The following is a 288358-nucleotide window of genomic DNA, read 5'->3' on the forward strand; positions in this document are numbered from 1 at the left end:
CATTCGTCCTGCATGGAGGCTTCAAGACATCACAAGCATTGAGTTCTTTATTTATGCCGATGACATGACGATTTGATCAACATATGGGAATCTTGATATGCAATTTAACAGCTGCAAAATGCTCTTGACATACTCACTGAATATGCAGAGACTGTTGGTCTCCAACTATATATAAGAAAGTCCTGCTGCATTCATGTTACTAACAATTAAGGTAAGGAAAAGTAAGGTCAGTCTTCAAAACTGACTTTGAGGTAGGAATCAACCCATCAGTCATGCTAAGAATGAATGAGCTACCTCTCCTTAGCCTTGGAATTCATCTTTCTGATTCAGGCTCAAACTAGCCTAATTAGCCAGTCTGGAAGTCATCGACCTTGACTTTGGACTTAGTATACGGAATTCAACCAAGTGCTGGTAGAGTTCACACTGAGGTGACACACCAACTTGCAAGTTTTTTTTCATTTCACCATGTATCACCTATCAAGCAGAGTTTCGTTGACCGAGTGCTCAGCAGTGGGCTATACTAGATTTCACCATCTGAGAAGTGAGGGCAATAATGGTACTGAATCATGTCTTATCTCAATCCAAATGTTTAAATTGCATGCCCAGCTTAGCACAATTATGGAACTTGTCATTCTGTGCAAGCATGTAAAACAGCTACGATAACTGATCTCTCTATTAGTTGCAGCTCTCTCTTCTCATTTATACAGAGATCCTCCCATGATAATGACATTTTCTGACCTCCTGCTGTATGGCACTGTACTTAGCACTAATACAAGAATAATGTTTAGGAGAAGTAATTATGCAGTTATTTTTTACGTGAGATATCAGGATGCCTAGAGGACACTGTGCAATTTACCCACGCTATGATTTTCAGGGCAACATAGGATGGATCGCCGTCATCACCCCATTTACAGCATTAAAAATTATTTTTCTTTTATATGCACACACCTGTCCATTTGACATGAAGAAAAGGCTTATTTCAAGACTGTGAGACACTAATTATGCATGCTATCAGATCCTGCCACACTAAATCATCTAGGAAAGCTGGCGAAGATTCTAGACAGCATCGAAGAGAAGAAAAATTGAGGCCTGCAAACTACGGGCAGGCTAATGTGTACTTTTGTGCTCTCATTTATTACTATGATGATACTCGAGGTTCATATGTGATGGCTTTGTGATGAGAAAATTAAGAAAGAAGTTAGGCAAGGATGTCAGCTGCTATGAGATGTGCTTTATTAGAAAGTATAGGCTGCATTAGTACCTGTGTGGGTAAACCAGCATGTTCCCTGAACAAGTGAAGCTATTTTAGCCTACAAAAGCTGCCTTGAGGCAGGCTACTTGTTTTGCTTCAATTGTTGGCAAAAGGTATCTTGCTCTCTTAAAACAATTTTCACAGGAAAGTTCTGCATACTTATAAGATGCACATCATATCTAAGGCAACATGTAAAGCTTTATTTCGATAGCTAGTAAAGCCTTGGCCATCACTAATGTCTATGCTGTGTACTGATGTGGCAGCACCACGCTTACACATTTAGACATCTTTTGCAGTAAAGCATGCAGGAATGCAGACAACATTGAAAACCTGTCTCACGTACTGATGTTTAAATTGTGTCAGTTTCCATCGTCTCCATGCTGGGTGATCACACGAGAGATCAACACGGGTCAAAAAATTTATATTTTAGATTCGATAGAATATTTTATATTTTATGCACATATCACTCAGTAGCATGAAAGTGAACATGACTTCTATGCCAAATGAATATTTAGGAGAAAAAAAAATTGGGAAATTCCTCAGTGTGGCGGCACCTATTTCATGCACATGGCATTCTCGGAAATTCGCAACAATGTGAAATACAATATATTACAGCTACAAAGAATATATTTTTGTCTGTAAAACATAGACGTAAAGAAGGGCTAGCTAGCCGTGCAAAACGGAAGTGTTTTAGCATAACTGCTTAATTTGCTACAATTTTCAAAAGTTGCTATATCTATGGTTTTTGATCAACTATACCAATCCCTGGAGCCTGTTGAAATTCGGTGGACTGTGAGACCTTAACCTATTCAACAACTTTGTGCAATATTGTTGTTGTATAACAAATTATCAGTTTTACAATTCACTTCAAATGTGAAGTTTTGACGAAAATGAATGCGATATAAAAATCAAAATAAAGAAAGAACATTGTAAATTAAAAACAAGTTGCATTATTTTGTTTGTAAGGACAATACTACAGGTGGTAGAAATGAAAGCTTCGCCAGAACACAGCAATGTGCTAAGAAAAAGGGATATCGGGGAAAAAAGAACATGTGCAAGGCTCTGACTTGCCTAAACTTGACTATGATTGTGACAGAAAGGCAGTTTTGGCCTTATGGTTAATACATATACATTAAAAGTGCGTTTACTGCAATCATTATTCGCTTTAATGGGAATAAAGAAGCGTCAATATAACCTTTATGTAGCTCTTTTATTTAACAGCATATGTGCGCAGCTTATGGCATAGATAATTTTTAACGAAGGTTTCTATTTCTTTGCGTGCTACAGAATTAACTGTTAGCTCTCTGTGAATGTGCACAGGTAACAAAATGTACGGCAGGTGAATGCCTCTAAACATGTCACACTGGTCATTATATAAACGTCGTTATATAACCTAAGATGTGGTGGTGGGAGTGGCAATGGTGCTGGTTAGGGCAGTGTTAGCTGGCACATAGTTCCAGCTGCCAGGTGCCTAAAACTGCCAAAACTACCCTTCTGTGGCAATCATGGTCAAGTTTAGGCAAGTCAGAGCCTTATGCATATTCTTTTTATGCTGATGTCCCTTTTTTGTCTGATTATGTCTGATGTTTAATAGTACAATGGCCTGGAATGACTAAAGAATGCCATGAATGTTGCATGATACATTTAACACTTAAAAATGGATTGCTATAAATAATAAATATTGGCTGTATACAGGCTTAAAATAACTAGCTGTATAGGAGTGTAAAATATATGTGCTGTTAAAATTACAAGCCTATAAGTGATGTTTGTCTTTGCTAAAATGCATGAGGAGATGAGAAGACAAAGCATTTGAACTGGTGTGGTCTTTTACCAAGCACTCTGGGCCTTTCCACAGCCCTTACGCACAATGGTTTGGAAGTTGGCACTCCATGTGCACTGCAGCATTGCAGCTTAAGCCTTCAACTGGAGGAAATGCTATGATTTAAGACTTTGAAGACACTGTATATATATCCAGCATACCTACACCACTGAGAAAAGTACCTGACAGTTTTGTTATTGAAAAGTAGATTGTTGCCAAGGAAAAGGGCTGTACTGAAAAGTAAACAGGTGTACATTATATTGCACTTTCTGTCACAGCCTATGTAAGGCTGATAGTTTGTGCCAAATAAATAAATAAAAACAAAAATATAATGTAATAATAAAATGTTGTTATGCTTTTTTATGGATAGACCTATTTTATAGACATGTTTTATGGCTAGGCTACCTGTTCTCCATAAAGACATGGAGAACAGGTGGACCCTCCAAACTTGTTGCATGTTGATGACTCACTGCTCATCAGAACGTAAGAATGTGTACATGCCATCCATTCTTATTCTCCACATTCCAAATTCCAGACACCTTGCTTGTCTTTCCATTGGGATCAGGCTGCACTAAGTGTAAAAAGGTAAAAACAAAAAAGCAAAATCTGATTGCCAAACAAAACATGCGTCCAAGTGTGTATGCTGCTAACTAGACTTGGTATACCTGATCCCGTTATCTTGTGATGAGGTGTAACATGAGAGTGCAGAAGCACCACCATCCATTCACTTCGTCTCGACTGCCTTACTATTTGGCCAGTTACTGTCACTCATGTGGATGTAACCCCATGCTCAATCACACACTTATGGTTTCCCATCATTGTAACAAATTAATGAGTGAAATAATTGAAACATCTTGTATCAACAAATTACGAGAAAAATGCATTAGCCAGGCTTAAATTGTGACTCTTGTGACCAAGAAATGCAATTATCTAGATGTGTGTCCTAGAGGGAAATGAATTATTGTTACGTTTTTATTTTTGTACATGTCTACCATTCTCTAACATTGTTTTGTTATCACGTGGCTTTGTGAATCTACTTTTGCGATTTATTTTTCTCGTTGTGTATAGACCTCAGACTCTGCCCAGGCGACGCTGCGGAAAAAGCCGTCACCAGCGCCCCCATCGGAGCCTTGGCGCGAACTGAGTAGTGCAAGGAGAGCTGTCCGCAAGCGAAGGTGCATAGGCCACAATGTACCCCTCTCTTTCGTTTGTGTTGAGGCACGGTTTCTTAAAAATCAAGGACCTGGAAACCTTCTTCCGCCCATCCATGCTTCGGAAAGGAAGCTCAGCAGCGCGAAGTACGTGTACAATATAAAATAAAGTCTCAAGTGAATTATTTCGGCGTGCTGCAACTCGCAAGTAGAGAGAGCATCAGGTTTGTCTGTATGCATATCAGCATAAAAATCTAAGCATTTCAAGTTGGTTCATATTGAATATGTCCTGAACACAAGACTTAAGTATCCCCAATATTTTTATGTATTTTATCGTAATGTTTTGTCTCGCAATTATTTAGAGAGAGTATCCTTTCATAACTTTTTCCAGGGTAGCAAACAGAAAACGTTTCCAAGGCAGCAAACAGCGTGAGATCATAACGAAAGAAGCTTCCTATAGTGCCTACGCGCTGCATCTTTCTTTCTCGCAGGAGCTACAGCATCGCTCATACCTTAATTTGAACTTTTCGCAGACGCTTCGAGCAACAAGCGCGCACAAATAAATGTAAATACACGCGATATTTTTTTTTTTCTTTACACACGTGCGTTACTTCGCAATTACTCGTCCGGTGGTCCTACAGCAACTACATTGCTCCCATTTGAAAAACGCAGCCGAGCAGGCTCAGCACATTGCGAAGCGTGCTCGTATCGGCGCAAGACATACAAAATACCGAAAGTAGAAATGAGCTCGCGATACAACGATGCTCTAGAACAGGATTTTGAATTCATAAACGAACCGAAATGCTTGGTTAAGCTGACCTGCCAAATCTCTCCATTCCACTTGTTGAGTCAAGCGGAGGCGGACGTCTGTTAAAAGGTGGAGATATCGATGGCACATAAGCAGGATGGTTCGCAACGTTGTTTTTTCTGTTACCAACGAAGTGGCGGCTGCAAATTCTTCAGTTTTCGCTTGGTTACCACGGTCCTCCGTCAGGGCTACGCAACACAATTACAGAAGAACAAAATTGTCGCACTTTCTCATGCGAGCCGATGTGTTGTGGGGAATGCAAGTAATCCGATTACCCAACAGGTTGAACGGCCCGTATCCAGCGCTCTCGCCTTTCCCCTTCATACGATCGTGATGGAAATCGGTAAACCTGAACGTTGTTATTCCGTCCTTCACGTTCATGGCAATTTACCACACAACAGTAGCATCGATTGCGGCGTTTCTTCGTAGCGCGCGGAGCTATCGCGGTTGCCGTCGTTTCCGTCATCAGTCTGAAAAGTGAGCCAGCAAGCGCTTTATGGCAGTTCGGCAGGGGGGCCCACGTCAAAATTTGCAAAAGAGAATAAGGGGGACCTCACTGCACACTCTGAGTGCTAAAATACGAGCATTCTCAGGGGATGCCTGGGCCCTCAGGACTCGGACTCTGCCGGTGCTGCAAGCTCATTTCATTCTAAGCCACAGCGAGCAGGCACCATATGCAATTAGGCCATGCACAGATACTTGTGTAACTAGCTTAGTACCACGTTTTTGTGGTTTTTATATGTTTCCATTACTTTCACTGTGCTAAGGCAGTCAATGTGTAGTAATACAGCTTTATGAATGCTTGTGCCTATAATATATTTTATGGGGAAAATAACTGTTAGTGCTTTGCTTGTAAGGATGCTTGTTTGCAAATTAACAGCCTCACATGCGTTAAAAGAAGGTCCCAGTGCTGCAAACAATACTCTTGCTTGTGATTTTGAGGCGTCAGTGATGAACTCTGAGCATGTATACTTCTATTTCAGTTCTAAGTATTGCAGTTGCATATATGCACACCTAGCACATGCTTGGAAGCTTAAGGAATGAGGTGTCGCACTCTTTGCATTGTTACTGTTGAGGTGACAAATGCTTAGCATGGGTCATTAAACGATTCCCAAGGATCGATCAGTCCAAGATCTGGCAACAATGCTCTTAACATGCATTGTGAATGGCAGTCTGCATGTTAATTGGCTGTGTAAATAGCTCAGAGTATTTGACATGCCATCTACTACAGTGTGGCAACAGTGTTCAGAATCTGAGTGAATGTTAGCACGAGGCTACTAAGTGGTGCACTTGACTGGGAATGCAGAGGTTGGGGGAGTAGAGGGGAGGTGGGGGGATCGGGGCTTTGCCAGCCACATACAGACATCTTGGGGAAGGGGGGATGTGTCCTTCGTGCACCCCCCCCCCCCCTTTGTATATGCCACTGACGTTGCGACAGGAGTTGAGCACTTGGGGCATATTTCTAGTCAGCTTTAGGCAATCCTTAAGCCCAAGTGATGGATTGTCTAAGGGCTGCTCCCGGACAAAATCTCTGAAGAGATATTTCCTGTGTCTGGGTAAGGTCACAGGCAAGGAGCAGACTTATCGGGGAAGTAAGGCAAATATATACGTGTCCCACCAGAGGCAAGATTCCAGTGCGTGGTGAAGAGCATGGGGATTACAGTTAGGTTAGATGGAGGAATACAGTTAGGTGTCACAAATGAGGCAGTTGATTGAGCCAATTGGTCTGCCCAAATGGTTGAACCAATTCCATCTGTGCCCTTGTACTCAGTGCACCTCAATACTGAGATGTAGGGAAGTGTAGAGTCTGTGAATTTATTGACAGATTTGTAGCATTCTTAACTGTAACTTGTTTGAGCTGCTTCACTGCAGTAAGTGACTGAATCTTTTATCATAAGTGATAGAGAGGGACTTGCACTATTTTGATGTTGGGTGCTGTACAGATGGACTAGATGGCATCATGAGAGGCTTGCAAGGCAATTCAAGTAGTATGGCGAGTTGGGCATTTCTGCCTTGTACGTGACGAAAAAACCAATAGCGGGGTGAGATGGGCTCACATAGTTTTGTTGTGCTCAGCATGTCACAGATGCTTATTTCTGGTAAGCCTAACAAGATTCCATAGTGCCATGTTGTGTAACAAGAATTTTTTATATCTGCAAATATGAAGTTAGAAAGAGCCTGATGGGGCTCAGTGTATACCGATTGTCATTGATCGTCAACTTGCCCTCCCTAAAGCCGCATTGATACGGCTTATTTAGCTTTCTAGAGAGTGTACGAGATGATGTGATTTATCATTTTCTCGAAGACTTTGCATAGACAGCTACAGTAAGTATCAAAGACCTGTTGCTAGCTGCCAAAGATGGATCCTAATCTTGCTCCTTGAGAAGAGGAATTACAACGGCTTTCTTTTTTATGCAGAACGAAGATGCCTGAAATGACTGCAGATTTTGTTTTATAATTTAAAGAATCATTAGTGTTTCAGGATGCAAGTGTTTTAATATCTTGTGTATGTATAATTCCATCAAGTGCCAGGGGCAGACTTATTACAGAAATTTAAGGAGGCTTTAAGCTCAGAATGATAATAGCTATAATGTGAAGCATATTTGAAGTTTACTTGTTTTTGTTCAGCAATTTCACATAAACGAATCTTAATAATGTGCATCACTATAGGAAATAGGTTCGAAATGTGAAGCTCCCACCCTACCCAGGTGCATTCTTTGCCTGACCTCGTAATGTGTTCCCTTAATTGATAATTGGCCAATGGCAAAGCATGGGTTTGCCTCTCTTTAAGCCTTCCGAGCTCAACAAAGCAACCACGACTGGGTCACCGTACCATTATACATTATCTTGAATACATATTCAAGATCTTCGGGACCGGCCCAGTTTACTATTACTCTTTCAAGGATCCGCTCAATTTACTCGACGATAAGCACGAGGACGCGGCTAATCCCAGGAACGCAGGAAAAGAAAGCTTCTGTTTATAATTGAGCACAATGGTGGCGGCCGCATCGGTTTCTCCGCGATCCGAGTCAGTAATATTTGCGCAGCTATGATGGCATTAAGACGCACGGCGCTACAGGAAAAGGGGTGTCAAAACTGGTTCACTGGTTGCTTCGATCTCGAAAACGAATCGTTGTGACCGACTTTTTTGGTAGACAGCTAGCAAAGAACTCGTATGGGCCCGACCCTTTGAGGAAACATTCGAGTGACAGTGCGAAGACTGCAGTTTCACGTATCCGTCACACTGTATATAAATCCATATTGCGGCGTTCGGAGACTGCTGTAAACACAGCGTGTGGCGACGTAAACGTGGGCATGTACGCTTGCAGCGCTTGTCGTCTGCTGCTCCAGAGAGGAAACGGGGGAGAAGCGTGCGTGTGCTTGCGGCCCCACCACATTCCTCGGGTGACGCACGAGACGCTCAAAAAAATTGCTTTCCATCTCTGCAGGCACCTGATAGATAGCATAATATTTTTCTGCCTTGTAATATTGAATAATAATAATAATAATAATAATAATAATAATAATAATAATAATAATAATAATAATAATAATAATAATAATAATAATAATAATAATAATAATAATTGAACAATAAGTCGTCTGGGGCATAGAGTTTCTCACTATAACACCTAGAGGGTAATCTGGCGCCACCGTCTATGGGAATTTCTTAAGAGGAAGCTTTAGCTCGGGCCCAACTCCGACGCGGCCTATTCAAATACATGTAAACCGCAAAAACGTTTTTATGAGATAACCCCTGGACCGATTTTGATGAAATTTGTCGCATTTGAAAGAGAAAGTTAAATTCTAGTGACTGTTGGAAGCGGAATTTCGATTTAGGGCTTGAATTTTCTTAAAACGATTTTCAAATATTTGACCGTTTGAAAAAAATAGAATCACGAAGTTTACAAATTCGTAGCTTTGCATCAAGAACTGATATCGCGGTTCTGTAAACGACATTCATTAGATCATTCAAAGCGGACAAATTCAAAATGTCATTTTACATCTTACGTGAATTTGTTACGTTGATTACAACGGTTTTGCAGAAGTTGTATTTCCCTATGATTAAATTTTTTTATATTCATGTGTAACATATCAATTTTGTCCGCTTTAGATGTACTATTAGATGCAATTCACAGAATTGTATTATCATTTTTAGTGGTTGAGTTACAGAGTTGTAAACATGATAGTTTCGTTTTTTGAAAATTTTGGATTTTTGCCAATTTTTAATAAATAATGGACGGCCTAACTCAAAAATTCAAAACAAACAGTCACTAGATTTTAAGTTTCTCTTTTAAATGCAACAAACCTCGTCAAATTTGGTGCGGTGGTTGCCGAGAAAAACGAATTCTCGTTTTACATGTATTTAGATAGGAGCACTCGAGCTAAAGCTTCCTCTTAAGGGGGCACCGTGCCGTCATGGGAATGACGGCAGGCCCCGCACACTCTCAAGTTCAACAAATGGCCACAGAGGGCGAAAAATCAATCGAGGCGCGTTTCAGCGTAAGCGCGCAAGTGGAGCTACTCTAATTTGGTCGAATACTTTAATTGGTGCTTTCTCTGCTAGGGGCGCTGAACATGCTGATTTTTTTTAATTTACACAAACCATTGACATGAACAATCGAGGTGTCTAAGGATGTTTTTTTACCTCAGGCAAATAGGCAGTTGATTTTTTTTTTAAATTTGATTGTTGAAGCTGCTTTTTAGTGATAGCGTCAAGATTTTTGTACTTGATTAACCACCGACAGCCGACAGCCTATTGGTATCGATGTGTTTCCTGGCCGTTGGCGTTCGAATACTACGGCGGTAAAACATTTTCGAAAGCATGCTGGTTTCGTCTGCGAGTCATTACACAGACTTGCTGTAAAGAGGTCTACTCTTGGCAAAAAATAGTGCCTCATTTTGTTTAGGCGTTGATTATCATAATGAATGCGGCGGAGGTTGACGGAATACGCTTGAAGGTACGTTTTTATGCCGTTGATCTCCATAACACCGTAAGTACGCAAACCGATGTCACAGAACACCCGATGCATCATTGTGTGTTCTCCGTCATCGCTTGTTTGCTGTACGCCTACTAATTCTTCACTTCTTCTTCAAGTGTTGCATCCTTCTTTTGTCCTTGTTCTCTTGTGCTTCACTTACAGTATGTCGTTCCGTCAGCTGTAATGCGCATTTGCAAAACCAATACGTTTGATAAGACGCAGTGGTTATCATAATTTCACTACACATGTATTAAGCTGGCACATGTGGTTCAGATACAGATACCTGTATGCGGACTTGCACGACGTCGATGCGGAGATTAGGATAATTATGACACCCGTAAGGAAGAGGCAGCTGACGGCCGTAAGCTGTTGCGTTCTTTTCATCAAATTACCCGGCCTGGTAGTGCTCTAAAGATGTATAAAAGTGACACGCGGTGACAGGGAAGTTATGTTTAGCAGCCGACTGTACGTTTTGTAGCTTAGGTCTTCTTTCTTGTGCGTCTGTGCTACCCTTATTAATGAGCCATTTCTTGACTATGTTCTTGACTATGTAACCGCGTTTGTGTGGATCCGTAGACGTGTGCTTTTTGTTGTACTTGTAAAATGCAAATAAAATATTTTCAAGCTTACTCAATCTTTGGTGTGTGCGTTTATTCCAGTCGAGGCCATCGTGCCACCTGGAAACCGCACTCTGTCAGTAGCCCTACACGAAATGCAACAGCTGAAGCGCGGCGGCACAACTCGGGGTAACGGCGGCGTAATAAACGAAAAACCGCTCGGGATGCCCTTAAAAGTCAGTTCAGAGTGTGCCTTAACTCGATATGACTCAGCGCTACATATATTCTGCTGTGCCTTGATCGTGCTCCCGCCAGTTTGGTTGCTGTGTGGCAAACGTAGCGCCTACATACATATGTAGGCGCTACGTTTGCCACACAGCAACCTAACTGGCGGGAGCACGATCGATGCGCATCAGCCAGAACCCAGTAGGTAAAGCGACCATACTGTGCAAAACCCCGTTTCCGTTTCCTGTTGTACAGCGCCACCCATGGTCACATACTTTAGTTCACGACGCCACCGCTACGCTTATTTCCGTAGCACTGTGGAAGGTACAGTTTGCCTTCTCCAAGTTTGTATAGGTGTTCTGTGATGACGGTATATGTTCTGTGATGACGGTACATGATGACGGTATATGCGGCACGCTGATACTTTTTACGTAACATGTAGTCGTACACACAATAACAAGTTCTCATAGTTAAACAAAACATGTTTTTGCGTAATAATAAAGCTAAAACAGCTTTTCACGTGCTGTTTTAGTAGAAAGTGAATCATTGTGACAGACGGAACGATATTTGCCAAGCGCACCTTCAAGATGTCATGTCTCTACGAGAACGATGCTAATCCGAAGTCACAAAATACCGGCATTCCCATAGAGTTTCCTACAAAATTTTGTAGGAAACTCTATGGGCATTCCCAACGCGCAGCGCAGCGCAGCAGCGCCAGATTTCCCTCTAGGTAATGTAGTGAGAAACTCTATGGTCTGGGGAGCACCTTGGATTTTGCCACTGCCATCTCTCGGTCGCACACCTTAGTTCACAACGCCACCGCTACTCTTATTTCCGTTCCACTGTGGAAGGTACAGTTTCCTTTCTCTAATTTTGTATAGGATTTCTGTGATAACACATGTTGCAACACTCCCGTGTGTTTAAATGTCACTGTGCTGAACTACCAATGCTAAGCAGAAGCTGCCTACCGGAAGGCGCGTGAGACAACCGAGGAAGGCGGTTACTACTGGTGAGCTGACAGCCTGTTTTACGTAATCAGTAACCTAAAGTGTGGCCTGGCTAGAGTAGAGTGTCTAATTGTAGGAAACTCTATGTCTAATGGCGTTTTTCACTGGTCGATTCGGAGCAGTATTTCTTGCTCCGCGGCAACGAATCTGAATTTCACTGGTCGATCTGGAGCAGGTTCGCGCGTTCCACTGGTCGTTTAGGATCAACTCGCTCCGCGCCGGATCGCTCTCACTTGCTCCGCCGCCGAGGCGCGGATTTGGGCGGAAATATCTCGCGTCACTTCCGTCTTCAAGCGAAATCGGTACCCGCTTGGTCAATGCCTCCTTTACTAGATGCCAGGCGCGTTGTCCGTAAACTCGGTTCCTGGCCCTCTCCCTTTTCTCTCCTCCGCGAAATTTACCGCGAAAAGGCAACGAGCGCCACTTGTGGCGTACGTCTGAAACCTAGATCACGTGCTTCGGCCTTTGAGATTACCATGGCGTCTGTTGCTATCTCGGAGGCCCGCGATAACGCTCGCTAACAGACGCCCGCGCATATAAAGCGCCGGCGGAGCATTCCGCCGCCGCTGCCACATCCGCCGGAAGTTGAAAAGGCAACGAGCGCCGCCTCACGGAATTTATGCTGAACTAACTTCAACTAAGGGAACCGCCGCCGCAGTGGGAAAGCGAGCAACGCGGCTGGCATCTAGTAAAGGAGGCATTGGCTTGGTACGCACAACATTGTGTTGCTTCGCAAAATGGCTGCGTTCGGTGCTGCTGTAGCGCTCGCGAGCGATGAGAGCCCGGACGACAGCGATTACGAAGTGACGCAGGTGCTGTACGAAGACTTCTGTGCACGTTGTCCATGCACAATCCTTGCGGGCGCGACATGGAAATGACGGACTATGCGACTGCCACGGTCAAATTACACACGGGGAACGGCGAGTTTGGTTGCCGTGGAAACGTACAGAACGGAAGTAGGGCATGGTTTTCGGAACCGGTTCGTGCGACGTGTACGCAGACTTCCTGTGTGATCCGCCGCGGAGCGTTCTTGCGCTCCACTGGCCGATTCGGATTTGTGAAACCCGAGCGCTCGCTCGAGGATTTCGGCGGCCGCTCCAGATCGACCAGTGAAAAACGCCATTATACTAGACAATGGTTGAGTGGACCGAACGCTGCTCGCCCGCTAAGGCTCAGCGTGTGCAAAAAATTGTGCGAGGGCGCTGCGAGCGAACAGAATTGCGGCGGAGACGCTCTTCGCGGACCGATTGCGCACGTACGCTCTTATAATGAAGCTTTATTTCAAATCCAAATTTATATCGACACTTTTTTGCTACGTATGTATATTTGAGGCATGTGTTATAGAACATGATGTCTTCGATTTTGCCGTTGTTGTCAAACGCGTCGTCTGCTAGCGAGCGCGCGCTCGTAGCGCGGATACTGGCGGACTGGTGGTTTTTATCGCAAAAAAGTCTTTGCAGTAAAATTGTTTATGGTTTTACTTGCTTTGGCGCGCCTGCGACTCCTGTCGGCTGGTATCGATTGTAGTTTTGGCCAGATGAGCTGCTATTTTTAACCGTTTTCTAAAAGTAACACGTAATTTTTTGCTACAGAAGCCGCCTCGTATCCAGCTTTTCTGTACACGAGGGTTTAGTTCGCGTGAGTGTCACCCCGTGGCATACTTACCTTAAACTTTTCAAACATGTTTTCAAACTTCTCGTGGTGACGCGTGATGACGTCAACAAAACAACAATAAAATAATTAAACGCTATCCCTGCGCATTGAACTTCGCCACAATGCTTGTCACGCCGGCGTTATCAGTGTTCTTGATAAAGCGTAGCCGCTCGTCGCCTGGAAATGACTTGTGATCCTAAGAGCGTTTGGTCGTGACGAGCCATGATTGATTCTGGGCTTTCGATAAGGTTCATCTGTTTTCTTTTCCTTTGGCTCATTTTATTTTTTACGCTACGGAGTAAACAAGCTAGGGTAACCGTCAGAAGCACTCCGTGGCAGCCTTTCTTTACTCGGCACACATTCTTAACGTCCGAACATCGCACAGCCTCTAGACGCCGTCGTGGACGGCTTTTGATTTTTACCTATTAGTTTCGTGAAGGTGCCCCCAATTATTTCCCTAGCAACTTTGCTATCCGCGCTCATGGGCTACCGCAGCAGCTGCAAATCCAGATGCGCTTAAAGGGACACTAAAGTGAAAAATTTATTCTGCATCAGTAAATTACCGTTCTATAACACCAAAAACACCACTCTTACACGATGAGACGTTTGGTAAGCCAGAAGAAGCGCAAAAACGAAATACGGGTGGCGACGCCTACTTAGTTCCCGCACCAGGGTGCTGTGACGTCTTGGATTTTGATAACATCTTCTAGGGCCTACTAATTATATATAGCGGTACAGATTGACTACATTGTGTTCTAAAGGAACCAAATATGAAACATGGCAAGTTTCGGGAACCTTTATTCAGCCAACGCGGCCCAAATGCGAAAACATTCTTTGGAATCCCTGACGTCACGCTGACGTAGCGGCGCCGGGGTTTCAGCGCGAAATTCAAATACTGATACTTGGAACTTCATTTTCTCATCTAATAATCAAACTATCTTTTTGAAATGACTGCCTGCAGGGTTCTCAAATAATGCTGTATTAGTCTAAACTGATTTATTGTTTCGCTTTAGTGTCCCTTTAAGTTTTAAGACATATACATGGATATGTTGGTTTCGCACCTCGACGCAAAAGGCACGACACAAGAATTGAGCAAAGTGTCTCTATGTCGCCGACCGTTAGCATGCTTATTACCGAAGCTGCTCGCAATATTCCATCACATTTAATCATCACCATCAGCCTGGTTACGCCCACTGCAGGGCAAAGGCCTCTCCCAAATTTCTCCAACTACCCCGGTCATGTACTAATTGTGGCCATGTAGCCCCTGCAAACTTCTTAATCTCATCCGCCCTCCTAACTTTCTGCCGTCCCCTGCTATGCTTCCCTTCCCTTGGAATCCAGTCCGTAACCCTTACGGACCATCGGTTATCTTCCCTCCTCATTACGTGTCCTGCCCATGCCCATTTCTTTTTCTTGATTTCAACTAAGATGTCATTAACTCGCGTTTGTTCCCTCACCCAATCTGATCTTTTCTTATCCCTTAACGTTACACCTATCATTCTTCTTTCCATAGCTCGTTGCGTCGTCCTCAATTTAAGTAGAACCCTTTTCGCAAGCCTCCAGGTTTCTGCTCCGTACGTGAGTACTGGTAAGACACAGCTGTTAGAAACTTTTCTCTTGAGGGATAATGGCAACCTGCTGTTCATGATCTGAGAATGCCTGCCAAGCGCACCCCAGCCCATTGTTATTCTTCTGATTATTTCAGTCTCATGATCCGGATCCGCAGTCACTACCTGCCCTAAGTAGATGTATTCCCTTACCACTTCCAGTGCCTCACTACCTATCGTAAACTGCTGTTCTCTTCCGAGACTGTTAAACATTACTTTAGTTTTCCGCAGATTAATTTTTAGACCCACCCTTCGGCTTTGCCTCTCCAGGTCAGTGAGCATGCATTGCAGTTGGTCCCCTGAGTTACTAAGCAAGGCAATATCATTAGCGAATCGCAAGTTACTAAGGTATTCTCCATTAACTCTTATCCCCAATTCTCCCTAATCCAGGTCTCTGAATACCTCCTGTAAACACGCTGTGAATAGTATTGAGAGATCGTATCTCTCTGCCTGACGCCTTTCTTTATTTGGATTTTGTTGCTTTCTTTATGGAGGACTACGGTGGCTGTGGAGCCGCTATAGATATCTTTTAGTATATTTACATACGGCTCGCCTACGCCCTGATTCCGCAATGCCTCCATGACTGCTGAGTTTTCGACTGAATCAAACGCTTTCTCGTTATCAATGAAAGCTATATATAAAGGTTGGTTATATTCCGCACATTTTTCTATCACCAGATTGATAGTGTGAATATTTACTACTACCATCACATTTGCTGGCCATCAAGCCAGGTACACCCTTGGGTATGACATATACAGTACTTGCAGTTAGTTTCCAAGGTAGTCTCCTATGACGGTTATTCACGTGCGTGATGGAAGACCGCTATTTAAAATTATTCTGCAGTAGTGTATGCGGGATTTGTGTGCTCTCCTTATTGTCTACCATGTTGCCGTTCCGCCTTTATAATATAGCCGCAATGTAGACTAGCATTTATCGAACGCCATAAAGGCTAGCGACATACTCAAAGACCTCGCGCACAGCTCCTGATAATTACTTGTACGCAAGAGTTGTGCGACTGCCATGGACATCCTTAACTAATGTTACATAACACATTATGGGATTTTACGTGCCAAAACTACGATCTCATTATGAGGCACGCCGTAGTGGGGGATTCCGGAATTTGGACCACTTGCGCCAAATCCCAAGTGCACGGGTGTTATCGCATTTCACGCCCACCGAAATACGGCTGCCGTGGCTGGGATTCGATCCCACGACCTCGTGATTAGCAGCCGAACCCTATAGCCACTAAGCAACTACGGTGGGTAAGGAATGTTGGCAGTTCGAGGAAGGTGACACTCGGCAGGTGAGACAATTTGTTTCCATCGTGGTTGCACGAGAATCGGTACCAGCCGTCAAATATTGATACCGTAGGGCGCAATGGAGTCCACGTCCAAAATTTCAGACCATAATCACCGTGTAATGACTGACGACCAGGCATCGATCTCGCTTATACGTGCAGTCGTCTGACAGCTGCCAGCGCTGGCGTCGGCCACTGGACCTACTTTACCTCTCTTCAACACTTGCCGACATTCTTGCCTTATTTCGAGCTATCGGGTTTCAGCTGATCTACTTCAACGGCCAATTTATTTGAGCCATAATTTGGCCCTCCTGTCAATGTTATGTTCTTTTTTAGGTAATCCTTTACATTTAAGCTAATGCTGTCCTGAGATTTCCAGCGGTTTCACCTTTCCCAATATGCCCACATTTTTGTCGGCCTCTTTTCATATTTTGGCGGATTTCTAACAGGCTTTGAACCCATAGCATGGCCCCCTGACCACGCTGTTCAAATAGTCATTTAATTTCCCTGACGTCCTAATTGTGCAAGCTTCCGTCTTCCTGACGTTCATCAACCTCCTGACTTCCCTGTCACTCGTATCCCATTTTGGCGACTACGATCCCACGGAAGTTAGCAGTGATGTAATGGCAATGGGATTGAAGCCGTTTAAATCAATTCTACCATGGACGCGACAGCTGCTTTTGTTCATTGCGAATGAAAGTATTGCCTTAATGAGCGCCATCTTAAGCATATAAATTCGCTTTCTAAAAAATTTTGCGGATCCCACGCACAGTGCGAATCGATGTAAGCGAATCTTTCTGTGTTGTTTGCTTTGATTGACGCTAGTTAGCGGTAATGCTGACTGCGAATGTATAATTTCTTCAGCGTATAGTGCAATACGAGAGTTGGTGGCTAATGTTACATTGCGTGCACTACTTTTCATTGTCCGCGTAAAACACAACATACAGCGAGCCGTGTTTGCTTGAGGCATTCTTGTTTGTAACCTGTGCGAGGTTTGATCATTGTCATTGCTTCACATGGCACATCGCATCGCGGCAGACGTGTTGGCAGACTTATGCTGCGCTGCGTGCAAAACCACTATCGGATTATGAGGCACGCCTAGTGGCGTACTCCGGATTCACTTTGAACATCAGGGTCTTTCCACGTAAGTACGATCTCTGGACCGGAGCTATGTCGCTGCAAAGTAACCTGGGGTCTAGCGGACCAATTGACTGAGCCATCTTTCCGGCCAAGATCCAGGGGCCACGAGTTCAAATCCCCAATTTTCTTCTTTTTTTATCTCTTTGCTTTTAGTTGATCATTATAACAGAGAATTACATATCTTCGCCACGACCGTCCACACGGAGACCCTCTTAAAATTTTTTGTTCTTAGAACACTGCTAATTTTTTTCCCTCTGTTATTTATGGCCACTAACGTTCAGGTTATAAACTACCCGGTTTCTCTAGTTGAGTGCTATGTGTGCGCTTTAAGCGATCTTAGATTGGTCGGCCTTGACTGATCGAAGAAGGCACCACGGTAGGTTTAATGAGGCATACAATTCCCGTCTATCTAGTGCTTAGGCTCGCTGCGTTCCCGGAAAAATATTCCCTCCTTCCCATTAGCTCTAGTGTAATCACTGTCCGAAGTTGTAGAAAGGAGTAAGACACCACTGAGAGCCGTCAAGGTCGCCTGCTTTGTGCGAATCTCAGTGTGATAGTGCGACTAAACATTCTGAATAGCCACCCGGCAACACGAGTGTTCGGACGACAAGAGACAAGCAGACGCGACGAGCGGATCATACAACACTCGGGGCCTCTTGGTAAGCGCTGAAAAACTTTTCCCTTTTTATTTTTACGCACAAGTGTTAAGCGCTGTTCAAAATTAGCAAAAATATATCGCGTACTTAGGCGCGCTCAAGCTCGTGTGCTTGAGGGATGCATGCGGGAAACAAGAGGCTAGGGCAACCGAGAATTGACACTATGTGGTGCAACCTATATTAATCAGCAAAAACCCACAAAGGGCGGACAAATTGCCTAGCCGCCTGCGGAATTATCTTATTGAGCCATGTCTTACGCTCGGTTTCGGTAGTCGGAAGTTCAAATCCGTTTCCCTATTTCTTTAACGTGCTCCTAACTCACAGCGCACGACCGTTCTTGTATTTCGCTCCCACCGAAGTCCGGCTCCCGCGGCGGGGATCGAACGCCCGACCTCGAGAAATGCCATGGCCGTCAAGCTACCGCGGCGGGCAAAGAAGTGTTGATTTGACGTGCGACCACTTCAGTAATGTCACCTATACCCTACGGTAATTAATTGCGGCTTTGCTTCTTCTGCCCTGCGTCACTTGTCCACTTGACAAATTTGCATGGTGTTTATTTTTTGGAAATAGCAGAAACGTGCAGTGCCGTGCCTTCAGTTTGCCCGCATCCGCTGTCTTGTTTGCGGTAGTAGAGTTTCGTTATCTTCTCACGTCGTCTTTACCCTGTCTCGTCCTTCCTCCCTGTATGATCTTCTCTCTGCCCCCTCTCTACCATTCTATCTAACTTTCTTAAGACTTGCATGTTAGGATAAGGGTGAGCGCTGAAGTTTCTGCAATGCTTTCTGCTGGGGGTCACGGATAATTAGAGCTGTCAAGAGGGTAATGTGACGACGCCCAGGGAGCTCCAGTGGGCGCTACGCCCATGTGACGCGATGTAAAGGTCCAAACAAGTTTCTTGCTCCGCATTTCCACGTTCCTTCCACGGCACGCTCTGAACCTTCCTCCGACACGGCGTGCCAGACAGCAACAGCACCAGTGGAAAAGGCGAAGGAAGAAGCAAAGAAAGCTTCACTTTAAAAAAGTTGTCTTTACTTGTTCGCGTACAGTGGCGTGACGTCGTGGCGTCATCGCGTCCTTTGCGGAATTTCTAAGCGGCGAGAGCCAACTGGCCGACTTAATTGCCCACTAGGCTTTCTGCCTTCAGGAGCAACCTTATCCTGTTGCCGAGGCGCGAACGGTCTGTGCAGTTTACTACAGAGCTTCAAGACTGTTTTTTAGCCTGTCCATTATAGCGCCCTCCACAGCTACACTGTGGAGGTACTTCCTTTTTACTACACTGCATTAATAAGTGAACTTGTTTTCGAATGATATTCTCTAATAATGTTGTATTCTTGCTATCATTGTCGTACGTTTTCTCCACGGAGTACTCAGGCACCCTCTAATGAAATTCTTCAAGTTTTTGCCTGGTTACGCCTGCCATTGTGATGCAAATAAACGTAACTTCAACTCAATTTCTCAGAAATAAGCGCTGAATGAAACGCTGACGTCATCCTGAACAAGATCGACAAGCGCCTTAGTGCTCGACCTTATGATGCCCATATTCGCAAGCTTATTTTTGGGCTTTTTTTTTGTTTGGCGAGGGGGATGTGCTCTTGAATCGTAGAAACGTCGCTCGGAAGTCTTTGATGTGCTTGTTTTTATTGTCAAGCACCCAAGCTAAACTGTCATCGCCGCAACTTCATGATGTCCTGGTGGCAGGCCACCATGGCGTGTCGCGCAAGTATGACAACGCTGACTCATTAAAGTTGGCATATACTATTTTGTGCGTCATACCTCGTCACATTCATTTTTTAAACTATGCCAGAGCTCGAAAAAGCCGGCCAACTCACTGGACCCCGGTCCTATGTTTATTTTCGCAAACTATGTGTCTATCGTTGTGGTTACCAAATACGCTCAGCGGTATGCTACCACTTATTAGATCTTCCCGTTGTGTGCGGGAGTTGGCCTACGTTGAGGAGGATTTTGAGAACTGAAGGTTTATTTACATTATTTACTGTAATAACACAAAGTAATGACGGCATCGACGGCCGGCAGCAAATCGGACGCTGCGGCCCATGGGAAGAAGAACGAAAAAAGACTCTTCTCCCTGTCTCTCGCTTTTAACCCCTTCCGTCTCTCGAGGTCACGTCAGTTTCGGCCAATCGTCGAGCCAGCTCAGGTGTCGTCATTTTCCTCCAATGGTAGGCGCCCGTGCAAGTGCCGTTACATTCGGCCAATGGGGACGCTCCAAGGGCTCCGTTGTCCGAGGGTGGACTCGCCTCCGGCGTCGCCTCCTCGCCTGGAAGCGCTCAGCTGGAAGAGACGGATTGTTCTCGAAATACCTTCCAGAGCCGCAAAACAACTTTGCTCGGGACCACGATCAACTACTTAGCTGGAACCGTACCAGCCTCCCGTTGCACTTTCGGGAAGAGTCAAGCAGGGGGGGGGGGTAGACAATAGCTCGACGTGCGGCGCATGAGGTGGGGGTCGCCAACCTATCTGACGGGTCCGGTGACGTGGTAGACGCGCCCCGGCGCACCATAATTGGAATGCGACGGCGATTGGATGTAGTCGGGCAACTTGAGTCATGCCAGGAAAAGGGTCCGTATCCAACAGCTCCTCCTCGCCCCGGAAGTTTGGAATGGCCGGTGAACTCAATTCGCTGGCCATGAGGAACGCTGATTGAACATATAGTGTACTGGTGACGAGCCTGGTGTGACGAATTTCTGGATCCCGGGCCCTGGAGAACGTAGGTACAACAAACGAAACAACAGAGCGCTGACTCGCCAGGCTATTACTATGTCAAAATCAACCCTTGTTTTTTTCTAATTTTGATAAAGCAGTTCCAACCTCCTTTCTAAACAGCTTCCCATATCTCCCCGAATGCCGACAAGGCTAGAGTGATATTGTCGTTGCAAAAGAAACGGGAGAAAGTTAAACAATTTATAAAAAACAACTTTTTAACTATACACAAGCAAAGTTTTAAAACTACAAGTATGACTTCCAGCCCATAATAACAGTTCCTACCTCGTTAGTCAAAGGAAGGAAGGTAATAAGTCGTTTTACCGAAACCAACCGGCTCAAACCATCCGCGTTCCAATTTAACTTGCCCCTTTTGTAATGGACAGGGAAGTTGTATTCCTGGAGAATTAGACTCATCTGAGCAAGCGTCTGTTCTTAGAGGACATGTGACTGAGCCACGTCAGAGGACAGTGGTCGGTCTCGAAAGTGAATTTCGCTCCGTACAGATAACAAAATGATTTCTGGACCGCCCAAGCTAAGCAGGCCCATTGTTTTTCGGAAGCGCTGTACGCCTCCTCTCTGGACGTTCGGCTAGCATACAGTACAGGATGCTCCTCCGCGTATTCGCCCATCTGGTTGAGGATGACTCCCAACCCTCTGTTACTAGGGTCACACTGCATGATAAATTCCTTATGAAAGGGGATTTATTGCAGCTCGTACGCGGGATCGCAAGTAGCGCTTGATCGCGAGTCCTAGGCGTTCGCATCAGCAGCCCGAGCGCGGGTCTCGCGCCGCAGCGGTGGCAGTCCGCACAGCGCCACATGCATATTACCCACTGCAATTGCCCCCGCGGCGAAGAGGAGCCATGCTGGCGACCTAAGGTGATGACACGATAAGGGGGTCGTGGTACGGCTTCAGGCGGCTGACGTGAAACGTCTCGCGGCCACGGCGGCGTTTGTCCGAAGAAGGCGTCACCGGTTCGACCACATAATTCACAGGCGATGTACACGCGACGACCCAGTACGGACCCTGATATTTCGGAGCAAGCTTTGGGCTAAGGCCTGGAGATTGGAAGGGCAGTTGAAGCCAGACGTGAGAGTCCACGGCGAAGGACTCTGTGGGCTGCTCGTTGTCGTGGCGATCTTTGTGAATCCCTTGGGTAGCCGACGTGAACGAGCGAGCCAGTTGGCGGCACTCTTCAGCATGGCGAGCAACTTCGGAACGAGGGGTGAATTCAGAGGCATCCGGATGATATGGTAGCGCGGTCTCGAGGGTAGTGGATGGTTCAGGTCCATAAAGAATGAAAAATGGTGAGAAGTCTGTGGTAGCCTGAACGGCGGCATTGTACGCGTACGTCACAAAAGGGAGGACATCGTCCCAATTGGAATGATCAGACGCAACATACATGGTGAGCATGTCACCAAGAATGCGGTTGAACCGTTCCGTTAGACCGTTAGTCTGTGGGTGATACGCCGTAGTGGTGCGGTGAATAGCGCGGCAAGCGGCGAGTAGCTCATGAATAATTTCGGACAAGAAGACACGGCCTTTGTCGCTGAGCAGTTCTCGCCGTGCGCCATGCCGTAAGATGATATGCCGTAACATGAATGCGGCGACGTGGCAAGCAGCAGCCGAAGCAAGTGCTGCAGTTTCGGCATATCTTGTGAGGTGGTCTACTGCGACAACTATCCAACGATTTCCCTTAGCAGTGCATGGAAGAGGCCCATAAAGGTCAATGCCAAACCGGTCGAAAGGACGTGCAGGACACGGTAAAGGTTGCAGAGGGCCTGTCGTATGAGATGTCTTGCGTAGCTGACAGGCTACACATGACCAAATGTATTTGCGGACATAAGAATACGTGCCGCGCCAGTAGTAGCGCTGCCGGAGCCGCTCGTAGGTTTTCAGGACGCCAGCATGAGCTTGTTGTGGGGCGGCGTGGAAATACGTGCATATGTCGGAGCTCAAATGGCGAGGGATGACTAGCAGCCATTTGCGACCGTCCGGCTGATAGTTTCGGCGGTACAAGATGGCGTCCCGTAGCACGAAATGGGTGGCTTGGCGATGAAGGGCTCGAGGGCATGTAGCCGTTGAAGAACTGTGAAGAATGTCAATGAGACACACAATCCACGGATTTTTCCTCTGTTCAGACGGCATGTCAGTAACAGCAAGTGTAGCAACCGGGCACTCTATGGATGAGGGTGGCGTTTCGTCGGATCGCATGGGCGATCGGGAGAGTGCATCTGCATCAGAATGTTGGCGCCCGGATCGATAGATGACGCGAATGTCAAATTCTTGGAGCCGAAGAGCCCAACGTCCAAGACGGCCTGACGGGTCTTTCAGTGACGCAAGCCAGCAGAGCGTGTGGTGGTCTGTTACAACATCGAACGGATGGCCATACAAGTAAGGAAGAAATTTGTTTAACGCCCAAACCATAGCCAAACATTCTTTTTCTGTGACAGAATAATTGGTTTCTGCCTTCTTGAGGGCACGACTCGCATACAACCACATATTCCGGAAAGCCAGGCTTGCGTTGCGCAAGGACGGCTCCAAGACCAACGCCGCTGGCGTCCGTATGAAGTTCGGTCGGTGCAATCGGGTCATAGTGGCGTAGAACAGGCGGTGAGGTAAGCAGACGACGCAAAGTGGTGAAGCCTTGGTCACATGCCGGAGTCCAATCGCGAAGGTCACCAGGGCCAGCCAGGAGCTTCGTCAGGGGAGCGATGATGCAGGCAAAATTGCGCACAAAGCGTCGAAAATAAGAGCAAAAGCCGACGAAACTTCGGAGCTCTTTCAGTGTAGTCGGCCGCGGAAATTCTGCGACAGCACGAAGTTTGTCAGGGTCGGGACGGACGCCGTCTCTGCAGACGACATGGCCAAGTATGGTCAGCTGGCGGGCTCACTTAACTTCAACTTAACTTTTTCAAGTTAAGTTGAAGGCCGGCGGTGGCAAGGCAAGTAAGGACTTCGCGTAGACTCGAGAGGTGAGTGGTGAAATCAGGGGAGAAAACTACCACGTCGTCTAAATAACACAGGCACGTCTTCCATTTGAGGCCTTGCAGAATATTATCCATCATCCTTTCGAATGTCGCGGGCGCATTGCAGAGGCCGAATGGCATTACTGTAAACTCATACAGGCCATCAGGCGTAATGAAAGCTGTCTTCGAGCGGTCGGATTCATCCATTGGCACTTGCCAATAGCCTGATCGCAAGTCCAAAGAAGAAAAGAATTCAGCACCATGTAGACAATCCAGGGCGCCATCTATGCGCGGTAGAGGATAGACATCTTTTCGTGTAATCTTGTTGAAGCGACGATAGTCCACACAGAAACGAATCGAGCCATCTTTTTTCTTAATGAGTACTACGGGCGACGACCAAGGGCTGCAGGATGGCTTGATAACACCACGGTCAAGCATGTCTTCAACTTGCTCGGTGATGACACGACGCTCGGTGGATGACACGCGGTACGGACGCTGGCGTAATGGTGCGTGATGTCCCGTCTCAATGTGGTGAGAGCCTGTACTTGTGCGGCCTAATGATGCTTGGTTCCAGTCAAAAGAGGAGTGAAAATCATTTAAAACAGTTATTAGCTGCTCACGTTGTGTCGGCTCGAGGTCATCGGCAATGGAGCGACAAAAAACATCCGGTGGTACTCGGTTAGATGACACATAGGGTGTCAGTGCTATTACGTTGGCAGTATCTACGTCGTCGACAATAGGGAAATGCACAATAACGTCAGCGTCCACAGACTCGATGGTACCAATAGTCTCGCCACAGTGCAAAGCCAAAGTGAACGAATTTGGGTTTGAAATCAGTATTTCTGCAGCACCATGGTGAACCGTGAGGAGGGCGAAAGGCAACAATATAGTTTGGCGGCGAATGAAGACGGCAGCGGGTGTAAATATGACCGTCACTTCGGCAAGCGATGCGCATGAAAGAGGGACAAATACAGCACTGTGAGGAGGAAGATCAATATCTGAAGCTACACAGATACTGCTAAGATCCTGAACTTGAAAGTCGTGAGATGGCAAATCGCACAGAACGGAGAACTGAACCTCAGCACGTGCACAGTCAATGACGGCATGATGGCGCTACAGAAAATCCCAACCGATAATCACATCGTGGGAGCAACAAGTTAACACAAAGAAATCAATCGAATACACGATGTCTCGAATCAGCTCCTTGGCAGTGCACATAGCGACTGGCTGAACTTGTGCACTGGCTGTTCTAAGCAATGGTACCGACGGCTTCATGGTCACTTTCCGTAATGCACGACAAAGCTTCTCACTAATCACGGATGCAGCAGCACCTGTATCGACGAGCGCAAGAGATTTGATGCCATCAACGGACACTTCAATAACGTTAGCGGGGGAAAAACGAGGACTTTGATGTTCCGACGATGACGGAGTTCGTGCCTCAGGAACTGCGCAAATCAGTTTTCCGCCTCAGTAGTTCTGGCACTGGGTCTACGACGCATGGGTGAGTGTGAGCGCCGACGAGGGGAAGGTGAGCGACGAGTGCCGTAGAGCGACTGCGGTGCCGGTATGTCATCAGCAGCGTAGACTTCCGGTGGTGGTCGTTGAGGCATACGGAAAGGTCGGAAGTCGGAACTGGGTCGTTGCGGGCTGCCCACGAAGGCCGGCAAGCGCCGGCGGCAGAAGCGCACTATACATGACCCGGGGGACCGCAGGCATAGCATATTGGGCGGTTGTCAGCAGTGCGCCAAGGATTTGTACCCTGCTGCTGTGCACTGAAAAAGGGATCCGCCGGCTGGCGAGGCGAAGGCGGAGGAGAGAACACCGGTGGGCGAGGCGCCCGTGCAACGGCTTCAGCATACGTCAGAGGCGCGGCCACGGGAGCCGGCTGACACGGAGGTGGAAGAGCTTCGGTCACTTGCCCTTGAATTATCTGTCGGATCGCTGGAGCCAAACATTGAGAAGGATTCTCCGTGGTCGACAAAATCTAGAGCTGTCGTGCAACCTCCTCGCGCCCAAATTCTTTTATTTGCGCTAGCAAAGTTTTGTGGTTGCAGCCAATAATTAATGCTGCTAACGAATCTTCCGTAGGTGGTGGGCGCCGAGCTAAGATGCGTTGTTTCCGTAGCTCGTCAAAACTTTGGCACAAATTGATAACTTCAGCCACGGTACGCGGATACTTCGCTAACAACATTTGAAAGGCGTCCTCATCAATGCCTTTCATAATGTGTTTTATCTTGTCCTGTTCTGAAATTGACGGATTCACGCGCTTACACAGGGCCATGACATCTTCGATGCAACTTGTGAAAGTTTCACCGTGATGTTGCGCACGCCCCCGTAAGCGTTGTTCTGCGCGAAGCTTGCGCACAGCGGGGCGCCCGAACACTTCTGCGAAACTTGTTTTGAATGTGCTGCATGTTGCGAAATCGTGTTCGCGATGTCGAAACCAGAGGTTCGCGACCCCGGTTAAGTAAAACAGCACGTTGTGCAACTTGGTGACGTCGTCCCACTTGTTATGCTGGCTCACCCGTTCGTAAGATGACAACCAATCCTCCACGCCATGACCATCGGTGCCGCTAAAGATGGCAGGATTACGCTGGCGCAACACACCGGAAACGATGACTGCCGGAGGCTGTGGTGCATCTTCCTGGGTGGTTTCGTCAGGCATGGTCGCAGCAGTAGGTAGCGTCCGGCTTCGGAGTTGCAGTTTCCGAGGTCTACCCCGCAGCTCCACTAAATGAAAGGGGTTTTATTTCAGCTCGTACGCGGGATCGCAAGTAGCGCTTGATCGCGAGTCCTAGGCGTTCGCATCAGCAGCCCGAGCTCGGGTCTCGCGCCGCAGCGGTGGCAGTCCGCACAGCGCCACATGCATATTACCCACTACACTTAGAATAATCGGGGGTCCGGAGCACTGGTCCTGAGCTCAGAACCTCTTTCAGGTGCTGAAATGCGCTTTCCTTGGCCTCATTCCTTCGAAAATTTTCGGGCTCTTCCTTTCAGAGGGTGTCTGTCAGGGGGCTTGCTACCTGTGAGAAATTAGGAATGTACCGCTGGTAATATCCCACGAGCTCCAGAAAGGCTCTGACATCCGTCTTACTTCGCGGTTTAGGAAAGTTATTGATAGGCCCTATTTTTAGTTCGGAAGGCTGCTGAGTTCGTTGTCCTACGATATGCCTTAGGTAGGTAACTTGCGAACACCCGAAGTTGCACTTTTCGGTCTTTACCTTGAGACCGGAGTCTCGTAGAGGTGCCAGAACCTTCCTAAAGTGCCCCATGTGATCGTTCCAGCTGTTAGAAAATATGGCCACGCCATCTAACTAGGGGATCGCGTAATCTAGTAGGTCTTTCAAAACAAGATTCAGCTAAACGGTGCATTTTTAAGCCCGCAACTTTAGTAGTCGAAATGTGCCAAGCGGGGAAGGGAATGCTGCGTAGCGACTTGAGCTTTCTGACATGGCCACCAGCCAGTACCCCTTAAGTCGATTGTTGAAATGCACTGGGCTCCGCCCGCCCGTTCAACTCGTTCTTCTATGTTACGTATAGGGTAAAGTTGGTACCTTGTAATCGCATTCAATTTCCTATAGCCCGCACATGGCCGCGGCTCTTTCCCGCTCGCCTCTACAAGAATAATCGGGGAAGTGTAATCCCTCTCTGCTGGCTTAATGATTCCCCACTGAAGCATTCATTTGATCTCTACTTCCATTATTTCTGGCTGACGAGGTGAGATCCGGTACGGTTTGGATTAGAGGGGCTCTTCTGATGTCAACTCAATCTCATGAGTAATGAGCGTCGTTCTCCCCAGCCGGCTACTGAAGCATTGGCGAAATTCCTCAAAGAGTTCCCGGAGGTCGCTTAATGGATCGGCCTCGAGAGCCAGTCGGTTTACAGACAGATTGAGGTTGTCCTCTATGGAGCGTTCCGCATCTTTCACTGTCGCTAAAGCTGGAAGTTTGACCGCTACTTCTTCAGACTCGTTTACCACCATGTTCACAACCTCTTCCCTTCCACAATAAGGTTACATTAAATTGCAGTGGTAAATGATTCCTTTATTCCTTTTTCCAGGAACATCTTTGAGGTTTAGTTAGTCTGCGATATATTCTGGGTAACCTTTACGGGTCTGTCCCACTGTATCTCAAGTTCGTTTTTTCGTGAAGGCCTTAGGATCATGACCCTGTCGGCTATCTTAAATGTTCGCCTACACGTATTTCTGTCATAGTACGCCTTCGCGGTTTCCTGGGCCTCCTTTAGGTTTTTTCAACCAGTTACCGCGAGACACTTAAGCGATCCAGCAATATTAAAACGTGACTCACCACCGTCTGGCTTTCACCTGTTCCTTCTCACATTTCTCTTAACATGCTGTGGGGGAACGGATTGTCCGACCGTACACCAGCTCGGAAGGTGTGAACCCCGTTGCCTTATGTGGGACCATTCCCAACGCGAACAGGATTGCGAGTAAACAGTCCTTCCAGTCTGCTTTGTGTTCATGTCACAATGCACGTAACACTCTCTTAAGCACCGAGTGCATCTTCTCAGCGCTGCTCGATTGTGGATGGTACACCGAGCTGTGCATTAGCTGCACACCACACCTTTCTAGGAACGTCGTAGTTAAAGCACTTGTAGATACCCTCCCCTGGTCAGCCTGAATCTCTGCAGGAAGACCGATTCGCGCAAGCGCGGAGCGTCGACTATCTCGGCGGAGCTCAGTTCCTTCAAAGGACTCGCTTCAGGAAACTTTGTCGCGGGACAGAGCACGGTCAAAAGGCACTTGCACGCTGATCGGCTTAGTGGTAAAGGCCCAACTGTGTCGATCACTTGCCGACGGAATGGCTCCGTGATTAAGGGAACCAACTTTAAATGTCATCATCATCATCATCATCATCAGCCTGGTTACGCCCACTGCAGGGCAAAGGCCTCTCCTATACTTCTCCAACAACCCCGGTCATGTACTATAATTGTGGCCATGCCATGCCTGCAAACTTCTTAATCTCATCCGCCCACCTAACTTTCTGCCGCCCCCTGCTACGCTTCCCTTCCCTTGGGATCCAGTCCGTAACCCTTAATGACCATCGGTTATCTTCCCTCCTCATTACATGCCCTGCCCATGCCCATTTCTTTTTCTTGATTTCAACTAAGATGTCATTAACTCGCGTTTGTTCCCTCACCCAAACTGCTCTTTTCTTATCCCTTAACGTTACACCTATCATTCTTCTTTCCATAGCTCGTTGCGTCGTCCTCAATTTGAGTAGAACCCTTTTCGTAAGCCTCCAGGTTTCTGCCCCGTAGGTGAGTACTGGTAAGACACAGCTATTATATACTTTTCTCTTGAGGGATAATGGCAACCTGTTGTTCATGATCTGAGAATGCCTGCCAAACGCACCCCAGCCCATTCTTATTCTTCTGATTATTTCAGTCTCATGATCCGGATCCACGGTCACTACCTGCCCTAAGTAGATGTATTCCCTTACGACTTCCAGTGCCTCGCTGCCTATTGTAAATTGCTGTTCTCTTCCGAGACTGTTAAGCATTACTTTAGTTTTCTGCAGGTTAATTTTTAGACCCACTCTTCTGCTTTGCCTCTCCAGGTCAGTGAGCATGCATTGCAATTGGTCCCCTGAGTTACTAAGCAAGGCAATATCATCAGCGAATCGCAAGTTACTAAGGTATTCTCCATTAAATTTTATCCCCAATTCTTCCCAATCCTGGTCTCTGAATACCTCCTGTAAACACGCTGTGAATAGCATTGGAGATATCGTATCTCCCTGCCTGACGCCTTTCTTTATTGGGATTTTGTTGCTTGCTTTATGGAGGACTACGGTGGCTGTGGAGCCGCTATAGATATCTTTCAGTATTTTTACATACGGCTCGTCTACACCCTGATTCCGTAATGCCTCTATGACTGCTGAGGTTTCGACAGAATCAAACGCTTTCTCGTAATCAATGAAAGCTATATATAAGGGTTGGTTATATTCCGCACATTTCTTTAAATGTGCTTTGCGTTTATCCCCCGGCTTCTCAACTCGCTGACACGCGTCACAGGACCTTACATAATTTTCCAAATCCTTAACGTATCCTGGCCAGTAATATTCTAACAAGAGCCTCTCCTTCGTTTTGTTGATTCCTAGATGGCCCGACTATCCATTTCCGGGACAGAAAGTCAGGAGATCCGCCCGCTACCTCTCCGGAACGATTAGTAAAGGATACGGCCTCTACGATCTCGGTAGTGTCTATACAGCAGTCCTCCCTTTTCGTGGGTGGTAACGTTGCGCTTTGCTATGCCCTCTTTCGCGTTGTAGTGTAAACGTGTCAGAGTCTGGTCGCTCTGTTGTTCCGCGATGAGCGACTCCCTGTCCACCTGGAGAAGCCTGTCAAATCCCCCAGAGGCAGGTGAAAGTACAGAGCTACTCTCCCTTTCTGTTACTTCCACTGACGACCTTTCTTCGCTACGCGAGTTTTCTACGTGGATCACTTTAATTGGCACCTCTGCTGTCACACGGTTTTCTTTTTCCTCCGTTGTCCGAGGTTCTACTAGTGAACGCGCTTCCCCGCGTTCCGCCACCGCTGCGCTGGGGTACTCGGTCAGCTGAGCGGCGATTTGGCGTGCTCGCGAGCGGATTAATGCCTGCATCCTTCTTTCTCCGAACTCCTGACCGCGCCCCCGTAACAAACGCCCCGAATGGTTTGAAAAGAGGTACGGGTAGTCCATTGGTAGCGCCTTCGAAACAACTGCCTCTGTCTCTAGTTCTGCGAAAGGACCGAAAATTGTCACTCGTGCTATTGGCAGACACAAGCTGTGTTCCTAAAGCACTGACATGAACCAAGTTACCTTCCCTGTATAGTCCTCGGTGTTTACAAAAGAAAGGTGAACTAGGTCCATGGTTTCTCCACTGTCCCTTAATACCTTACAGATTTTTCCGCTATTCCGTAGCTCCTGGAGGTATGGACGGAGAAGCTCCAAGCTTTCGTCGCTTCCGCCCACATAGGAAAGCAGTACCGGCTTTCTTTTTGCAATCCCAGGCATAGTGATCTACTATAGGCCCTGGCACTGATAACATCGGACCGGTCGCCTCTTCTCGAACTCTCGCGTATCAATCTTCTTTGTCCCCTCCTTCGGAGAGCTGCTGGCTCCTTTATTGTTGCTCCCTTCCTGAGTGTTTTTCATCGACTCGGCCCTCTGGGTAGCTTTTACCTGTGTCTATTTTTTTGTGGTGGATATACCTTCTCGGATCATCCCTTCCATTTGAACGATCGTCGTCGGTAGTGAGTTTTCTTCGCATCACGGACTAATCAGCTAGCCGAGCGCCTTATCTACCATGTCTATGACATCTCTATCCTGCACAGAAAGCCTCACTGACTGTGAAATGCTGCGGTAGAATTGTTCGAGACAAATACACTCTATAATTTTGTCTCTACTTTCGTAGACTTCGGCACCCTTAAGCCACTCAACAAGGTTTGTTTTCAAACCGTACGCAAACTCTGAGTAGCCCTCGTCACTCGTTTTGCTCGCTTCTCTGAATCGCTGCCTAAATGCTTCCGGGGAAATTCAGTGCCTCCTCAACAGCGCTGCCTTTACTTTCCCGTAGTCTTCCGCGACATTCGCCGTTAATCTTGCGACTATGTTCGCTGCCTCACAAGGCAACAAAGTCATCAACCACTGTCACCAGGTGCCCTGAGCGAAATTACACCTTTCACAAGTTCTCTCGAAATGAACCAAGAATAAGGCAATGTCTTCTCCAACCTTGTACGGTTTCATCTGCTGGTCCATCCGACATGGCTCGACCTCGCTTGATCTGCTATGGTTGTCCCCTTCACTGCTCGCTTCCGGACGCAATTTCTGAAGTTCAACTTGTAGCTCTGCCATCTCTTTCTCGTGCTTTTCCCGTTCTCGCTTACGCTCAAACCCACTCTCACGTTCTTGACGCTTCCGCTCTCGCGTTTCTTGTATCACCTCCCAAGCAATCTAAGTGTTTTCATCATCATTGCCACTATCTTGAATTGCCTTTTGAATAGCCGGCTTTTTCATCTTTTCGTCCGTCTCAACTCCTAACTCGTCGCACAATAACAAGTCTGATCTCGTCAACCTTCTAAGATTCATGGCAGCTGCTCCGACTGGTGGTTAGAACTGTTTTCCTTAAATAATTAATGCGAACACAAAATATGCAACAAATTCCCGATTCCTTGAACCATCAAAATGAACACGCAAAATTCGAAGTATGGCGAATCAAAAGGAAAAAAAAAACGCGCTCACTCACGGATGCAGCACCAAGCCATCCGGTTCATCGGTCCGCTGTTCCCGGTTCCTCAGAACTACCTGGGTCGAAGGCTCTTTCTTCTTCGCTGTTCCCAGTTCCTCAGGACTCCTTCGGACGAAGGTTCATCCTTAGAGCTGCTACCAGCTATTCGATCTTGCCGCTGAATGCGAGAGTTGGCCGACGTTGAAGAGGATTTTGAGAACTGAAGTTTATTTACATTATTTACAGTAATAATACAAAGTAATGAACAGTCATAAAGGCATCGACGGACGGCAGCAAATCGGACGCTGCGTCCCTTGGCAAGAAAACGAAAAACTCTTTTCCCTGTCTTTCGCTTTTAACCCCTTCGGTCTCTCAGGGTCGCGCCATTTTCGGCCAATCGTCGAGCCAGCTCAGGTGTCGTCATTTTCCTCCAATGGTAGGCGCCCGTACAAGTGCCGTCACATTCGGCCAATGGGGACGTTCCAAGGGCTCCGCTGTCCGAGGGTGGACTTGCCTCCGGCGTCGCCTCCTCGCCTGGAATAGCTCAGCTGGAGGAGACGGATTGTTCTCGAACGACCTTCCAGAGCCGCAAAACAGCTTTTCTCGGGACCAAGATCAACTACCTGGAACCATGCCAGCCTTCCGTTACACTTTCGGGAAGAGTAAAGCAGGGGGGGGGGAGAGAATAGTTCGACGTGTGGCGCATGAGGTGGGGGTCGCCAACCTGTCTGACGGGTCCGGTAACGTGGTACACGCGTCCCCCGGCGCACCATAATTGGAATGCGACGGTGATTGGATGTGGTCGGACAACTTGAGTGATGCCAGGAAAAGGATCCGTATCCAACAAACTCAAGCCTTTCTGGCGACCTGAGCAACTGAAGTCGCAGGCTTTCTTCAACACGGCGTTGACGTTCAGTATAAGATGTTCAATATGTCCAATATATCCATAAGAAAGGAAACGCCTAAGTCTTGAAAAATTAGAGACCGATCAGCTTACTGTCCGTTGCCTACAAAGTATTTGCTAAGGTAATCGCACATAGAATCAGGTACACCTTACACTTCTGTCAACCAAAGGACCAAGCAGGACTCCGTAAAGGCTACTCAACAATAGACCATATTCACACTATCAATCAGGTGATAGAGAAATGTGCGGAATATAACCATCCTCTATATATAGCTTTCATTGATTACGAAAAAGCGTTTGATTCAGTCGAAACCTCAGCAGTCATGGAGGCATTACGGAATCAGGATGTAGACGAGCCGTATGTAAAAACACTGAAAGATATCTATTGCGGCTCCACAGCCACCGTAGTCCTCCATAAAGAAAGCAAAATGCCAATAAAGAAAGGTGTTAGGCAGCGAGATGCGATCTCTCCAATGCTTTTCACAGCATGTTCACAGGAGGTATTTAGGGACCTGGATTGGGAAGAATTGGGGATAAGAGTTAATGGAGAACACCTTAGTAACTTGCGATTCGCTGATGACATTGCTTTGCTTAGTAACTTAGGGGACCAATTGCAATGCATGCTCACTGACCTGGAGAGGCAGAGCAGAAGGGTCGGTATAAAAATTAATCTGCAGAAAACCAAAGTAATGTTTAACAGTCTCGGAAGAGAACAGCAGTTTACGATAGGTAGCGAGGCACTGGAAGTGGTAAGGGAATACATCTACTTAGGGCAGGTAGTGACCGTGGATCCGGATCATGAGACTAAAATAATCAGAAGAATAAGAATGGGCTGGGAGTGCGTTTGGAAGATATTCTCAGATCATGAACAGCAGGTTGCCATTATTCCTCAAGAGAAAAGCGTATAGCAACTGTGTCTTACCGGTACTCACGTATGGGGCATAAACCCGGAGGCTTACGAAAAGGGTTCTACTTAAATTGAGGACGACGCAACGAGCTATGGAAAGAAGAATGATAGGTGTAACGTTAAGGGATAAGAAAAGGGCAGGTTGGGGGGAGGGAACAAATGCGAGTTAATGGCATCTTTGTTGAAATCAAGAAAAATAAATGGACATGGACAGGACATGTAATGAGGAGGAAAGATAACCGATGGTCATTAAGGGTTACGGACTGGATTCCAAGGGAAGGGAAGCGTAGCAGGGGCGGCAGAAGGTTAGGTGGGCGGATGAGATTAAGGAGTTTGCAGGGACAACATGGACGGGGTAGTTGGAGCAGTATGGGAGAGGCCTTTTTCCTGCAGTGGGCGTAACCAGGCTGCTGCTGCTGCTGCTGCTGCTGCTGCTGATGATGATAGATGTCCTCAAGTACTTTTCGCGGACTTCACTCACCGCTTTCTCTCCATTGTCATCTGTTACACTACTCGCTTCTGCTAGACACAACACAAATACGCAAGGACCTTAATGAAGTATCAGTTAAACGCTAGTTGGCATGCTGTCGATGTACATTTCCACTGATCACCGGGATAGGAGCGTGGTCCTGTCTTTGGCGACATTATCGGTCTACAGCCTCGCTCAACAACACCGCTCGTTACTCATCACTTTTTTTTTGTGGATAGGAGCACACTGTATTTCCTCTGAATATACTTTCAGTTTTAGGTGTGACCTTGCGCGCCCGCTTATTGTGTTACGCTGACGGCGGCCGTTTTCGTCAGGCTGCCGCTTCATTTTGAGCTTCACCGTCAGCAGAGAGCACAGAAAGCTGTCTTCACAAATAAAAACCACTGGGATTCGTGCATTCTGCATTTGGGAGCTGGGCACGCTAACCATTACGGTAACCATTACGTCACCACCTACGCTACCACCACAGCGTATTTGTAATCCACAGACCCTGCCACTAAGGAATACGCGGCGATGTAGGACCGATGAATAAGTGATTGCCAAGATATGTTTTCAGTAAACCTTTATTACCAACAACTGCGGGTGCCTATACTACTGCAAAGGACGGATGCTGGGCAGTGACTCCAAGAATTTGCTCGCCACTCACACATCTACACTGGAATTCAACTGGCTTCACCAACTCTCGCTTATATTCTCTCGACCCTTAACTGCGGCTTCTCCTGCCACCCGGACTCCAGCTTTTTCTCTCTTTGTTCCTCGCTCTTTCCCAATGTGCTGAGACCTGCTTGCACCGATGCTTACTCCTTTTCTTCAATAAAAACGCATTAATTAATTAATATAATATATTAATTAATTAATTCCAAAGTTGCTGCAGAAAATAGCGTGTCTTCATCTCCATATCCACCTGGACTCTCCCATTACAAAACAATTTTGCTCTGTTGCAAATGACTGGACGTCAGATATACAATTTTCTAGGAATGGCCAGCGGCGCGGCGTGCAATTTTTGGTGGGTGACGAGACAGCATGGAACACGTTCTCTGCCACTTCCACACTTAGCGCTCTGCTCCGTGAACTTCTATTAGCCGCTAGGGCGAAGCACGAAATCAAAGAAACCTAGCTGGGCTGGTCGCGGGTAGCTCTTATCGAATTGGGTGATGCGTCTATTTAAAATATACATTTCTTCTCTAAGCCTAAATGACAGCGACATAGCAGATGTGAGTTACGATAGCTGGTTAGTTTGGACTAACGACGCTTTTCACACAGCAATTTCGTCTTATACGTGTCTGCGAATGGGAGTGAAAGGTAGGAGGGTAACACGCCTTCCTGAAATGAAACATTCGGAATCACTCTTTGTTTGACGGTTGGACATATGACAAGGGCCCACGATACGAACCACCTGCGAGTTGGTATCAGCATGCAAAGGGAGAACTCAGATGAAACGTTGTCAACAGGATAGGCTTTGAATAATCGTATACGGATATCTTCATTGAAATTCTTTACCATGTTGTGAAAGCCGACTAATAATAATATAAATTTTCTGTGTTATTAAGACCTGCTGTTAATACAAGGTTGCTGTCCTTCACGGCCTGCTCAATTAAGAAGTAAGCTATGAAAAATAAATTGTTGCGGTATATATGTAAACGCACACGCAACAAAAGTCCTAGTCCATTTCCCAGTATTCACTCAATGAAGATGTAGCACGTCTCTACTGCCACGTCCCAGTGATAAGAAGAACAAAACATTGCAAAAAGAGTGAGTCACGAATATAACTCACTATAAGGTAAGCTTGCGCTGGATGAAGATGTAGACAGTTGGGCAGCAGTGCACTACTACTCGACCGGACTCGACCAGCGTGCTATCGCGCCTTTGGGCGCCTGCAGTGCACCGTGTGTCAGCCCCACAACAGTGATTGGACGTCACGTGGCCGGAGCTACTCTTCCGCGACTGTGCAAGAACGGGCTAGTGCCAAACCACAGCATAAAACCGTCAAAGGAGCGAACAACTGTCACACTTCGGCAGCAGAGCACTACAGAGCCCCATCTAAATATTGCCACTGCTTTTGCAGCCCGCAATCGGAATCGACCAGCGTGCTATCACGCCATTGGACGCCTGCAGTGCTGCGTGTGTCAGCACCACAAGTGATTGGACGTCACGTGGCCGGATATACTCTTCTGCGACTGCGCAAGGAACGGACGAGTGCCAAACCACACCATAAAAGCGTCAACGGAGCGAACATCTGTCACACTTCGGCAGCAGTGCACTACGGAGCCACATCTAAATATTGCCTCTGCTTTTGCAGCCCGCGACCGGAATCGACCAGCGTGCTATCGCGCCATTGGATGCCTGCAGTGCTGCGTGTGTCAGCACCACAACAGTGATTGGACGTCACGTGGCCGGATCTACTCTTCTGCGACTGCGCAAGGAACGGACGAGTGCCAAACCACACCATAAAACCGTCAAAGGAGCGAGAATGTGTCACTCTTTGGCACCAGTGCACTACGGAGCCACATCTAAATATTGCCACTGCTTTTGCAGCCCGCAACCGGACTCGACCAGCGTGCTATCGCGCCATTGGATGCCTGCAGTGCTGCGTGTGTCAGCACCACAACATTGATTGGACGTCACGTGGCCGGATCTACTCTTCTGCGACTGCACAAGGAACGGACGAGTGCCAAACCACGCCATAAAACCGTCAAAGGAGCGAGAATGTGTCACTCTTTGGCACCAGTGCACTACGGAGCCACATCTAAATATTGCCACTGCTTTTGCAGCCCGCAACCGGACTCGACCAGCGTGCTATCGCGCCATTGGATGCCTGCAGTGCTGCGTGTGTCAGCACCACAACAGTGATTGGACGTCACGTGGCCGGATCTACTCTTCTGCGACTGCACAAGGAACGGACGAGTGCCAAACCACGCCATAAAACCGTCAAAGGAGCGAGAATGTGTCACTCTTTGGCACCAGTGCACTACGGAGCCACATCTAAATATTGCCACTGCTTTTGCAGCCCGCAACCGGACTCGACCAGCGTGCTATCGCGCCATTGGATGCCTGCAGTGCTGCGTGTGTCAGCACCACAACAGTGATTGGACGTCACGTGGCCGGATCTACTCTTCTGCGACTGCACATGGAACGGACGAGTGCCAAACCACACCATAAAATCGTCAAAGGAGCGAACATCTGTCACACTTCGGCAGCAGTGCACTACGAAGCCACATCTAAATATTGCCACTGCTTTTGCAGCCCGCGACCGGAATCGACCAGCGTGCTATCGCGCCATTGGACGCCTGCAGTGCTGCGTGTATCAGCACCACAACATTGATTGGACGTCACGTCGCCGGATCTACTCTTCTGCGACTGCGCAAGGAACGGACGAGTGCCAAACCACACCATAAAACCGTCAAAGGAGCGAGAATGTGTCACTCTTTGGCACCAGTGCACTACGGAGCCACATCTAAATATTGCCACTGCTTTTGCAGCCCGCAACCGGACTCGACCAGCGTGCTATCGCACCATTGGATGCCTGCAGTGCTGCGTGTGTCAGCACCACAACATTGATTGGACGTCACGTGGCCGGATCTACTCTTCTGCGACTGCACAAGGAACGGACGAGTGCCAAACCACGCCATAAAACCGTCAAAGGAGCGAGAATGTGTCACTCTTTGGCACCAGTGCTCTACGGAGCCACATCTAAATATTGCCACTGCTTTTGCAGCCCGCAACCGGACTCGACCAGCGTGCTATCGCGCCATTGGATGCCTGCAGTGCTGCGTGTGTCAGCACCACAACAGTGATTGGACGTCACGTGGCCGGACCTACTCTTCTGCGACTGCACATGGAACGGACGAGTGCCAAACCACACCATAAAATCGTCAAAGGAGCGAACATCTGTCACACTTCGGCAGCAGTGCACTACGAAGCCACATCTAAATATTGCCACTGCTTTTGCAGCCCGCGACCGGAATCGACCAGCGTGCTATCGCGCCATTGGACGCCTGTAGTGCTGCGTGTATCAGCACCACAACATTGATTGGACGTCACGTGGCCGGATCTACTCTTCTGCGACTGCGCAAGGAACGGACGAGTGCCAAACCACACCATAAAACCGTCAAAGGAGCGAGAATGTGTCACTCTTTGGCACCAGTGCACTACGGAGCCACATCTAAATATTGCCACTGCTTTTGCAGCCCGCAACCGGACTCGACCAGCGTGCTATCGCACCATTGGATGCCTGCAGTGCTGCGTGTGTCAGCACCACAACATTGATTGGACGTCACGTGGCCGGATCTACTCTTCTGCGACTGCACAAGGAACGGACGAGTGCCAAACCACGCCATAAAACCGTCAAAGGAGCGAGAATGTGTCACTCTTTGGCACCAGTGCACTACGGAGCCACATCTAAATATTGCCACTGCTTTTGCAGCCCGCAACCGGACTCGACCAGCGTGCTATCGCGCCATTGGATGCCTGCAGTGCTGCGTGTGTCAGCACCACAACAGTGATTGGACGTCACGTGGCCGGATCTACTCTTCTGCGACTGCACATGGAACGGACGAGTGCCAAACCACACCATAAAATCGTCAAAGGAGCGAACATCTGTCACACTTCGGCAGCAGTGCACTACGAAGCCACATCTAAATATTGCCACTGCTTTTGCAGCCCGCGACCGGAATCGACCAGCGTGCTATCGCGCCATTGGACGCCTGCAGTGCTGCGTGTATCAGCACCACAACAGTGACTGGACGTCACGTGGCCAGAGCTACTGTTCTGCGACTGCCCAAGAAACGGACGAGTGCAACACCACAGCATAAAACCGTCAACGGAGCGAGCATCTGTCACGATTTGGCAGCAGTGCACTACAGAGCCCCATCTAAATATTGCCACTGCTTTTGCAGCCCGCAACCGGAATCGACCAGCGTGCTATCACGCCATTGGACGCCTGCAGTGCTGCGTGTGTCAGCACCACAAGTGATTGGACGTCACGTGGCCGGATATACTCTTCTGCGACTGCGCAAGGAACGGACGAGTGCCAAACCACACCATAAAAGCGTCAACGGAGCGAACATCTGTCACACTTCGGCAGCAGTGCACTACGGAGCCACATCTAAATATTGCCTCTGCTTTTGCAGCCCGCGACCGGAATCGACCAGCGTGCTATCGCGCCATTGGACGCCTGCAGTGCTGCGTGTGTCAGCGCCACAACAGTGATTGGACGTCACGTGGCCGGAGCTACTCTTCTGCGACTGCCCAAGAAACGGACGAGTGCCAAACCACAGCATAAAACCGGCAACGGAGCGAGCATCTGTCACGATTTGGCAGCAGTGCACTACGGAGCCACATCTAAATATTGCCACTGCTTTTGCAGCCCGCGACTGGATTCGACCAGCGTGCTCACCCGTTCCAGTCCCTAGTTGAACCCTCTCGGGGACCCCCTTAGGCACCTCCTCGCCCCAAACCGCTGACGTTCCCATGGTCGTGGATGCGAGCCACTCGGGTAACCCAGCCAAAAGAAAGGCCGTTCCCAGCATGCGCGAAAATGTACAGGCTAAAGCGAAGTCCGAGGTGAAAGAAATGTTGAATTCCGTCTGCTTCGAGATCAAGAAGATTAACGAACGACTCTTTGCAGTGGATCAACGACTCTTGGTCGTGGATCAGAAGTCAGACGCTCAAAACGTCAAAATTCAATGCTTAGGAAACAGAATGCCAGAAATAAGAGTACAAGGTGCAGGAAATGAACATCAGGACGTCGACCCGCGTACGTCCCGTTTACTTCCCGGATGGCGCGTCGGTACCTACGCCGCCACCGGTGCACATCCCCGGACCGATTAGTAGAACCATCTCCCTCGAGACCCTATTAGCAACGCCGGAAGGCGCTCTATACAGCAAGGATGGGACCACGCTAACCAATTTAGGATTTGGCAGTGGAACTGCAGGGGACTCCACCATAAAAGATGCACCCTGCGGCAGTTTGTTCGCAATCACAAAGAAAAGCCACATGTTATATTGTTGGAAGAAACGATGACTGATCAGGTTTCACTCCAGGGATGCAAAGCTCTTGCTCTCCGTGGGGACGGCAGACGAATCTGCACATTAGTCAGCAGCAAGTTCACCTTCATCGCACACGATGTAGGGGTCCTGCCTAGCAAGATGGAGACCTCCCTAGTAGATGTCATCCCAAGTCAATCCAACATCTCCAGCATTTTTATACTTAACGTATACAGCATCCCGAGCGTTCTCAGACAACGTTTCAAAACCATCATCATCATCACTAGCGCAACGAAACTTGCCGGAAGCTCTCCACTGGTTGTGGCCGGCGATTTTAACGCCCCTTTTCACGCGTGGAACTACACGGACGACACGGTCAAGGGCAGAAGCCTGCGGCAGGAGGCGGGAGATGCGGGACTGTCTCTATTGACGGACACAGCCTTTCCCACCAGACGCGGCACCTCCGTGACCAGGGGCTTTGTCCCGGATCTCGCCTTTGCTAAAAACGTTGGCTCAGCCGTGTAGTCCAATCTGCTCATAGACCTCGGTAGCGATCATTACATCACGGCCACCAGCTTACAAGAGGAGCAGAAAAGAGAGAAGGGCTTCTCGGTTCCTGACTGGGACAAATTTCGTGAGGTTCGCAAGGCTTGCGCTGCCCGTGGAGAAAAGCCGGAGAGTCTCGTCCAGTGGTTTGCACTAATTCTGCAAGATGTCTGCTCTACCAGCAAAACGATAGAGACGGATCTACAGACAGACAAAATGGATAGCAGGCTAGCACACTTTCTCAAGGCCAAGCAATCACTTCTCGAGAGGTGGAAAAACCAACGGTCGAATCGCAAGCTCAGAAAAAAGATAGTCGAGACCAACAAGCAGATCGGCGAGCACTGCCAAGCCCTGTCTAGCCAGCACTGGGACGAATTTGCAATTCAATCGACCGGCAGATGCGCACGGGAGGCAAGTGGAATCTTCTCAAACACTTGCTTGACGACTCCGGCACCAAGTCAAACCAGAGAAGTGTCCTCGCTAAAGCGCTCCACGAAGCCAAGAAGTCGTCTTCCGAAGAGGACGTGCTGGAGATGCTAGCTAAGAAGTACCTGCCGCTCAAAGCTGTGGCCGATGAGGCGGCATACCCATTATACAAAGGGAAGCCGAACTCCGCGTTGGACGCGCCTTTCAAAGTCAGTGAAATCCGCCGCGCCCTACACGACCTCAATGGTAGGTCAGCACCCGGCCCGGATCACATTAACAACAAGGCTCCCAGAAACCTAGAGGACACATCGATCTAGTTTCTCACAGATGAGATGAATCGGATTGGGGAGGAGGGAATTGTACCGGAATAATGAAAGTTGGCGAAGGTCATATTCATCCCAAAACCCGGTAAACCGCCGAGCTTGGGCAACCTCCGCCCCATCTCACTGACGTCATGTGTAGGGAAGGTGGCCGAGCACGCCATCCATAACAGAATTCCCGAGTATATCGAGACCAACGAGCTTTTCCTTCACAACGTGGTAAGTTTCAGGCCAGGCCTCTCCACCCAGGACGTCATGAAGCTTATCAAGATCCAAATCCTGGAACTCTGCACTCGGGACACGAGAGCCATCCTTGGTTTGGACCTGGAGAAGGCCTTTGATAACATCCGTCACGAGTTCGTTTTCGACGCCATTGCCAAACTCGACCTAGGCTCGTCCTTCCATGCCTTCGCCAGGTCTTTCTTGAGCAAACGATGCGCCATCCACAACGCTAGAGATTTGGAATCAGAGAAAATGGAGCTGAGCAGGGGAGGCACGCTCCAGGGGTAAGTCATCTCACCGCTCTTCTTCAACATCGAAATGGTCGACCTCTCGAGATACCTAGGCAAAGTCCAGGGCGTCGGCCACACGATCTACGCGGACGACATCACTGTCTGGTGCGTGGGTAGCAGTGACGAACAAGTCGAAGCCGCTCTCCAGGAAGCTGTCGACATTACAGAGCGCATTCTAACAGACACAGGACTCCGGTGCTCGCCAAAGAAATCGGAGCTCCTTCTCTACAGGCCAACTAGAAAGGGCCGCAAGACACAGAAGTGGGAACCCCCACTGAAATCGAGATTAATCTCTACACCAAGTGCGGAGATCCGATTCCCAAAGTCACGTCCATTCGAATCTTGGGAATGACACTCGAAGGGGCGGGCCACAAATAGCATGACCATTCACAAACTAGCAAAGAAGACGGATAGCGTCATCGGTCTAATCAAGAGGGTAGCTAACAGAAGGAGAGGCCTGAGCGAAGAGAATCTGACAAGGCTTGTCCACGCTTTCTTGTCATGCCATTTCACGTACGTAGCGGCCATGCACGTGTGGAGGAGGGCCGAGTGAGACAAGCTAAATGCCATGAAAAGGTGGGGGATCAGAGCGTGCTCGGACTACCAAACTACACACGAACCGACCGAATCCTGCAGTTGGGTATTCATAATACCCTGGAAGAAATTCCAGAAGCACAAGAAAGGGCACAGATTCCCAGACTCTCCGGCAGCAGGACGGGCAGACGACTCCTAAGAGACATGGGCGTCCCCCCGGCGACTGTCGAAGATGCCTACCAGGGCCTTCCGAAAGAGCAGAAAGACAACGTCCTCATATCCCCCGCCCCGCGCAATATGCATCCCCTGCGCAACGTAGAAAGAAGGAAGGCCAGGATGGTGGCGCTCCTACGCCGCGTGACAGAACTCCCTGGTGGCAGCTGCTTCGTTGACGTGGCCCTGTATGGCAACAGCAACAATTTCACGGTAGTGTCGATCAACCACAGGGGTTCGACCGTTAACGTCGCTTCGGTACGAAGCACGTCGCGTGCGGCCGAGCAAGTGGCCATTGCCTTGGCCCTCTTGGACGACAAACATGCCAATATCTTCAGCGACTCCAGGCCAGCCATCCGCGCCTTCAGCGTTGGCGCCGTGTGTAAGGAAGCCTGTCGCATCCTCGACGGCAAAAGCATCGCCATTCACACTCTAACGTGGTTCCCCGCTCACATGGAAACCATAATGGGAGGCCCCACAAACCTCAACGATATGGCCCACTCCAAGGCGCGAGGTCTCGCTTTCCGCGGCCATGGAGAACTCCACAGCCGGCCCGCAGTGGTGGAGAACAGAGATCAATCGACCACATACAATGAAATTGCGCAGCACTTTTATCTCAGCAGGAGATACTTTCCCCTTCTTCAGAAGAAGTTAAATAGAGCGCAGGCATTGATTGACCCTAAGATTATTGCAAACAGGCTCGTATCCCAGCCCGGCTTTTTTCCACAAGCTTTATCCCGACGCTTATGCCACTAGTTCTTGCAGGCACTGCAATGACTTCGCTAGCCTAGACCATATGCTCTGGCGTTGCCCCTCATTACGAGGCACAGAACAAATCAATGAGGACAAGTGGCTCTCCGCCATCAAGAGCCCCGATGCCGGGGCGCAACTATGGGCTGTCCAGAGGGCCCACGATGCGGCGTTCGGGCACGGCCTGATTGTCCCAACGTAGGAGCGGCCCGCAGCGCGCTGAGTCGCGTACCTCAGGACCTTCATTAAAGTTTTCCGTCCATCCATCCATACATCCATACATCCATGCATCCATACATCCATGCATCCATCCATCCATCCATCCATCCATGCATCCATCCATCCATCCATCGCGCCTTTCGACGCCTGCAGTGCTGCGTGTGTCAGCACCACAACAGTGATTGGACGTCACGTGGCCGGATCTACTCTTCTGCGACTGCGCAAGGAACGGACGAGTGCCAAACCACACCATAAAACCGTCAACGGAGCGAACATCTGTCACTCTTCGGCAGCAGTGCACTACGGAGGCACATCTAAATATTGCCTCTACTTTTGTTGCCCGCGGCCGGAATCGACCAGCGTGCTATCGCGCCATTGGACGCCTGCAGTGCTGCGTGTGTCAGCACTGCAACAGTGATGGACGTCAGGCAGCCGGAGCTACTCTTCTGCGACTGCGCCAGGAACGGACGAGTGCCAAACCATAGCATAAAACCGTCAATGGAGCGAACATCTGTCACACTTCGGCAGCAGTGCACTACGGAGCCACATCTAAATATTGCCTTTGCTTTTGCAAGTGAGCGGTACACACTTATTAAGCCAATATAGTCATAGAATATGAGCACTGCTGCCCTACCCGTCAGTCTTCTTTTACCTGTTTGATTCCTGTTGCTTGTATTTTTAGTGCATTGATGTACCGTTTTGTTGTGCAATGTCGAAGGAGGCTGAGACCATTTAAAATTTGAGGCAGGAGCTCAGGTAAGACTTGAGGAGTATTAAGGACAAGTTTCAAGAAGTCGCCGAGTTGAAAGCAGAAATACAGCAGGTTCTAAACATAAGCCAGGATCTACGCGATGAGAATGCCAAGCTATCGTGCCGGATTGAGGAACTAGAAGAATATCAACGCTGAAATAACGTTGAGATAAAGGGCATCCCAATTAAAAGCGAACCAGTAAGCATTGTGTCGCAAATTGGCGAGCTGATTAAAGAAAAGGTCTCAGAGGCCGATATAGATATCTGCCACCAAGTGCCTACTGCACGACATGATGAAGCAAATATTATTGTTCGATTTGTGCGCAGAACCAAGAGGAATGCATTTCTTAGCAAAGCCAAAAAATAAGAACAGAATAGATACAAAGGCGCTTGGCTTTCAATCATCCTCAAAGGTGTTCGTAAACGAACACCTCACACGGTATGGCAAGCGACTTCTTGGTGCCGCAGTAGAAAGGAAGAAGTAATTGCGGTGGCAGTTCGTATGGCCTGCTGGCGGCAAGGTGTTCGTTCGCAACGATGAAAACTCGCCAGCCGTTAGAATCTCCAGTATGGAAGTTGTCTATCAGATGAGCGTGAGCGCCATGACTCTCTCCTCTCTACTTTCTAAGTAAAATTAGTTTAATTGTATTAACTGCACTTACTATGAGATTCATTCGTTCAATAAATTAATCCTTAATACCAGTAATGTGTTAAAATTTTTTTTTCTTAATCTTTTGCAGCATAAAAGACAAAGGACAAACTGAATTGCTTGTTAGCGTCAATCGCGCACAATTTTGATATCGTATTGTACTATGAAACAATGAATATTGTGAACGATAATACCACGTACTGGGAAAATTACATATAATATGGTTTAGTAAGAACAAAGTGCGGAGGAGGTGGCGTGGCTGTCTATGTTCAGGTGTGCCTTATACATGAGGTAATCCCATAATTTTCCCTTGTAACGAAGAATGCAGAAAGTGTAATGGTACGCCTTGAATACGTCACAGCTGTGGTTATGTATCGCCCGCCGTTGGGAAAGAAACTGACGTTCTTCGATTTCCTAGAACAGGTTCTACATTTCCTGAGCCATTCGCCGTCTCCCCTTTATTATAATGAGCGATCTAACTGTAGATATGTCGGATGAGGTATCATCAAGACAGCTTACTGGGTTAATGAATTCGTTCATGTGCACAAACGTAATCTCAGAACCCACCAGGCTCACGGCGTAAACGGCGACTTGATATATGCATAACCAATATGGCAGCAAGGGTTGCGGCAGCGAGCAAGCGACTAATTCCATCCCGATACTGCGTAAAGGTTGCAATTCACGCCTGCAGTTATCGACGCCCTGGTGGATTCAAGCGGCATCTACTGGAGTGACGTAATCTGCCGATTCACGTCACAACTCGCGCCCGCTGTTCTCTACATTGTCGTGAAGTCAAGCGACGTCTGCCGGAGTGACCGTATCTACCGGATCGCCTACAAAAGAGGGTGTCCGTGCGCCAGCCCGTCCCTTGGCAGCAAGCGTTGCGGCAGCGAGCAAGCAACTAACCCCACCCCGATACTTCGTACAGGTTTGTCTCTTATAAACTTGTGCATTTCCTAATCCATCTTTGCCGCTGCCTTGTTGCCACAAGTGTTTGTTTGAAGATGCCGTCGTGTGCTGAGCCAGCGAAAGAAATAGCAACACTACATGCCGAAATGAAAGCAATGCAAGAGAGTCTTAGCATGTTTGATGGACTGTATGAATCTGTGAAAGTACAGAATGAGATCATATTGAAGGAAAATAGGTTGTTGAAGGATGAAAACACCAAGCTGTCTCAACGTCTCATGTCTCTAGAGCAGTATTCTCGCCTGAACAGCGTTGAAGTAAAAGGCATTCCCGTCACGGAAGGTGAAACTGCCTGGCCGTAATACAAACCATTGGTGAAAGGATTGGCTGTCCTGTCGTCCCATCCGACATTGACATTGCTTATCGTGTCCCCGCAAAAAAAAAAAAAAAGACAAGAACATTATCGCGCGATTGATCAAGGTCAGAGCGAGCTGAATTCATTAGTAAAGCTAAAAAGGCTAAGCTCACCATATCAGCCATTGGATTTTCCCGAAACAGTGATTCCCCGTTTTTCGTGAATGATCACCTCACGCCAGAGAACAAGCGACTTTTTGCGCAAGCTCTCGAATTGAAAAAGAAAGGAGGATAATAATATTTGGGGTTTTACGTGCCAAAACCACTTTCTGATTATGAGGCACGCCGTAGTGGAGGACTCCGGAAATTTTGACCACCTGGGGTTCTTTAACGTGAAAGAAAGGAGGATGACGATTCCTTTGGACTGAAAACTGCGAGATCAAAGCCAGATAGACTGAGAATAGCCACGTTTATTGCATTTCAGGCGTAAGCGATCTGGCTGTCTTTACATAATCAGTGCGCCTGCACTCCCGTTTTTCCGAGGTAAATCCTCACCATGAATAGAGGCATGTTTTCATGTGAGAAGATGTCTGTCCCTGTCTTTCTTTACTTAGCCATAATTTTTATTTAATATGCCTGTCAGAAACACGGCTAACACCAGTACACGGCAATCTATTTGGTCGGCCAGGATATATAAGTGAATATGGTTACCGTGGGGTCCAGTGATGTGGTGCATCTGCCATTTTTGTGAATTCGTCGATTGCGTACACTCGTCGTCATGATATTTCCTTCCGCAATTTGTTGTACGAGTCTGTCTGGCTGGAGTTCGACCGGAATGTCCTGTCACAATATAACCGGAACACAATCCTAGCATCCGTTTATCGTTCTCCATCATCGTCGCATTCGGACTCTTGTTTACAGCTAGAATAAATACTCAGCGTCTTAACCAATGAAGACAATAACATCATTTCTGGTGACATTAACATAAACATACTTAATTCCAACTGCCAGTCATGCTTTGATTATACTAACTGTTTATTTAGCTACGCTTTCTATTTTTCGATCGATGTTCCAACCAGCTGCGAGACTTCTGGTTCTTGCACATTGATAGGTCATATATTTTCCTCGTCATCTTTTAATTATACCACGGGATTAATAGATTATTCCATTACTGACCACTATCCTGTGTTCTTTCTGGGTATCGCGAAACGTGCGCAGTATCACCAATATTCCTAAAGTTCTTTCAATGAACTTCATTTATACAGAAAAGTACAAGGCACTTGTTGGAACAGCGTTTTTCAGAACTGTCCTGAGAGGACGTATTCGATATTTTTATCAACAATAACAAATTATATTAGTGAGTGCACAACTCATGTGTCCTTTAAACGTAGATTCTCGTCTCCCAGAAATCCATGTGTAACAAATGCGTTGTGTGCTCTATAACAAAAAAGAATACTCTTCGCAGAAAGGTGAAATTGTAGCCTTTCAACACAGCTTTGCGAAGTAAATTTAAGAATTATAGCAATATCCTTTCTGGTATCCTTAAACATGCAACACGGGACTGTTATGAAAGACGGATAATTCAGAACGCAACAAATACCAGGCGTAATTGGGAGCTTATTAAAGAATTTATTAATATTACGGAGTCTAACACGGGCATTAAAAATAACTTACAACAGTGAGGAATGCACAAACGTGGCTGGCATATCAAATGCTTTTAGTGGCCATTTTGCCGCTTGCCTATCACCTAGTGTTCGACGCCATCCCCCACCCAACGCTGTCATTTTTCCTTCAACTGGTTTCTTCCAGCGAAGTTTTAAAGGTAGTTTCTTCTCTTAAAGTTACTGGACCTGGCCTAGATTCTATCCACCCTTCTAGAATAGAACTGGCTGCGGCAGACATATCATTTGTTCTTGCAGATATCGTTAACAAAATTTTAGCAGAGGCATATTTCCTGATTTGCTGAAACAGGGTAAAGTAATCCCTGTGTTCAAAAAGGGTTCGCGTGGAAATATTAATAATTACCGCCCAATTGGCATTTTGTGTTCTTTAGTAAGGCCATCGAAAAACTTATTTATACTCGTCTAATGCACCATCTGAATAAATTTAACCTTCTTCCTCCATTCCAGTTTGGTTTTAGGCAGGATTATTCGACGGAATTGGCATTAATTGAATTCACGGATAACACTACACGATTTATTGACGAAGGGTTTGTTGCAGGAGCCATATTCATCAATCTAACAAAATTATTTGACACTATAGATTATTCTATTCTTCTGTATAAGCTTTAATCTTTCGGTATTACTCGCCTACCTTTAAATGTTATTCGTAGTTACCTGTCTAACAGGCCTCAAGTAGTGTATCTTATTGCCAGTTCTCTTCTACTAAAGCAATCAACTGTGGCGTTCCCCAAGGCTCCATATTAGGTCCATTGTTGTTATTATTATTTATAAATGATCTACCTAATCTAAAAACCACTTGTAACTGTTTGTAATATGCTGATGACACGACCATTTACAAATCACAGAAATCGCTTACTGCGCTTCAAGACACGCTTAACACTGATCTTAACAATGTGTATTCCTGGTGCACAGATAATCAACTTCAGATCAATTCCTTAAAAACAACGTTTGTACTATTTCATAACCCACAAACGGCGATTTCTGCTTCCATAACTGCCTCGTTAAATACTTATGTTACACCGACATCTCATACTGTTAAATTCCTGGGTGTTACTCTCGACAAACACCTTAAGTTCAATAGCCATGCCAACTCGCTAATAAAAAAGCCATATTATAATTAAAACACGCGCATTCTTCCAACCTCATGTTATTAGAGCGTTGTATCATGCTTATATTAATAGTCATTTATCATACTATTTATCTTCATTGGGTATACATATGCCATTAGTCTCAAACCACTTAAACGTCTTCAAAATCAAGCAATAAGATTAATGACTTTTAGCTCATTCCATTGCCATTCTTTACCTACCTATCAACATCTTAACGTTTTACCCATTCAACAGGCGTTCTATCACAAGTTGTCACTCATTACATTTCGTCTCTTTCATCGTGAAATATCATTAGGCAGCCTGGCTTTTGATAACATCATGAACAAAAATAATACTAGGTTTTCAGAACGCAATAATCTTCTTGCCTGAATACAGATCCAACTATGGAAAATTTACGCTTCGCTTCTATGGTATTTCACTTTGGAATCGCATCCCTGGCAATATTAAGTCATCTCTTTCATTGCAGTTTTTTAAACACTGCATGAAAAGACTACTGCTAGCAGAAGCATTTTTTCATTTGTCAGAAATACATTTTCATAATTATTACATTTTGTTTACATTACTTTTATTATTGTATCATTAGGCTTCATATTTCTGTAAAATACATCGTATTTTTCTTAGTAGTATGTAGAAGAGCCAAATTTTTTGTTACACATTACTAAATATTCCTGCTTGTGATTATGCATTGTGATATTACTGTGTAACGCTGTTTTTAATACATATTTAATTGTTTTCTATTTATTATAACTTGTACCCTATGAATTGTATTTCTTGACGCGTTCTTTTTTTGTTTTGTTTGTTTGTTCGCCTTCTACTTGCTGCTCTAATACTCTTATGTACCCACTAATGATAGGAGGCCCCCTGGCACTTTCTCACTCTGAGACCTCCCGATGCTGTATATAATATGTAAGCCCGTTTCCTGTACATGCAATAACAATAAACGTCCAACTGACTGCGCTGCGGGGCAGTTATCCACTGAGATAAGTGATCATCTGCCTGTATTTTGTTTCATTCCTTACGCGCATAAAAGAGGGGAGGAAGGGAAAAAAGCTATGACTCGTTGTTTCCGCGCAAGATCATTTGAAAATTTCCGTTCCCTGATTCTGTCAACAGACTGGTCATGTGTACTTGAAGAACGAGATACAAATTCGGCATACAAGCTGTTCTTAAAAAAAAAAAATGATCAAGTGCTACGCCAAGCGTTTCCGTTGAAATTGTGCAATAAGAGGAGTCGGAAACCTTGGATAAATGCTGCTTTGTTAAATATGATAACGCAAAGAAAGACAATGTACCGCTTGTTTGTGAAATGCAGGAGTGCGCAACTGTTGACTGACTTCAAAAAATACAGAAATAAGGTCGCCGCTAAATTAAAGCAAGCACAAATTAATTACTATGAACGGTTATTTGTTAACATAAGAACTGACCCTAGGAAAGTTTGGAATGAAGTTAGAGACCTAACTTCTACGAAGACAGAACACCGAGATAGACATAAAGACAGCCACTGGTGTGTTGACAGGCAGAGAAGCAGCAGCTTCTTTGATGGAATATTTCGTTTGCACTACCCAGCATCCCGAAGGGGGAGAACCCATGGCGACACCTGCAGTAAGCGAATTCAGTCTAACTCAGCAATACTTTCACGTGTTACACCTGCTGAGGTAGCGCAACTACTGCTTAAAAAACGTCTCCTGGGTATGACGATGTTAAACCAGTACCACTGAAATATATTGCCGATATAGTTTCACCTGTCACAGCTCACATCACAACTAGGATGTTTGAACGCGGTATCGTTCCAGTTCTTCTAAAAATAGCCCGAGTATGCGCAATTTACAAAGGAGGTGATAAACACTTAATGACAAACTATTGGCCGATATCTGTTTTACCTGTTTTATCAAAGGTGTTCGAGAGTGCCCTGAATATTAGATTACAAAATTTTTTCAGTAGATATAACGTTATCAGTGACATGCAATATGATATCCAAAAAATGAATCTTGCGAAGCAGCTCTTCTTAATATCAAACATAAAAAATAACGAATAATGAAAATAGAATGTACACGTTAGGTTTATTTGAAGACCTCAAGAAAGCTTTTGATTCAGTATGCCACAATTTATTCATTAGCAAATTGGAGCGATATGGTGTACGAGGTATCGTACTGGAACTCTTAAGAAACTATTTAACAAATTGTTATCAGTATGTCAGCATCAACAGTGATGTTTCATCGTACGCGGAAATCATAACTGGTGTTCCACAAGGATCAATACTTGGACCACTTTTGTTTGTAATTTGTATTAGTGACCTGTGTGACATCCCCGAGTCTGCTCAATTATTTATGTATGCACACGATACTAACATATTCTTTAAAGCTGCTACTATTAGAGAGCTCGAACTAAAGGTTAACAATTACATAATGAAACTTTCTTGCTGGTTACGGCAGAATAAATTGCAAATGAATTCTTCTAAAACAAAATATATGATCTTTGCTCCTACTAATAAACCGCATAACGGCAGCATAGCTATTCTTTTTGAAGATAGGTTGATAAAACAAGTAAAATCTAAGAAATTTCTTGGAGTCTGGTTCCAGGAAAATTTGGCCTGGAACACGCACGTCGATCAGATTGCTCTGAAACTAAGTAGAACTGTCGGTTGCTTAATGTAGACTGAGCACCCCGGTTCCTCCGTGGTTGCAACATTCCTTGTCCTGCGCATTTTTTATTATCGATTAACCTACTTTATATTCATTTGGGGTACTACTTCACAAAAAAACTATAATAAATTGATAGTACTGCAAAAAAGTCTTACGTGCATTGGAGGGATATCGTGGCCTTGTACAAACCTTTATAACCAAGCCATCGTTTATAAAACATTCTATGTTAAAGGCAAACCAGGTCTATTACTACAAGTTGATGCAATACATTAACTAAACCAAATCACAGTATATCCTAAATGTGCCCACCAATCTGCATTACAGCTTACGGCAACATAATATAAGAGCACCTACAATAAGAACCAATTACGGAAAACAACTAGTTAGTTACCAGGCGCGTACACTGCTACATCGTCTACGGTGTTCTCATTATGAAATTATGGAACGTCCGAATAAATCGTATAGAACCTTTCTCATTGCAACAATATCGAGTTTGATTAGAGTCGTAATACAAATTGTCAGTCTTTTATTTCATTGGTTTTCAGATTATAGCTAAAGTTCGAAACAAAATACCTGAAAATGTACCTTAAGTGTATTTCTTGAAGTCATGTTCTTTTCCACTCATTTTTCTTTTTTACGAAAATATTATTTTGTATCTGGACGCTCCAGTTGATTTCTGTACACTTATATGATTTGTATGTTGCGTATGGCCTGCGTGCCGAATTGTAGGAGCAGAAATCTTTGTCAGGCCACATGGCCTTTACCTCCTGCTTCCTTTCTGTTGTAAACAGGAGAAATAAACAGTAGACTTGTAAAACACTAAAAGTACAACGATGGCTGCACGCAAAGTAGTGCTTCCTTCTGATCTACGGATCAAGGCAGCGGTTCATCAGATTGGAATGCCCGTACATTGCAGCGCAATCTCGGGTCCTCAAATGTAATGCAGAATGTACGCCAGTATTCGCTTAACGCGCGCAATCTGATAAGGTAACGCTCTTTCGCTATTGAATCCGTGACAACATACTGGATATTAGAAACACATGCGGGTGCGTTTTGAGCTAACCGATAGCTTTGGGACAGCAGTTAGACACTAAAAAAACTCACCCCCACCCCCCAAAAATAGTATACAGTTGTTTTGAATATTAGCTGAAATATAGTGCGCGTTGTAAAAAGGGCCCCAATACTGCACAGCGGCACCGACATACCAAAAATTCAAGAGCTAAACGCTTTCCAATTACCGATACTTATCAAACCAGCATTTCGTGGTTAAATGTAGCCCTCTAGTCCAGGGGTCAGTTCCACCACGGGTACTGTGTCGGAACTCATATTTCATGTCAGCATTGACACAAAATCACAGTATCTCTTCTTCAGATCTTAACATTAGAAAGCCAATATACATGCAGCGAAACCCTCATCCTAATACTTCAGTATTTTCGTTCTAACGTACATGTCCGCGCTAATTCATATGTTGCAAAATACTGAAAATATATTCAGTGCTTTCCCCCAGGCTGCTGTTTTTATTCCTGATGATGCCAGGAAACCGAGCCTGATTCCACCAACGCTCAGAAATCTAATCGGGAGCGCGCACAATGTTCTTGCAGGCCTTGTGTGCTGTACAGTAACGCTGAGGTGCTTCTTGTATAATGAAGGAGGATCGGTTATAAAGGCACAAGTGCACGGTTGGGCGCATGTGCTTAAGCTCATAAACTTGATTTGTGCCAAGAAAACCTGCCCAGGCTTTCACATTTGCTTTACAAGAAGCTTACAGCACCACCAATGTGCCGGCTATATTTAAATGCACCAAAAAAAACTATTAAATCAATACAACTATTGGTGACGTAATTTTGTCATTCGAGTGTTCAGATTGGTAACCTCTGGATGCGGAGTAAGTTGATAAGTTGTGTGCGTAATTAACAAAGCTACGATCACTAAATTTTCAGTAATTGATCTTCTGTGGCTACGAAAAAGCAGTTTGGAGCCCGTCCTCGAGATTATCCAGCCGAACGCAAAAACTTCGATTAAGCATTCCTCTGTAAGAGCCATGCGAACAAAAATTCTCCAAGTAAACGCTCTTGTAAGGCGTAACTGATGCAGAAAAAGAAAATCTGTAAAGTCACAGAAAGAACAGCTCTTCAAGACGGGACACAAAGGAACCACAGACAGACTGCTCTAGCAACTTGAAGCGCTGTTCTTGAAGCAACTAGAATAATGAAGAAACTAGCCCGTCAGTCAATCCTTGGAAACCTGTAAAGCCAAATTGACCGCACCTAGCTTTTTGTGATACTTTCATCAATAGTACGGTCCCGTGAGCTCGTTCCTTGTGGCCAGGCCGCTTTCGATTTTTATGCACGCTGTTTTTTGAAGGCAAGCAGTTTAAAGATTTAGTGTCAATATAGCAGTGAACGTGTGCCGCCGAAAGCTTGCTTGGTCCCAGAAGCGATGCATGACGCAATGATGGTGCAGATTTAGCGCGTTGCTGGCATCACGACAATGCGCTGCCGCCGAGGGAGGGAAGATAACGAAAGTGAACAGCTTGGTAGCTGCTCACAAAGCCGTGCCGATGGTGATGGTGCCATCGAGACGAAATCTGGGGCGGCGATGTTGACGGTCGAGGCGTTTTTTTAGAGCGCAGCTCTTTGGCGTCCGTTCCTGGGTTTCGCGTCGTCGTCGGCGTTGTCGTCGGCCTCGTAACCAGCTCCGCCCCCCTTTCATCCCCCCAGCGCTAGCAGCGACCGACTGATACCGCTGGATGCCGCTGACGCCGCTAGAGAGTCAAGATAACGTGACTGCATAGAACACCGTCGCCGCCATGCAGAAAGAGGAGGAAAGGGTCCCCCCCCCCCTGTTCTTGTGTGGCGGATAGGGTGCTCTTCAGTTGCCGACGCGCCGGTTATTTCACGTAGGCCCCGGCACGTCGACGAATACGTGACCACCTTCCCACGGCTAGACCTGGTTCTTAGCGCTGCGGAAGCGAGGGTATCATATTGTTTGTGTCGGCATCGGCGGCGTTGTCCCTGAAACCAACTCCGCAGCTGGGGTTGACTCACTATCGGCGTCAGCGGCATCAGTCAGTCGCTGCTATCTCTTCCCTCCTCCCTTTATCGTGTTGTCCGCTTGCTGCGCGCGCTTCTGCCCCCATCGTTTGCCGCTGCGTGTACACGCCGCCCCCCTCCCCCCTCTTCCTGCGAGTATCCGGTTGTCAAAGCGCCGGCTCGAACTTAATTCCTTTCTTCGCTCCTCCTCCAATGCAACCCCTGTGCGGTGGCAATCAGAGAGCCAGATCGGTGGCGGCGGATCTGTATATGTGCACCGCCCGAGCCGAAATTGCCGCTGCCGTTCGCCCTGTGCGGTGGCAATCAGAGAGCCAGATCGGTGGCGGCGGATCTGTATATGTGCACCGCCCGAGCCGAAATTGCCGCTGCCGTTCGCCACTGCGAAATTATCTGCCAGTTCTTTCTGAGCCATGAGCGAGACGACCGATGGAAGTCCTCCGTCTGCTGCTGCTGCTGCTGCTGCTAAACGAGCTGCCAGAGCAGAGGCCCAGCGCCGTCGCCGTCAGAATCCAGAGGTGCGTGCCGCCGAAGCAGAAGCTTACCTAGTGGAGTCTTTGTTAAAGGAATACGTGTGAAAAATAAAAAAAAATTCTGTGATAGCGCATACATGTGTTGCTCGATTTCTTTGCCTCAATCTATCGAAAAGGTGAAACAGCTTATTTGCTGCGCTCAAATTTCGCATTAGGAAGTAACGTAATCGTCGGTAATTTCTTTCTTTTGTTCTTTCTTTTTTTCTTCTACAGCGAAGCCGTTAAAAGGAAGCTTTAGCTCAGGCACAACTTTGACGCGGCCTATTCAAATAGATGTAAAACGCAGAAACGCTTTTCTGAGATAACGCCTGGACCGATATTATTGAAATTTGTCGGATTCGAAAGAGAAGGGCAAATTCTAGTGACTGCTGGTAGCGCAATTTCTCTGAAAGGCTTGAATTTTGATTAAAAAAATTTCAAAAATTTGAAATTTTGAAAAAATAGACGCACGAAGTTTACAAATTAATCGCTGCGCATCAACAACAGATATTGCGGTTCTGTAAACGGCATCCATTAGATCATTCAAAGCGGACAAACTCGGTATGTTCGTTTATATCTTACGTGAATTCTTTACGTTGTGTACAAGGGCTCTGCAAAAGCTGTATTTCCATATTACTAAATTTTTTGAGATTCATGCGCAATATATCAATTTTGTTCGTTTTAGATGTACTGTTAAGTGCAGTGCACAGAATTGTGATATCATTTTTCATTGCCGAAAGACAGAGTTGAAAACTTGATGGTTTCATTATCTGAATATTTGCGATTTTTGCCAATTCTTAATAAACAAATGATAACATAAATCACAAATTCCAAACCGACAGTCACTAGATTTTAAGATTTCCTTTTAAGTGCAACAAACCTCGTCAAATCTGATGCAGTGGTTGCTGAGAAAAACAAATTCTTCTTTTACATGCATTTGTAAAGGAGCACTCGAGCTAAAGCTTCCTCTTAAGGGCTACTTTGCCCACTATCTTGTCAGCGTGTAGAACAAAATCCCGAAGATAGTGCAATGCCGGGCCGACTCGCGGCGGAGTTGAAGCAGTCGTTAAGCACTCCCCATACGTGGGCCGATCCCGAAGATAGTGCAATACCGGTCCCAGCCGCAGCGGAGGTGAAGCAGGCGTTAAGCACTCCCCATACGTGGGCCGATTCCGAAGATAGTGCAATGCAGGGCCGACCCGCGTCGTAGGTAAAACAGTCGTTAAGCACTCCCCATACGTGGGCTGATACCGAGAATAGGGAAATGCCGGGCCAACTGGCGGCGGAGGTGAAGTAGGCGTTAAGCACTATCCCCATACGTGGGCCGGTCCCGAGGATGGTGCAGTACCGGTTCCAGCCGCGGCGGAGGTGAAGCAGGCGTTAAACGCTCCCCATACGTGGGCCGATCCCGAAAATAGTGCAGTACCGGCCCGACCCGCGGCGGAGGTGAAGCAGGCGTTAAGCACTCCCCACATGTGGGCGGATCCTGAAGATCCAGACCCAGACCCAGGGGGCCCTTTACGTCCCTGCCATAAGCGCTGAGAAGTTGGTGTCTTGTTCTGCTTTCCTAGCATTTTGCGTATTATAATAGCTTGTAGTTTGGGGATTCGGGTGTCTGTTTGAGGAGCAGAGGAGTCCTTGCCCCTGCCTTCCCAGCTCACCTGCTTGGTTGTGTCTTGGGCGGGTTGCTGCTTCTTTCTCGGCATCGGTGTGGGTGGTGTCCGCATTTGAAGTGGGTGTGGCTGTTGCTGCCGGGTTCGGTTTCCGGACCTGGATCGGCTCCTGGATTGGCTGCGGCTGCGGTCGGCTGAGTCCCCGTCCTCGGAGTCGAACCAGCGGTTATTGTAGTTTTTGGAGAGGCCGTCCCGTCGAGACAATCTCTTCTCTATGTTGTTGCGGGTGGGTGGCAGCTTAAGCGCTCTTGGTGGCTTCAGTCTCTTGGGCATTTTTTGGTGCCGATTTCATGCTGACCACCGCAGAGTCCGCATTTCGACTCGCAAACATGGGTGGGGGTGGGTTCGGCATGCCGCACCGGCGGCAAACGGGCGTGTTGGGGTCTGGACACACATCCGGGCGGTGTCCCGGCTGCATACACATCTGGCAGAACTGCCCGGCCGGCCTGTGTACTGGTGACGTGGGTATTCACACCCTCTGTGGTCGACCAGCTTGGGTAGGTGGGGGTCGATCTTCTATGATGAGCAGCGCCGTTGTAGATGCGCGCAAAATGCGGGCGTCCAGGATCTTGATGCGGGTGTCCCGCACCCACAGCCCTTTCATGAGGGTGTCTCTTGTATTCTTGGGGTCGAGTCCGTGAATGACCCCTCTGATGGTTTGCGGTGAGAACGAGACGTACGCTTTCACCGGGTGGGCTTGGTTGTCCAGCTTCAGGTGGGTGAGTTGGCAGATATCGTCAGCGGCCTCCTCGTGCGGGGTGCTGACTATCAGGATGTTTGAGCCCATGTGGGGGCGCACGAAGTATTTCCCCTCCACACGGGCGTGATTCTGGCAGGATTGCTGCCGCAGTAGCGCGGTTGGGTATTTTTTTAGGGCTAAGCCTCTCGTTGCCCGTATGACTACCTTCACATCTCCCTTTCGTAGGGGTCGCAGTCTGGGGCAACGATGACAGGGTTTGGTGTTATGTCTGGGACAGGAAGTTGGAATTGGGCGGAGTTCCACTCACAGATATGGCTGATTCCGATTCTCATGAGGTCTGGGCTTCCCGGGCGGCCCTGCGAAGCTTCTTCGCCCGATGCTTGCTGAGAGTGTACTCCCATGCGGGACTGTAGGAAGGGAAGCTCGCAGCCGAACCGGACGACGATGTCAGGAGGCCTAGGTCTTGGGTGAAGTAATCACGAGAGTCCATATCGGAGTCTTCGATCGTCATGGAGGTTGACCATGAATGGTGTGTGTTGGTGGCCGTTGGAAGGGCTCGAACCAATGGGCGAATCTCCGGCGGCCATTTCAGCAGTCGGGGCGGTGGTTTTGCAGTTGGAGAGCCTGGCGTGGCAGGGCCGCGCAGGCGGAGACCGATTGGAAAGCGGTTTAGCGGCTGGGCTCAGGAGCGGCGAGCAGGAAAGCGTGGGAGTACGCACACTCAGGCGGCGGCGAACCCGTCGAGCCATTCGGCGGGAGGTGACCAAGGCTGCCGGAGGCTCGATAGCAACCGTCGTCGGTATAGAAGGACGACTCCCAGGTTATAGGTGTGGGGCGGGAGCCCATCCGCAACACGTCTGCTCTGGTCGGCTGTCGCGGAGCGTGTCTCCCAAACGTCGGCACTGCCTCCGCGGCGCTCCATCTCCCCTTTGCCGAGACTGCGGCTCGCTGGAAACTCTGAAGCACCAGCTCTGCGGGTGCCCGGCTACCGCGACAGCGCGAAAACCCCTCGTCAGCATCTGCCGTCAGCATGACCTCCCTTACTCGGCGGTGGAACACATTCTGCACCCTTCGGGCTGCAACTTCCCCCTCAGGGTGCTGTTCCGTGCTCTGCTAACCTTCGCCGATGATGCCGGTCTTGTCAACCATCTTTGAGCTTGTCCCGTGACGCGCCTAGGCATCCTCTGTTGCCGCTGCTCCTGCCACCCCACCTTTCTCTCCCTTGCTCCTTGTGCAGTGCGGTTGAGGTGTCCTCTATTGAGAGCCAGTTACCGCGCTTCACTTAGCCCCACCTTTCAACCGTCAATTAAATACCTCTCTCTCCCGCCGAATCTATTGAGGGCGAGGAATTACGGAGTCGCCACCTGTCGGAAGAGCCTCCCTTGCCTAGTATGAGGGATTACGCGTCGCGCTCCTTATAGGTTTGGCTTACGACGCTCAATGAAAACACCACGTCGCAGCCCTCCTGGACATTTTTGCACGTACTCTCAAAACGAGGGAAATTTTTACTGTCGAAATAATATCGGTATCAGCCTTATTCGCACGTAGCCGCAGGACAAGAAGCTGCGTGAAGCTTGGGTCGCGAAACTTAGAACCGACAGAGAGCTAACGGCTACAACTCGAGTGTGCATCAAGCACAGACGCGAGGAAGATGTCTAATACGGCGTCGGGGCGACAATGTTCGGTGAGTAGCAGAAAGCGTGCATTGAGACGCTCGCCCGCCTGCTCTGCCCGGCTAATGTCACGAAGTTTTGGCCTGTGTACTTGTTGATGCTGGATACTGGCAAATTCACAGTAACGCAAAGGAAACCATAATAAGGACATAAAAATAGCTATGACATATGCTCACGCTTGTGTAGCACCAAACAATGAAATGTACTGGATTAAATAAACTAAGCATTAGGTAATTGCTCCCTCAGAAGACCGATAAACGCACAGTGCGGGGCAACTTGAAATTAATGGTATTTAAACATCCAAGACCTTAGAAAAAAGAAGATTCAATCATCGCGACAGGACATCCCAAGTGCCCTGGCAGGTGTCGAAGTCCGTAGTTTATTTTTCAACAGCTCGGATAGATTCCACGTAACACTGGTTGCTTGTGTGCTGTCAAATGCTCATATGCATCTGTCTAAAGCTCAGGGCACGATGCGAAAACGCGATCGCAACGAAAGGGAAACATTGTGCGCGTACATGGATGCAGGCGCGCAATCGGTCACTGCGAACCCATGCGACCGCTGCATTGAGGTCTCATTCCGTTATATTCCATTTAGTTATGCAGACAGCCCACTTTAAGAACATATTTCGCATAGTTTGCTCACAGCGTTTGCGTACCTTTCACGCATGAAGCCGGATCGGGACACTCCATCGCGGCGACCGCGCGCAGTGGCGTTCACGTACGTATTCGGTAAAGAGATAGCGTCTATAAACGATTCTGTGCTTTCTGTTTGCCCAAGATTGTTATTTCGACAGTAGAAAAAAAATTACCGACGATTACGTTACTTCCTAATGCGAAATTTGAGCGCAGCAAATAAGCTGTTTCACCTTTTCGATAGATTGAGGCAAATAAATCGAGCAACACATGTATGCGCTATCACAGAATTTTTTTTTATTTTTCACACGTATTCCTTTAACAAAGACTCCACTAGGTAAGCTTCTGCTTCGGCGGCACGCACCTCTGGATTCTGACGGCGACGGCGCTGGGCCTCTGCTCTGGCAGCTCGTTTAGCAGCAGCAGCAGCAGCAGCAGACGGAGGACTTCCATCGGTCGTCTCGCTCATGGCTCAGAAAGAACTGGCAGATAATTTCGCAGTGGCGAACGGCAGCGGCAATTTCGGCTCGGGCGGTGCACATATACAGATCCGCCGCCACCGATCTGGCTCTCTGATTGCCACCGCACAGGGCGAACGGCAGCGGCAATTTCGGCTCGGGCGGTGCACATATACAGATCCGCCGCCACCGATCTGGCTCTCTGATTGCCACCGCACAGGGGTTGCATTGGAGGAGGAGCGAAGAAAGGAATTAAGTTCGAGCCGGCGCTTTGACAACCGGATACTCGCAGGAAGAGGGGGGAGGGGGGCGGCGTGTACACGCAGCGGCAAACGATGGGGGCAGAAGCGCGCGCAGCAAGCGGACAACACGATAAAGGGAGGAGGGAAGAGATAGCAGCGACTGACTGATGCCGCTGACGCCGATAGTGAGTCAACCCCAGCTGCGGAGTTGGTTTCAGGGACAACGCCGCCGATGCCGACACAAACAATATGATACCCTCGCTTCCGCAGCGCTAAGAACCAGGTCTAGCCGTGGGAAGGTGGTCACGTATTCGTCGACGTGCCGGGGCCTACGTGAAATAACCGGCGCGTCGGCAACTGAAGAGCACCCTATCCGCCACACAAGAACAGGGGGGGGGGACCCTTTCCTCCTCTTTCTGCATGGCGGCGACGGTGTTCTATGCAGTCACGTTATCTTGACTCTCTAGCGGCGTCAGCGGCATCCAGCGGTATCAGTCGGTCGCTGCTAGCGCTGGGGGGATGAAAGGGGGGCGGAGCTGGTTACGAGGCCGACGACAACGCCGACGACGACGCGAAACCCAGGAACGGACGCCAAGGAGCTGCGCTCTAAAACTTCCCTCGTTTTGAGAGTACTTAGAGAAATGTCCAGGAGGTTTGCCGCGTGGTGTTTTTAATGAGCGCCGTAAGTATGGAGGGCTCTAAGCGAAACTTGTGAGAAGGGCTCCGTGTGATCCCTCATACTACGCAAGGGACGCGCTTCCGACATATGGTGACTCCGTAAGTCCTCGCCCCAAATAGCGGCACGAATAACGCACCGAAGTTGTTTGGTGTCCACAACGAAAGGCGCTGTGTTTGGAATCGGAACCTTTACCGTGCTGATAAGCCCCTGGAACTGACTGACGCTGTGTGTGAGCTACAAGTACGTACTTCAAGACTATGTTCACGTCATTGATGGAAAGGAAGCGCGAATACCACGTGGAAAGTGATACAATTGAGAGTGGCCCGCGAAGCGCAGCCACCAAAGAAACAGGCCAGCACGCCTAGTAGTGACGAACTCACATCTTTATTGCCAAAACGCGACTACTGCGGCCCCTTATATATTGCCCGCTAGGCATGGTGCAGCAGCAACACAAAAAACAGGGCTGCCAGGGGGCGCTGCATTTAAGAAACTTTTAACATTTTGTCACTCCTCCCCTCTTAAGATATATGCTACGGGGAGTACTTGGCCACTGGTTTTCGAATTCTTGTGCTACGGCGCAACTGTGGAGTGCAAGGTGCAGCCATGACACGGTTGTCCACGGCACAGTTACTTCCAGATACGCTTCCCGGCGACTGTTCTTCATGTAGCACGTCGGGTGCAGCTGGGAGATGTATGGCTGGTTTTCTCTCATGAAGCACGCCCGGGACAGCTGGAGAATGGGTGGGTGGTTCCTCCAGTTGAGGAGAAACTTTTGCTCCAGCAGGACGAAGTGGCGCTGTCTGCGCAACGCGCAAGTGGTCATTGTGTCGGCACCATGTCGAACCGTCTTGACAAAGAACCTGGGCCGACGGTGGATTGGCGTCTGAAACACTGGCAGGTACCCATGGTGCACCTGCGCGGAAGTTTCTCGCATAAACTTTATCTCTGGTTGAAGTAATGGAGCCTGCCGTGACCCTCTGTCAGCATTCAACTTCTGTTTCAGTTGTTTAAATAGCACCGATGCTTGTAGGCTAGGCCGCAGGACATCCAGAGGAGTCTTGAACTTTCTCCCCATTAGGAGCTCACATGGTGGCCGACCAGCTACTTCATGTGGGGTTGTCCGATAATGAAATAAAAACCTGGAAATCTGTGTCTTGAAGTCGCCAGAGCCAGACTTCTTGAGTTTGTTCTTTACAGTCTGTACCACTCGTTCTGCTGCACCGTTGGAAGCGGGGTGATACGGTGGTACAAGCATGCGGCATATTCCGTTTCGAGTTAAGAACTCAAGGTACTGTGCACTGGCAAACGCAGGGCGATTGTCAGAAACTATTACGTCAGGGAGGCCATGCTGAGCGAATGCAATTCTCAGGGCAAAAATGGTTGCTTCTGCAGGTGTGGATGACACAGGGAAAACTTCTATCCACTTCGAGAAAGCATCCACAATGACTAAGAACGTGTGTCCTAGAAATGGTCCCCCGAAATCAATATGGAGCCGTGACCAGGGTCGGTGCGGAAACGACCATGGCATCTGTGGGACCGGCTGCGCAGCCCGTTGTTGAGCCTGGCACGTAGCGCAGCTTTTCACACTGTTGGCAATGTCATTGTCTATGCCTGGCCACCAGACATGGCTCCTGGCAATCATTTTGCTTTTTTCAATACCAGGGTGACTGGCATGAAGTACTCCAAGAACTTGGGCCTGCAGTGATTTGGGAATTACTACTCGTGACCCCCATAGTAGGCAGCCTTCACGGAGACTGAGTTCTGAGCTTCTTGTGCTAAAAGGGTTCCACTCTGGCCCAAATGGAAGGCTCTCTCCTTTCAATACAGAATGCACAACGTGACCCAGAACTGGATCGTTCCTGGTGGCTCGTGCCACCACAGCAGGTGAAAGAATTCGTGGGTAGGCCTCCTCCAACATGAAAATCTCGGCAGGGGCAGGCAGTGTGGTGCTGTCGTTAGGTAGTGGCAGTCTGCTAAGAGCATCAGCAGGGCCAAGCTCTCTTCCAGGCTTGTGCGTACTTGTACGCAGATAGCTTGAGAGCCCACCTGAAACAGGCTTGTTGGCGCCCAGCAGTCCGAGAAGTGGCTTGTGGTCAGTGTATGCTTCAAACGGTATGCCCCACAAGTACTGGTGGAACCGCTCTACACCAAACACGAGTGCCAGGGCCTCCCTGGCAAGTTGACTGTAATTTGGTTCTGCTTTTGACAAGCTCCGTGAGGCAAAAGCGATGGGATGTTCTCGGCCATCAGCATCTTTGTGGGCCAGAACTGCACCTATGCCATAAGGTGATGCGTCACAGCTGAGGCACACAGGCGCGTCAGGGCGGAAATGTACGAGAACTGGAGCTGAGGCCACCAGGTGTTTGCAGGCTGTGAATGCATCTTGCTGGTCCTGCCCCCACTCCCATTTCTTTCCATCACAAAGAAGAGAGTGCAGGGGAGAAGGAAGTGCAGAAAGATTAGGCAAAAAAACGTTGATAAAGATTGACAAGTCCCAAGAGACTCTGACGTTCTTTGACGTCTTTTGGCACAAGGGCATGTAGAATGGCAGCCACCTTGTCGACGTTCGGGGAAAGGCCTTCCTTGCTGATAATGTGTCCAAAATACTCCACTTGTGGCGCGAAGAAAGGACACTTTTCGAGTTTCACTTTGAGGCCAGATTCTTGAAGCTTGCGAAGCACAGCACGAAGGTTGTTGAAATGCTCAGCATCATTAGCACCTGTGACAAGAATGTCGTCGAAATAGACGGCCACATTTGGTAGTCCTCTCAGCAAGTTCTCCATCTCACGTTGAAATATAACAAGAGCTGACGAGACTCCAAAAGGCAAGCGGGTGTACTGAAACAACCCCATGTGTGTCGAAATTGTGACGCACTCTCTGGAAGCCTTATCAAGAACTACTTGCTGATACGCGTCGCGAAAATCCAATTTGATGAATTTCTCACCCCCTGCTAGGACATTCCACAGGTCCTCAATCCTTGGAATTTGGATATTTGTCCACTGTCGCTACTGGGTTGATGGTGACACTAAAGTCTCCACAGATTCTAATGCGCCCATCCTTTTTTACCACAGAAACAATAGGTGCAGCCCACCTGGATGTTTTCACTGGAACAAGGATGCCGTCTCTTCTTAATCGTTCTATTTCTTGTGTGACTCAATCTGTTAATGCATATGGCAGAATGCGTGGCTTGAAGAACCGAGATGGGGCATCTGAAGGAACATGTAGTGACGCTTCAGCACCTTTGTACGTACCAAGACCTTCTTCGAACGCCTCTGCGAAGTCTTGGACTAGGTGTTTGATGTCAGAAAGTGCATGTATATGTACTTCAACATTGGAGAGGCCGATGCCCAGCTCGCGCATCCAGTTACGTCCTAGCAGAGTAGGTGAATTGTCCCCGGTCAGAAAAATGGGTAGATCCGCCTTCTTGCCATGAAACTTCACAAGGATGTCAGCCTTGCCTTCGACTTTCTTCAGTACCCCGGAATAGCTTCGCAGAAACACTTGCGACGGCTGCACATTAACCGAAGGCAGAAGCTGTAGGAGCCGCGACTTCGCAATGATGGAGACGCTTGCCCCCGTGTCCACTTCCATGCGAAGCGGCTTGTCGCAAACGTCAACGGTGACGGTGAAAGGCGGAGGCGGTTCGGCGTAGTTAATATGCCACATGTCGCAGACTTCTGAAGGCGAAACTGCAGCGGCATCTTCATCTTTTACAGTGTGCACGTGAAGGCGGTTTCTTGACGCCTGCGAACTTCGTGCAGTGGGCGAACGCTGCTCATGAGGACTGCTGCTTCGGGCTTGGCTGTGCTTTCGTTTCGTATTGCAGACTTTCGCCAGATGACCCCTTTGTGGCAGTAATTGCAGACGGTCTTCACATGCTTGCATTCGGATGCAAGGTGTCCACCCCCGCAGCGATAGCAGGTGACGGCCTCGTAGCCTGACGAGACGCGGTGGGTCAAAAAGGTGCCGTTAGGGTTAGCTTGTGCAATCTCCCCGGCGTCCATTTTCGCTGCTTCCATTGCTAGGGCTGTCTGCACGGCATCCTGGAAAGTGAGGTCCGTTTTTTGAGCAATCTTGTTTGAATGTCTGCGTTGTTCACGCCACATACAATACGATCGCGTATCATGTCTTCTAGTTCGGCACCGAAGTTGCAATGCTCAGAAAGGCTTTTCAGCGCTGCAATGAACTTGCTGATAGATTCGCCTTCTGCGCGAACTCGGGAGTTGAAATGGACACGATACACGACTGCAGGCGGCTTCGGGCAATAGTAGTTTCCTAGAACCAAAAGAATCTGTTGGAGCGTTTTGTCACTCGGCTTGTCGGGTTTCACCAAATTGCGAAGCAATGCATACGTCTTCTGTCCGCAACAAATGATAAATATGGACGTTTGTTTGTCTTCGGCGATATCGTTCTCCGCGAAAAATGCTTCGAGTCGGTCCACATGGCAGGGCCAGTCAGTTCCTCCGCCTTCGAATCGCTCGAGACTGCCGAAATTTGGCCTGTTGAACGGGTGGTCGAACCGTGCGGGAACGCAGACTCACTTGAAACGCAGCAGGCGCGGCATACCTGGCGTTCGTGGACGCGTCGCAGCAGAAGTGTTCGAAGTAGGGTTAGCGCCCGGGTAGCGTCTCAGCCGTTCTAATTCCGAGGAATAGGTCGCAGGATGTAGCGACGCATTCCGTAGTAGCGCCTGAAGTCCGTAGTGTAAGTCGTTGCTGTAGTATACAAGAAGGGGTTCTTCAAAAGTAGCATGGGCAGCAACTTGGACTAGTCGCGGTAGCAGCAGTAGCGGTCAAACAAGGATGCGTTTCAGCAGCGGCGAAGTCCCTGGCATCCATCACAGAAGTAGAATCCGAAGTTGCAGTATCGTAGCAGCAGTAAGGCTCGGACGTAGTGCGCGCAGCAGTAGAAGTCCTTTTCACCTCGTCGCCAGTTGATACAATTAAGTACGGCCCGCGAAGCGCAGCCACCGAAGAAACAGGCCAGCACGCCTAGTAGTGACGAACTCACATCTTTATTGCCAAAACGCGACTACTGCGGCCCCTTATATATTGCCCGCTAGGCATGGCGCAGCAGCAACACAAAAAACAGGGCTGCCAGGGGGCGCTGCATTTAAGAAACCTTTAACATTGTGTCAGAAAGTCCTCGCTTTCACCGGGCGCAGTAGCGACCATTCTGCCGAATGTTTCAAAGTACCTGTGGAAGGTGCCAGAACGCAAAAGACCTCAAGAAAAAGGTGTGCGCAGAACCACCAGAGTGTGGCTCGTCTAAGAATTCTTGCTTGCAAGTTGATGAGCTTCAAACGGATGGGCTGGCAATCGACGTGCAGTATATGCCGTTTGACTTATGGAATGTGCCTCAACTGACAGAGAAGAGGGCCGCTCTCAAATTTCCCAGCTATGGTGGTGCCGCTTGTGTTCAGGCCTCTTTTAACAGTGAGTCTCACACCTGTCGTGATCGAAAAGACTGTCTTCATGAACTCCGGAAGTATGCAAGGCGACGTTGTCAGCCGAACGTTAATGTCAGAACCACTTTCGCGTACGATGGAAGAGGCGAAACAGGTGCTACATGACTCATTTCGTCCTGTTTTACAGCGCAGCTCTCTATGGCTAACCCAGCGAAGTTAAGCGAACAGTGCATACATTATCTGGAATCGCGCATACAATATACAGAACAGCATACGTTTCAATAAACAATCTCAAAGCAAGCATCCAAACCACATGCATAATGGATAGGGCAATCCTGCGCCGTACATGCAATGCGAATCACGTAGTGCTTCCAGCACACGTTTCCCGGTACAGATTACAGTTGCGCAAACTGCCGCGGCGACGGCAGCTTGACCGTTGCATACGAAACAGGGAGTGACGTAGCTACACTTTCGTACGTAAAAGAACCCGCCTAGCAACTTATTTAAGTCGTAACACGTAAGTATAATGTGGCCTCCTGAAGGGTAGCGCCCATTCGAGGTGCGACCAATTTCTCTTTCCTCTCGTCCACTCTTTATAGGTGCACGAAGTAGCGGAGCAAGCCACGTCCCAGGCCGTCGAAACGTAATATGTAATTAGGTAAAGTTCATGTGAATGTCGCCACGTGAATAATTTCAATTGCGTCGCAATGGGTAATCGTTCTAATTGTCGTTTACAGCTTCGCTGTGCAACCGCCTTTACAGCATGGATTGGAGCCCATTTCTTATGTCTAAATAAAACGCTTTCGGCTGAACTCGACCTGTGTGGGCGCTGAATGTTTTCTTTTCAGTGCAGCTTCCGATAAGCCAGTCGTGCTTCCGGCACGTGCTTGGACACGTCTATACGAATGAAATTTTTGATTCTTGTAAAGACCACTGTTCCGTCGCGCTACAGTATTTTCGGCGTTTTCCCGTGTTTTGTAGGGAGACGCCGCTCCCATTGCCACGGAAATGGAAGTGGAGTCGGCAGAGTGCCGACGCGACGTGACTGCTTCGGCATGAACCGGCTCGAGGAAGAGAAATTGCCCTCCTAGTCAAGCTGACAGTGAGGAAACTGTGTTGTACTCCTGCTCAAGCGATCACGCCTCAGATGACGAAGGGTTCGAAAGAGCATGGTACACCGGAAGGCCAAGAGAAGAAACATCAGCGGACGGTCTTCGTCAAGTAAGTCTGCCGCCGTGCCACAGCGAAGGCCATCGGCGCACACAATTCTTTTTGTGCCGGAAACACTTGCCGACAATCTCAACCGCCTTAATCGACAAGCGATTTCCGTTTCTGTGGAGGCTCGTGTCCCAGGAGAAATCAAAGATATCAGAATTAATACTCGAAAGAACGTCCGGGCTATTGATGTCCACAACCGTAGCGCAATCAATGCTTTGATGGCAGTAAAGCTCCTGGACAACATAAATGTCCACTACCTCATTCCGGAGGACAACGAAACCACGGCTGGTGTTTATGATATTGACACATCGATTAGCGACAGCGATCTGCCAATTTTAATCAAACCTGCAACAGATGGTGGTGCCTTACTACAATCTCGGCGCCTTGGCAAGTCGACCTGTGTAAGGCTCGTGTTTAAAGGTGACTGCCTACCATCACATATAAAGGTCGGCCACTTTCGGCATGTGGTACGACCTTTCGTACGCAAACCACTTCAGTGCAGAAGGTGTCAAAGAATTAGACATGTGAGTGCTGTCTGCCGAAATACAACAATATGCCCACGATGTTCCGAAAACACGATACTGACAGTTGCCGTGCAAGAGAGCTCAAATGCCCAAATTGTCAAGGCTCGCATGCTGCATCCTCAAAAGACTGTCCACGCCTAAAGAAAGAAGAGAAAATTTTGAGAAAGATGGCCAGAGACGGATCGTCCCACGGAGATGCTTCTGCTGCGATAAGGCGACATCGCTCCCGGAAACGATTGTCTACGAAATCCTCTTCTGGTTCAAGGGAAATATCTTGTGCGGTCCGCCACCTTCTGTTCCATCTGTTTCCAGTAAGGGCACGAATGTCAACGAAAGTGAGGTGCGGCCTGCACTGCCAAAGACATGCCACGCGTCAGAGTCACAGCAAATGACTCGCCACTTAAAGTCAAATGTCACTACAGTTGACCAAATGCGTGACAAGGATTCACAAGTGATTGCTATGCTCAAACCACTCACGAATGTCATGCGTCTACTACTGACAAACATGGCCACTCCGGCTGCTCGTAGCGCACTGCAAGTACTGGACGCGATGACTCCAGTACTTGAAAGCATCGCATAGCACCATGGCCCGCCCCTCGCTGCCCTTCCACAAGGAAGTCAAGAAAGCATCTCTACTGCAGTGCAATGCCCGTGGTCTCAAGTCGAGAATTTCAGATTGTAGACAGTTTGTCTTCGAAAACTGTTTTCCCATCCTTGTAATTTGCGAACCTAACATGCAGAATCTTATACGCATTTCTGGCTATGAGGCATTCATGTCCTCCACCTGTGGTGATGTGAGCAAGGTAATTGTATATTATAAAGGAGATTTATTGGGGTTCGTAGTGACCGCCGGTTCTAGGATGCACCGAGCAGTTCCCGAGCTCGAGCCTCTGCTGCGCGCTTGATGCTGCCGATGCTGTTGACTGTGTGCGCACGTTCGTTGTCTTCGTTACAATGGCCCCGCGGAAATAAAGGAGCCATCCTGGAGACTGAGTTTTCTGAAAGGACGGTAGAATGGTGATATGGCTTGAGACGCTGAACGTGATCGACTTTGCGGTTTCGACGTCGCATGTCGGACGGCAGCGTTAGCGGCTCCACCAGGTAATTAACGGGTGATGTTCTCTCGAGAACACGGTAAGGCTCGTCGTATTTCGGAATGAGTTTTGAAGCGAGCCCAGGCGTGGGTGTGGCACTAACAACCAGGTGAAAGCGCCCCGGAGAAAAGTGGGAGTCGAGTTCTGGGCATCGTGAACGGCTTTTTGACGGTTCTGGTCGTCCGAGGTGAATCGGCGGGCCAGCTGGCGCCATTCCTCGGCGTGTCTGGCGGCTTCCGAGATCGGCAGGCATTCGGATGGGTCTGGCCGGTAGGGCAGAATGGTGTCGATTGTGTGTGAAGGATGACGGCCGTAAAGAAAGTAAAAGGGGGAGAATCCCGTAGTGGCCTGAGTCGCGGTGTTGTAGGCGTATGGGACAAACGGAAGAACTAGGTCCCAGTTAGAGTGATCAGGTGCGACATACATGGTGAGCATGTCACCAAGAGTTCGATTAAAGCGTTCCGTGGTACCGTTAATCTGTGGGTGATAAGCAGTGCATGTACGACGAACAATAGCGCATTCAGCTAGCAGTTGTTCGATGACTTCAGATAAGGCGCGGCCTCTGTCGCTTAACAGTTCACGCGGACCTCCATGACGAAGAAGAAAACGGCGAAGTATAAAATTGGCGGCCTCCTGCGCTGTAGCATTTGGTAGAGCAGCAGTATCCGCATAACGGGTAAAGTGGTCTACTGCAACGATTATCCACCTGTTGCCGGTAGGAGTCAACGGAAGTGGCCCTTAGAGATCTATGCCCACGCGATCAAAGGGTCAGGATGGGCATTGTAAAGGCTGGAGTTCACCCGCGGAGTTGTGCGATGGCGCTTTGCGGCGTTGGCACTCATGACAAGAGCGGACGAACTTTCGAACGAAATTGTACATTGCCCGCCAGTAATAGCGGTGTCGAAGTCTTTCGTAGGTCTTGAAGACTCCCGCGTGGCCACACTGAGGGTCGACGTGGAACGAGGAGCAGAGCTCTGATCGCAAGATTCTCGGAATGACAAGTAACCAGGTGCGTCCCTCTGGGGCATAGTGGCGTCGATACAGTAGCTGGTCTCGAATCGCAAAATGAGGAACTTGGCGCCGGAGCGTACGTGACGCCGGAACTTTCGACGTATCCGAGAGAAGGTCGAGCAGAGACACAGTCCAGGGATCATTACGCTTTGCTGCAGCGATAGTGTCAACGTCCAGAGAGGATAATGTGCACTCGTAGGAAGAGTCGTGACTGGCCTTCAGGGGATGCGGCGATCGGGATAGCACATCAGCGTCGGAGTGCTTTCGCCTGGAACGGTAAACCACGCGGATGTCATATTCTTGGATTCGCAATGCCCAGCGGGCAAGGCGGCCCGATGGATCTTTGAGCGTCGACAGCCAACATAGTGCGTGGTGGTCGGTCACTACGTCAAACGATGGGCCGTATAAATTTGGGCGAAACTTGGCAAGCGCCCACACATTGGCCAAACACTCCTTTTCTGTAACGCTGTAATTGGTCTCCGCCTTGGTTAACGTGCGACTCGCGTATGCGACGACGTATTCTGTGTGGCCAGGTTGACGCTGTGCCAACACAGCGCCAAGGCCTACACCGCTTGCATCAGTATGGATTTAGGTTGGCGCTGGAGGGTTAAAATGGTGAAGAATGGGTGGCGTCGTGAGAAGACGGCGCAAGGTTGTGAAGGCGTCGTCACACGCTGGAGACCATGATGAGAGATATCTAGCGCCACCAAGGAACTGCGTGAGAGGCGATATATTTGACGCGAAGTTTCGAACGAATCGCCGGAAGTAAGAGCAGAAGCCGATAAAACTGCGTATCTCTTTCATAGTGCTAGGTTTTGGGAACGCAGTAGCCGCACGTAGCTTCTCGGGATCCGGGCGAATGCCCTCCTTTGACACGACATGTCCTAAAATTGTGAGCTGACGAACAGCAAACCGGCACTTCTTCAGGTTAAGTTGCAACCCGGCGTTGGTCAAGCAAGTGAGTACGTGCTGGAGGCGAAGCAGGTGCGTTTCGAAATCAGGGGCGAACACCACAATGTCGTCAAGATAGCAAAGACAGATTTTTCATTTGAGGCCAAGCAGAACATTATCCATCATTCCTTCGAACGTAGCAGGTGCGTTGCAAAGTCCGAAAGGCATGACGGTGAATTCATACAAGCCGTCTGGTGTAACAAAGGCAGTATTCGGGCGATCGGCCTCTGCCATCGGAACCTGCCACTAGCCTGACCGCAAATCCAGCGAAGAAAAGAACTGGGCTCCCTGCAAACAGTCCAGAGCATCATCGATTCGTGGTAATGGGTAGACGTCCTTCAGCGTGACCTTGTTCAACCGTCGAAAATCAACACAGAAGCGGATGGAACCGTCTTTCTTGTGATGAAGACCACGGGAGAGGCCCATGGGCTTTGGTAAGGTTGAATGACGCCTCGACGGAGCATGTCATCGACCTGGTCTGCAATGACGCGACGTTCCGTAGCGGACACGCGATATGGTCTTTGTCGCAGCGGTGAGTGAGAGCCAGTGTCGATGTAATGCTCAACCGTCGATGCACGACCAAGAGATGTTTGCGCAACGTCGAAAGAACGGCGGAAGTGCTGAAGGATTGCGAGAAGTTGAGGTAGCTGCGAATGCGTCAGATCTTCGGCGATGAATGGGCTGAACACACCAGTCCATGTTGAGTCGGGTACGGAGAGGGCACTCAGTTCATGGACGGCAGTAGAAGGCACTTCGTCGAGGACGGAGACAATTCGTGTCGAATTGACCGACTCGACGTAACCAAAGCATTTGCGGCGGAGCTGTGATAGCGGCGATGAAAGATGATTGTAAATGGGCATCGTGCTGACACCGGCGGCAAGGTCAAGAGCTGCAAAGAGCAAAGGAAGCGCTTTTCGGGTAACAAAATGATAAGAGGGCATGAAGAAGAGCGTCCCGTCGGATATGGTACTACAGAAGACTGGTACGAATGCTGAAGAGCACGGGGGAATACAGGTGTCTTCTTTCACGACAACTTTAGAGACTGGATGAGCATCGACGGAGGCTAGGTCACAAAGGTGGAAAAGTTTAATCTCAGCCCGAGCGCAATTGATGATGGCATTGCGACGTGAGAGAAAATCCCATCCTAGAATAACGGCGTGGGAGCACGATGAAAGAACTATGAATTCAATCGTGTACAAAACGTCCTGTATGGTCACACGGGCAGTACAAGCAGCGGTAGGGCGAATATGTTGAGCACTCGCCGTTCGAAGCGATAATTCAGACAGAGACGTCGTCACTTTACAAAGCGAACGGCAAAACCTGGCATCCATAACTGAAATAGCGGCACCGGTATCGACGAGGGTGACACCCGCCGTGGTTGCTCAGTGGCTATGGTGTTGGGCTGCTGAGCACGAGGTCGCGGGATCGAATCCCGGCCACGGCGGCCGCATTTCGATGGGGGCGAAATGCGAAAACACCCGTGTGCTTAGATTTAGGTGCACGTTAAAGAACCCAAGGTGGTCAAAATTTCCGGAGTCCTCCACTACGGCGTGCCTCACAATCAGAAAGTGGTTTTGGCACGTAAAACCCCAAATATTATTATCGACGAGGGCGACTGTAGCGACATCTTCGATAAACACATCAATGACATTGGCAGGTAAAGGAGGAGGACTTCGGCATGTCGACACTTGCGCAGTTCTTGCCTCAGGAACTGCGTTGTCTAGTTTCCCTCTTCATTAGAGACGGGTCATCGACGCATAGGGGGAAGCGGTCGGCGACGTGGGGAGGGTGATCGGAGGCGTTCGAACCGAGGATGGCGATCAGTCTGGGAGCGAGCTCGTGATGGGTCGAAGGGTCCGTAAGGCGCATTTGAATCAGGCGGCACATAGGGCGCTCGGCGATCGTCATCGAACGCCTACGATCGGCAGCAGCAGAGCCTTGCGACATGACCGGGATACCTACATGCGAAGCATATAGGGCGATTTTCCGGCGTACGCCACGGGTACGGTGTACGAATATACTGAGGTGTTGACACTGCGCCCGCCGGCGCGTCCATAATATGTTTGGCCGCGGCGGGGCGCACCCTGTAGTTCTACTGCGAGACGACAGATGGCGCCGCGACCACCGGGCTCAGATCAGTGGGCTGGCGCCTTGAGATTCCACTGCCCACGCTCGATTTTCGAGTTCAGTAGCGTGAGTACAACTGGAAAGCGCTAAGAAAATGCTTTACATGTAATAAAATCATGCGTGTGTCAGGCCTAATGCTTTACTGATACGAAAGTATCTGCTGTACAGCAGTTAATCATGTCATGCGGATCGCGAAGTACTTAAAGCCCATTTCCCAAGACGCGGTGTTGTTGCCTGTGTCAGGCCGTGGGAACGGGTGAAGGAGCACAGCGATTTCGCATCTAAGTTCTGTAGTGCAGCAGCGTGGTGGCAGCTGAAGTGCACGGGGTTTTGGTCTCTTCGAAAACACGTTGGGCATGTCCGGCGCCGAGGGCACCGGCTGCACACAGCGGCACCGCTCGCTACTGTTGAACTGGCTCTTAACGGACATCATCACATTCCCCGTCCTCTACACAGATAAGGCTGTCGAGTTTCTGCTTCACCGCATCGACGAAATCATTTGCTGATGTGACATTGTTCGAGTTTATAAGGGCCCTGAAATCGGATATGTCTAGTAGCGGCTTCGCTCCCTCAACTACCCTGCAGTTGCCAAATTTTGGAGGCTTGAGGAGGGTGTAAATGTATAATGTCTGGTACAGCTGCAAGAAAGTAGGCATTGACGGGTGGTCATTCTGGCTTCCAGCCAATCTTACCTTACCAAAGAAATGTTCCATTGAATCTTTATTCATCTTGCTTGTCAAGGCATATTTAAAATTGTAATCCTGCAGGAGAGCATTGCAAAATTCTTTTGTGGATTTTGATGTGACTCGAAGGTCCTCAGATGTGCTATTGATGAGGAACATGTCTTTTGTTATCAAGGCACACTGAAGTTCCTTCTCCCAGCATATTGAAGATGATGTCGCTTAGCCGCTGGCTCCAAGGCTATTTCCGAGTCCACAGGTGTCGCAGCGGGCAAAGAAGCTTGCAGATGCTGCGTCGCACTCTTGTCGTCGACTTTCGGCCGAAGTCGCTTGGGTGCTCGCCCAGAAGGTTCCCTCTTAAAAGGCTGCTTTCGAGGTCTGTTTGGCCGTGTGAGGTACTTTCGGCAATTTGTAAATAAGGTGGGAACTGCGCCTTTAGACGGCCTCTTTTCGGCGTTAAGGAGCACTTTTACATTGAGCTTCGCGTAATATATGCGGGATATCGCGTCGTATGAAAAATACTTGGCGCAGACATGGTCGGTAGGTGTCAAAGTACGGTCTGCCCTCGGAATCGCACAAGCCACTGCTCCAAACGAACATTGTTGGACGGAGCTTTGAATAGGGGCACACGCTCCGTGCAAGTCCGGTAGCGCGAATTGCAGTTCGGGACGGAACACTTCCCTCCCCACCCCCTCATTGCAAACACGTCTAAAAACAAAGCGCTGCTACTTTCGTCTGCGCAATGCCCACCAGAGGTGAGCCTCTATGGTGATGAAAGCCAAACACAAGGCCATCAAACACGGGAATAAAAAAAAAAACGTGTTCAAAACACCAAGGAAGTGCAGCCGCACCAGCAAAATCTGCGAGGTAGCGCAGCACGCGCGTGGCAGCTTGCCACGATTTGGGACCGCATTTCACAGCGCCCTCTACGTCGGCTGTGACCATGCCCCCTCTGCTGGCTCGCTACCCCTGAACATACTGTGGCCGCGAGCGGGCGGCGCTCTCGCGCGCTGCGAGGGGAGAGTGTCAACACCTCTCTGTATACTTCTTACACCGTGGCCACGGGTTAGCGACGGCAGTGGTGGTCCAGGGGACGGGAGGGGGAGGGTGGTGCACAGGCTGCTGGAAGCGACGCACGGGCACAGTGCGAGAGGCCATTGCAGCAACCGTAGCATAAGTGACTGGTGTAGTCACGACATCCTGCTGGTGAACAGCCGGCAGCGCTTCCGCGACCTCTTCATGAATCACGTTACGGAGATGAGACAGCAAAGTGCTGGCAGACTCCTGAGTGACGGACACCAGGGATAGCTGTCGTGCGACTTCTTCGCGCACGAAATCCTTGATTTGGGTTATCAGAGAAGCTTTTTCTGGGCCGGTGGTCAGGCTGCAGGGTGACGCCGCATTTGGTGTGGGATGTCGCCTTGTCAGAGCTCGGTGCTAGCGTAATTCATCATAGCTCTGGCACAAGCTGATGACGTCGCCAACAGTGCGCGGGTCCTTGGCCAGAAGCATCTGGAACGCGTCATCATCGATTCCCTTCATGACGTGCTTGATCTTTTCCGCTTCCGTCATGGCAGCGTTCACCCGCCTGCACAAATCTAGAACGTCGTCTATATAGCTGGTGAAGCTCTCACCAGTGTTCTGTGCGCGTGTACGCAAACGCTGCTCGGCTCGGAGTTTCCTGACGGCGGGTCGGTCAAATACTTCTGTAATCGACGTCTTGAACGCCGACCACGTTCGGATATCCCTCTCATGATTTCTGGACCAGAGACTGGCCACGCCCGCGAGGTAGAATGATACGTAAGCCAGTTTGTCCGAGTCCTTCCATTTGTTGTGAACGCTCACTCGTTCGTAGGACGACAGCCACCCTTCAACGTCGTTGTCGTCGGTTCCGCTGAAGATGGGAGGCTCCCGCTGGCGAACGGTGCTAGCGCAAGGGACGGGTGGCGATGGAAGAGTCTGCTGGTCGGCGTCCGGCATGGCGGATGGTAGCGTCCGAGAACGGAGTTCCAGGATGGTAGAATGGAACGTTACCCCTCACGGCTCCACCACTTATAAAGGAGATTTATTGGGGTTCGTAGCGACCGCCGGTTGTAGGATGCACCGAGCAGTTCCCGAGCTCGAGCCTCTGCTGCGCGCTTGATGCTGCCGATGCTGCTGGCTGTGTGTGCATGTTCGTTATCTTCCGTACAATATATTAGATGTGATCTGACATACGTGTTTCATCCAGTCCCGCCTCACGACGACAACCAGTACGTTTGTTTAATTGTGAAAACGAATAAGCTTGCGTTCACACCCGTCGCTGTTTACATTGCTCCTTCAAGTGGCTTCGACTCTAAACGACTGCACGACGTGCTATCAGCGACACTCGGCAATACGATTCTCACTGGAGATTTTAATGCTCACCATCCTTTTTGGGGGAGCTTGAAGATGGACTCCAGGGGAAGGAGACTAGCATCCTTTCCCACACAGCACGACCTTTACTACCTCAACGATGGTAGTCCGACAGATTTATGTGGGCTTACGTACAGCAGCTGCCTAGGCTTGACCCTGGTTTCTCGGCGTCTTGAAAGGAACGTGCAATGGTTTCCAGACATCGAATCACTCGGAAGCGACCATATTCCGACGTACCTGAAGATCAAGGGACTATTTAAATGCTCCTCCACGACCCTCCGGCGAATTGACTGGTCGGCGTTTCGGTCGCACGTGGAGGGAGTGTCAGCAAGGGAACCATTCAAGTCTGGAACACGAAATTCAAAAAGCCTTGCAAGAGGCTACTCGCAGTTTTCAGCCTTTCCCGAAATATGAGGAATTTGAAGCCGAACTGCAGCGGCTACAAGCAATTCGCCGGCGGGCTGAAAGAAGATACAGGAGAACTAAATCTATCCATGATCTCCTAGAGGCAAGGCGTGTGCAAAAGCAGATTCAACGTCGCATCGATGCGCTACAATCTTAAAGATGGAAACGTTTCTGTAAGTCGTTGGATCCACGTCATCGATTATCTCAGATATGGAGAACCGTGCGTGGACTTCGCGTATCACCACAACAGCGTGTTCCTTTCAAATCCCTCGCTTTGCACCAAGGTAGCAGCGAAATTGACATCGCTGAAAAATTTTGCTCAAGGCTTGCCAGCTTGCAGCTTTAACACGCACTTACACCATGTGTCACTCCTGTGCCACGGGATTAATCCCTCATGGATGTAAGGTTTTCGGTGAAGGAGCTTGAAGCGGCACTGAGGACTTGCAGGCGCTCTTCGTCACCTGGGCCGGACGGCGTTACCTATGCGGCGCTCGCCAATCTTGGGTAGAAAGCACAGCTCCATGCTGCTAAACCATTACAACGAGTCTTGGCGCAATGGTTTGGTTCCACGTGAATGGAAATGCAGTCGCTTGGTTCCACATCTCAAACCTGGTAAATCACCGTTAGATTTGTCATCGTACCGCACCATCGCTCTGGCCATTTGCATAGGGAAAATAAGGGAAAGAATGATTCTGACGCACCTGGAATGGTACCCGGAAAGTTACAACGTGTAGCCAGATGCTTTGGCTGGCTTCCGGCGTGGGCGCTCGTCCATAGATGTCATCGATTTGGTCACGTTTGTTCAGCATAAAAAACATCTAAAACGACTCATTGCGGCACTATTCCTAGACATGAAAGGCGCCTATCATAATATAGCACATTATGCCATTATAGATGCTCTGATTGAAGCAAGAATCGGTGGCCGCACTTTTCAGTGGCTGTGGAGTTATTTGACCGACAGGCATTCCTTCGTTATTACCGAGGATGGCGCCACGACTCAACACCAAACGTTCCGTGGAGTACCGCAAGGCGGAGTGTTGGGAGCCCCATGCTATTCAACCTAGTGCTCGTTGGCCTAGTGATTTGCTTACCCAACGCAGTTCAAGTATCAATATATGCCGACAACATCTGGATTTGGGCGCCTGCTGTAACACGACTGCAGGTACGAGCACGGCTACAAAAGGCAGCTACCTTAACATCACTGTACTTGCGAAAACAGAACTTAGAGCTGTTTTCAGAGATATGCTGCCTTGGTACATTCACTCGGAAGGTAATGAAGCGTTACTCTGTAAGTGTCAATGGGCAATCAGTTACAAATGCATGGAAACGCCGTTTTTTAGGGGTAATTATCGACGGCGACCTATCATGGAGCCCGCACGTTTCATACGTTTCATACCTAAAGAAGAAGTTAATAACAATAATCCATCTCCTCAAGTAACTTTGCGGAAAGTCATGGGGCACATCGGTGCGGTCAATGCTGCAGCTTTATAATGCCTTATTCCTCGGTTACGCAAGATGCAGCCCTCCTTTGCCCAGTAACACCTGCAAAACAAACCTGCGTGTACTCTAGGGACTACAAGCTCAAGCCCTAAGGACGTGTCTTGGTCTTCCGAGGTGTGTGCCTATAGCGGCACTGATTGCCATAGCTCGAGATCACCCAATATCAACGTACTTGGCAACCGACGCTCTCAGGGCGAATATTTGGCACGTTGCCCGACTACCTTCTCACGTTCTTTCTGGTCTACCAGAAAGGCCACACGCAACTTTCAGTCGTATAATTGTTGCCAATCGCACCTCATTGCCATCGAACTACATGCCTGCAGAAAGACCATCCTCACCTTTATGGCGCCTGCACAGACCTGAAATACGCCTCATCGTCCCAAGAATCATCAATAAAGCCAACATGCCGTCGCTTGCCGTGAAGCAGGCCACATTAGAACATCTACATGAGGTGCACAGTGGCCGCGTACACGTTTACATCTGTGGCTCTGTCACATCTGCAAGTTCAGATGCCGCTGTGGTGATACAGCTAAAAACGTCACATGTATCACCAACGACAGCGGCTGAACTCGTAGCCCTGCGTGCGGCTCTTCATCTCATTCAGGAGGAGCCACCCCATGCATGGTCAGTCTTCTGTGATTCCAAGGCAGCCCTACAGAGTTTACTGTCAGCACTGAGCCATGGATCACATGAGCAGCTCGTCGCAGACACAAGGGAAGTCCACCATCGTATAGGTGACGAGGACACGATATATTAGTGATTGCCAAGTCACTGTGGCATACATGGCAATGATCGAGCAGACGCAGCTGTCCGATCTGCCCATGACGGCGTAAACTACGTTGCCATTCCTCTTTCGAGAGCCGACGCAGCGAAAACTCTTTCCACTCTTGCGCGTGACCTGACATTAGGTCAGTGGAATTCATCTGAGTACACAAGTGTATGCCTCCATACCCTGGACCCTAATTTACAGCTCCGTATTCCGCCCGAGCTTCCACGACGTGACTGCACCCTTCTATTAGGTCTATGGCTTGGAGTAGCATTTTCAAATGCCTACTCTTTCCTTATCGGAATGGCCAACAGCCCACTTTGTGACTTCTGCGGGTTCAAAGAAACAATAGAGCACCTTCTTTGTCAGTGCTCTCGTTTCAACCCACAAAGAGCAGTTATTTCAGCCACCCTAGACAAACTGTACAAGCGCTCAATGACAGAAAACGAGAACCTTGGAAACAAGCCTACGCGAACATCAGCGCGATTCGCTATGAAGGCGCTGCTGCAGTACTTAAAAGACACGGGACTTTCTGCCAAATTGTGACTGTACACTGTGTGACGTACGATTGTACAGTGACACTGCTTAAGACTAGGAACGCCTTTGCGGGCTGCGTGACAGTGCCCACAGACACAGTTGATGTGTACGTGCGTTTGTGTGTTCAGGAATCTTTTTCTTTGTTTTTTATCCTTCTCCCTCTCACCTATCGCATCCCCTTGCCGCTCCCCCAGTACAGTGTAGCCAACCGGAGATAGTCTCTGGTTAACCTCCCTGTCTTTCCTTTGCCTTTCTCTCTCTCTTGAACTTGCGTCCTCGCAAAAAGAAAAAGAAAGAAAATGGAGCGGTTTATTCCCCTCTTTCTTTTCTATATACTAGAAAACGCGGTGGAGTTTATTCAAACGCGGTTTTCACCCGGGCGAGGAGACATCTGAGGCGCATGCATACATGAAGGGCCCAGGTGAAAGATGCAGCAGCCCCACCTGTGCTTTCCTGGGAAAACTGCTTCACCTCTAAGCCTTCCCACGGCCCATTAACCCTGATCGTGTACACTATATCTATAGAGCGTTTTAGTGAGGGCGCCACGGGATGGATGGATGGATGGATGGATGGATGTTATGAGCGTTCCCTTTGGAACTGGGCGGTGGGTTGCGTCACCAAGCTCTTGCTATTATACTGCCTGATCTCCTGCCTATGTTAAATAAATAAAAAGAAAACCCGCGATGAATACCTATATCCTAATTTTCTGACCCCCTATTGTGAACTTTGTTTTTGTACGTCTCCGTTTTTTGTAGTTTCCCTACTTTTCTTCGACCAATCTTCCAATCGCCCCTTACTAATGCCTACTGTGGACGTGTTCACTTTTCCACTGCTCCCGTTGAACCCAAGGACTTCAAGGAGGCCAGTGGTGCCTAAATCGACCGCTCGGTAGACGTCGTCACATTCTAATAAAACATGCTCCATAGTTTCTCTAGCTTTACGGCAGCCAGCACATGCTTCTTGTTCTTTCTTATATCTCGCTTTATAGGTGCGTGTTCTAAGGCATCCCGATCTCGCTTCGAAAAATAATGAGCTTCCCTTTGAGTTATCATAAATTCTTTCTTTCCTGATTTCGTTTTTTCCTCTTAAGTAGTTACTCATGGCAGGTTTCTTTTCCATTGCCGCCACCCATGAGATTATTTCGGCCTCTCTGACTTTCCGCTTGACCGTCTTTGTTGCTGTGTTGCCCACCCTACAGACAACATACGTGCTTGTAAGCTTCCTAATTCTTTTCCTCCGCTGTGAATCAATGTTTTTCCTGTACAGATACCTGAACACTCTCCCAGCCTATTTACTTTCTTCCATATTCCTCAGGCGTTCTTCGTACTCAATTTTACTGCGAGCTTCCCTCACTTCAAAACTAGTCCCGCCCATGTCACACTGCACAGCTTCATCTGTAGTGTTCCCGTGAGCGCCCAATGCGAGGCCACCCACTGACCTTTGGTTCCCCTCGAGTCCTGACTGTACCCCTGATTTAAAGCAAACAACCGCATTTCCAAAAGTAAATCCTGGAACCATTACACCTTTCCACATACCTCGGAGGACCTCGTACCTATTGTATCCCCATAGCGCTCTGTGCTTCATTATGGCTGCATTTCTCTTCCCCTTGACTGTTATAGTTTTTTCCTGTTTCCATATATCTATTGCCCTCGTTTATCCATATACCAAGGTATTTATATTCTGTTACCCGAGGTATTTCCTGGCCCTGTATCTCCACTCTCTGTTCACCGTTTTCATTGAATATCATAAGCCTGATTTTCTAACACTAAATTTCAAACCTAAATTCTTGCCTTGCTGTCCACAGATATTAGCCAGACGTTGCAAATCATTTTCCTTGTTAGCTAGCAGCGCAATGTTGTCCGCATAAAATAAACCTGGAAGCTGCTGCTCTACTACTGTACCCGCCTCTTTGTATGAGATATTAAATCCGATATTACTTCCTTCTGGCGCCCTCTCCATCTTCGCCATGTACATCTTAAACAGCAGTGTGGATAAAGGGCACTCCTGCCTCAGTCCCTTGTTGATATGAACTTTCTCCTCGCTCCTCATCCCTTCCCATTCAATGCAAATGGTATTTTCTATGTAAATCTCTCTCAAAAGCTGTAGACAGTCGTCGCCTAAGCCTTTTCCTTCCAGAATATCCCACAACATGTTGCGATATACGTTGTCATATGCTACTGTAATGTCTAAAAAAGGCCACATATAACGGTCTGCTTTCTACTCTTGATATTTCAAGACATTGAGTAAGAACAAATAAGTTATCATCAAAACGCCTACCTATTTTGAAGCCATTCTGAAGTTCTCCCAAAATGCCATTATTCTCTGCCCATGCTTGCAGCTTTGATGTGATTGCCGGCAATGCTAACCTGTATGTTACCGATTTAATGGTCAATGGTCTATACGAGTGAATTCTGTCTTTCTCCCCCTTACCTTTACAAATTAAATTCATTCTACTTTGTCGGCGAGTGTCTGGCACTCGTCTATAAGTTTTTCCACTGCATTCACCGGAGTTTCCTTACTTTTTGGTCCTAGTTCATTAATCAGCCTAACGGAAACCTCGTGTAGTCCTGCGAATGTGCGCTTAAGAATTTTCTCTGCGGCTTTCTTCCAGTTGAAATTTGTCAGCACCAGCTCCTTCTTTCTTCAAATAGAACCTCGTCATTGCCTTGGAATGATTCGGCTGTTATTTTTCGGATGTAATCTAATGCCGCTTCCCCTTCCAGTTTGTTTCCATCTTCGTCTAGCATATGTTGTTGTATAGTTGTTTACTTCCTCCCTAATAATTTTATGTGGTTCGAAAATATTCTAGGTGCGGCCTTCTTTTTCTCACGTATTTCTGACAACCAACGTTCACTTTTACCTTTTAGCTTTGCTTGCACCAGTACTTGAACCATAAGCGTTTTCTCCCGGTGTTTTTCCCATTTACTGACTACTTCATCCTGCGGCAACTGCAACTTCTTTGCCTGACTGTGCTCTCGGGATGGTTGCTGTCCTTCGGCGATCGCTTTTCGTATCTCCCTGTTCCACCAGCTTTTCGGTTTCCTTTTTCCTTTCCAACGAACATGTTTCTCTTTCCGTATTTTTGTCGTTATTACACTTAGAAGCTCACGATATTCCCACTATTTATCTGGCCATTTGCAAAGTTCTTCCTCGACTCTAGTGACTATATTTGTTATTTGTGAAGCATTCAAATTTGGACTGGCCATTTTACACTCCTTGCTCTCTTTCCCAACTACATATCCAATTTTCAAAATGATGTGTTTATGCACTCCCTATGCTGCTATACCTTCCTCGTCAATGACCATGCCTCTCGAATTATAATGAATTCCTTCTGTCACCAGGCAGTAATCACTGGTCGATTGCCGGTTTCCCAATTCCCACGTGACCTGCCATTCACACTTATGCCCTGTATTTACGATAACGAGGTTATGTTGCTCACAAAGATCTAGCATTGACTTCCCGTTGTTGTCGGTATAGCCATCCTGAACGTGGGCATTCAGGTCACCTGATAGGATACTTTCGGCATTATTCCCGAAACCCTTATTATCATTATTTATGCATTCCACTAACTCTTTATTCTTCTCTCAGCAAATATTTCTGGTCCACAGACACGTCCACATACGTCCCAGCCGAGTTTTTTTCCCGCTCATTGTACCTGATAACCAAAGATGCTCTTGACATTTTGAATTTACTCTTTCCCATTTGGCTCCATGATCGATGAGCATTCCGACTCTCCCTCCCCTTCTTGCCGACTTAGTTCTGTTGCGTCCTTCCCAAACATTATTATCAATCACTGGCGGCTCTTCCGAGTCTCTTAGGCGCGTTTCTGTAGCCGCATACACCCCTATTCGTTCTCTATTTAACTGACGCTTAATCTCTGCCCTCTTTTGCTTTCTTCTGCCGCCCTGCATGATGATGTAGCCTATGGCATGGCGAGATCTCTTTCTTGTTTTCCTCCTTTTTCTGTTATTGACGGCGATACTATTTTGAGGTTGCCCTAGGGGACCTTCTTCACTACTCTTACTCTGGCCTTCTGAGCGCCCGAGGCTTCCCTAAAATGACAACAGCGCCACCACAAGGTCGCCAGCCGACTTCTCGCCCAAGCCTGTAATTGAAGTAGATCCCGTCTCGTTCAAAACCACCATACCTTATTACTTCCCTGTTTACTTCGACAACCTCAAAACCTTTCTCTCGGCTCATTTTCTATATCACCTCATTAGCAGCCACTACGGCTCTTTGCACGTGACTGTCACGTACAGGCACCTCCTGCACCCTGAACAGCGCGATCTGCACCTGAGGGGATAGTTCGTGCAAGTGTCTACCCCCTTCGCCAAGCGCTGGGCTAGTCCTGTCCCTTCCAGTTTAGGACGTCATTTAGTCCACCTGCTGCTACGACAAGGTTGCGCACATACCCGCCGTGGTTGCTCAGCGGCTATGGTGTTGGGCTGCTGAGCAGGAGGTCGTGGGATCGAATCCCGCCCACAGCGGCCGCATTTCGTAGGGGGCGAAATGCGAAACTACTCGTGTACTTAGATTTAGGTGCACGTTAAAGAACCCCAGGTGGCCACATTTCCGGAGTCCTCCACTAACGGCGGGCCTCATGATCAGAAATTTGTTTTGGCACGTAAAACCCCATAATTTAATTAAGGCCACCCTCTTCACAATTGCTTTTGACCACCTGGCCAGGTTTAGTCGCCGGCGATAATCACTACTTAAAGGGACACTAAAGGTTAATATTAAGTCAACGCGGACTGTTGAAATACCATCCCAGAAACCTGGAAACGCATGTTTCGTGCGAAGAAAGAGACTTACTTTAAGGGAAAATATGTTCTGAAGCGTCCGCGTACCTCTAGCGCAGTTCAAATCACCCGCCCTCCGATCGAGGAATGCGGACGCCATGGTCTCATAGTGCTGTTGCGCCGTCGGTGAGTAAAACGGCTCCCGCAAACGGCGCTACGGCTTTTCTGCACAGAACGCAAACGCGCGGCCAGAAACAGAGCCAAGACAGAGCCGACAGCAGCGCGAAAGCGGAACTATGGTGGCTAGCGGAAGGGAAAGCGCACGACGATAAGCTGGTTCTTTATTTTATGACGCCAAGTTCGACGCTCGTTGCAATGGATGACCCTGACAACGACACATTGGCTCACGATGCACTGATTTAAGCACTGATGAACGTGACCTGCTGCTGAGGGCTCGCGCTGCCGGCGTCGTTGTGTACTTCTACGACGGCGGCCTGCTTTGAAAGGCACTCCAGGCGACTTCAGTAAGTCGGCGTTGAACTCGTAATCCTCTGGACGAACGTGCAGTGAGGACACTACGTGATTTTTCGGCTTTTTTCCAGCGCGCTGTGGCAGAGGTACGGCACTTAACCACTTCGAACGGAGAGGTTCACTCGTTGGCACACAGTGATAAGTAACGTTGAATTCGCCGCTGCAACTGCCCTTGGCCAAGTTCTGCGGACCATTCGCGCATCCCACGACATCACATGGACGTGGCATTCTCGCTACTTGTTCCAAATGCAAGTTTAGCGAGCCAGCAGGACCTGCGCGGCACGATGCGATAAAGAAACGACTGAAACTCCAAAGCGTGGGTGGCGCAAAGTCGAGCGCGCAGATTCGAGCGAAAACGAAACCTTTCGGTCACCCATACTACTCAAGGTTAACGTCAAACTGTTATTTTTTCTTAGAATCGAATAGAAGTAGACAAGTAGCATTTTCTTCCGTCTTATAATCTAATGAAATTATCTTCTTAATACGAGTAGTTGAGTACTAGTGACATAAATTATGATGAGGAGTGCCTTCGTCATTGGGCTCGTACCGGAATGTCGCTGGGGGGTCTCAAATCGTGTCATAGAGTTACCTCAATTTCTCAGTTACTAAAGCTCTGTTCGCGATTATATTGACGCCTTAGACTTTCTGGAACATTGCTTTATCGCTTTAACTTTTCTTTCTGGTAATCTTTGGTGTCCCTTTAACTCTCTCCTACCTCTCCCTGCTTCCCTTTGTCCTTTTCCGCGTGATTCACACTTAACAAGGGGCATTGAGCCCTGCGCTCCTGCTTTTTTGTGTGGCCGCTTCAAGGTAGGTAGGTAGGTAGGTAGGTGACAGTGGCACGTCGTGGGACGACGTGCCACTGTCACGACTATTCTCGTTCACAATGGCGGCCCTGTTCAACTTTTCCTCGGCAGCTTGAAGTCTTTTTTCCCTTACCTTCCGTGCATCACGCTCCATATTTACCTCCTTTTTGAGCTCTTCCAGCTGTTTGACAAGCTCATAGTGGAAAGCCTCCATTTTCTCCAGGCCAGCATCAACATCAGTGTCTGCCGATGAGAACGGAGATTCCATCTCCATTCTTATCCGTCCCCTCGTCTGCCTTGAGAGACCCCCTACACACTGCACGATTTCCCGGCTTTCTTGCCATGTATTGCACGGCCTTTTCTAATGCAAATACTATAATAACGCAGAGCACGTGCCTTCTAGCGAAAACCGATACGCACAGAATCGAAATCCTTAAAATGCCGCAAGGTAATTCTCACCAATGTTTTAAAAGCAATTAATGCCGCACATACTTAAGGTATGACACGTTTTCACACGTGTTCAACCACGCTGTCACGCTCTCATTTTCCTACCAAAGTAATATTCCCAATACCAAAGCACACACAGTAAAATCACTAATAGCTATTAGTCTTGCCACTTCCAAGCTACTATTTAAAGGCTATAAAGACTTAACGTCCCACTCGGTTACACGTTTTTAAGCACGTGGCACGATTGGACGCTCTGACTATCATGCAAAGCGAAATATACACGAAACACACCCGCGCACACGGAAAGAGAGAGATAAAAGGAAAACTACCCAATTATTATTTAAAGACAACAAAAATCAGCAAATCATAAACAAAAGCAGGCTCGAAATATGCACAACACAAACGTCGCCGCTACGGAGCCCTGGAAAAACACGTCCGTTCGCCACGAAATCTCACGCCACCGCCATTTTGCGATCGCAGCGCCGTCTATCGTGCGGCGCCATGCTAATATGTGGGATCCGAAGTCCCGGAGCGCACACGCAAATTTGGCTATGCGCAGACAAGTGTGCAGTATCCGCGCAAATTTGCCGGCCTATTTGGGCCTCAGTGTAGCCTCTGATAGCGAAAATACTGCTGGGTGCCACAAGAAATACGTCCAAGCGTTTGTAAAAAGCGTGATCTTTAAAAAATTCCGCTGTCTTGTGGGAAATCACACATCGGGCAAGCCGCACGTTGCGTTGGTGATCCTGTAAGGGAGCATGAGCTTCGAGGAAGAAGCAATGCCTTACTGCGCATTGTCGAATCTGCATGTGCGCAGCGACAGTTGCTGCCGGCATTGTGCCAGCTGCCCAACTCTGCCGCACCTGCTTTGATTAGGTGCAATGAACCCATGCGTTCCCACGGCGCAACGGTACCCTATTACATGCGCCCGTACCCAGACGTTTACTCACCGCACAATTAATACGGAGCCGCCGTCACAGACAGGCGACACTTTTGCCGCGGATTCCTTCTAACGTAAGCCATTGTTTTACTTCCACCGTGCTCGCAGTATTCGTGCTGTTTTCTGTCGTATTGATTTATTGGCTGACAACTACGGGGCTCTAAGAAAGGCCATGGGGAAGGGCTTCGCATTTATTTTGACCACCTTGTGTTGTTCAACGTGCGCCATAGGCTCAGTACACAAAAGTATGTGAATTCCACCTGGCATAAAACCTGTAGGTATAATGTGGGCCCATGGGTATCTTTAAAGCACGCAGACCTCTTATGGATAAGCGCATTGTATTCAACGGCTTCCTTGACTTGTTCTATTATTATTTCTATTTTGTTGCTGGGTATGTGCGCATTTTTGGCGTATCCCGAAGGTGTACGTAGCACTGTGCAATCCTTATACCGTGTGCTTCAGGTTAACTGAACCAAGCTACAAAAATAAAGTGATACATCTTACGTGATTGAACCAAGTGTAATGGCGTTCGTATCGTTTTGAGTTACTCAGAGTACTGTTAATGTGCGATCATCTATCTTATTACCTATGTTATGTTATGCAAAATGTTTAACTATTCCTCGTAGGGCATAAGTTTGATTGTAAAAGTTGTAAAGCGTGCTTAGAAACAGCCAAAAAACACAAAGTTGTTTTCATGACAATATGTCTTTTCCTGGTGCTGAAGCAAGCACTCGAAAAGCGAAAAAGAGGACATCGTTGCGTATTTGCGCACTTGGTGTTGCAGTCTTCCGAACAGTGTTTCAAAAAGCCTGAATGGCTGTCGTAAAAAAAAAAAAAAAAACGCCGATAAGCGGTGTTTCGATCATCTTTCATCTCCGGCTTATGGCTTATCACTTAGGGACATGCTGACGGGGTTGCATAGATGCTGGGGCATATTGTTTCTTTTTACAAAGGAACAGACTACCTTCGTTCTTTGTGAACATGCTTGAGCTGAGCACTAAAAGCCATACTCGCAAGCGTGATGTCATACTTTTTAAGTGACACGAGCATCGAGTGACACTCTCGTTTGTTGCGCAGCAGTTCCGGTTCACCTCATGAGACGACCGGGGACCAAATTCAAAATAAATCAGAGAAAAATTGTAAATTACAAAATTAACGGGTGTTATTATACATATGATATCGGAGCGCAAGCATAGTTACAAGTCGAGTTACTGAAATGCCTAGAATAATTAAAATTTATTAGAAATCGCTAATTTCCGCACACCAAAGTACAGAATCGTAGACTTGAGAGACCCGACACGTGAGCACGAGTTTGGCGAATTTGCTGGAAACCAGGAAGTAGAAAGCGGAAGTAATGATGTCACTAATGACGCCACACACAAGAAGGTGGAATGATATTTGACCGGCTAGTTAATGAAAAGTATTTGCTTGGTACAGACTAAGCAGCTGCCCAGCAGAGCGGATGAGACGTCAATTGCTCCTTTCTCGCTTCTCCTCTCCCGGATCTCACCTGCTCGCTCGCTTGGTCGCAACAGCTGCGCTCCCTACATGCTCCGACGTCAGCACCGGTGAGGGCGCGTAACGCGCGCTTCGTTCGCGGCTCGCTAGGGGGCTACACGCCGCCAGGTGGAGCGCTTGCTCTTCGAAACAATAGAACACCTCATGCTAAAATGTGATGGTATCCATACCGATGTCGATGCGGGCACAGTCACGCTTCCTGCCCTTATGAAAATATGAGATGAGTTTCACAAGAAAGTCTGACGAGTTTCGACATCACAGCCATTAGACTTTCTGATGAGTTTCTTTGGAATTTTCTGATGTATTCCTAATGTCATTCTAAAACATATTGGCCACCGTCTTTCTGTAGAATTCTTGACGAGTGTTTTTCTTGTGAGCATGAAATGTGTTCCTAATGTGCGCTCCAAAGCAGTTTTCTTGTGACTTTCTCACGTCTTCCTAATGAATCTCTAATGAGCTTATACATTAGACTGCTGGTGCTCATATTACTCCTATAACAAAATTGGCCACCACGTGTGGTAACATTTTCTCATGTGTCCCAATGGCAGTCAGACCTTATTTAAATATGTTACCTGTGCGTGACTGTCTTTGGTGCTTGATATATGCAGCCTGTATGCATGTATGTATGTCCAGCGAAGATGCAGCACTTTTGACAACATGTACATGGGCCCAAGATATGCTGCATGTTAGACATTACTCAAAGAAAGATATTTAACAAAAACATTTATTGGGCATATCAATGCTTCCTTAAATGCAGAAGGAGGTTAAATGGAAGGAAAACACAGTATCAGTCTGGTTACGGATGTGATATTTTCCTTTCATTTAATCTCGCTACTTATCACTGAGGAGAGGCTGTTCTTGAGGTGGAGTGTCGTCATCTTGAAGTAAGTGCACGTGTACCCTGCATGGTAGAAAGGACAGAAAATTAACAAAACTTGGCAATCAACCACAGAAATACACGCTGTATCACTTGCTGCAGAACGATCTGGAGATCTTATAGTTAGTTCTGCGAAAAATTTATGTGGGGTCGGTTCACACAAAGTTGTTGAGGAACCACTGTGTGGACTTTGGGTGGAGCAGTAACTACAGTCAGCAGAAATTGCTCTTGGCTGTAAAAACGTGCAACGTGGATCAGCTGTGGCGTGTGTACATTTCGTGAACTACTTCAGCTATATCGGTTTCCACTTGACAAAGGACAGCAGTGTCTGTGGATTGCTAGCGTGAATGAGAAAATCTCACTAATTACTTGGCTTGGAAATAAGCGTAGGAGTGTTTGTGCACAGGCAACCCAATGCATCCCAGAGACATCCAAGTGCCAGTCGTTACAGAATATTTGCATCAGCTACGGGCACAGTTCTCATACATTCCAAGCCTACTATGTCATGCATGTGTTGGCCTCCTGAATGATGGCATACATCCCATTCAAGAAATACACCCCACCATGTCTGGTGTTTTTTATCATTTAAACCCGAGTGCTGCTTTCAGAGGGAGGGCACAAGTTGAAAAACAAATGCGTAGAAGCATGATAAACAAGCTTGCATAAAAATAATTTAATAAATAAGCATGGTGGTTGCTATCCCATGTCATTATTGAGTATTCCTCTTTGTCATGCAATCATAATGAGCGTTGACTGACACACGTCCCATTTTTCGATGTGGTATTCCTCACTGATTTTGTTGTATCAATCGTTGTTGTTTTGTTGTATCAAACAGATAAACAATCTAAATCTAGTGCACAGCTTGTCGTGTCAATGCATGGTCAAATGGGACGAGCAGACTGGTCCTTTGAGTGAATTATGGTGCTCTCCTAGGCGCATGCTGAGGCACCGGCTAGTCAGCGCGCCCAATGTACATTGGACCAAATATGCACGTGATCAAAAGAATAGCCTACATTGACCCTCAGAGATACGAAACAAATTTTGGGTATCTTTAACTAAGCAAGCCTCCAATGCCTGGGTGCCTTTGTCAATTCACTTGTGGACTGCAATGCACATATATTTCCAGCAAAAATAAATTAGGCAGCATATGCACAACAGTCATGTTGTGTGGTCTCCCGTCCCTCGCTGCGCAAATTTTGTCCTGAAAAGTTACATGAACTGATTGAATTGAAAATTGAATCTAGAAAGGCAAGGAGGCAAGCGAGGGTTGCTTGGTTAAAGGTGGCACCAAATTTGTCCAGTACGTGTCAGAGGCACTGTACTGTATTCCTTTCACATGTGGTCAAATGTACATAGCGCAGACTGGCTGGTGCCTAAATATGTACCTATGAGATCACCATATTTCATTCAAAAGACCAGTATGCTCGTCCGACTTGGCCACACATATCCGCAATGGGGCTTCAGACCGGATTAGGATTGTTTATCTGTTTTCACCCATGGATGAAAATTGGCAAGAGAAATCAGTCAGGCACACCACATAAATAACAATAAGTGTGAGCCAGCTCCCATTATCAATGCATGAAGAAAGGCATCCTTTGTAGATTACAAGGGATAGAAATTAGTGTGTGCCTATTCACTTACTTCTTCTTATGCAAACACCATTTATCATGATTTTATGCCTTTGTATTACAACTTCTGCCATCCCTCAAATTAACTGGTGCACAACACAAGTGCACAACGAGTGCTAATTTTGTTAGTCCTTCCAACAACTTAAACAGTCAGTTGTTAGCCAAGGTCATGCTGCGTGGTCTCCCTTCCCTCGCTGCGTAAATTTTGTCCTGAAAAGTTACACGAACTGATTGGCAAATTCAAATAGACACTACAAGTTTTGCCGAGTGGACACAGCTGGTTCTCAGAAATGCACAAAAACAGTGATGGGTATCTGTTGGTATCCTGTAGTGTGTGCAAACTAGCTGTGACATTGCTGCAGTAGACACACTCACAACTGCTACAATGCCTACCAGCATAAATAGGGGCAGCTTGCAAAGAAATGAATACGAAGAAAGTGAGAGAAAAAATAGAAATCTTACCAGAAAAGACCTCACTACTTAAGTAACTGCAGCACAATGAATACTGGCCTCCCTATTTCATTTCAAGAAATTCGAGTTCATCAAATGTGTATTTGCCAGTGACAGCTATTCTGAGAACAAAACAGACATAATTGTAAATATCAATGTTAAACAATGGTATGCACACTGCGTGCTTAGACCTGTGACATATATGGCACACTACACTTCGAATTCTTACATGGACAAAAACAGCACATGTATCATAAGCAGAAAGGAAAACAGGGAAATATAAGCTACAGCATAAGAAACAGTTCCAAACAAATAAAACCAAAATAAAAAAGAAACATACTGCGTAATAGGCAAAAATAAAATGGACTTGCAGCCAAGCAATTGATGCGAGAAAAATACTAAACGTCAGGACATGCGAGGTGTAGTTTTAACAGAACAAGATTACGTGTGCATACTGTCTTCAAACACAAATAAGCAGCAAGTGGAATAAAGTTGCATAAATATTTAGCCTATTTAGCAAGATTCAGGTAATATGTCGATACACTTATCCACTAATGATACCGAAGCCCACTTTTGTGAACACGTACACTTAAAGCATACCTGATATGTCCATCCAGATTACATGCCGTGCTGCTGCAGCCATGGCCACGGGTTATGTGGACACTGCTGTGGGTCACGGCTTCACCACTACAAAGAGAATTCTGTGTTAACTTATAGCTGTGGCAGAATAAGACAATCACATCGTGAACACATGCAAGGAGCATGTAAAAACAGTCACGAAAACAATGCCTGCACTGGTGCAGGGTGGCAACAGAGCACAAAGTCGAAGTCACTGATGAATGTCACGATAACGGGGACCCCTTCAACAAGGCAAAATTTCACACGCAGCAGCAGCAGCAGCGCATTACATGAATGTTTGTTTACATAACGATTCTAGAGTTTATTTCATGACATTAAGTAACTATCCCTTGTAATGTTTAGTTACGTCAAAGTTATGGCAACACCGCTTCAAAACAAACCTGTACCAGTAGCACGCTGTGATTGCTTACATTTTTTTTCTCCTAATACTACTCCTAAATCGAAAACTTTGTAAGCAGAGATTATCTACAACGTCGAATCATTTATAAGCGAGGAAACGTCATTGCAGTGAGAATCGGTCAAGAGGTAGATGAGTCGTTATTATGCGACTTCAGCAGAAATGCGGGAGCTCACGCACAAGCGCGCATGATGAACACGATTATTTCCGAACTTAATCTTTCTCATCAGAAGAAAACGCTTATCAAGATTTTCAATTCCGCATTATGGCAATAAATTCGCGCAACTAAACTCTGACACCCAGCAAGCATCGGCATAGGTTTCACTGTTGTCGTGGGAGTTCTCTTTCCTACGTTCGCAATGCACCCTATGCCGACACCGAGAAGCACGCACAACACGTGTGTAGTTAGCAAGCACGGTTACTCACCTTTTGAATGGCACGACGCGGTCGAAAAGCGCCCTCCAAGTTGCCGATGCTTCGATGTTACTCCCAGCAGACATACCGGTGCATAGTGGAGGAGCAGTGGCACGCTAACAATACGCATTATTTCTTCGCGACGTCCAACCAACTTTCCACGACAACCAGAGACAAAGGGAACGCACTCCACGGCATGAACATCGTTGGTCCACATTTGGCTGGCGCGCCACGCACACGGCGAGTTTGTAGCGAGACACAAGCTGTCTGTGGCACTTATGCGCACGCGAACTAAGTCATATTTCGTTACAGCAAACACAAAAACACACGATCAAACAAGCACATCGTTGCAGCTCGCACGCCCGACCGACTCGTAAACAGAGCGACAGGCTGATTGGATTGGATTGGATTGGAAACGGGATGGTGGGTGGCGCCACCAACAGGTCGGTTGGGGCCGGCCAATGCCTCGGCTAGCGTCATCTGAGGATTTGTGCGGCTGCCTAATTGCGCATAGCTGTTGCAAGACAAACAGAACCGCAGATAAGTCTATATTGTAAGCTATCGTTTGGGATAGAAAGAAATTCTATAACGCATTTTCAATTTGAATCGCTTCTGCTATCTGCAGCCAGCAAAAGCATGGCCTTCGAGATCTGAAAATCTTAACCCTATAGAAAGCCGTTGCGGTGACGTTATTCGAACGATTTTCGCTTCGGTTACCTCTCATAAAACCCGTGAATTACGCATTTCGCTGCTCCCCGTGCTACCTGCGCCATCACTTCAATTTAAATAACTTCCTGCTGTCGTTAACATCAACTATATGGCCTCAGACATCGTTGACGTGATCTCCGAGGGACACATGTGCAGTGTGAGATGTTTTAGTGCCAGTTGCAACAGTGTCAGTCGGAAAGCATCAAATCTGCTCGTGTGGCGCAGCTTACGCCCCTGTCGTCCGTATCTTGCTTTCGTGTTAGTGCGTTTAATGTGCGCTGGTTGCACTCCTGTCGCTCGTGCCTTCTGTGTTGATCGTGCTATCCACGAAGATTCCTCGAAAAACCCACATGTCTCGGTAGCGTGCATTTGTCCTATGTGGTATATGCCAGAAATGTGCGCTGGCGTACGATGTGCTTTCAACCAAGTACTACAGTGCGTTCCAGCAAATAGACGCTGACGCTTACGCGCAGTTCTTTTTTCTTTTTTTTTTCTTTTTACCCGTCGTGGTTGGTCAGTGGCTATGGTGTTTGGCTGCTGAGCACGAGGTCGCGGGATCGAATTCCGGCCTCGGCGGCCGCATTTCAATGAAGGCGACATGCGAAAACACCCGTGTACTTAGATTTAGGTGCACGTTAAAGAACCCCAGGTGGTCGAAATTTCCAGAGTCCTCCACTACGGCGTGCCTCATAATCAGAAAGTGGTTTTCGCACGTAAAACCCCATAATTTTTTACGCGCAGTTTTCCATGTCATGATCATGTCAATCTGCACAATTGTCGGTTTGCCACTTAAAGACTAGTAACACATCCGAGAAATCAAACTGCTCAGAACAAGGCATACGCTATAGGATTGCACTGTTTACCAAATGTGATAACGGGGTAACACCATCTTACAGTGCTCTTTAAAAAGGAAAGAAAATGATATCGTTGTTTTGTGCCTAGCCCTGATATATCGGAAGCGTTTCCTGAGTACTCGGCGCTCACGCTGTGTTATATCGTTTTCATCATTTTTGTCTCTTAGACTGTCCCTAACGATGAATCGGAACCACTTCAACCAAAGGCCAAGGGTCCGAGTGTCTTAATTAACTGTATGGTAATACACGGTTCATTACTTAACATCGTCATCATTAACACCAATGGTCACGGATTGGACTCCCACCAATAGCCATGTGTCCGAGTGCTTTCATCAACTATATCCTAATTAACTGTACATTGATTAGCATCGCCTTCATTAACGACAAAGTTCGTGGGCACAACTCCTACACAAGATCATGGGTTCGAGTGCTTTCAGTAACTATATATTAATTGAATATGCCTAATTAACATAACCTTTAACAACAAACGCCGTGGGATCGAGTGCCTTAACTGACTATATTAATTAACAGTACCTTAATTAACATCGCCTTCATTACCAACAAAGGTCGTGGGTTGGATTCGCACCCAAGGTACTGGGTGCGAGTGACTTAATTGCTAGATCTTAATTAACTGTGCCTTAATTAGCACCATCTTCATTAACAAAGGCCGTGGGTTCGAGTGCCTCAAATAACTGTATCATAACTGTGCCTTAATTAACACTGCCTTCATTAACACAAAAGATCGTGGGTTCGAGGTTATTAATTGCCTATATCTTAATTAACATTACCTCAATTAATATCGCCTTCATTAACAACAATGGTCGTGGGTTCGATTCCCACACAAGGTAATGTGTTCGAGTGACTTAATTCCTAGATCGTAATTAACTGTACCTTAATTAGCATCGTCATCATTAACAAAGGTCGTGGGTTCGAGTGCCTCAAATAACTGCATCTTGACTGCGCGTTAATTAACAGCGCCTTCATAAGCACCAAGGGTCGTGGGTACGAGTGTCTTAATTAACAACATAATAATTAGCTGCGCCTTAATTAACATATAAAGAACGGGCTTCGACTTCCACTAAGAGTCGTACGTGCGTTCGAGTGCATTAATTAACCAGATCTTCAATAACTGTCTTAATTAACGGTGCCTTAATCAACACCAAAGGTAGTGGGTTCGTAGCCTTAATTGCCGCCAAAGGTAGTGTGTTCGACTCCCATGAAAGGTTGAGAGTTTGTAACCTCTTTGTACATCGAGTGCTCACGCCGACAATGCCGGATTTTGCGGCTCATGAGCCATTTAATGCTATCGCATTACAAAGAATTTTTCACGACTTGGCATCGTACACATTCATATATGATGTACTTTGACATTAGCAATAACACAAAAAAGCTGTACACTCCTCTCATCAGAAATCCTAAGGTGCATTGTCATTTGAGTCTCTGATGTACTTGTGATGCCAAAAAACATTAGACGATGCATTTCTTATGAATGTCTGATGTCACCTTAGGAACACATCACGTCCTCTACAGAAACTCATGGTTCATTTTCATACAAGTGCCTAAGGTTTAGAGATAACAATGGTCATGTAAATAAATATGCGGTGGAAATAGCGCAAAGCGATTGGAAGATTGGTGGCTCAAAAGCAGAGGTGCGACATAAGGTTAAAAGTGTAGGAAGAAGTATTTAAAGGAAATGGCGAAATTAATGGCGAACAGTTAAACAAAAATAAAAAGCTGAGCATGGTGGCAACATCCATTACCCCGTTTCAAAGGCGACGCTCCTACCTTCCATCCATCGATCCTTCACCTTCCGTCGCTCCTTGCCCTCATATCGTGCTATGGGAAAGACGTTCGCTCGCATAGCCCAAAGAACGCCAACGTCGAGGTGCGAGTGCCACTGGGCGACACAAAGATTAGGGTCGCCTACCATTCTTGTGTCTAGCGAGCTTTGTTCGAAGCTCGAAAAAAAAAAACAGCCACGAAAAGGGTAACATTCTACAGTCAACTTAGTTGGCCGTTTGCGAGCACGCGCTGCAACTTTTACACCCAAACTTATGCCCCACATTAGATTCTGGGGTGTTACGTGCCAAAACCCCGATGTGATTATGAGGCGCGCCATAATGGGGGACTCCGGATTAATTTCGATCACCTGGGGTTCTTTAACATGTACGCAATGCACGGTATACACGGGCATTTTTGCATTTCGCCCTCATTGAAATGTGGCCGCCGCGGCCAGGATTTGATCCCACGACCTCATGCTTAGCAGCGTAACGCCAAAGCCACTAAGCAACCACGGCGGGTAACCATGCCGTAAAACCCTCCGCAGGGGCGTCGGCGTGAGCAGTTGTTTAGTGCGTTGCGACACCACGTACTCCAGCACATGAGGGTTGGATTCTCCCGCGTGTTGCCGTGGGCGGCTTAGCCATGTCTGGCGAAAAGGGGATTCTGGGCGTTCAGCCGAAGCCAGGTGTTTGGACCTTCATGGCCCCTCGGCAGAGGCGACGCATGTCTTTGGCCTCTGCTTCACGTCGACGGCACCGCCGGACTGACCCACCCGAGGGAAATTGGTAGTTGCCCCTTTTGCTGTCTCTCTCTCTCTTAAGTCTTCGTCTTTCACTCCCACTTGCAAGCTTTTCTGTCTTCACTTCGTTTTACTTCCGCTTCTCTCGGCAGCAAGCACTAACCTTTTGTGACGTAACCAAACTTGTGAATAACCAAATCGGGCCCCTCGCTTAATCCCTTTCTTCTCGTTCAGTAACCAAGTTAGCTTAGTCATATTTGGTTTAGGGGTGGCATAAGGTTGGCGTTTGTAGGACCTGTCCACTAGAGATTCTGCAGCCTCCCCTCGCTGGGCTCCTTGGTGGGTGGCTGGCGTTACCGCCGAACTACTTTCTGCATATATGTCTAGTTAATTTCTTGCACTTGCACGGGGACGCACCGAAGAAGCATTTCAATTTTTTTTTGCCACAAGGAAGAAATTTTTCCGCGCTTTCACGTGATTCATAATGAGTAGACAGACAAGAGCGTAAGAGCTCTATCACCTTTTTTCGTTACGAAATCTTTGGCCGAAACCATAGGAACAAGCTAAAGTTGGCAAGGGCAGACCCCTTTTTGAACTCCGCTACCAAAAACATGAAAGGTTACATATCCTAGTGTCTCTTTTTGCGAAATACCAGTAACAGAGACCCCGCAGCGCACGATGTGCACCACTCGTGGTGTCATTCCAGATGATCATCTGATGGACCTAACCGAAAGATGAAAATGTGGTCAACGTAAAACGAATTAATATCAGGCGCGATGGCAAAGAGATTCAAACGAAGCGCATTATTCTCACATTCGGCAAAGTGGACTGCCCGAGACTACAGAGGCAGGGTACATAAAGATCAGAGCCGGGCTCTATATTCCAAATCCTTTCCGTTGCTTCAAATGTCGCTGAATTGGCCAGTTCACAGAGCTGTCGTGGCCTACTCACCTGTGCCAAATGTGCCCACGAACGTCTATCCAAACCCTGTTAGAACAAACTGCGCTGGGTCAACTGGGATGGCGGGCATGCCGCCTACTCGCGGTCCTGCCCTTCGTGGAAGAAAGAGAACGACATAGTTTCAGTTAAAGTCAATGAAAAAATTTCATTTAAAGAGGCACGGAGGCGGGTGTCTTACTTGTGCAAAACCAGCTTTGGCGAAGTGGCGCGTCAGGAGACTGCGTCACAACGGCTTCTGGCTGCTATCCGGCCCACGCGCAGTGAGCCAGTGGTGACGCCATCCGCCCCCTCACCATTTCAAAAGAAGGGGCCATCGACCTCCGGGCTGCATGGTAGTCTCGAGGGTATCGTGCCCAGAGACCAAGCCTTCACCGCGAACAAAGCGCTTTCAAAAGCGGGTGTCCAGCTCCCAGCAAAAGGCGATGGACACATCTTCCAGCGAGATGGCGCAGCCAGCGCCTAAGGAGCCGCGAGAATCTCTCGACCGCTCCAAAACATAGGAACACCGTATTACAAGGTCTGTAAAGAGCTCTGTGGGCTAACTTTATTTTCTTAAACAGAGAGCACAAAACTCTTTTTAATATGGGCACTCAAACAGTTTATTGGAACGTCAGAGGTCACCTTTACAATCTTGAAGACGTTAAAGAACTCCACAAGTTTAGTCCCAGGGTACTGTGCGTTCAAGACATACACCTCAATCATACACAAACTAAATTTCTCCCACAATATGCTGTTTTTCATAAAGAGAGCGGTGACAATGTCGTGTCATCCTGTGGTGCAGCTATCATAGTTGACAGAAGTGTTTCCTGCCGGGAAATAAAACATCACACGCGCCTACAGGCAGTTGCTGTCTGAGGGGTGTTGTTTGACAATGTAGCCACTATTGTGCTGGAATGTATTTCTCTGCGGCTGAAAGCACGCTCCCGCAGGGCGCGCCGAGTCATTGCGCCTGACGCATGTATGGAACCACGTGTCACTGACGTCACGCTGGTTCTACTTAAACGGCTGTGGGAATAAAGACTGGGCTCTTTCCCCTTGCTGGAGTTTTGGACTACAGTCGTCTCCTGTCTTTCGTCGATCACGCACTGATAGCGGCGGCGCCGATACGACAACTATCAGCTCTATATACATTCCTCACAGTTATCAACTTCATAAAACCCAATTTCAAAACTGCATAGATGAACTTCCGGCGTCACACATAGTTGTCGGAGATTTAAACGCACATAACACTTTGTGGAGAGATTCGTTGCGATGCGAGAGGTCGCCTAACAGATGTTTTCTTTTCCTCAGGAGCATGTATACTTCATAAAAAGAGCCAACTTACTACAGCGTGGCACATAACGCACTCTTTCATAAATGCTGCACCTGGAGAGGTCCGTTCTCAAGAACCCATATGGGAGCGACCACTTGCCAATTATGTTAAGCTTAAGAAAACAAGATGAATGCTCGCCACACGTTCCCCGATGGAATGTTGACTCGGCTAACTGGGAACTTTCTCGAGGACTAACTTTCACGAGAACTAACGGGAGGAAGAGGAGGAGAAACATTTATTTAAAAATAAAGAAAGGACAATACGGACTGAAAGAAGACGACATAATACAGCTCGTCCAGGCCCTGATAATCAGCAGCATTGCCTACGCTGCCCCGTACTTGCCCCTCACTCCCAAGGAGATAGATCAATTAGACGTACTTCTTCGGAAAGCCTACAAGCAAGCGCTCGGCCTACCACCGGGAACAGCGACACTCAAGCTTCAAGCCCTAGGAGTCCATAATACTATAAGAGAAATTATAGACGCCCACCTCACAAGCCAACGAGAACGACTAGCCCTCACACGAACAGGAAGAACAGTCCTAGCGCGCCTAGTCTACCCCACACACGGCAAAGGCCACGAACAAGCAATTCATCTGGCCCCCAACTTCCGGGAGCACATCAAGGCAGCCCCTATCCCCAGAAGCATGCACCCGGAACATAATGCCGATCGTCGCCAAGCTCGCGCAAAAACTCTACAGACAAAATATGGCAGTCTCCCCACCACACTATACACAGATGTCGCGCAGTACCCCCAAAAAGCAGCCATGACGGCCAGCGTTGTCGACTGTAACCTACAAGAGGTGGTCTCGATGACGGTCCGCACTGCCAGCGCCCTCGTAGCGGAGGAGACAGCCATCTCTAGTCTGACCAACGAGTACGTCACAATTATTACTGACTTCCAGGCAGCTTGCCGTAGCTACGCGAGAGGCTGAATATCTTCAATCGCCCACCGACTCCTCAAACAAGCCTCCCAATTCCCGGACGTTGAAATAGTGTGGACTCCAGGACACGCGTCCCTCCGTGGAAATCAGCGTGCGCACGCTGTAGCCCTAGCTCATGCCTCCCGGGCGCCACAAGAGAGGGATACGGCCGCATCCATGGAGCCCGTACCTTTACAATACAACGCCATACTACAACACCAGAGATTGAACAGACGACAATACCCACCTCCACACAAGACCCTCTCACGTGAAGACGCCGTAACATGGCGACAACTACAAATCAACACATACCCCCATTTAAGCAGACTACACGCAATACACCCTACACTATATTCATACAGATGTCCTCTTTGTAATGATTACGCCTCCCTATACCACACCACATCGGCTTGCCCCAACGTGAAGGCGGCCCCGCAAATACCCAACCCCACACCCGAGCAGTGTAAGGCCGCGCTGACTAGTTCGGACCCTCGTAACCACCAGCAACTGGTGCGGCGGGCCTGGGAGACAGCAAGAGCCGCAGGAGCCCTGGACTAAGGGCGCCTCCCGCACAAGCAGAAAGAACTAACGGGATGATATTACCTCTTTTAACATACACTCTAATAAACAGTTGCGCCCTTTGGGGTGCATATTTGCCTCACAACAATATTCGTCATCTGTCTTGAACACATTTCCTTTCTTTAACGCTGAGAGCCCAGTACTTCGAAGTCACGAACGGCATGCGCGTTATCAGTATGATAGAGCATTCTCGACAGGAAAGTAACGAGCGCAGCGTTTCCAATAAAGGAAATACGGGCAAGACAGACGACGATTATTGTTGTGTGGCAAATATACGCCCAAAGGGTGTACACTTTTTTTAGAGTGTACACTCTTAGACAAAGCTATTGCTGATGTGGCATTGTCAAGTACGCCCTAGTCCGTCAACAGTACTTAGAATGTACGAAGTCCTTTGGGAGATGGGTAGCTTCGCAAGAAAGCGACACAGGACTGCGACGGTAGTTCTAAAAGCGGAAACGGATGTTTTGGCATTCTCTGCAGCTAACCCTCACGGTAGTGTCTTTACGCACCTACTGTGACCTCAAGGTCATCACTGTGGTTGATTTTTAGAAAAAGCACCCGTATGCACCCGTACCATGTATGTACATCTTCATCAACAACTTGAAGACGGAGATTCTGAAAACAGACTTGACTTTTCCAATTGAATTTTCACGAAATATGCAGAACAACCGGACTGTCTCATTCGCCTGCTTTGGACGGATGAGGCTAATTTCTCCAGAAACGCACAAGTTAATCTACGCAACGCACACTACTGGAGTGATAGGAATGCCAGTGGTCGTTTAATCTGTGGTGCGGTATTTTTGATGACACACATCATCGGACCCGTCTTTTTTGACAACACAGTAACGACACAACGCTACGTCAACGACATCGTCGAGAGCCCCGTGCACGACGTCTGTGGCAACGTTCCACTGACCCACTTTCGAAACATCTTGTTTCAATGCGATGATGCTCCTGCGCATAGTAGTAGTTAGCATTGAGCGTGGCTCGACAATCTTTTTCCTGGACAGCGGATTGGCCGGCATGAGCATGTACCTTGGCCTGCAAGGTCGCCGGACATTACACCGCTGGACTTCTTGTGGGGCTACGTGAAATATCGCGTGTATAGCAGCGAAACTACCACATCGGACGAACCAAAGGCAAAAATAAGCAGAGTCTGTCGCGATATTCCAAAGTCGTTGGTCAAAGCTACAACAGCAGAAGTGTTCTCTTCCGCTGTCCCCGTCTTTATTTACGGTCAATATGATATGCAGTAAAAACCAACTAGGCCAAACTGAAGTTCTTCTGAACAGCACAAGTGTGGGGAAGGAGCAAGTACTGGTATTGGGGGGCTTGAGACTGTGTCCTGTTTGAGCACGCGCTAAAAATGGCAGTGGAAAATAAAAGCTCAAAACTGGTGTAGGATGTGACTGTTTAACGCACCTTCACGATGTCGCCCTACCCTTACAAAAAAAGCTTGCGACAAAGATAGAAATAGGTAAAAAAACTGCTTTATTTTGCCTGTTTTCCGGAGTTCAAGAGAAAGAAAGGATAAATGCCTGAACCAATTGCACCTTTGGATGTTTCTTTGTGGGCGGATGAGATGCCTTACGTGCTTTTTGGTTAGTTTTTTATTGAAATAAACTACTGATTAGCTCTTTTTTTGTTCTTCTGAGAGCTGCCTTTTCTTTTTTCGTGCTCTTTTGCGCAGTGTTCTTTCTTAACATTGGTTGAATTTCTTCTGTAGCTTTGTTTCATGATAGGCGAAGGTTAAAGCTATCCCGAATGCCTCATGATCGAGCAAAACATTCTTGCGTACGCTGATGCTGACGCTTATTGCACCACGCTAGTCAGGTCGCAATACCTCTCGAGCCATCCTACATGATGAAGCCTTGTAGGATGCGGCGTTAAACGAATGCAGCCGGATATCTTTCAAAGGTTGCTCGGAGGCGCTTGAGGAGCGGCGCGCGAGCGCGCATCTATCTCATATTCCACGTATTTAGCGGGCTTTTGTTTTTTCTTGGTAAGAACAGTGAGGCGCACTTCAGCGTGAAATAAAAGCTTAATTCGGAGGTTATTTAAGGTGCCCTACAACATTGTAATTGACATGTTTGCGATTCAAGAAATATTTGAAAAGTTCACGAACTAAATGCAATTAATTAATAGTTCGTGATGAAAAAAGTACTGGCTATAAGTGCACACGACTGCCGCTACTATGCAGTCGGTGCGATTTGTCTAGAGCTCTTCGTTATTTTTAAAAAAAAGATCAGTTAACTGGGACACCCGATATAGACGATGTCGGGGCGTATATAAAGGGCTTTAAAATTGAGACTTCCACAAAATGCGTCCGTCAAACTAACGCACTGGCGAATAATAATCGTATTTCGTGGTGGAATGAAGAATGTAAAAAATCACAGAAAAATCTAAACAAAGCTTATGGAGACTTCGTGACTCTCCTACCACGAGAGATTTTATTAGTTTTAAGCAAATAAAATCGCAGGCTAGAAGAGCACGTTGACATGCTAAAAGAGAGAGTTGGGAGAAATACACAAGGAGGTTAAAGAAAATATATAACCTCCTTGGAAATACATCACCAATATAAAGTCTTACACGAATGAGACCAAAGTGTGGAATAGAGTAAGTAAATAAAAGGCCGGTAGGTACGCCCATTAGTATGTACTGATGGTGAGAGCGTGGAAGATCAGGCAGGTTGTCTGGCCGAACACATCGAATATATCTCCAGTGCGTCCCGTTACACAGAAACATTCGTGAGGTTTAAAGAAGACGCAGAGCGGGTAACCCTCGATCTAAGATGGGCACGAAATGATGATTACAGCCGCCAATTGAGCCTAGTTTTTCGCACTTGCTGCAACGACTCGGCGCCAGGTGGCGATTGTGTCATGTTTCAAATGACTCAGTACCTACATACTGAAACACTGAAAACACTTCTGTCTATTTTCAACGCATGTGGGTGGCTAAGTGTGTCCTGTCCTCGTGGAAGGAAGCTATAGTCATCCCTGCGCTTAAACAAATTAAAGACCCGTCCCTAGCCAGCAGCTACAGGCCAATAGCGCTAACAAGCTGTCTGTGTAAACTGTTCTAAAAATGGTAATCTGGCGCTTAATCTGGTCTCTAGGAAAAAGCAAAATACTGGACACCTTCCAATGTGGTTTTCGTAAAAGTATGTCCGCAATAGACCACCTTGTCCGCCTTGAGACATACATTAGGGGTGGTTTTATACATAAGCAGTTGTGTTTGTCAGTATTTCTAGACCTAGGGAAAGCCTATGACACGACATGGCGTTTCAGAATTCTCCGAGATCTTTCGGTGATGGGTGTCTGTGGTAACATGCTAAACACAATTGAAAGTTATGTCTCTGATTGTCCATTTTACATCAGAGTGGGCAGAGCTTTGTCTGCGTCATTCAGCCAAGAGACCGGTGTGCCGTAGGGGGGCGTGCTTAGTTGCAAAAAATTTATTATAAAAATGAATTCCCTGCCTACATTTGTCTCATGCACAATGTTCTGTTTATGTCGACAATGCGCAGGTTGGCTTCAAGTCATTTAATATTGTCATCTGCGAACAACAAGTGCAGCTTAGAATAAGCAGCTTGCCCAGATGGGCAGCTGAAAATGGTTTGAAGGTAAACTGCCAGAAGAGGACTTGCGTACCCTTTACAAACAAGAGAGGCGTGAGGCCAATCCCAAATATTGAAATCAATGGGGATGCGCTTTCTGTGAGCAGTGAGCATAAGTTTCTAGAAATAATTCTAGATTCTAAACTCACGTTTATTCCTCTTCTTATGCATCTGAAGACAAAATACCTGAAGGCAATGAACCTTTTAAAACTTCTGTCGCGCACAATGTGGGACAGTGATCGAAAGTGTCTCCTGCACTTGTACAACAGTATCGCCCGCTCACTGCTTGATTATGGAGCTATAATTCATCATGCCGAAACGCCAAATTCATTAAAAAATGATACACCTTGTTCACCATCTCGGTATCCGCATCGCGACGGGTGCATTCAGGACAAGTCCGATCCAAAGCCTCTTCGCAGAGTCGAATCAGCGGTCACTTCATCTGCAGTGGTCACGTAGCAGTTTTATGTATTTTCTGAGAGTACACGGGAACACTGAACATCCTTATTCAACCATAAACGATAGGACCGCTGCCTATAACCGACCTGCAGCGATAAATCCGTTCTGTTTGCGTGTAATGAACATTAATGAGGAAATGAGTGTTCCAGTGCTTGAACACTGTCCTATGGCTCTAGCTAAACTGTTAACGCTGTGGCAGTTGCAGCTCATACAGAGTGACACATCGTTTGTAGAGGTCTCTAAACACGCGCCAGAGGCACATATTAGAGTGCACTTCCTAGAACTTCAGTCCATGTTCTCGCATACAGCTTTACAGGCGCTTCTATGTCACATGCCGGGATGTCTTATGCAGCTGTTGGTCCATCCGTCTCGGAATCTGGTGTACTGCACCAGGAAACAACTATCATTACGGTTGAGGCCTATGCACCATTGTTCGCTGTGAAGCATAAAAGAAATTAAAACTTAATTTTAAAAAGCAATCCAATAGGCAGACTCGCAAACACTCGTGAAAATACAAATATCATGTACTCATTGAGCTCTCTTTCGTTCTGCGTAGAGAGTATATATCTAATCGTCATGTATAAATTCTAAATCATTTTATCATCATCATCATCATCAAATCAAATTAAATCATGATTCTAAATTACTCGACGCATTTACTGCTAAGCTACTAAAATCACTCTTTCAACTGACGTCTTTTCCGGTCTTTTTGTTACTTGCGCACTGACCGCCTGACCGGCTCTTCTAAACCCACAGAAGCAGGCCGCCAAAGACACCCCTGAACGCTCCCTAACCTCTCGCTTCCCCAACCTTCCTTGCCCGTCTTTTTCTTTTCTTATTTTCCCCCTCTTGGCGTCCCCCCCTCCATGTTTTCCTTTTTTCCTCTCCTTTGCTTTCTTTTCTTTTCTCCCCACCTTCCCACTCTCCCGCTCATGTCCCCCCGTCTTGGAAACCGCGCTCACAGACGTCAGGCGACAGCGCTGTTTCTCTTTGAAGTCTCTCCCTTTACAACCGGCCGCCACCGACAGCCGTACGTGACCTCACTGTATTAAACCTTCAAAACTAACATGCCGAGGATGACGAGGCCGCCTTTGAAGAAGATAGGTCCTCCTATCGAAACGTTGGCCAGCCTTTCTGAGGCACTTTATCCCTGTTTATAACCTTTATACCACGCTATAGGCATAGTTACTTTTGGCCTAGGTTTTAACGCCTCCTTTCTACGTATGATGTATGAGGAACAGCGAAAGCGGACGCACTCGTAGAATCGTTTGCGCCGGCGTGTCCGCTATTATCCGAGACGATGGGTCGTATGTCAGTCCACTCGGGATGGCAACTGTCAACCGCACACACAATGGGCTTAAACTGCGCATTCTCCCCTTCCGTTAGGGTTAGAAGTTTTCAGGCTTCACATGAGATTCTCCAACCAACTCGCTATATAATGCTTTGCATTAAAGTCTTATTATATAAATAAGTAGCGCAGATTGGGACGGCTGGAAGATCAGTTCGGAAGCAACGGTCAGTGACATCGATGAACGGCTTGTGACCGAAGCTTGACTATGAGTTTGGGGATGAAATGAGTGGCAACGAACAATAATTCTGAAAAACTTAGAAATGTAAATAACAAACGTTAGACCCTAAGGTACTGCGATGATTATATGCACAATATCTTAGGTTCGGTATTGCTGGTAATATCCAAATACATATACTTCTTACTGCCCTCTTCAGTTGATGGCGAGGATGGCGCTTTCTGTATCTTTTGTGACGTTTGAAACGATGCGTACAATCGTGACGTCGGTCGTCTTCATTATGCTTTTCAGGTGCATTTAAACTTGATTGTTTAACCCGTAACGGTTATTTTTGTCACTCAAGTTTACTGCTTGAGCAGGTGGAGAGCGGGTTTCCGTCTGGTGTTTTCGGTACACCATCGTCGTCGTGCTGCCGCCTTCGTGTCGTTGTCGCTAGGCGACCTTGTTCATCCCCAGCTTAACTATACCCATATGACAAAAAAAAAAATGCTCTAATTCAACGCACGTATTGTAACTATGTGAAGCGAAGGCTCAGTGAAACAGTTAATGAAATGCTATATAACTAACCGCGATGCGTACAATAGTCCTAACTTCCATACTATTCACAGTGTAGACTCACGCAGTTTCACAACTTTAATGTGTTGCAATTTTTACTTTACGCACCGCTCGCAAGCTATGCCGAAATAACACCAAGTTCAGACGTATACACTGTGTTGGACATGTACGCAGCGACTCCAGTGGTACAAATGCGACAATGAATTGAATTCTGGTTTTTACGTGGCAAAACCATTATTTGATTATGAGGCACGCCGTAGTGGGAGACTCCGTATTAATTTTGACCACCAGGGTATCTTTAACGTGTTCCCAATGCACGGGATACGGGCGTCTTTGCATTTCACCCCCATCGAAATGTGGCCGCCGCGGCCGGGATTTGATCCCGCGACCTCGTGCTTAGCAGCACAACACCATAGCCGCCTAGCCACCACGGGGAGTCCAAAGACGATGCGCGAAACTGGTCGAGAGAAGAATGGTGACGACGGTTGTATGCACAGAGGAATGCGACACATACCTAAATACAGTCAATGATTCCATAGACCGTTTTATCGAGGACGCCGCCATTTTGCTATCGCAGCGCCGTCTATCGTTCAGCACCATGTTGGTATGTGGAATCGCACTAAATAGAAAGTGCACAGCGACCATGCAGTTTACAACGAGTGGCAAGTTTTCGCGTTTTGCTTAGAGGTATCAACAAGCTTTTGCAATTGCATAAAACTTCTTAGCGTGTCATTGCATAGCTTTGATATAGCCGCCGTATCTAAAGGCAATGGGCCTATAGGTGCTGCCATAGCGTGCCCGCGATGAAAATAGGAGGCGAGTCAAGTCTGAACGTTGTCGCTACTTAACGTGTGGCATGCTTTTATCGTATGTCTAGCCTTCAACTCCACTGAGGTATCACTTAGTCGACAACAATGAGAGGTCTTTCCGTGAACTATATGGTGTGCCGCACCAGCATACATCCCAGTCAAGGTACCTAGCCAAGCTCCGAGGAAACACGTTTTGCTAGCTTTCGTGCTTTTAAAGTTTCTCGAAGTACGATTTTCGAAGCTTGGTTTACCTGCCAAGCGGACATCAAGTTTTACTAAATAAACAACTGTAAAATAACTTCACCACGAGGGTTGTTGAAATCGAGTACTCAGTAAAACGACCTGGTGACAGTGGCCGCGAATATGCCGCGAAACACCAGACGCACGCAATGAGTTGAACGAATATGCACACTCTTAGGCACCAAATGGTGCCGGAGCCAGTGCACCTCGCCTTGTCGAGACAATTGAAACACGGGCAACTACTCTCTGCAACAGCAAAATGATTTTTCTGAAGAAATAAACAGCGCGCCATGGACGGCGTAGGTCAAACAGCTTGCCGGCGGGATTCGAAAGCACAGGAGAGCCCATGAGAACTAGAGGATGCGTCATAATATGGTAGGCATGGTTTTGGTTACAAAACTAAGAAGAACCCACCTTCATTTTCTTCGACGAAACTTACTGTTTTCATTATACGTCCCTGGTCAAATTCCACCAGAACGTTGGTTGTCAAGCGTGATGATATTAGAACACATTTTAACAGAATAACTTAAATGTGCGTGTACGAGGAAATAGTTGAGTTCCTCCATTCGCACTAGTTGACCGACTCGAATGCGCACCTTTCTTTCGTCGAGTTCGTCCCCGTCAGCTTACTTGAAGCAAAATCTTCTGAACGTACCAAGCTGACGGTGTCAGCGGCAGAGTCCGCGGAGTAGCCGTGGTTGAAGGTGCAGTTTACACTCGCTTGCGAAAGTTATAGCGCAGCACTAAGGCGCCCGTTCCTGTGTTGAGCGCTGGAGTCGCTCAGCGTAGCCGAGCGAACGAGCACTGCGGAGGATGAAATAGCGAACGCGTGACGCAGCGGAGGTTGAAAGACTGCGATATCGAAGAGAGCGCGAGGAGTAGGGTGCAGCGGAGAGCGTGATAAGGAAAGCGCCGCGCAACGGCACTGCGGCGACGAGCGCTACGAGATGGCGCCAGAGTAGCACGCCGTCGTCTGTTCACCGATGACGCCATCCACGAGGCATGCGGCGAGCGCGTCCACCTTATATGTAACCAAAGCGCTGATGACCGGAGGTCTATTTATGGCTACTGCTGCGAATCGCGCCCGCGTGTCACCCACCACCCTCACGCTGGCTCTCGCTATCTCCCCATTAGCGAGGCAGTCGCGCCACACTTCGCTCCGTTTGCAATGTGCCACTCGAGACAAATCGTTCGCGTCAGCCACGCTACTCGCAGGGTTCTCTTCCCAATATAACTCGTGTACATGTATAATAATAATACAAAATATTGACACGCGAAATGAGAACACGCATAGAGCTGCGCTCAAATTTCGCACTAGGGAGTATAATAATCGTTGGTAATTTTTTTCTTCAGTTATATACAACACAGTGGTATAGTCCGTTGACCTTGAGTCATCTCACACCTCAGTAATCACAGACAGAAAACGTTGGGATCTCTAATTCGCAATGACAACTGCAGCCGCTACCGTTCCAAGCCGCCGCTGGCAAAACCGGCAATCTGCACATACCACTGCCAGGAGGAGAGCGGCGCGGCGCGCTTGTTCGAATCTATGTGGCTATTCACTGATCAAACCGTCCATACCTATTTTGTCGCAGTGGTACATAGCCATTCTATACAAGATTGACTAAGAATGTGCAGGGTGGTCTTTATGAAAGGGAACATGCGAGCGCGTGGCCCGTGCTCTGTGGAGGAGGTACAGGGTGCCTCGATGCGCGCTCCCCTCCGCCGCTCCGAGAGGGCGCGCGCATCGAGGCACCCTATGCGGAGGTAAAATCCCTCAATGATTTCAAAGTAGAGAAAGGCTTTGATCCAGCCGACGACGCCAGCGATAGGCTGATCGGTGACATGTGACCTTGCTCTGCCCCTTTGCCGCCATGAAAGTTCCTGCGCGCCGGGCGAACTGCGCGCGTTTCGCCTCTTTTGCTATGCACATTGCTGCGATAATTTCGTTCCGGGAGGGCCGAAATGCCTTGTTGCTGTGTGGTTGGGTGCCGAAACCGGACGAAGGATGGCAAGAAGTCATCTTGCATCCCACGCGGCAACCAGAACCTAATCACAAGAAAAGTATGGTTGCACAGAATCGGACGGAAAGACTGAACCATCGGTAACTGCACGAATATGCGAGGAAAGTAACGTACAGCGATACGAAGGTGCGAGAGAAAGTATACACGTGTGTGTGCAGAACTGCGACAGTATTTCATTCGCGTGCATGAATGTTGACGGCTGAAGTTTGTGGAGATAATTGATTTTAGTGTATTATGAGCCCGCTGACTTAGCAAGTGCAGTATAACCTGGCATGCAAGTAAATATAGTGGGGCAGAAGCGCATTAACTCGCTGACAAATATCCGCATTGCGTTACGTGCGATAAAAGATCAGAAATTTCAGCTGCGAAATCTATTTTTACACTTTCCTGTGTTTGTGCGCGTGTGGTTAACTGCGCTTTACAATATGTCGAAAAAGTCATTTCCAACTCTGCATATCCTAATGGTATTTTGTGCATTGCATATGTGAATAAATATATTCCTAAGTGCCTGCATTACTGTGCTTTTAAAAACAAATACTGCATAGCCACTGCTACTGGCCATCCAATAATAATGTATAATGCAATATGTCAAAGTACATTACATACACCTGCGAGCTCGTTTCTTCCAAGTTTCCTTTACATTCGAAGATGTTCCAGTAATCGGCGATGCCATTTTACTGATGAAAAACACACAACTGCAAATTAACATAAGAAACACGCCAGAAGCGATACACGGATCGCCAGCAAAACGCAGTGCAGTAATAGCTAGGCCGATCCGCGTGCGTTTCGTACAAAGGCCCTCTAATTCTTACGGGGCTTTAGTGGTGCACGGAGGCGAAAATGCATAAACAACAATGCGCGTCATGATTCAATTTTAAGCGGCGACGTCGCACGGTTCACGAGAACAGGGCGCTATAACGTAAAGCTATTCCAAACTTTTCTATTCCAATTCTGCTATCAGCCGTCCACGATTGGTCAAAAACTTTTTTCGACCACCCCCACTTCACCTGCCTGTCACGCGACGTCACGAAAACCGGGATACTTCCCCATCTGATATGATGTGTACACACTGATTATGCATGATTTGACAGAAAAAAGAAAAAAAGTTATTTCTGATTCGACCCCTTTTCGCCATTAGCCCTCGGCTATTGGTAAAAAGTTTTGGGCTGCACCCACTTCGCCTGCCTGTCACGCGACGTCACAAAACCGCACAAACTCACCGCGTCAAAGTGACGTGTACTAGATAAAGATGCATTAATATGCCGAACAAAACTGGATTTTCTTCGGAATAGCCGCAAGCTGCCCCGTTCCGAAAGGAATAGACGATGGCTGCCGCCAATCGCTGAGGCGCTGGCTACTCGCACCTGCCGGAGAGCATGGATGTATTTGCGTATATAAAAGCTTCTTGCGTGGCCGTGTAACGTTTTCGAGCACTTTCGGCACGTTTACCACCTCATTTTGCCAACTCTTCTTTGCTGAGGGTCAGTTTTAGCGTCATTCTTAAGCTTCCGTTGCATGCCGCCGCGATTTTCGACGAGCCATCACAAGCTAAGTAAGGGAAAGCCGACCAATCGCAGACGCCGGCACCACCCTCTTCATCCGGTTATCGATTTTCAGTGCACTGGCTCTGCCCCAGCGAATCCCTCTCCACTTGAGCGTTCTCCTCGCCTCTTTTCAACCAATTAGATACGACAATCCGCTCAGTGTAGGCAATGTTATTCGTTTTTCAAGCAAACAAAAGTGACCTCCTATGAACAAGGAGGGCGTTTGATTGGTCTGTTCAGACAACCCTGCTGGTGACCGTCCGGTGCTTGCGTCGGGGGTTACGCAAATTTGACGTCAGTATATTGGAATAGAAACATATTGGAATAGTTTTACGTTATAGGGCCCCAGTCAATCGCATTAACACACGCGCACACACTACGCTCGATGTTGGTGCGCCGCGAGATTAGATGGCGCTGGCAGCCCGAACACGATGGAGGAGACTCGCTGACACGGTCCATACCGCCGCTTCAGAACGTAACGACAGTTGCACTGGCTCGTAGCATTGAGCCACAAAACACAACAGTCGTCGTGTAATCGCTACACGACAGACACACTCAGCGGCAGGAAGTCTGTTGGCGCACTCGTTTCAACACACACACACAGGATGTTGTTTAGTTGCCGTGAGGGTCGCGCGTTTCAGCGACGTTATGTCGAAAACTTTTCGGTCCAAGCGGCTGTCAGTCTTCTTTTTACACGAATTATTCGTTCAAAGTAACCGCTATGTGTACGCAGCGCACTTACAAGCAAGCGAATTCACAGAGAAAACGGGAATAAGCGCAAGCACTCACCAAGGTTCGCGCGTAGATTGAGCGCAAACGAACGAAATGTAAACATGCGGAATCGAGGCTACCAAGCACTCATTCATTCAGCGTTTTTCTTTCAGCGCTCATTTGAAATCAAAGGACTAGATTTAGCAGTTTGGGCCTTTCTTTCGTTTTTCACCCCAGTCAGCCAGCAGTAGCGTTTTATTTCCGTGCGTGTGCAGATATTTTTTCACCTCACGAATGCCGCAGCGCCGCGGTTTAGTTTGGGCGCCGTCTGCTACAGGAACTTCCTAGGTGGCGCGCGCGGCAGATGTTGCTACCTTGTTATAAAGGGACCTTATGCGGAGCTAAAGTCCCTCGATAATTTGAAAGTAGCGACACTCTTTGAACTCTGCCGCCGCCGCGCGACCTCCTCTCCTCCCCCTCGCCCCTTGCGCGTTCCCCCGCGGCAACCAGCTTTGCCCCCATTTTTCTGCACGACGATTGGTCTCCCTGCCGTTGCCCTTGGAAACGCGCGGATCTTGAGTTTTGCTTGTGTTTTTCTTTTTCGTTCGCGCCATTTTCCTCCTGAGCACGGCTGGCTCGGCGCTTTAGCTCGGCGTAGCGAACGTTGTACGCTGTGTTTCGGGTCTATGTGCTAGCGCTATGCCGGGCTGTTGCGCATATAACTGCAGCAAAAAGATTGAAGATGGTTATGCCGTTTTTATGATACCACAATGAAAGCGTGACGGCTTGCGTAGGAAGCAGTGGCTGCATGACATTGGCCGAAGAAACTTTGTTCCGACAAAGAACAGCGTTGTTTGCGAGCTGTGGAGTCTTTCTTATAGCTCGTAGCAAAGCATCCCGTAATGCTGCAATTTTTTCATTCTTCCGGCCTGCTCAACAGCGTTTTTTGTTGCGGTTGTCCTCAGCATGCTTAATATTCTGGGGCGGCTCCATCACTTCGCCCGTCGCAAACTGTTGTTATTCAGTCGGAAGTGCAGTATTATTGATTCTGCTTTGCGCCCTGAAAAAATTAGTGGCAAGTATACTCGTAGTATTGCAGGTGACGAGCGTTAACTAGTCAAAATTGAGCTTTTTTTAAGTTTTAAGGTGAAAGCCTTTAGATCTTTGTTTCAAGCTCGCGTTGTAAACTGGAAGTATCACGTGACCCAAGGAAGGCCAGAGGGGACCCAAAGCATGTCCACCCCTGTATAAGAGAATGATTACCCAAGCTAATTAATGAATCATTAGTGGTTGACACAAGGTGGATTAGGGAGGAGTAAGGTTGATTAGAGTGTATTAAAGAAGATTAAGGTGGATTAGGGTGCATTATGAAGGATTAAGATGGATGAATAAAGATTAAGGTGCGTGGAGGAGGATTAAGGCGGATTATGGTGGATTAAGGTGAAGTGTTGATGAAAGGGTATTAAGACCGATTAGGGTGGACTAGGGTCATGAACAAGGATTATGGAGGATAAAGGTGGATAAAGGAATATTAAGGTCGATTAATGTAGATTAAGGTGAATTAGGGTTGATAAAGGAGGATTAAGACCGATTTGGATGGACTAGGGTAGATTAAGGTGGATTAGGGACCATAGAACTGTATTAGGTTTGATAGAGGCGGATTAGGGTTATTAAGGTAGATTGGGACCATTAAGCAGGATTAAGTGGGATTAAGGTGCGTGGATAAAGATTAAGGAGGATTAAGGTGGTATATGATGGATTAGGGTTGATAAAGGAGGATTAAGACCGCATAGGGTAGGCTAAGGTGCATTAGGGGCGATGTAGGTTGATTAGGTTGTATTAAGGTGGATTGGGAGTATTAAGGTAGATGAAGGAGCATTAAGGTGGATTAGGGTGGACTAAGGTGAATTGGGGTTCATTGAGTAGTAAGACTGATTAGTCTACCATAATCCTCCTAATGCACATTCATCGACCTCAATCCTCCTTCATTCACTTTAATCCACCATAATCCACGAAAGTCCTCCTTAATGCACCCTAATCCCCCTTCGTCGACCTTAATCAACTCTAACCCTCCTTAATGCACTTTAATCCTTCTTAATCAACCTTAATGCTTTGTCATATTTCATTTCTTTTTCGTATTTTTATAACTCGCTACCTTTTTGCTGTCAAGTAGTATTAGTTTTTTTAACATTATAAAAGGTCCCCCTACAGTGTTTACACTATGGGACCTTTTTTCTGTACTAAACATCAATATTTTTGTATCTGCACTAAGTATTCAATAAACTTCAAACTTCATTAACTTGAATACACCCTAGCCCACCAAAATCCTCTTTAATGCACCTTAATCCCTCTTAATCCACCCTTATCCTTCTTCATGCACTTTAATCCACCATGATCCACTATAATCGTCCTCAATGCACATCAACGCACCTTCATCCACCCTAATTAACCTCATCGACTTTGATCCAACCTAGTTCTTTATGCACCTCAATCCATCTTCATTCACCCTAATGCACCTTATTGACTTTAATCCACCTTAATACTCCTTAATACACTCGAATTCATCTCAATCCAGTCACTAATCAATCACTGCTTTACTAATCATTAATCATCTCTTATACGCGGCTGCACAAACTTTGGTTCGCTTCCCGCCTTACTTCGGTCACGTGGTATTTTCTGTAGCTCACAGCGGCACCTTGAAACAGAGGTCTAAAGCCTGTTTTACATGATGCGATTTTCGTCGCACCGGAAGTGCGATTTCCGTCGTTTGCGATGAAAATCGCAGTCGCATGCCGACCCCCCGATTTTCGGCTGCGACCAACCGGTTGGTCGCACAGTCGCACCGTCGCACCGATCGCTGCGATTTTTCGTCGAAATTGCGCGGACAGCTGTCAACGGAGCTATTCCGCCGGTTTGTTTTGGAAAATGGCGTCTCGCAGAACAAGTGCAATGCGCGGAGACGTGGATTGCTGAATTCGGTACGTACGCGAAGGGAGAATAAAAAACTTGTACCGCAGATTGCATTCTCCGATTGCTGTGCGTTTGTTGACATGCTACACAGCAAATGAAGTGCATTTTCACGTTTGCTTCGTACGCCTTTGCGAGTTGTCAGTGCTAGGAGGTGTTCGATCCCCAGCAGACGACGAGGTGGTCACAATTTTCTTTTGTTGAGTAGCATGCAAAAATCGCGCTTACGGAGCAGCTTGAATTATTTCAACCTCGGCAAGGGCAAATGACAAGACAGCAAAGTACCCGAAGTTTCAACGTTACGCTGAACGCGGTACCGTTCAGTTGCATTTTCTTGTAGGTTTTCAAGCACGAATTTCCCGATGCATCTTGAAAGCTTATCTTGCCTCTTATTAAATTTGACAGAGCAAAAGTGTAAGCTATCGTAATGAATTTGCCACGATAGCATTAAATCCGTGGCTTGAAGAAAATATCACATGCACGTTAAGTTGCACCTCTGGAGAATTTTTTTTCTTGCACAGAAACCAATAAACATTGACTATGTTGCGGACTTTGTATCCTTACTGCATCTGTATGAACACTTGCTCTGCAAGGTAAAAAACTGTACAGCTAGTAGATTAAGTAAATTGCTTGCTATAGTGGCACAGTGACATCGTACCCCTCCTGCACAATTATGTAGAACTCGTGCAACAATGCGAAAAGCAGGCAAACGGCCTGTTCTTGTGGGGATAAAACAGTATAAAACGACGCGCTGAAGAAAAGTAAATCAAAACTGCAGTGAAGTCAGCCAGTACAAGCAGTTCTTCCACGTTCACAGCTGATCAAGTGTGCAGAAACATTCATGCCTTACATGTTTCTAGTAAGTTTCTAATAAGTTTGTGATCACATATATTAGTGTGTAAAACCATATAACGATTTCCGGTGCGATTACTATCTTTATAAGTAATGAAATACCATGCTACTTGCAAGAACATATATCACCTGAGGATTTAGAACAAATTTCTGCATTTCAACTATACACAATATGTGGTTTATTCAATAAAAGACCACAAACTGCGCTTTTTTGCAATGACAAACTTATTCCAAACTTTACATACAGGCTAGAAAAAAATTATAGACAGAAATATTGTTCTTCAATTTGTTCACTTGCCACTGTGGCTATAGTATTCTGCTGCTAACACAAGGCGAGGGGTTGATTTGCCAGCCATGGAACTCGCATTTCGATGGGAGTCATAGGGGAGAAAAAAAGCTCTTGCACTTAGATTTAGTTCATCACCTTTTATTGAACCCTTACACTTAAAAATACTATTGCATAGGGGGGCATGCTTATGCAAAATCTAACACCAATAAAAATCAAAGGGCAGAATTGTAAAACCACCATCTTTCGTGATAATTCGAGTGTGTAAATATTCATTGCATCAATATGTATTGTTCAACAGCACTGCACAAATAAGTATGATCAGGTATAGCAAGTACTCTGTCAGGAAGCTGGTTCTACAGATGTATAAATGTCAAGGCATGAATGCTCATACTACGTCGCACACATAGCACAAAGAAAACCTTTTTCAAGAGTTGTCCCTTCTGGCAGATATGAGTGGGCCATAAGCAGCAGAAACATTATTGCAGGACATTGTGTAATACCGCTTATGAAAGAATGAAGAGAGTGAAGAGGCTTTTAACAGCAGTACCTCATGCTGCTCTATTAAGAGGAACGATGAGCAAAAACATTTCTGGTAGAGCACTTAAACAGTAACTTTCTGAAAGACACAAAATTCCAGGTGAGAGTTGGAGGTACATTTGGCCCACACACACCAACAACACGGGCATACTACAAGAAACACTACAGCCTATGGTGTATTACAGTCTATGGGAAAGCTATCTTATACAGAAATCAAGAATGATGCAACGAGCCCTCGATAACACTGCAGACTTTCTTGGCCAGTATGGCCTCTCGCTTTCTGATAAGTCAGCTCATATCGACGTCGGAAAAAAAGAAAGACTAGAATTAAGCACTACCCCAGATTGCACATTGTGATCCACATAGCTGGAAAAATATGCCCGCAAGTCAACATCCACAAATCCTCAGCTAGTGTAAACCCATGACGGCAGAGCCAGCACGAGGGTGAAAGAATTATGCAATGCCTGGACGCAACTTCCACACCTGGTGAAAAGAATGATCTCGAAATAATGGGGGGTGGACGAATGGATACTATAGAACATCGCAGATGTTGTGCTTGTGTCCAAGGTATGGTATGGTATGAATTACCAGCAGCACACAAAAAAGACAACTCATCGAATACAGGCATCGTGTAGTAATAACAGGTCTTTCCAACTGTACCATGCTTGAAGACCTCTATGAGAAAGAGCTAACGAACAAGCACCTAGACAGAGTAGAGTTGCAGCCTGCAGCACAAATTCCTTTGTCTCAAGAGCTCAGAACGTCGTCCCAAGGTACTATGCCAGCTAGCATATGAGATGCAAAGACGACTACCCCTCCCTCCAGAAACACAACCTCGGGAGTACCTGAACTTGAAACACAAGAGGCCCATACCGTGAAATATGAGGGCAAACAATTAGGCCAGGAGGCTATGCTACTGCCAAACACACAGAGGAGGTTGCTAATCATGGATATGCAAGCAAACATCAGGCACTCATAGTACACTGATGTGGCAATAGCAGTGTAACAGTAGTATGACGTTACATAAAACTAAACCCCATATAAGCGAGTACCATTCCGGGTCATCCTACACCTAGAAAAGCTGAACTGAAAGCAATCAAAGCAGCACTGGTAGTGCAGATTACACCCTGCACAACACCCTGCATGGATTCACCAGAAACTGTCTGGGCCTGCACATTAAACAAGATTGTCAGGAAGATCAGGAGATTGACACGCGACTTGCAAGCACATGGCCAGAAATTAAATTACAGGATACATAGCCATGCAGATATTCTAGGACACAAGTGGGCTTATAAGCCTGACATAACTGAGAACTAGATGAGTTTGTGTGTATTCATTATTAACTAAAGTGCAACAGATAGACAACAGACAAGAACGAAACGCTCTGTGTGTTCACTTCGTTCCTGTCCATTGCATTTCTGTTGCACTATAGTTAATGAATTCATAAGGCTGCACAGGAGAAGAATGATACCTCTGCCCAAGGGCCCGATCTCACATCCAAATCCACGCGTGTGCACACACACACACACAAATGTTGCAAGAGTGCATAGCATGAAGCAGTATCAACAGGATGACACTAGATATGGATGAGGACTAACTTTCAGCTGAGGTTCATTTGTAAAAATGCAGCGAGTTATATAAATTACCAGAAAAAAAAGGACGATGAGCAAAACGAGAACAAGGTGAAAGCAGGAGCCAACGTTTCGACAAGTGGACTTGTCTTCTTCAAGGTCCACGTGTGGAAACATTGGCTCCTACTTTCACCTTGTTCTCATGTTGCTCATCGTCTTGAATTTCCATCTCCTGCCATCCCCGAGTTTTCCCCAGAAAAAGAAAGACATCTTTGAAGGATAGATAAAAATTGGTGCTTGATGCAGCCAAACATAAATAAAAATGCTACAGAAACAAAATACAGAAAAATTCCGAGTGCAGGAAAAAATCATTACAATTGCCAATGCAGCATGCCAGCACCTTTCTAGAAACACTGTTCTTATACCAATAGACAGACTGACAGCTTTCTTATGCAAGCACATTCTTCCAGTTCCATGCCATTGGGAAAAAAATGAGTTTCCTGGAAGGTAGCCACATGCACATTTGGTGATCACAATGTTTTTTTTTCCTGGACTTGTATATCTATATGTATTTTCTCCCTTTCCTGCTTTTATGTTTGGTTTCATCAAGCACTAGTCTTTATCAGGTTTTATTGCTGTACTACTTTGTGGTAACCTTTATAAATCACTGCATTATCACGATAAACCTTTTAATTAGAAGTTAGCATACCCTGTTCTTACTGCTTCACACTGTACATTCTTGTCGCATTGGCCAAATAAAAGATTTTATCAGGTATCATGAGGGCCATTAAAGTGACTTGTTGCAGTCTAAAAAAACGAATAGCCTGGCTGCAAATGGCACCAGAGAACACATAGGACAAACAAGAAAACCGAGATGAACTAACAATCAAAAGTTTAATGTACACACCGAGTAAATGCGTGCTGACAAGCAATAGACAACATACACAAAAAGGAGAAGCAAAAATTCATGTGCGTTTCCTGACAGGAAATGCATCCATTTCTAACGGAGGCCGTGCTGACAAGATTAACCCAGCATTTTTAGATCTACAGCTTCCGTAATTTCTCTAGGCAGCCGATCTGCACAGAATGCTAGCTTCTTCCTCTACAATGCACGCTCAAATGTGGAGAGTGCATTGTAGAGGAAGAAGCTAGTATTCTGTGGAGATCGGCTGCCTAGAAAAATTATGGATGCTGTAGATGCAAATACACTGGGAGAATCTTGTGTCAGCATGGCCGCTGTTACACTTTCAGAAATGGATGCGTTTCCCGTTGGGATCTATATGGACACACATCAGATCTTGCTGCTGCTTTTTGTGTAAATTCGATTTATTGCTTGTCAAACAGCATTTACTCGGCATGTTCAATAAACTTTCATTTGTTAATACACTTCATGATTGTCTTGGTCTCTAGCAGAAAGGTGTTCATTCTTTTTACAGTGAAGCTGTATGTGCCTAGGCGAAACATTCATGGTCCGATCCCAAAAACCCTAACGTAGGGGCATGAGCCATTGTTTAAGGGGGTGTGAGCCATTGCATTCGTCTTGCATGATGGACGGAGACATTTCTTGTTGGGTAGACATAGAAATGCTTATGCCCATTTGAAACATACATTTATCTGCGTATTATTGCAGGGAAGGGACACAGAGGGGGATGGGGTTAAGACAAGATCATGATGTCATTATCTCGCAGCAAAGGTGTGGTGGGCCATTGGCTAGACCGATAGTGACGTCGTTTCTCTCTAGCAGCAGAGCGCGCGTGCAGCAGTCTCTCTCCGACTTCCCAATAGGTTCGAAAATGTGTCCCTGTATTTAATTAAATGAAATGTACAGCCCCGGTGTGTCACTTCGTAACTACAGTGCATAACTGAGTCATAAACATTATGATTAAGGCATTACAAAACACAAGTGCGTAACATAATTCAGAAAGACTTTGATGGACCCGCTGGATTAACACAATCAACCACTCATTGCACTTTCCATGATGGTGATCTTGCAAAGTGCAATGTGTGGCATTCCAAATAAACAATTTGATAAACCCAAGCCAGACATGTGCATAACCTCATTAAGAAACACAGACATAACCAATAATATAGAAAGACTTGAATAAACCGTCGGAATTAAGCCAGTGATAAACACCGGGGCTGCACATTTCAGCTTCGCTGGTTTACCATCTGTACAGGGTCCATGGGCAGTAACTTTTTCTGTTATTGTTTGTTAAGTATTGTATAATGTTGTGCCAGTAAAACACATTGGGCTAGTTGGTGCAATGTATTGGTACTGCTTTTTTGCTGGGTTCTTTCTTAATGTTGTGCCCTTCTTCCTTTTGTAACAACTTTATTATTCCCCCTTGCATAATACTCCAACCTTGCAGCCTGCGAGATACATAAATAAATAAGTACATAAGCACGTCATTCATTCATCTGCATACACCTCGCACCATTCCTTGCTCAACAAACGTCACTGTGTTGATGTCTCGCAGCGTGCATCTACATTAACTGCCGTTTGCGTTTCGGCATGGTTTGTGAACAGTGTAGTGCATAAACATAACATGACATTAAGATTGTGACCTATGCGGTGCATAAATCAACCTTGCAAAAAATGGCACGTTGGATTATTGAAAGTAAGACCATTTGTATACATCGCGGTTACTTTAACAGTATTTAATTGACCACTTGACAAAAACTTCACTGCGCATAGATTACAACACGTACACTGAATCTGCAGTTTTTTTTGCTTATTAATGTAGTCGTCACTGCATGGCCACATTGTAGATTTGAAAACAAAGCTAAATAAATTTGTTTGTTGCAATATAACAATGTGTAGATCACTGCGATTCCAACACCAGAACTTGATACAAACATGCACACTATAGGGTGCAGACAAATGCTCAGGACAAACTCCAGAATGTTTGCATCCTAATAATTATGAAAGTGAACGGTTTCATTCCATGGCTGTCAATGAGAGGGAGAGAGAAAACTTGTGTTCGTGGAACAAAAACGCATTGATAAGCTTAGACATATAGTCATTGCTTAACACTTTAGAAATAAATAATTACAGCTTGCTATCGACATTGAAGCAGCCTTTCGACAGCAAGAAAAGGAATCAGTTTTTCCAGCTCTGAACATTGAATTGCAGGAAATGCAAGCAGGCATAAAATTCTGCCAATATAATCTGTTTAGGAATACCAAATTGGAATAAACATTGAGGCTCGCATTTGTACTTTCTCTCGCTGAGCAGTCTAGTTTGAAATAACTCCCATAAGTATGTCGTAACAATGTTGATATAATACAGGTTAAATGCATGACTAGCTTAAGAAATCTGGATGATTGCTATAAATTACAGTGAAGAAACTATAATATCTAATAACATCAATAATATAATAATAATATTTATTTCCACAAAACAGGCTAACCGTGAGAGGCGTGCGAGGCTGAGCAGAAAGCTGAAAAATTCTACGGCAAGTGCGCCTGCCGTGGGCCTACGATCCTGCATTATGAATAGCGCGCATTGATATGGTCTTCTTGTTAGAAGTTCCGAGTATACTACCAGCGCGAGACACGGGACAACAAAGTGGACGAGAAGCGTGTCTTTTAGAATGCTATGTTACAACGTACAGGTTTCTACAAAAGTGTCGGTAACTGCTCGAAACATTTGATGCGTCGGCTTTTGCGCCTTTAGAAATATTTAGAGAGGGCTCCCATATATATATTCGCAGCGCAAGCACGGCGATGGACGAACCAGGCTAGCGCTAAGGTTGAATTTCACAACACAATTTTCATTCCACGTCGTAATCACACAGATCGTTTGAGGCGTCGTTCAGGGGCACACGCGGGCGTTCGGGTTGGTGCTTCTTGTTGCTTTTGGCGTAAGAATATGGCTAGGAGCAGGCACCACATATGCGCAATGACGGGCAATATACACGCATCATTTCTCCAGAAGCTGACGCCGAGCACGGGTAGCGCGAGGATCTTGTTGGGCTGACACGACAACTTCGTGACAGCCGAATTCCGAATACTGCATATGTGGTGAGGGTAGCTATATGAACTTGTCGATAGGTCATCTTGTAGGTTGTTTAGCGCAGGCAGAACGAAACGGTCATAGAAGGTAGGTAAGACAACACACAGCGCTGAACCATACAATAAAGAACCGCCGAACCACCTGCTAACAGCTGTTTACGTGCGTGATGGCGCACTGAACTACAGAAACCGCCGTCGCGCACTTCAAGACAAATCTTACCTAACGTTTTTAAATTAGTAAACGTACATATTATTTGCTTCTAATCAAGAGAAGTCAATAATATTATAGTGTAAACGATTTATTCACTACAATAGAAGAATTATGCAGCGTGTGCCACAAAACCTGGCAGTAAGCAACTCTGGGCGTCGCACCAGTCGTATTATTGAAATCGCAATCATGTGAAATGAGCCCTCTAAAAATCGCATTGCGACGCGTGCGGCAGCACCGATTTTCGTCGTTGCAGTCGCAGCATGTGAAACAGCCTTAAGGCTTTCGCTTAATAAGCCACACACAAAGGCATGTGTCACAAGCAATACTAGATCAGACGCACGAAGTAAAGCATCTGATCATGTGGCAGAAAAATTGTCGGGGGTATAGAACGCCTCAAAGCTCCCTTTACATCGGTATACCCCGTTCATACGGCTTTAAGAAAAACCAACCTCCTCATAAACGTTGCCTCCAGCATTATCGATGCTGTTATTAGCATTTCTCAAAATTTTCAACCCCACTGGGGCGCGCAACTGGCCCAAAATAACACGCCTTCATAGAAACCTTCGGCCCGTCCGCAGGAGCCCAGGATGAATAGCGCGACGTGCGCAGCCGGCGGGCGAGGAGAATCAAGGAGGCAAGCGCCGGGAGGAGGAGAGTGTCGCTACTTTCAAATTATCAAGGGGTTTTATGCGGAGGTAAAGCCCCTTAAACTTCGTAAAGTAGTGACACTCTCCTCCTCCGCCTTCCCACCTCCTCGTTTCTCCTCTTTTCACGCTCCCTCCTCGACGGCGGCGCCGCCTACACTGCTCGAGCGTAGCAAAGGCGCCAACATGCGCTCCTCGCCACTCCGTAGACGCTTCTCGAGCAAAAATGGCGCTGATGCACGGCGCGAGCGCCCACGTGATGTTATTCGGCCAATAGCGACGCGGCGTTGGCCTGGCCAGAGCGCGCGAGGAGGAGGCGGCATTCTTCAAAGCGTGGCACTACTTTACGAAGTTTAAGGGGTTTTATGCGGAGGTTGCTTAGAGCGCCGGCAAGTGGCAGTAAGGAGAAGCACGTCTGCTTGTGGCGTCATCTGTGGCCGGCCAGAATAACGAGGCATGGCCGATAGGCAAGCGCCTGCTAGACCCCCCCCTCCCTCCTCGTGTGACTGTTGGGCAAGGAGCGGGGCCTGCGGCGCAACGCCTGCTGCTAGCAAACTGCGTTGGATACGCAAGTGCACTGGAAACGTGGAAGCGTCAGTATACGCCCGGTAGTTATTAGGTACTCCTGGCGTACCTATATTAATGCGTAAGCATTCTAGGGCTTCTTCCCTCGGAACTTTGTACGTCCGTCCGTCCAGTTTTTCTGTGTGTACCGCCTGACACGATGCACTGCTTGCATAGGTATACATGAGGTCCTGTGGAGGTGTATATGAGAATGCCTTATAACTACGTATGACTAATGAGATTTGTGATTTTGACTATATATAGTCAGTACTGAGAGGTATAAGTGTAAGTAAGGTTAATAAACACTAATAAAATTAGTTACGATAACATCAGTTAAGTGTAACGGTGACTATTAGAGGGTAATTAGGAATACTGGGGCTAATTAAAATCAATTTATGTGAAGTTATTAGACTAATCAAAAGTTAATAAGGTTAGATCAACCGAGCGTAATCAAGAATTAAGGGTACCTTGAAAGCAGTTGGACCTAGTTAAGTAATTTTAATTATAAATTACATATATAAACGTCGTAGTCATAATTTTAACTAAGGTTAATTAATTAAGCAAACGTTGTCACTATAGAAATAACTAAGCCTGAATAATAAATAAAAATAATTACGCTTATATACTTAAGCTTAATTACGTTCCACTTGAGTGCGCTTCACTTCTAAACCGCGCCGAATCAGGTGACGTTTATTCATGCTATAGGGGGAGGGGGTAGCCAAGGCTCCGTATTGCAAAAAGTATGCAGAAATTCTACTGGAGTTGTCAAAGTGTGCGCAAGCTTACCCTCCAATTTAAGTCGGCCCACCCCCAAACTTCAACTTGACCCTCTACCAAATTTGAGTTGGTTCACGCTCCAATTTCAAGTTGGCTCACTTCCAAATATCTCAACATTTCAAGTTGGTCCACCTCAAAAATTTCAAGTCGGTCCACCCCCAAAATTTGAAGTTGACCCACTCCCAAAATTTTAAGCTGACCCACCCCCAGAATTTTAAGCTGGCCCACCGCCAGAATTTTAAGCTGGTCGACCCCCAGAATTTTAAGCTGGCTCACCGAGAAATTTATGTTGGCCGACCCCCACATTTATATTGGCCCACCCCTAAATTTCAAGTTGGCCCACCCTCACATTTCAACTTGGCTCACTACCAAATCTTAAGTTAGCACACCCTCAAAGTTCAAGTTGGTCCACCCCTTAATTTAAATTGGCCCACTCCCAAATTTTAAGTTGGCCCACCCTCAAATTTCAGCTTGGCCCACTACCAAATATTAAGTTGGCCCACCTTCCAATTTCAACTTGGCCCACTACCTAAGTTCATGTTTTTCCGCCCCTAAATTTATATAGGCCCACTCCCAAGTTTATGTTGGCCTACACCCAAATTTCCAGTTGGCCCACCCCTACTATAGGCTTCCCCATGGGTTTTCTGTGGACGCTATGTGTCTGTATGGTTAATCTCTCTAATCAATCTTTATTTCAAATGTTCCTCATCGCCGATAAAGCTGCTAATCATCTAAATTTACAGCATTATAATGATTAAATGTCGTAGCTTCACAAATTACGCATTTTGTGCAGATAGAAGGCTTTGCACTTATCGCGTGGTGGACAGATCTTGCTGCGGTACTCGTCGAAGAATGCTTACGCATTAAAATACGCTGGGAGTGCCTATTAACTAGTGGGCATATGTTGGTCCTTCCACGTTTCCAATGTGCTAGCGTACCGAGTGCGGTTTGATAGCAGCAGACGCTGCGTTGCAGGGCCCGCCTGTTGCGCATCCACCTGGCGTGGGAGGCAGTCCACAGCTGCTTGCCGCCAGTAGATGGCGTTACAAGCGGACGTGCTTCCCCTTGTTGCCTGTTGCTGGCGCTCTAAGGAGCCTCTGCAGACACCTTGTACACATACACGAGGCCAATTCAAAGAAAATCAAAGTGAGATTGCACAATGCGAGGGCAAAAAAAAAAAGCAACATGATCTTTGTCGTAGTTTTTAGCTCGCGCTGTTATTTGTTGCCAAGCAGTCTAAACCCGTATATCAGTTGGAATAAGAAACTGGGCCTGCTGGTTTAGCAGAATATCGACTCCATGCGCCAGGTCGCACCGAGACAGGTGCAGTGTGTCGGGTGGCTTCTTAACGCTTGCACGTTCAGTAAACCTTTTTGGATGGCGGGTTTGGTGGGAACATTGCTGGAGGGCAATCTGCTATCGAAACAGGTCCATACGTTATGTATGCGAGTGAAGGATATCCACAAGCAGGAGTAATATTGGTAAATCATATAAAAATTTACCAACGGGGTCATTGCTTAGGCAGCATAAAAGTGGCCGTAAAGATTGTCGCTTTACAACGTACTCAAAGCATAAATATAGCCAAAATATACAGCAATTTTACTGATACAGTACAAGTACGACGGGAATGTTGCACAGTGCATGTGTTCTCATCCAGATCATCGGAGTCGCTGAGAAGCTTCTTTTCTTAAACATAACTGCGGCCAAAATTTGCTGGTTACTTCGAGACGTTTTATAACGATGGTATAAATGCATGCTTAACGTGACCAATGAATTGTTTATCACGAAGCCTTCAGTATACTCAGCAAAGCGGCAAATATTCATGTGCTTTGTTAAAACAGGGTGATATTTGTGCACTAACATTTACTGTCAGTGTATTCAATTTATGCAGGATGTTCCACGTAACTTGAGCCAAACATCAAAAACATGCAAACGCATGGTGTCTATCAACCGGAAAAACTGGGAATTCTTAGGGATTTTGAATAGTCTGAAAATACTCAGGGAAAACTGAGGGAATATGTGCTTCTATCAGGGAAAATGACCAGTTATTTTGTTGAAAGGGAATGAAAGTCGCGGTAATGCTGACTCGAATAACAGAGCAATCGTAACGAGTCCTCTTTGTCGCAGCGTCGTCCGCTGGAGGAGTTGTCAACGGCCGACTTTCCGGACGCCCGATATTTCGGACGGCATGGCGGCACTACCACATACCCCATAGAGTCATTGCAGAAGAGCGTCTAGAATTTCGGACGCGAGAATCCTTCGCCGTCCGATTGTTGCCGTGACCTCAGGTCCGAAACGGCATTACTCAAAGCCGCGACCACTACCGCCATTTTGATTACTTTGCTGCCTAGTTCGAACCGGGCCTCTTGCACGCAGATCCGCTGCCAGCAGTAGCAACCACCGCGGCAACACTAGGCCTAGCTGCTTCGATGGTCGCTATTAAGCTTCTTGCCGTTCTATGCTGTGTTTTTCATTGAAAGACTTCGCCGCTGTGAGCAATGGTACTGAGTCCGTCTTTGTGGTCCTCGCGATTGGCTTCGAATCTTGCAAAGCACAACGCGTTGCATAATGCCGGTTTCCTAAAGTCAGCTTTCCCTCAGTATAGAAGTGTTACGCAATGAAGCATACACCAAAGTATTGCAGTGAAGCGTAACAAATGTGGGAAAGCGCTATTGTCACTGGACACAGTATGTATTCCTTAATTATACACGCACGCACCCGCCATCTCCTGGCACAGTACGAGCACCTATATACCTAATACGTGCACTAGCAGGCCTTACGAGCTTTTTCGGATGTGCGTGTAGCGATTTGAGCCTTTAAGGGCAGTAAAAGGCATGCATTTATTTTTTCGAACTAGGCGATCTTTCGGACGTTTTCGCGGCTCCCAAGGAGTCCGAAAAATGGGACGTAGACTGTACAAGTGATTAGGAGGATGCTTCAAGTAGGGTCCATGTGGTGAACGCGCGGCAGAACGAGGACGAGAATAGAAACGACTTGCGCATTGAGGAGTGAATGATAAAGGAAGTGTGCCGCCGCTTCTTTGAAGGAGTTTGAGCTCGAAAAGCAAAGTGTTGGCTGACACCGACATGCAGGTGCCCTCATCCAAACCAAAATAAACTCTTTAAAGCAGTGAAACGCAACACTGAGGCTTTGTGCACGGGCTGAGAGTATGTCAGGACAGTTGAGGTTGACTTACTAAATCTTGAGAGAGTCTCACTTGTGACAAAGTTCAGGCCTCATACCAATGAGCTTGCTATCGGTTGATAGAAATAGCTCACATTCGAAAATATTTGCTTCTATAATCTCCTTTTTATTCATATTTTATTCAAGTACCCTAAAGGCCCATGCGGGCATTACATAGGGGTGTTACAATTAATTAGTGATAGATACAGGATACGCATTTAAACAGGTACTGCATGCTACAATAAAAAGAACACAAGCGGAAAAAGAGGAAAACAACAAAAAGGAACCAGTAAGAGCAATACAATGACACGTCCTAAACGCTGAAGATACATATAGATTTAAAATGGGTGTTACACAAGATCAACGTAACTTGGTCACTTTATACAAGGAAAAATGCTTGCTAAAAACGTACACATACCAGCAGATACTGCATGAAAGAATGAAAAGCACAAGCAGAAAAAATTTTATGCAGTACAAGTGACTCTGCGTTAACCTAGAACAAAAGCATTTGCGCAAGGAACATCAAAATATGGTGAGGAAAAAAGTAAAATAAGAGTTAAAAAAAGAGATGAAAAAGGCGCGTAGCAACACAGTGATGCCTATAACAAATGAGCAAGAGAATACTATGTTAGTACGTTAAAATACTGTTTTAGTTTTGCTAGGAAATCATCGTGACTTAGAGCTGATACGATTTCACTTGGTAACATATTCCAATGATACATCGCGAGAAAGAGGGGCGAGTGTCTCGAGAAGTTGGCGCGCGCAAGGACGGGCTGCACTGGAAGGATGCGGGCGCGGAAAGATACGATGGGCGGGCCTGGTGTGGCACGCGCCGAAAGACGACCCGCAGTGATATAGCTTGTGAAAATGGGAAGGAAGTCCTATCAGCCATCGATTTTCTAGCGAGGGGAGATTTAGAGATATTTTTATGTTAGTGATACTAAAAGTTCGTGAGTAATTTTTCGTGATGAAGCGGGCTGCTTTGTTTTGGACCGACTCGAGCTTGTTTATGAGGTACGATTGATGCGGATTCCAAATAAAAGACGCGTACGCCATTTTTGAACGAACTAGTGTCGTATAAGCTAATAATTTAGTGGACTTGTTTGCCGAGTAAAGGTTACGCCTAATGTAACCAAGGGTTTTACACGCGCTGCTAGTAATCGCATCGATGTGATGATTCCATGAAACGTTTGAAGATAAATGAATTCCCCGATATTTTATTGTTTGCGCATGTGCAATACTAATGTCGTTCATCACGCGACGGGTAACCCTAGGGTTACTAGATCTAGTGAACGCTGTAGCCTTAGTTTTTGAAACATTTATATCTATTTGCCACTGTTTACACCAGTCGGTAATTTTCGCGAGGTCAGATTGCGAAATGTCAGTGTCGAAAGAGTTCATTATTCGTCTATAAGTTACGCAATCATCTGCAAATAGTCTTATTGTAGATTTAATATTATTGCTGATGTCGTTGATGTATAGCAGGAATAAAATTGGTCCCAATACAGATCTCTGCGGCACTCCGGATTTAACTAGTGATCGCGGAGAAGAAAATTCATTAGTCGTTACAAATTGGTACTGGTTAGTTGAAACGTTACTAATCCGATTCGTAATCCTACTATGTATATAAAAATGGCGAAGTTTCAATGATAAACGGTTATGAGCTACCTTATCAAATGCCTTCGCAAAATCAATAAATATGGCGTCTATTTGTGAGGAGTCGTTAATAGCTTGGTGCAGGTCAGAGACTAGCTCGAATGACTGCGTCTCACATGAGCGACCCCGTTGGAAGCCGCTTTGGTTAATGAAGAGGCGATTGTGATCGGTTAGGTATTTCATAATTGCTGATGATATAATGTGTTCTAATAGTTTACATGCAATACTTGTCAGTGAAATAGGTCTGTAGTTAGAGACAGATGACGGGTCACCGGACTTAAAGGTTGGAATTATTTTAGCCATTTTCCATTCGTCAGGAACACATCCTGAATCAATAGATTGCTGAAAAAGAGCGGCGAAAATGCGAGATATCACTGGTTTATTCATTTTTAGTAGTTTTGGACAGATTCCGTCAGGACCGGGAGCCGAGCTGTTAGAAAGACGATCAACAGCAGCTTCAATGCCCTTTTGGGAGATTATGATATCACTCATGATGGGAGGTAACAGAAACGAGTTCAATGTTAGAGGGAAAGGGAAGTTCACTTGTAAAAACAGAACAGAAGAAATAATTTAATGCAGTAGCGACCTCCGATGATGGAAGGAATTCATTGTCTTTCTTTATGGAAATGAAGCCTGATGATGATGGTTTGGGGTTTATTACTTTCCAGAACTTTTTTTTTTTGTTGGTGGGCTAACATGTTGGAAATATCATGGTTGAAAAATGTGCCTTTGGCTGCTTCAATTTCGGCTTCGCATAACTTGGATTGTTCCCGATAATATTTCCAGGCATCATCAGATGTCGAAATTTTAGCTTTTGAATAAGCGCGCTTTTTTATTAATACAGCGCCTTACGTGAGATGTTAACCACGCACTTCCAGTAGACAGAGTTATTTGTATTTTTGGTATGTACTTTTCTTTAAGTTCAGTCAGCTTGTTACAAACAATCATCCAGTTGTCATTGCTATCATGATTATGCATGCCGCTCAAGAATTCTACACAAGAAGCCGAGAGCTCACTGGTGATCATTTCAACATTTGCTCGCGCATAATCATAAATGGTTTTCTTTTCCTGTACACTTGTTTTGCGCTTTATATCGTATTCACAGTGAAGGACGTTGTGGTCACTAATGCAATTTAACACATGAACAGACATGTTGACAGGCTCAGTGGTCAGCACAATATCCAAGATAGCATCCCCCCGTGTTGGTAAGGAAACTATTTGGCCTAATCTGTAAGACGAAATGACGTCAATAAAATCCTTACATTCTGCTTTCCTTGGGCCGCCTTCAGCTGTAACCGTCCGCCACAAGAATATTCGAATCGATTTGTAATGGGTCTTACCATTTTTTTTCGAAGATATTATATTTGCTGTGCATTTTAATAACTCAACCCTTTTGTTTTCTTTTGGATTAAACAAACACTACTCCTTACTATTCAAACTGGATTAAGTCGTTTTTTTATTTTTTAACATGCTTACTAGGGAGTGACAGCATCGGGCGACATTGTGTCAATTTGTCTTGGCATAAAACAAAATTGTGTGTCACCCAGGCGATTTCGCAAAGGCACTCATGGAAAACTTGGAAACCTCAGGGAATTTGGAAGTGTCAACTTGGTAGACACCCTGAAAATGCCACGTAGCTGGACAGAACCAAGGTAATGTTTTAAGAAAGAAACCGGCCAAAAAAGGACGCAAACAGGATACATACAAGAAGACAGCAAAGAGGCTGGACTTGTTAGTAGTTGGTAGCCGAGCGTCTTTCCGGTCTTCTTGTATGTTTCCTGTGTGCATCTTTTTCTTGCCGGTTTTTTCTTAATGCATTGCACTAACTAGCCCGGCAACGTGTGTCACTAGTAAGGGAATGTTGTTTGTCGTCGCTTGGAAACTGAAATTATTTTCTGAATTTCACCTGATTAGATGATTAGTCTGAAATAATTCATCAATTTCTCAAATAATATAATTAGATGAAAAGTATCAATGAGAAAATTGTAGAGAAACATAGGAAACTCCCGATACAGATTTCTCTTGCTCGATACGTGCTACGTAAGTGTTTTCCTGAGCCTGAAAGAAGCCCCAAATACACGCAAAATTGCCGAGCGACTGGCAGCTCGAAGCACTTTGCGTGTATTCGCGTGCTATGTGAACTGCTACCATACGCTATATGATCTGTCACAATACACCGTATACGTTTTGCTAACGGGAGCTGTCACCATGCCCTATATTTATTTATTTATTTATTTAGTCATACTGTTAACCCTCACTTGAGGGTCGTTACAGGGAGGATCAGTAATTGAATTGTACATTGAACAAACATTGAAGATCATTTGTAGGAGAACATTTGTAATACATAGAACATTTGTAGCAAAAAAAAAAAAAGAAACACACAGCTACATGCAAGGAACAAATATAAGCTATACAGTGTGAGCGAAATACTTATCAAGGGCAACCTCAAAATCACTCATAGCATTTTTTTGTACCACATCATTCGGTAATTCATTCCACATTTTAATAGCGTCAGGAAAGAAAGAAAAGCGGAATAAGTCTGTTCGAGCTATTATTGGTTGCACGAATGTACTGCGTGTTGTTCGTGGTAACCTTTTGTGAAAGAGCGTCAGATAATCATCCTTGTTTATTTTCACATCTGCGTGTAGTATTTGAAAAAACAATTTCAATCGCTGCTTCTGCGTTCTTGATTCCAGTGGTTCCAAGTTACATATTTCAGTTACCGAATCACGTCGTCGATATTTAGAGCAGATAAAGCGAACTGACATTCTTTGAATTCCTTCTAGTTTATGTTTTAAAACCTTTTGATGGGGGCTCCACACAGCACCAGCGTATTCTAGACTCGGACGGATATATGTCTTGTATGCAATCAACTTGACTTCTTTCGTCGCCTGGCGTAATTTCCTTTGCAAGTAGCACAACTTCCTGTATATTGATTGACAAATATTTTCAGCATGAGGACGCCAGTTCAATTTATCTGTTTTGGTTATACCCAAATATTTGAAGCTACATACTTTTACCAGTATATTATCAGCAATATTATATGTGAACGAGATCACTTCCTTTCTTTTTGTTATGTGTGTGTAAGTGGTTTTCTTTAAATTAATTTCCATACCCCATTTTTGACACCATGAGCTTAAGTTTTGAAGGCACTGGTTTAGTTTAAATTGATCTTCCCTGCATGTTACCGGACAATAAATTAGGCAATCATCTGCGAAAAGCTTAATTTTTACAGGTGATTGGACAACCGCTGAGATATCATCAATGTATAGCAGAAAAAGTAGTGGCCCTAGTACGGAACCCTGCGGCACGCCCGACTACACCTCACGATTTCCTGAAATAGTGTCTGCCACTCGGACTGGTTGTTGGCGATCAGTTAAATACGCTCCTATCCAATCGAGAACATCCTCACTAAGACCGACATTGCGAAGCTTGTAGAGCAGTTTACGGTGGGAAACTTTGTCAAAAGCCTTCGCAAAATCTATGCATATAACACCGACTTGTACACAGGCATCTATAGCAACACAGAAATCATGAATCGTTTCGATCAACTGCGTTACAGTTGAAAGGCCACTGCGGAATCCTTGCTCAAACGGACATAATAAGTCATTTTGTTCCAGAAATTGTCTGATGTATTTTGCCACTATATGCTCAAATATTTTACAACACACCGTTGTGAGAGACACAGGCCTATAATTGCTCAACATTGTTCTATTGCCGCCTTTGAAAATTGGGACCACAATTGCTCTACGCCAATCTTGAGGTAGCGAGTGGTATTTTAAAGACTTCTGAAATATAATTACTAGGTAGTACGACAACCACTCCGCGAATCGTGGCAGAAATTCATTCGGTATACCGTCAGGCCCACATGACTTTCTCGTGTCCAGAAGGAGCAGCTGATCAAATATGCCTTCTCGGTTAATAATAATATGACCTGCTTGAAGTGGCAATGTAGGAGCCGATTCATATTCTTTGTTGTCATCCTGCTCCGTACAGAACGCTGACTGGAAATATCGATTGAATCTGTCAGCGATATCAGGCTTTTCCGTAATTACTTCCGTTCCTTCTACAATCTGTTCAATTCCTTCATTCGCTTCCTTAAAAACAGCCTGAACTTTCGTGGAGAGCTCTTCAGAAAGTTAGTGAGGGTGTTATTAAAAAAATATTTTTAGACTGCGCCATCTCTGCCTTCAAGTTTTCTTTTGCACGCGATATTTCAATAGGGAACCTTTTATTTTTGCGCACTCTTCTTATTCTGCGCTTCATCCTAGTTATTTTGCGGCTTATCCATGGGTTTCTTCGTTTTGTTTATTTAGTGCGAGTAGGTACGTAGTTATCTAAACAGTACTGCACAATTTTCTTAAAACGTTTCCAAAGCTGTTCAACCGACTCAAGCCTTGATATCATCTCAAATTCGCTAAGCGACGTTTCTAAAAAGTCAATGATAGTCGTATCATCAGCACGAGCGTAGTCTTTAACATGTGCATGAGCGTGACGCTTTGCTCGAATGCTGATGTCACAGAACACGTCAACCACAACCATTCTGTGGTCCGATATACCGTCCTCAACTGATACGGCGTAATCGTCCACTTTACTTGATATGAAAACCAAGTCTAACAATGACTGTGACGTAGGGGTGATTCTTGTGCAGTCTTTTACAATTTGTGTGAGATTATGAGAAAACATTAGCTCTAGTAGCCTATCAGCGCTACGGGTTTCTGCATGACCAGTTGAAAAGCTTTCCCAGTTAATATGCGGTAAGTTGAGGTCTCCAGCCATTATTAGTCTTGTGTTTCCATTTATATGATCACACAAAAACATATTTAAGTCCTCTAGAAACTCGGGCGAAGTGCTGGGCGGTCTCTAGACGGCCCCAATAATATACGTAATGTTGGCGTAATTCACCTTGCACCACACTGTTTCTGGTAAATGGCAATCCACTTTTATTGCTACCATTGTGCTTTTAGTTATCACCGCCACGCCACCACCTCGAGTGTCCCTATCCCATCGAAAAATCTTGTATCCCGGCGGCACAATGCAGTTATCCGTTATGACACTATTCAGCCATGTCTCTGTTATGACCATAATGTGGGGACTGTATGTAATAAGTAAGTATTCTAAATCTGTTACTTTGTTTACAATGCTTCGCGAATTTATTGAAAGAAATTTGAGCTATGATCGCGCCGGCTGAGGTGGGATCCTACCCCCGCTATCCACCGCTCCAGGCAAACGCGATCCTCGATGATCGGAAGCTTCAGAGCCGTCGTGACGTTTTGGTTTATCTTGTCTACGCTTGCACTGACAACGAATGTTCCGTTTTCGTTCCCATTCGTAGAGCTCACCGTTTACTTTAAGCTTATCATGAATCAGCTTCACTTTTTCGCCATTTGCTCTTTCTGCTTCGCCGCAACTTCTTCCTGACATTGACAGTTTCCTTCGCGTAATCATTGCTGATGCTAATGGTAGAACCCTTCAGCTTTCCACAGTTTTTGAGAACATTTTCCTTTTCCGAGTGATTATAAAAATTTATAATGACTGGTCGTGAACTATTTGGTTTTTCCTTACCCAGCCGGTGAATTCGGTCTACTGATTTCACTATAACGACCAATTTTACTTCGAACAGATTACTAACAACGGCTCCCCTCAAGTCTGATTCGGTTTCACCAGAAGTTTCAGGTAGGCCGAAAACGATAAGGTTATTGCGTCTGCTCCTGTTTTCATAGTCAATTAATTTCTGTTCCTGTTGCCGAACAATAGTTTCCAGGCTAGTAATACGCTCACCCATTTCCTCTATAACTTTAAGATAGCCGGTCAATTTGTCAGTTTTAGTATTTAAATCGGATACCTCCTCCTTTATAGCATCTAAGATTCAAACGTAGCCTGATTTTGTAAGATTTGCTTCAACATCTCAGCTGTCTTTGGCCCGGGGTTTTCCTCAACGTCACCTGACATCAAAAGCATCAGCACTGCAGACCAACAATCAATGACACTAGCAATACAGTTTTGAGGGCACGGCAATACCAACAAAAATCGATTGTCACTTCGGTAACATGCAGCATTGGAGTGGTAACGAACCTGCATAGACAGTAATGCCAGCTTAGGCATGTTTTCTGCAGGACATGTGCCGTGCCCTCTGAAGGCTTCCTGGATGTGCTGCTCCTTTTGTAGTGGAGCCAGAGGTGACGTCACCGCTGATGACAGCCGATCCTCCCACGCATTGCTTGCAGTATCCAGATAAGTTCCCATTGATAGGTAGCCGGTTCGTGTCGCTTGTAGTCGTCGCTCCTATAATCCACCACAAAACCTGCATAGACAGTAATGCCAGCTTAGGAATGTTTTCTGCAGGACATGTGCCGTGCCCTCTGAACTGTTATATGAACTGTTACCATACGCCGTATGCGTTCTGCTAACGGGAACTGTTACTATGCCTATATGAATTGTTACCATACGCCGTATGCATTTTGCTAACAGGTAGTGTTACCATGCCCTATACGAACTGATACCACATGCCTAAACGTGTTGATAACGGGAACTGTTACAATACCCTATATGAACTCTCACCATGCGCTATATGAACTGCTACCATACGCCGTTAACGTTTTACTAACGCGAACTGTTAATATGCGCTATATAAACTGTTGCCACACGCCGTTACGTTTTGCTAACGGAAACGGTTACCGTACCCTATATGCACTGTTACCATACGCCGTATATGTTTTTCTAACCGAAACTGTTACTATGCCTTATACGAAATTGTTAGCATGCGCCGTCTATGTTTTGCTAACGGGAAATGTCACCATGTCCTATATGAACTGTTGCCATAGGCCGTATACGTTTTGCTAACGGGAACTGTTACTCTGCCCTATATAAACTGTTACCATACGCCGTCTATGTTTTGCTAACGGGAACTGTTACCATGCGCTATATGAACTGTTACCATACGCCGTCTACGTTTTCCTAACGGGAACTGTTACCATGCCTTATTTGAACTCTTACCTTACGCTGTATACGTTTTGCCAACTTGAACTGTTACAATACATTATATGAACCGGCACAGCGGCAATGCGCAGCGATATAGAGTCAAACTGTCCTCTAGTGATATCTCTGTGACTTTTCTCTTCCTAATATAGCACGCATCGCAATAACGGGACAGAAGGTTAAGGCGCTGTGTCGTTTGTTCCCTTAATATTTTTATCCCGCTATTGCACTGTTTGATGTATCAACAAGCCTGGCTCACAACTATTATTTCTTCCTGTGGCACAGCAGCGATGTTTCTACTTATGCCCAGTGATCCATGCCGTCCAACGTGGAGTTGAAAGCCCGGCTGGCTGACCGGTCCTGTCTGCTGGAACGCGTTCGCCCTCTGGCACGCTCGCACTCGGCGCTGCGCCAGCAGGACACCTACTTCGGCGCGGCCCGAGGGAGGCTGAAGCTGCGGTGGCAGGAGCTGCTCGCCGAAAACGGAGACGTCCAGGTGACAGGAAATGCTGTTGGGCGAAGTTAGATACAAGAAAGGTTTAAGCCCTGCACCGAAGTACCGTATGCGGCGAATAAATAAAAATGAATAGGACGTATTCGTTACCTCAAATATGAAAGGTTTCGAAAAAAAGAACAGGGGGTGGGTTTCTACTACCACCGAGGCCACGGCCAAGAGAACGGGACAGCAAACAACGGGATTAATTATACAATTGCCATATATTTACATGCAATATAGGTATACATATTTCAGTCTTTAGCTTGACTAACAAATTTATATTTTTGGTGGGTCCTGCTTATGTACTTAAAGTCGTTCTTCTCTTCATGTTGCTTGTGCTTGGTAGGTTTGGCGTGCAGGTTCCGCCAGGTTTTCTTCTTTGTCTGGGCCAGGGTGTCTTACGGAAAATATGATCGCTTGGCGCAAGCAAAGTAGGACGGGAGTTCACAAGGGAAGCGCGAACTTTCGACTGTTTACTCTATATTGTGTAATATCCTATATATACACAGACGCTAATGCGCAACATACAGAGCAGCTATAATCACGCACCCCCCCCCCCCCCTAATCATTGCCAGCTATAAAAAAAAACCTTGTTTTGGCATAGAAAATTGAAACTGGTGTGTCGCTAATACAAGATGAACCTCGCTCTTTAATGTGAAACGTCTCTAATAATTCACGTGCCGTAGTGTCCCTGCTTTTTCCAAGAATCCGTATCTTAATTAGTTGTTCAGTTGTGCCCCACACGGATGTGAATTGCAGTAGATATCAACATCACCTTGCAGACTGGTGACACGTGCTGGTTTCATTCGCCTCGGAGAACAAAGAAATTACTGTCATATGAGTCAGCACATTCCAAGACTGTTAAGAGAGCCACCGCTAAACTTTGCCTCGAGTCCACTCTTGCGCGGTCGTGCCCTCACGCAATGCAGGCAAGCTTTAAGAATCAATTGGTTCGAATGTCTTCCGCTGGGTTTCCCGGTGCGCTTATTACTGCCGTTGCCGAGTCGCTCCTCTAGAAAGTCAAGAGCGACGAACACAGCAGAAGGGCTGAGCAAGCGCAGAGGACGGTGAGGCCGGAGGTCCTACCTGATGTGCACCGTGTAACCCACAAATTAAAGAAGGGTGCGGACAGACATGGGGCACCAGTGGTATTCTCTGCGCCACGCAAGCTCACCCAGCTGTGTCCACGCATTCTTTCTGATGGGAGCAAGAAGCGTGGTTGTTGTGAAATACATGCCAACCCGTACAAAAACTGTGCTACCGGAGTCGTCTATAGGTTTCCGATGTCTTGCGGTAACACATATGTCGGCCACACTGGGCGATGCGTAAATGAACGTGCGCGGGATCCTGAGCTGACACTGGAAGGTAAAGACGGAGCACATTTGCCTAAGCACGGCAATTCACATCCGTGTGAGGCACGAACGAACAACTAAATACGGGTTCTTGGAAAAATCAGGGACACCGTTGCACGAGCATTATTGGAGATGTTTCACATAAAAGAGCTAGGTTTATCTTGCGTTAGGGACACATCAGTTTAACTTTTGCATGCAGAAAGAAGGTTTTTTTGATAGCCGGCAGCGATTAGGGTGTTGCGTGAGTGAAGCTGTTCTGTATCTTGCGCATTAGCGTGTGTGTGATATTGGATGTTATACAATATAGAATAAACAGTCGAAAGTTACCACTCCCCTTGTTGCCTCCCGTCCTTCCTTGTTCGCGCAAAGCTATCGTACTTATGGTCTACTCTGCAATGCGAACCGACTGGCCCAGCAACACGTACTTCTCTTATGGAAGTCTTCCTCCCACGCAGTGCCTTTCAGTACATATATATAGTCATATGGGACGCCAACAAACACTGCCACCAAGGTCAACATAGGGGATCTTACTTGTGCTTAAAAAATTGAATAAGGAAATGATAAAGTAATGGAAATCAAAGTGCACGAAAAAACAATTTGCCGCAGGTGGGGAACGATCCCACAACCTTCGCATTTCGCGTGTGATGCTCAACCAATTGAGCTCCGCGGCGCTGTTTCCACATCCACTTTCTTGGGTATTTATGTTTCCTAGTAGAACCCTGGGAGTGTTAGCCAGAGCCACCACTCACAGATCTTTGCGGCAAATGTGGAACATCCTTTCTGCCGCGGGCGTCACGAGAACGTGATTGTGACCTTTGCGGCGGATGTGGAACATCCTTTCTGCCGCAGGCGTCGCGAGAACGACGATGAAGTTGGTCGATGCGCTTGGCACGAGCGAGTGTCGGCCTGGCTGTCTGGCTCCAGTGTAAATAGCCTGTAAATAGTCTCTTCCGTCTGTGTCTTTTCAAACGCAACATTATGGTGGAGGTCAACGATCCCCGTCCTCACCACGGAACTCAGAAGTGGTCGGCACACCGAGCTTGTCACCATGCCTCCCGGTGACGCGCCCACCTCTGCAACGGCTTCGGCTTGTCCCACTGCTCCAATCGCCACGGCAGCCGCACATCGCGACCCTGGTGTGTTCTCTGGCCTGGAGGGCCAGGATGTTGATGACTGTATCAAACTCTATGAACGCGCCAGGGCTAATAACAGGTGGTACCCAACGATTATGCTCGCCAATGTCATCCTTTATCTCGGCGGCACCCCACGCGTGTGGCACCAGGCGCATGACGACGAGATAACCAGTTGGGGACAATTTCAAAGAAAAGCTCAGGGAACTGTTCGGCGACCCCATTGGCCGCAAGGTTGCCGCGAGAAAGGCTCTTGCGTCTCGTGTTCAGACATCTACAGAGCCGTAGGTTTCATACATCCTCGACGTCTTGGCTCTATGCCGAAAAGCTGACGACGCTAGGTCTGAAGCTGATAAAGTGCACATGTCCTAAAAGGCATCGCCGACGACGCTTTCAATTTGCTTGTTTTTGGCAACGTCTCGACTATCGACGCCATCATCAAAGAATGCCGTCACCTTGAACAAGCTAAGAGCCGCCGTATCACACACCACATCACGCGCCTACCCAACACTGCTGCTACGTCGGCATGTGAGGGTCGACCACGTCAGACCACCACCTGTGACGACGTCACCCATATCGTTCGCCGCGAACTCGAGGCCACCTGTTCGCCAGCTTTCTCCACGACGCCTCCCGATCCGCCAGCAACCACCATTGCGGTGATCCAGGCCGTCGTCCGACAGGAATTTGAGAACATGGGTCTGAACTCCGTGTGTTCCACGTCTCAACACAGCGTTCCCCAGTTCTTTATCGACCCTGCTCGTCCTCGGCAGTCCTTTTCCACCACATCTCGCCGCAACCCGTCGAGATTGGCGTACCCCTGATGACCGGCCGAGCTGCTTCCACTGCTGTCGCATCGGCCAAGTCGCTCGTCACGGCCGCAACCGATGGCCACCACCTACTCGGACATACACCGCCGCTTATTCCACCCGCTATGAATCCACGGCTGCGGATGCTCCTGCTCCGAACCTTCAGTACAGCCGTTCGCCCTCACCCCGACGCCATCAGTCTCGTTCGTTCCAACCCCGTCGCTTCTCTTCGCCGCCTATCGCCTCCCGGATCCAGCCGGAAAACTAGGCACTGCAGCTTCTCGAGGTGAAGCTGCGCTGTCGACCCTGCCCTCAAATCCTCTGCTCACGTTACCCACGAACCGAAACCTTCTTGACGTTGACGGCTATCCTGTCACGGCACTCATCAATACAGGAGCACATCTTTCAATTATGAGTGCTGCCTTCCGACGACGACTGAACGAGCTCCTCATCCCAGCGTCGGCACGCGTCGTCCGCGTTGCGGATGGCGATACTGCGCCTAACCTCGGCATGTGTACGGCACGGGTCAGCATCGCCGGCCGCCACACTCCTGTCCTCTTCACCGTAATTGCTCATAGCCCCCACGACCTCATTCTCGGCCTCGATTTTCTCTCCGCACATTCTGCTCTTATTGACTGCTCTTCCAGTACTCTTCGCCTTGAGTTGCCGATGCTCGCAGAACCTTCTGACGCACCCCGCTGCCGCTTACGCCCCACCGGCTTTCTTCGCCTGCAGCCAAAGTCAATAGCCTACATTGAACTGTTGTCTTCCCCACCAGTTCCTGATGGCGAGTACCTCGTCACTCCTCTGCCCGACATTCCAATAAGGTATGACGTTACAGTGCCTCACAGTATACTTAATATTACTGGGAACCGCACTCGCATGCCTGTCTGTAACTTTGGATTGGCAAAGCAAATTCTACCGCAAGATATTTGCCTTGCCACCGTTGTCTCGGCGACCAATACGTGGCAGCGTTATCGACTGATGGTTCTCGAGCGCTTAGCAGGCCCCTCGCGCCAGCCTCTGGTGCCGATCCCAATATAAAGAAAATGGTTGCGACTGGCCTGTCCTCGGCGCAGGCTGAAAATCTTTGCCAAGTATTATCGTCGTACCGAGATATTTTCGACATCGACGATCGCTCTTTAGGCCAGACGCTCGCGGTCGAGCATCGGGTTCTTACTGGCGATGCTACGCCTATTCAGTGACGACCGTATCGAGTTTCTGCGTCGGAACGCCAAGTAATTAAAAACGAAGTCAACAAAATGCTCGATAAAAACATCATTGAGCCTTCTTCGAGTCCCTGGGCGTCACCTGTGGTGTTCGTTAAGAAGGACGGCACGTGGTGCTTCTGTGTAGACTACCGTCATCTGGACAACATTACTAATAAGGACGTCTACCCGCTCCCACGTATAGACGACGCCCTTGACTGTCTGCACGGTTCCAGCTATTTCTCGTCTATTGATTTTCGTTCGGAATACTGGCAGATTGCTGTTGAAGATATGGACAGAGAAAAAACCGCGTTCACCATACCTGATGGCCTATACCAATTTAAGGTAATGCCGTTTAGATTATGCAACGCCCCTGCCACCTTCGAGCGTATGATGGACTCCTTGCTCCAAGGTTTCAAATGGTCCACATGCCTCTGCTACCTAGACGACGTCATCGTCGTCACGCCAACGTTCGACGCTCACCTTGAACGTATCACAAATATACTTGATGTATTTCGAAAGACGAAGCTGCAACTTAACTAGTCCAAGTGTCGTTTTGGCCACCGGCAAATTACTCTTCTGGGCCGTCTCGTTGACGCTTCCGGAGTACAGTCTGATCCCGAGAAAACTCGCGCTGTCAGAGAGTTTCCGGTTCCGAACACAGCCGCAGACGTTCGAAGTTTTGTAGGGCTGTGCTCGTACTTTCGTCGTTTTGTTCCAGATTTTGCGACAATTGCCAGACCCCTAACTAATCTTTTGAAGAAAGGCGTACAATTCTCGTGGGGCACTGGAGAGGCCGCCGCCTTCCCTCGTCTCGTCACTCTTCTAACCTCACCACCCATTCTCGCCCACTTCGACCCTGATGCCCCTGCAGAACTGCGTACAGATTCCAGCGGTCATGGCGTAGGTGCCGTCTTAGCCCAGCGTCAGCGTGGCCAGGATCGCGTTATTGCTCATGCGAGCCGCCTCCTAGCACCACCGGAGCGCAACAATTCCATTACGGAACGAGAATGCCTTGCTGTTGTCTGGGCGGTTGCGAAGTTCCGTCCTTACCTTTACGGTCACGCTTTTTCCGTAGTCACTAACCATCATGCTCTCTGCTGGCTCTCTTCGCTAAAAGATCCTAAAGGCCGGCTTGGTCGACGGGCTTTGAGGCTACAACAATTTTCATATTCTGTGGTGCACAAGTCTGGCCGCCTGCACCAAGACGCTGACAGTTTGTCGCGCTACCCTGTTGACGACTCTGACTCCTCTAATATTGCCAGTGCTTCTTGCGTATTCTCTGTATCACAGCTGCTTCATTTCGCCGACGAGCAACGCCGTGACGCCTACATCAGAGCACTCTTCGACCGTTTTGAGCACTCTCCGGCCGATGCTACTCTACGCCTCTTCGTCCTCCGCGACGGTACTCTGTACCGTCGTAACCTTCATCCGGACCGCTCTGAGTTCCTACTTGTAATACCTAAAGACCTCCGCACCACCGTTATAGAAGAGCTCCACGACGCACCAACGGCAGGACATCTCGGCGTATCTCGAACCTATGACCGTGTACGTCGCAGTTTTTTTCTGGCCGGGTCGTGCCCGTTCCGTGCAACGTTACGTCGCCGCTTGTGAAGTTTGCCAACGACGCAAGAAGCCTTCCCAGCTCCCCGCTGGTTACCTGCAGCCGCTCGACATCCCTGCCGAGCCCTTTCATCGTGTCGGCTTAGACCTTCTCGGCCCATTTCCGGAATCTACATCAGGGAACAAGTGGGTTGCAGTCTCGGCTGACTACGCGACCCGCTACGCCGTAACCGGTGCTCTTCCGACCAGTTGCGCAACTCATGTTGCGGACTTCCTCCTACATGATATTATTTTGATGCATGGTACTCCGCGTCAATTGCTAACAGACCGTGGCCGTACGTTTTTGGCTAAAGTCATCGACGACATCATGCGTGCCCGCTCAATACGGCATAAATTTACCACATCCTACCATCCCCAGACGAACGGCCTCACTGAGCGCTTGAACCGCACCCTTACAGACATGCTATCGAAATACGTTTCCGATTACCACCGTAACTGGGACCTGGCTCTACCTTACATTACCTTTGCATACTACTCTTCCTGTCTCCAAACTGCTGGCTTTTCCCCGTTTTAACTCTTGTATGGCCGCGAACCAACGCTACCGCTGGACACTGTGCTTCCGTCCGCCACAGCTTCAACTAGCGATTATACCCGTGATGCAATCGGCCAAGCTGTCCACGCTCGCCAACTTGCGCGCGCTCTTCTACAAGTGTCTCAAGACAAGAAAAAGCAACGCTACGACCTCCGTCACCGTGATGTCCATTTTGTGCCCGGCAGCCTCGTGTTGCTTTGGTCATCTTCGCGTAAGGTTGGCCTACGGGAAAAACTCCTTTCTTGTTACACAGGTCCATATCGCATGCTCCGCAAAGTGACCGATGTCACCTATGAAATCGTTCTAGCCACGCCCACTACGTCCTCCGCTGTGACAACCAGTGACATTGTCCACGTCGCCCCACTCAAGCCCTACAGCTCTCCACGCGCTCTTGGATATTTAACAGCACCGTGACGGTGCTTTTGCCGCCGGAGGGGTAGTATTACGATAGGATCGAGCGACGCTCAAGAAACGAGCTGCAGCGAGAACGACGATGAAGTTCGTCGGTGCGCTTGGCGCGAGCGACTGTCGGCCTGGCTTCCTAGCTCCAGAGTAAATAGCCTGTAAATAGTGTCTTCTGTCTGTGTCCTTCCACAGGCATCAATATAAACTAGATAGGGGTGAACCGCCTGATTTGTATTGGTTAAATATATATATATATATATATATATATATATATATATATATATATATATATATATATATATTGACACGTGCACTTCTTTATCGGGCGACCACTTCTCACCAGCTAACAAATGTTATCGTACAGAGCAGGACGCGCCTGCATGTAAAAGAAGTTTCTGGAATGTTATCGATGGTTCCGTCCGCTGTCTTTCCCCGCAACTTGTGTAATCTGATTGCATGTATGCGCGACGCGAACAGTGTAGAACTTTGTGGAAGACACGCGGGTCCCAGCGGTTACTCTGGAACATTCGACGACTGATCTATAAAAGCCGACGCGCTTGACCCGCTGATCAGATTTTCGACGGTCGCCGACTGTGTTCGTGTAGCCTGTCTTTGTGGGCACATGTTCGCCCAATAAAAGCTAGTTTTGTCTTTCACAGTAGTGCTACTGTGTTCTTTAACATCACTACCACTTGACATCTGGTGGAGGTGCTTTTCGTCCATGTGCCGGACGTCCCCGACAAGCCGTAATCCAAGCCCGGACCGCAAACATAGCACCAACGTAGTTCCGGACCATCGAGCAAGCCGTCGTCTACAACAGCTGCCCCCGGAGCACGGACTTCTACCTGAGAAGACCGAAAAGATTGTGGCCAAGCCAACCACTATGGCAGCCCCAGTGTTACCCGTCGTACTTCAACAACCCAGAAAGCCCCCTACCATCCATGGAGCTACGTCGGAGGATCCGGAAACCTGGCTCGAACCCTTTGAAAGGATCTCGACCTTTAACAACTGGACATCTGAGGATAAGCTACGACATGTCTACTTCTCCTCGGAAGATGCCGCGAGGATTTGGTTCGAGAACCGGGAGTCTACACTTGCTACATGGGACCTGTTCCGCAGTAACTTCCTGAGGACGTTCACGAGCGTTGTCCGAAAAGAAAGGACGGAAGTTCTGCTGCAAACCCGAGGCCAACTACCCAATGAGACCATCGCCATCTTCACAGAAGAAATCACCCGTCTTTACCGGCATGCCCGTCCGGAAATGTCCGAAGAGAAAAAAGTACGTTTCTTGATGCGAGGTGTAAAGCAAGAACTTTTCGCCGGACTAATCCGAAACCCACCCAAGACCGTAGCTGAGTTCCTGACAGAGGCTACGACGATTAACAAAACTTTTAAAATGCGCGCTAGGCAATATAACTGCCAAGTACTCACGCCTCACTGCGCCATCCAAGCACATGGCTCCGGTGGTCTCCAAGAGACCATATGGCCATTGTGCGCGAACAACTGCGCAAGGTCTTGCCTTCGTCGCAACCTCAAGTAGCTTCGATCGCTGACATCGTGAAAGATGAGGTTCAGCAATAACTGAGAGTTCCTGAGGTGCAACCTCAATTACCGCATCCCCAGCCAGAAGCGATGACCTACGCCGCCGTCGCACGCCGTTAAGGTCCCCTTGCGCGCGGCGCCAGGGCCTTGTAATGCCAAAATTCCGTCGTCCGCCGCCGCCGCCGCCAGCACGGCCAACCGTCGCCCAGCGCACCTACGCGAGGAAGACGGACATTTGACGAGCCCCTGACCACCGCCTCTCTCTGCTACCACTGCGGTGAAGCCGGCCATGTGTACCGCCGATGCCCATACCGCGACCTGGGATTGCGAGACTTCGCCGTCAACGAACAGCGCCCGAGGGAAGGTGAAAGCCCTCGTGACATCGCCGACTACCTCGCCGCTACTCAGTGGAGCCCTCGACGACCGCCCCGTTCGCCGTCACCAGGACGCTACCCGTCGCCGCAGCGCCGACCATACAATGGCCCAGCCCGAGGCCGGTTAGCGAGCCCATATCCGGAAAACTAAAAGCAGCAACCGATGGAGGTGCGGTTGCTGTTCGTCGAACTGACGAACATCCTCCGCCGCCGACGAAGATGGCGAAGAAACTACCTCGACGACATATCGACACGCCACCGTCCCGACGAAATCAGGAAGTCAAGACTACAGCGACGAAAGACGACTTGACGACGCGACGTTCCAACATCAGTTCAACACGACGCAGCCGTGATCCGACGCCAAGACCTAACTGTAACGCAAGACAAAGAACCACCGACCTCGACGTGCTTCTCGACGGCCACGCAGTCACCGCCTTAGTCGACACAGGGGCCGATTACTCCGTCATGAGTGGACACATCGCTGCCCAGTTGAAGAAGATTAAGATTGCATGGGAGGGCCCTCAAATTCGGACCACTGGAGGACACTTCGTTACGCCGACTGGAATCTGCACGGCAAGAATTACCGTTCATGACCGGACTTACCCTGCCACCTTCGTTATCCTGCAACAGTGTTCACGAGACGTGATTCTCGGCATGGACTTCCTGAACCAACACGGCGCAATCATCGACATGAAGTCGAAGTCGATAACGCTGTCGGAAGAACGAGCGATACCGCCGGAAAGCTCTCGTAGTCGCCATGCCCTAAGCGTGCTCGAAAGTCAAGTCAGCATTCCGCCTTGCTCCAGCATTCTCAATTCCGTCGGCACCGAAACACCTTCCGACGTTGAAGCGTCATCGAGGGTGACCAACGTCTACTGCTAGACCGTGAAATTTTCGTCGCAAGAGGGATCGCTCGACTGCACGATGGAAAAAATAAAGTATTGCTGAAAAAATTTCAGCCATAAGTTCAAACACATCAACAAAAGCACTACGATCGCGTACATCGAGGAAATTCTGGAAACCAGTAATGCGTTTGTTCTCTCCGATTCTGCCGCGTCTACCCCGACGACCATAGTTACCAAACAAGACTTCGACGTAAATCCAAGTCTCCCGATGAGCAAGCGGCAACAGATCAGAAGTCTTCTCCGACGATACAAAGACTGCTTTTCGACGTCATCGAGGATTCGACAAACACCAGTCGCCAAGAATCGCATAATAACCGAAGAGTGCGCTCGACCACTCCGCCAGAGCCCTTACCGAGTTTCGACGCGAGAACTTGAAGCTATTAGGCAACAAGTCGACGAAATGCTCCGCAACGACATCATCCAGCCGTCGAAAAGCCCGTGGGTATGTCCTGTTGTCCTGGTGAAGAAAAACGACGGAACCCTTAGCTTCTGCGTTGATTATCATCGACTGCACAATATCACGTAGAAAGACGTATGCCCCCTTCCACGGATAGACGACGCATTGGATCGGCTCTGCAACGCTAAATACATCTCGTCGATGGACCTCCAATCTAGCTACTGGCAAATAGAAGTCGCCGAGAGAGATCGCGAAAAGACTGCGTTCATCACGCCAGACGGCCTCTACGAGTTCTAGGTCATGTCATTCAGACTGTGCTCCGCGCCTGCAACGTTCCAGCGCGTCATGGACACGGTGTAAGCAGGATTTAAGCGGCAGACCTGTATCGTTTACTTGCATGACGTCGTCATCTTCGCCAGAAATTTCGATGATCACCTTAGGCGGCTTCCGACAGTACTAGAGGCCATCAAATCATCAGGGCTCACTCTGAAGCCAGAAAAGTGCCGCTTCGCTTACGATGAGCTTCTGTTCCTAGGCCACGTCATCAGCTAATCCGGAATACGCCCCGATCAGCAGAAAACAGCTGCCATCGCAAAGTTCCCGCAGCCCATCGACAAGAAGGCAGTGCGTAGATTCCTTGGCATGTGTGCCTACTACAGGCGCTTTGTCAAGGACTTTTCACGCATCGCTGAGCCGCTAACGCATCTAACCAAATCTGATGTCGAGTTCAAGTGGCAAACGCTGCAGGCCGACGCATTTCAAGAACTAAAACGACGCATGCATTCACCGCCTGTACTTGCCCATTTCGGCGAAGACGCCGCTACCGAAATTCACACTGACGCCAGTAGCCTAGGCCTCGGTGCCGGCCTAGTCCAGAAGAAAGACGGACATGAACGGGTGATATCTTATGCTAGCCGGTCGCCGGCAAAAGCGGGAGGCAATTATTCTACGACTGAAAAGGAATGCCTCGCCATAATTTGCGCCACAGCAAAATTCCGACATTAGCTCTATGGCAGGCCATTCAAAGTAGTCAGCGACCATCACGCGTTGTGTTGGCTTACTAACTTAAAGGACACTTCAGGGCGGCTGGTGAGGTGGAGCCTCAGCCTGCAAGAATATGACGTCACGGTAATCTACAAGTCCGGACGAAAACACTCAGACGCCGACTGCCTATCACGCGCCCCCATCGATCTCCCGCCGGAAGATGAAGAGGATGACGACGCCTTCCTCGGAATAATAAGCGCAGAAAACTTCACTAAACAACAACGAACAGACCCGGAGCTAAAAGGCCTCGTCGAGCATTTGGAAGGGAACACCGACGTAGTACCTAGGGCACCTAAGCGCGGATTGTCTTCGTTCACATTACAAAATAACCTGCTCGCAAAGAATAGCTTCTCACGAGTCCGCGCCAGCTACCTTCTTGTTCTTCTACCTTCTTGGCTTGTGGCAGGAAACCGACGACGATGCTCGACGCCATGCTGCCGCACGTCACCGACGAAGAGAATCTTGACGTCGCAACCTACCTCCAGCGCGCCTAAGAAGCCCGACAGCTCGCCCGCCTACGGATCAAGAACCGGCAGCGTACCGACAGCCGACACTACAACCTCCGACGACGCTTCGTCGAGTACCAGCCGCGTGACCATGTTTGCGTTTGAACCCCTATACGCCGACGAAGACTGAGCGAGAAGCTTCTGCGTCGCTATTTCTGACCGTACAAGATCATCCAACGTATTGGCGCACGGGACTATGAGGTTCTGCCAGACGGCATTTCGCTCTCACAGCGGCGCCGCTCACGACCTGAAATAGTCCACGTTGTGAAACTCAAGCCATACTACCAGCGTTAATGAACTTCGGGTCTTCGCGTAACTTACCTTGGGACTTTGTTTCTTTTCGTTGTTTTGTCACGTTTGTTTAATAAGTCTCCTTTTGTGTTTCGCTCTCTTATATTTGTAGCATCGGGACGATGATATTTAAGAGGGGGGTAACGACACGTGTAGTTCTTTATCTTTATCAGGCGACCACTTCTCAGCACTTAACAAATGTTATCGCCCAGCGCAGGACGCGCCTGCATATAAAAGAAGTTTCTGGAATGTTATCGATGGTTCCGTCCGCTGTCTTTCCCCGCAACTTGTGTAATCTGATTGCATGTATGTGCGACGCGAATAGTGTAGAACTTTGTGGAAGACACGCGGGTCCCAGCGGTTACTCTGGAACATTCGACGACTGTTCTATAAAAGCCGACGCGCTTGACCCGCTGATCAGATTTTCGACCGTCGCCGACTGTGTTCGCCGCTATCGTTGTGCTTTAAGTGTAGCCTGTCTTTGTGGGCACAGGTTCACCCAATAAAAGCTAGTTTTGTCTTTCACAGTATTGCTACGGTGTTCTTTAACGTCACTATCACGTGGCAACATATATATATATATATATATATATATATATATATATATATATAATATATATATGTGTGTGTGTGTGTGTGTGCGTGTTTGTGTGTGTGTGCGTGTTTGTGTGCGTGTGTGTGTGTTTGTATTGTAAAGCAGTAGTGACGTTGAAGAAAGCAGCAAAACTTCCATTGAAAAAACTGGTGTTTTATTGGGCGAACATGTGCCCTGAAAAGCAAGCTACACTCAAAGATCAGCAATAGCGGCTCAATCTCTCAATAGTGGCAAGATCTGATCAGCGGATCAAGCGCGTCGGCTTTTATACGTCAGTCACGGAAGGTTCCATAGTAATCGCTGGGACCCGCGTGTCTTCCAGAAAGTGCTATATTATTCGCGTCGCGCGATGAAATCAGATTGCACAAAGTTGGGTGACAACAGACAGCGGATAGAACCATTGATAACTTTCGAGAAACTTCCGATACATGTAGGCGCGTCCTCAGCTGTGCGATAACACACGCATACACACGCACGCGCACAGTGAGGTAGACGCACGTATGAAGCGATTTATTGATGTTTACACCGGGGTCCGGCCTTCATCAGAATACAATGCATGGCGTAGGTACAGTTTATATACATAAACTCTAATAGCTAGGAATTTGCAAGGAATATGTCCGTCCTCGAATATTCAGGCAAACTACAGGAAACCTTGGCCCTTATCGCTTTGAATCAGGAAAGAATGTTCCAAAAGTTGTTATGGTAAAATTAGTGATATGTCACTAGCCTTGTCACCAGAGGAGCGATATTTTCAACTTGAACCTATGCAATGCGCGAAATGGTGCCCTTTTCTTGTTTTGTGATTGTGAGCCTGGCCAGGTGGTCGCAGTAACACGAAACAGATTGTCCAGTGAAATATGATAGGGCATCCTGCCTGGTACTACTTCAAAATTATGGACTGACTAGTAACTTGAGCAATCTAGAAGCCAACTATTTTTCTGTGCGCCTGAACCTCCGGCGTCATAACTTGATTGAGAACTTCCATAAAGTCAGAGAAAATCAGGAGAACCAAAACAAATTTGACGATGCAAACGCAGTGACATCCTGGCTAGTTTACAGAGTTATATCTATTGTTTGCCGGCCGTGGTGATTTAGCGGCTACGTAGCGTTGCCCTGCTAAGCACGACGTCGGGGGATGAAATCTCGGCCGAGCTTGCAGCATTTCGATGGGGGCCAAATGCTTTGCAGTGCTTGTCCTACCTCGACCTGTCCTTTGTTCGTGTTGCTCTATGCACTCTTAAACAAAAAGTTAGTAAATAGCTAGCAAATGCATGCGTGAACTAGATTCATATGTATTTTACTGCCATCTTACTAGTTCTGTACTAGCCAGCGGCTAGTAAACCTAGTAAGTGCTGCACTTAATAGTCAGAAAGATTTCTTAGATTTAGTAAGTAAATACTAATCTACTGCTACCTCATGTGGGCGTGGTCTGTATTAGGCTGTGACTGTGACATTATTATGCGAAATTTATATAAGCTGTAGCATTATTCTGTATGTTGTGCTAACAGTTACGTCAACGTCGTGGCACAAATATGTGCAGGCTGTAGAAATTAAGATACAAAGAATTAGGATACATTATTTATCCAAATACATAGGTGTTCAACGCTGCAACATGTTCTGCCTAAAACGACCTCTCAAAGTACTCTTGAAGTTCGTCTTCGGGTACGTGTCGCGTAGCACCCTTATCGTTCTGTATGAGCGATCTTTCGAAGAAGACCGCTGTAAACAAGGACGAGAAAGGAAGCTTGCCTATCGTACGTTGCGTGATGGAGTTATCTAGTACTTTGTTACCCGTAGTCATTAGGCCGTCATGTCCTTGGTAAGTATTATCTACGCCAACAATTCGGCTTAATAGATACCGAAAGGACGCCGTTTATCCTTTTTCATATTGACACGTATACCTGTTATCTTTATCGAGTGACCACGTTTCACCGCCTAACAAATGTTCGCACAGCGCAGGACGCGCCTGAATGTATCGGAAGTTTCTCGAAAGGTCAAGACATCCGCCATCGCAAAGTTCCCGCAGCCCATCGGCAATAAGGCAGTGCGTAGATTCCTTAGCATGTGTGCCTACTACAGGCGTTTGTCAAGGACTTTTCACGCAACGCTGAGCCGTTGACATATCTAACAAAATGTGATGTCGAGATCAAGTGGGAAACGCCGCAGACCGACGGATTTAAAGAACTGAAACGACGCATGCAGTCGCCACCGGTACTTCCGCACTTCCACGAGTACGCCGATGCAGAAATCCACATTGACGCCAATAGCTTCGACCTCTGTGCCGTCATGGACAAAGGAAAGACGAATTTGAACGTGTGATAGCTTACGCTGGCTGGTCGCTTTCAAAAGCAGAAGGCAGTTATTCTACGACCGAAAAGGAATGCCTCGCCATCGTTTGGGCTACAGCAAAATTTCGCCTTTACCTATATGGCGGACAATTCAAAGTCGTCAGCGACCATAACGCGTTGTGTTGGCTAGCGAACTTAAAGGATCCTTCAGGACGGCTGGCGCAGTGGAGCCTCTAACTGCAAAAATACGTCATCACGGTAACTTATAAGTCCGGACGAAAACAAACTGAATCCATGTGCCTATCACGCGCCCCCATTGACCCGCCGCCGCATGATGACGAGGATGACGACGTCTTCCTTGGAATAATAAGTTCGGAACACTTCGCTGAACAGCAACGAGCACACGCGTAGCTAAAAAGCCTCGTCGAGTATTAGGAAAGGCACACCGACGTTGTCCCTAGGGCATTTAAGCGAGGATGGTCTTTGTTCTCGCTTCAAAACAATCTACTCGTAAAGAACTTTTAACGAGTCCGCGCCAACTACCTGCTTGTTGTTCCGTCAGCGCTGCGTCCAGAAGTACTGCGCGGCGCCCTACATGATGATCCGACCGCTGGGCACCTCGGATCCTCCCGGACGCTATCGAGAATACAGGAAAAGCATTTCTGGCCGCGCCTGACCGCCGATGTTGCCCGTTACGTCAAGACATGCAGAGACTGTCAGCGACGTAAAACACCGCCGACAGGGCCAGCGGGATTGCTACAGCCGATTGTGCCTTCTCGGTGACTATTTCAGCAGATCGGGATGAACTTGTTGGGACCCTTTCCGACGCCAACATTCGGAAATAAGTGTATCGTCGTGGCGACGGACTACTTCACCCGCTTTGCTGAAACTAAAGCACTGCCGAAAGATAGTGCAGCCGAAGTGGCGAAATTCTCCGTCGAGAACAACTTGCTGCGACATGGCGTCCCAGAAGTCTTCATCACCGACAGGGGAACGGCCTTTACAGCAGAGCTCACGCAAGTCGTTCTGCAATACAGGCAGACAAGCCACAGGAGGGCAACTGCCTACCAACTGCAGACGAATGGTCTTACGGAGTGCCTGAATAAGACCCTCGCCGACATGCTATCAGTGTACGTCGACGCCGAGCACAAGACCTGGGATGCCGTCCTGCCGTACGTAACATTCGCTTACAACTCTGCGGTGCAAGAAACAACACAGATCACGTCATTTAAGCTGGTTTACGGCAGGAATCCGACGACGACACTCGACGCCACGCTTCCGCACGTCATCGACGAAGAGAATCATGACGTTGCCACCTATCTCCAGCGCACCGAAGACGCCCGAAAGCTCGCCTGCCTGCAAATCAAGAACCAGCAGAGGACCGACAGCTGGTACTACAACCTTCGACGACGCTACGGTGAGTACCAGCCTTGTGACCGTGTTTGGGTTTGTACCCCAATTCGCCGACGAGGACTTAGCGGGAAGCTCTTTCGCCGCTATGTCGGACCTTACAAGATCATCCAACGCATTGGCGCACACGACTATGAGGTCGTGCCAGACGGCATTTCGCTATCACAGCGGCGCCGCTCAAGACCTGAAATAGCCCACACTGTGCGAATTAAGCCATTCTACAAGCGCTATTGAACTATATGAATTCGCTTAGCTGACCTTTGGACTTTTTTTGGTCTTTGTTTCTATTTGTTGCTTGGTTACATTTGTTTAGTAAGTGTCCTTTTGTGTTTCGCTCTCTTATGTTGGTAGCATCGGGACGATGCTTTTTAAGAGGACGGTATTGACACGTCTACCTGTTTGTCTTTATTGAGTGACCACGTTTCACCGCCTCACAAATGTTATCGCACTGCGCAGGACGCGCCTACATGTATCGGAAGTTTCTCGAAAGTTATCGATGGTTCTATCCGCTGTCTGTTGTGCACCCAACCTTGTGTAATCTGGTTTCATCACGCGATGCGGATGGTGTAGAACTTTCTGGAAGGCACGCGGGTCCCAGCAATTACACTGGAACATTCGACGACTGACGCATACAAGCCGACGCACTTGACCCGCTGATCAGATTTTCGACAATTGCCTACTGTGTTCGCCGCTAACGTTCTGCTTTAAGTATAACATTTTTTAAGGCACATGGTCGACCAATAAAGGTTTAGTTTAGCCATTTACAGTTTTGCTAATCTGTTCATCGGAGTCACCACCACGTGACAATATTATTATAGATTCTTATGCACCTACAGTACCGTCGACTGAATTTCACAATGCAAGCGGCACTCGAATGGGCTCCATTGTATTGTTCGTAATTATTTTGCAGTTGCATTATTAACTGCACTACTGAGTTGGTACTAAGTTAGTGATTTTTCCTAGCTTCAGCAGGTTGTGAAAAGTACTAACTGTAATTTCACTACCGCACTTCCTAAAAAGGTAGTGCTTTTTGTCACAACAAGTGTGTTAGCATTTGGTTTGTGCATATCACGACATTTTAAGCATGAAATGCTATTAGCTCCCGTTGTGGGCAACCTTCATGTGACCTTGAGCAAAAAGCAAAGTCTTATCCGGGCACTCAAACGATAACATTGGGCAACTAGTCAAGATCGCATTACATACGGTAGTTACTTTTCAAACAAGTTACAAAAAACTGCTTCCGAGTTCTTCACAATGTTTGTTCACAATATCACTCAAGCTGTAACTTATAGCACGCTGAAGTCTTATTTGTCACTTGAAATAGCAACGTTCGAAAGGCAGATAGATACCAGGCACTACACACTTGATTGTCATCTTTTTCTTTTTGGCTGAATGCTCTTTTCAACGCCAGTGGTTCGCGAGTTCCGTGGCGCCTACGGCAGCGTCCGGCGCGCAGCGAGTGGCCGTTTGACCGAGACGATACTTGCAATGAGGTTTTGTCTGTGACAGGAAACTATTGCGTCCATATGTGGACCAGTGCACAGTATGGCGTGGGGCGGTGTGTTGTGGTGAGGTGTGCCGTTATGAACATGCACAACACCCATTTTAAGATTGTGGATAGTATAATCTCCAACCAATATGCTTTGCCGGTAACCATTTCATGCTTACATCTGCTCTCGGTTACGGGAGAGCCAGAATTTTTTTTAAGAGTGCGTATTCTGTATGACGATGAATTGGAAACATGCCTAAACGTATTCCCTTCTGAAATGTAAAACTGGTATTGCTCATTGTGTACACGGTAAAGACTATCAGGTGGTCAAAATTAATCGGGACACGACGCGGTGGATTAGCGGCTGTGGTGTTGTGCTGTTATGCACGAGGTCGCTGGACCTAACCCGGCCAGGGCGGCCGCATTTCGATGGAGGCGAAATGCAAAAACGCTTGTGTCCCATGTATTGGGGGCACGTTAAAGATCCCCTGGTGGTCAAAATGAATCCAGAGTCTCCCTCTACGGTGTGCCTCATAATCAAATCGTGGTTTTGGCACGCAAAACCTCAGAATATAACCCAAGTCAACATTAATCCGGTGTTTCCCGCTATGGCGTGCTTCATAAGTAGGTCGTCTTTTTTGCACGAACAACCTCAGAGTTATTTTTTTTTGTTATAGCTCCACACTTGTGGAAACTATGATACAGAAACATCCGAGCTTTTTCAAAATCTTTCATCACGTTTTGCTGCCGCCTGTTTATGAAGATGTTGAAGGTGCAAAAAGAAATAAAAAGCTGTTCGTGGGTGAATGTGGCGTCTCCAAAGGGTAATCACTCGGTGCTGATGTCCTCTTGTGCAGAAGGAGACCGCCACGCTGTACTTCTACGACCGGCCTGACACGGAGGGACCAAAGCGCAGCGACTACGACTTTCTCCAGTTTTCCAGCATTGACGAGGCACTCCTGCTGAAGGTGGGGTTGTGGCAACATCAGCTTTCTGGGGAGTCTTTGCCTAACGCCGATGGATACAATACGACGTTGTTAGTTAGTTGGTTAGTTAAATCTGGTTTAGTGGCGCAAAAGCGGCTAAGGCTATGCTGCGCCAAACACGAGGTGTTTTATAATACTATTTAAGAGTAGAAAGGCCGTGTTAATCTATATTTTGTTTAAAAAGCCAGTGCCGTCTAGGAATTTACGCAGGTCAGGTAATGGGATTATCGAATCATTTCCTTAAATTAAAGCAGGATGTAAAGGTATGTGCATTTGATATAGGTTATGCAAAAAGTTCCGTCTTTGTACTACAATGTGTGTGCATGTGAGTAGTATATGCATGACTGTTAGTTGTTCTTGGCATTTTTCACATGTTGGCACGTCTTCTTTTGTAAGTAGATAATTGTGTGTGAGGTGTGTGCCCAATGCGTTGTCGGCATAGAACTACTTCAAAGAAGCGCTCGTGATGGTTGCACGACTTCCACTCACCAAGTACGGGTTTAGTGAGATATAGTTTGTTTTCTCTACAATGGTCCCATTCGTGTTCCCACTTTGACGTTAAGGCCTTCCTAATGGCACGGATACTATCTTTATATGGAAGTGTTGTGTTTATTATGTCTTTGAATGCTGCCATCGATGTACATCTATCGGCTGCTTCGTTACCCGGTATCCTAACCTGACTTGGTACCCAGCAGAAGCGGATTGATCTCCCATATTTGTTAAGCGCGACCATGTTTAGTATGTCCCCTAACAGGGGTTCACACTCAGATTTCAGATTTAGAGCCTTCAGTGTACTTAAGGAATCAGTGTATATGACTGTGTTTTTGTGCTTGCCAGTGATAATCTTTTTAACTACAACCCATAAAGTATAAACCTCAGCAGTGAAAACAGAAGCATGTATTGGTAGACGGATACTTGTTTCCCAATTTTCTGTTACGGCCCCTACACCCACGTGTTCTTTTGTTTTGGAGCCATCCGTGTAGAATTACATGTGATTTTGATACTTGTCCTGAAGAGCACGGAATTCTTGTATGATGTGTTAGTGTGGAGTGTTTCTTTTCTTTAAATGTGTTAATGTCCAGTTGCACAACTGTGTGAAATTGTACCATGGGGCCAACCGTTGTGGTTTCTTGGCAACCTGGAGGACTTCGTGGGGAATGTCATAATCCCGACAGTATTGCTCATACCGCAGGACAAGTGGCCTAATCATGTTAGATCTATTTGTGTAGTGTAAGCGTGAGTTTCACTGTGTGAGGATGTCGTAGCATATGTGTTGCGGTGATGACTGAATTCTGAGTAGGTAAGAGAATGTTAGTAATGCTCTGCGCTGCTGTAATGAGGGTCCATTACCCTCAACATATAAACTTTGACTGGGTGACGTTCTGTAGGCACCACTTGCTAGTGGCAATCCAAGGTTATGTACTGGATCAAGTAGTTGGATGTAGGACTGCCTGGCTGAGCCGTAAACCACGGAGCCGTAGTCTGAAAGGCTACGCACAAGATACCGGTAAATACGTAAAAGACAGGTTCGGTCGGAACCCCAGTGCTTATGAGATAAATCTTTCAGGATATTCAATGCTTTATTTGCCTTCATCTTTAGTGTTTTAATGTGGGCTAGGAAGTTTAGTTTTTTGTCAAAGTTTACTCCCAATAATTTATATTGTACTTTGACCCGGTTCGAAAATTGAATGATGTCGCGCTGCCGGTAAAACAAACCGGCAGCGCGACATCATTCAATTTTAGAACCGGGTCAAAGTACAATACTCGTTTTTGCGAGTATAGCACTGTAACGGTTTTTTGAGTAGTGAAGCGGAAGCCATTTTTCTCAGCCCACACGGTTAGTTTATTAATTGTTATCTGGAGCTACCTTTCACATGTTTGTAAGTTTGAGGCGCGGCACGCTATTTGCAGATCATCGACGTATATGGAGTGCATAACAGAGGGGGGAAGGACTTTGTTAAAAGAGTTCATTTTTACTATAAAGAGTGTTGTGCTTAGTGCGCATCCTTGTGGCACACTATTTTCCTGAATGAATACACGTGACAGCGCCGTTCCTAACTCCTGCGAGCACAACGACTATGAAGTCAAGGCCTGCGCGCTGGCCACACGTCATCATTTATATGCCGGAAGAGCCATCAAGCAACCTACGATTGCTGAACAGGCAAGCCCTATCCATTTTTCTGGAACGTGCGGTGCCGGATCAAATTAAAGATATAAGAATAAATCCACGCAAGAATATACTCGCCATAGACGTGTACAACGCGAGTGCGCTTGGAAAACTTCAAGCGATCACGGAGCTAGGCGGAATCAAATTGCGCCCCTTTATCCCGATCGACGACACATCCATAGCCGGTGTGATTTACGACATCGACATAGCCATTCCTAATGATGACTTACCTAGCCTCATCAAGCCGGCATACGAAGGCACGATCATTACGCAAGTGCGCCGCCTTGGGAATACGCGCTGCGTGAAAGTAATATTCAAGGGGGATTGTATCCCATCCCACGTTAAAGTCGGACATTTTCGACATCCGGTCCGACCATTCATCCAGAAGCCGCTTCAATGCCATCAGTGTTTCAGGCTAGGACACGTCAAGGGCGTGTGTCCCAACTCGCTACTGTGTCCCCGTTGCGCTGAACCTCATGCAGAACAGACCTGCGGTGCCACGGTCCTGAAGTGTGCTAACTGTAGCGGCCCTCACGCGGCCTCGTCGAAAGACTGTCCCCGCATCAAGAGGGAACGCGCGGTTCTCAAGCAAATGGCCAGAGACAATTCGGCCCACAGGGGGGCAGCCAAAGTAGTACGGCGTCGGCGTCGACGTCGGCACCATCGTACGTCTTCGAAGAAGACGCATGCGCGAAGTGACAGTACCCACTCCTCTGCGGTGCCAGTTAGCCGCGCCGCGAAAGGGCCCACCACTTCCACGAAGGAAACAGAAAAGACTCTATCTTTAGAGGAATGGCCTACGCTACCGAGCCGCTCCCTTGCGACAGAACCTCAGCAGGTCGGGGCCCCACCTGATCCTTCTCCGGCCATGGATGATTCACCTAAAACAGACCGTCAAGTCATCTCGGTGCTACGTTCTCTCATGGAGGCCATTCGAACGCTTTTAGTGGACATGAGGACACCATCTGCTCGAAGCGCACTTAAAGTGTTGGACGCCTTAAGCCCAGTGCTTGCATCCCTCAACTAGACAGATGGCTACTCCTACCCCATCCTTCCGGAAAGAAGTCAAAGCAGCGTCCGTCATCCAGTGGAACGCCAGAGGGCTAAAATCACGAATTTCAGATTTTCGTCAGTTTGTCTACACCAATGGGTTTCCACTCATCGTCATTTGTGAGCCCAACTTGTCGAAACCAATAAGACTGTCAGGATACGAGTTTATCATCTCATCAACAAACGGTGCATGCAGCAAAATCGTCGTTTTTGTTCGTCGTGAACTCACCTATGTTTTGCAACCAATTGCGCCCCACGACGACAATCAATATCTATGCATCACCGTTAAAAAGAACAAACTCTTGTTTACTCTCATAGGCGTGTATATATCGCCTTCCAGCAATTTCGATACCAAAAGATTTGCGGATATCTTGAGTGTTTGTCCCGCCCCATGGGTCATCATAGGAGATTTCAATGCACACCATCCAGCATGGGGAAGTACAAGGACAAATGCAAGAGGACGAATATTAGCAAGTATCGCCCACAACTATGGCCTTACTCTCCTGAACGATGGTAGCCCCACCTTTCTTCGAGGCGTGACATACGGCAGCTGCCTCGACCTTGCTTTCGTCTCCAACTCTCTCGCCAGATGTGTGAAGTGGTTTCCAGACATTGAGACACATGGGAGTGACCACATTCCCATCTATCTGAACATCAAAGGCATGTCGTCTACATCAGGCTCACGGAATACCATTCGGACGATTCAATGGGCCAACTTCAAATCTGAGATGGAAGATGCCTGCCGCGAGGGCCTACCCTCTGGGTTAGAGCAAACGATTAAAATGACGATGCAAAACGCCACTCGCATGATGACGATCTCTTCCACGCGAAATGACTTCGACATAGAATTAGAGCGACTTCGAGCGCTTCGTCGCCGGGCGGAACGTCGATATCGACGTACAAAATCAATCCATGACCTTAGGGCAGCCAGGAGGATGCAAAAGAAGATTCAGCGTCGTATGGATAGATTAGCGTCGGAACGGTGGGCAACGTTTTGCCAGACACTCGACCCCCGCAAGCCACTGTCTCACATTTGGAAAACGGTGCAAGGTCTGCGTTGCCTTCCGGAACGGCGTTTTCCATTCAAGGCGCTAGCGCTTTTCCAAGGGCGGCAAGACATCGATGTCGCGGAAGACTTTTGTGCGCGGATCGCAGACCAAGCGGCTCGTCCAGATCCTCCAGCCCGAGCTGACGTCCCCCATTCCCGTGATTGCCGCATGGACCTTCCTTTTACAATGGAGGAGCTCGAAGCGGCACTAGCTCTCTGCAGGCGCTCATCATCTCCGGGTCCAGATGGTATATCATACCGGGCCTTGTGCTATCTCGGAGAGTCCGCTCGGATAGAATTGTTGAGCCTTTACAACACCTCATGGCAGGAGGGAAATGTTCCTGACGAATGGAAAGTAAGCCGCCTGGTGCCACTCTTAAAGCAGGGCAAATCCCCATTAGAACTCACCTCTTACCGCCCAATAGCACTGGCCAGCTGTGTCGGAAAGATAATGGAACGGATGATCCTTGGCCGCCTGGAATGGTACCTTGAATTTTACAAGATTTATCCGCTTTCCATGGCTGGTTTCCGACGTGACCGCTCTTCCATCGACAGTGTAGTTGATCTCGTTTCATATGTCCAGCACGAAAGGTCCCGTAAGCGTTTATCTGCAGCTTTATTCTTAGATGTGAAAGGGGCATACGATAACGTATTACATGAGGCCATTCTCGACGCTCTTGCGACGGTTGGCCTAGGTGGTCGAGTTTTTTTGTGGATTGCAAGTTACCTGTCTGCAAGATCATTCTATGTGTTAACTGACGATGGCCCAACTACGCGACGCTATACCAGCAGGGGCGTTCCTCAAGGCGGTGCTCTCAGCCCGACGCTATTCAACCTCGCTCTTGTTGGACTTGCTGAATGCTTGCCAACTACCATCAAGATTTCAACATACGCTGACGACATCTGTGTCTGGACTTCGGCAGTCACACGTCCTCAGATACGTGCGCGACTTCAAAGAGCGGCCACTTTGACAGCGAACTACTTGTGTAAACAGGGTCTCAGCATTTCACCTGAAAAATGCGCACTAGTCGCATTTACTCGGAAACCGATGACGCCTTATATCATCTCAATCAATGGGCGGACCATTTCCTATGTCCGAAACCACAGATTCCTTGGCGTCATTATTGACCGAGACCTCTGTTGGAGCCCACACGTGGCCTACATGAAACGGCGCCTGACAGCTACTTCCCAGTTGTTCAAATACTTGACAGGGAAGACGTGGGGGATGTCAGTAGACGCAATGCTTAAACTCTACAGAGCTCTCTTTCTCGGTTTTTTAAGATACAGTCTACCTGTACTGAACAACACCTGCAAGACAAATATTCGTGTTCTGCAGGCAGTACAAGCTCAAGCACTCAGAGTCTGCCTTGGTTTGCCCAGATGTACGTCAACAGAGGCGACTCTTGCGATTGCTCGGGACCATCCAATGCGAACTCACATTACGGTGGAAGCCCTGAGAACGCACATCAGACATTTTTCACGTGCTCCCTATCACCACCTTGCAGCACTACCTTCAGCCAGGCACCAATCATCATTCTCTAAAACTATCAACAAGTACAACGACAAACTTCCCTCGGGCTTCACCGCTGCATCTAAACCATCGATACCCCCTTGGTGTCTTATCAGCCCCACAGTACATCTCAGTGTACCAGGAATCGGAAAAAAGTCTGAACTGTCGTCGCCTGTTCTCAAACAACTGTCTCTGCTTCTTCTGCACGAGAGGTACGCGGACAGTGAACACATTTATACTGATGGTTCCACAAACATCCAGTGTTCGTCCGGTGCTGTGGTTGTCCCAGCAAAAGCTATTACCATCAGCTTTAGGACTGACCACCCGACAACATCACCATCTGCTGAACTAGCTGCTCTTCGCGCTGCACTCCGTTTCGTCAGTCGGGAGCCACCTCGACAATGGTCCATCTTCAGCGACTGAAAGGCAGCCCTACAATCTGTACTATCAGCTCTGCGTCGCGGGCCGTTCGAACAGCTCGTATTCGATATTAGATGCCTACTCCATACATTACAGGAGAAAGGACACCACGTGACGTTTCAGTGGCTGCCAAGTCACTGCGGCGTCACTGAAAACGACGACGCCGATAATGCAGCTCGGGCAGCTCTTGAAGATGCACAAGAAGAGGCCATACCGCTTTCACGATCCGACGCAGCTAGCAGACTTCGAGTGCTTGCACAGGAGATGACGCTCTCTTCATGGTGCACACCAAACAGCCAGACCAACCAGAGCAACCGTCAATACCACCTGCCCTCTTTGATGCATCTCTATATGCCAACTGGACTCCGCCGAAGCGAGGCGACTCTGCTTTATCGCTTATGGTTAGGGGTGGCTTTCACGAAATCTTACTCATTCCGCATTGGAATGGCCGACAACGCTCTCTGCAATGCCTGTCTTTGCGAGGAGACGCTGCAACACATTCTGTGCGACTGTCCTGAATATAATGTTCAGCGACAGTCCCTGGCATCCGTTCTCGCGCACCTTGACACTAGACCATTGTCCCTCGACACGATTTTCACATGCCGCCGACAGAAGACATCGCAGGTGAAGGCGACGAAGGGACTACTTCAGTTTTTGAAAGAGACGGGATTGGACAAGCGGCTCTGACAGTGTTATCACGTACAATGCCAGATTGATAGACTCTACCGGACGATGTTTGTGTGCTGTACTATGTGCTCTCTCTCTCTCTCCCCCTTCCCCATCTTTCATCGCACCCATCCGTCTCCCATGTGTAGGGTAGCAAACCGGTTACGCTAAACTGGTTAACCTCCCTGCCTTTCCTTCTCTACTTTTTCCTTCCTTCCTTCCTTCGGTCCGACATGAAATCGGCTAGACATTTCAGCATTCTGCCTCGGATTCCTAAATCTGCTAAGTCCCTTAAGACACCAAACCTCCATGTTGTGCCGTACGCCTTTTCAAGATCGAAGAAAACTGTGGGACAATATTGCTTGTGTAGAAAGGCCGCACGTATCTCGTCTTCTAGCCGGACTAGGTGGTCTATTGTGGAGCAACCTTTCTTGTATCCACACTGATGGTTATCTAGCATGTTCTCCGTTTCAAGGACGTATGTCAATCTTATGTTGATAATGGCTTCATAGGACTTTGCAAGAGAGCTTGTGAGTGCTATGGGTCTATAACTGGTTGCTGTTGTGGGAGGTTTTCCAGCTTTCAAGAACGGGATTATGATAGCTTTCTTCCACTCTTTGGGCATTTTTCCCGTTTCCCAGATTATGTTGAAGAAATGGAGCAAGGTCTCAACTGCTTTAGGGGATAGGTGAGCTAGCATTGAATAGTGTACCCTGTCCGGACCGGGTGCTGTTTTTTTTTTGCCACTAGTAAGTACTCTGTTGATTTCTGGAAGCGTTAAAGCGGCATTATACAGTCTTTCCGAACTTTATGTGGTCGGAAGCTTTAGTTTTTATGCTAATTGCTTATGTTTCAGAAATGCAGCAGAGTAGTTTTTCGAGCTTGGTATATCATGGAAATGTTGCCCTAATATGTCTGCTTTTTCTTCTATATTTGTTTGTGTGCCTGGAGGTGACAGTATAGGGATTGTGTTAGAAGCGTAATCGCCTCTAAACTTGCGAAGCTGATCCCACATTCGTTTGGATGTTATTGAGCTATTTATAGAAGAGACATAATTTTTCCAGGACTGTCTTTCGGCTTGTCTGCGTGTGTGCCTGGCTTTCACTTTTTCTTTTTTGAAAGAGAGTTGATTATCTTGTGTTGGGTATCGCCGAAAGATACCCCACGATTTGTTTTGTAGTTTTTTTTTGTTTGCGTACATTCTTTCGTCCACCAGGGTTTTAGGTTTTTTCTTAGGAAGCCAGACGATTGTGGGATTGTTTCTGCTGCTGCAGCAAGTATACAGGCGGTGATCTTATCATTCATTTCATCTATGGTTAGCTCATCTGATATGTTATCCAGAGTGGCCTTTTCAGTAAAGAGAGGCCAGTCTGCTAGATGGAGTTTCCAACGGCGTGGCCTCAGTGGGATGGTAAGAAAAAGAGATGTTCTTTTAATGTTAGCAGGAATATGGTCACTACCCATAGGGGTTCTCAATAACATTCCACTGAAGATCGCAAAAAGGAGATGGAGATCACAGTGCCAGATCTAAGCAGCTTCGTGACAAGATGCTTCGAAGGTGGCAGGTGGCGGGTTCAAACACCTTGTAGGGTATATTGCGAACCGACCACTGGTCAAACCGTGAATGCGTGCGGCTGTACTTGGCGTCTCTGCGTGGAGCGCATAATTAGCCGCACGGCGAACTAGCCCGAGACACTACGACGTTGTCTTATGGGAACACGGACCGCTCGTCGAGCATGTATGTTACGTGGCAGGCAATGCCAGTAGGTATCATAAAGTAATGGCGCAGTCATCCGAGGCATCTTGTTGCTGAGCTATTTCATCTCTTCGCTTTCATAACTGTGTGGGCGTATAGAGATGCTCCTGGGTCGAGTCGAAAGTGACTGTGTGTCTGGATGCTGTCGACAAGGTCGTTAGATAACATCGCCACTGAGACCGCCACCCTTGGCTATTCGTATGAAGCTGCAGGGAGAATGCCTGAAGGACGTTTAATTAATGAGTTGACGTTTTTAGCGCCAATTTTCCAACAGGAAAATACTCCTAGGGACACATTTGGCGTGGAAGCGCGTTGACTTGACACTACTGCAGCCTACAATCTACACACCTCGTGAATACTGGGGTGGAATTGTTCAGCTGTCTATGGTAACGGTGACGCCAAAGAGAGTGCATAGTATTTGAGGTGTTCCACACAGACGCGTGTTTTGGGGCTACATTTGTGGACAAATATGGAAGGCGATGGTGATACCAGGGCTGTCAAATAAACTCAGCGGAAGCGTGCTAAATGTGCACGTCGTGATTGTACAGCGTACTATGGGCGTACGCAAACTGCTGTGCATTATTTTACGGCAGCAATCAAGAGTTCAAACTATGGACAACCAGGATACGAATATTTTACAATTTCTCGCTAATACTGTATAACGTTGCACGTTTCATTCTGTTCTTTTCTTTGTTTATATGCTGTCACCCACTCCCCTCTGCAATGCCTCGGCGATTGAGAGTATCGAAAATAAATGAATAAACAAACGTCCAGCTTGAGGATGATGACATTAGGTGGATGGTGCGACGTATGGGTAATGACACGTTCTGCCGTAGAAAAATTTTCTGGACTTTCTGATATTTTAGTGAAAGGCAACTGATAAACAGCGCATCGTGCTGTCTCACACATGATGATATTTATTCTGTTTTCGTGTAAAAGTAATAACTAAATTATTGTTATTTGATTTTTTCCTGTAGGGATACGGCACGTAGGCACGTAAATGTGGTTGCACATAAGGTCGGGACATCCGAAATTAGTTTCGCGCGATTTGTAGTCTTGCAGTGTAATTCGTGGACTAGTCGCAAAATACTTATACAACCAACTAGTGAGACATAATATCTTAATATAGTTACCTTATTTTCCGCATGTCCCAGGGCTTGAAAGGTGAACCGTGTTGCATTTCATGGTAGCTTGTAAAATAAATCGTACTGCAGATAGGACGGTAACAATTTGTGCCTTGTTAAGAATGGCGAGCTGCAATGCAGGATTGCCACCCAATTACGACTGGGGAACAAGACGCGCATCCCCCACTCTCCGTCGCTTCAGCTAGGATGCGTTCGATGAAGCGGGCTTTGTGCTGAAAACCGCCGCCATCCTCTAGCCCCATCGCCGTTATGACGGAATGAGTTCGGCGGACGAACTATTGTGCCCGAACTCCCCAGCGCGGACCTGATCTGCTACGCGTGCGCGAGCTGCCGCGGGAAAGCCGTTTTTTGTTGCTTCCCACGCGCCGACCGGGACGCAAGACAACGAGCTACCCAGAATGGCTCCGAGCTACCCGGAACGGCTCCCCTCTGGCGTCGGCTCCGGACATCGGAATGTGTGTGCCTTTGTGTGCGTAAGCCATCCTGCGGGAGGCGGCTAGTTTTGCGATGAAACACGAACATTCGCCGCCCTGTATCGCCGGCGGACCGAGTGTTTAAAAACTGCTGTTGTGCGGATGTTCGATACACTTTCTCTTGAGCAGTCATGTTGGACTGACACTCTTTTTCTTAAGCAGTCATGTTAGACTGATGCACTTTTCTCAAGCAGTCATGTTAGACTGATATAATTACTGTAAATAAACCCATTTTCCTCGTTCTCGATGAGAAGCAGTTCTTCCCTTCATCAACGTCCTCAGCGTGGATAAGTTGGACGACGGCATGGGCCAGCTACCTTCGAATTCATGCCGGACTCCAATCTTGACAACGGATCACGAGCGATGGGATTGAGCCCCCAATCCTGACAACTGGTGACAGTGGTGGGATGGACTTTGCGACATGGTGCTGTATCTGCGGTGAGTGCTTGGTTCTTGCTTTGACTTTCTAGGCTTCATTTTGCAGTTGTTCTGTTTAGAACTGTAGGGAAGCTAGATTGTTGAGTGTTAGCTAGGTTGCGTTTACCTAGCTAGATTTAGAGAGCAGAACCAAGGCAGTAAAGCTGCAATCATGGAGTTAATGACACTGCTGAGAGACGAGTTGTTGATTGTTGGTGAGGAACTGGGCCTAGATGTGCGCAAGGAAATGCTAAAATCGGAATTATTGGAGCTAATTTCCGAAAAGGCCAGTGAGGAAGAAATTGAAATGGCGTTAGAACTTCTGAAAAAAAGAGAGAAACGGGACAGAGAAAGAGAAGAACGGGACAGAGAAGAACGGGAAAGAGAAGAATGGGACAGAGAGAGAGAGAGGAACGCGATAAAGATCGCGAGTTAAGAAAAATGCAACTTGAACTTGAAAGCAAACGTTTGGAGTTGTCTCAAGGAAGTGAAGGCGCTCTGGGACGATCAAGTGAGACAGAATCGTACCGCATGGACAGGCTATTAAAGCCATTTGAGGTCGGGACCGACATAGGCTTGTTCCTAAGCAATTTTGAAAGGACTTGCGAAAAGATGAACTTTGGCCCGAGTACATGGCCACAGTGGTTGCTCTCTATGTTGCCGTGTGAGGCGGCGGAAGTAATCGCCAGACTGAGTGCTTAGGATGCATATGATTATGCAAAAGTTAAAGCTAGTCTCCTGAAGAAATACCACCTTTCAGCCGAAGCTTTTCGGCAAAGGTTTAGGAGCACAGGCAAGAAAGATAGCGAGGGATATCCGGATCAAAAATAACGTACAGCGCAAAGGACAAGGACAGCGATAGACGACATACACAGCGCTGACTTCCAACAAGATTTTATTGCGTTGCCACATCGTGTGTATATATACAAGAAGAGGCATGCGCAGAAAATGTACGACAGTCACAGGGGGTGTCCAGGGTGTCACAGTGTTGCGCTGTACGTTATTTTTGATCATGAATTACCAACTAGCCCAAGCAACCACCCTAGGATATCCGGAGTTTGCATATAGCTCAAAGGCCAACCTAGTCGAGTGGCTTAAAAGCGCGGAAGCGTACGACAGCAGAGACATGATCATTGAATGCATGTGTCTAGAGCAGTTTTACAAAACCATCCCCCAAGCTGTGAAACTGTGGGTGCAAGACAGAGGGAATGTAAACACTGTGGAAAGGGCGGCCGAATTAGCCGAAGAGTACGCAACCCGTAGAAAGTTGAACTCCGAGGACGGAAACTTGGACGGTCGAAATGGACCGCGGAAACCATTACCGTTCAAAAGGGGCGAGCAGACTAGACGATCGGAGCCTGTAGACATGGCGGAAAAGCCCGCAGAAAAGAACGAAGAGAAACCTAATGTAGAAACCGCACAAAAAGAACAGAAAAGAACATTCCAATCTTTTAGACCAATTCGCTGTTACAAATGCCACAAACTGGGACATATAGCTGTAAACTGCGGGAAGCCTAGCGTAGTTTTCTCCTACGTGGAGGAAAAAGATGAGAATATGGAACTTTTAAGTCCATATCTTCACGACCTGCAAGTTAATGGAAAACCATGCCGAGTTCTAAGGGACAGTGCCGCCACGATGGACATTGTCCATCCATCTTACGTGACGGTAGATGACTTCACCGGAGAAGTAGCATGGATAAAACAGGTTGTAGAACAACACAGCGTGTGTCTGCCCATGGCCAAAGTCAAAATCAATGGACCGTTCGGGGAGCTAGAGACTATGGCTGCAGTTTCCAAATTTTTGTCACTGCAGTATCCTCACATTTTTTCGAATCGTTCGAATCAGTTACTGCGTGACAAAGGGCTCAAACTGGGAGAGGGCATAGTACAAGCATTGACCCGAGGCCAAGCTCGTAAGATCGCGGCGCTTTCGGCTGAAAATGCACAAGCTCCTCCAGCGGAAGCAGAAAAGGGGATAACTTCAATACCCGAATCCGAGCAAGGCCCGAGGAACAAAAGAACAGTTGAGGAGAGCCTGCCAGCTGACCAGCTCAATGAGAGCGTAGCACTAGAGTGTCAAAGTTCTAGCCTACAGGAAGAGCAAGCTGACGCACTCACAAGCGAGACAGGGTCGTTATTATCACCGGCCTCAAAGAACTTTGATCAGCTCTTACGTGTGGATAGAGAGTCACTGGCAGCTGAGCAACAGAATGATGAGAGCTTAGCTAAATTACATGACACAGCTAAAGAAGGCATTGCTAGGCGCAACGTGACGATACATGAGAGAGAAGGATTGTTGTATCGGAACTACAGAGATCGATAGGGTAGGATTTGAGATCAGTTAGTCGTACCTACTAAGTACAGGGAGGACCTTTTGAGTCTATGTCATGGAAATGGGTGGTCCGGCCACCTAGGCATAAACAAATCAAAGGAAAGATTGCTTATGGAATACTACTGGCCTGGCTGTTTCAAAGACGTAGAAAACTTTGTAAGATGATGCGACGCCTGCCAGCGTTCTGGTAAACCAGGAGAGACATGGAAAGCTCCGCTGAAGGTAGTGCCCTTAATAACAGAGCCTTTCAGACGACTTGTAATAGACACGGTAGGGCCTCTTCCAAAAACAAAATCGGGCTACAGGTACTTGTTTACCATGCTGTGTCCGGCTACCAAGTTTCCAGAAGCAATCCCTTTGAAAGAGCTCAGTTCCACCGAAGTAGTAGACGCGCTTTTGACAGTGTTTGCACGAGTTGGGTTTCCAGCCGAAATTCAGGCAGATCAAGGGTCAGTATTCACGAGCGCACTGACTTCCACATTCTCGCAAAAGTGCGGGGTAAAGTTAATACACAGTTCTGTCTATCACCCTCAGTCAAACAGTGTAGAGAGGTGGCATTCGGTGCTTAAGCGAGTTTTGCGTGCGCTCTGTTACGAGCATAAGGAGGACTGGGAGAACTGTCTGCCGGCAACTTTGTTTGCTTTGCGAACGGTTCCACATGAAGCGACAGGGTTCTCACCAGCAGAACTAGTGTATGGGAGGACACTCCGTTCTCCACTGAGAATGTTAAGAGAGAGGTGGGAGGAAAGAGGGGAGAGTCCAACAGTAGTTGAATACGTGCTAAATTTACTGGAACGGCTAAGCGCAACCCAAGAACTAGTCGGAAAGAACATGGGAATAGCTCAAAAGAACGCCAAATTCTATTACGACAAGAATGCGAGGCTTCGTACGTTTAACGCCGGAGACCAGGTAATGATCCTCAAACCTTCAAGAAAGAACAAGCTTCAAGTTCACTGGGACGGACCCGTTAAAGGGTTGCACAAACTTTCAGATACTAACTATGCTCTGAAAATGCCCGGTCGCAGGAAGGAGGTGAGGATATATCACTGCAATTTGATGAAGCCGTATATAGAGCGGAGCGGAGTCGTTAACTATACCATCAAAGAGCAGGATGGCACTAGTACCAAGTTTAAAGAGTATAGGGCGACCTCCAACTCTGAAATCGGCCTAGAAGAAGTAGTAGAACGCTCGGTAAGCTCGCACGCTCTAAGACCCGAGCAGCTAGATGAGCTAAAAGAGGTGTTAGGGGAATATCTCGACAGATTTAGCGATCAGCCAGGTAGAACCGAACTAATAACGCATGAAATTGAGCTGACATCAACCGAACCAGACACCCGCCTTACAGGGTGTCTCCAAAACAGAGAAAGATTATGGAGGTAGAGATACAGCGCATGCTAGAGTTTGGAGTTATTGAGCCCGCTGAGAGTGACTACACGTCACCGCTAATACTCGTAGAAACCCCTAACAACGACCCTCGTCCGTGTGTTGACTACAGGAAGTTAAATGCCATCACTAGGGATCAGCTGTACCCGATACCCAACATTAAGGACCGAATTGAAAGAGTTAGCGCTGCTAAATACATTTCAACTATAGATCCCGTGCGGGGGTACTGGCAAGTTCCCCTTTCAGAAAGTGCCAGCCGCTATGCCGCATTCATCTCGCCTGTAGGCACTTTTCGCCCTCTCGCACTCAGCTTCGGGCTGAAGAACGCGCCATTTAGCTTCTCTAAGTTATTGGATATTGTCCTAAAAGACTTGCAGGAGTTCGCCTTGCGCTATCTTGATGATGTAGCAATTTTTTCGGACAGCTGGGAACAACTCGTATCGCACCTCAAACAGGTGTTCTCACGGTTGAGGGAAGCCCGCTTAACGATGAAAGCGGAAAAGTGTAGGTTTGGTTGTTCGCAGGTTACTTATCTAGGCCATGTTGTCGGTCAGGGCATGAGACGGCCGGCTGAGCTGAAAATAGCTACGATTGGAGAATTTTCTCAGCCGCGCGCGAAAACGGACCTACGTTCATTTTTGGGACTTGTGGGGTACTGTCAACGGTACATTCCGAATTACTCGCAATTGACAAGTCCATTAACAGACGCCCTTCGAAAGGGAGCACCGAGTAACGCACACTGGGATAAGGACAAGGAGAACGCTTTCCAAAGTTTGAAAACGCTATTGGTTTCTCGCCCTGTGCTTCGCGCGCCAGACTACACAAACGAATTCATAGTTCAGTGCGACGCAAGCGACAGAGGTATGGGCGTGGTACTTAGTCAGGTGGGCGACGATAACGAGGAGCATCCTATCCTCTATGCCAGCCGTAAACTAAATGTAAGAGAAGAAGCCTACAGCGCTTCAGAGAAGGAATGTGCTTGCTTAGTTTGGGCCGCCCAGAAGTTGTCGTGTTACTTGTACGGAGCGAAGTTCATCTTCGAGACCGACCACTGTCCTCTGACGTGGCTCAATCAAATGTCACACAAAAATGGTCGCTTGCTCCCATGGAGCCTCACTCTCCAAGAGTACAACTTCTCCGTTAGATATAAGAAGGGAAAGTTGCATAGCAATGCGGATGGATTGAGCAGGCTAATTTGAATTCTGCGCTTGAGGGTCCCGCCTAAATTTTAGGGTTACTAGTGTTAATTTTATTAAGCGAAGAAGATCCCCTCTCATTTAGCAGGATTCCCTCCATGATTGCTGAATTTGTCAGCAGGAATTTGCTTCAGAAATTGGCATAGCGAAATGCAGTATTTTTTTGTTTCTGCACTTATGTTGTTGTTTTTTTTTTGAAGCCTAGCGGGTCCAAGGTGAGAGCCAATGCACGTCATCTCGGCACAGAGCCGTGTTGTGGGGTTCATTTTGCAGTTGCCTGTCCTTGTTGGATGTTTTGGGGCGGTGACATCAATACACAAGTGGTCACTGTGAGCCAGGACATCAATCCCCCCCCTCCCCCTGACCACCAGCCGTTCTGTTCCTGCCTAGCGGTTGTCAGCGCTAGACAGTCGAGATTTTTCAGGCCATGGAGGCGCTGTTAAGAATGGCGAGCTGCAATGCAGGATTGCCACCCAATTACGACTGGGGAACAAGACGCGCATCCCCCACTCTCCGTCGCTTCAGCTAGGATGCGTTCGATGAAGCGGGCTTTGTGCTGAAAACCGCCGCCATCCTCTAGCCCCATCGCCGTTATGACGGAATGAGTTCGGCGGACGAACTATTGTGCCCGAACTCCCCAGCGCGGACCTGATCTGCTACGCGTGCGCGAGCTGCCGCGGGAAAGCCGTTTTTTGTTGCTTCCCACGCGCCGACCGGGACGCAAGACAACGAGCTACCCAGAATGGCTCCGAGCTACCCGGAACGGCTCCCCTTGGCGTCGGCTCCGGACATCGGAATGTGTGTGCCTTTGTGTGCGTAAGCCGTCCTGCGGGAGGCGGCTAGTTTTGCGATGAAACACGAACATTCGCCGCCTTGTATCGCCGGCGGACCGAGGGTTTAAAAACTGCTGTTGTGCGGATGTTCGATACACTTTCTCTTGAGCAGTCATGTTGGACTGACACTCTTTTTCTTAAGCAGTCATGTTAGACTGATGCACTTTTCTCAAACAGTCATGTTAGACTGATATAATTGAAGTCGAAGTTGAAGTTTATTTTCACCACCAACAGTACAGTGTGTTTTTACACTGTACTGTAATTACTGTAAATAAACCCATTTTCCTCGTTCTCGATCAGTTCTTCCCTTCATCAACGTCCTCAGCGTGGATAAGTTGGACGACGGCATGGGCCAGCTACCTTCGAATTCATGCCGGACTCCAATCTTGACAACGGATCACGAGCGATGGGATTGAGCCCCCAATCCTGACAGCCTCTGAATGGATGAAACCGTTAGAGCCTTTTGGAGATCTTAGCCTTGTTAGAGACTTGGTGTGCAGGGTGTTTTTTTTTTCACTTTTTTTTTCTCTGTCTCTTACTAGACACAGGTGTCTGTTGAACAGCTACATTCGGCCCTGAATGCGGCTTTCTTTCGCTTAAGCGTCCCCTTTTGCTTTCGATGCTCAAAACCGGTATGTTGCGAAACCATCTTGAAGAGGCTTTGCCATAACTGGAGCCATAACGCGAAAGAAGCAATCTTGTCGAGGCTTCCTTTATTCTTCCCTTTCCACAGTCAGTGGCTTTGTTGCTTTGTGCACAGAGACTGCTGTCGCGAAGCATGGGCGTGCGCGGCGTGGTGAGCAAGAAGCGGGACCTCTTCCTCGTGGGCCAGACGAGAGTGCACGTGGACATCGTCGAGGCTCTCGGAGACTTCGTCGAGCTCGAGGTGGGTCAGTCTGCGTTGTGCGGGCGTATGGAACGCCGGCAGCTTGGGAAGCTGATGTTCGAGAGGGAAAGCAATGAAAGTGCCGTGTAGGCAATCTGCAAAATTTTTATTGATTACCAGTCAGTGTGCTTTATACAATGAGAATACCACCAGCGTAACCAAGAGATTGTAAAACGCGATCTGCTCAATAAGAAAAATAGCAGCTGAAGAAGATGACCCGAAACGCGTGCTTTCGGTTTTCTGATATTTATCCTGTTGCTCTTCGTTTCCATCTTTCCTCCCCTCCTTCCTATCTTCCATTTCTGTGTTGCTGTCACCTCCCTTCTGAAGAGTAGGTAGGCGTTGTGCCATTTCTGGTGGCAGTTGCCAGCCTGCTCCTCGATTTGCCTTTCCTGATAATTGTATATATGTGTTCAAAACAAACAATAATAATAAACGTACTGCCTTAAGTTCAATAGGATACGTTATCCTAAACAGGAAATAGCGTGTCTATCTCTATCTTTAGCGTATGCTGCGGCGCTGTTTACTTTGATTCACAATAACTTCGTATTCTGCTGCAATCAAAAAGCCTTGTCTCTGCACAAATTGTCACGATTTATTTAGATTTATTTCAGTAGTTTCTATAGCATGAGCCGCTGCGTGTCGTGCCCCCTTCCCACTCTTTTTTTTTTCCTTTCTCAGAAGGACTGTATAGAAGGGCAGTCTCCTGGTTACGGCGGACCTGCGCGCAGATGTAAAAATCGTTTTCCATAAAAGACATTATGTTCAAAGGGAACCGCGAGTGCACAAAACTTTTACTTTCACGACAGGAAACTACTGCACGAGTCTGATTCCCCGTTTGTACCGCGCTACAGTACGTTAACTGTATTCTGAGAAATACCGAATGACAACATAAAAAGTAAGCAAAATGGCACAACACATTACTCACTCCGTCAGAACGGCAAGTTGGGCCAGTTGGTTGGGATTCATGGTAAGGTTTGTAACAGCGCACCCAAGGCAAGGACAACAGAAGGACAACAACGCTGTGTCGTCGTTTTATTCCTTCTGTTGTCCTTGCCTTGGCCGTGCTGTTACAAACCTTACCATGACATTACTCACTCGATGGAGGATTATGACAGAGAAGGAAAAACAACCGCGCTCATGTAACGAACTCACAAGCGCATTTGTGTACGTTGGTCTCATAAGAAACCAAAATGCGTGAGGCTGCAGAAGCTACCCATGAGCAATCCAGAAAGTAAATTCTACCTGGCTGAACAGTACTGACGGTTAGGCCATGCGCCTACTGGAATTTTATAGCCAGTAGTTCGTCAAACCAGCTTTCTTTCCTTGTATCTTATCGTTTTAGTGGGCACATCCCGTAAGCAGTGCGGTATAGCACGGCGTCTCGAAGCGCCGGCTGTCATGAGGGAAGAATGCGAGAAACTGGCACGTGACGCTCGCGCCAGGTGCTTAAAAGAGCGACCTCGGAACGAGAGAAGCATGCCTGCGATCGTGGCCATGTGGTTAGAGCACTGGGCCGCTGTGCTGTAAGGCTCGATTACGATTTTTTTTAGCATCATAGGTGCACCTCACCCACATCTAGGGGTGTGGGGCGTTCGCCAGTGTGCGCGAAATCGCAAGTACGTAAGAGATTGGAGTGGTAGAAAAGCCACTTTAACAAAGCGAATAGCTTTTCGGAAGCGTCGGGCCCCCAGCTTGCATTGGCAATCACCGTCGATGGTTTCTGTACCTGTACGGCATATGTGCACTTCGCCAGGCTGCGCGTGGCCACACTTTCTCACCGTGCGGCGTCCTGCTGCTGAGCACGGGGTCGCCAGTGTGATTCTCGGCGGCCGCACTCGAAGAATGCTCGTGTATGCCTAGGTTTAATTTCACGCGAAAGAGCCAACGACGCGTTGCCGAAAGCAACTGCTTCATCGCGATAGCGTTAGGAGCCCGTGTTGCAGAAAATACGGCTTCCGCATTCCGCGTCGGACGTCGTTTCGGCCAAAAAAAATTTTGAAACACACACATAGCCAGGCCTTCCATGTGACGCAAGGAGTTGACGGAACTAATTGAACTTCTCAAGCTAAAATACCTGGAAAAATCGTAAACCAAGTCTTACAAGCAGATCACAGAGATGATGTAGCTCTTCGATTGTAGTTTGAATATACGAGGAAACATAATTTTGTTACGCGGGAACTCAAAACCCCTTTTCAGCATTTCTACAATGCATAGAACGGAGGCGGCGTCCGCCATTTGCGCACGTCGGCGCGTAAATATCTCGGAGTTCACGGAGGGGCGTGCCCGCTTCCTGAAAGACTGCCAGATGGCGCTCGCCTTGCCGCATCGTGGCCCATGCAAGAGGCCGCGTTTCTACCAGAAAGCCCGCCTTCGTGCATAGCTTCGCCGCGAGCGTTTCCCATTAAACATCACGGTTACATACGCTGCAGTTGCCGGGAAGACTGAGAAACTGTTAGGGATCTTTGAATGCTATCGCATTCCACTCTTAAGGCGACCCTTAAACGTCCTCCAAATTTTTAATTTGCTACTGTGCTCTTGCATTACATACGTGATGCCTGAAGTAGTTGCTAATTGAAAAAACAAGAAATCGATTTGCCAATCAGCTACATACGCTTTATTTTCCCCACTTTTGGTGCTGCGGAGTACCCGCGCTACTTCTGCAGCCCCACCAACCCGCCTGACTGGGGAGCACGCAGTGGGATTGCGCACTCAGCACGACAGGAAAGAGGGCAAAGTCTGCTCAAATCCCGTCGAAGGGGGATACTTCCGCAAGTCGCGTACTGCAATGAAACGGAAACTTGCCGACCAAGCAAGAGGGAGCGCACTCGGGAGCGCCAATGAATAGCACTACGCTTGCCGTCGTACAGGTGGTGTTTGGGTAACGCTTATGTCCTCCGGTTGGTTTAATTGCATGGGTTGGCAGTGGCGATAACGAGAAGCACGCTCGGTGATGATGGAAAACTAGCGCTGTACAAAGCACACTGCTGCCGTTTCAAGGATAGCAGCGTTTTACATGCGCTTTACTGGTAGGTGACGTTAGGCAGTGAATTTCTTCTCGGCTGGAGCCATATTTCTTCCTTGCCTATATTTATCCTGCTGTCAGCGTATGCGAGAAACCTAGAAAATTCAAGGTTAGTCGCCTTAGCGTGTCTCGAATGGTGCATCGCCAGTCGCAGATGGTGCTGCGGCTAATCAGTTCATTTTTTCAGTCTTACCTCCAGAATGCAGGGTATATGAGCGCATACGTTTTTTCGGCGCAAATCTGCACTGCGAAACAAAAGGCGAACGCGCTGTTTGTGGTGACGATTTGGCGCGCCATCACATTGTTTCTCACTGGTAGGTGAAATCCCGTCGTCTATAGCAATAACACATGCGGCAGATGACAGCCCCAAGAATAGTAGAAATAGCATACGGTACTCGCCACACTCATTGGAGCTTCGCCATCGGCTTTAAATGCAAAAATTGCAAAATGGGTAATGTTTGAGTTTCCGCGCAACAGAATTTTGTTTTCTCGAATTTTCAAATTAAACTCCGACGCTATCATATCAGTATACGTTGTGTGTAAGTCGTACTTTACGATCTTATCAGGCGTATTTTACTTTGAGAAATTTCATTCGCTGACGTCTTTGCGCTACATGGACGGCCTGCGTGCTTGCGTGGTTCGGAATTATTTTTGCCGGAAGGATGGTCGACGCTGGATTTTCTGCGACACGGGGCCCGTAACAATATCGCGTTAGAAGCAGTGTATTTAGATGGGAGATTCTGAGCTAAAGCTTGCTCTTGTTACAGAGAAAAATATTTAGCCATGACGCCGTGTTAAGCGTGCGTGGATCCCTGCTAAACTTGGCCTGACTGCTATAATGCAATGATTCCGCATCATACTTCATCATCCACCGCTCGCGACCAGCCAATCCTGGTAACGAAGTATGTAGTTAACCGCTTGGACCATTGATGATCCCAGCCCTATTTTGTTCCCAGTAACGGCAGAGAGAAAGGAAAGTAATTCTGGGTTTCACGCGCCAGAACCATAATCTGGTTGGCCGTGGGACTCCGGAATAATTCTTACAGCGAAGCTTTACGCCCTCCAGCAGTGGTCGATGTCCGTCCGTCTACGCTTCCCGTCGACACGAAAAGAAGGTCGTCTCCAGTTTTCAAATCTTTATTCAGCATTCTTCCGCGTATGAAAAAAAAGAATGCCAGGACAAGAGCAAAAAAGCTGCTACAAGCAGCTTGACGAGGCCCTTGCCCCTGTTTGACTGGCAGCGAAATGGTTTTTACACTCATTGTAAATACATATTGTTTACATATATGTGTTGCATCTCACACAAAAAAAAAAGCAAGACAAATGTATTCGCGTACAATAGCATCCCACGTACAGGCCAACATGTCTGAAAACATATGCAGGAAAAGGAATGTATGACAAATGTATTCACGTACAATAGCATCCCACGTACAGGCCAACATGTCTGAAAACATAGAGGAAATGGAAGGAAAAAAATACGCACTTCTGGTCCAATTTAGACCATTTTCACCCAGGTCGTACAGACAATAAAGGAATCATACAAAGGTAATACGAAAACAAGTGACCTGTAATAGAAAACGTTTACATTACATTTTTCCCTTCGCCTTTTTCCCCTTTCTTTTTTTCTTTAAAGTTGAAGACCGTCGTTCGCCATTAAAAATTCTTTCCATTGTTTTCTAGTGATGGTCCTTGGGTCTATATGCCTCTTTTCAAGGCTATTTAGCAGGAATGGTACACGATATTGTAACCTGTTAAAACCATTTTGGGTTCGGGAAAATGGCAAATCCCATATTTCTCTTTGCCTTACGCTGTACGGCAGCTGCAATGCTTTTTTGAGGCAGCTCATTCGAAGAAAATGCTCATTTGTGCGTCTTAAGCTGCTCTTGTATTTTAAGAACAGGTTAAATATGTATGCATGCTTGACAGGAAGGACATTAACCGACTGAAACAAATCCCGCGTATGGGAATTGTATGGGGCATTTGCGATATGGCGAATAACTTTTTTCTGTGTTACAAGTAATTTGTGAATGTTTGTTTGAGATGTTGTCCCCCAAACAAGGTTACAGTAGTTTATATGCGGGTTTATATGCTTTATAGCTTATATGCCAGTTCCTTGCGAATGCTCTGTAGCTGTCACTCTAATGTAGGTATGATGGAAAAATATACACTAAAGTTGGCCGCTAGCACAACTCCATCATGCGCCGAGTTTCATTTACTTGTCATAATTAGTTCACCCCAGGTGGTCTAAATTTTCGGAGTCCTCCACTACGGCGTGCCTCATAATCAGAAAGTGGTTTTGGCACGTAAAACCCCATATATTTATTTTTATTACATTAAAGTTGTAAACGATACAGAATTCCCGCTTGCTGTGAATACATGGCCTTCTACGGAGCGAGTATGATTACAGAAAACGTCTGTAACTATTGTTTTGTCTAAACTATCCCGATACAAATTACACTGAAATTGGCTGTTAAGAGGGCTGTAACGTCACACCGAGTTTCGTCTTCTTTTTATGATTACGTCGTTCACAGGGAAGTTGTAAATACTGTGGAATTTCCGTCTGCTGTCAATAAATGGGCTTCTGCGAGAGTGAAACGGACAGACCCATGTTTGTCCGCTAGAATAAAACTCTAGTCCTTCCAAGTTTCCTTGGGCTAATTAAGTAGGAAGTGTGCTCAATCGCAAATTACAAAGTGCTTTGTTTAGGTCACTCCTTTGACTGCGCCCCGATAAACGCATATCGTCGCTTACGTCGAGGCTCGGTTCAACTGCCACCCGTGTCCTGTGCACACTGTCACCACCAGTTGGCGTTGTGTGTGGTAGCTGCGTCATAGTCGCCTAGACGACTTTATCTGCAGTGTCCACCTAGCTCTTTTATGGGTCGGACGCGTGTTAAGCGCAATACCCATATATACATGGGCATATACATACCCATATATACATGGGAGGTAAAACACGCCGCAGCTTCGCTGCTCATCCTTCTTCACAGAATGGAAGGGCTGATGATTTTTTTTGACCACCTGGTATTCTTTAACGTGTACCTAAACACGGGTGCTTTCACATTTCGCCCGCATCAAGATGTGGCTGGCAGAAAGCAAAGTAATATATTTGCCTATATACGGCGAACCCATAACTTGCGTGTAATGTTATTTGCTATGGTTTGGCATTTGTTGAGTAACTTGAGATTCTATTGTTCTTTTTTACATATTTAGTGGATTCAGTACGACCTTAACAAGTTGTGCTTATCTGCTCTGATACAATGTTCAGTGTAGATAACGAGCAGTTTACACTTGAAAACAAATGTCATGCAGACGTCAATAAAGTGTCGTACTGATGTGGTGGTGTAGTTGGGAAGCAGTTGTGTGAGGCAGCCTCCTTTCTTATGATCCAGCTACGTCATTTGGCGTACTTTCAGAAGGTCATGTGATAATCTGTTCAACGCCATTTATAATGAAGTTCGCGTAATGCGAGACAACTTAACAACTTCTTTTTGCCATTACAAGAAAGCTTTTATATTTTATACCGCGTATGCCTTGCGGCAAATTGTCCTTAAAAGATAAATAAATAAAAGAGAGCTACATTTTCGGAACTCCTGTTTAAGCACACTAGACGATAGAAATTTTGTTCAGCATCGACTAAAGCAAGTTTGATGAGATTGGTGGCATTTGAAAGAAAAGGCTAAACATACGGACTGTTTATCTTGTAAAGAGGGGGTTATACTGCGCTATAAGACGACAGAAGTGCACAGGACGCCCTGTGCACTTCTGTTGTCCGTAGGTTTACAGCGGACAAGATAAACTTACTGTAAGATAAACTTCCACCGACTAGCCTAACTTGCCGCTCTACTGATATTTTGGGGCGTATTTTTTATTTGGCAATTGAGATAAAAATAACATTGCCGATAATCGGAAACTTCTTGTAAATGAAAGCTCAGGTTAACATTTTGGTAACTCCCCAGGAAAAATCAATTACCATGGATTTGTAAACTGTCTTTCCGGGAAATTTAAAGCAGATGAAATTGTTGTAGTATACATAGCGCTGATATATATAGAAATAATCTGTCAATAGGATTTCTGTGAAACTCAAGGCAACGATGTACTTATTTGACACAAGTTTTCAACTCATGTTTCACCGCTGTGCACGATTTCACAAGCGCACTTTCCTTAATTGTGATATCTGTATGCGTGAAGAGCTACGCAGCTGTAAACTTCTAGCTTTTTATTGCGATAGCAATTATATCGACGCTCCAAGGGCATTTCTGCCGTCGGCGTCGCGGTCGCCGTGAGGTTGTATATAAAGTCCAATGGCGATAGTACCGTAGCCGCGCACCCAGCTTGTATGCGGAAGAGGAGCCGACGATCGCCGGCTCAATCTCGCCCACGCGAAAGTAACGCAAGGGGAGATGAGGCGCGCCGTCATTCGTCGCGCGCGAGGAACCCAGCGTTGCGAGATATCGGGCGGAGTGGGTTGGGGTTCTACCTTGGCTGCAACTGCGCCTGTGGCGACTGCACGCGGTAGCGCGGCGGTATCTTGAGAGCGATCTGCGTTGGGGGCAGAGTCACGGCTACGTCAGCTGGTGCACCCCTGAGAAAACGGCAACGTTAAGACAGCTTAAAGCCCCTCATTTTTTCAAAAGTAGCGCCATTCTTAGATCTTTCCGCCACCCCGCTCACCCTGGCGCGTCCTCCTCCACACCTCCTGTCGCCCCAGCCTCCTCCGCTCCCCCATTGGCCAATCTGTGTCACGTGGAAGCAGGCGCGGCGCTTTTGTATATTTATTTCCTTTCCAGCGTGGAGCAGGCGCCGCGCTTTTGTATATTTTTTTTCTTTCCAGCGCGCGCCGACCTCCATTGTTGGGCCTGCGCGACGAAAGTACGGTAGGCGAACTGACGGAGTGCGTTAGCGTAATAGAAGGTGTAGGGCCGAGAACTTAATTGCGATGCCATGCTGCTGCGCCTTTGGTTGCCGCAACAGACACAGCGAGCGCAAACAGCTTTTTGCTTTGCCGTCCGGCTGGCGCAACGCAAAAAGAAGTGTGTATTCGCAGGATCGGGCGGGCTGACTTCGAGGAAGTGGCAAAGAGCGCACGGCTTAGTGAAGTAAGGGCCACGGCTACTCACAACCTCTTATTTTGAGCCTAGTTCACGCCTACCGCTTCGAAAAAGTGTGTGTTCATGCTCTGCGTGGTTTTTAGCGCGTTGTTTGAATTTTTTTTTCGAATGTGATCTCTTTGTTTCATGTAGTTTCGTCTTGCAGTGAAATGCACGCATCTTCAGCTGGCCTGTGACATAAAAGCAACATTATTCAGGGTGTGTTTTGAGCTCCACCAGAAGTTAGCACATTCTCGACGCTTTTGCAAGGCTCAGTATGACTTACGATGCAGTCTTTTAGCTTCGAATGTACGCCCGCATGTATTGGTTTAGTTTGTGGTGATTAACGTTTTTGACGTACCGAAGTGACTAAAGCTAGGATACAGGTCGTAGTGCATGCCTCTGGATAACTTTATCTAGCTCGCATGAGGATGTTTAACGTGCACTTTGACAGTAGAGTCGCACGTGGTCCGATAAATTCCTCGTTGGCGTTTCATAATACTCGCGCGAGCGCGCTAGCGCTGCTTTAGAAGCTGGTGCCTCGGCGCGATTGTATTTCTTCAATAAATTTTATTTACTAGTTGTAACAACTTGTCATTATTTCGTATTGTTGACGGCGCCTCCAGGGCACCAAAGCGGCAACGGGAACACCAAAGCTAGAACCAGGGTTGGATGGGGCTCGCCGAAGCCTGTGCATTTCAAGGGGGTATAAGATCGCGGACAGCCAATTTTGTATGCGAACACTCCCTGCGACGCCTGCATTATTGTAATGTCATGTGCTCTTTAGAGGCCTCCGTTAGCCATTACATGTGCCCTCCTGGAGCAGTAGTTGTAAAAAAAAACAATATATCGTCACGATTACCAAAGCACCCCGCAATGAAAAAAACGGCCCTGTTGCCAGGCATTGCTGACCGCACACAGCCATTCCGGCTGTGTGCGGTCGGCAATCTCTCCCCCGCCGGCCGAACAAAAGTATCCTGCAGGTACGTAAATGAACCAACGAAACCACGTACACATACTTTCACGCTGTCAACACCTGGAACTTTGGTAATTACGCGCGTGTTTGAGTACACCGCGTGCTTGCGTCGTGTTTCAGCAACACGAACTCTCAACATCGGGCGCTTTACGCCTTAAATGCGCCTTGAATAATGGTCCTTTTCTCTATTTCTTCCCCAATTCCAACACAAAATTCTGAATGCCAGTTACCGACTGACGAAGAAAGATCTCGATTGAAAAAACTGCCCCGCAGGGCTTGAACGAACTTTTCTTCGTATTTCCTCCCGTAGCGTGTTGGCCGTCGTCTGCTCCGGCAGGCCTACCACCGGCGGCGCCACCGTCGAGGCCGCGCCGAGCGGAGGAGGAGGGAAGTGAATGGCGCTACTTTGGAAGATTGAGGTAGGGTGGCTAGAAGCCACCCTAATTGAGGGGTTTTAAGGCAGCTGCGTCACCAGCGCCAATTTCTCCCCTGGTGCTTGGTGGGCCAAACTTCCTAGAGAAATAACGAAGAAAAAAAATCAAACATGCTGCCATGGCAACGGTTTTGTTGATGCGTGAGGGGGAAACTCTATCCCGCTTCTCGTCTCCTATGCGCTCGACGAGGCCCCAGGAGAAACCGACACCGCTCGGATTTATTTTTACAGCTTGTGTTCCGCTTTCAGATATTGCTTTCAACACCCTTCGGCTTCTAGTCCTTTTGTCATACTCACAACATGTGTGCAGCGCACCTATGTGAAAACTTTTTCTGTTCGAGATGCGCGAGCCAGCACGCCATGGTGCGCGGCTATATTGTTTCGCCAGAACATAAGTAGGCAGAAAAGGGTTTGTTTACTGCTTTCATTAACAACCTTTCGCATTCATACATAACGCAATAATGTGGAGATGAGTATCTCATTATTCGGTATAAATGTACGCGTTCTGTACTACGATCATGCATACATACTTGAGAGTGCTTGAGATCAAGAAGCGTGGTGTTGATTGTATCAGTGAAGCCTCAGTTTCTCTTTCGACAAAGAAACTGGCGTATCTTGAGAGCGACACTTAGAAATTATTCTGTATGTTGGCTTCCTTGTGCGATACAGATGACTGCCCTGTTTATTCTTGTTGTTTTGATCCTTGACAGCAGCTATATATTACTATGGCAAGAAATAAAACGCTCAGTTGTTAGTGCGCCTACGTGCTTGTCTCGTGTCTCCTTTCTTCGTGTGTTGTTTTATTCGGCGCCGTCTTTGTAATCATCCTTAACCAACTAGCCCACCAGCATATGCTCAATGCATACATAAGATGGCTTCCTACAATTTCTACAAAATTTGTGCGATGACCGTTTTGCAAACATGGATACAGAGGCCATGTTTGTTTGCGGTGCACAAGTCTACCGAAAGAGAGAGAGAGAAAAACAACTTCATGTAGTCGCCTGCAGAACGACACCATGACTAAATGGCGCCGTGACGCGGGCCCTGACGTCTTCTCAGCGGGTGGTCTCTACTCAACACCAGCGCGTGTTACTCCCGCGGTCGGTCGCCCTGAGGGGCAAGGTTCCGTCGGTTTCGCTCGGCCTTTGTCGTTCAAGAGCCGCTGAGACCTGCTGGACGGCCCAGGTTTGGCTTTTATGGTCGTAGCATTCCGCCGCAGCCGCGAGTTGCGGCGGAATTGTTATACTTGTCGAAGCTTCGTCGGGGAACTTGGTGCAATACTATAGGATGTGTGTCAGGGTCGCGCTCTCCCGCTGGCTCACGCGGCACACATCACTCACATATAATTTCGGGTACAGATAATTTATTAACACTGGGGTGGGTAAGGAACCAGTTTGCAATTGTCTGAACAGCACCGCCTCCGCTCGGCTCAGCCCCGGGCGCAGGGGTGGGACAGTCCTTTGAGCCAGGCGGTGGAACTGTAATTTTTGTCGCAACAGTTATTTGTGAATAATAGGCAATTATCAAGAGCAGCTGATTCACATCTCTCGCATACCAGTAAAAACAACTTCCTTTTTATTCTGTACAACGGGTATAGTTGCTGGCGCGAAAAACATGCTGTACCTAGTAAACTTTCTGCATAGCTCTCGTTGTGCTAATGCGCCGGTAAATATTTAGGAAATTATATTGAAAATGTCTAGTTAATTTTCATATTTTGTTTTCTTTCATGTTACAACATGTAATACCAGTAGATCTTCACTCAGAACGGTCACATGGCTAATAAAGTATCATTATGAAATTCCTCACGAACATATTGCAGATGTTTTTTTTTTAATTTGTAATGCAATTAGTTTGTTCTATCATCATCTAGGCACAAATGGCACGTTTACAAGACAGCTAACAAGTAACACCGATTGTTTTTGTCGATAAACAGTAAATGCAGGAGAAGCATGTGTCAATCGGTGGCTGATCGTAAGTTGAGGTTGGGCAAAGACAGAGTGATGCACAAAGGTATTATTGAACGCGTATCTTCGGGACATGGAGAAATATATTTAAAGGTAACTCAAATCGGCTGCATTCAATGCATTCTATCAACCTGCTCAGACCAATTTTCTTTTGAATTGTTTTCAAGACGTTCCTTTAATAGCACGTACACGCGTTAGCAAAAGTATACGGACCAGGGATTGCGCGATAAAGCTTATTTTTTCATCTGCCTCTGCATGCAATCCGCCTCTCACGGCGCGACGGCGCATGCGCCCTGCCCTAGCGGATTAGTCGCGATACGTTTTGGAAGGGACGCACGCGCGGCCGCGCGGCCAGATATCGGGGTAAAGTATCCCGGAAAAAGAAGCGCTTGGAGGCACGCTGTTGCAGACGCTCGTGCCATGTACCGCGTTGAAACTCTACTGATAGCTCGACGTCGATGCGGTGCCGAAAAGGTGCGTAAGACTGCAACTCCACTTTGAAAGAGAAAAGGGCCAGGGCTTGGTCCGAACTGCACCGTGGACCACGTAGTTACCGCCTTGCATTGACGACTGTCAAATTTATCGATAAACCACTGCGTTACACTTGGGCGACACTTCAAAAACACGTTGCTGACGCAGTCTTCTTGCAGCATCGGCCCACTGTTGCAGGTGGTGGCAGCGCGTGCCTGACTTCATGTACTGTTTTAAGGCGTGGTAGCTGTGGGTCGATACGAGGCCGACAAGACGCTGACGTCGACGATTGGCCGACTATTCATCACTGTGTCACTGAGACCATTTCATCGTAATAGGCCGACAACGACGCAACCGATGGGTGCGAGTTGTCATATAGCGCGACGGGCTTTCGTGTCGAAAGCACCGACAAAATCAGCGTGCCGACAGTGATAGCGCTTGATTGAACCCTGCGTGATCAGCCGTCGAACCGGCAACGCGATAGCTGCAGCTCATTCACTTGTACATATAATTATTCGCGCTCAAAATTCGTCGACATGTCTTCGAAGTTGAAATGCACGAGCTTCAGTCCTCTCAAGCCGTGCGCGTGAAGTTTGAGTCAATGTTGATCCTGTTTAGCGAAGTTTGGGTTAGGCCTGACCCCGTCGAATTCGTGCACGCGCTACCGATGGAGCTGGACTTAAAATAAGCAGTTCCTTTCGTAAAGAAACCGCTCTTATAGTTAGGTTGCGGCCCTATAGTGATTTGATATCTACTCTTCATTTCGCACGGCACGTACACAGTAAGCGCCAAGCGGCGACACAGCGCTGTGCCAACATCTTGTAATTTGGTCACCGATTCCCGTTAATGGCGGGTCTGTGTGTGTTGTTATGCTGACGTTTATTAATTCCAAAGAAGCATTGTTTACCTCTGCGTCAAACAGGAAAGAAGAGACAGCGCATTCGATACAGCAGCATAAACTCGCTCAGTTGCCAACGGTGTCAGCGATGGCATCCGCCTTTTCACGAGAGAACTGCACGGCATATAAGTGGGGGGGGGGGGGGGGACTTATGCCGAGCACAGTTGTCTCTAATAATACTTCATAGCACGCGCAAATTGTAAGTATGGTGAAGTTAAACAAAACCGAGAATCAGTAGTAACAGCCCGTAATATATATGTGTATTGATCAAAGTTGCTGTTGTTTAAGGGACTCGGCCGCTCATACTGACTCGTCTGTATGTTTTGCTACGTTTTGAGATTATTTCACATCAGCGATACGCCGTTTCTACAATAACCGAAGCTAACAGCGATATGAAGCTGTAGATCCGGCGACATCCAATAACCGCTTTAGCAAATCCCACGTGTAAGGCTGCATTCGAAGGCTTCTTCAGTATGCGAAATGTTTAGCGAATGGGTAAAAGGAGTACAAAAAGCGATGTGCAATCGCACACATCAGCTAAAACGAACTAAAGGCAGCTAGCCGTGTCGGCAGACGGAACTCGGCGTGCCTTTATCGGCCGCGCAGTTACCACAACAGCGCACTTGGGCATGTTCACCCACAATACTCGATGGGTGAAAGACATGCTGCCCCGGAGAAACCATTAATAAATAATCGCGATTTACGAACCGCACAACCGACGCACACTCAACATGGGCGCAGGTACACAAATCAACAGGCGAAATCTCCGACACCCTTCCAAAACGTTTCCAGCGGCGTGCGTCAGAGGGCAGCACAGGAACATGAAAGAGGCGGATTTGAAATTAAAAGCTGCAGTTCAAACTTGACATTGCGAAAATATCAGTACACTCGTCAATTTCAGTTTATGCATGTTAATGACGAAGAAATTCAGTTTTTTTCGGTGAACCCGTATACTTTTGCTCACAGGTGTACATTATGCACTTGCTTTAACAGAGCCCATAGGCTCAGTTTCGTGCGACCTGTTTGACGCTTAGTACAGGTGCCAGAGCTTTGTTACGAGTTTTGTGGTTGGCTGGAGGTCATCCGTCATGAAAAGTTCGATGTCGGAGCAATAAGGAGGCGAAAACATTTCAACTTCTCTAGAAAACTTCTTTCTGGTGCTACATGCTTTCTTTTGTGATAAAGATTTTTCGTGGCTTTGCTAAAACGAGCGACCCGCTTTTGCTCTATTAAAGAAAACAGGGAAGTGAAAACTGTTGAGCAACATTAGTACTTGCACAACTTTACCGAAGTAGGCTCAAGAAGATTCTAGCATCTCAAGATCCGTGTATGGTATCTATGTTAAAATTTTGAAAGAGGAGGGTGCATATGTAGGAGGAATGATTATCTGCACAATTCACTGCACTGCAGAACGTTTAGGCAAATATCGAAATGTGCCGAGATGTTTTGTAAATATAGGCTAATCAGGAGACCGCCATAAATACCATCGGAATTACAAGATGAATAAAATATTAGTAAGAAAATGTTTCCTTATGTTCAAGCTTCTGGAGCTCTCTTTTTTTCAGCGGATTTCCTGTCACGCTGTTTTTCGAGATTCAGATTGATGTAATTTATGTGCACCATAAGCCATGCACAGCAGAACCGCTAAAGGAGGTCTATGCGAAATTTATTGGAGCAATTGCTTTTATAGTAGACTGCTGTTTAGCTTATACAGGGTCCCGAATATTTCGCTTCGCGTGTTTAAAAAAATATTTGGCACTTACCGCTGAACTGTTCCTGCTCAGCTTTTGCAGAACGATCGCATTTTGACATCGACTCCGTTTAGCATAACGCTTAGCACAGTTAATTGCCTGGTTTCTACGAAAAAAACGGAAATTTGCCTGCACCTATGGGGATGCGAGCTGCTGCGGTGGCGGCGCAAGCATATACTTGCGTCTCCGCCTGTCGTCATCTGCAGAAAGCAGCGTTTCAGGGAGGGCAGTCGCCTTTTCCGGGCAAGGTTACTATAACATATTATAGACTAGCTTCAGTTTTCAAACTCGGCGCTGTTGCGCGGAAGCGCCACCCGCCCGTGCCCTCGTGGCGCTGCAGTCGCGCCCAGCTTCACTTCCTCACTAGCCTGCTACACTCTAAGAACAGTACACCCTTTGGCATGGCCCTTCTGCCACACAACGATAATCGTCATCCGCCTTGATGCGTTTCCTTTCTTGAAAACGCCGTGCCCGCTACTTTCCTGTCGGGAATGCTATCATGCTGATAACGCGCATGCCATTCTTTACTGGAAAGTACCGGGCTCGCAGCGTTAAAGAAAGGAAACGCATCAAGGCAGATGACGATTATCGTTGTGTGGCAGAAGGGGCATTCCAAAAGGTGTAAACTCTTCTTAGAGTGTAGGCGGGCGGGCCGGCTAAGCACGCGGTGCAACTTTGGTGTATTCTGTGGTTTGTTGTTGATCGGCGAATTTCAGCAAGCATGTCATCCGCGAAACTGCAGCCTTCGTCGAGTTTGTTAAGAATATCAGCAGACGATGCCGACGTGCTGCGTACCTGGCTGCATAAGCGGCTATCGGAACGATGTCGACAGTTCGGCGCGCCACTTTTTCTGTGCTCCCAGCAATACGACGCTTCGCACGGCGTGGATGAGGAAGTAAACTTTATTGCTCTAGAAATAGTATTTCAGCGGTCAGGCCGGATATCTTCATCTTCTATTGGTTTATGACGATCTCCGGCCTGCATGGTTGGCGCCTCTATTCCAGGGCACCACTGAGCGTGGCTGCTCGTTGGGAATGATCCAGCAGCCTCCGTTGGAGGCTAGGGTCGCCGCTGGAAAGCACGCTCTCCCACTGCTCCGCACTCGTATTTTCTATTTTGTGGAATGCATTATTCGTATTGCTCTCCCATGTGATGTGATAAAGTGTGGCTATTGCGCCACACCACGGACATGTGTCCCTGTATTGACTTGGGAACATTTTGCATAGTATATGAAAATTTGGGAAAGTTCCTGTCTCCAGCTTTATCCACTAAACTGCCTGTTGTTCAGTGAGTGTATTGTGGGGCGGGGGATATCTGATCCTCGTCCCGCTATGGTAATTTAGTATGTCAGAGTACGTTGGTATCACTCTCATGAAATCCTCAGGATCTCTGTTTAGGTCCGCTCGGTTTGTATGCTCGCGAGCGATCCTATCAACCCTTTGGTTGCCCTCAATCTCAGTGTGCCCCAGTACCCAAAAGATGGTGTGTCTAATGCGTTTATTCTATTGGCCAGCGCGACGGAAGATTTGGACCGCTTTTTGACCGATTCTGCCGTTCATGTAGTTTCGGCATGCTCCCTTGTAGTCTGTTAGAATTATAAGGGATCTATTTGTGCGGTAGCCCTCCACAGCTGCTAGAGCAACAGCCATTTCCTCTCCCTCGGTTACAGCACAATCCCGTGCCGACGCGCAAGCGATTTCCCTATAGTCCGAGTCTATTACTCTTTGTTCTGTGTCCCTTCTTTCTCGGGGATATACCGTGGCGTCCGTGTATACCGTGTTCGCCTTGGTTGCTAGGCATTTTTCTAAATATTTTGCCCTAGCGTTCCGCCGGGCTATGTGTGAATTCGGGTCCATGTTTCTTGGCAGGGACCCTACCTTGATGGTGCTGCGATACTCATCGGGTAGGTTTGCCGTTCTTTGTTCTTCCCTTTCAATTTCTTTGTGCCCCAGTTTTTTTTAGGAGCTTTCTGCTCGTGGTAGTCTGCTGGAGTCTGAGTAGCTGCGACCCTAATTGTGCTTCTCTGAGCTCCTCGAGCGTGTTGTGGAGTCCGAGGGCCAGCAGCTTCTCTGTCGAGGTGTTCGCCGGCAGGTGAAGCGCTGTTTTGTATGCTTTCCTTATGATGGCGTCGGCCTGGTCCCGTTCGCCTTCGTTTGTGTTGTAATATGGGAGGGCGTACGTGATCCGGCTGATTATGAGGCTCTTAACCAACTTGACCGTATCTTCCTCCTTCATGCCGCTTCTTTTTTGCGAGACGCGGGTGATCATACGTGCCACCTGTGCCGTTGCTTGCTTGAGTAGGTTTATGGTGTGTGTGCGGCGTTGATTGCTCTGCTCCAACATTCCCAGAATCCTGACGGCTTCTTTTTCTGGTATCTTCTGACCTTCTAGGGTGACGCTGATTTGCTCTTCCGAGCGTTTTCCTCTTCTGACTCTCAGGAGCTCGGACTTCTCCGTCGAACAGGCGAGGCCTCTTTCCCTAACGCATTCTTCCACGCATGTTGTTGCGGCTTGTAATCGTTCTTCTTTTTGGCTGAGCGAGCCTTGGTTAGTCCAGACGGTGATATCGTCGGCATAAATGGCGCGATGTATGCCGTTGATCTCTTCCAGCTTCCTGGCTATCCCAATCATTGCAATGTTGAAAAGGATCGGTGAGACCACGGATCCCTGCAGGGTTCCTTTGTTAGGCGTGTCGAACTTGTCGGTCCGCAGGCCTCCCAACCGCACCGTGACTTCCTCGTGCCGACCGGGAACTCTCTGCGAAATCCACGGCACGCGCTCGTGCCACTGCTCCCGCGTTGGTCGTCGTCTTCCGCAGCTGGCTGCGCCGCCGTTCATCATTCCAGCGTGGAATTTCACTTCTCTTCTGTCGTCGTAATGAGGAGGCCGCGTTTACGGGAGTATGAGCCATTGCTTAAGGGAGTATATGCCACTCATTGTCTTACGGACAGATTTAACGGACAGATTTAATTTTGAAGAAATTTGGTTTCGTAGAATCAGAAGCGGCAAATGGCGGGCGAAGGCTGCTAACCACGCCGCCTAGCAAACTCGAGACATCGAACGCAAACGACAACGGCGGACTGCGGGCATACCATCAGTGACGTCGTTCTCTCCGTCGCAGTGTGTGTAACCTCATAATTGAGAAATACTTTAATGAGCCCTCGGGATTAACCCAGTGATAAACACAGGGGCCGCACGTTTCAGCTTTGCTGGTTAACCATCTTCACGGAGTGGAAGAGCCGACGATTTTTTTCCTTTTTTCTTGTGGCCTGTGTGTTCAATGACTGACCTCATCTTTCTTTTTGGTAGCGCTTCTTTGGCGCGGTGAGAAGCTTCGGTGGGGATGAAGTTCATCCTACAATCACGCACTTTGGCCAGATCTTAAGGCTCCTGAGTCTAAACTGTGCGAAACGTCAAGAAACTGCGCGAAACGTTAAGACGACAGGAGGAAACACACTACATTTAGTAACGCAGCTTCTGCGCTTCGCTGTATGCGTTGCTTCCTTTCGCGCAGTTTCCCCTTCTTTCATTATGAACCAACTGGTCCGATAAATCATATTGCGGTAGGTGGATACCGCTTTCTCATGGTATCACTAATTTGGACAAGGGGGAACGCCAGTGAGCGTGAAACACGCGCAAACTGCCCGTCCGCACGAGCTCAAGGCTGCGGCGAGGCGTCTGCAGTAGAGCTCCATGGAACGGCGCTGCCATCTGGCGGCTGTCACAGAAGTGGTGACAGCGGCTGTAAGCGCGCGGGCGGAGAGTTTGACAACTGAACGCAGCTAGTAACGTTGGTTCCAGGAGCGGCCCACACGCGGCAACACTAAAGCCCCTCAATCTTCCAAAGTAGCGCCATTCACTTCCCTCCTCCTCCGCTCGGCGCGGCCTCGACGGTGGCGCCGTCGGTGGTGGGCCTGCCGTAGCAGACGACGGCTAACACGCTACGGGAGGAAATCCGCAGAAAAGTTCGTTCGAGCCCTGCGGAGCAGTTTTTTCAATCGAGATCTTTCTTCGTCAGTCGGTAACTGGCCTTTAGAATTTCGTGTTGGAACTGCGGAAGAAATAGACAAAAGGACCATTATTCAAGGCGTACTTGAGGCGTAAAGCGCGCGACGTTGAGAGTTCGTGTTGCTGAAACACGACGCAAGCACGCGGTGTACTCAAACACGCGCGTAATTACCAAAGTTCCAGGTGTTGACAGCGTGAAAGTATGTGTACGTGGTTTCGTTGGTTCATTTACGTACCTGCAGGATACTTTTGTTCGGCCGGCGGGGGAGAGATTGCCGACCGCACACAGCCGGAATGGCTGTGTGCGGTCAGCAATGCCTGGCAACAGGGCCGTTTTTTTCATTGCGGGGTGCTTTGGTAATCGTGACGATATATTGTTTTTTTTTTTACAAGTACTGCTCCTGGAGGGCACATGTAATGGCTAACGGAGGCCTTTGAAGAGCACGTGACATCACAATAATGCAGGCGTCGCAGGGAGTGTTCGCATACAAAATTGGCTGTCCGCGATCTTACACCCCCTTGGCATGCACAGGCTTCGGCGAGCCCCATCCAGCCCTGGTTCTAGCTTTGGTGTTCCCGTTGCCGCTTTGGTGCCCTGGAGGCGCCGTCAACAATACGAAATAATGACAAGGTGTTACAACTAGTAAATAAAATTTATTGAAGAAATACAATCGCACCGAGGCGCCGACTACTAAAGCAGCGCTAGCGCGCCCGCGCGAGTATTATGAAACGCCAACGAGGAATTTACCGGCCCACGTACGACTTTACGATCAAAGTGAACGTTAAACATCCCCAGGCGAGCTAGATAAAGTTATCCGGAGCCATGCACTACGACCTGTATCCTAGCTTTAGTCACTTCGGTACGTTAAAAACGTTAATCACCACAAACTAAACCAATACATGCGGGCGTACATTCGAAGCTAAAAGACTGCATCGTAAGTCATATTGAGCCTTGCAAAAGCGTCGAGAATGTGCTAACTTCTGGAGGAGCTCAAAACACACCCTGAATAATGTCGCTTTTATGTCACAGGCCAGCTGAAGATGCGTGCATTTCGCCGCAAGACGAAACTACATGAAACAAAGAGATCACATTCGAAAAAAAATTCAAACAACGCGCTAAAAACCACGCAGAGCATGAACACACACTTTTTCGAAGCGGAAGGCGTGAACTAGGCTCAAAATAAGAGGTTGTGAGTAGCCGTGGCCCTTATTTCACTAAGCCGTGCGTTCTTTGCCACTTCCTCGATGTCAGCCCGCCCGATCCTGCGAATCCACACTTTTTTTTGCGTTGCGCCTGCCGGACGGCAAAGCAAGAAGCTTTTTGCGCTCGCTGCGTCTGTGAGGCAGCCGAAGGCGCAGCAGCATGGCATCGCAATTAAGTTCTCGGCCCTACACATTCTACAGTAAACTCTCAGTTGTACGAACGTCGGTTTATCGAATATTTCAGAATAACGAACTTTTTAAAAATCCCCGGCAGTTTTCTTATAGATTATATGCAAAAATGTTTCACTTAAACAAATTTCGGAACAGTCAATATTTCAGTTAAACGAACTTGCTCAGAGGACCAAGGCTTATTTTTGTCATCAGCTGAAGGTCGATAGCAATACTTTGTTTGAAGACTATGCAGAGTGTGACAGTGCACTGATTACCTGTGCTGGAAAGACGGATCTGGAGATTGTTTCCAGTGTTCGTCCTGAAGAAGAAGAGTGTGACGAAGAAGAGGCAACTGCCGAGCTAGTTTCAAGCCCTATAACTCTAGCTGAGGTTGTAGGGTACATTGGAAAGTTGAGAGACTTTGTGTCTCAACAGCAAGCTGTGCCAGAAGAAGTGTACAAAAACATTGACTCTTTGGACAGTTTTGTTACTTCCTGTGCTTTAAATGTAAAAGTGCAGAAGAAGATTACAGATTTTTTCTAAGTGAGAAAGGCAGCATTATAACTGTTATGAACCTTGTACTTGTTGATATGTACAAATTCCATTCCACACATTTCTAACACTATGGATGCCATGTCTTTTGCTCCATGAATTGTACTTCAAACTTTTGACTCTGTATGCCATGCCTTATGTTGGTCTAGTGAATATTCAGTTTAGTGAACTTTCAGTTACGTGAACTATTTCCTTTGGTCCCTTGAAGTTCACTCAAGTGAGAGTTCACTGTATTACGCTAACGCACTCCCTCAGTTCGCCTGCCGTACTTTCGTCGCGCAGGCCCAACAATGGAGGTCGGCGCGCGCTGGAAAGAAAAAAAATATACAAAAGCGCGGCGCCTGCTTCCACGTGACACAGATTGGCCAATGGGGGAGCGGAGGAGGCTGGGGCGACAGGAGATGTGGAGGAGGACGCGCCAGGGTGAGCGGGGTGGCGGAAAGATCTAAGAATGGCGCTACTTTTGAAAAATTGAGGGGTTTTAGGCAGTCCTCCCTGAAACGCTAGTTCCTGCAGATGACGGCAGGTGGCAACACAAGTCTGTGCCAGGGCTGCCTTTTCAGACGCCATTTTTTTCCATAGACGAAAACAGTTTCTCATTTTTGTCTTAAAGACAGGCGACTAATCGTGCCAAGTGTAATGCTAAACGAAGTAGACGCCGAAATGCATAAATAAATGGCAGGCGCAGGTGCGTGACAGGGCACTGCCACCGTTTTCGACGTTGAGGACAGTCACTGTATTTGTAATTGTACTTTCTTGAGTTTCTAGTTCGTTGACTGTTCCCTCTGTACATTCTTAAGACCGGGACATTAGGAAGAAATGTCCTGTTTTGTTACATGTCTGGTAGAATTTCTGGCGGGCAGCACAACCCAGAAAATTTGTCCAGTGCTGCGGCGAACCGCAGCGGAAGCAGCCGCCGGGCCGAGCCAACAGCGCGGAGGCAGTGAGGGCGCCCGGTTGGCTCCTTCCCTGACCGGTAGGCCCACCTCCTTGCTCCGGCGTCCTCCATTTCGGCCCGGTCGAGTGGAGGGAAGGCCGGTCCGTTGGCCGCCATGTTGAAGTGGAGCAGGACGGGGAAGACCGCCATCTTGAAATGAAGTCGGGTGGGAAGGTAACCACCTTCTTGGATTGGAACAGGGCGGGGAAGACCGCCATTTTGAGATGAAGTCGGGCGGGGAAGGTAACCGCCGTCTTGAAGGTCCCGCCGAGGACGAGACTGGTCGCGTCCGCGATCTTGTGGCTGCCAACGCTGTGAAACGGCGTTTACTTGTAAAACGCTTAACTGCGCCATTATTTTATCGGTGCATTTCTCTTCTTGAGCAATTTCCAATGCTTTCTTGACGGTAAAGCACTGACCGAGTTGGATGAAGCGGCGACGAAGCTGATGCGACTGCAAGCCGCAATGGATCTGGTCTTGAACCATGAGGTTGGTAGTGGTGCCAAACTTGCACGATTTGGCGAGCCGTTGAACATCTTGAATGAATTCTGTAGTCGGCTGCGCAGGACTTTGTACTCTGCGTTTGAAGTGAACGCGACTGCAAAATTCGTCTTCACGAAAGTGTTTGTCGAGCACTTGAAGCGCCACTTCGTATGCGTCAATTTTCTTGGAGTCCCCGCCCTTCGTAGGCTCGAATCTGTGTCTCACCCTATATGAGTAAACGCTGATGCCTTCCACCCCCAGCGCGTTGAGAAGGAGCGCTTTCTTGTGGTCCGGCGTAGCGGTCTTGGCGGCGTCGACGTAGGCCTGCAAAACACGTCGCCATTTGAGCCAAGAAATACCCGGTACGCCGGGATATGACAAGAGGGGTGGTGGGGTAGGGGAATTGCCGCGTGCATGCTGAAGTAGCAGGCAGTACCGAGGGGTTTGGACAGCCGCAAAGAAGACGCCGCAGTGGCGTTGAAGGTCAAGGCGATGACGTCGCAGAAAGTGCAGAAATGCTGCTCGCAAGGTGGGCAGCGGAAGTAGGAGAAGCGGTGGAGAAGGCGGTTGGGTGGCGTAACTGGCATGAGGCGCGATTATGTCGCGAACGGCGACGGAACGCGTTGCCAGGTGGAACGCTAGTAGCGTCGGCTCCGGCGGCAGCAGGATGGCACAATGGCAGAATTGTTAAGTATTGTGGGCAGCATGGCAGTGGTCGAAGATGTATAGCCCGCACGGAAGGTTAATGCTCGTCGCCAGTGTTACGCCGGCGTGGCCGCCACGAAAGCCACGCCAGAGCGTTGGGCAGGCCGGGACGGCGGCCTGAAAAAAGACGCAGACGGGGACTGACGCTAAGAATCAGTTTACTGAAAGCGCGGTGCCTTAAATAGGCTCAGCGTCGCTATCACAGCGCCTCCTGAAGGCGAGTAAGTTTCGGTCTCGAAACCGAGACCCCGATGTAACACTTTTACAAACGTGAATTGGCTCATTGTCAACGAAAACTGCACGGTTTCTTGGCACACTTGGCGAACAAATTTCACTGAGTAACGTAACATGGCATCCGGCGCCGTATCAGACGTCGTGGAAAAGACAACGCTCACCGTGCTGGTCATGATTAAAGAACATATAACAGCGGAACTAAAGTTGAGAGTACGGAGAAGTAACGAAAATAATTCTGTCCTAGGCACAGGCTGTAGCACATGTAACTTGAACATGTTATAATTCAGAACGAAACGGTCATTGCTATAGAATTAATTTTTGTTTGGCTTCGGCAGTGTCCATTTGGTGTCCAAAGGTGGTAATGAAAAAACAAAAATCGGTCACGGGAATGTTCTCCACGGTAATAAGCTTGTAATAATACCGGTAATAGCTTCGGAAAATATAAATTGCAAGTTTTCTACTCGTGGAAAAAATTACGACCAACCGCTATCATAAACCGAAGCGAAGTTTCCGTCTGCGTGACAGCTAGCATCAATCGGCTCATCAGCAACTGTCAACAAGTAGCTTCATTTTCTTAGAACACCGAAAAAATGGGCGCCGCGCCAAACCAAAAAGATAATAACTAGAGAGCAACCGCGAAGAAGTTTCATTTCGTGCTGAAGCTGCTTTGATAAGGATAACGCTTGTTCCTTCATAACGACTGCAGGAAAAGTTTGCATACCTCTCGTTCGCTGTGAAACAGAAAAAATTTCGTCCTTGTCTTACTCCCCGAGTTGCCACACCACACAGCCGCGCAGCACGCCTTGTGTCCTTTCCTGAGTTTTTCCAACATTGCCGGAACGTTCGGGGGCACAGAAAGAAAATTTTTAACTTCAGAGCATACGAAAAAACCTGCATGTGCATAGAAAGCCGCACGAGCAGACGAACAGAATGTCAGCCGAAGCAATAGGAGCGACAGCGCTACCTTCTGGCGCAAGAAACGAAGCGACTAAATAAACATACAGGCCGGCGAAAAAGAAAATAGTTTAAAGCTAATTTTACGAGCTATTTCTACACACAATTGCATCACTTTGTTTTATTACTACGTAGGTTGAAAAGATGAAGCCACCATATGCATCATCATCATCATCATCATCATCAGCCTGGTTACGCCCACTGCAGGGCAAAGGCCTCTCCCATACTTCTCCAACAACCCCGGTCATGTACTAATTGTGGCCATGCCGTCCCCGCAAACTTCTTAATCTCATCCGCCCACCTAACTTTCTGCCGCCCCCTGCTACGCTTCCCTTCCCTTGGGATCCAGTCCGTAACCCTTAATGACCATCGGTTATCTTCCATCCTCATTACATGTCCTGCCCATGCCCATTTCTTTTTCTTGATTTCAACTAAGATGTCATTAACTCGCGTTTGTTCCCTCACCCAATCTGCTCTTTTCTTATCCCTTAACGTTACACCTATCATTCTTCTTTCCATAGCTCGTTGTGTCGTCCTCAATTTGAGTAGAACCCTTTTCGTAAGCCTCCAGGTTTCTGCCCCGTAGGTGAGTACTGGTAAGACACAGCTATTATATACTTTTCTCTTGAGGGATAACGGCAACCTGCTGTTCATGATTTGGGACTGCCTGCCAAACGCACTCCAGCCCATTCTTATTCTTCTGATTATTTCCGTCTCATGATCCGGATCCGCCGTCACTACCTGCCCTAAGTAGATGTATTCCCTTACGACTTCCAGTGCCTCGCTGCCTATTGTAAATTGCTGTTCTCTCCCGAGACTGTTAAGCATTACTTTAGTTTTCTGCATATTAATTTTTAGACCCACTCTTCTGCTTTGCCTCTCCAGGTCAGTGAGCATGCATTGCAATTGGTCCCCTGAGTTACTAAGCAAGGCAATATCATCAGCGAATCGCAAGTTACTAAGGTATTCTCCATTAACTTTTATCCCCAATTCTTCCCAATCCAGGTCTCTGAATACCTCCTGTAAACACGCTGTGAATAGCATTGGAGATATCGTATCTCCCTGCCTGACGCCTTTCTTTATTGGGATTTTGTTGCTTGCTTTATGGAGGACTACGGTGGCTGTGGAGCCGCTATAGATATCTTCCAGTATTTTTACATATGCATTTGCCACCATATGCAAATGCTACTAAATTTCCCTTTGGCTGCCAGAGTCATGGCGATGCTTTATTGCCGATACAGAAACTAGCCCCACTGTCCACACGCTATTCTTGGCGCGTTGGCAGCTCGTAGCTTTGTGCGGGTGGCGTGTTCTCAGCGTTCACTTTGCGCCGAAGCGATAGGCAGCACTTCGCTCGCTGCTGTTTCCGCGTTTCCTCACGCCAGCGTTCTGACAGCGAGTGCCCGCGGTCATCGAGTGTAATGCGTTCATGTTTGCTGTGCTTGTTAATTTTTGCTGTACTTGTTAACACCGTTCTTGATAATTTAGTTGCAAGCGAATGTTTACGAATTGATACGGCCGATACAACTATTATCCTTACTTCGCATGACTGTCGGCTAATTTGCTATTGCAATTGATGCTTTGCCTTCTGGTGAAATTGAGATTTTTTTTACAGCGAAGCTGTTACGGACTACTTTCCCACTATCGTGTCCGCGTGTAGAAAAAGAAAAGAACTACCCTTATCAGCAATGGCTTCAGCGTCGTTGTCTTCCACAGTTGGCTCGTTGGCGCCCCAATACTTCCGCGCTTGTCGCCGTCAATAATTAATTAAGAAACACAAAGAGGCAACTAATAATTGAGAAACACTTTAATGAACCGTTGTAATTTACCTTGTGAAAAACACCGGGGCCGCACGTTTCAGCTTCGCTGGTTAACCATCTGTACGGAGTGCTTGGACTGATATTTTTTTCTTTTGATTTACCTATGTTGCCATTTTTGCGAATACGTTAGGTGATAAATCAAAATTATGCGGTTAGCAGTTGGCTGAAATCTTTCTATTCTACCCAACGGATTTAACAGTTGTCTACTGATACAATTTTTGCCTTTGATCAATGGATATCTGAAAAGGGGAGTCGGAGTTGATCCCAAGGTAAAGCTTCCTCCTAGTTTCCATCGCTGTTCAAACCGATGTTGATCGTGTAGCTAACTGGTGAATACGTGGCTAATGACCGTTAACCTGAACAAACCACCCCTTGGAACGTCTTTTTGGCCTTGATAGTATAATAACAAATAAAAATTAATTATTCAGTTGGGATCTCGCACCTTGGGACACTTACAGTAAGCAAAAATACGATATTGGGTCCTGAAATGGGCTGAATCTTTAAATAAGACACGTCCACTCGGCTGCACATACCTCCTGTAGCGCAGGCGAACTTGCAATATGCACGCAAATTATGTGACAGTGTTTAGATACTACTGTGAATAATGAGCCCAGCATCCGCTCTGAGTTCTTGTGAGATCATTGTAGCGCAGCGCAGCCTTCGTATTTGCATTCGTAATCATGGGATTTATGTGCAAAAAATTTATTTTAAAGAAGTACCATGTAACCATTCTCAGCGACAGTGGATATATTTCTATTCCCGCGTTTGATTTTACTTTTGTTTCGATGTTGTACTCCGCTATAAGTGAATCACACTGCGTATTTGTTTTAGAGAGATAAACCTGTTTACTTAAAGGCGAGAACTTCTCTCGACGTGTGTGTTCGTAACCGCCTACATGCCACCCACACTAGGGGTCAAAAAGCGCTGGGAGAAGGAAAAGCGGGCGAGGAAATAAATTGCTTTAAAGCAAAGACAAAACTAAGTAAAATACTGTGTCGCACGGCTTGTCCTTACAAGCAACATCAAGTGCCTATTGTCGCTAAAGCTAACTATAGGCTGTGGTATTGCCCTAATGAGCTCGAGGTCGGGGATTCCATCCTGGCCGTGGCGGCCGCATTTTGATGGAGGCGAAATGCAAAAGAACGCTCGGGCACTTAGATTTACGTGCAGATGAGAAAGCCCCAGGGGGTAAAAATGAACCTGGAATCACCCACTACGGAATGCCTCAATGATAGAGTGGTTTTGGCACCTCAAAACAAAACATAACTATTTAAACATTTTTCCAACTAAGTTGGATACTGTAGGTCCTATACCTAATTCATGAAATGAACGTCAAGCTTTGGTCTTTTTGTTATCATTGCTTCAAGAGGCTTGCGTATAGTTGTGAAGCTCTAAAAATGTTCATCTATCACCTTTTCTAAATATACAAGGTTGTACTTCATAGCAATTCTTAGCACATTGTGATGTACGTTGTAGTGCCTCAGATCTTTGCTCGGTCACCTGCAGGTTATGCTGGAAGAGAAGCAAACGACAGAAGAAGGTCAGGACATTGCCAAGGGGCTTTGTAAGGAACTGGGCATAGACACCAGTTGCCTCATCTCTGGCTCGTACATCGACATGCTGCCTCAACAGACCCTCTGGGAATAAAATTTACCTTGCACTCAGCCACTCCCCTTTGTATAAGCTTACAACTTTTCTGGTTTAACGGCGCCAAATCATAAGCGCGTAAATATGGAATAGCGCTTTGTAGTGAAATGTCTGTACACTTTGATGTCCAGCCCGTCCAAGCGTGGCAGGGCAATAGCGTGAGCGCAGCTAGACATCTGTGCGCTTGTGCATAGCCGGCACATTAAGTAAGAATAATCCTCGCGGACAGAATCTCAGACCGAAACGGAACACCAGGATAAACTTCAATGATCAGCTTCAGTAAAGCTCGTGACAGGGGCTAGTTGACGTGATTCATGGCTGAGTGCGCTTCCAAGTTTCCCTGCGCACTGTGTGACATGCATGCATGAGTCGCGCTTCCGTGACGCGAAAGTCATCACGTGCTCGAAGGACAAAACAGTAAGGGAAATTAATGATGTATTTCAAAGTGAATGTCAGTGGTGGATGTGTGAGCATGCCTTAGATTGCTCTATGAAAAAAAGTTGAGAAATGCCAATCCACAGAAAAAAAACCCTGAAAGATGCATGTGACTTGAGCGTGTTGATGTTACTTGAACTGTGTCGATCTACTGTTTACTTATTTTGGACCTCGTTCCTGTTCCAGTTCGCGCATCACCTTGTCTGTCTTCTTGTGTCTTCCTTTAGCAGTCTTTCGTCAAAACTTGGCAACGCACTGAGCCATGAAGATCAGCTTAAACACAGCGAACTGCACACATGACGGGACAAGTGAAAGATCAGGACAGATGCACTGTCCTGCATTGAGTTTTTATGTACTCACTTTACTAGAAGGAACACCACTGATGCGATTAGCTTTCTCGGGATACTTCACGCACTTTACAGTGTCTGTATATCTATCTATACAGCGGAACCACGATTTGGAAATTTCTATTTCACAAAGAAATTCAAGTACCCCAAATGTTGATCGTGAGCGCGTAAATATGGCTATTTGTTTTTGAAGCCTTTAGTGGCCTCGTTTACTGGGATGTAGGCGCCTCTATTGCCTCAAATTTCGAGGAAGTCGTTCTCTGAACGCAGAAGGCAATAAGAATTCACGTGCATGCTGAATCACTGCGAATGGTTCGGCTTGTAACGTAATATTTTTGTTGTGCTACAAAGTTATTCGAAGCCCTAAAAACGAAGATTACGCATATCCGCGTACACTACCCATTCGTTCCCATGCTGGCTAAACCACTATGCTGACAACTCCTGTAGACACTAGCGCCGCAGTTCGCTGTCGTTATTATTGTAGGGAACTGTGCTGTCCTGTCCACTTGTTGCGTAGTCTTCTCAGTCGGCCATGTCGAGCTTCAGGCTCAATCGGCAAGGCAGCGCCGTTGGCATGCGGCCACAGAGTAACCCACTCCTGTCTGTATTGCAGGCCCTACCGTTGTACAGTGTCAGTACACGGGATGGAACAGCTGTTGAGGATCATTGGTCCAACCTGACCACTGCAAGCATCGTTTGAGGCCTTTCGGCTTAGAACCCAATTGAGTAATCCCACGAACATTAAAGTTGCGGCTTATTTTCGAGTTCCATCATGGTATCGCCGGCAGCCATATCGTCAACGACAGTGAATGCTTTGCGCCACGCCTCCTGCTTTGACTCCATCATTGGACAAGGGATCAGGGTTAGCATGCGGCCACAGAGTAACACGCTCCTGTTTGTACTGAAGTTCCTTTAATTCGTTGTGCAGAGGCTGTTCAGGGGATGGAATGGCTTTTGAGCATTATTGGTCCAACCTGCAGACCACTGCAAGCATCGTTTGAGGCTTTTCTACTCATGACTAATTGCGGAATCCGAGGAACATTAATGCTGCGACTTATTTTCGAGTTTAATAGCGGTGTCGCTGGCAGCCATATCGTCAAGGACAGTGAATTATTTGTACCACGCGTCCGGCTTTCACTGCGTTATTGGACAAGGCCACAGCGTTGGCATGCCGCCACAGAGCAACCCGCTCCAGTTTGTACTGCAGCTCCTTTCGTTGTACAGTGGCTGCGCACAGGATAGCGGCTATTGAGCATCATCGGTCCAAATTGACCCACGGAAGCATCGTTTGAGACTTTTCTGCTCAGAACCTAATTGCAAAATCCCAGGAACTTTAATTCTGCGGCTTACTTTCGAGTTTCATGGCGGTGTCGCCGGCAGCGATGTCGTCAACGACAGCGAATGCTTGGTGCCACGCCTCTAGCTTTCACTCCGTCACTGGACAAGGCAACAGCGTTGGCCTCCTTATGAAAATGGTTATGTCCTTTGTGTTTACTGTGTGTTTCCCTGAGTTCACATCAGGAAACGTCCTTTATGTTTCCTCCATGTTGAAATTTGGCTACTGCTTTTATGTTTCCTTCCTGTGTCCTGCCTTTATGCATCCTTTATTTGGCCCCAGTGATTAAATCCTGTATTTTATGTAGACATGCATACATGAGTTCCCTGTACCCGTTTTATATTTATGCACTTTTTCTGAGTTTTAAAGTTTTGCATTGGTTTTCATTGTAAGGTTACTGTTCTCTACATGATGCAGCATACGGATTGGAACATTGCTATGGCACAGAAATTCATGCCAATTTGTTCTAAAGTTACAAACTAATTGGCCTTCATAGAATACTTCAGTATAACACTTCAAGTACCATTTACGTTCCTCACTGCAGTGCTGCTGTTATAGTTATGTCTTTCTTACTAATATAAAATGCAATGTTTAGATGGAAAGTTCAGGTTGTACTAGTGCTTACACTTTTAAAAGAAAATTTTGACTACACATTATAAAGGTTTGTCTGAAATTACGAGTAGTTTATTGGACTATCTGCGTCTTACTTCAATTTACCAGCTCTGCTCACAGCAGACCTCTGGAATGCGTTGCTTGGATGAGAGCTCAGAGGGCAGCTGAAAAATAAATCTTATTTTAAAATAAAATATTTTTTTCACTTATTCAAAAATATTCATACAAGCAAGAACAGCTTGGCCTCTATGCACACAGCTAAAAAACTTGCAGCAGTCAGAAATAGCTCATAAAAACATCAGGGCAACACAGAAGCTTTTAAATAATTGTTTGAAACAGACTGCGCTGTTACCTGCCAGTCCACTCTGGTATGAAACTGCTCACAAATTATTTTAATCATTATTGCAGCAGCTGCTAAGTAGTACATAAAGGCAACTGGCCAATAAACCTTTGTGTGCTACTTCAAGTATCGAGGTTCCCAAAGTTGAGGCTCTCGCTATGCCATGAGCAAAATCTTGCTAATATTTACCGGGAAAGCGTGCTAATATCACAGGCCTCCCATCGCTCAACACTACTGTCCATGCCATAAGGTGCTGTGGTTAAATGTTAGTCGCGCACACATTCTAATGCTAAATTGAAAGGCGTTACAATATCCTGTGCATTTTTCACATTTTCACAATGTTTTTGTAGTTCTTACACATCTTCAATGTCAGTTGCAGGTTGCAGGTGCGCATTATGCTGAACCTTTAGCACAACAATTTACTGCTGTCAGCATGCCACAGAAGGTAGGAGGCAAACATGCTGTGTATGTGTACCTACAGCAAACTGAATGGTAGCAGCATCTGCTTCACAAGCACGAAAATGTGTTGTTCGCGTAGCGAGTTGTTTAGGCTTTATCAAAATTGGACACACAATCAATAAACTTCGTGTGTATACATTGTTGCAATCATATGCTTTCTAAACAGAAAAATGACGAGTAAACTGGTGTTTAATCTAAGACGAATTGCATTATACTTCATCACGTGCTCGTCATAGAGCAAAATGTGGGAGACTATCGACGTTTCTATTAAGCAATCACCTTCCATCAATGCTGCATGCTTTAAAAGTTTTCAGTTGCGTTGATATCCTGCAACTGCACGCTGCTTTAGATTCACATGACACATCGACAGGCATTACACAGGTAACTTGCGGAAATGCATATCCACGGAAAAATTTAGTGCCGGAAAACTACCGGGGAAACTAACTTTCAGCGTTTACGTAAATATTTGTCCATTAAAGTACAACAATCAGCGGTGGTAGCACATTACTGCAGAAAGCAAGTAAGCGGTAAGAAATAATACATTTCACGGAAACTCCCATCGTGAAACGGTTTGCTAAACGTGAACAGCAACAAGGGCAACATACGCTCCGAAAGTGTTCTGTTGTCGTTGCACAAAGCTTACTACATGAACCATAAGGTGCGAGAATGCGCGCAAACGTCAGACCTGCTTATCTTCAAGATGTGGTCAGCAAACGCTTCTTTGTCTCGCAGGCACCATGCGATGACGCTCTTTCCGGCGCGTACACTGTCGAATTGCCGACGAACACCAGCGCACGAAAGCACAACTTTCAACTAGTTCCTCCACGTACCATAATTCGAAGCCACAGTACAAGGTATTTCACAAGCGAATGCGGACAGACGAGAACAAAGGCAGCTCGGAAGGGCTCTGTGGTACACGTAAGACACTTGCATATCACAGGAAACACAAGGCTAACTAATAGCGTTACACGAATCCAGAGGTTTCCTGGTGGTTAATGCACACGGTACGGATCACAGTTTGTTTAGACACTTCCAAAATATGATACAATTACCGTGTAACTGTAACGACCACTCGCACCGCTCACACCAACACAACGTGCCCAGCTCAATATATCATCCAGTAATGTTACCGGACATAAACGGATGGATGAATGGATGGATGGATGGATGGATGGATGTTATGAGCGTCCCCTTAGGAACGGGGCGGGGGGTTGCGCCACCAAGCTCTTGCTATTATACTGCCTATTGTCCTACCTAGGTTAAACAATAAAAAAGACACTATGAACTACCACGCCCAAATTTTCTGATTCCCTATTGCAAACGTCACACTGCATGCTGCAGCGCCGCACTGCGGTTAACAAGTGAATTCAGCCTCCGAGATATACATTTGCTTCTAGGGCGTGCAGTTTGCAAAAGCACGGCCTTCGAGATTTAATTTTGTTACTCAGGGAAAGTCGTAGCTGGAAGGAAGCCTGGCATTTAAACACAACATATTGAGTTTAAATTGTCTTGGTGCGCTGCCTTGTTTTTATAAGCATATACAGAGATTTTAGACGAACTATGCGCAAACTTTTGCCGGCGGACACCAGCCAATCAGCGCGCAGCATGTGCAGCTCCGTCTGCTTGGGATGGCGGACGGTGTGGGGGCAGGCGCGATAGCTGCGTGACCCGCCGATCAGAAATTCGGAATTATTACACACATTACACACTTCTTATGGCGCCCAGTGGCGTGTTTTTGAGAATGTGAGGCCTTATCTTGAATAGGTGGAACTATATTTACTCGTAGCGTAAGGAATAAAGACGACAAAACGTGGCGATGGCTGGCTTGCAGCGGCAGTGGAACTTCGGCCAAAGTGAAACAGGCGAACTGCTTGCATGCTCGCGTAATCAAACAAATCCGTTCGTACTCTGCACACAACTTTCATACTCAGCCAACGCACAATTATAAATAATTCAGTTGTACGCCCAAGCAAGCATTTACGGGATCCGCGCTGCCCTACTTCTACCCCTGCTGATATTAACACAAAAATGACTCGTGTACTTGTGGTCAGCGCGAAAGTGACACGGACAAAAGGAAGAAACACAACAACACGGCGCTGTTCCTTCGGTGTGTTTGTTCCTTGTTTCCGCGTTGCTTTTGCGCTGTTGCTAAAAGTACGATGAACCATAACCAACTCGCCCACTTTGCTATCTCGCTACAGCAGTCACACGCAGTTTTGAAAAGAAAGGCACTTTTAACATCGACCGCTGGTTCTGCATTGGCTAGTGAGCGAACTTTTGTTTATAATTTGCGTGAGCAGTAGAGAAAAGAGATCATGACAAGGCCGAGGGCTGAAAAAAAATAGCATAGAAATAGCAACATATTAAGAAGTGCTTCGAAGGCCACGGTTTTGAGGTAGAGCACTGGCAGTGTCTCCTAATGTTCAAATTTTTTTTCAGTTTATTCTATCAGAAACGTTACAGATATTCAATTTCACTACATTCTTTCGAACTAGGCTTTCTGAAAGGTAGCGGCAGCTCCATTTCAGCTTTGGAGGGGGCAGCGCTTGCATTTCCCGCTGACGGTTGCAAAGAAATCTTCCTAGCTTAATATAGAGACAATCGTAACGTACGTATTAGATATTTACATGTAATGAGGCGATCATGAAACCAATATAACACCGCGAACAGCTACTTAAATGGTAGGTTGTATATTCATATACGCTCACAACAAAGCGGCGGATTGGCCCCGGAGGCATCCGCCTCTTTTTCGGTTCATGCAGCCCAAGCCATCGAACACTGCCCGTCGCTCGTGCCACCGCGTCTCCAGCCGCCGCGCAATTGTTATTTGTCGTGAGAAATAATTCGCTGCATGAGGAATTGATGTACGTATGTACTGTTGATGGCGCGTGGTGATCAATGCGGCCAAGATAGATAGGGAGGTGGAGGCAGGTGCCCCGCCCCCCATTTTTTCTTTACTTTGATACGCCAGTAGTTAATACATCTTTCAGGTAGATTATCTATCGGTAGCATGTGTTAAAAGATAATCACTGTGCGCACTCTATGTTACATGGATGTACACTCGAGGGAGTACACAGCCAGGTAACATAGAGTGCACACACAGGTGACATCCTGCTGGTAACACAGGTAACATAGTGCTCATAACGGAGCATCTGAAAGACGCCTGCTATGAGAACCGCCTTAAACATTCAATCAACTATATTTGATAGCCTAGCTGGCACACAACTTTCATGAAACTCTTGCATATTCGGTTAAATACTTCAGATTTTTGCATCTGACTTGCTACTGGAGAATAGCAGGTCGAAAAAGTATGAACTACTTTATTTATTAAGAGAATGCATGGCATAAAGCACTATACACCATCCTATTTCATGGCATGCTCAATTTTCCGCACAATATAGCCACAATTAGTGCCGGTCGGCATGTCTCTAGCGTGAGGGGGGCAAACAATGCATCTTCCTTGAATCTGCCAGTGACTAACACAGAGTACAGATAGATCTAACTCTATTATTTGTCAAAGATGCTAGTACTGCGCACATTTCGTTACCGACATGTGCACTTGAGTGCACACCTAGGTAACGTCCCGCCGTAAACACAAAGGGCACATCCTACAAGAATTATAATAAGGGTTGTTTTCTTGGAGCAAATGAAAGGATAAGTCAAGATTTAGTACTTACAATGACTCTGCTTAGTGTATCAATGGCTGTCACACAGTACAGATACATCTGCCTGTGTTATATGTGCAGACAGTTCTTATGCGCACTCTATGTCACCTACATGTGCACTCAAGTGCACGCTCAGGTAACACATAGTGCACATTCAGTTAACATCCTGTCGTAAATATAACGGACACATCCTAGAGGCATAATAAAGGTCACTTCCTCGAGGTACACGTTAGGATAAGTAAACACGTGGTACACACAAAGTTGGCGTCCTGGAGTTCACACAAAGTACAAGGAATCATAAACGTCACATAGGGCACAAGAAGGAAACATAAAGGAAACATAAAGGCAATGGCCATTTTCATAGGGGATAGTAGGGGGTTGCAGAGCGGCACCATTAAATCCTCCGAACCCTTACCCCACTAACGAGCTTTGGGAGAGAGCCTTGGCCAGCTCCGACCTCGAGGATCAGCAACGGCTGATTGCGAGGGCCCAGGACGCGGCCCGAGCTCAAGGCATTCTGGAATGAGGACGCCTCTTCAAAGCTGCATTTACCTAATAAAAATGTTTATTCTCTCTCTCTCTCGGGCCATATGCCATTGTCTAGTGTGTATACAGCGCCCATCCGTGCTGCCTTTGTTCTTGCCTGTCCGTGTTCTCTTATGTAAAATGTGGTACTGTGGCTTCAAATCATGCTGCGTGGAAGAAATTGTAGAAAGTTGTGCGTTCGTGTGCTGGAGTTCATCGGCGATCCGACAGTGTTTGCGCCGCGAGGAGCGTTGGTGCCGCGGTGCCAGCGAGACGAAGGAGCACTTGATGTTCTTCACGTCTTGAAAGGTAAGCATGTCCCACGCTTTCGCGCATTCTTGTAGCTTGTAGTTCATCTGATAAGTTTCGCGCAACGAGAAGAGCGCGCAACGAGAACAGTGAGAAAATTTAGCATACAGTTTCACGAGAGTTTATGTGTAATGTAGTTCTTCTTACCGCTTACTTGCTTTCTGCAGTGAAATAGGTGTTCCCACTGCTGATTGTTGGGATTGAATGGGCAAACATTTATGTAAACGCTGAAAGTTAATGTTGGTTGGATATTTTCCCGGCAAGAAATTCTTCCGTATATATGCATTTCCGCAGATTACCTGGATGTGTGGTGGGCAGCGCGAGTGAGCACGCGACTACTGTGTTTCACAGTTGAGTGGACATTCGCTTGTATGAAGGTTATTTTTATAGATAGAGTTTAATTCGAAGTGCATCTTCGCGTGAACCTGTCCGCATTGTTTGTGTTCTTGCATGCACTGGCCTAGTTGTATTCCATGTTGCACGGCAATATGGAATACGCCTATATTACAACAGCCAAGTTTCTTTCTTATTCGATACATATAAGTTAGGCGTTTGCTTTTATTATTATTTGCATCTGCAGAACATGATGTGAGCTCTTGCGATCGTAGATTACGACAGTGGGTTGCAGCAGTGCTTAATAAGGTGTGCCATTTTGCAGCGATGCTTTCCACTCAATGTTTGCCACTCTTACACCCACCGTTCGAATGTGCGGCTGTTACAGTTAAGGCGGGCGGAGTGTCAGTCAGACTACTGAGGAAAAGGAATGGAAGTTTTGTGCCTGACTGAACGGACAGATAGCAACAGCACTGTCTGTTTTAAACAAGTTAGTGTAATGCTTCAGGGTTATCCTGATGCTTTGTTTTTGCACTACCTTTCGACTCTTGCACATTTCTTAGCTGTGTACATGCAATAAAGTGCTTGCGGTTTCAGAGAAACCTTTGCAAAGTAAATTTGTGACAGAAACATATCTAGAACAACAGCAACACTGCCGTGAGGAAGGTACTAGTGGTACTGCAAGAGTTATATTGTATTAAAATTATTATTAAAGAGCAGTCGTGCGTGGAGTTTTGTGTCCAACCAGTTCTAATCAGTATGCTGCCTATTTAGAGAACAGTTACCTTATAATAAAAACCAATGCAAGATTTAAAACTCACAAAATGTGCATAAGAATGTGTGCACGGGGAGCCCTTTATTTACGCATGTCTACGCAAGATACAGGGTTTTATCAATAGGGCCTCATAAAGGTGGCACATTTGAAGGAAATATGAAAGCGGTGGCCAACGTTCAACATCTAAGATGCATAAAGGACGGCGACATAAAGGATACATAAAGCACGGACACATGAAGGAAACGTAATAGCAGTGGCCAAATCTCAACATGTAGGATACATAAAGTACGGTAGCATAAAGGGTACACAAAGGACAGACAAATGCAGGAAACATAAAAGCAGTGGCTAAATTTGAACATGTAGGAAGCATAAAGGTTGTTTCCTCGCGTGACCGCCAGGAAACATACAGTAAACATAAAGGACATGCCCATTTCTATAAGGGCTGATCTTGTCCCACAACAATAACTGACATCTCCCTTGCTTGCTTTTCCTTTCTTGAAAACTCTGGACTCGCTACTTTCCTGTCGAGAAGGCTATGTTACGCTGATAAGGCGCATGCTGTTTGTGACCTGAAATTACCGGGCTCACTGCGTTAAAGAAAGGAAACGCAAGCAAGGCAGATGACTATTATTGTTGTGGTACAACATAGGCCCCCAAGGGTGCCCATTTTTTAACAATGTGAAGGCAGAAGGACCGAACATTAAAGGGGCCCTGAACCACTTTTTATCAAAACGGAGAAAGACATTGGAAGTGAAGATAGGCTATTTCAGAACCACTTTGCCGCAAAAAGTACTTCAATGCGTTTAGTAGAAGCGCAGTTATCGGCAATCAAACACGGCCTCAGGTGTGCTTCCCTTCGTCCTCCAACGCCTTGCACTGCGAAGGCTACGGCGGAGACAACGCAGTTCAAATTTCCGATTTGGTGCCTATGCCGCGCTAAACGTAAGCCAAACGCGGCTGTCCTCAGAGAGCCGCAGTGCGCTTAGCCACGGGACTCGTGGCGGCACCTCGCGGCGGCCTTGGTGTAGACGAGCGCAGCGATCAATAGCAGCTGCGTATTGGAGTGTGCTTTATGAGGAAATAGAGCACACAGAAAAGAGCTAGGAGCATGGTGTTTTATAAACGAGAGCGTTTGAGAAAAAGGTGGCTTCGCGCTCCGCTTGCGAGCACCACGGACCGCGTACGACAGCAGAACTTGGCTGAGAGGTTCACAACAGCGTACGCTACCCGAGGACTATGTAATTTCACCAAGCCTGAGGGGGGTTCAGGGCCCCTTTAAGCAAGTCGAAGTGTCCAGCGCACGAAACCGGCTGTTGAAAGATAACACTGTACGCGGTCCGGCTATATAGATGTAACATAGCATATTCAAGGGAGGCGCAGTGGTGGCCTTAGAAAAGAACACAGCCACCGACCGAGGCGCCCGTATGATTTGTCATAATAGAGAAATTCAGCAAGAGGGGACAATCGTTGAATACTGGCAGCAGGAAATACGTCATGCAAGTATTAGTGCCGCCCGTCAGCTGCCGCGAGCATCGAAAAATAAGAAAGTTAAATGAAGCTACCATACATTATTTTATTTTGCTTTATTCCTGTAAAACTAAAAAGTTTTCGATAAAAATTTACTTATAGTATGCGACTTATTTTTCTTGCGTTACCTAGGAACAAGTTAACGGCACGACAGAGGAGCCCAGCAGATCCATGCGTCACGCGCCAGACACGCAGCCGAAGCGAGCGAGGCAAGCTGCGCTTGTGAATTTCGCGTGTTCGGCGAGCCGTCTTTATTATTTTTTTGGAGGTAGCCTGCATAGTTGGGCTCCCGGCGTATTCTCGCGTTCCTTCTGCACTTATTCATAGCACCACTACACTACCGGACTACGGGAAGGTGAGAAATTCTGTTTGACAGCCAGCGACGCATTTCAAGCAATCAGCGCGGAACATAGACTTGTTAAGCAGTTAGCGAAAAACAGCTCAGCGGTTCTGGCGCAGTTAACTCGAGTTAATGACTCGTATTGGGAGATGCTTGCGACGCGTTCAATAGGTCCGGGATTATGCTAATCACGGCAGTTTTAGGGCGCGCTTGCCGCCCCTGGCGCTGGTAGGCAGTTACAGAAAAGCAGTTAGTTTCGTGTGCACAGAATCTTGCTGGGGCAAGTTCGTGACCATTTCTCCAACCCTCAACATGATTGCAAAATATTTACATTATTTTTGCGATAATTTTCAGCTACGATGGGCGCTTGGCGTTGTCGCAGTTTGCGAAAAGCAGTTCCGTCGTGCGGCGCAGGTAGTATCGCGTGTACTGAATCTCGATAGGGCAAGTTCATGACACTTTCTCCAACTCGCAACATGACTGTAATTAATTACTTTGATTTTTGGGAACATTACAGGTACGACGAGTGCTTGGCGTTTTGACGCAGTTAGCGAAAAGCAGTTCTGCCGTGTGGCGCAGTTAGTTTCGTGTGTACTGAATCTCCCTGGGGCGAGTTCGTGACGCTTTCTCTGACCCTAAATATGATTCTAATTAATTACGATTATTGCTGGGATATTTTTCAGCTACAATGGGCGCTTGGTGTTGTGACACAATTAGCGAAAAGCAGCTTGGCCGTGTGGCGAAGGCAGAATCGCGTGCACTGAATCTTAACGGGGCAAGTTAATGACGCTTTCTCCGACCCGCAACATTATTGCCATTAATTACTTAAATTTTTGGAAACATTACAAGTACGACGAGTGCTTGGCGTTGTGACGCAGTTACCGAAAAGCCGTTCGGCCTTGTGACGCAGTTAGTTTCGTGTGTACAGAACCTTACTGGGTTAAGTGCGTGACCATTTCTCTGACCCGCAGCAGGATTTCAAATTATTTACATTATTTTTGCGATAATTTTCAGCTACGATGGGTGCTCGGCGTGGTGACGCAGTTAGCGAAAAGCTGTTTGGCCAGGTGGCGCAAGCCAAGCTTCCCGCGGTGACGCGTGATGACGACAACAAAATGAAAATAAAATAATTAAAACCAATCCCTGCGCATTGAACTTTGCCACAATGCACGTCCCGCCGGCATTATCAGTGTTCTTGATAAAGCGTATCCGCTCGTCGCCTGGAAATGACTTGTCATCCTAAGAGCGTTTAGTCGCGACCAGCGATGATGGATTCTGGGCTTTTGATAAGGTTCTTTTTGTTTTTTTTTCTTTTTGATGCTATGGAGTAAACAAGCTTGGCTAACCGTCCACTCTTAACACGGTTGCACCCTTTGGGGTGTGTATTTGCCCACAACGATAATCGTCATCTGCCTTGCGGGCGTTTCCTTTCTTGAAAACTCGGCTCTGGCTACTTTCCTGTCGAGAATGCTGCGTCACATTGATAACGCGCATGCCGTTCGTGATTGGGAAGTACCGGGCTCGCAGCGTTAAAGAAAGGAAACGCGGGCAAGACAGATGACGATTATCATTGTGGGACAAGACACGCCCAAAGGGTGTAAATTTTTCTAACAGTGTCGGAAGCACCCCGTGGCAGCCTTTATTCAGTCGGCACACATATTTAACGTCCGAACATCGCACAGCGTCTACGAGAGACGCTGTCGTGGGCGGCTTTCGGTTTTGACCTATCGATTTCATTAAGGTGCCCCCAATTATTTCGCTAGCGACTTTGCTATCCGCACTCACGGGCTACTGCCACAGCTGCAAATGGAGATGTGCTTGACTATCAAGGCATATACATGGACATGTTGGTTGTGCACCTTGACGCAAAAGTCACGACACAAGAAGTGAGCAAGCTGTCTCAGTGTCATCGTCTGTAAGCATGCAATGGCCGAAGCTGCTAGCAATATTACGTCACATTTACTGGCCACCAAGCCAGGTACACCCTTGGGTATGACATATACAGTACTTGCAGTTAGTTTCCAAGGTAGTCTCGCATGGCGGTAATTCACGTGCGTGAAGGAAGACTGCTATTTGAAATTATTGTGCTGTAATATATGCGGGATTTCTATGCTCTCCATATTGTCTACCATGTTGCCCTTTCGCCTTTATAATATAGCCGCAATGTAGGCTAGCATTTATCGAACGCCATAAAGGCTACCGATATACTCAAGGACCTCGCGCACAGCTCCTGACAATTACTTGTATTCAAGAGTTGCGCGACTGCCAAGGACATCGATCCTTAACGAATGTTACATAACACATGGGATTTTACGTGCCAGAACTACAATCTCATTATGAGGCACGCCGTAGTGGGGAATTCGGGAATAATTTAGACCACTTGGGATTCTTTGACATGCCCCTAACCCTAAGTACACGGGTGTTTTCGCATTTCACACCCATCAAATACGGCTGCCGTGGCTGGGATTCGATCCCAAGACCTTGTGATTAGCAGCGGAACCCTATAAAAGCTAAACAACTACGGAGGGGAAGGAATGTTGGCAGTAGCAGGAAGGTGAAAGTCGGCACGTGAGACAATTTGTTCCCATCATCATTGCACGAGAATCGGTACCAGCCGTCGAAGAATGACACCGCGGAATGCACTGTATATAATGTGGAATCCGCGTCCAATATTTCAGACCCGAATCACCCTGTAACTGACGACCAGGCGTCTCGCTTATAAGTGCAGTCGCCTGGCAGTTGTCCGGCGCTGGTGTCGGCCACAGGACCTACTTGACCTCTTTTCAACACTTGCCGCCGTTCTCTCCTTATTTTGCACCATAGGGTTTCACCTGAACTGCTTCAACAGCCCATTTATTTTTGCCAAAATTTGGCCACACTGTCAACGTAATGGTTTCTTATTTTTAAATCATCTTCTATATTTAGGCTAATGCTGCCCTCAGATTTCCAGCGGTTTCACTTTTCCCAAAATGCCCGCTTTTTTGTCGGCCTCTGTTCATAGTTTGGGTATTTTTAATAGACGTTGAAACCATTGCATGGCCCCTTGACCACGCTGCTCAAAAAGTCATTTTATTTCACTGAGGTCTTGTGCAAGCTTCTGCCTTCTTGCCGTTCATCAACCTCCGGGTTTCGCTGTCACTTGTATCCCATTATGACGACTGCAATCCCACGGAAGTTGGCAACGATATAATGTCCATGGCATTAAAACCGTTTAAATCAATTCTACCGTGGAGACAACAGCCGTTCTTTCTCACTGTGAATGCAAATATTGCATTAATGAGCGCCATTCTCAAGCATATAAATTGATAGTGTAAAAAATTATGCGGATCTCACGTATATGCGAATTGATGTAAATGAATCTTTCTGTGTTCTTTGTTGTCATTGTCATACGTAATCTCCGCAGAGTAGTCAGGCACCCTCTAATGAAGTGCTGTCAATGTTTGCCTGATTACGCCCGCCATTGTGATGCAAATAAATGTAACTTCAACTCATTTTCTCAGAAATAAACGCGGAATGAAACGCTGACGTCATCTTGAACAAGATCATCAAGCGCCGTAGTGCTCGATCTTATGATGCCCCTGTTGGCAAGGTTATTTTCGTGTTTTTTTTTGGGGGGGGGGCGGCGATGTGCTCTTGTACCGTAGAAACGCCCCTCGGAGGTCTCTAATGTGCTTGTTTTTATTCTCAAGCACCCAATGAAAACAGCCATCGCTGCAACTCAAGATGTTCTGATGGCAGGCCACCATGGCGTGTCGCGCAAGTATGACTACGCTGATTCATTTGGGTTGGCATATACTACTTTATGCGTCATACTTCGCCACATTGATTTTTCAAACTATGCCAGAGCTCGAAAAGGCCGGCCAACTCACTAGGTCCCATTCCTCTACTTCCGCAAAGTGTGCATCTATCGCTGCGGTTACCAAATATGCCCAGCGGTATGATATTACTCAAGCCTTTCTGGCGACCTGAACAACTGAAGTCGCAGGCTTTCTTCAACCGGCGTCAACGTTCAAAATGGCTATCCTCAATTACTTTTCACGGAAGTCGCTCATCGCGTTCTCTGCAGTGTCATCTCTTACACTACTCGCTCCTGCTAGACACAACACAATTACGCAACGACCTTAATGAAGTATCAATTGCACGCTAGCTGACATGCTGTCGATGTACCTTTCTGCTGAGCGCCGGGATTGGAGCGTGGTCCTGTCTATGGTGACATTATCCGTCTACAGCCTCGCTCAACAACACCGCTTGTTACTCATCACGTTTTTCTTTTGTAGACAAGAGCATAGTGAATGCGCTTGTCTGAAGACAAGCGCCTCTGAATGTGCTTTCGGCTTTAGGTGTGACCTTGCACGCCCGCTTATTCTGTTGCGTTGACGGCAACCGTTGTCGTCAGGCTGCCGCCTCATTCTGAGCTTCGCAGTCACCAGAGAGCACAGAAAGCTGCCTTCATTAACAAACCACCGGGATTCGAGCCCATGTATTCGCAGCATCCTCCATTAGGGGGCTGGGTGCGCTAACCATTACGCGACTACCTCCCTCCACAATTTTCTGTTTATCTGCCTTCCCACTTCTCGTTTTCGTCACAGACGCAGGCAGAACGGAAGCAGAAATTAAAAAAAAGTGAAGATTGCTTGAGCGTCCAGCTGACACATGACTCAACTTTGGAGCGCATGGGCTTGCGGCTAAGTGCAGATCGTGGGTCGCCTTAGCTTTATTGTAAATTTGCTTTTACCGACTCTTTTCGGACAAAACTGAAACGCTGGACAAAAATGAGACCTACCCTTGTATCTTTTTCTTGTTTTCTAAGTTTAAACCGAAAACACTCATTAGCACAAACAGTGATATTTTAAAGAAATGGCATAAGGATGATGTATTTCGAGGCCATGTCGCTGCCAATACAGACCAGCACCACGTATCGACGAAAGGGCATCACACTGCCGATGCACGCGGCAGGTTACTGAATGATGAAAACAGGAAAGACTACTGCTTTTCAGTCCACGCAACTTATTAGACACAGAACACCAGGCGCCTACCACCATGCCATTTTTTTCACAACAGCGACACACAACGACGGACTGATATACTTCGTAAAGGGATTTAATTTTATTTTTCCTCTCAGAACCGCAAGCACAGGGAACGCCGCGCCGTATACCACGGCCATGTACTCTAGCCGCCCTCCTTTTCCTCTAACAATATAGCCGCCGGCGGCTTCACGCGCTGCTGTAGGCGGTGAATTGGACTGTCACTCCAGCGGTTTAAATATATAACCTCTTCGCAAAGAAACGACAGCATGATTGCTAATATATTATTGGCTTGGATATATTTGGCATGAGGCCCAATACGGCAGCCTGTCTTCTAACGCGTTCTTATGTTTGCGTTCACGTCTCTACAATGGTGCTTGTGTTGAGCGTATGTAAGGCGACAAACGGTGTTCTAAAATGTCTGTTCTCTAACTTGTGCTGCAAACCCATGTTTATACTATTCCCACAACAGCAAGAGTCCCGAGTATAGCAAGCGTAAGCGCAAGCGTCAGGTTATAGTCGTAACTTCAAGCGACAGTGTAGTTGTAATCAACAGACCCTGCCATGGCAGTAAGGAATGAGCGGTGAGGCATGGCTGATGAATAAGTAATTGCCAAGATTGGTTTTGGGTAAACGTTTGTTAACAAGAGTGGCGGGTGGTTATACTACCGCAAAGGACGGATGCTGGGCGGTGACTCCAATAATTTACTCGCCACATCACACATCTACACTGGAATTTAACTGGTGTCACCAACTCTCGCTTATATTCTCTCGACCCTAAATTGCGACTTCGCCTGCCACCCGGGCTCCAGCTTTTCCTCTCTTTGTGCCTCGCTTCTTTTCAAATGTGCCGAGACATGCTCTCACTGATGCTTGCTGCTCCTTTTTCTCAATAAATGAAGGCATTCATTCATTCTTAAGTTGCTGGAGAAAATAGCGTGTCTTCATCTCCATAACTACCCTGTCCTCGCACCTGGACTCTCCCATCGCAAAACAAAGTTGCTGTGTTGTAAATGGGTGGGCGTCACATATACAATTTTCTAGGAATGGCCAGTAGCACGGCGGGCAATTTTCAGTGGGTGACGAGACAGTATATAGAACACCTTCTCTGCCACCTCCACACTTGGCGCTCTGCTCCGTGACCTACTATTAGCCGCTAGCACGCAGTACGAAATGAAAGAAACCTATCAGGGCTGGTCGGGGGCAGCTCATTTCGGATTCGTCATGCATCGATTTAAAATATATATTTCTTATCTAAGCCTAAATGACAGCGATATAGGCGATGTGAGTTACGGTAGCTCTTGGTTTGGACTAACGACGCTCTTCGTGCAGCACTTTCGTCTTACGCCTCTTTTCGAACGGGAATGAAAGGCAAGAGGGTAATACGCCTTCCTGAAATGAAACATTCGGAATAACTCTTTGTTTGACGGTTGGACATATGTCAAGGGCCCCCGATATGAACCACATGCAACTCGGTATCAGCTTGCAAAGGGGAACTCAGATGAAACGTTGTCAAGCGGATAGGTTTTTAATTATCATAAACATATCTTTATTGAAATTCCTTAACATGAGGTGAAAGCCGACTAATTAGCATTTAAATTTTCTGTATTATGAAGACCTCATGGTAATATAAGGTCGCTGTCTTTTACAGCCTCCTAAATTAAAGAGTGAGTTATGAATAACAAATAGTTGCTGTAAATGTATAAACGCAGACGCCAAGAAGAGTCCTAGTCCGTTTCCCAGTATTCACTCAATGAAGATGGAGAACGTCTATACTCTCACCCGTTGTGGTGATGTGAAGAACAAAACACTTCCAAAAGAGTGAGTCTCGAATATAACACATTATAAAAGGTGAGCTTGCACTGGAAAACACTCAAGGTACAACGATGGCTGAGCGCATAGTAGTGCTTCCTGTGGATCTTATACATGGATCAAGACATCGGTTTATCAGATTGGAATGCCCGCACATTGCAGCGCAATCTCGGGTCCTCAAGTGTGATGGAGAATGTGCGCCTGTATTCGCTTCACGCGCGCAATCTGATAAGATAACGCTGTTTTGCTATTGAATCCGTGACAATATACTGGATATTAGAAACACATGCAGTTGCGTCTTGAGCTAACCTATACCTTGTAACAGTGATTAGACGCTAAAAAAAGCTCCCCCCCCCCAAAAAAAACAAAAGAGAATGCAGTTGCCTTTAATGTTAGCTGAAAAATAGTGCTCGAGGTAAAAAGGGCCCCCAAGAACTGCACAGCGGCGCCGACATGCAGAAAATTCAAGAGCTAAACACTTTCCAATTACTGGTATTTATCAAACCAGCATCTCGTGGTTCAATGCAGCCCTGCAGTCCAGGGCACAGTTCCACCACGGGTACTGTGTCGGAGCTCATATTTGATGTCAGCATTAATTGTCACAAAATCACGCCATTTTTCTTAGATCTTAACATTAGACAGCAAAAATACATGCATCGAAACCGTCATCTTAATACTTGAGTACTTTTCGTTCTAACGTACATGTCCGCACGAATCCATATGTTACAAATTACTGAAAATGTTTCCAATGCCTTACCCCAGGCAGCTGTTTTTAAACCTGATGATGGCACGAAACCGATCCTGATGCCACCAGAGCTCCGAAATCGAAACAGGAGCGCGGACAATGTTCTCTCACACCCTGTGTGATGTACCGTAGCGCTGAGAATAGTCCATTGTAAAGGCAGAAGTGCATCGTTGGGCGCATATGCTTAAAGGGACACTAAAGCGAAACAAGAAATCAGTTTAGACTAATAAAGCATTGTTTGAGAACCCTGCAGGCAGTCATTTCAAAATAATAGTTTGTTTATTAGCTGAGAAAATCAAGGTCGAAGTAAAAGTATTTGAATTTCGCGCCGAAACCCTGACGCCGGTACGTCAGAGTGACGTCAGGGTTTCCAAAGTATGTTTTCGTATTTGGACCGTGTTGACTGAGTAAAGGTTCCCGAAACTCCCTATGTTTACTGTTCGGTTCCTTTAGACGACAGTGTAGTCAATCTGTAGCGCTATATAATTAAGTAGGCCCTAGAATCATCATCCATCATCATCAGCCTGGTTATGCCCACTGCAGGGCAAAGGCCTCTCCCATACTTCTCCAACTACCCAGGTCATGTGCTAATTGTGGCCATGCTGTCCCTGCAAACTTCTTAATCTCATCCGCCCACCTAACTTCCTGCCGCCCTCTGCTGCGCTTCCCTTTCCTTGGAATCCATTCCGTAACTCTTAATGAACATCGGTTAGCTTCCCTCCTCATTACGTGTCCTGCCCATGCCCCCCCATTTCTTTTTCTTGATTTCAACTAAGATATCATTAACTCGCGTTTGTTCCCTCACCCAATCTGCTCTTTTCTTATCCCTTAACGTTACACCTATAATTCTTCTTTCCATAGCTCGTTGCGTCTTCCTCAATTTAAGTACAACCGTTTTCGTAAGCCTCCAGGTTTCTGCCACGTACGTGAGGACTGGTAAGAGACAGCTGTTATAATCTTTTCTCTTGAGGGATAATGGCAACCTGCTGTTCATGATCTCAGAATGACTGCCAAACGCACCCCAGCCCATTCTTATTCTTCTAATTATTTGAGTCTCATGATCCGGATCCGCAGTCACTACCTGTCCTAAGTAGATGTATTCCCTTACCACTTCCAGTGCCTCACTACCTATTGTAAACTGCTGTTCCCTTCCGAGACTGTTAAACATTACTTTAGTTTTCTGCAGAATAATTTTTAGACCCACCCTTCTGCTTCGCCTCTCCAGGTCAGTGAGCATGCATTGCAGTTGGTCCCCTGAGTTACTAAGCAAGGCAATCATCATCATCATCATCAGCCTGGTTACGCCCACTGCAGGGCAAAGGCCTCTCCCATACTTCTCCAACAACCCCGGTCATGTACTAATTGTGGCCATGCCGTCCCTGCAAACTTCTTAATCTCATCCGCCCATCTAACTTTCTGCCGCCCCCTGCTACGCTTCCCTTCCCTTGGGATCCAGTCCGTAACCCTTAATGACCATCGGTTATCTTCCCTCCTCATTACATGTCCTGCCCATGCCCATTTCTTTTTCTTGATTTCAACTAAGATGTCATTAACTCGCGTTTGTTCCCTCACCCAATCTGCTCTTTTCTTATCCCTTAACGTTACACCTATCATTCTTCTTTCCATAGCTCGTTGTGTCGTCCTCAATTTGAGTAGAACCCTTTTCGTAAGCCTCCAGGTTTCTGCCCCGTAGGTGAGTACTGGTAAGACACAGCTATTATATACTTTTCTCTTGAGGGATAACGGCAACCTGCTGTTCATGATTTGGGAATGCCTGCCAAACGCACTCCAGCCCATTCTTACTCTTCTGATTATTTCATTCTCATGATCCGGATCCGCCGTCACTACCTGCCCTAAGTAGATGTATTCCCTTACGACTTCCAGTGCCTCGCTGCCTATTGTAAATTGCTGTTCTCTCCCGAGACTGTTAAGCATTACTTTAGTTTTCTGCATATTAATTTTTAGACCGACTCTTCTGCTTTGCCTCTCCAGGTCAGTGAGCATGCATTGCAATTGGTCCCCTGAGTTACTAAGCAAGGCAATATCATCAGCGAATTGCAAGTTACTAAGGTATTCTCCATTAACTCTTATCCCAAATTCTTCCCAATCCAGGTCACTGAATACCTCCTGTAAACACGCTGTGAATAGCATCGGAGAGATCGTATCTCCCTGCCTGACGCCTTTCTTTATTGGGATTTTGTTGCTTTCTTTATGGAAAACTACGGTGGCTGTGGAGCCGCTATAGATGTCTTTCAGTATTTTTACATACGGCTCGTCTACACCCTGATTCCGCAGTGCCTCCATGACTATTGGGGTTTCTACTGAATCAAACGCTTTCTCGTTATGAATGAAAGCTATATATAAAGGTTGGTTATATTCCGCACATTTTTCTATCACCTGATTGATAGTGTGACTGTGGTCTATTGTTGAGTAACCTTTACGGAATCCTGCCTGGTCCTCTGGTTGACGGAAGTCTAAGGTGTTCCTGATTCTATTTGCAATTACCTTAGTAAATGCCTTGTAGGCAACGGACAGTAAACTGATCGGTCTATAATTTTTCAAGTCTTTGGCGTCCCCTTTCTTATGGATTAGGATTATGTTAGCGTTTTTCCAAGATTCCGGTATGCTCGAAGTCATGAGGCATTGCGTATACAGGGTGGCCAGTTTCTCTAGAACAATCTGCCCACCCTCCTTCAACAAATCTGCTGTTACCTGATCCTCCCCAGCTGCCTTCCCCCTTTGCATAGCTCCCAAGGCTTTCTTTACTTCTTCCGGTGTTACCTGTGGGATTTCGAATTCCTCTAGACTATTCTCTCTTCCATTATCGTCGTGGGTGCCACTGGTACTGTATAAATCTCTATAGAACTCCTCAGCCACTTGAACTATCTCATCCATATTGGTAATGATATTGCCTGCTTTGTCTCTTAACGCATACATCTGATTCTTGCCAATTCCTAGTTTCTTCTTCACTGCTTTTAGCCTTCCTCCGTTCCTGAGAGCATGTTCAATTCTATCTGTATTATGCTTCCTTATGTCAGCTGTCTTACGCTTGTTGATTAACTTCGAGAGTTCTGCCAGTTTTATTCTAGCTGTAGGGTTAGAGGCTTTCATACATTGGCGTTTCTTGATCAGATCTTTCGTGTCCTGCGATAGCTTACTGGTATCCTGTCTAACGGGGTTACCACCGACTTCTATTGCACACTCCTTAATGATGCCCACAAGATTGTCGTTCATTGCTTCAACACTAAGGTCCTTTTCCTGAGTCAAAGCCGAATACCTGTTCTGTAGCTTGATCTGGAATTCCTCTATTTTCCCTCTTACCGCTAACTCATTGATCGGCTTCTTATGTACCAGTTTCTTCCGTTCCCTCCTCAGGTCTAGGCTAATTCGAGTTGTTACCATCCTATGGTCACTGCAGCGCACCTTGCTGAGCACGTCCACATCTTGTATGATGCCAGGGTTAGCGCAGAGTATGAAGTCTATATTATTTCTAGTTTCGCCGTTCGGGCTCCTCCACGTCCATTTTCGGCTATCTCGATTGCGGAAGAAAGTATTCATTATCCGTATATTATTCTGTTCCGCAAACTCTACTAATAACTCTCCCCTGCTATTCCTAGTGCCTATGCCATATTCCCCCACTGCCTTGTCTCCAGCCTGCTTCTTGCCTACTTTGGCATTGAAGTCGCCCATCAGTATACTGTATTTTTTTTTACTTTACCCATCGCCGATTCCACGTCTTCATAGAAGCTTTCGACTTCCTGGTCATCATGACTGGATGTAGGGGCGTAGACCTGTACAACCTTCATTTTGTACCTCTTATTAGGGTCACAACAAGACCTGCCACCCTCTCGTTAATGCTATAGAATTTCTGTATGTTACCAGCTATGTTCTTATTAATCAGGAATCCGACTCCTAGTTCTCGTCTCTCCGCTAAGCCCCGGTAGCACAGGACGTGCCCACTTTTTAGCACTGTATATGCTTCTTTTGGCTTCCTAACTTTACTGAGCCCTATTATATCCAATTTACTGCCCTATAATTCCTCCAATAGCGCTGCTAGACTCGCCTCACTAGATAACGTTCTAGCGTTAAACGTTGCCAGGTTCATATTCCAATGGCGGCCTGTCCGGAGCCAGGGATTCTTAGCACCCTCTGCAGCGTCGCAGGTCTGACCGCCGCCGTGGTCAGTTGCTTCGCAGCTGCTGGAGACTGAGGGCCGGGGTTCGATTGATGTGTTCATATAGGCGGTTGTGGCCAAATACTGCACCAGGGTTGCCAATCCTGCTCTGGTGAGGGAGTGCGTTCCCGGTTCTGGTCACCGGGATCAGGCCACACTCCAGGCCTGTTTATGCAATTTTATCAACACGCGGATTTTTTTTATCCGGTGGAAAATTGCGCGGCACCGGGATTCAAACCACGGACCTCTTGCACGCGAGGCGGGTGTTCTACCTCTACGCCACCGCTGCACTACCAGATGCCATGAAGATGCCATGAAAATCCATGACGTCACAGCGGCGAGCTGCGGGAACTTCAAGGAGGCGTCACCTCCCGTCTTTTATTCTGGCGCTTTTTCTGGCTTACCAAGAGTCTTATCGTGGTAAGAGTGGTGTTTTTGGTGTTGTGGAAACGTAATTTAGTGATGCTGAAGAAATCTTTTTCTTTTTAGTGTCCCTTTAAGAGGAAGCTTTAGCTCGGATGCCCTATCTAAATACATGTAACAGCAGAATTCGTTTTTCTCGGCAACCACTGCGACAAATTGGACGAGGTTTGTTGCATTTAAAAGAAAGACCTAATATCTAGTAACTGGTGGTTTCAAATATTTGGTTGAGATCGAAAATTTTTTATTAGAAATTGGCAAAGATCGAGAATTTTCAGGAAACGACGCTATCCATTTACAACTCCGTAACTCAGCAATGAAACATGATATCACAATTCTGTGAATTGCATCTAATAGTAGATCTAAATGTGACAAAATTTATATGTTACACACGAATCTCAAAAAATTCAGCGACATGGAAATAACGATCTTGCAGAACCCTCATACGCAACGTATCAAATTCGCGTAACATTAATTCGGCCGTGTGGTGCACTTAGTTTCGCGTCTACTGGATCGCACAAGTTTGCGACGCTTTCTGTGACCCCGAGCATCGCTGTAGTTAATTTCGTTACGTTTTGAATACATTCGAGGCACGCTTGCCGTTTGATGCGTGTGACGTAGTTTGAGAAATATCATGAGAAGCCAACAAACACCGAGGACAACACAGGGGAAATTACTTGTGTTTGACAAATGAAATAAAGAAACGATAAATTAATGTAAATTGAAGTGGACGAAAAAACAATTTGTCGCTGGTGGGAACCGAACCCACAACCTACGCATTTCGCGTGCGATGCTCTACCAATTGAGCTACCGCAGAGACGTTTCCGCATCGACTTTCATGGGTATTTATGTGTTCTAGTAAAACCCTTGGAGTGTTAGCCAGCGCTACCACTCACAGACCTTGGCGGCGGACGTGGAACGTCCTTTTTGCCTCAGGCGTTACGAGAACACGATCTTTTTTGGGTGACGGCAACTGGTCAATAAACCCACATATGCTACCAGAAGGCATCAATTTTGCCGTATTCGAGACCTTCGTTATGTAACAAATTTTATGTGTCCTAGTATAACCCTGGGAGAACCCTGTGTCCTAGTAGAACCCTGGTTTCTTTTTCATTTATTAAGCACAAGTAATTTACCCTATGTTGACCTTGGTGTCAGTGTTTGTTGGCTTCTCATGATATGACTAATAAAAATCAAGCCCCTCGGTTAACCCCCTTTCTTGTCGTAGCTAGAGAAAAATCGTTCGGCCGTGGGGCGCAGTCAGTTTCGCGTCTACTGAATCTCACAAGTTTGTGACGCTTTCTGTGACCCAGAGCATTATTGTATTTAATTTCGTTACGTTCTGAATACATTTGAGACACGCTTGCCGCGCCGGGCGTGTGACGCAGTTAGAGAGGAGCAGCTCGGCCATGTGACGCCGCTAGTGTCGCGTGCGCAGAGTCCTAGCGGCACAAGTTTGTGACGGTTTTTATGTGCCTGCAACAACTTATACCTTTTTTTAGTGATCAAGCTTGTCAAAAGCCGACTGGCAGAACGCGCAAAAAATAACTCCTAGGATCTCAAACAGCAGGACATTGTAACTCCGAAATTTTGTGTCTGAACGACCAACAAGCTTTGCACCTCGCATTTGACTTTTGTGCGAGTAGAAGGAATTCTGCGAGTACCTATGCTCGTAGACAACTTTCTTTGGTTACGAAGGGGAGAGCTACGGAGTTAAGCCGCGCACAAGTTAGAACGCTTCTGAAAGGAATGCCGCGTATTGATCCACGTTAAGTTAGGCTGAGGAAGGAAAACATATTTCATAATTTCATAATTTATTTATCAGTAAATGTACACATAAATTCATGTGCGTAGTATACATAAGGAGGTCCCATAGTCAAAGACTGTATATACACATTATTAGCAACAGTTAATTAAGAGAGAGCATACCACTGAGTGTAGAAGTTAATGTTTTGCCGCTTTTGCCTTCCGTATCGGGGCAAACGCGAAACCGTCGCACGTCGAAGCTGCCTTGATTCAGCGTCTGTTCCGAAAAGCGCTGTCAGCACTACTTGGCGCGGCCACACAAGTGCAGCAGCGGCGAGCCCGTCGTAGCCTTGCCTTCATAGCCCCAGAAACATGTCTGCGAGTATTGCGTGGTCTGGTTGAGAGCCTGTGTTGTGACCACCTCTGTGTATGTAGCGTACCATCGCGTCGGCTGAGGCCAAGTTGTTTTGCAAACGGTCATTGTGTATGTGTGGAAATAACTCCCGGGAATGGGGGAATGCTTGGAAATTGGATGTTTTCATGATATTTATTTATTTAATTGTTTGGAATGAGTGGGATATTGTCTACACCATGTATGTAAAAACAAATTGCTTTTGTTTGTAATGCCGCCCATTCACCAATTAGCCACGTTTTGCCTCTACACACAGTGTTAACACCTGCTACACGCCGGTATTACCAAAATGACACATGCTTGTAATTTATTTTTTTCAGCTAATGCCGTCTGGTTGAGCTTCGTACAGTAACTATTGCTGCTTAGATGGGGCTACAGCGTTAGCTGAACGCACAGAAAGCCCAGGACGAGCATTTATATAGAGCAAAATAAATATTTCCTCATTTCGCAAGGCGTCTTGCATCTACTTTATCAAATTGCACGTGGCACAGATCCGATGGAGGCTTGCAAAGCTCGTTCACAATCATTTTTACTTAACAATTCTGAACCAAGACCGCGCGCGTTTGAGCAGTGGAAGCAAGAAAGCGTATGCTGCATGCCCCGATTAGTGCAGCCGGCGTAACGCGTTCCAGCTAGAGTTCAAAGCACGCGCGCCCAATTCCGAAACCGGAATATTTCCTGTCACGCCAACCATAGAGTTTCTCACTATAACACCTAGAGGGAAATCTGGCGCCACCGTCTAAAGGCCGCCCCACATTCAGCGTTTCTACCGGCGTTTTTTGGCGTTGCGTCTCCCGGCGCGGTCGCATGAACGGCGCCAGAGAGGGCGTCCAGCCACACGAGCGGCACGCGGACCAGCGCCAGCGCAGCGTCGCACAATGTGACCAGATTTATTTTACCAGATACCTCCTAAGCTAATTGTGTAATATCAATGAAAAGAGCTGTCATAAGTATTCTTCAATGCAATACTTATGCCTTTTGCATAGTTTTACGCTAAATAAAATATTCAGGGCTGTGTAGAAAAATTACACAAGGCTAAGCTTCAGAAAACTGGCAGCAATATCGGCGTGAACATCACGAGCGGTCGGCGCGTCGGCGTGCGAAGCTGAGCATCGAGGGTTCTTTATTCTATGATAGAGGGGGAAGTAGGTGCTTTTTATTGCTAGACGCCATACGCCACATCATGGAAAGAAGGCAGCAGCTTTTGCTGCTAAAAAAGAAGCTCCTGCTTCTCATTTGGTACACCCGGCAGGACGATGGTGGCGACTTCAATCCACAAAACGTTTTTTTTTAACACGATTCTTGTGTTCCTTGTGTTTGGTCTGCCCAAATATCGGCCTTGCTTCTACAATGGCTATAAGAAGCTCGTTATCGATGTTCGCCGGTAGCATTATTGAAGCAACCAAACAAACAGCAATGGCGGCGCGAACTGCGAATCTGCGGAAGTTTCTTGCAAGAGTTGCCAGCAGCGCGGCCACGCCCTGCCACGCGCTGATTGGTCGGCGCTGTCGAGCCGCTTCCGACGGCGGCGGTGAGATCTGGTGTCCCTTGAGCACGACGTTTTGGCTTGGCGCCAGCCTCAGCGTCGACGCCGAGCGACGCCGGGTGACAAAACGCCAGAAAACGCCGGGAAAACGCTGAATGTGGGGCGGCCTTAAGGGAGTTTCTTAAGGGGGCACCGTGCCGTCATGGGAATGACGGTATATGTGTCTGCAAGGCTCGTGTTGGCTGGTGTTGTACGAGGCTTCGTCTAAAACGTGGATATGGCTACACAAATAACGCGTTCTCAAAGTAAAATCTTCATGAAGTGTTTCCATTCACGCATATTACATCTTTACTCACCTACAATGCATGACCAAGCGAAGAAAAGCAAGAACAGACGACAAACTGTTTCAAAGCGAGCGAGAACCTTGTCGTCTGTCCTCCAACTTTAGCGGCCCGCTGATGCTTTTTACGTAACATAGAATCGTACTCGCAATAACAAGTGCTCATATTTAAACAAAACACGTTTTTGCGTACTAATAAAATCAAAACAGCTTTTCACGTGCTGTTTTAGTAGAAAGTGAATCATCGTGACAGACGGGACGGTGCTTGCCAAGCGTGTCTTCAAGGTGTCCTGTCTTTCCGAGAACGATGCCAATCCAAAGTCACAATATACCGGCATTCCCATGCATACCACAGCACAGCAGCGCCAGATTTCCCTCTAGGTCATGTAGTGAGAAACTCTATGACGGCAACCGCTTCGTGTTCTGCCCTGCCGAGGTGCCGGCACCACCGGTACTCACCCTCTCGGCCGCTGAAATTTGAGTGATACTCTGAGCCTAAGCAGAACACCTGCTGCCGTTATGAATGTGCGCAACCCGTTTTTAACAACCCAAACGTGCCGCCGATACGTGTCGCTCGCAGACTAAAGTCGACGCGTGCTGGCTCACCACGCTACGCGGCAACGCGCCGCAGTCGCCCACTGCCTGCACGACCCGAAGCGGCGTGGGTGCAAAGAAACAGACGCTATCACGGAGCGCAACGGTAAAGCTACATTCATTCATTCATTCACAAAACTTTATTAGTGTCCTGAAGCCCGGTATTTTCAGACCGAGGCGGGCCGCGTCCACGTCGGCACCACCAGGCCGAGCCTTATGGCGTCATCATGGACCCTCTGGACAGCCCGTAGCTGATCTTGATATGAAGAGCTTGTTATCAACTTGTGCCAGTAAAGCCATTTTTCTTCCGGGTCGGCGAGAGTCGCGGGACAGCCCGCCAGCATGTGTCACAGTATGTGCTTAGTTAGGAACCTACTGCGCACAATCGGACGAAGGGATTGGCGCCACGTACACGGTAGCTAGCAGGTATCCTGTACAAAGAAGCTTCGCCGGTTCTCACTCTACTGATCCTTGTACAAACACATACACCCACACGTAGCACTAAACGCTAACCAGTCGACACATATGAAGGCCGCGGTCATGCAGCGAATGTTGGCTCACCCTGCCCTGTAACTTTTCTGGTCGTGGCTTGCGCATCGGAAAACATGTAGGAAAACATCGGAGAACAGCCATCACATTCACAGACCTCAAAACATGGCAGATTTCCTCAACAGCAAGAATCATGATTTCGCTCTCACTCAGCACTCAACTCTCCTCGAATACGAGAAAGGTAGCACGAACATGGTGATCGTGTAAAATGGTTCTGGACGACCAAGTATAACACTGAGACTTTGAATAACACATATCAGCGCCTCTATTCGCGTAGAATACATATACATACATAGAACGTGCAGGGGTCGTTAAGAATCACTTATCATGGAGCCTTGGAGGTTAAAATTTGCAAGAGAAATCAACAACACTAAAAGAGTGCACCATTGCTGGTAATGGCTGATGCTTTGTCCCTTCAAGCGCACGCGCGTGTCCAAGACCAGTGCTCCTCCACGCAATGTTTCGGCATCTTTTGCAAGGTCCATCTAAATATGTCGCGAAACTTGGTAATGAAAAGCATGCGAAAACCTATTGCCAGATATAGTGGTGCACGATTGAAGCGCGACTAGATGATGGAGGGGGGGAGGGGGGAACACAGACTGAAACTAGAAAACCTATGTGAAAAAGTATGTTCGAAAATTTTTAAGCAGTATGCTCTCATAGAATTAAATATTGCGTTTCAAATATTTCTGCTGTACGAAAATAAGAAATGCACATTTTTTCTATTTCACAATTTATTAGTTCGTTATTGATGACGCCTACCAACCAGTTATTCTGGTGCAAGACATAGCAAGACTGTGCAAGCCAGCTAATATGTCGTGCACAATGGCGTCGTTCACTTGAACGTGGCGGTTTCGTCCGAGTTTTTCAAGCGAAGCTGGTATTGGCTCACAAGTTTCGGGGCGATGCAGTCACGAAAAACAACCCAGTTGCTACCAGAGCAGAGCAGCGGCGCGAAAGGGTGGTTGGATGAGCTGACAGCTACGCCGGCGCCGGAGCGTGAGTCATTAACGAGGATTCCAGCTGCACAGGCGCGAGCTCACGCCACGCACCCAACAAATTAGAGCCGTTTCGCTTTCGCTGGGCAGGGACAGGGCAGGAAAGGGTCACTTTCAGCAGATCACTTTCATGACAAGGCCCGCGCTATACGCAGTAAACTGTCGGAGTTCTGCAATTTTTTTAACAGGACGTGCGGTTACTATCAACTGTATCTTATTTCAGAAAAGCATGATACTGTCACGTGGTAGTGACGGTGAAGAAAGCAGCAATACGGTGGAATAAAAAACTAGCTTTTATTGCGCGAACCTGTGCCCACAAAAACAGGCTACACTTATAGCACAACGATAGCGGCGAACACGGTCGGCGATCGTCGGAAATCTGAACAGCGGGTCAAGCGCGTCGGCTTTTATAGAGCAGTCGTCGAATGTTCCAGATTAATCGTTCGGACCCGCGCGCCTTCCACAAAGTTCTACACCATTCGCGTCAGGTGATGAAATCAGATAACATAAGGTTCGGCGACAACAGACAGCGGATAGAAGCATCGATAACTTTCCAGAAACTTCGGATACATGCAGGCGCGTCCCACGCTGTGCGATTACATTTGTTAGGCGGCGAAACGTGGTTGCCCGTTACAGATAAGTACACGTGTCAATACCCCCCTTTTAAAAAGCATCGTCCCGATGCTACAAATATAAGAGAGCGAAACACAAAAGGACACTTATTAAACATAATTAACAAGACAACGAAAAGAAACAAAGTCCGAAGGTCAGTTACGCGAAGCCCCAACGTTCATTAACACTGGTAGTACGGCTTGAGTCGCACAACGTGGACTATTTCAGGTCGTGAGCACCGCCGCTGTGATAGCGAAATACCGTCTGGCACGACCTCATAGTCCAGTGCGCCAATACGTCGGATGATCTTGTAAGGTCCGAAATAGCGACGCAAAAGCTTCTCGCTCAGTCCTCGTCGGCGTATAGGGGTCCAAACCCAAACACGGTCACCGGGTTGGTACTCGACGAAGCATCGTCGGAGGTTGTAGTGTCGGCTGCCGGTCCTCTGCTGGTTCTTTATTCGCAGGCGGGCGAGCTGTCGGGCTTCTTCGGCGCGCTGGAGGCAGGTAGCGACGTCAAGGTTCTCCTCGTCAGTGACGTGCGGCAGCATGGCGTCGAGCGTTGTCGTCGGGTTCCTGCCGTAGACCAGCTTGAACGGCGTGATCTGTGTTGTTTCTTGCACCGCCGTGTTGTAAGCGAATTTTACGTACGGCAGGACGGCATCCCAGGTCTTGTGTTCGACGTCGACGTACATCGCTAGCATGTCGGCTTTCAGCCGCTCCGTAAGACCATTCGTCTGCGGATGGTAGGCCGTTGTCCTCCTGTGCCTTGTCTGACTGTATTTCAGAATGGCTTGGGTGAGCTCCGCTGTAAAGGCGGTTCCTCTGTCAGTGATGAGGACTTCTGGGGCGCCATGTCGCAGCAGGATGTTTTCGACAAAGAATTTCGCCACTTCGGCTGCGCTACCTTTCGGCAGTGCTTTAGTTTCAGCGAAGCGGGTGAGGTAGTCCGTCGCCACGGCGATCCACTTATTTCCGGTTGTTGACGTCGGAAAGGGTCCCAGCAAGTCCATCGCGATCTGCTGGAATGGTAGGCAAGGAGGCTCGATTGGCTGTAGTAATCCGGCTGGCCTTGTCGGCGGTGTCTTACGTCGCTGACAGTCTCGGCATGTTCTGACATAACGGGCGACGTCGGCGGTCAGGCGCGGCAAATAATACTTTTCTTGTATCCTCGATAGTGTCCGGGAAAATCCGAGGTGTCCAGCGGTCGGATCATCATGTAGGGCGTGCAATACTTCTGGACGAAGTCCAGACGAGACAACAAGAACGTAGTTGGCGCGGACTGGTGAGAAATTCTTCTTCACGTGTAGATTGTTTTGAAGCGTGAAGGAAGATAATCCGCGCTTAAATGCCCTCGGGACAAGGTCGGTGTGCCCTTACAAATATTCGACGAGGCCTTTTAGCTCCGGGTCTGCCCGTTGCTGTTCAGTGAAGCCTTCCGCACTTATCATTCCAAGGAAGGCGTCGTCATTCTCGTCGTCTTGCGGCGCCGGGTCAATGGGGGCGCGTGATAGGCAATCGGCATCGGAGTGTTTTCGTCCGGGCTTGTAGGTTACAGTGATGTCGTATTCTTGTAGTCTGACGCTCCACCGCGCCAGTCGTCCTGAACGATCCTTTATATTTGCTAGCCAACACAACGCGTGATGGTCACTGATGAATTTGAATGGCCTGCCATAAAGAGAAGGGCGAAATTTAGCTGTAGCCCAAACGATGGCGAGGCATTCCTTTGCGGTCGTAGAATAGTCGCCTTCCGCTTTTGACAGCGACCGGCTAGCGTAAGCTATCACTTGTTCGACTCCGTTTCTCCTCTGGGTTAGAACGGCACCGAGGCCTAAGCTACTGGCGTCAGTATGGATTTCTGTATCGGCGTACTCGACGAAGTGCGCAAGTACCGCTGGCGACTGCATGCGTCGTTTGAGTTCTTCAAATGCGTCGGCCTGCGGCGTTTCCCACTTGAACTCAACATCACATTTAGTTAGACGTGTCAACGGCTCGATGATGCGTGAAAAGTCCTTGACAAAGCGCCTGTAGTAGGCACAAATGCAGAGGAATCTACGCACTGCCTTCTTGTTGATGGGTAGCGGGAACTGTGCGATGGCAGCTGTCTTGTGAGGGTCTGGACGGACACCAGATTCGCTGATTACGTGGCCTAGGAACAGAAGCTCATCGTAAGCGAAGCGGCATTTTTCCGGCTTCAGAGTAAGCCCTGACGACTTGATGACCTCTAGTACTGTCGCAAGCCGCTTGAGGTGATCGTAGAAATTTTCGGCGAAGGCGACGACGTCATCCAAGTAAACGAGACAGGTCTGCCACTTCAATCCTGCTAACACCGTGTCCATGACGCGCTGGAACGTTGCAGGCGCCGAGCACAGTCCGAATGGCGTAACCTTGAACTCGTAGAGGCCGTCTGGGGTGATGAAGGCCGTCTTTTCGCGATCTCTTTCGTCGACTTCTATTTGCCAATAGCCAGACTTGAGGTCCATCGACGAGAAGCATTTAGCGTTGCAGAGCCGATCCAATGCGTCGTCTATTCGTGGGAGGGGGTATACGTCCTTCTTCGTGATCTTGTTCAGGCGACGATACTCGACGCAGAAACGTAGGGTTCCGTCCTTTTTCTTTACCAGGAAAACAGGGGATGCCCACGGGCTTTTCGACGGCTGGATGATGTCGTTGCGCAGCATTTCGTCGACTTGTGCTCTTATAGCTGTACGTTCTCGCGGCGAAACTCGGTAAGGGCTCTGGCGGATTGGTCGAGCGCACTCCTCGGTTATTATGCGATGCTTGGCGACTGGTGTTTGTCGAATCCTCGATGACGTCGAAAAGCAGCCGTTGTATCGTCGGAGCAGACTTCTGAGCTGCTGCTGCTTAATCACGGGGAGACTTGGATTAATGTCGTAGTCTGGTTCGGGAACCATCGTCGTCGGGGTAGATGCGGCGGAATCCGAGAGGACAAACGCATTACTGGTTTCCAGAATTTCCTCGATGTACGCGATCGTCGTGCCCTTGTTGATGTGCTTGAACTCTTGGCTGAAATTTGTCAGCAACACTTCAGTTTTCCCTCCATGCAGTCTAGCGATCCCTCTTGCGACGCAAATTTCACGGTCTAGCAGTAGACCTTGGTCGCCTTCGATGACGCCTTCTACGCCAGCGGGTGTTTCGGTGCTGACCGAAATAACAATGCTCGAGCGAGGCGGGATGCTCACTTGATCTTCGAGAACACTCAAGGCGTGGTGACTGCGAAAGCTCTCCGGCGGTATCGCTTGATCTTCCGACAGCGTTATTGATTTTGACTTCAGGTCTATGAGTGCGCCGTGATGGTTCAGGAAGTCCATGCCGAGAATGATGTCTCGTGAACACTGTTGGAGGATAACGAAGGTGGCAGGGTAAGTCCTGTCATGAATGGTTATTCTTGCCGTGCAGATTCCAGTCGGCGTGATGAGGTGTCCTCCAGCGGTTCGAATTTCAGGGCCTTCCCATGCAGTTTTAACTTGCTTCAACTGCGCGGCGATGGGTCCACTCATGACGGAGTAATCGGCTCCTGTGTCCACTAAAGCGGTGACTGCGTGGCCGTCGAGAAGCACGTCCAGGTCAGTGGTTCTTTGTCTGGCGTTGCAGTTAGGTCTCGGCGTCGGATCACGGCTGCGTCGTGTTGAACTGAAGCTGGAACGTCGCGTCGTCAGGTCGTCTTTCGTCGTCGTATTCTTTGCTTCCAGACTTCGTCGAGACGGCGGCGTGTCGTTATGTCGTCGAGGTAGTTTGTTCGGTGTCTTCGTCGGCGGCGGAGGATCTTCGTCAGTGCGACGAACAGCAACCGCACCTCCATCGGTTGCTGCTTTTAGTTTTCCGAATGCGGGCTCGCTGACCGGCCCCGGGCTGGGCCAGTGTATGGTCGGCGCTGCGGCGACAGGTAACGACCTGGTGATGGCGAACGGGAAGGTCGTCGAGGGCTCCATTGAGTGGCGGCGAGGTAGTCGGCGATATCGCGAGGGCGTTCACCTTGCTGCGGGCGCGGAGCGTTCACGGCGAAACCTCGCAGTCCCATCTCCGGTATGGGCATCGTCGGTAGACGTGACCCGCTTCTCCGCAGTGGTAGCAGAGCGGGCGGTGTTCAGGAGTGCGCCAAACGTCTGTCTTTCCCGGGTAGCTGCGCTGGGCGACGGGTGGGCGTGCTGGCGGTGGCGGTGGTGGTTGACGGAATTGCGGCGTTACGGGGCCCTGGCGCGGTCGTGGAGGGGGACCCTGACGGCGGGCGACGGCGGCGTAGGTCATCGCTTGCGGCTGAGGCTGCGGCGATTCAGGGGCTACTCCGAGTTGTTCTTGGAGCTGCTCACGTACGGCGTCGGCAATCGAAGCCACTTGAGGCTGTGATGATGGGAACAGATTCTGTAGCTCCTCCATTACGACAGCTCGGATAGTCTCGCGTAGGTCGTCGGTGGCCAGTGACTGAACTCCGGCGTAGTTTGTCGAGTTCGTGCGGCGGTCGAATAGCCGGTTTCGCATCTCGAGTGTCTTCTCGATGCTGGTGGCCTCGCGAAGAAACTCGTCGACGGTCTTCGGTGGGCTTCGTACCATTCCGGCAAAAAGTTCCTCCTTCACAGCACGCATGAGTAGGCGGACTTCCTTCTCCTCGGGCATTTGAGGGTCGGCGTGGCGGAAGAGACGGCTCATTTGATCCGTGAAGATCGCGGTTGTCTCATTAGGTAGCTGCACCCGGGTTTCTAATAGCGCTTGGGCTCGTTCTCGGCGCACGACGCTTGCAAATGTGCGCAGGAAGCCGCTACGGAACAGGTCCCGCGTTGTCAAGGTCGATTCCCTGTTCTCAAACTAAGTTCTGGCGTCGTCTTCTAAGGCGAGGTAGACATGCCGCAGCTTGTCGTCGGAGTGCCAGTTGTTGAATGTCGCGATTCGTTCGTAGGTCTCCAGCCATGATTCCGGGTCTTCAGTCGCTGCTCCATGGAAGGTTGGTGGGTCCCGAGGTTGTTGTAGGATAAAGGGGGACGCTGGGGCAGCCATTGGGGTTGTCTTGACCACGATCTTCTTTGTCGTCTCAGGTAGAAGTCCGTGCTGTAGGGGCAGTCCTTGCAGTCTACGGCTAGCACGCTGGTCTTGGGCGATGTTGGTTCTGTCCTCGGGCTTCGGGCTTGGATCCCGGCTTTGCAGGGGCGTTCGGTACATGAACGCACAAGCACCTCCACCAGATGTCACGTGGTAGTGACGGTGAAGAAAACAGCAATACGGTGGAATTCAAAACTAGCTTTTATTGGGCGAACCTGTGCCCACAAAAACAGGCTACACTTATAGCACAACGATAGCGGCGAACACGGTCGGCGATCGTCGGAAATCTGATCAGCGGGTCAAGCGCATCGGCTTTTATAGAGCAGTTGTCGAATGTTCCAGACTAATCGTTCGGACCCGCGTGCCTTCCACAAAGTTCTACACCATTCGCGTCAGGTGATGAAATCAGATAACATAAGGTTCGGCGACAACAGACAGCGGAAAGAAGCATCGATAACTTTCCAGAAACTTCGGATACATGCAGGCGCGTCCCACGCTGTACGATTACATTTGTTAGGCGGCGAAAAGTGGTTGCCCGATACAGATAAGTACACGTGTATACAGGCTCAAACAAGCGGAAATTATCGCACGCGCAACCCAGCCTCTTTCAGATAGGCCGTCTCCTTTCTGCTCAGAGTAATCGACGGAGCGCTGACGCAATTTGAACTTTCTTTTGAAATCAAGCTTGCTTCTAAAATCTCCCTCGTATCTTTATCTGTATTTCTATTTACCGCTACACAATCCTTAAACAGAGGTTTACACTCACAATCATCACAATGCACGGAGACAGGTCCCTCTCGGTTGCAGTTCACTTTTTGTTTGTGGTTTAAGGAAGGTGGCCGGAAGAATGGAAGTGGGCGTCGTATTTTCAGCTCCACAAAAGCTATCAAGCATTTGTAAGTCCACCGATCCGCTGAGAAAGACGCGCGAAGGCTGCACGAAGAACCTTCGGCCGCTGTTAGTGCATTGCGCGCAAGGTCCCGTATATCGTTTCCCTTACTCGTGTGGCAAAGTGTACATAGGGTAGACAGGTAGATGTCTCAATGACACGCAACAGGAAGAGGCTAAGGAAGAGTGCCTAACGTTCCAGCCCAGGGAGTATTCTTTCTTAATATAATCGGCAGCGAGTCTCTTGAATCAGCTACGCAAAACACAAGCATAATGTACCGGAGCTTAGTGTTCGTGGTTGTATGTTCTATAACGGGATGGCAAAAGCTTTGAAGCTGATTAGTTTTTTTAGCAGAGTTGCCGCATGCATGCATAAAGCCTGATAAAAATGCGCTTATGGTACTTTAGAGCGCAGCTCTTAGGCGCCCTTTCCTGCGGCGAGTGTCGGCTCGGGCGTTCTACATCCTACGAGCACAGTGAAGGGTGAAAGAGAACGTGGAGCGCAGCGGGGGATGAAAGACGGTGATAGCGAAGAAAGCACGAGAAGGAAAGCGGAGGAGGGGGGTATGGAGAAAACGTGAGAAGAAAATCGCAGTGCTGAGCAAGACGGGGCTTTGCGGCGACGAAGACTACGAGATAGCACCAGAATAGCGTGCGTCGTCTGTAGGGAAACAAATCGTTCCTTGAGCGTCACCCACGCGCTGCCTCTCGTGATCATCCGATTAGCGAAGCAGTCGCGCCGCACTTCGCTCCGGTTACAACCTGCCGCACAATAGAGATCGTCCACACCAACTAATATATCGCGAAATGAAAACACGTGTAGAGCTGCACTCAACTTCGTCTTAGTATCATAATCCTCGGTGAATTTTTTACCCTAGACGTTGCTGAGGAACAACTAGTCTTATGTCACTAAATAGTTGTATAGACTTTCTCTGAATCACGACTTTTTTTTAGAGACATTCTGTGAGATTAACTGATGTTCACCATCATCATCATGATGGCTACGCCAACTGCAGGGCAAAGGCCTTTCCCACAGTTCTCCAACTACCCCGGTAGTGTGCTAATTGTGGCCATCTTGTCCCTGCAAACTTCTTAATCTCATCCGTCCACCTAACTTTCTACCGCCGCCTGCTACGCTTCCCTTCTCTTGGAATCCAGTCCGTAACACTTAATAACCATCGGTTGTCTTCCCTCATTAATACATGTCCTGCCCATGCCACCATTTCTTTTTTTTTGATTTCAACTAAGATATCATTAACTCGCGTTTGTTCCCTCACCCAATCTGCTGTTTTCTTATCCCTTAACGTTACACCCACCATTCTTCTTGCCATAGCTCGTTGCGTCGTCTCAGCTTAAGCAGAACCCTTTTCGTAAACCTCCAAGTTTCTGGACTGTAGGTGAGTACTGGTAAGACACAGCTGTTATACACTTTTCTTTTGAGGGATAATCGCAACCCGCTGTTCATGATCTGAGAATGCCTGCCAAACGCACTCCAGCCCATTCTTATTCTTCTGATTATTTCAGTCTCATGATCTGGATCCGCGGTCACTACCTGCCCTAAGTAGATGTATTACCTTACCACTTCCAGTGCCTCGCTAGCTATCGTAAACTACTGTTCTCTTCCGAGACGGTTAAACATCACTTTAGTTTTCTGCAGATTAATTTTTAGACCAACCCTTCTGGTTTGCCTCTTCAGGTCAGTGAGCATGCATTACAATTAGCCCCTTGCGTCACTAAGCAAGGCACTAGCATCAGCGAATCGCAAGTAGCTAAGGTATTCTCCACAAAGTCTTATCCCAGATTCTTCCTAAACTAGGTCTCTGGATATCTCCTGCAAGCACGCTGTGAACAACATTGGAGAGATGGTATCTCTCTGCTTGACTTTATTTATCTTTATTGGAATTTTCTTTTCTTTATGGAGGACTACAGTGGCTGTGGAGCCACTATAGATATCCTTCAGTATATTTACATACTCCTCGCCTACACCCTGATTCCGTAATGCCTGCATGAGTGCCGAGGTTCCCACTGAATCAAACGCTTTCTGGTAATCAATGAAATCTATATATAAGGGTTGGTTATATTCCTGACATTTCTCTATCACCTGATTGATAGTGTGAATGTGGTCTATTGTTGATTAGCCTTTACTGAATCCTGCCTGGTCCTTTGGTTGAAAGAAGTCTAAGGTGTTCCTCATTCTATTTGCGGTTACCATAGTAAATAATTTGTAGGCAACGGACGGTAAACTGATCGGTCTATAATTTTTCAAGTCTTTGGCGTCCCCTTTCTTATGGATTAAGATTATGTTGGCGTTCTTCCAAGATTCCGGTACGCTCGAGGTCATGAGGCATTGCGTATACAGGGTGGCCAGTTTTTCTAGAACAATCTGCTCACCATCCTTCAACAAATCTGCTGTTACCTGATCCTTCCAAGCTGCCTTCTCCCTTTGCATTTCTTTACTTATTCCGGCGTTACTTGTGGGATGTCAAATATCTCTACACCATTCCCTCTTCCAATATTGCCGTGGGTGTCACTGGTACTGTATTGATCTTTATAGAACTCCTCAGCCACTTGAACTATTTCATCCAGATTAGTAATGATATTGCCGGCTTTGTGTATTAACGCATACATTTGATTCTTGTCAATTCCTAGTTTCTTCACTCCTTTTAGGCTTCCTCCGTTCCTGACAGCATGTTGAATTCTAGCCATATTATACTTCCTTATGTCAGCTGTCTTACGCTTGCTGATTAACTCCGAAAGTTCTGCCAGTTTTATTGTAGCTGTAGGGTTAGAGACTTTCATACATTGGCGTTTCTTAATCAGATCTTTCGTGTGCTGCTATAGCTTACTGGAATCCTGTCTAATGAAGCTACCACCGACTTCTATTGCACACTCCTTAATGATGGCCATAAGATTGTCGTTCATTGCTTCAACACTAAGGTCCTCTTCCAGAGTTAAAGCTGAATACCTACTCTGTAGCTTGATCCGGAATTACTCTTTTCCCTCTTACCCCTAACTCATTGATCGGTTTCTTATGTACCTATTTTTTCCGTTCCCTCCTGAAGTCTAGGCTAATTCGAGTTCTTACCATCCTATGGTCACTGCAGCGCACCTTGCTGAGCACGTCCTCATCTTGTATGATTCCAGGGTTAGCGCAGAGTACGAAGTCTATTTCATTTCTAGTCTCGCCATTGGGGCTCCTCCACGTCCAAATCCGATTATCACGCTTGCGTAAAAAAGTATTCATTATCCGCATATTATTACGTTCTGCAAAGTCCAACGTAACGCTCCCCTGTATTCCTAGACCCTATGCCATATTCTGCCACTGACTTGATTCCATCCTGCTTCTTGCCAACCCTGGCATTGAAGTCGCCCATCAGTATAGTATGTCTTGTTTTGACTTTAGCCATCGCCGATTCCACATCTTAATAGAAGCTTTTGTCTTGCTGGTCATCATGACTGGATGTAGACCTGTACAACCTTCAATTTGTACCTCTTATTAAGTTTCAGAAGACCTGCCACCCTCTTGTTAATGCTATAGAATTCCTGTATGTTACCAGCTATATCCTTATTAATCAGGAATCCGACTTCTAGTTCTCGTCTCCCTGCTAAGCCCCGTTAGTACAGGACGTGCCCGCTTTTTAGCACTGTACTGTAAAGTGCTCGTAGTTAAACTACGAGCACTTTTGTCCTCGTAGTTTAACTGAGCCCTATTATATCCCATTTACTGCCAGCTAATTCCTCTAATAGCACTTCTAGACTCGCCTCACTAGATAACGTTCTAGCGTTAAACGTTGCCAGGTTCAGATTCCAATGGTGGCCTGTCCGGACCCAGAGATTCTTAGCACCCTCTGCTGCGTCACAGGTCTGACCGCCGCCGTGGTCAGTTGTTCCGCAGCGGCTGGGGACTGAGGGCCGGCGTGTGATTGTATTAATATAGGAGGCTGTTACCAAGTACTGCACCAGTATGGCCAATCCTGCTCTGGTGGTAGAGTGCGTTACCGGTTCTGGTGCCCGGGATCAGGCCGCACTCCAGGCCTTTTTATGCAATTTTCTGAAGACGTGGATTTTTTAGGCCGGTGGAAAATTGCGGGGCACCGGGATTCGTACCACGGTCCTCTTGCACGCGAGGCGGATGCTCTACCTTTACGTTACCGCTGCACCTAACTCATGTTAGGCAGGCATAAAGTCACAGCACTAGTAATTTCTTTTTTACTAAGCCAATGAGCTTCGTGTCTTTGGTTCTGAACCGACAGCGGCAAACATAGTGCGCGTTCATTAAGCTTTTCATGAAAGGAGTCTGCAACGGGAAAGGTGGTGGTATGAAATTATCTTCTTAAAATGATTCTGCGGTGAGTCGTATTAACTGGCGCTTTCACTAATTGGTGATGATAGTGCTCGTGTTCCTGTCCGCATAATAACTTCCACGTGATTACATTATGAACGCCTGTTTGTGTCACCTTCTTCGACTCTGATCGCCCTTGGGCTCTAGTCTCAAACAATAAGATACAAACCATAGCGCAACTATCCATCTCATTGCATTGAAGTAACATGTGCGAGTTAGCGCCTTTGCGCGCATAGCGTCCTGACGTTATTCGTGATTCTTGCATGTAGACATGATTAAATACGTGACCCAACATAATGAATTGAAGAAAAGATGTTTCATGTTATCGCATTTCTACAGACTGAGGGTGAGTGTCCCTTGAGGCCCAGTCATAACTCTTCGTAGCTTGGTTCCATCGCTAGCCGTGGCCAGTGGAAGATAGAACGAACTTCACTCAGTGGTTCCACGATGGAAGGTGGGGTAGGCTCCATGGTTTTCTTTCACGATTGTGATTTCGTCCAAGAGCTGAAGTCCCTGGGTAACGTGAAATGAAAATTGAGGTCTCTGTTGCCGTCGTCAGTAGCACAATGTCAAATGTTAAAGGGACACTAAAGAGAGAAGCCTCTCTTACGACGAGGAAACGCTTGGTCAGCAAGAAACAGTGCAGAAACAAAAGACAAGCAGCGACACCGCGTTCCCGCACCAGCTGACCTTGAGGTCATCGATTTGGGCGCCCTCTGCTCGCACCTATCTAAATATTTATTGGTAAAGATGGACAACACTGTATTCTAATGGCGCTGCATGATTACTAAACATAGGAAGTTTCAAGAACGCTTATTGAACCGCAACGACGAAAATGCGGAAATATACTTCGCAATTCATAACGTCACACTGACGTACCCGGCAAGAACTTTGGGTGCAAAATAATAAAAAATACTTTGGCTGTCGTTTTCTCGCAATAATGAGTATATTGTCACACAGTAGCGACGGTGAAAAAAGCAGCAAAACTAGGAATAACGAGACTAGCGTTTTATTGGGCGAACTTGTGCCCTCAAAAACAGCCTAGACTCAAAAGAACGACGGCAGTGGCGGATACGGGAGGCGACCGTCGAAAATCTGATCAGCGGGTCAAGCGTGTCAGCTTTTATACATCAGTCATTGAAGGTAACCGCTGGTGCCCGCGTTTACTCCAGAAAGTTCTACACCATTCGCGTCCCACATACATGAAATGAGACTACACAACCTACGGTGACAACAGAGAGCAAGAATAACCATCGATAATATTCGAGAAACTTCCGATACGTGCGGGCTCGTCCCCCGCTGAGCGATAACGTTTGTTAAACGGTGAAAAGCAGTCACCCAAAATGGGTTCGGTAGCACTGGTGAAACGGCTTATGAGGAAGCTTTAGCTCGGGTGCTCCTTATCTAAACGCATGTAAAAGGAGAATTCGTTTTTGTCGGCAACCACTGTACCAAAGTTGCCAAAGTTTGTTGCATTTAAAGGAAAATTCTTAAAATCGAGAGACTATTGGTTTCGAATGTTTGATTTAGGTTGCCAATTGTTTATTAAAAATTAGCAAAAATCTAAAATTTTGAGAAAGCGAAACTATCAAATTTACAACTCTATAACTCAACAACGAAAAACGATAGTACAATTCTGTGAATTGCATCTAATAGTACATCTAAAGCGCACAAAATTGGCATGTTACACATGAATCTGCGAAATCAGGGTGTAGACGAGCCGTATGTAAAAATAGTGAAAAATATCTATAGCGGCTCCACAGCCACCGTAGTCCTCCATAAAGAAAGCAACAAAATCCCAATAAAGAAAGGAGTTATGCAGGGAGATGCTATCTCTCCAATGCTGTTCACAGCGTGTTTACAGGAGGTATTCAGAGACCTGGTTTGGGAAGAATTGGGGATAAGAATTAATGAAGAATACCTTAGTAACTTGCGATTTGCTGATGATATTGCCTTGCTTAGTAACTCGGGGGACCAATTGCAATGCATGCTCACTGATCTGGAGATTCAAAGCAGAAGGGTGGATCTAAAAATTTATCTGCAGAAAACTAAAGTAATGTTTAACAGTCTCGGTAGAGAACAGCAGTTTATGATAGGTAGCGAGGCACTGGAAGTGGTAAGGGAATACATCTACTTAGGCCAGGTAGTGACCGCGGATTCAGATCATGAGACTGAAATAATCAGAAGAATGAGAATGGGCTGGGGTGCGTTTGGCAGTGATTCTCAGATCATGAACAGTAGGTTGCCATTACCCCGAAAGAGAAAGGTGTATAACAGCTGTGTCTTACCAGTGCTCACGTACGGGACAGAGACCTGGATGCTTACGAAAAGGGTTCTATTTAATTTGAGGACGACGCAACGAGCTATGGAAAGAAGAATGATGGGTGTACCGTTAAGGGATAAGAAAAGAGCAGATTGGGTGAGGGAACAAACGCGAGTTAATGACATCTTAGTTAAAATCAAGAAAACGAAATGGGGGGGGGCATGGGCAGGACATGTATTGAGGAGGGAAGATAATCGATGGTCATTAAGGGTTACGGACTGGATTCCAAGGGAAGGGAAGCATACCAGGGGGCGGGAGAAAGTTAGGTGGGCGGATGAGATTCAGAAGTTTCCAGGGACGACATGACCACAATTAGTACATGACCGGGGTAGTTGGAGAAGTACGGGAGAGGCCTTTGGCCCTGCAGTGGGCGTAACCAGGCTGCTGCTGATGATGATGACATGAACCTAAAAAAATTAATTAATATTGAAATACAGCTTTTGCAGAAGCCTTGTAAACAACGTAACAAATTCACTTAAGATACAGAATGACATATCAAATTTGTCCGCTTTCAATTATCCAATGGATGACGTTTACAAAACCGTGATCTCTGTTCTTGATGCAGAACTATGAATTTGTAAATTTCGTGATTCCGTTTCTTTTTTTCAAACTTCTGAATTTTTAAAAACTCTTGCAACAAATGCAGGCTCTAAATCGAAATTCCGCTTCCAACAGTTACTAGATTTTAACTTTCTCTCTCAAATGCAGCAAATTTAATTAAAATCGCTTTTGGAGTTATTTCAATAAAAAAACGTTTTTGCGTTTTACATGTATTTGAATGGGCCGCGTCGGAGTTGGGCCCGAGCTAAAGCTTCCTCTAAGCCACACAACATAGACTATTTCAGGTCATCAGCGGTGCCACTGTGATAGCGAAATGCCATCTGGGACGACCTCATAGTCCAGTGTGACAATGCGCTGGAGCCTTCATCGGCATATTGGGGTCCAAATTCCAAGACGGTCGCAGGGCCGGTACTCGGCGTAGCGGCTTCGAAGGTTGTAGTGTCAGCTGTGGGTCCTCTGCTGGTTCTTTATCCGCAGGCGGGCGAGCTGTCAGGCTTCTTCGATTCACTGGAGATAGCTGGCGACGTCAAGACTCTCTTCGTCGGTGACGTGCGGCAGCATGGCGTCGAGAGTCATCGTCGGGTTCCTGCCGTAAACCTGCTTGAACGGCGTGATCTGTATTGTTACTTGCACCGCCGTGTTGTAAGCGAAGGTTACGTACAGCAGGACGGCATCTCAGCCGTCCTGAAGGGTCTTTTAAGTTCGCTAGCCAGCACAACGCGTAATGGTCACTGACGACCTTGAATGGCCGGCCATATAGGTTAGGGCGCAATTTCGCTGTAGGCCAAATGATGGCGAGGCATTCCTTTTCGATCGTAGAACATATGGCTTCCGCTTTTGACAGCGACGGGCTAGCCTAAGCTATCCCCCGTTCAACTCCGTCTTTCCTCTGGACTAGGACGGCACCGAGGCCTAGGCTACTGACGTCAGTGTGGATTTGGTTATCGGCGTCCTCATCGAAGTGCGCAAGTACCGGAGGCGACTGCAAGCGTTGTTTGAGTTCTTCAAATGTGTCGCCCTGCGGCGTTTCTACTTGAACTCGACATCACATTTAGTTAGATGTTCCAGCGGCTCAGTGATGCGTGAAATGTCTTTGACAAAGCGCCTGTATTAGGCACACAGGTCAAGGAATCTGCGCACTGCCTTCTTGTCGATGGGCTGCGGAAACGTTGCTATGGCAGTGGTCTTCTGCCGCTCGCGGCAGACTCCAGAGTTGGTGAAGACGTAACCTAGGAACAGATGCTTATCGTAAGCGAAGTGGCACCTTTGCGGCTTCAGAGTCAGCTTTGATGACTTGATGCCCTCTAGTACTGTCGCAAGCCGCCTTAGGTCATCATCAAGATTTCCAGCGAAGACGACGACGTTATCCAAGTAAACAAACCAGGTCTGCCACTTCAATCCTGCTAAAACCGCGTCCATCAAGCGCTGGAACGTTGCAGGCATCGAGCACAGTCCAAATGGCATAACCTTGAACACACAGAGGCCATCTCGCGTGATGAAGGCGGTCTTTTCGCGATCTCTCTCGTCGACTTCTATTTGTCAGAAGCCAGACTTGCGGTTTATCGACGAGAAATATTTAGCGTAGCAGACGCCATCTAATGCGTCCTCTACCCGTAAGAGGGGGTATAGATCCTTGTTCGTGATCTTGTTCAGTGAACGATAATCGGCGCAGAAACTTAGGGTTTCGTCCTTTTTCTTCACCAAGACTGCAGGAGATGCCCACAAGTTTTTCTACGGCTGGATGATGTTATCGTGCAACATTTCGTGGACTTGTTCCCTTGTAGAGCTTCACGTTCTCGCGTCGAGACTCGGTAAGGGCTCTGGCGGAGTGGTCGAGCACACTCTTCGGTTAATATGCGCTGCTTTGCGAGTGGTGTTTGTCGAATCCTCCATGACGCCGAAAAGCAGTCTTTGTATCTTCAGAGCAGACTTCTGAGCTGTTGCTGCTTAATCATTGGGGGACTCGGATTTATGTCGAAGTCTGTTGCGGGAACTATGCACGGCAAGAATTACGGTTCATGACTGGACTTACTCTGCCACCTTCGTTATCCTTCAACAGTGCTCACGAGACGTCATTCTCGGCATAGACATTTTGAACGAACACGGCGCAATCGTAGGCAAGAAGTCGAAGTCAATAACGCTGTCAGAAGATCAAGCGATGCCGCCGGAGAGCTCTCGTCGTCACCACGCGTTGAGTGTGCTCGAAGATCAGATGAGCATCCCGCCTTGCTCCAGCATTGTTATTTCCGTCGGCACCAAAACACCCGCTGACGTAGAAGGCGTCATCGAAGGCGACCAACGACCGTGAAATTTGCGTCACAAGAGGGATCGCTCGACTGCATGGAGGGAAAACCGAAGTGTTGCTGTCAAACTTCAGCCGGGAGTTCAAGCACATCAACAAGGGAACGACGATCGCGTACATCGAGGAAATTGTAGAAACCAGCAATGCGTTTGTCCTGTCGGATTCTGTCGCCTCAACCCGAAGGACAGATTCCAGTCGGCATTATGAGGTGTCCACCAGCAATCCGAATTGGAGGGCCTTCCCTGGCTTTCTTCAACTGGGCGGCGATGGGTCCACTGATGATGGAATTGTCGGCTCCTGTGTCCACTAAAACAGTGACTGCGTGGTCGTCGAGAAGCACGCAGTCCGGTAGTTCGGTAGTTCGGTAGTTCGGGAGTTCGTCGAGAAGCACGCAGTTCGGTAGTTTTTTGCCTTTTGTTGCAGGTAGGCCTTGGTGTCGGATCACGGTTGCGTCGCGTTGACTTGTGGCTGCTACATCGCGTTATCAGGTCGTCTTTCGTCGGCGTGTTCTTTGTTTTCACACATAGTCGTGATGGCGGGGTCTCGTTGATATGTAGTCGAGACAAGATGTTCGGTTGCTTCGTCGGCGGTGGAGTATCTTCGTCAGTTCGACGAACAGCAACCGCACCTCCATCGGTTGCGTCTTTTAGTTTTCCGGATATGGGCTCGCAGACCTGCCCCGGGCTGGGCCAGTGTATGGTTGGCTTTGCGCCGACAGGTAGCGTCCTGGTGAAGGTGAACTGGATAGTCGTCGAGAACTCCAATGAATGCCGGCGAGGTAGTCGGCAATGTCACGAGGGCGCTCTCAAAGCGGTGGATGCGGCGCGTTGACAGCAAACCCTCTCAGTCCCAAATGGCGGTATGGGCATCGGCGGTACGCATGGCCAGCTTTTCCCCAATGTTAGCAGAGCGGGCGGTGGTTGAGGGTTCTCCAAGGGTCCGTCTTCCTCGCGCAGCGGCGCTGGGCGAATGGGTGGGCGTGCTGGCGGAGGCGGCGGTGGACGACGGATTTGCGGTTTTACAGGGCTCTGGCGCAGGCACAGAGGAGGACTTTGACGGCGGACGGCGGCGTCGTAGGTCTGCGCTTCCGACACGGGAGGCAGCGATTCGGGCTGTACTTCGGAAACTCCCAGTGACCGCCGGTGTTCGTCTTTGACCATCTCAGTGACCGAGAACACCTGAGGTTGCGACGAAGGTAACCTTTTGCGCAGCTCTTCGTGCACGATGGCCTTGATCGTCTCTTGGAGGTCAACGGAGCCCAGTGCTTGGATGGCGCACTGCTGCGTGAGCTCTTGGCGGCTATATTGCCTAGTGCGCATTTACAGTGTTTTATCAATCGTCTTTGACTCTGAGAACTCAGCTACGGTCTTCGGTGGGTTGCGGATCAGTCCGGCGAAAAGTTCTTGCTTTGCGCCTCGCATCAAGAAGCAGACTTTTTTCTCTTCGGACGTTTCCGGGTCTGCGTGCAGGAAAAGACGGGTGATCTCTTCCGTGAAGGTGGCGATAGTCTCAGTGGGTAGTTTCTCTCGGTTTTGTAGCAGAACTTCGGCCCGTTCATTTTGGACAACGCTTTTGAACGTCCTTAGGAAGCTACTGGGAAACGGGTCCCACGTTGTAAGGGTAGACTCCCGGTTTTCGAACCGAGTCCTCGCGGCATATTCCAAGAATAAGTACACATCGCGTAGCCTATCCTCAGAGGTCCACTTGTTGAAGGTCGAGATTCTTTCGAAAGATTTGAGCCGGATTTCGGGATTCTTCGGCGTAGCTCCACGGAAGGTAGGGGGCTCTCTGCGTTGTTGAAGCACGATGGGTGACGCTGGGGGTGCCATTGTGGTTGTTGAGCTAGCCACGGTCTTCCTGGTCGTATCAGGCAGAAGTCCGTGCACCAGGGGCAATCCTTGCAGTCTGTGGCTAGCTCGCTGGTCTTGGGCGACCTCGGTGTTGTCCTCGGGCTGCGGACTTGGATCGCGGCTTTGAAGGGGCGTTCGGTACGTGAACGCACTAGCACCTCCACGAGAAGTCGCGTAGCAGTGATGGTGAAGAAAACAGCAAATCTGGGAATGACGAAACTAGCGTTTTATTGGACGAACTTGTGCCCTCAAAAGCAGCCTACGCTCAAAAGAACGACGACAGCGGCGGACATAGGCGGCTATCGTCGAAAATCTGATCAGCTGGTCAAGCGCGTCAGCTTTTATACATCAGTCATCGAAACTAATCGCTGGTGCCCGCGTGTCCTGCATAAAGTTCTACACCACTCGCTTATAAAAAATTACATAAAACATAAAATTAGATTACATGCATAAAATTAGATTATACAAGGTTCGGTGACAACAAAGAGCGAAAAGAACTATCGATAACATTTCATAAACTTCCGATACGTGCGGGCGCGTCCCGCGCTGAGCGATAACATATGTTAAACGGTGAAAGGCGGTCACCGAAAAAAGACAAACAAGTGCACGTGTCAATATTATCGCGAAATAAACGAGAGTAGTGCTGTTCAAGAATAACTTATCAATCTAAACCGAGTCAGTGTTGCCATTTCGTGTTCCTTTATGACATTTCGACGATAAGAGCACATGATGCCAGCAGCAGTAGAAAGGCAAAGGTTGCGGGCTTTTAACAAAAAGGCTTCCCTTGCTGTTTATTATTTTTTTCTGCATGTACCATATGAGGCGTGGTTAAACCTTTCGCTGTTCTACTGTCTTTAAGAGGTTTAGTGCCTTGTACAACACATGAAGTCTCACAAACCAGCAAATGTTCTGCATTATTCGTAAAGTTAATGGCGTTGACCCTTCTGAACATGGCCCGTCTAGCTGCAGCGCAGGAGGAGAAACGGAGCAATCAGACCAACTTATTTGGCAGTGATTGTCGATCTTACGTTTTCGACGGAAAACTGCTGCAGGCTCAAATGGGTGCCGTTGTGCAGCGTCATTACTGTGTAGCCGTAGTCGGAGAAACGTGCGGCGCTCCAATCCGCCGGATTTCTCACGAACGGGTCCAGCTTCTCCTGGCAGCCCTGAATAATATGTCATCACGTAGACAGTAAGAACTCAGAGAATACAACGCATAACTGTCGAATCATAGGTAGCTGACCAGAAAAAAATTAAGCGCCGGTGTACGAAATGAAGCGGCCGACTTGCGTGCGCATAAAACGCTCGCTATCTTAAAACAAAGCGCGGCATCATTTCTAGTCTGGGAATGACAAACTGGATATTGTCTGAAATGCTCCAACTGCCTCTCAAAGACAAGAGTAATTGAACGAAATGTTCACGCACGCACGCACGCACACGCAGAAACACGCACACATGCACAGTGAGTTAAAACGGTCGAGGTAAGCGTCCTCCATCACCGTTTAATGAGTTTGACTGTCAATCATAAATTCATTTGCACTAGCAAGCTAGAAATTTTGAATGATTCCCTGAAAGCGTAGAGGAAGGAAAGCGTAGGAGAGGTCCCTGCTAGCTCCGGATCATTTGAAGAGAGCGTTGCGGAAGTCGGCCCGTCTATTTGTCGTAGCACATTCTGTTCGCGAGACTAGGTAACTTTGGAGCGTGGTGTGCAAGCATGAAAGTTGTGTTTTGGCCCTGCGAGTGTGAGTTTCAGCCAGCGACAAGCACACAGGAGTAATCACAGCGGGTATTCGTCAGCGGGCAATTCGTCCTCTTCTTCATCGTGCTACGGGAAAACACAGGAGCTTGTCCGCTTCACTAAAACTGCTATCGAAGTTACGTAGGCTTTGGTCTGGCGCGCGTCAGCAGTACACACTTCCGGCGTCTCGTAGCATTGCAAGTTGAAAGCTCGCACCAATCTGCTCTGGCGAGCTGACTGAAGGCGGAAAGAATGAAGGCACCCAAACATGACTGCACTTCCGGCTTCAAACACATCTGGTCAGGGCCTCCTTTATTTTGTGTCTTTCCTCCATGGTGTTGAAGATAGTGTGGAGGAAGTCGCTTGCTGCATTTCGCAGAGGAGCATTGGGAGTGGTGTTCGAAACAGTCTCGTTGGCATAGAAACCGTGCTATTGAAACTCTTGCTGCTGCTCTCGGCTTCCTGAAAATGAGATAGGACTTTAGGCCCGGGTCTTTGTTGAAGTTCATTCTGTTGGCCAGACAATCTCAGTCAGCAGTGCGGTGTGTAAGCTTGAAAGTTGAGTTTTGGGTCTTTGAGTGTGAGTGTCAGGCAGCAACAGAGAGACGTAATCACGGCGCAGGTCTTTGTCGTCTTCTTTAACGTGTCATGGGAAAACTTGAGGGCGTGCCTGCTTCTCTAAATGTGTTACAGAAGTTCTGGTGCTTTTGTACTGACACGCGTCAGCAACGCACATTTCCAGCGGCTCGTAGCAATTCAAGTTCAGAGCCTACGCTATCTGCTCTGGCGAGCGGACTGGAGACACTAAAGGTGATGGAACACCAACATGACTGCACTTCCAGCTTCAAAACACAAGGTCAGGGCCTCTTATAATTCGTTTTCTTCCTCTATGCTTGTAAGTTATATCAGAAATGATGCCACAATTATCTAGGCAGCCAATAATCTCAGAACCTGCAGGAGAAAGCATAAGTTATTATAGTCGTTATAAGAAAATAGAAAATTGCTTACAGCTGATCCCGTAATAATGTGCACCGGCGCTCGAGGGTTCGTGTAAGGCTTTTCAGCACTGCCGTTGTAGACCTGCGAAAGAAAAAGTGCAGGAAAAATAATTGGTCCTTGAAATTTACACATGTTACAGCCCCACGGCCCCTTCGCCAGTTATTGCGGTGATATTGCAATCTAGAAGTTGTTTTTTCCGGCAAGGACATATAAAATACTACGACAGAACTTGCTCGCGTTCCAAGTGCAACACTACTTCCCGGTCTCTTAAACTGCAGCAGACATCAAATTTAAAGCGAAATTGTTGAGTGGGGAAAGTCGACCAAGGCTAGCCAAAATGCAGCGACGAATATGATCGCATCCCGTTTGTTTCAACAAGTAAAGGCTAACTTCTTCAGTCTTAGTCCTGTTCGAGTGCGATGCCGGCTTGTCTTGATTGCTTCCTTAGTAAAAAGAAATACGGCATAACCCATCTCACGAAGAATGACGACGGTAATGCGATTAAAGTTCAAGCAATGTATAGTGGCACACCATATTGTTGAAAGCCTGTTTATTTAAAATAAGTTGCGGTCGTTCTGAGACTTCCGCTGCCTCGGCTACATGCAACATACGTTGTCTCCGACATTGAATCACTATTCCCCTATGGCACTCACTTGCCAAAATCGCCAATGAGCATGACAGCAGGATTATTTTCTTGTGGCGGCGATGGAATGACGAAGAAAGAATGAAGTAGATGGAACTACAAAGACGCGCCGACAATGATATGACAATATTGAACTAACCATAGTAAAACGACAACCTGACGACCACAGAATTAGGACAATGGCATGACGACGAGTATATTATGGCGTGATGACGAAGGTGATACGACAAGCCGATGACGAAGTAGGAATTTGGATGATGAAAAGACCACGACGGCATAACGACGACTGCTGTACAACGGAGGCGTGATCTGACGCCTGCACAATGACGACGATGGCACGAAAAAGCGGCCTAATTACGATTGAATCACGTGAGTATGCTTACCATTGAATGACGAAGAAGAAATCACGTCGGTGGACCAACGAATGCCGTATGATGATGATGGCGTGCTGACAATGAGCCGACATTTTTGAAGGGATGACGATGGTAAAAGCATAGAGTGACGACGACAGCCTAAAAGTCGGATGACCAAGTTAGAATGATGATGATGGAACGATAACGACGTAATCATGACGACGGTATGACAACGAATACATGACGATCACTTTATGACGACGAGGCAATAACAACAATTGACAAGACAATGTTATAAGTGTATGGGATGACGAGGACTGTATGACGATGAGGCAATGACGACAATGGTAAGACAACGGTATGATTGTATGGGAAAACGAGGAGTGTATGACGACGACTGCATCACCAAGACTGCGTGACAACGATGATGTGAAAGCGACAGCATGAAAAGAGTTGAATAACGAAGCTGGAGTGATGACGATGGACCGACCACGACGGCTTCACGAGGACGGCATTCCAGTGAATGCAGGAGAACCAATGTACGCGACGATAGTCAGATAAAAAAAAATGAAATGGTGGCGATGCAACGACCGCGACGGTATCGCGACCACGCGTCTATAAGTAGTGGCCCAAGCTGGTCGACAACTCCAGCCAGTGGATAGGCGCATGAGTATATAAATAAATAAGTAAATAAATAAATAAATAAATAAATAAATAGGTACATAACTGTCTTGAAATTGCAGAAGTAGGCAAAGAAGGCTAATCGCAATAAAAAGTCCCATAATCAGCACATGTGTCACATGATTGCATGGGAGGTGACATGAAAACCAGCCTGTCCTCGTATCTTTAGCATAACCATAAACAGAAAGCCAAAGCTTTCTTTGGCCCTTCCTCTAGGTTTAACATTCATCGTCGTTGATTCGTCGCATATATTTATGGATGTATAGACAAGCTGGGTAACTGGGAATGTGCCTGCTGCCGTTCGGCCGAATAGACAACATCGGTATGCAGGGTTAATTAAATATCGAAGGTTTTCTTGTTCCTTACCAGGAGTTTGGCTTCGTGTTCATTTGAAAATCGCGTGGTCATAGATAAAAAGTCACGTGGTCACCGAAAACTGCCGCGCCCGTGCGTGCTTTGTCAGTTAGGGTTGAGCCGTAGGTGCATGTCAAGGGACGCTCTGAAAGGGACGAGGACGTAGGAGGAGGCGCCTCGCTGAACAGGCGCGTAAACGCTATGCCGCGAAACACGAAGGTATACTTGCGCGAAGACGAATTATGGAGACCCAACGCACATGTTGGAATCTAAGTTCACATAGACCATTCGTGGACTCATTTCATAAGAATGTGCACCAAGGGAAGTTGGAACACAGATGAACATAGGCGCAAATATTACTCAAAACTTCGCTTCGTACACGATTCGTCATGTTCGCTGGATCTGACATTTTTTTTAGTAATGGATTTTGCAGCAGGTTTGCTACACATTTTCTCCATAATGAGCTGCTGGCCCAGTAAGAGCACCACAAAGGACAAACGTAGCTGCATGTCTGAAGCGGAAGAATGACTGCAATGTAAAATGTAACGGTAATTACCTATATACTATAATAAAATCAAAAATGATATGTTACTGGTGAGTACTTTATAATGTAATAAATTACCATGGTTGAAATGCTTAATACCGATCATCTACGTCACCTGGGTGAGAGATGACTAGTGCGGGGCGAGTGGCTTGAAGTCGTTATTGTGCGCATCGAAAAAGCGTCAAGTGTTATGGCTCTATTTCATTACCTTTATCGTATGCATGAGCACGCCTGTGTCGGTTTAATGGGAGCGAGTGACTCTGGTTCTTCTACGTGTAATTATTACTCTGCGCAAATATTATGCTGCACTCTCATGCACTTCTATTTTATGCACGGCTGACGCTGTGGTGGAAATACGGCAATAATAATTGACAATGTTTTATTAAGGCGACAAGTGTAACCTTCTGTGACCTTGTTGCGCAGTGACATACACGTATTTAGAGAGCGCCTAATAATGTGCTCCATTTAAATTTCCTTGTGTTACTTTTAACGCTGCTTGATACTCTGAACGTCGCAATGTTGCTGTCTGGCAATAGCGCTTTGTTACGCTAGGTATAAACCTTGCTTGTTCCTGATAGTTTGCACCTTTGTGCTCATGGTAGCTTTAGGCCCAAGTGAGCGCTTCACTTAGTCAATGCACTCAATGACCCAAGGGAACGGAGAGATATTCGCAGCCGTAACTCAATTGGTAAGCATCGTGCGGGTCAAGCTGCCGTAGTGGGTTCGGCTTCTACCGCGACAAGTGGTCTCTTCTACCACTTTTACATTCACTTTCATTTTTTCTAATATGAAGATTATACATAATTTAAGCCTCACTTGTAATTTACTGATTGCACATTGAACATATTAAGGGGAAAAATACTTCGGATCCATTCCCTGGTGGTGTCATGGACAGAGCTCCACAATCCATCCTCTCAGTTCCCCTGATTCCCCTTGCATTCAGCGCGTTTACGCCCATGCAACGAGATGGTCTCGTCACCAATCTTTTGAGAAGCGAAGTGTCACGTCTGTGAAACATACTGATACTATCTTTGCCCGCGCCCTCATCTGGCAACAAATGTGCAAAATCGTGCCTTTTTGGCAAAACTGATCATTTCAACCCCACTCTATATGAACAAATTATCATTTATAACAAGTTCATCGTATATGTCAGCCCTTTCTCATCGCAGCCTTGTGAGCAAAGTTTTTCGAACAAAGTTACACAAGGATTCACTTATTCGATGCAGAAGTTTGGATTGGAATCGTCTGCCTGTTTCCATCGCCATCATTCAGGACAGCGCAAGCTTAGAATTAGCCGTGCAAAACACACTATGTTAAATTTTATAAATGTCCACATTTGTTATATATTACAAACCGCATCTTCCTGTAATCTGTTTGGGCCTCGAAAGTATTTAGGTACATAAACAAACAAATACATAAACTCCAGCGAAGAAAAGCAGCCTGCGCCTACGCGCCATCACCGCCGGCATGACGTCGTGGTTGCTGTGTTTCGGCGCACTTCTGTGACTGCTGCCAGCTCGCGCGCATTGCAGCCTAATGAACCTCGCGACATTTGGTGGAGGTGCTGGGTAGCGAGCGACCCCGGAGCTCTAAGGTGGACGATGACCCACACCTCGGCCAAATGTAACGAAGTTTACATCACATAACGAATTAATAAATCGCGTGAAAGCGCCAATCAGAATCACTGTTGTGCACCTGGTAAACTTGCTCGCTGGAGTTCTACGTGCCTTTTCAAAAAGCTTCCTCTTCGAAGCTGCGCAAGGACATAGCAAGGAAAGATCAATAACAACTGAGCGGCAATAGATACTTTTTTTTCTTGGTGTCTCTAAGCGGAGAAGACATTTGAGGCTATTTACGTAAGTCTTGTAAGAGCTTACCTGGCGGTTGTAGACTGGCCAAAGCCGCTCGTACGAGTGCTCGTGAGCCCAGAATTCAAGATCAACTCCATATTTGTAAAACAGATCTTCGAGTCCGTACAGGTGGACCAAGGGGATTCCTTTACGCACCTGCGCATAAATCATCCACGCACTTAAGCAAGCGCGTGAGCCATCATCAGGGCTGTTGTCGCCATGGCAAAAAGGTCGACTACACATGAAGTATCTGGTGCATGGTTGTAGTTGACCAATCACAAAACTTAGCCTGGCGCAGCCAAGCAATTAGACATCAGTTATAAGAACTACTTTCTCGGCTTAGAACGGCGATTGACCGACAATCAGATGAACCCGTTAAAAAGAACTACAGAAATTCTGAGAATCGTCCACCAATGCTTAAGAATTGTTCGGCTCTGCTTTTTCTAGCTTATGCGCGTCTAGCCATGGCCATTCTGGTGGCAAAGAATGCTTAGCCTTTAGTGGAAAATTATCCCATTTACTCGCCACATCCGGCCCCTTGAATGTAATCGTACCGATTGAGCCAAAACGCCGGGCACGAGCGCGCCTCGACGGAGCACAGCGGGTGACAGGAATAGAGGAGGCGATGACAGGGAACATGCGCTGCGGCAGTGTTCTATACAGTCCTTGGATAGAGCCATAGCCTGACTCAAACACATCACCGTACCTCTTCTCGGCTTCCGTTGCTACCATCTGCCTGCCATCCTGCACGTCATCCACGTCATGTTGCAACTGCTGCACCACAATGTGCAGGTCAACTTTTTGTGTCGCTGTCCAATCTCCACCTCAAAGCGTCGACATACGAGCTTCATTTTCTTGCTTTGCGATTATCAGAGACAGATCGTAGCTTCGGTTCTTTTAAGAAACAATGACGTCGGCTAGACCTGTCACTTTGGGTGCCGTGCCATTGTATACCCTTAGGCGCACGTCGCCTTCGGAACAAGGGCAGTTTGGAAAACTTTCATCGAAGTCTCTTCGAGACATTATGGTAACAGCTGCTCCCGTGTCTAATTCCATCCGAATATCCATTCAGTTTACTTTTATTTTAGGCACAATAGGTGGAGAACTATCAATGCTTTTTGTCGTACAAACTGCAAGCAAGTCGGTTGCCAGCAAGTTGTCCTCAACTTTGTGCACAAGCTTTGTTTTGCACATTTTCGCTACATGACCTGGCTTCGAGCATTTGAAACACGTACTTTTGAAAAAAGGACATCTCACTGGCGCGTGCAGTCCGCCAGAACTATGACAGGCGCGAATAGTGCTTTTCCCACTTGCTTCCTTTGACCGTCCTGGGGGGCCTGCTGCTCTTCGCCAGAGGTCTTCGTTGCGTGTCGCCTGCCTTGCTTGGTGGGTTCACGATGCCAGTAGATGTCAGCAGAACTGGCAGTTGTCCCCTCCAGCAGCATTTCTCGGGGGTCTTTCTCAGCCGTTGCAAGGCGGTGGCGATTTGGCAGACTCGCTCCCAGGTGACTTCGTCGTCCGACAGGGCAAGAAGACGGCATCGAATCGAATCCGCGCGGATTCCAGAGCGCTTCTTCCAGAAATGTCCCAAACGAGCACACCACAGCCAGTGTTTTCAGCTCGATGATGAACTGTTTCAGGCTTTCGTGTGGTTCTTGATTTCGCTCGTAAGAGGGATACCGTTCGGTAACCACTGACCGTTTTGGAGCATAATGCTTTCGGAGAGCTTCTGTAGCTTCTTGGTACTTGACCTCCGTTGCGTTTTTCGGCAGCAGCAGGCTACAGAGACTCACGTATGCCTTTTCGCCCAGGACAGTTAAGAAGACTTGGAACGTCCTACTTGCGTCTATTGCGTTGGTGGTTCACGTATGCCTTTTCACCCAGGACAGTTAAGAAGACTTGGAACTTCCTACTTGCGTCTATTGCGTTGGTGGTTGCATACCGGTCGAACTTTTCCAGGTAGACGTCAATATTTCCAGAGTCTGGGCAGAACTCGGCCAAAGATCCCATGGTGGTGGTCATCATTAATATCCTCACTGGCGTCGTCGTCGTTCTTGCAGTCTCCGTCATTGCCTCGTACGAACGATCCCACCCTCGTCGCCATGTAGTCACCGATGCCATAAGGTCAAGTATTTATTCTGACAGCAACTTGAACATTACAGCCAAAAACGATTCAGTGGCTTCGCCTTATAAAGGGAGCCTGGGTGCAATCGAGGCATGCCATTGGCTAGCGATACACTAGCACATGTGAACAGTTATCGCGGACATCGGATACGTGGCGTACAGTAACAAAGTAACACTTGATAATTGTACCGATACAACAGCGTCAGGCAGGAGACAGAGCAGGCTGCATGAAAACCGATGTTGGCAAATTATTCCGGCACATTTGCCTGAATGAGGGAGATCCTTGGTGCTGATTTGTCGGCGGTGTGGTCAAGTGGGCGGGGATGGAACGGGGCTGGACTTGCAGCCTCGAGCTGACTGCGAACGATACGCACCAGGTTCTCATTGAAAGGGTGCAGTGGTAAGGTCGACGCAGGATGACGTCGTAGCCGTGTTATGGAGACGGGAGAACTGTGGGATGACGCGGTGGTTTTTGGTTAGGTTGAAGTGGTGGCTTTCCTTGACAATGACGTCGTTCAAGGAAACAGTGTTGTATATCACCAAGTTGAACGCATCGTCCACGATTTCTTTGAGGACAGAGCCTGATTAGTCAACCTCGGACATTTTCTCATGGACTTCCAACAAAGAACGAGCACGTGTTGTATGTACAAAATATGCGATTCAGCGGAATACTGCGCTCTCATAGCAAGCTCCTTTCTTGCAGCCAGTTGGCGACCGGTAGGGTTTCCAAAGAAGCCACGGAGCTTCTCATTGAAAGCATTCCAGCTAGACAGCTCGTCCTCATGTGTCCAGAACTACTCACGCCGAGTTCCGCCCACGCATGCTAGCACGTAGGCTCCCAGGGGTTGTTCTGGCCAACACGGCCATACATGCTCAGCCAGTCCTCAAGGTCAACATTATCTTGGCCGGGGAATATGCCAGGATCGCGGGGACTGGCAGCCGTGACGTAAGATGTTGTTGAAGTCGCAGGTGCAGACGAGGTGTGAACACCGGGAGCCATGTTGGAAAGCTTCATGGCTTGGTCGCTGCCGAGCTATGTGGCGAGGACGGGGATCGCCAACCTCCATCGAAATGTTACGCGAACAAGGGATTAAAGACTGAAGACTATTTGCAATGTATATTCACAAAAACAATTGACCAGTTCAGCCGACAGCTCTACATCCAGGTGCAGTTAGTCTTCAACGGGGCGCTCACGCCCATCGTACGCAGGAAACACGCCGTTCTCACGCAGAAATCTATACTATCACAATCATAACTGATATTCGGAGTGATGCGAAAATTTAAGTATTTATTACCTGTAAAAGCAAGGCTTGCTTGTACCGCGCATTATTAGAAACACAATTGAAATATTGCATTTTGGTGTGGGGCAGTAAAACACAGCCAAACGTCATGAAGCTCTTCCGCCTCGCTGAGAGATGGCAAGCCGCCCTCCTCAGCGAAGCAACTGAAGACCAGGAGTGGGCCGTCCAGCGGGCCAGAGCCGTTGCCGAGGATCTCGGAAGATTTTCCTTGGGCGATGGACCCCTGGCAGCCGACCAACAGCCATAACCGATCGACAAATAAAGATTATTTCTATCCTATCCTATCCTCAGTTAGGCAGAAGAACGCGCTTAAAGCAGGCGCTGCCGAGCCTTACAGAACACATTCTGAACCATCTATCGCATCATGCACTTATCCAACGTGTACCATTGCCGTCTTTTACAGCTGCACAAATCACAGATGGAACACTGCATATTATTTTTATCCAAAGTTGTTGACCTCCACACCTTCATTCACTACTACCCTACAAGACAGCACGAATACTGGTCTGTGTTTCACCGACGTATGAACTACGACTTTCAAACTCTAAACTATGCTTTGCTTTCTTTACTAAACAGGTTTGACACCTCGATCCGTGAAAGCTGTTATAATTCTTTTCGAGACATCTTTCGTTAATTCTTCCTTTGGTGCATTAGCCTGCCACTATTTATCTCTTATATTCATTAATTGTCTATTCTGAGATGTTAGTGTATTTCTTGTATGGTTCTTTTTATGTTGGACCCCTTGTTCTTTGTTTTTGAATCTTTCTTCCAAATAGATTTGTCCTGCGTTGTATGTTTTTGTGCGTACCGCTTCCACCGATGCACACTTAAGAAAAGGCAGCACCGTCAAGCGGCTTTTTAGCGGCTTTTAATTCCTTTTCCACAGCCATGTACCTATGTGTGCATGTGTGAAATACAGACTCAGACTCATTACTATAATTATAACGCACCACCACCACCACCACCACCACCACCACCACCACCACCACCACCACCACCACCACCACTACCACCAGCAGCAGCAGCAGCAGCAGCAGCAGCACCACCACCACCACCACCAGCACCACCACCACCAGCAGCAGCAGCAGCAGCAGCAGCAGCAGCAGCAGCAGCGGCGGCGGCGGCGGCGGCGGCGGCGGCGGCGGCAGCAGCAGCAGCAGCCGCAGCAGCAGCAGCAGCCGCAGCAGCAGCCGCAGCCGCCGCCGCCGCCTGGTTACGCCCACTGCAAGGCAATGGCCTCTCCCATACTTCTCCAACTACCCCTTTCATGTACTAATTGTGGCCATGTTGTCCCTCCAAACGTCTTAATGTCATCCGCCCACCTAACTTTCTGCCACCGCCTGCTACGCTTCCCTTCCCTTGGAATCAAGTCCGTAACCCTTAATGACCATCGGTTATCTTCCCTCCTCATTATATACCATGCGCATGCCCCTCATTTGTTTTTCTTGATTTCAACTAAGATGTCATTTACCCGCGTTTGTTCCCTCAGCCAATCCGCTCTTTTCTTATCCCTTAAAGTTCCGCCCATCATTCTTATTTGCATAGCTAGTTGCGTCGTCCTCAATTTCAGCACAAACCTTTTCGTAAGCCTCCAGGTTTCTGCCCCATACGTGAGTACTGGTAAGACACAGCTGTTATACACTTTTCCCTTGAGGGATATGGCAACCTGCGGTTCATGATTTGAGAATGCCTGCCAAACGCACCCCAGCCCATTCTTATTCTTCTGGTTATTTCAGTCTCATGATCCGGATCCGTGGTCACTACCTGCCCTAAGTTGATGTATTCCCTTACCACTTCCAGTGCCTGGCTACCTATCGTAAACTGCTATTCTCTTCCGAGACTGTTAAACATTACTTTAGTTTTCTGCAGATTCACTTTCAGACCCACCCTTCTGCTTTGCATCTCCAGGTCAGTGAGCATGCATTGCAATTGGTCTCCTGAGTTACTAAGTAAGGCAATATCATCAGCAAATCGCAAGTTGCTAAGGTATTCTCCATCAACATTTATCCCCAATTCTCCCACTCCAGGTCTCTGACTACTTTCTGTAAACATGCTGTGAATAGCACTGGAGAGATCGTATCTCCCTGTCTGACGCCTTTCTTTATTGGGATTTTGTTGCTTTCTTTATGGAGGACAACGGTGGCTGTGGAGCCGCTATAGATATCTTCCAGTATTTTTACATATGGCTCATCTACACCCTGATTCCGCAATGCCTCCATGACTGCTGAGGTTTCGACTGAATCAAGCGCTTTCTCGTGATCAATGAAAGCTATATATAAAGGTTGGTTATATTCCACACATTTTTCTATCACCTGATTGATAGTGTCAATATGGTCTATTGTTGAGTAGCCTTTACGGAATCCTGCCTGGTCCTTTGGTTGACGGAAGTCTAAGGTGTTCCTGATTCTATTTGCAATGACCTTAGTAAATACTTTGTAGGCAACGGACAGTAAACTGATCGGTCTATAATTTTTCAAGTGTTTGGCGCCCCCTTTCTTATGGATATATTGGACATATTGAACATCTTATACTGAACGTCAACGCCGTGTTGAAGAAAGCCTGCGACTTCAGTTGCTCAGGTCGCCAGAAAGGCTTGAGTGTGTTGGATACGGACCCTTTTCCTGGCATCACTCAAGTTGTCCGACCACATCCAATCCCCGTCGCATTCCAATTATGGTGCGCCGGGGGACGCGTGTACCACGTTACCGGACTCGTCAGACTGGTTGGCGACCCCCACCTCATGCGCCACACGTCGAACTATTGTCTCCCCCCCCTCTTTACTCTATTGTCGAACTATTGTCTCCCCCCCCCTTCTTATTTTCTCCCCGCCCTTCAAACTCCAACATAACTCTCCCCTGCTATTCCTAATGCCTATGCCATATTCCCCCACTGACTTCTCTCCAGCCTGCTTCTTGCCTACCCTGGCATTGAAGTCGCCCATCAGTATAGTGTATATTGTTTTGACTTTACCGATCGCCGATTCTACGTCTTCAGAAAAGCTTTCGACTTCCTGGTCATCATGACTGGATGTAGGGGCGTAGACCTGCACTACCTTCAATTTGTACCTGTTATTAAGTTTCACAACAAGACCTGCCACCCTCTCGGTAATGCTATAGAATTCCTGTGTGTTACCAGCTATATCCTTATTAATCAGGAATCCGACTCCTAGTTCTCGTCTCTCGCTAAGCCCCGGTAGCACAGTACGTGACCGCTTTTTAGCACTGTATATGCTTCTTTTGTCCTCCTAACCTCACTGAGCCCTATTATATCGCATTTACTACGCTCTAATTCCTCCAATAACACTGCTAGACTCGCCTCACTAGATAACGTTAAACTTTGCCTGGTTCATATTCCAATGGCGGCCTATCCGGAGCCAGGGATTCTTAGCACCCTCTGCTGCGTCACAGATCTGACCGCCGCCATGGTCAAATGCTTCGCGGCTGCTGGGCACTGAGGGACGGGATTTGATTGCTGTATTCATATAGGAGGTTGTGACCAAGTACTGCACCAGGGTGGCGAATTCTACTCTGGTGAGAGAGTGTGTTACCGTTTCTTGTCACCGGGATCAGGCCGCACTCTAGGCCTGTTTGTGCAATTTTCGCAACACACGTTTTTTTGTTTTTTTTTTTCGGTGGAGAATTGCGCGGCACCAGGTAGATTCACCGGGATTCACCGGGTGGAGTATCCGCCTCGGGTGCCCGGTGCCGCGCACCAAGCACCCCAGGCGGATACTCTACCAGCCCCGCAGGAGTTGTACGCCTCATTTAACCTACAGTGGTGCTTTATTTGATCAGTCAAGGTGGACCAATCTGAGCTCGGTTATACCGCACGGACGGCACTCAACTAGAGAACCTGATATTTATGACCTGCACATGTGTGGCCATACATAATGGAGGAGATTGTTTGTTTAGGAGGGTCCTCGTAAAGTGATAAACTAAAGGAAAAGACATATTAAAAAGGGGGGAAGAAAAAAGAAAAAAAGGAAGAGAACAAGTGATTTGAACTCGTGACCCTTGGATGTTTCACGGAAAGATAGCTCAGTCGGTTGGTCCGTCAGGCCCCAGGTTACACTGAAGCGCTATAGCTCCTGTCCCGAGCCTCATACTTACGTTGAAAGGGACTGATGTCCGCGCTGGTCGATTGGCATACTTTCTTGGAAAAATGACCGCCCATGGGTAAGAGCGAACTCGAGAGGCTTTAGAGACTAGGAAAAGCTTGATCACGTGCTAGGAGAGTGCGGCACGCTTAGCGTGGGAAGCTAGCCCGAGTAACTATCTCAAGGACTGCTGCTCATGAGGGTGAAATATGTTCGTGTAATTATAATAACCCTAATAAGACTACTTTCGAAAAAAGAACGGCCCAGAGGGCTGTACTACGATTGCTATGACTGATAATTTTATATATATATATATATATATATATATATATATATATATATATATATATATATATATTCATCTCATCTATGGGATCGAATGCGAGCGCCGTTGCTTTGTCTCTGCGTGTAGTAGTTAAGACAACGAGTTTAAGGGAGGAGAAGAAGAAAGGAAAGTTTCTGAAGCATAATTGCAGCGCCTTGGTTTTAAAGCGCACCCGCGGTAGAGATACTGGAGGAGATATAGGCGTGCGTGGCCATGATACGCACATGGCAAGCTGCCTTAAAATATTTAGAGACTTGAGAGAAAGTTTCGTTAACAACCGATAACATGGCAATCAGCACTCGAATACGACGCGAGAAATTATTGAGACGTGGAAATTGTCATATATACTCCCATAAAGCAGTTCCACGGTGGCTTAGCGGCTATGCTGTTGCACTGCAAAGTATGAGGTCACGATATCCATCCCCGGCCGCGGTGGTCGGGGCGGCGGCCGCATTTCGATGGAGCGAAATGCAAAAACGCCCGTGTTCCGTGCACGAAGAGCACGCTAAGGATCCCCTGGCGGTCAACATTAATCCTGAGTGCCCCAATGCATGCTTCAAATGGAAATCTAGGTTTTTGGCACGCCAAACTCGAGAATGTGGGGGCGGCAGCACGGCCGTGGCAATGGCGCATAACCACGCATGGCTTGTTTTACAGATTCTGCCGCTTATCGTCAGCAGTGCGGAGCCCAGTTCAGCGACGGTGGATGTCACCCGGATGAGTATGTTGGATCGTCGAGCAGCACTGACATCAGCAACAGACAGCGGGCATATAAAGCCAACACTGCACTCGGCTACCTTCAGTGGGGGCGGCAGCATGGCAGCGGCAATGATGCATAACCACACATGACTTGTTCTACAAGTCGAATATTAGTCTCATGTATCAAGACTACGGTCAAATTGCCTATGTCAAATAATGCTGCCGCTCCCTGTGAAGTGTTGTGAAGTTTCGAGCATGTGGTGGTTAGATCTAAAGGTCTTGCTTTCCGGGGATGTAGAAACAAACCCTGGCGCAACTGTGGAAGAAATACTGAAACAAATTTTGGATAAGCAAATTCAAATGGACAACAGGCTCGCCAGTTTGGAAGAGAGCCTAGTTAAAGGAACACTAAAGCGAAACAATAAATCAGTTTAGACTAATGAAGCATCGTTTGAGAACCCTGCAGGCAGTCATTTCAAAAAGATAGTTAGATTATTAGATGAGAAAATGAACGTCCAAGTATCAGTATTTGAATTTCGCGCCGGAATCCCAGCGCCGGTACGTCAGCGTGACGTCAGGGATTGCAAAGTATGTTTTCGCATTTGGGCCGCCTTGGCTGAATAAAGGTTCCCGAAACTTGCCATGTTTAATATTTGGTTCCTTTAGAACAAAATGCAGTCAATCTGTACCGCTATATATGATTAGTAGGCCCTAGAAGATGCCATCAAAATCCAAGATGTCACAGCCCCCAGGTGCGGGAACTTAAGTAGGTGTCGCCACCCGTATTTCGTTCTTGCGCTTTTTCTGGCTTACCAAACGTCTTATCGTTGAAAGAGTGGGGGTTTTGGTGTTGTAGAACGGTAATTTACTGATGCAGAAGAAATCATTTTTTACTTTAGTGTCCCTTTAAAATTACGAATCAATGTGCTCGGGTGGAAATCCTTGAAAGAACGATCGAAGACGTTAAGCGAAAAGTTCAGTATCAACAACAGCGACTAACTGATTTAGAGGACCGGGAACGACGGAATAATGTTATTGTATTTGGTGTTCCCGAGACTGAAAACGAGACGCGTGAAGATATCATGCAGCAAGTTGTAAAAAATATTTTTTTCCGACAAACTTCGCGTCACGATTTCATCAGTTGAAAGAATACATATGTTTGGTCAAAAGAAACCATCATTCAATAGACCTGTTATCCCAAAATTGTACGATTACAATCACAAGGTGGTAATCTTTAAGAACTGCAAAAAACTCAAAGGAACGAAAATTTGTGTTTCTGACGACTATTCACCGGAAACAGTCGCAAAAAGAAGACTACTTTGGAAATCGGCTCAGAGTGATAAACGCGATGGCGCCAAGGTCAGTCTTGTTCACGATAAGCGTTTCAATAACATTGCTTACACATAGGACTTTGAGCAGAATGTGCGCATGAAACTGCGCATTGAACTACTCCCGAAAAAGTTTAGTGACGCGCAAGGCACCCCGAAATAAGGTTACTGAACATTAATGCACGGAGCATAGTGAATAAGGTAGAACAGCTTGAATACTTGTCATTGCTTCACAACACACTGCTCATTGCCATACGAGAAATGTGGTTGCACAGTGACGTGCAGGACGATGAGGTATTTCAAAGCACTTACAATGTAATCCGCAAGGATAGAGCAACACGAGGTGCTGGCGTGGCGCTTCTAGTGAAGAAACCACTCAGATATGAAACTGTGCCCTCAATAAACGGGCATGAAAGCGTGTGGTGCAAACTATTTCTTGGCAATACCATTTTGCTAGTTGGCGTTATCTATATAGCCCCCGGAAGCCCTGTTGAATTTTTGTATGTGCTTGACCAGCATTTAAATAACATAAGGAATGCCAGAAGTATAATAATTTTAACAGGGCATTTTAATTTACCAGGTGTCGATTGGGATGCGAGAATTACGGGGCCAGTGGAAAAACCTAGCGCTGATATAATGTTCGAGATTATGCTTAAGCATAAATTTGTTCAGGTAGTTCATGAGCCGACCAGGACACAGGGGCAAAATAAATCTACGCTAGATTTGTTATTTTTGACTAACGGAACATTTAATTTTAATGTCGACATTGAGGAAGGCATATTCGACCATAAAACAGTAGTAGCAGTGTTAAGTATAGGTAACGCGCAATTAGAAAAATATTCCTCTGTATATGTGTATAACTTGAATCGGGCTGAAGACATGTCGGTTATCGACTACTTAGAACGTGCTCTTGATAATATGCCGGTTGATAACGACATAAATAGGGTTTGGAGATACTTTGTCTCAGTTGTTTGCGCCTGTTTAGAAAACTATGTGCCCAAGAAAAGGAAGCGCATAGGAAAACCCAGTCCATGGGTAACTAGAAACATTACTCATTTGAAGCGGCGACTAAATCGTCCATGTAGAAGGATGCCAAGGCGATGTGCAGAAATAGCCAGTCTCAGTACGCAAGTTAGAAAAGAATTAAAAGATGCGATGGCGGCATTTTTTTTCAGCAACAGTGGTGGATTACTTACAAAACTCGCTTCAAAAATTCTGGAATTACTTATCTGGTTCTACGTGCAACATTAATGAAATTAAGTTAGACGCAAATGTCTGCGCTAAACCAGCATTGATCGCACAGGCTTTTAACAGTATCTTTAATTCTATATTTACACCTGGCAGTAATAGGCACCCCATAAATGCGAGTGATGGTTTGTTGCTCTGTGAAGTTAGAAATGTTATTGTACTTCCTCGAGAAGGCATTCTAGCATTGTTGTTAAAACTGGATACCAAAAAATCTTGTGGCCCCGATGAAATCTCCAATGAGTTTTTAAGGCGTTATTGTGAATGGATATAACATTTTTTGTCTAGAATTTTTGCAATGTCATTTCGTATCGGAGGTGTGCCGGAAGATTGGCTCCTTGCACGCATCGTACCCATATTTAAAGCGGGCAATAAGTTATTGGCGGAAAACTATCGGCCAACTTCCATTACATGCTCCACGTGTAAAATGTTAAAATATTTTAGAACGGGCGCCCTGTCCCGTTCTCTTCTCTTGTGTGTGTCTCTTTATTTGGCGTCTTCATATCTTATAATGAACAGCTACCAACTAGCCCAACAAGAAGTGCTTTTAACATAATATCGAAACATCTGGTTGAATATATAGAAAATAATAACTTATTCTACAGCAAGCAGCTTGGCTTTCGCCAACGTCTGTCAACAGTGATGCAGCTTTTTGAGCGTCGCAATTAACAATAAGGAACAAATTGATGTTACAGCAATTGATTTTTCGAAGGCTTTTGACCGGATGTGTCACACAAAACTTGTTGAGAAATTGTATAAACTTGGAGTTAATACACAAATTGGGAAATGGATCTATGCGTAACTTACAAATAGAAAGCAATATGTTCAAATAGCAGGCGAAAGATCATCCTCCTTACCTGTTTTATTTGGTGTGCCACAAGGTTCGGTTTTAGGACCAATTTTGTTTCTATTATATGTAAATGACATTGCTAATGACTTGCATCCTAACATTGAACTGCGCCTACATGCGGATGATTGCCGTATTTACTGTCGCGTTAGGAATTTCCAGGATCAAGTGTTGTTGAACGAATAGTTGCAAAGAATTTATGACTGGTGTGTTACATGGGACATGAAAATTGATTTCGATAAATCAGCTTACGTGACTGTATCTAACAAGAAAACCCAGTTGCATTTTACTTACAGAATAAATAACAGCCCACTTCAACAGGTTAGTAAGCTTAAGTATCTCGGGGTCACAATCACGCACAATTTGAGTTGGAACGCACACATTTAAAACATTTGTGGTTCTGCTCAACGCAAACTCGGTCTGTTAAGGCGAAAGTTGAAAGATGCTGCACCCGAGGTAAATCTCAAGGCGTACAAAACAGTTGTACGGCCCGCACTGGAATACGCATGTATAGTCGGGGATCCGCACCAAGTGCGCTTGATAAGTAAACTGGAACAAATTCAAAGACTAGCCGCAGGGTTTATTTTTAATGCTTATCAAAGGACGCAGTCTGTAACTGCGTTATCGTCTCTTGCCGGCTTGGCCGAACTCGCAACGCGCAGAAAAAGAGCCAGGTTGAAATTCTTGTACAAAATGTATAACAATAAATTCAATTTGGACTCCAGACTATACTTGCGTCCCCCTGGACGAGTGTCCCCACGTACAGGTCACCCTCATGCTGTAATGCCGTATGTTGATGCCTTCAAATTTTCCTTTCTAGTGAAAACTATAGTTGATTGGAACAAACTTGACGCAGATGTATTTATTGAAACGCACACAACTGAATCATTTGAGCGCAAACTGTCGTGTGTTTGCTGAATGCATTGTTTGTTTATTGCGGAACTGGTGTTACGTGTTTGTGGAAAACTATTTTTCCCTCACCCCTGTAACAGCCCGGAAGGGCTAGCAGTATTGGAAATAAATAAATAAATAAATAAATAAATAAATAAATAAATAAATAAATAAATAAATAAATAAATGGAAATTCAATTCATTTCAACCCCCGTATAGGAGACCACGCATTCCTATAGAGCGCAACGTTTCACTCCTTAGATTTTCCTAGGCTTGTATGTTTAAGCCTGATTCAGCTCAGCCGCGGGTCGGCCCGGTACTGTGAAAGAAGAGACTGGTGGGCTAGCTGGTGCTACATTACCTGACGTAAATCGCAAGTAAGCACAAAGGATGATAATGCCAAGAAGTGATCTATGTTGCGACGGTGGCTTCTTTCCCTGTTGTATTCTGGTATATATGTATTAAGCGTGTGCAATAAAGTTTCAATTGTTAGTAGCGCTGCGTATTCGTTCTCTTCTGTTCTCCTACCTGCTCTCTTGCACTTTACCTCAGGCCACTATTGCACTACCACTGGGATTGACCCACACTCCATGTAACACGACTCTGTAACTGTTGAGTAAATACATTTCGACGAAGTGGCTAAGTTTAACCTACACTCAAAAACGGTTATCGACCGTTCATAAGAATATGCGTTCTAGCTACTATAACGAAATATAAACATCGTGCCTAGCATAGTTCAGTAAGGAAAAACGGAAAATGAGTGACAATTCTCGCATAACGCTAAAAAAAATATGAGAGAGGATGAGTATTCAGCAACTATATTCAAGCCACATAAGAATCCTCCGCACTCTTTGAAAATTCGGTCCGCGCCAACCATAATGTCACCAAGTATATTATAACGTAACCAAGTCAAGGGCGCAAACAGATAGCTGTCTGGTGGTCGTGGCTGAGAGTGTCTGGACACAGGACGCATTGTGGTGTGCGTTGAGGACGACGTCTTGCGTTGTCAACATCTGCGCGCACGGTGCTGTGCATGCAACTCAGCAAGCAGTGTTGAGGCGTAGTGGCCAGTTCTTGGCGGGTGTCGAGAATCGAGGCTGTTGAAGGGAATAACGCTGAAGACGGTGTCTCCGAACGGAGTGCAACTGTGGCAGGAGAACTGCGACTGTCGCTGTGCCTTATTGCCCTTGCTAATTCATGCTGCGTCACCACTTCAGGTGAAGTGCGGTTGTGCAGGGCAGGGTATTGTGACTACTAGCAGGATGTTGGTCTCGAGATGGCGTGGCTAGTCTGGCGGCTGCTCGTATGTTGCGTAATTTGCCAGTGCTTTCGTCAGAGAAGCTAAGGAAAGCAGGTGCTATCCTCGTTCGTATTGTCGGGTTCGCGTAATCCGAGAGAGATGTATCAGGCTGGATCGGCAGTGTACGTTGTGAGCAAGGTGCTCGTACGGTGAAGCCGTACTGCGAAATTGCGAACTGCCGCAGGTTCTCATAGTTTCCCGTGCCTAGAAAAAGACCGTCTGGAAGCTCGCGATAGGCATGGAGATAGCACAAGTGTGGGTCGCTGGTGTTTTTGGCGTAGAAGTTACGTACAGACGTAGAAACCAGACGGCAAAGCTGGTGCTGTAAAACTTCGGTGGGCCATGCATCCGCGGAAGGTGCGAGCAGAAAACATCTGAATGCTCAGAAGAACTTTTTGTTGGGCGAGTTGATGCATATTAGCAAACAGTTTTATAACTGCGCGAACAAACGACCACAGGGAGAGAGCCCACAAGGCTGGCGCAGACTTGCAACTAATCTTTATTCCACAAAGACGACATATATGTACACCTCAGAAATACACCACTGCGCGTGCGCGGAGAAAGCATGATCACCCAAAAACTTTCTGTTCAAGAAAAACGTAACCTAACTACATTGATCAATAACCCTCATTTCATTTTTGTGCAGATAAACAGAGGTGTCGCTGACACAATCATCTCCCTTCTTTCTAATATGATACGCCTCGCGTAACTCTCTCACTCGGCTATCTCGGCACCGGCACAATATTGCTACGGTAGAGTATTTCCGATCACCAAGAGGCGAGCAGTGTGAAGACGACGACGTCGATTGGAGGCTAGCGCGGGCTGTTGCCTCTTGGCCAAGTGCGGCGTATTTCCCTGTAAACAGGACGTGTATACCCTACCTCGGATTGATGACACCCTTGATTGCCTCCACGGTGCTCGCTATTTCTCCTCTATTGACCTTCGCTCCGGCTACTGGCAGGTTGCCGTGGACGATGTCTACCGCGAGAAGAGTGCCTTTGTAACACCCGACAGGCTTTATCAATTCAAAGTGATGCCGTTCGGTCTACGTAACGCTCCTGCCACTTTTGAACGCATGATAGACTCCCTTCTTCACGGTTTCAGATGTTACACGTGCCTGTGCTACTTGGACGACGTTATAGTATTCTCCCCAACGTTCGCTACCCACCTCGAGCGCCTCTGAGCAGTGCTGGACGTTTTTCGTCGAGCCGGTCTGCAACTCAACGCATCAAAGTGCCAATTCGGCCGTCGTTAGATTACCGTCCTTGGACATCTCGTTGACGCAAAAGGAGTGCAACCGGATCCAGGCAAGATTCATGCTATTACGCACTTCCGCGTTCCGAAGTGTGTCAAGGATGTGCGCAGCTTCATCGGCCTTTGTTCATACTTCCGCCGTTTCGTGAAAAATTTTGCCGCCATAGCACGACCACTAACCGAGCTTTTGAAAAAAGACGCCCCTTTCCAGTGAGGCGATAACGAGGCCTCTGCCTTCTCGCATCTAATCGACCTTCTCACAACGCTTCCCGTTCTGGCCCATTTCGATCCTTCTGCGCCTACCGAAGTCCGTAATGATGCCAGCGGTCACGGAATTGGCGCAGTACTGGCACAACGCCAGCGCGGCCACGACCGCGTTATCGCTTAAGCCAGCAGACTCCTGTCACCCGCGGAGCGCAACTATTCCATCACTGAGCGTGAGTGTCTGGCCCTAGTTTGGGTGGTTGCGAAATTCCGCCCATACTTATAGGGCCGACCTTTCTCCGTTGTCACAGACCATCACGCGCTTTGCTGGTTATGCTCACTGAAAGATCCTACAGGAAGACTTGGTCGCTGGGAATATTCGTATTCTGTAATCTACAAATCTGGCCCACTACACAAGGACGCTGACTGCCTGTCTCGCTACCCGGTCGACGAGCCTGATGACGCCGACAGTATTACCGCCAACGGCATTTTCTCTGTGTCTGCCTACGCTAACACCGTCAATGAGCAGTACCGAGACCTATCGCTGGGAGTACTCATCGAGCGTCTGCTGTCTACACCTACCGACGCATCCGTTCGCCGATATGTCCTCCAGGGCGGCATTATTCACCGAAAGAACTTACTCCCTGACGGCTCTGATCTTCTTGTCGTGCCAAAACATCTACGACTGACTGTTATTGTTGAGATGCATGACGCACCCACTGCAGGACATCTTGGGGTAACTCGCGCGTACGACCGCGTCCGCCGCCGCTTCTATTGGTCTGGTCTCGCTCGCTCCATCCGACGCTATGTTGCTGCCTGTGATTCCTGCCAGCGTCGGAAAACACCTCAGGTGCTACCTGCCGGTCATCTGCAGCCCATCGCCGTCCCTGTGGAACCGTTCTTTCGTGTTGGATTAGACCTCCTCGGTCCATTTCCCACGTCATCCTCCGGGAACAAATGGGTAGCCGTCGCAAGTGATTACGCCACCCGATACGCTATCACGCGGGCTCTCCCTACCAGATGCGCCACTGACGTCGCGGACTTTCTCTTGCGTGACATTATCTTGCTTCATGGCGCCCCGCGACAGCTGCTTACTGACCGTGGTCGTAATTTCCTTTCGAAAGTTATCGCCGACATTGTGCGTTCCTGCTCCATTCAACACGAGCTGACTACTTCATACCATCCTCAAACCAGTGGCCTAACAGAGCGGTTAAACCGTACTCTTACCGATATGCTGTCCAAGTACGTTTCCAAGGACCACCACGACTGGGACATTGCCCTTCCTTACGTCACATTTGCGTAGAATTTTTCCTGGCACTACACCGCCGGATTTTCATTTTATCTACCGCATGGTCGCGAACCGACCTTTGCCCTAGACACGGCACTTCGTCCTGCTTCTATCTCAACAAGCGAGTATGCGCGCGACGCCATCACCCTCGCCGACCATGCACGCCAGCTTGCCCGTACTCGACTGACGGCCTCGCAAACCACTCAGCAATGTCAGTACAACGCCCGCCACCGTGACGTACAGTTTTGCCTGGTGCGCTCGTGCTCCTGTGGTCGCCGTCTCGTCACGTCGGACTTGCAGAAAACCTCCGTTCGCGATACACAGGGCCCTACCGCCTGTGGCGTACGAAATTGCTCCTGTGAGTTCAACGTCGTCCTCTACTCTGGCATCTAGTGGTGTCGTGCAGTCAGTAGGCTCAAAGCCTACTACACTGCTTCCGAGTCTGGCCTTTAGGTGCTCCAGGACGGCGCTTTTGCCGCTGGGGGTAGTGCTACGGTACAGTATTCGCGATCACCAAGACCCGAGCAGTGTGAAGACGACGACGACAATTAGAGGCTAGCGCGGGCTGTTGCCTCTTGGCCAAGTGCGGCGTATTTCCCTGTAAATATAGTTGTATATAGCTTTTCGTCTGCGTCTTCCTACGTAACAATATCTAAACTTCTTTCAGGATCAGCTTACACGGGCATGCCAAGCAATGTGTAGGAAGGCGCCCACTCACTTTATTCTTAATCGACAATTCATGCTCACGCATGCGTATGTTACCACAACTTCCTGTTTAGCCTACGTAGACTTTGACGCATGATAGAGGAACCTCATAGACTGCCCCAACACTGCAATCTACGTAGGAACTGGTGTGCTTTATTCCGCACCCTTGGGACCTATTCGTGCTTCTTCCTATGCGCGAGCATAATCCAGCAAGCTTGCCAGGAGCCAAAAATGCCACCTGTACTCCATATCGTTTCACAACTTTTTTTGAAATTGTGGGAAATCTTGCGAACATATGTCACAACTTTACGTTCTTTTATCTTTGCGTTCCCTTGCAGCTTCAGTAATATTGTTTTCCGTTTTAATCATCTGAAGCACGGCCTCTGAAGCACTACCCAGGACCGAAAGAAACGTCACGCAGAACAAGGGTGTCTTCGCTACGTAGCGAAACGTGGTGCAGACCGCGAATGTATGTATTAATGTATATAACAGTATACGCATTATTAACATACGTATATAATAATAATATATGGATGTTAAGGAATATTTGAATTACGTACAGGCCCACACTTCATGTAAAATTTAACACTTCTGCCATGATGCGATGTGCCATTTGAGGTCATAGTAATGCTGCACGATCTACGCGATTATGAACAATGAAGCAGAACAACGTTTCAAGCGAACACGTCTCCCTTCGTGTTCTGTGGCCTGTGGAGACAAACAGCAGTGGTACGGGAAGGTAACGTTAACATTGACTCACCACTCTCGCATTGAATTAAATCCTGAAGTAATTGCACATTCGCTGCCAACATCAGCACTAATTATCGTCAGTCAAAGCAAACAGCATACAAAGCTTCGCTTACATCAAATCCCACAGTGCGTGCGATCCGCAAATGTTTTTTTTTTTAACTTGCGTGTGTGTGAGCAATGAGGTACGCCGCTTCTGGGAACTAGCAGTCGCGCTCATGGGTCGAGTGGAACTCACGATGCTCTCGTTCATGGTGCAGTCGTCTCGGTCGTTGTTGCTGCAGTACATGGGTCGGTGTCCCATGGTGATAATCCAGGGCCTCTCGCGGCGCCGCTCGGCCCGCGTAGCCTCCTGCGTTACGAACGTTTCATTAGGGAGAACATGCTCTCGTAAATGGTTTTTGCGGTGAACCAATAACGTTTTAGTGAACAATTTTTTTTGAGGTAGTTGGTTGAGCGAAGGATACAACAGTAGCACGGAATAAATGGGCGAGTAAACAAGGTTGGCACTTGCTTCCAACTAAGGTTCATTGAAGAAGCACGAGATCTAAAAAAAATACTGCACATGACTGGCGTGAGGCATCAAATTATTGATAAAAAAGCATTTGATCAGACCGATTAACCACAAGGGACCCCGAGAGAGCCACATCACAGCCATACGCCACGGCAGAACCATGCGACTAACATAAATAATAGGTATTATAACAGGTATTCACGAGAATGAAACAACTGGGTTAAGGATGAGCCGCCGAAGAAGAGCGAAATGTGCCCGAACTGAATTATTATTTCCTTCTCATTATTTTAATAACCCTGACACTATCGCCATCGTAACTTCGTGCTCTCTGCGCTTAGGGGAAGAGAGCACCGACGGCTAGCCGCGTAGCGAGACCCCGACGGTGGGTCCGACACCGCAGTTGCCACCGGCCTCCGACGCCAGTGCTGCGCCACAAGTTCGATGCAGCGGCCGAGTGGAAGAAAAATGCCGTTTATTCATTCAGAGCCACCGCTCCTACAGGATATCAGTGTGGGCGCCCATGTTGCAGAATATTCAACGGCTTAGAACACAATAAAACAGCTATGTCTTGTCGCCATATGTCATTCCTTTTCGATGAGTCGTTGGATATCTTGCTGTAAGAAATCTCCGCGCGACTCGCCGATTTTTGTGGTACTAAGGCTCGGTGGCGAGATAACAGCTGCGTCAACATGCGCCTCCTTAGGGCTCCCAAGCTCAAGTTTGGATGGATGGATCGATGGATGTTATAAGCGTCCTCTTTGGAACGGGGCGCTGGGTTGCGCCACCAAGCTCTTGCTATTATACTGCCTAATGTCCTACATAGGTTAAACCATAAAAAAAGAAAAAAAAAACGCTATGAACTCCCACAACCAAATTTTCTGACCCCCTATTGCGAAATGTGCTTTTCTACGTCTCCGTCTTTTGTCGTTTCCCTGCTTTTATTCCACCAATCCTCCAATCGGGGCCTCTTGCTAATCCCTATTGCGCACATGTTTACTTTTCCACTGCTCTCGCTGAACTCAAGGACTTCAAGGAGGCCAGTGGTGCCTAAATCGACCGCTGGGTAGACGTCTTCACATTCTAATACAACATGCTCTACTATTGCCCGATCAGCTGCCATAACAGTGACACAAACATCGGGGGCCTGGAGCCTCCTGTCAAGTTCGACAGTTTCGCGGGTAGATGGTAACAAAAGGAACACAGCAAAGGGGCAGCCGCCGTTCGAAGGACCAATTAAGTCGTAAAGCCAAAGTTTGCCGCTTCACTTGGTGCTCGATATAACTGGCGGCCGTGTTGTTGCTTCGCCGCCCAACTTAGTCGTGACAGTTTACTCGTGGCGACGTGAATAGCTAGAATAAATAACACGAATAGCTAGAATAGAATAACACGACGTCCTTTCAACGACGCATTGAACGTTGGTTGATTTGCGCGTTCGACGAACATTGTGCATTTTGGTGTTTGTTTGACAGAGCACATGACCAGTAACATTTCTGTAGTTGCAAGTTTAAAGCAGTTGACCGTTTTAGCACAGGTGTACGATCAGGTAGCCCATTGCTAAAAGAATGCCGACAATACTGTGGGGCACCTTGAATATGCGGGTTGTGTTGTGGGAGGAGGGCAGCGGTGGTTTGAATTGCTTTGGCTCTTGGTCGTTCTTTAGTACCGGTCCAACATCAGCACGTGCGATCGTGATCAAGCTCAATACGAATAACAGTTTACGGTCGCGATCGAGGATGTAACTGTTGTACGGACCAATCGGGACTCAGCTGAGCTCACTGAGCATTATGGTGCAGACGACAGCCTACAACTGAGATCTACTTGATCCGTATCGTGCAAGATCGTGATCGAAAAGTGCCCGTACAGAAGCACGCGATACGGATTCGACTCTAGAGCTTTCTAAAGTGCCTGAGTGACAGCGTTTTAAATTGACAATATGATGAGACACCTGAAGGACGTCACAGATATGTCGCGCGACGCGATGATAGAAATGTCTCCCTTGGTACTTATGAGGAGGCTTTCCAGGCTAGTTTCGTCACGCTTTTTTAGTCTTTGAAGAATCATTCGCCTGCTTTTTTTTAACATGCAGCGATTTCGCATAACATTGCTCCACTCGATGCACCTGAGCGAAGCTACCACGCTTGCCGACGCTCCGCGGTGCCACTCAGTGAAGCTACCCACCAATGTCTCCTTTATTAATGGATCCCAGTTACACGCAAGGGTCTTCTCAATTGCCTGCGCTACGCGGACAAACATGTCGCAGTTTCGCCCGCAAGGCGAAGCATCGATTGCTATAGGCAATTAGAGCACATCTATACGAAGTAAAGATACTAGTTTTATTAGACGTATAAACTTGGAAACATTCGCTTAGTAACTGAATTAACAAGCATGTGGTGTTAGCGCGCACGAGCAAACACGAATACACTCTATGAGCGCGGACACTCGCTGTCAGAACGGTGCTGTGAGCAACGCGGCAGCAGCAGCGAGCGAAGTGACCTTCGTGCGGTCTACCACTCCATCGCAAGAGCGCGAGCACACGGCGCACACAAAAGTATGAACCGTCTGCAGGTTATTTACAAGATACGGTGCGCGCGACCACGCGCGGCCGTGCGAAGTACACTTGGAAGAGCCAAACCCGCCCCTCTCCCTCCCGCGCTGCCTCCCCGCTTGGATCCATATAGAGCGCGCGAGACTGAGCCGCGATGATCAGTTGCCTCTGCACCCGGTGACGTATTTAGAATTGCTAGTAGGTACAGCGGGGCGTGGCGCTTCTCCCGGCGCTCGACGTTTCTGCGCAGGCGCGACTAAGAGCGTGTGCGAGAGAGAAAATCTGGGGGCCTTTGCTCCTTGAATATGTGAATTTGCCTAGGCACTACGGAGGAGATTTCTTAGCGCGTGTTGTATGCGTTTGTCCGGTAGACATGACGGCATTGCGGAGTGGGGTCGAGTTTCTTTACGCTCCGCCGCTGGCTGCCCGCGCCCTGAGGTAGTGGGCGCGGACGCCCTATTTGGTAATCGCTGTGTCTTACCAGTACTCACCTACAAGGCAGAAACCTGGAGGCTTACGAAAAGGGTTCTACTTAAATTGAGGATGACGCAACGAGCTATGGAAAGAAGAATGATGGATGTAACGTTAAGGGGGGATAAGAAGAGAGCAGATTGGGTGAGGGAACAAGCGCAAGTTAATGACATCTTAGTTGAAATCAACAAAAGAAATAAGCATGGGCAGGGCATGTAAAGAGGAGGGAAGGTAACCGATGGCCATTAAGGGTTACGGACTCGATTCCAAGAGAATGGAACGTAGCAAGGGGCGGCAGAAATTTAGGGGGACGGATGATGTTAAGCAGTTTGCAGGAACAACATGGCCACAATTAACACATGACCGATGCAGTTGGAGAAGTATGGGAGAAGCCTTTGCCCTGTAGTGGGCGTAGCCAGGCTGATGATGATGATAGTGACATCTGAAGGGGCAGGGTTGTGACTGGTGTATAAGTCGCGGATCGCTTTGATAGATTGTCGAGACGATAGATTGAATTTTTTACCAGCACTGCTCCAGGAAGGCAAATGTAACCGGCAAACGGAAGCCTCAGGAGAGCACCTGAGGTTATGATAAAGCAGGCGGCACAGGACCTACGGGGCACCGAAGGGGTAGCGGCGGTATTAAATCGGCAGGCAGCACGGCCAGTGGGTTGGGGCCGCGCAGGCCGAAGCGTGCAAGGGAGGGTGCGCATAAAAAATGGGCTGTCGGCGACAGCGGACAGCCGATATTATACATTCCTGGTACGCGCAGGCCTTGGCCAGGCCCAACCCACGGGCCAGTCCGAGTTCCAGCTTTGATGTCCCCGTTGCCGCTTTGGGGTCCTGGAGGCGCTGCCAACAATGCTAAATAATGGCACGTTGTTTCAATTAGTACAAAAGACTATTGAAAAATATAATTACGTCCAGCCGCAAACTTGCGACGCTAATTTCAGCACTACTACGCTCCGCGACTTCTGCCAGCACGCCTAGGGACAAACGCATACAACACGCGCTAAGAAACTCCTCCTCAGTGCCTAGGCAGTCTTATATTGAAGGAGCAAAAGTGGCAACATTTCCTCTCTCGCACCGACTCTTACTCACGCATGCGCGCAAATGTCCGGCGTCTGCGCAAGCACCACGTCCCGCTGTACGTACCTACTAGAATAGTAAATACGCCATTCGGTCACGAAATGCGCATTTGCTGCCGGAGCACAATGCCGCCCCCCCTCCTTCCTTCCCATCCCCCACGAGCATTCCCGTGACGGAAAACAGAGTGTTTGATCTCCGCTTTCTTTGTTCGCGCACGACAGATTGAGCTGCGATTGTCTGTTTGAATTGCGATTGTCCGCTTCCCTGGCGTGTTTACTTTGGCACGTACAGTATCAGGGGTGAGGTCCGCCACTTAAAAAGCTGGCGTTGCCTTCGCCGTGACGTGGCATGTGCTCACATGGACACAACGGCCGCGTCGGTTGCTTCGGAAGCGCCGAAGAGCACCTCTTGCTGTGGTGCTCTATTCTCTGAGAGCTTTAGTAATTAAACCAGAACACGTTTGGAAAACTTGGTGGAGGTGCTGAGCCCTTTACCGACCTCAAACTATGCAGCCACCGGAAGCTCGCTCCCGTTTTCGCCTTGCCTCAGGACCAAAGCAGCCTGATCCTCCCCAGGCATCGTCTATCGTCTGCTCCCGTGCACTATGCCAAACAGATCCTCCTGTCTTGAGCGGCACCGACGATCATGACATGGAGGATTGGTTCTCGTCATACGGCCGCGTGAGTGCTCATAACAAATTGGATGGCACAGCTTAAGTGACTAACGCCACCTTCTATGTTTCTGGAGTCGCTAATCTTTGGTTTCGCAATCATGAATCCGGCCGTTCCACCTGGACAGCACTTACAATAATGTTTAAAAGCAGTGCTAAAGACGTACACCGGGCTACAGAATATAGGACGGGACACACACGGCGCTGGACACACACTGGACACACACAGCGCTGTGTGTGTCCCATCCTCTATTATGTGTCCGGTGCACGTTTTTAGCGCTATTCTTAAACATTATGGAAAACTACCAATTCGCCCAATCTACCGTTCTTCAGGGCATTTACGAATTGTTTCAAAGTATTCGGTCGCTCTGCTGTGAGAAAGCTTCGCGCGGAAGAGCTCATGTGTGGTCGCGCTCAGCAAAAGGGTGAAAACATCACCAGCTACATTGAAGACGTAGTAGACCTTTGCCGGCGCATTAATCGCGTTGTGCCCGAAGCTGGAAAGATAAAGAATGTAATGAAAGGCATAGAAGATGACGCCTTCCAAGTGCTCTAGGCGAAAAATACTGAAATGGCTCACGCCGTCATTACGGTCTAGCTACGGTGAGCTCCGCAAACAGCGCCTTACTACACGCCGAGATTTCGCGCCGGACGCCACGATTTCGGCCCTAACAGACAGTTCGAGTGCTGCTCCCGCCCACTCCTCCTTCCTAGACCAAATCATACTATTTGTTCGAGAGGAAGTCATTCGCCAAGTGTCACTCCTGCCTGCTACCCAGTCGTCTGGGTCATCTTTGTCTCCGGAACTCCGACGCGTCATACACGAACAAGTCAGCAACGCGCTACCTATCGCTAATGAGCCACCTCCAGCGTCGGTTTCGCTCAAGTACGCTGGTCTCGTCGGCAGTGCAAGACTTCCGCCTGCAGTTGCCTACTACACGCCCACAAGCGGCTTCTACGTGTCACCTTCTGCAGCTGTGAACGACACGCTCTGAAGCGGCTTCTGAGCACCTCCACAACTCTACGCCAGGCTCAGCATTGTGCACCCAAATATGGGCCACCTGTTCACAATCCGTGGCCGACCTACAAAAACCAGCCCGTCTGCTTCGCGCGTGGCTTTTCTGGCCACGTGGCACGGTTCTGCCGCAGGTGGGGCTGGTACCCTGCTGGCACTGAGTAACCACAAGGAAATGCTCTAGACACAAAGTCCAGCTATGCTCCACCAGTTCCGCACTTTGCTTCCTCTTCTTATCTTCAACGCTAGTCGGTCTCAAACTCCACGTCGACTCTCACTGTCTCCCATTATCTGCTACCCTCCAGCTGTGGAGGAAAACTAATAGGCGCACTTTCGGAGGCAAGAATTTGGATCTGATCGCACTGCGGCCACTGTGCCACTGTGCCATCTGTGTGATCAGTGCCATCAGTGCCACTGATCGCACTGATGACCACTCCTCTTCGTATTGACGTCATGGCGCTTCCTGTTTCTGCGTCTGAGCCGGCATGTGACAATTTTTTTCGGTCTATTGATCCTAAACGGACCCCGAGTCAGCGCACACTGGTCGTCGAGTTTCTTAACCAATTTCCGCGTTCTTTTGGCCTCCAACAATAATGTTTAGGACATACCTCCACAGTTGTTTATCACACCGACACCGGCAGCCATGCACCGCTACGCCAGCGTGCATACATTGTGTCCGCAATGGAACACCGTGTCATCGACGACCACGTAGGAGAAATGCTCTAACACGGCGTGATGGGCCTCTCCAGCAGTGCTGGTCAAGAAGAGAGATGGGGAAATTTGTTTTTGAGTGAACTATCGATGACTCAACATGACAACCCGGAAAGATGCCTAGCCTCTCCCCCGTATCGACGATGCACGGGACTGCCTCCAAGGCGCTGAATTGTTTTTGTCCTTCAACTTACGATCCTGTAATTGGCAAGTGTCAGTTGCGAAGGTCAGCTGACAAAAGACGATGTCAACTGCGCCGTGGCCAGCTGCGAAGCAACTGACCACGGCCGCGGTCAGACCTGCGACGCAGCAGAGGGTGCTAAGAATCCCTGGCTCCGGACAGGCCGCCATTGAAATATGAGCCTGGCAACGTTTAACGCTTGAACGTTATCTAGTGAGGCGAGTCTAGATGTGCTATTGGACGAATTAGAGGGCATTAAATGGAATATAATAGGGCTCAGTGAAGTTAGGAGGCCAAAAGAAGCATATACAGTGCTAAAAAGCAGGCACGTCCTGTGCTACCGGGGCTTAGCGGAGAGACGAGAACTAGGAGTCGGATTCCTGATTAATAAGAATATAGCTGGTAACATACAGGAATTCTATAGCATTAACGAGAGGGTGGCAGGTCTTGTTGTGAAACTTAATAAGAGGTACAAATTGAAGGTAGTGCAGGTCTACGTCCCTACATCCAGTCATGATGACCAGGAAGTCGAAAGCTTTTATGAAGACGTGGAATCGGCGATGGGTAAAGTCAAAACAAAATATACTATACTGATGGGTGACTTCAATGCCAGGGTAGGCAAGAAGCAGGCTGGAGACAAGGCAGTGGGGGAATATGGCATAGGCACTAGGAAACTGGGGAGAGGTATTAGTAGAGTTTCGGAACAGAATAATACGCGGATAATGAATACCTTCTTCCGCAAGCGGGATAGCCGAAAGTGGACGTGGAGGAGCCCGAACGGCGAAGCTAGAAATGAAATAGACTTCATACTCTGCGCTAACCGTGGCATCATACAAGATGTGGACGTGCTGAGCAAGGTGCGCTGCAGTGACCACAGGATGATAAGAACTCGATTAACCTAAACCTGAGCAGGGAATGGAAGAAGCCGGTACATAAGAAGCCGATCAATGAGTTAGCCGTAAGAGGGAAAATAGAGGAATTCCAGATCAAGCTACAGAACAGGTATTCGGCTTTAACTCAGGAAGAGGACCTTAGTTTTGAAGCAATGAACGACAATCTTATGGGCATCATTAAGGAGTGTACAATAGAAGTCTGTGGTAACTTCGTTAGAAAGGATACCAGTAAGCTATAGCAGCACACGAAAGATCTGATTAAGAAACGCCAATGCATGAAAGCCTCTAACCCTACAGGTAGAATAGAACTGGCAGAACTTTCGAAGTTAATCAACGAGCGTAAGACAGCTGACATAAGGAAGTATAATATGGATAAAATTGAACATGCTCTCAGGAACGGAGGATGCCTAAAAGCAGTGAAGAAGAAACTAGGAATTGGCAAGAATCAGATGCATGCATTAAGAGACAAAACCGGCAATATCATTATTAATATGGATGGGATAGTTCAAGTGGCTGAGGAGTTCTATAGAGATTTATACAGTACCAGTGGCACATACGACGATAATAAAATAGAGAATAGTCTAGAAGAATTCGAAATCCCACAAGTAACACCGGAAGAAGTAAAGAATGCAAAGGGGGAAGGCAGCTGGGGAGGATCAGGCAACAGCAGATTTGTTGAAGGATGGTGGGCAGATTGTTGTAGACAAACTGGCCACCCGGTATACGCAATGCCTCATGAGCTCGAGCGTACCGGAATCTTGGAAGAACGCTAACATAATCCTAATTCATAAGAAAGGGGACGCGAAAGACTTGAAAAATTATAGACCGATCACCTTACTGTCAGTTGCGTACAAACTATTTACTAAGGTAAACGCAAATAGAATCAGGAACACTTTAGACTTCTGTCAAGGAAAGAACCAGACCGGATTCCGTAAAGGCTACTCAACAAAAGACCATATTCACACTATCAATGAGGTGATAGAGAAATGTGCAGAATATAACCAACCCTTATATATAGCTTTTATTGATTACGAGAAAGCGTTTGATTCTGTTGAAACCTCAGCAGTCATGGAAGCATTACGGAATCAGGGTGTAGACGAGCGGTATGTAAAAATACTGACAGCTATGTATAGCGGCTCCACAGCCACTGTGGTCCTCCATAAAGAAAGCAACAAAATCCCAATAAAGAAAGGCGTTAGGCAGGGAGATACGATCTCTTCAATGCTATTCACAGCGTGCTTACAGGAGGTATTCAGTGACCTGGATTGGGAAGAAGTGGGGATAAAAGTTAATGGAGAATACCTTAGTAACTTGCGATTCGCCGATGATATTGCCTTGCTTAGTAACTCAGGGGACCAATTGCAATGCATAATCACTGACCTGGAGAGGCAATGCAGAAGAAGGGGTCTAAAAATTAATCTGCAGAAAACTAATGTTTAACAGTCTCCGAAGAGAACAGCAATTTACAATAGGTAGCGAGGCACTAGAAGTGGTAAGGGAATACATCTACTTAGGGCAGGTAGTGACCACGGATCCGGATCATGAGACGGAAGTAATCAGAAGAATAAGAATGGGTTGGGGTGCGTTTGGCAGGCATTCTCAGATCATGAACAGCAGGTTGCCATTATCTCTCGAGAAAAAAGTGTATAATAGCTGTGCCTTACCAGTACTGACGTACGAGGCAGAAACCTGGAGGCTTACGAAAAGGGTTCTACTTAAATTGAGGACGACGCAATGAGCTATGGAAAGAAGAATGATGGGTGTAACGTTAAGGGATAAGAAAAGAGCAGATTGGGTGAGGGAACAAACGCGAGTTAATGACATCTCAGTTGAAATCACGAAAAAGAAATGGGGGGCATGGGCAGGACATGTAACGAGGAGGGAAGATAACGGTTGGTCATTAAGGGTTACGGACTGGATTCCAAGGGAAGGGAAGCGTAGCAGGGGGCAGCTGAAAGTTAGGTGGGCGGATGAGATGAACAAGTTTGCAGGGACGCCATGGCCACAATTGGTACAGGACCGGGGTTGTTGGAGAAGTATGGGAGAGGCCTTTGCCCTGCAATGTGCATAACCAGGCTGCTGCTGATGATGATGAATTGGCAAGTCCCGGTGTCTGAGGCAGATCGGCCGAAAACGGCATTGGTTATGCCTCACTGCTTAAATCAATTTACCGTCTTGCGGATTGGCCTGTGTAATGCGCGTGCTACATTTGAAAAAAAAAATGATGGATAACGTCCTCCGGGGCTTCAAGTGACAGACATGCCTTTGTTATGTCGAGAACATTGTAATCTTTTTCCCGCCATTTCTTCTAACCTGATTCGACTCGGAAGCGTCCTCACTTGCCTGGACGACGCTTGCATCGAGATTAATTTCAAGAAGTGTCGCTTCGACGCCCGCCAGGTAGTTAACCTTGGCCACGTCGTTTCGAAAGATGGTGTGCTACCAAATCCAGCCAAACTCCAAGGAGTCGCATAATTCCCAGGACCGGGTACCACAATAGTACTCCGGAGCTTCATCGAATAGAGCTTACACTTTCGCCATTTCATCCGAAATTGTGCCACCATAATAGCGCCTTTGACGCAGTTTCTTGCGGGCAACCACGACCTCTCCGCCTTGCCGCCAGCTTGCGATGCCGCATTCACAACGCTGCGTCGTCATCTAATTCACTCCCGGCCCTCCATTATTTCGACCCATGCGCACTGACAGAAATAAACACGGATGCCAGTGGCGTCGGCATTCGCTTTGTTCTTGCGCAACGAAAGACTGGTTTCGACGAATACGTCATTGCCTTTGCCAGACGCGCACTCACGAAAGGGGAAACCAACTATTCCGTTACAAATAAAGAATGCTCGGCTATTATTTGGGCCATAACTAAATTTCGTCCTTACCTTTACGGCCGCCTATTCGACGTCATAACTGACTACCACGCTCTGTGCTTGTTGTCGTGCTTGAAAGATCTCCCAGGCCACTTCGCTCGATCGGCGCTCCACCTCCAGGAGTACGTTATTCGAGTGCTGTGCCGCTATGGCCGTAGATATTCGGGCGCGCATGCCCTGTCTCGCTCCACTGTGTCCACCCAGCCCAATTATCCGAACGTAACAATATACGAGTCCTCCTTCACCGCCATGGACATGCTTTCGGAATAGCAGAAGGATCAATGAAGTGTTTCTATGCTGGCTTTTCTGTCACATCTATTAGCGCCTTTTTCCGGTCGCGCATTGCATCGCTAAGCACACCATGTACTTCTCTATGCGTGACGGGCTTCTATACAGGCGTAACTTCCTCTCTCACGGCTGCAAATGGTTACTTGTTTTCCCTCGGCATTTAAGTTCGGACATATATGCAGCACTTCGCGATCACCCGCAATGCGCCCGTGCAGGAGTAATAAAAACTTACACTGGACGTCCGCCTATGAGTCCGTTATTTCTGGCACGGGATGCACCGATTCGTTCTGAAATATGACCGCTCCAGCGTCGCTTGCCAGCGCCGCATGTATACTTCTTGTCGCTCAGCTACTCCACTGAAACTACTGCCTTGCCCAGGACGCGCCTTTTGCCTCATCGGAGTTGATTTTTATGGGCCCCTTCAGAGTATTTCAGACAGCAATCTCTGGGAGATTGTGGCCATATACCATCTTACGCGCTACCTGTAAACTTCTCACCAAGATGCGAAGGTGTGCACCTTATCGAAGACGCCAAAAATACTTTTTTGATGAGATGTCAGCGACACGATGCCGTCCCGACAAAGCCTGAAAGTCAAGAATACGCCTCCGAAAGATGACTTGACGACACGACGTTCCAGCTTCAGCGTAACAAGACGCAGCCATGATCTGACGCCAAGACTTCACTGTAATGTAAGACAAAGAACCACCGACCTCGACGTGCTTCTCGATGGCCACGCATTCACCGCCTTAGTGGACACAAGAGCCGACTACTGCCGCATTAGTGGACCTCTTACAGCCCACTTGAATGTAGTAAAGACTGCATGGGAAGGTCCTCAAATCTGGACCGCTGGACGACAACTAATAACGCCGACTGGAATCTGCACCGCGAGAATTACGGGTCGTGACCGTACCTACCATGCCACCTTTGTTATCCTACAAAAGTGTGCACGATACATCATTCTCAGCATGGACTTCCTGAACCAATACGGGGATATCGTAGACCTGAAGTCGAAGTCGATAACGGTGTCGGAAGATCAAGCAATATCGCCGGAGAGCTCTCGTAGTCACCATGCTTTGAGGGTGCTAAAAGATGAAGTGAGCACCTTACTTCGCTTCAGCATTGTCATTTCCGCCGGCAGCGAAACACCCGCAAGCGTAGAAGGCGTAGAAGGGTCATAAAAGGTGACCAACGTCTACTGCTCGATCGTGAAATTTGCGTCGAAGAGGGAGCGCTAGATTGCACGGAGCGAAAGCGAAAGTGATGCTAACAAAATTCAGCCAGGAGTTCAAGCACAACAACAAGGGCACGACGATCGCATGCATCGAGCAAATTGTGGAAAGCAGCAACCCCCTCTCGAATTCAGGCGCATCTATCCCGACAGTAGTTTCCATACCTGACTTCGACATAAATCCAAGTCTCCCCGTGAGTAAGGACCAACAGCTCAGAAAAATTCTCCGACGATACAAAGACTTCTTTTCGATGTCACCAAGGATTCCACGAGCACAAGTTGCAAAGCATCGCATATTAACCAAAGAGTGCGCTCGACCACTCCGCCAGAGCCCTTAACGAGTTTCGACGCGAGAACGTCAAGCCATAAGGCAACAAGTCGACTAAATGCTGCGCAACATCACCCAACCATCGAAAAGTCCGTGGGCCTCCCCAGTAGTCTTTGTGAAGACAAAGGACGGAACCCTGTGTTTCTGCGTCGCTTATCGTCGACTGAACAAGATCACGAAGAAGGGCGTATATCCCCTCCCACGAATGGACGACCCATTAGATCGGCTCTGCAACGCTAAATACTTCTCGTCGATTGATTTCAATATTGGCTACTGGCAAATAGAAGTCGTTGAAAGGGATCGCGAAAAGACTACCTTCATCACGCGCGACGGCCTCTATGAGTTCAAGGTCATGCCATTCAGATTGTGCTCGGCGCCTGCAACATTCCAGTGCGCCGTGGACCTGGTGTCAATCGGATTGAAGCGGCAGCTCTGTCTTGCTTACTTGAATGACGTCGTCGTCTGCGCTGGAAACTTCGGCGATCACCTTAGGTGGCTCGCGGCAGTACCAGATGCCATCAAGTCATCAGGACTCACTCTGACACCGGAAAAGTGGCGCTTCGCTTAGGATGAGCTTTTGTTCCGGGGCCACGTCATCAGCAAATACAGAGTCCGCCCTGACCCGTTGCAGACAGCTGCCGTCGCAAAGTTCCAGCAGCCCATGGACAAGAAGGGAGTGCCTAGATTCCTTGGAATGTGCGCCTACTACAGGCGCTCTATCAGTGACTTTTCACGCACCGCTGCAGCGCTGACACATCTAATTAAATGTGATGTCGAGTTCAAGTGGAAAAATGCCGCAGGCTGGCGTATTTCAAGAACTCAAGGGAAGCATGCAGTCGCCACCCGTACTTGCGCTCTTCCACGAGGACGCTGATACAGAAATCTACGTTGCCGCCAGTAGCTTAAACTTCGGTGCCGTCCTAATCCAGATGAAAGACGGATTTGTACGGGTGATAGCTTTCGCTAGCCGGTCGCTGTCAAAAGAGGAAGATAATTATGCTACGACCGGAAAGGAATGCCTTGCTATCATTTGGGCTACAGCGAAATTCCGCCCTTACCTATATGGCAGACCGTTCAAAGGCGTCATTGACCATCACACGTTGTGTTGGCCAGCGAAATTAAAGGACCCTTGAGGACAGCTTGCGTAGTGCAGCCTAAGACTGCAAGAATATGACATCACTGTAATCTACAAATCCGGACGAAAACACCCTGATGCCGATTTCTTATCACACGCCCCTTTTGACCGGACGCCGCAAGATGACGAGGATGACGACGCCTTCCTTGGAATAACAAGCGCAGAAGACTTCGCTGAAGAACAACGAGCAGACCCGGAGCTAAAAAGCCTCGTCGAGTATTTGGAAAGGGCATTTAGGCGAGGATTGTCTTTGCTCTTGCTTCAAAACAACCTACTCGTAAAGAAGAACTTCTCGCCAGTCCGCGCCAACTACCTTGTTGTTGTTCCCTCAGCGCTGCTTCCAGAAGCACTGCACGCACTATATGACGATCCGACCGCTGAACACCTCGGATTCTCCCAGAAGCTATTGAGAATACAGGAAAGATATTGCTGGCCACGCCTGACCTCTAACGATGCCTGTTACGTCAAGACATGCCGAGACTCAGCGATGCAGAACACCACCGACA

General features: G+C 47.4%; 2 protein-coding genes across 7 annotated transcripts in view; one reads left to right on the forward strand and one right to left on the reverse strand.

The window, feature by feature from the left end:
- Nucleotides 1–11653: 11653 nt before the first annotated feature.
- Nucleotides 11654–201180, forward strand: LOC142580117 (adenylate cyclase CyaB). Of its 3 annotated transcripts, XM_075690933.1 has the most exons (6): nt 11654–11803; nt 45972–46208; nt 137487–137672; nt 156427–156537; nt 173712–173837; nt 201018–201180. In XM_075690933.1, exons 3-6 carry the CDS (start codon nt 137493–137495, stop codon nt 201156–201158), a joined length of 558 nt encoding a protein of 185 aa, XP_075547048.1. In that variant the 5' UTR covers nt 11654–11803; nt 45972–46208; nt 137487–137492; the 3' UTR covers nt 201159–201180. The 3 variants fall into 3 exon arrangements, with proteins under 3 accessions (XP_075547048.1, XP_075547049.1, XP_075547050.1); XM_075690934.1 differs by lacking the exon at nt 45972–46208 and having other exon boundaries at nt 11658–11803; XM_075690935.1 differs by lacking the exons at nt 11654–11803; nt 45972–46208 and adding an exon at nt 87648–87746.
- A 40474-nt stretch (nt 201181–241654) lies between these two features.
- LOC142580118 (acid phosphatase type 7) overlaps nt 241655–288358 on the reverse strand; it is a 229898-nt gene continuing 183194 nt past the window's right edge. Inside the window, exons 8-12 of one of the 4 annotated variants that reach the window (XM_075690936.1) lie at nt 274148–274261; nt 255583–255711; nt 251140–251211; nt 249422–249559; nt 241655–241870 (exon numbers count right to left, since the gene is read on the reverse strand). In XM_075690936.1, coding sequence (XP_075547051.1) covers nt 241787–241870; nt 249422–249559; nt 251140–251211; nt 255583–255711; nt 274148–274261 — 537 coding nt within the window. In that variant the 3' untranslated portion in view covers nt 241655–241786. The remainder of the gene's footprint in view (nt 241871–249421; nt 249560–251139; nt 251212–255582; nt 255712–274147; nt 274262–288358) is intronic. The other 3 variants (XM_075690940.1, XM_075690938.1, XM_075690939.1) reach the window with 3 other exon arrangements.

The sequence above is a fragment of the Dermacentor variabilis genome, chromosome 4, assembly GCF_050947875.1.
Source record: "Dermacentor variabilis isolate Ectoservices chromosome 4, ASM5094787v1, whole genome shotgun sequence".
Taxonomy (NCBI): Eukaryota; Metazoa; Arthropoda; class Arachnida; order Ixodida; family Ixodidae; genus Dermacentor; species Dermacentor variabilis.

Excerpts from the sequence above, each read along its gene's own strand:
- LOC142580117 (XM_075690933.1), top strand. The coding sequence starts at position 137,493 with ATGCCGTCCAACGTGGAGTTGAAAGCCCGGCTGGCTGACCGGTCCTGT. Across the intron at positions 156,538-173,711 it reads ACGAGGCACTCCTGCTGAAG|AGACTGCTGTCGCGAAGCAT; the intron begins GTGGGGTTGTGG and ends CTTTGTGCACAG. Across the intron at positions 173,838-201,017 it reads GAGACTTCGTCGAGCTCGAG|GTTATGCTGGAAGAGAAGCA; the intron begins GTGGGTCAGTCT and ends GGTCACCTGCAG.